General features: G+C 41.8%; 6 protein-coding genes across 39 annotated transcripts; 3 read left to right on the top strand and 3 right to left on the bottom strand.

Moving 5' to 3' along the window:
* Positions 1-71132: 71132 nt before the first annotated feature.
* CYSLTR2 (cysteinyl leukotriene receptor 2) lies at positions 71133-132142 on the bottom strand. 16 transcript variants are annotated; one of them, XR_015704644.1, is made up of 5 exons: positions 131886-132142; positions 130929-130977; positions 129192-129262; positions 124594-124660; positions 120354-120449 (listed from the first exon to the last, which is right to left on the bottom strand). XR_015704644.1 is itself a non-coding variant. In XM_087756980.1 (4 exons), exon 4 carries the CDS (start codon positions 76678-76680, stop codon positions 75748-75750), a length of 933 nt encoding a protein of 310 aa, XP_087613106.1. In that variant the 5' UTR covers positions 76681-76706; positions 129192-129262; positions 130929-131037; positions 131886-132142; the 3' UTR covers positions 71133-75747. The 16 variants fall into 16 exon arrangements, 5 of the variants coding, with proteins under 5 accessions (XP_087613106.1, XP_087613103.1, XP_087613104.1 ...); XM_087756980.1 differs by lacking the exons at positions 120354-120449; positions 124594-124660 and adding an exon at positions 71133-76706 and having other exon boundaries at positions 130929-131037; XM_087756977.1 differs by lacking the exons at positions 120354-120449; positions 124594-124660 and adding an exon at positions 71133-76706.
* Positions 131880-169485, top strand: LOC104010901 (RCC1 and BTB domain-containing protein 2). Of its 10 annotated transcripts, none has more exons than XM_087756967.1 (15): positions 131887-131956; positions 136090-136154; positions 141464-141527; positions 143517-143574; positions 144416-144574; positions 145045-145195; positions 147288-147454; positions 148157-148315; positions 149874-149981; positions 151876-152018; positions 153767-153957; positions 158067-158193; positions 161254-161390; positions 162008-162138; positions 165743-169485. In XM_087756967.1, exons 2-15 carry the CDS (start codon positions 136136-136138, stop codon positions 165881-165883), a joined length of 1755 nt encoding a protein of 584 aa, XP_087613093.1. In that variant the 5' UTR covers positions 131887-131956; positions 136090-136135; the 3' UTR covers positions 165884-169485. The 10 variants fall into 10 exon arrangements, with proteins under 10 accessions (XP_087613099.1, XP_087613093.1, XP_087613101.1 ...); XM_087756968.1 differs by lacking the exon at positions 131887-131956 and adding an exon at positions 132326-132358; XM_087756975.1 differs by lacking the exon at positions 149874-149981.
* A 1477-nt stretch (positions 169486-170962) lies between these two features.
* RB1 (RB transcriptional corepressor 1) lies at positions 170963-246180 on the bottom strand. Of its 4 annotated transcripts, XM_087756144.1 has the most exons (28): positions 245943-246180; positions 245562-245679; positions 235468-235580; positions 233333-233467; positions 231409-231447; positions 230684-230751; positions 229051-229161; positions 226565-226713; positions 225758-225835; positions 223015-223124; positions 221917-221994; positions 218556-218643; positions 217804-217920; positions 217046-217102; positions 216927-216958; positions 216773-216849; positions 216357-216559; positions 179721-179839; positions 179144-179289; positions 178305-178450; positions 177643-177747; positions 176470-176583; positions 176212-176378; positions 175268-175298; positions 174788-174930; positions 174284-174333; positions 172942-173011; positions 170963-171234 (listed from the first exon to the last, which is right to left on the bottom strand). In XM_087756144.1, exons 1-28 carry the CDS (start codon positions 246032-246034, stop codon positions 171189-171191), a joined length of 2802 nt encoding a protein of 933 aa, XP_087612270.1. In that variant the 5' UTR covers positions 246035-246180; the 3' UTR covers positions 170963-171188. The 4 variants fall into 4 exon arrangements, with proteins under 4 accessions (XP_087612270.1, XP_087612271.1, XP_087612272.1 ...); XM_087756145.1 differs by having other exon boundaries at positions 170963-173011; XM_087756146.1 differs by lacking the exon at positions 177643-177747.
* Positions 197772-242826, top strand: LPAR6 (lysophosphatidic acid receptor 6). Of its 3 annotated transcripts, XM_087756150.1 has the most exons (4): positions 197772-203037; positions 224728-224831; positions 227067-227269; positions 242755-242826. In XM_087756150.1, the coding sequence occupies exon 1, from the start codon at positions 198970-198972 to the stop codon at positions 200251-200253; it is 1284 nt and encodes a 427-aa protein (XP_087612276.1). In that variant the 5' UTR covers positions 197772-198969; the 3' UTR covers positions 200254-203037; positions 224728-224831; positions 227067-227269; positions 242755-242826. The 3 variants fall into 3 exon arrangements, with proteins under 3 accessions (XP_087612276.1, XP_087612274.1, XP_087612275.1); XM_087756148.1 differs by lacking the exon at positions 224728-224831 and having other exon boundaries at positions 242755-242825; XM_087756149.1 differs by lacking the exons at positions 224728-224831; positions 242755-242826 and having other exon boundaries at positions 227067-227376.
* A 128-nt stretch (positions 246181-246308) lies between the features above and the next one.
* Positions 246309-251692, top strand: LOC148055891 (uncharacterized). 4 transcript variants are annotated; one of them, XR_015704491.1, is made up of 3 exons: positions 246309-246704; positions 250938-251123; positions 251217-251692. XR_015704491.1 is itself a non-coding variant. In XM_087756151.1 (3 exons), exons 1-3 carry the CDS (start codon positions 246528-246530, stop codon positions 248387-248389), a joined length of 318 nt encoding a protein of 105 aa, XP_087612277.1. In that variant the 5' UTR covers positions 246309-246527; the 3' UTR covers positions 248390-249712. The 4 variants fall into 4 exon arrangements, 1 of the variants encoding a protein (XP_087612277.1); XM_087756151.1 differs by lacking the exons at positions 250938-251123; positions 251217-251692 and adding exons at positions 247554-247648; positions 248344-249712; XR_015704489.1 differs by having other exon boundaries at positions 246400-246704; positions 250938-251692.
* Positions 251693-253699: 2007 nt separating this feature from the next.
* Positions 253700-283016, bottom strand: ITM2B (integral membrane protein 2B). Of its 2 annotated transcripts, none has more exons than XM_087757126.1 (6): positions 282739-283016; positions 264005-264133; positions 261688-261891; positions 259601-259711; positions 255721-255871; positions 253700-254414 (listed from the first exon to the last, which is right to left on the bottom strand). In XM_087757126.1, the coding sequence occupies exons 1-6, from the start codon at positions 282835-282837 to the stop codon at positions 254326-254328; spliced, it is 783 nt and encodes a 260-aa protein (XP_087613252.1). In that variant the 5' UTR covers positions 282838-283016; the 3' UTR covers positions 253700-254325. The 2 variants fall into 2 exon arrangements, with proteins under 2 accessions (XP_087613252.1, XP_087613251.1); XM_087757125.1 differs by having other exon boundaries at positions 261688-261894; positions 282739-283012.
* Between the last annotated feature and the right edge of the window lie 5342 nt (positions 283017-288358).

Genomic DNA, 288358 nt, shown 5'->3' with positions numbered 1-288358 from the left:
CCTGTGATCATTTAGCCATCATAGAGTTCAAACTTTTCAATTTTCCCAATAGCTTGTGTTTTAATGCTTTGTTGATGGGTTGTGCCTGCTCCTGGAGCCTTGTGTGCAATTCCTGTTGACTTTAATAAAAAGCCATATGGGGTATCTGAGACAGAAGTAATTTCATAATATCGTTTTCCTTTCTGCCCCATATTGCTGTAATCTGTAGCATCTGTTTAATAAGCTTCTTTTTCCCACTGGAGATTCTCCTCAATCCACAGTGGACTGATGACTGCAAGCCAACTAACTTTTTTCATTCGAAACATTTTAGCTGAATATTTGGGTCACAAAGAGTGAGATCCCAGCCATGACTTTGCTTTATAGATGTCCACCTGCCTCCGGTGAATTCTTCACAGGACCCAGCTTGCAGTGATCACCTGGAAAGTTCACACAGTCCTTTTTCTTTTTGTTTTTTAATGGCGGGAGACACCGTTAAATTCCACTTAAAGCTTTAGACACCTATGGAGCAAAAGCCACTGATCAGACAAAATACCTCCATGGTCCACACCATGATTGTCAGTGTGGGCTACAAACATGGGCTCTGTGGAAACCATCAGTTTGCTTCCCCCTGGGGCATGAGTTGGCATCACACTGCTGTAGGAGTTGCTGTGACATAGAGGTGCTCGGAGATAGAATTGACAGCCCCCTGTGCCGTGATCTCTGTGTTAGGCAGGGAGCAACAGGGGGGTTGAAATGGCAGGGGGCCCGTGGTGGGGTGGACACGCTTGCTGGAGGTTAGTGCCTCGTCACATTGTGGGGCCCTTGCTCTGCAGCCCCGCTCGGGTGGGGTTTGTGCCCGAGGCTTGCAAGGAGCAATTATTCCAGTATTGAGTGGACAGCTGGCAAATACTTCAGTCAAGACTTGATCTGGAACTTCTTGGTTGTTTTTTGTTGGTTTTTTTTTTATTATTATTTCCTCCGTTTTTGCGCACAGTAGTGCAGATGTCCATTTTCAGTCATGCATCAACTTGGACATCTTAAGGGTGTTTGTTTGCATGTTCAGGCTCATTTTTGTTTCCCTTCAGTCCTACCATTCCTCCAAAGAGCTTGCTGTCCTTGGGAACCCTGATGGGTTTTGCTGGGCTTCCTCTAGAGGGAATGTGTACGTAAAATTGTGGGGATATAACCATTCCTTGGGTCTGACCTCTGCTAGCTCAGCTGTCGCTTCCCTCAGATGGCAGCTCTTTCTGGGTTACTGTCAGGGAACCAACCATTTCCTTCCCTTTCGCCTCTCCCGTACGGACCCACTGGAAGCAGAAGATGACTGTAGGGTATCAGAAACATTCTCAAAGACAGGTGCTTGCTGCACTGGGCATGAAGCAGGCTGTTTTTCAGTGAAGGCTTCACTGATACTCACAATGAACAAAAGTTCAGTTAGAAGGAGGCTTTCCTTCATATATAAGAAATCAATTGCTTTTTAAATTGGATTTATTTTGTATGGAAATGTCACTTCTAAGGGTGAGTTCATCCTACGTGACTAATTCAAACTCTGCCCACATCTGTTGTGACTGAACATTTTACCAAGCCATGGTTGCTCAGTGACTTATGTTAAAAGAGCGTAGGTGATTCAGTTGAAATGCTAGCGACCTCACGGTGAAAGGTAATGCCATGGTTGGACTCAATGAAGTGAAGTACAGCAGGGGTGGATGTGTCTTCTGGAGTGAGTCCTCCAAGCAAGGGCTGCAGGGAGCCTGCAGGGGCAAGCCGAGGGAACTTTTGCTGTTGGTATTAACACCAGATCACCTGCATAGCCCAGGAGATGGTGGTAATCCAGTGCCTTCTGTGTGCGTTGCGTTCAGGCAAAATGATGAGAAGATGAGAAAAAAGAGCCATTTCGGGATGGCTTACACTGGGCAGCACAAGGCCAGGGGTTGCACAGGGATGAGTCCGTGTCCTCCTTCAGCCCCCTTCGAGCTCGAGGAGGCTGCTCATGCAGGCCATTTGCACTCTTCCATCAGAGGTGTGGAGCAGTGGGAAACAGACCTTTCTCAGCTTCCGTACCAACAGCATGCCAGATAACTGAGAATACAGAAGGATTTATTTTGCTGTGTAAGTTTGGAGTTTGTCTTTGCTTAGACAAATAATCAACTTAAAAATGATAGATTTTGCTTTAAACTACGGGACAGCTGAGATCTTTATTGAATGCACCATGATTTGCTCTGTTTTCTCATGGATGCTTCTTCAGGTGCTTCATAGAGGCTCTGTCCACAGCAAGTAGTTTCCAGAGCTTCATCTAGGCTTAACTCATCACCTTAACTCTCACAATGCTTCAATGCTGAGAAGTACTCAGTAGTTCTCCTGGACCTCTTTCTTAAAGGTATTTCAGCCTTAGGGTAGATTACCCTGGACCATTTATCTACTTTTATTCTGTATGCATAGCAAAGCTGTGATCCTGCAGCTGAGCACTTGTGACTCTGTATGTGAGTAAGGAGAGAAGGGAGTTAGGGTTTCCTGGGTTTTCTACACAGCAAGGAAAGGCAATCCCATGCATCAGGAGTGTCTGGAGTTGCTGGGATTACACGTGGAGTCTTCTCTCCTCTGTTCCACCAGTTTTCTGCTGATTTAAGCACTCTGGTGCTCACACATGCACTTGTGCACGCCTGTCCCAGGAAGAGTCAAAGGAGGCAGTGGCTCCTGTTTTAAGCTGTGTCACCTCCTCTCCCTATGCCCAGTATTTTCCTCCAGGTTTCATACAGTATGAGGTGATTTTGATTCACAGTTTAAACTCACAGAGAATGGAGAAAACCTCTCGTGAACAATATACTCAGTGTAATCAATATGTACTGAGGAAGTAGAACAACTTCCTAGCACCATTTCATTCCAAAGAGAGGGAAGGAGCCAGATACAACCCCTACAGAGGGGAGAAGTGAAGGTGTGTTACGCATATGTTCTTGCGGTATATTGGCAGTTGAAATCAAACAAAGTGAAGAGAAGGAGGATAGGAAGTACTGCTGTGTTGCCACCGCCATGCCATGACACCCCAAAAAAACAAACCATAGGAGTCCCTGCCCTGGGAAACCCAGAATAACTGCATGTGCTGCACAAGGTCAATGTCTATGGGCAGGACTGAACTGTGCCTCAGCCTAAAAAATTACCAATGCTCACATTCAACTCTGTAGATGAGCATGAGCATTTTGGAAGTTAATAGCATCTTTCTGTCAAGATCATCTTAACAGATCACCTTAAGATCTAGGCCAGTCCTAGCTACAGCCCTGTATTAGAGTGCTTATGGGAAGGGTGCATGGGGCTCTCTTATTGACCCAAGGGAAGTCCCTAATGTGTTTGGTCATAATATTTTAGTGATGAAAGAGTGACTATAGGACTTTGCCTAAGATTTGATGTTGCTGAGAAACATGTTTATCTAATTGCTGTCAGGCGAGCTCTTAGTATGAAAGGGCAGTGGACTGAAACATCCCTCTGCTGGCATCCCAACTGTTTAGCTCCTACCCTGTTATTTTTAAAATTTATTTTATAACCAAAGCAAAGCCATTGATTTTCTTAAATCATTTTCCTGACTAAGCAAGGGGCTCTGTTATCTCTGAGCCAGGGAAGCATTCACTCAGTATTCATTCTGGATGGTGCAATGATTCATAAACATTACAAAAAAGGAAAAAAACTCAAAGTAAGCAAATTAAGTTAAATTCACAAGAATCAGGCTGAGCTAGCTGCTTTGGATCACTAAGATGTTGATGTGTTGCTCTATGCTGCTGAATTGATGGATCCAGCTTTAAACCTTCCACACACTCCTAATTTTGCCGTTCCTCCAAACCAGAACCACAGGTGCCTTCTTTGTAATGGTTTCTGGTAGAGTTGCTGGGGAGGAGATGTTCAAAGTGCAGAACTGACTGTACAGCTCAATGCTGTGTTTAAGATCTTGCTTTTTAATAAGCCGAACAGAAAATGGAGTCTGTTTATCTACAGACCCTAAAGGCTTGAAATCCACCTTAAAACAAATGTCTCAATTTTGTGGTTCAGGCTACTTCCTGACATGGTGAGCTCAAGAATCGCTATTTAGTAATTGTACTGCATGAGTAGCGTAATGGGGTTTCTTTATTACCATGAACATCTAGGACCAGATGTGTTCCTTGTGTTACTTGATTTTAATTGACTTCACATTAGGAACAGGGCTCATGTGAATTTGCCCCAGGCACTCATAATCTAACTTGGGTGTCATCGCTATGACACTTAAAGGATGTAGCAGGAGCATAACATTGATTTACATGAGACACTCCAGAGGAAAGAAGTGGAGGACTTGAAGGGACACTTTCATGGTGCCCGACAGGGAAAGGCAGCGTCCTCACGTTATCTCATGCTCCGTGGGCAGCACAGAGTCCTCTCCTCAAGTCATCTCTGACCGGGTGCTGGCAGCAAGTGCTCACCAGCTTTTGTGGCAGAAATTAATTCCCATGTTGCTTCAGATGAGCCAACTACAACTCCCTTCTCTGTCTTAAAGGTCACCAGGATGCTGAAAACTGGCTATAATTCTCAGAGAAGTGCGTGGTAGCCTCATGTCTTTGAATGCCCACTTGTTTCCTGCATATCCCTCGGCGGAGGCCGTATCCTGAGGTCTGTATCCACTTAGGACGCCCACAGGCTGGGTGTCAAACCTCTGCCTGCCTCTGCACCACCTCTACAGCTGAATCATTACAGAGCACGTAGACAGAAGTTTGTAATAGGTCACAGCAGTAACCAGAGATTTCTTCCACTTCAAACACACTTGCTCTTTCATTTTAGGATGGGTAAAACAGGGATTTCAGCTTCCAGGGGTGCAGATATACAGTGATACCCAGACTTTTCTTTCCATTTTCCAGGAGCAGCTTCAGCCACAGGTAGTCCCAGGGCTGTTCTCAGGAGCCCACCTAGAGTGAGGAGCCAGCCGGCCCAGTAAAACAGGAAATCTTTGATCCAGCTGACCTGTTGTCCCCTTTCTTGGGGTCACGGGTAAGATATGTCTCTGTTCGCCAGAGTTAGAACAACTAACTTTAAATCTGGAATATATTTTACCATTGAATCCATATATTGTACTCTTTGATGATAACAATTTAGTTCACTAGAGTTTGCTGAATAGTTTTTTTACACAGGAAGAAGCTCAGTAATGTAACTGGAAAATGTGGACAGAACTTGCCCAGCTTTGTGTAAGCCTGGGTGAGAACGAGTCCCCCTGTCAGGGGGAAGAGCCGAGCTGGGATGGAGTCCCAGCAGCAGAGCCCTGGAGAGTTGGACTTGCTCTTCCTACTGCCATGAGGCATATGGGAGATGAGGCAGCAGTGATAGCTTTATAGGAGTCCCATCTTGCCTAGCAATAGCCACACATCCACACATGCATCTATGTCTCAAACTTCAGCAGCAGCGAGCCTGGGGTTTCAAAGCTTTTCCAGTAAAAGTAAAATGGGCAGCAGGATCATGACCCTTTGCTACTCCCTGCAGGCTTCTGTCCTGGACAACTGCTTATCTTGACTGCCAAAAGCTTGCTCTGACTGCGGACTGCCTCTGACCAATGCAACAGGTGTATTGATTAGCTTGGATTTACTCCTGATGTTTTTGCACCTTGGACAGAAAAATCCATACGACTCTTCAAGCTGAGGGCTGGCTGGCTAGATAGCAGCTCTTCAGAAGAGGACCTGGGGTCCTAGTGGACCCTGAGTTGAATATGTCAGCAGTGTACCCTTGAAGGGACGGATGCATAGCCAGCAGACGAAGGGAAGAGACTAGTCCTCTCTACTTGGCACTGGTGAGATTGCATATCGATTACTGTGTCCAGTTTAGGGACTCCAGTGCAAGAAAGGTGTTGAAAAGCTGGAGCAAGTCTAGCTGAGGGCCACTAAGATAGCCAGGGGGCTGGGATTAGACTGGAGAAGAGGAGGCTAAGGGCTGTTTTCCTAACCTAAAAGGGAATCACACAGAAGATGGAGCCAGACAGTTCTCTGGATACACAAAGATGAAAAATGAGTTGCAGCAAAGGAAATCACAATTAGACATAAGGAAAAAATTTTCAGTGAGGGTGGTCGAACAGTAAAGCAGGTTGCTCAAAAAGCCCACAAAATCTTTGTCTGGAGACATTAAAAACTTGACTAGACAAAGCCCTGAGACCGCTGATCTAATTTCGAAGATAGCCCTGGGGAGTGAGGAGAGAAGAGGTCAGCCTGGGCGACTCCCAGAGGCCACTTCTTGCATGATTCTATGGGTTTTTTCTCTTTCTGATGTCCTGGACACATTCGTGTGCTCCGTGTTATGGACCACTCTATATTTAGGCAAGCTGAGTGCAAACTCCTTGGAAAGTAGCATTCCCACAGTATAAGAGAGAAAAGGCCCCATTCATTTCTACAAGAAGCTCCTCAGTGTGCTGAGGAAGTGGGAGCTTATGTCATCCTCTCCCCCATCCTCTTCACTGTAGCTCTCTAGCACAGTCTAGCTCTTATATGCTGAGCTTAAAGGCAATGGGCAAACTTGTATTTCTTTATTCTAGAAAGGTCACTTCAGACATCGTATCTGGATTCTGGGATGTCCAGCCATGACTCAGTCTTCCAGCTTTGCTGATTTAGGTAGCAAGAAGCCAACTGCATTGCTCATGTTCACACATTCAGCGTGAGTCAGTAGCTTGGCTTAAAGTTGCAACTGCAAGCCCCTGGCTGCCAGAGTTTTAGTCTGTCACCTGATGCCTCCTTTTTGGTTTGACTTGACTCTGGTCCTAACTCGGTGCTTTCAGAAACCAGCCGTAGCAGTGTGACCTCTAATACCTTAAACCTGCACAATCCCAGTGGCTGAAGAAACTATCGGTCTGCAGCAGACTTCCCAGGCACACAGGTTTGACCCAGGCAGGGTGTTCATCCAGCGCGCACTGAAAGCCATCGTCCCCTCAGCCCAGCGGCTAGCTCATAGGGAATGAGGGTGAGCAGTGTGGTGATGCGGCAGGCACCGCCGGCATGGGAAAGGGGTGATCACCGCACCATCTAGGAGCAGGTTCCAGCCAGGTCTGGCAAGCTCAGTCCCAACTGCAAGTGCTGGCTTGAAGAGAGCAGTCACATCCTGGATGTGACTCCACTGAAATGTCCAGATAAAGAGTTTATTTGTTTGTCATTTACAGTCCTTGCACTGTGCTTTGTAGCAGACCAAGTACCCCCTGAGTTCAGCCCTTCAAGACATGCTACTTGCTTGCACAGCCCTGCAGAATGACTTGGGCATGTTGCTTTGGGTGATTATCTGAGGGCATTTGACTTCTCTAGTCAGGAACAGCTTCAGGATGAATTACTGTTTATATCTGTGAAACACAACCTGAAACTCTGTGTTTTCATCAAGGCAATCTGCACTTCTCCTGAAGCAGAAGATAGTTGTGATTTCATTTGTCCAACCTTGGAGCTTTTGAAAACAGATTTTGTATACTTAACATTTGTTAAAACGAACATTGTGTGGCCAGACTTTCCTGTGTCCCTTTCTGTTTCTGTTTGAGCGCTTGGGAGGGAGGGATTGCCCTGCAGTGCTAACTAGGGATAAGTTCAGGGTTACATTTCTGGGGAAGCTGCCTGGGGAAGCATAGCTGCAACAAACCCACACTGGCATGGATGAGGTTGAGAAGTCATTTGACTGGAATCATCTCTGTGTTTAGCCACTGGTATTGCTCCATCCACAATGGGCAGATAAGACGCCATGTGGTTAGGAAAGCCTTGCTTTGAGTTTTGTTTTACAATCCAGACCCACAACAACGATCACATGCAGTTTCTGTTTCTTCTAGATTAGCAAAGTTTTGGAAAATAAAAAGTTTGCAGGTTGGCGCAATGGACATGAACCAACAGCTGTATTCTTCCTTTACAATTTTTCTTTCAAAATAGACTGCCAGAAGAGATGACCTTCCACCACGGCTTCCAAATCTTCCATTTACTAAGTTTAGTTGACTTTTAACCAAGTCACGTTCTGCAACCCTCCCTTAAATCATCCTCTTTCTGCACAGGATGCTGTCTCCTTCTCTTATGAATGGCTGGTCCCCCTGATGATTAAACAACAAATATAATTTTCTCATAGACTGTGTAATTGCTGTGCAGCAATGGAAAGAATAGAATAAAATGGAGCTATGACTCAGTGCTTGGCAGACCGTGGAGAAGAGGGGTGTACGAGAAGTGATGAATATGTTGGGGATTTCTACACAGAAATTCAGTTTTTGAATACACACTTAGCTGATACAATTAATTAAAAGATAAAGTACTTAAGTACTTGACTAATCTAACTGGGACAAGGGAATAAAGCAGTTTATATTTCTCTAACAGTTTGCAAGTCAAAATAGCAGTATCTACCACTATAGATAAATGCCTTGGCAGAATTCCTGTGATAACCCTGATTCCTAAGGCTTTCTAAGTCAGCTCTTTTCCTTTCTATAGCACATAGTCAGCTGATCCCTCTGATATTTTTAATCCAAAATCCATTTTTAATTCATTCTTCTCTCATTTCTAAGAACTACCAGTCACATGTTTCCTCAGGTATATATGCATAATTCCTGTTGATTTTAATGGCAGCTGGAAATTATCGAACTGAGAACGATTTGGTCCTACTTATTTAAAAACAAGAAAAATGAAGCTTTTCTCTGAGAAGACTGTCTCTAGATGAGGCTTCCAGAAAAGTGCTTTGTTCATGGAATTTCATTCTCAAAGTTAAAAACCTTCTTTTCTGAAATAAGAAGACAGCTACTGGCAGAAGCACTTGACTTACTGGCTGACTTTATTTCTAAAGAAATGAGCACTTGTCTCAGAAATTTTTCCCAGCCTGCATGAAACAAAAATGCCTCCAAGGAAGCAGCTGTCGGTCATTTTCCTTTCCACAGAGCCATGACTAGAGTTTGTGCCTTTGTAGCACTAGATGAGAGCTAAGCCAGTGCCAGAGTCCCAGGGCAACAGTAACTGAGAAGATGAGGACGATGGGTTCAAACCAAGAAAAAACATGCTGCTGCAAACTCTGAATGAATCAGCTTAAAGCAGAGATGCTGTGTGAGTCTGTGAGGAAACAGATTAAATATCAGTAAAGACTCACCTAGAAAAAAACTAGAATGGTAGGCTTCATTTGTTGTCTTAAAGTCACCCACCCATGGAAAGCTACTTGCTGTTTGGGTAGCTGGAGTTCTGGGAGATGTCCTCCTCCTCTGTTGTTCCCTGGGACGCTGTGAGCTTGAGCTTGGAAGCTTTGCTGGGAGTGTCTGCTTGGCTCATTCAAATGCCTCACATGTGCCCATACACAAGTCCTTGTGTACCAAGCCAATGGTTTGTGGTGTGGAGCTGAGCACATTGCCCTTCTGGCTTCACTGTGAATCCCAGGCTAAGCTTCATGCAGCCACAGAAGAGGAAGGAGATCATCAGTGAAGGGCATGGAGGAGAGATCATTTCAAACAGCTCTTCTTCTGGGATGAGGGACTTGTCTCTCCCGGTGACCTTGTGTACTGGCTCTGCTCCTTCACCCTGCAGGCAGGGGGGTGCACTGGGTCACCACTGTGGTGGTGACTGCAGTCATATTAATTGACATAATCTGTACACACTGCTCCAGGAGTCCCCATATACTCAATGTACTGCTCTTATATCTCTTATATCACTTTCATATAGTATAGTGACTTTTGTGGGGACCCAATGCCCTGAATTACCCTTGGAGCATGTGGTCTCCCCAGGCAGTTTGAGAAGCATCTGCAACTCGTATTTTCTGTTAGACTAAGAATGGAAGGGGGGCTCCCGTGCCAAGTGGCTCCTGTTCTTCCACTGCTACGGAGATGGAATTAGAACAGGAAGCACAATAAGTGACATGAAATGTAAATTGTCAGGAATGTAAGTAGAGAAAATTCAGCCATGTATGGAAGTAGCAACGATGAAGCTTTGCATGAGGTGTCGTGTGTTCGTGTAAGTTGCTATGTGACATGGAGAGCAAAGACGACATTGTACTGGAGATCTCTCAGTTTAAATCAATCAGTCCAGCAAGATCATAGAATCATAGAATAGTTTGGGTTGAAAGGGACCCTTAAAGGTCATCTAGTCCAACGCCTCCTGCAGTAAGCAGGGACATCTTCAACTACAACAGGTTGCTCAGAGCCCCGTCCAACCTGACCTTGAATGTTTCCAGGGATGGGGCATCTACCACCTCTCTGGGCAATCTGTGCCAGTGTTTCATCATCCTCTTTGTAAAAAATTTCTTCTTTGTATCTAGTCTAAATCTACCCTCTTTTAGTTTAAAACCACTACCCCTTGTCCTATCACAACAGGCCCTGCTAAAAAGTCTGTCCCTGTTTTTCTTATAAATCCCTCTTTAAGTATTGAAAGGCTGCAATAAGGTCTCCTTGGAGCCTTCTCTTCTCCAGGCTGAACAACACCAACTCTCTCAGCCTTTTTTCATAGGAGAAGTGTTCCAGCCCTCTGACCATTTTTGTGGCCTTCCTCTGGACCCGCTTCAACAGGTCCATGTCTGTCTTGTAATGGGGACCCCAGAGCTGGACACAGCACTCCAGGTGGGGTTTCCCCAGAATGGAGTAGAGGGGCAGAATCACCTCCCTCGACCTGCTGGCCACGCTTCTTTTGCTGCAGCCCAGGATATGGATGGCCTGGGCTGTGAGTGCACATTGCAGCTTATGTCCAGCTTTCCATCCACCAGCACCCCCACGTCATTCTCCTCAGGGCTGCTCTCAATCCCTTCATCCTCCAGCCTGTATTGATACTGGGGGTTGCCCCGACCCAGGTGCAGGACCTTGCACTTGGCCTTGTTGAACCTCATGAGGTTCACACAGTCCCACCTCTCCAGCCTGTCCAGGTCCCTCTGGATGGCATCCCGTCCCTCAGGCGTGTCAACCGCACCACTCAGCTTGGTGTCATCTGCAAACTTGCTGAGGGTGCACTCAGTCTCGCTGTCTATGTCGTTGATGAAGATATCAAACAGTACTGGTCCCAGTACGGACACCCCAAGGGACATTACTTGTCACCGATCTCCATCTAGAGAGCCATTGACTCTCCATCCATTGAGCCATTGACCACTACCCTCTGGATGCAACCATCCAACCAATTCCTCATCCACCAAACAGTCCAGGCATCAAATCCACATCTTTCCAATTTAGAGAGAAGGATGTTGTGGGGGACCATGTCAAAGGCCTTACAGAAGTCCAGATAGACAACATCTGTAGCTCTTCCTTTGTCCACTGATGTAGTCACTCTATCATGGAAGGCCACCAGGCAGGACTTGACCTTGGTAAAGCCAAGCTGGCTGTATTGAATCACCTCCCTGTCCTCCATGTGCCTTCACATAGCTTCTAGGAGGATCTGTTCCATGATCTTCCCAGGCACAGAGGTGAGGCTGACAGGTTGGTAGTTCCCAGGGTCCTCCTTTCTACCCTTTTTAAAAATGGGTGCAATGTTTTCCTTTTTCAGTCCCCAGGGACTTCACCTGACTGCCACGACTTTTCAAATATCATGGAGAGTGGCTTGGCAACGATGTCAACCAAGTCCTTCAGGACTCTGGGATGCATCTCATCAGGTCCCATAGACTTATGTATGTCCAGGTTCCTCAGGTGGTCACAAACCTGATCTTCTCTTACAGTGGGAGTGACTTTGCTCCCCTAGTCCTTGCCTTGCAGTCCATCCACTCGAGAAGCGTGGGAAGAGAGGTTGCCAGTGAAGATTGAGGCAAAAAAAGTTGTTGAGTACCTCAGCCTTCTCCTTGTCCATTGTTACCAGTTTGCCAGTCTTGCTCATTGGGGTGTGGGGGGGTAAGCTTTCTTTGACCTTCCTTTTCTGGCTGACATACCTGTAGAAGCCCTTCTTATTTGTTGCATCCCTTGCCAAGTTCAGCTCCAGCTGTGGCTTGGCCTTCCTGACCCCATCCCTATACAACCAGGCAGCATCCCTATACTCTTCTCAGGATGCCTGTCCCTGCTTCCACTGCCTGTGCATTTCCTTCTTGCCCTTTAATTTGACCAGCAGATCTTGACTCAGCCATGTCAGTCTCTTGCCTTCCTTTCCTGTTTTCTTACACCTGGGGATCGAGAGCACTTGCACTCTATGGAAATCATCCTTAAAGATCTGCCAGCTCTGTTCTTCTCCCTTGTCCCTGAGGACAGTTTCCCAGGGTTCCTATTGACTAACTCCTTGAATAGTTGGAAGTTTTCTTTCCTAAAATTTGGGGTCCTGACTTTATGCTTCGCCTGACCCGTATCCCTCAGAACTGTGAACTCCACCAGTGCGTGATCACTGCAGCCCAGGCTGCCTCCAATCGTGACATCACCAATTAGCTCACTTGTGTTGGTGACCAACAGGTCCAGTATCGCATCCCCTCTGGTAGGTCTGTCTGTTACCTGGCTTAAGAAGTTATCCTCAATGTATTCTAGGAGTCTCCTGGATTGCCTACAGCTTGCCATGCTACTTTTCCAGCAGATGTTAGGGTGGTTGAAGTCCCCCAGCAGGATGAGAGCCTGTGAGCATGATTCCTCCTGTAGCTAGAGTAAGAAGGCTTCGTCAATAGGCTCCCCTTGATCGGGTGGCCTGTAATAGACACCAACCACAAGGATCCCTTTGTTGCCTCGGTCTCTGATTCTTACCCATAAGCTTTCAACCTGCTCATGGCTATTCTTCAGAGACAGCTCTTCACACTCTATCTGTTTCTCTGCCCCTCCTTCCTTGCTTGTCCCTTCTGAACACCCTGTAGCCATTGACAGCCACACTCCAGTCATGGGATTCATCCCACCAAGTTTCAGTAATGGCAGCTAGGTCGTAGCTTTCTAGCACCATGGTGGCTTCCAGCTCCTCCTGTTTGTTGCCCATGCTGCGTACATTGGTGTAGAGGCACTTCAGCTGGGCTGTTGGACATGTTGCCTTCTTAGAAGAACACACCTCAATTCCTTCGAGGTATTTTCTCGGTGTTTCCCTGTTGGATCCTATTACCTCAGGAGCCCCTGGCTCATCCCCATAAGACAAGTGAGCTCCAGTGTAGCCAGCATGTCTCAAAGCAACAGGCTGAGGGCCCTCGCTAGCACCCTGTCCTTCTAACCTTGGCATGTCATCCCACAGCTTGTCACAGGCAAGCCTGATATTATCCCTCTCCCCTTCAAGTCTAGTTTAAAGCTCTGTCAATGAGCTCTGCTAGCTTGTGAGCAAAGACCCTCTTCCCCCTTTGAGAAAGGTGAATCCCATCTGATGACAGCAGCTCCGGTGCTGTGTAGGCCATCCCATTATCGAAAAACCCAAAATTGTGGTGGTAACACTAGCCATGGAGCCATGTATTAATACACTGGGTCCATCTGTTTCTTCCAATGTCTCTGCCCGCAACTGGAAGGATAGAGGAAAAAATAACCTGTGCTCCAGATTCCCTTACCAACCATCCCAAGGCCCTGAGGAGGCCCTTGTAAGTTTTCATCACCCTTGAACTACCCATCGCAGCTTTATCACCACCCACATGGAAGAGCAGTAATGGGTAATAGTCTGAGGGCCGTACCAGGCTAGGAAGTTTCTTAGTGGTGTCCTTAACCCGGGTCCCAGGGAGGCAGCAGATGAACATGTCTAGATCTTTTTGCTGGGATGGGATGTCTACTTCAAACCCACTTGTGTAGTAGAAGATAGTGTGAAAATGTATTTTTCATTGTTTATACTGAGGTTTAGCGCTTGGAAAAGGCTTGGTATTGCATTTGCCAACCACCGAATCTATTTGAAGGAGGCAGCCTTTATTAATCTTCCAGCTATGAGAACACTTCTGTAATCTTTTGGCATTGAGTTGGCATTGCTGTTGCTGTAGTATTTGCAAGCACTGTGAATAATATCGAAACACTGACAGGGCATATGCACTCCCTATATTCATCGTGACTTCAATGAGATATTCTGCATGCCGTATTTGTATTTGTCATGTGTCTCTCTTATATTGAGAACTGGGAGTGTGGCATGATGGAGGAAGGCATTTAACTCTGATATTGAGAACAGCCTGCTACATACCTTTGTCCTAGGAAACCAGTTAGAAGAAAAGAGTTCTGGTTTAGGGGAACTGTATGATTTATAGTCATAGCTGTTTACTTTTACTTTGCAGAAGCCCTTGTAAGGTGCACTATAAAAAGCACAGGGAAAGTCAGTTTTTACTGGAGAATGTTTGGAACAGGACTGCACGTGTGGAAGGAGCAGCTACTAGTATCTGTATGGGCATTGCCAAAGTTTTCTAGGATGTTATGAATTGCCAGTCATTTCCACCTGGGATAAAGGAATAGGAAGGGTGGGTGAGACTGAAATAGAATTGCTGCTCTTGACTACAAAGTCCCACCAAAACACATGCTTAAGGAAGTGGCCAAGGCTGCACAGACATCAAAGGGGCAGGAGTCTTTCCTTCTGTGTAGTTTTCAATGTTTCCACACTGGCTCATATAAATGTTGGCAGGACTGCAGTCTTTGACAGTGCTACAAGTGGCATCTTTTATTTTTTCATTACAAGCGTGAACATTATCAGTAAATATATAGTGACTGGAGAACTTCTCAATATAGAAAGAGGTTTATTTGTCTTCTAACTGAATGACGCACATTTATCTTTTAATTTCACTATAGTGTATTAGAAACTACATTTTAATACTACTGATGTGCTGATCAATCCAGATTAGTCTCTATGGCAAGCTTTGTCTTCCTCATTACCTACCTGTTAGTCAGTGCTTGGCTTAGTCACAATTTTTGCCAACAGTGATTTTAGATACCTCCAAATCACTGCTAAAGATTCTGCAAAAAAAAACCCACTTCTTTGCACAGAAATGTATATCTGTGCTCTCTCTCCAAGACGACTGTTTCTTTTCCACCTTTCTGGGGGAAGATCCTAAGAAGGTTTAAAATGGGATAAAAACATACTTATTAATCCTGGCCCGAAATTAATTTTCCAGGATCTGATTCTGAAAACGTCAAAAGGAAATAGAGAAGCCTAGAATTTTGCTCTAGGGACCTAGACAAATCAGTATGGACATCTCTAAGTTTGTCTATTAGGAAAAAGGGAAAAGCCAAAAGCAGTGTTTTTCTTTCCCGTGAAGGAGCTTGATCTCTGTGCTAATGTACAAGAAGGCCAATTCCAGTCCAGTCCTCAGGAGGCTCTCAGAGAACATTTTCAAACCTCTGAGAGATGAAAAAAAAAAAAAAAAAAAAGAAGCAGTGAGAAAGATAGATATTAAAAAATGAAAAGAAAATTATTTCCTAGGCTGATGTCTTCTGAGATAATACAGAGAATGATACTTACTGATATTAACACCTACAATTTGGTAATTTCATTTGTTAATCTTGTTAACGTGCTATTTTCCCTCTATTTCAGTTAATTAAAAAAAGACAAATCTGACCTGACAATGGTCTCCATGGTGCTTGTAATCACACTTTCCTAAACCCTGACACACTGCTGTTTGTTATCACATTTTCTTGGGTTTCCCGTTGTTTTTCAAGCCATTTTTCACAACTGAATAAGAGCTGATAGGAGATAACACGCTAAACAAGGTTGTGTGAGTTTTTGCTTTGAAAGCAACAGTAGTGAGAAAGCCATCATTTGGTAGGATTGCTGGGCAAGGGATTCAGATAAGCATTTAATTGACAAAATACAGGCTGATGGAGAACAAAGCTGCCTCCAAATGTATAGAGCAAGCCAGAGCTGTCATGTCTTTCAAAAAGCAAGCAAAACCCTTCCACTGATCTTCTATTCCTTTAATCCAACATAGTATGAAGTGGCTTTTCAATTTGGGTCCTGATGTATTTGCTTGCATCACTGTTTATAAAACAAATCAAGCAAAAAGTAAGGGAAAACACCTCTCTGTTAACCCTCACAGCCTTGCAGTTTTTCCTTGACTGATTATAAAGTTCTTCCCAAACACTAATTAATCATGTTAAAAGGCCACATATACTGATACTCTGTCTATTTTCAATGCTAGATATCTTTGCTGCCAACAGGCAAGAAGAAGTTAATGAATAGAAGAGATTATATACAGAAATAATTCAGCTGGTAAAATGATGAGCAAGGAAAAAATGAGACCCACTAAGCGAAGCTAAAAAGAAAGAAAGAAATGAGTATTTTCAGACGTTGTCAAAAAGATTTCAGGTAGCATTATGGCTAAAGTACTTTTATTATACAATAAATAGGTCCCCACCTGAAACAAAATTAAACTTCAACGAACCAGTCAGAAGAGAGAAGAACTCATTATTAGTGGTGTGGAAATTGCCAGTATAAAATTTCTTGAACTACACAGTGAAAAGCAACTTAACAGGGTGGCTTTGACTCTTGATCAATATCTGAGATGTCCTGAAAACCCACAGAACTATTGAGCCATAGGAAAATTTGGGTTGGAAGGGGCATCTGGAAGTCCTCTTGTCCAGTCCCCCACTCAAAGCACATCCAGTTACAGCATGTTGTTCAGGGCCTTGTCTGGCTGAGTTTTGATTATCTCCAAAAAGGGAGATGCCACCATCTCTCCAATACCTGCTCCAATATTTTACCATCCTCATGGTGAAAAAATGTTTTGTAAAATCTGATTGGAATTTCTGTTTTTGCAGTTTGTGTCTGTTGCCTCTCGTCTGATTGCTGTACACCTCTGAGAAGAGTTTGTCTCTGTCTTCTCTGCATCATACCGTTGCGTAGCTGGCGTCAGCAGTGAGATCCTCCACCCTCTCTCTTCTTCAGGTTGAACAAGTCCAGCTTCCTCTCCTGCTCCTCATATATCCACATGCTTCTTCTGGGATATCTGCTTTCTTGGTTGACTATAGCATAACTTGGACTCCTGAATTAGGTGTCTAAACACCAAGGGAATAAATCTGGGTCAGCCAAGAGAGAGGACAAAGTCAACAGTGTTTGACCATAATTTAAGACTTGTTATCAAAAACTGTTTCAGAAGCCCCAGGGTAAAAGAAAGAATGACTGACCCAGAAGAATATTGTGTTTCATGGTGGCAAACAGAAGAGGGTCTAGACAAGCTGAAGGGACTCGTCCAAACTAGGTTTGTCTGGCAGTGAAGGCTTCTTCCTAATTAGCAGAGTTCCCCACTCTTGGATCATTTTGTTGGCTCCAGATGGTTAAGGTGGCCAGCAGTGAAACGGTTAACTCTGAAACAGAAATTCTAGCAAACAGACTTTGTTTTAACAACATTAAGAATTCATGAATCTTGGACAGCTGTTGCTTCTGTCTGTATAAAAATGTTGTATCCAGAAGGCTGCACCTACAGCCCTGAGGACTGGAACCTTTCTTTTTCAATGACAGCACCAGCTCCTCAGACACTGGGGAAGTATGAATTAGCTTTTGGTGGGAGGGACCACTAGGTATCTGCCTCAATTGAAGATTAGCAGAATCAAAGAGAATGAGACTCAAATAACTTCTGAAAAAGCTGAATTAAAAATATGTAATGGGAAGAGTGGCTTAGGGAAACAAGTCGCAGTAATTCCTCCTGAACTTGGTAACTTTCTCATAAATAGGAAACAAACTGCAGAACTGAAACCAGTGTCTCGCCTTACTGAGATCTGCTCTAACAAATGACCATGTACACTTCTTTTCATTATGTGACTGGAGGATCAGACTGGTCTTATGGTGGAGGAAGTGATCACTGTCCAAAATACCCCATGGTCATTGCAACACAGCTGCGATCCAGAGAACAAGAGGCTGGTGATCAGCCTAGGGGTGAGGTAATGGGGTTAGGCAATAGCCATATTATGCAGCATATTTTTTTCAAGTGACAACTAATATACAGACCAGCATGATTTCTCCCTCTCCATCTTTCAGTCCCTGGAAAATGACTCATGTGATGCATCAAGTGATGAGACAGTGGGAACGTGACACCAAAGACAGATTTGCCTGTGACTCCAGGGAGTTGCTCAGAGCTCTGCAGAGGGAACCTCAGTTCAGGCTTGTGGCCAGCAATCACTAAAGACGGAGATGCTCATGCGTCGTTCCAATGGAGATACCTGGTACAAATTAAAGTGCATCCTCTCAGCAGCAATTTATCCCATTTAAACTAAGCAGGGATTACTAGTATGTAAAACAATACAGGTCTCCAGGACTGAGGTGTTTCAAGGTCCACAATGAACTGAATTCAAAACTTGCTCCCAAACAAGTGTTTGACTAAAATTTCCAAGACCTGAGACTCTGAGTTTTGCTGCACAGGAATATTCCATAGAGGACATTTGGGTCCAACGTGTTTAAAAGTGCCCTGCCCTTGCTCTTCCAAAAACTTCAGAGGAGCTTAGCAAAACAACTAGTTTATATATGTTTTAACTTCTTAAAAATGGCTACCTGAGTTCACTTTAATGCATCATATGCTGTGCTTTTTTCAGTCACAATGAGCACTAACCATCCTTGTGCACAATGTTTTATCTGGGCTTGCAGGGGGATGGCAGAAGGAAGTAATAGGGAAAGAGATTCTCCTTTTTTTGAAGTGGGTGAGATACAGCAAGGGTGATTTAAAAGGAGAAAATCTGGCACAAAGAGAGAACTGCTTGTGCCTCCGTTCTCGGTGGAGTTTTGAGTCATTCATGCAGTGCAGTAGCTAAGGAGCCTGAGTGACTCATACATTGCTAACTACGGAGAAAAATATATTTTCTGAAACATTCAAGCATTACTCACATTTTCACTTAGTATCAGCTGATTCTAGTAGCCTTATTCCACCTTTTGGGATTTAGTACAATGGGTTATATACAAGACAGATTGGGCTCAAGCTCCCTTTAAACTGATGTGCTAAATCTGGCATCAGTCACCTTGCCTAGATTATGAAGTATTTTGAGTGCCCCTCAGTTCAGCATGGAAGTTATTATCTTTTAACAGGGAAGAGTTGGGAAAATTGCAAAACTCTTGATAACTATCTTAACTTCTGTGTTGTGACTTTCATCTCAAAGGTTTCTCAAATGTTTGACCAACTGGTAAACAGAGCATATCCAGGGATTTATTACTCACTGCTGAACTGGTGCAATTTCTAGGGTCTTCATTACTTAAAATCATGGAACCATAGGAAAAAATTGAGTCTTTTCCAGGCTGAACAAACGCAGCTCTCTCAGCCGCCCCTTGTGCACCGTGTGGTCCATCCGCCTGGCCTGCTTGGTGGCCCTCCACTGGGATTGCTCCACTACGCCCATGCCTTTCAGTATGGGGGAGCCCAAAATCAGGCACAGCATGTGGCTCCACAAGTGTTGAGTAAAGGACAATGATCACTCCCCTTGACCTGTGGGCTACATTTGTGCTAACACAGCCCAGTGTTTGCTTGGTATTTGCCACAAGGGTCCACGCTGTTTAAGAGTACTCAGCAGTGACATGACACGGGTTCGTGTAGATGCATAGTACATCTGCACAGTAGGAAGATGGCCAGGACACATGTTAGGAGATCTACATATGTTCACACAGTCCATAATTCCATCCACTTTGTGGAAGACTGTGTAGACTATTTGATAGATCCCTGCCATAAGACCAGAAGTCTGACATTAAGTTCCTGATTTATTAGACATTTGAGTCATTTCAGTTTTAAAGAAGAGTGAAATTACGTAGACCCCTTTTGCAAATAGTTGTGAGGTCTATGGAAAAGCGCTGTGTAGGAGCTAGAGGTCATTTTGCATGGGCTTTTTGTGAATGTTTGTGTGACATAAATCCCTGCTACAAAATTCTACCCCAAAACAAATTTCAATATTTGTGCTGCATTATTCTAGGAACTTTAATATATCACTGTGGCCAAGAGTTTAGTATGAATCAAAAGAAAACTGGGAATTTTTCCGGATAATGGGAATACACAGGTTTATTAGCAAGGATTACAAAATAAATAAAACCTCTATGAGTTCTGGAAAGGTTGAGGATCCTCAGTACAAGGCGTGTTTGTGTTCCAAATAAATAGGAGCAAAGAAGTAATTTCTGTTAGAGAGTGCATTTCCACAACAATTTCATGCTTCTTCCTCTGAAGTCCTTTACAGCCCTTCTCAGGGACAGGACATTGACCTCAGACTGGGAAGGTCCAAGATTTCCAGTGCTGAGAGACTTGAACATTTCACCAAGAGCCTTCCAGTGCCTCCCCATGATCCTGTCTTCTACCCAGGAAGACAAAAAGCATTTTCCTGCAGTTGGATGGGGAAAAATCAGAGATGCTCAGCTGCTGAAGCCTAGAAAAACATGGATTTATCTCTTCTGATGGCCTAGCAGAGCACACAAGGAAATACAGGCATGGATGTGAGCACAGCAAGCTCGATCTGGCTCTGCAGTGTACTAAGATAAGTCAGATGTCAGTCACCAAGGCTAACACTGCAATTAAGCCTAATTCCGACTCATGGTGCATTTGCTTAGATATCAATACTTTTCCCAATAAATAAATAAATAAATAAATAAATAAATAAATAAATAGAATTTAATTAATAATTTCTAATGGATTGGACTCCTTTTGAAATCTGGCTAACATCTATTGAAGCCAACAGGTGTCTGTGGGGTAAAATAGTGCTCCATCCTCAGTGTGGCGATATCCAATGTTCAGGACTGTCACAGGGGAGACGTGGGCAGCCCTGGGGCTTAGTCAGGCATGTTCTGGAGTGTGCATATCTCAGATAGAGACAGATGGTTGTTTGCTCACAAGAAATATGTAGGTTAATTCCCTACAGGAATGTAGGTATCTTTATCTGACTGCACTTCAGGGGAAATTTGGGTAGAACAACTTCAATGGGAATTATGGGAAGGACTGAAAAGTCACGTCACAGTTTCCTGTGAACTGAGGTATTTAATATTAGGCAATGTGGTTTGAAACTGTTAGCCAAGAGGTAAGGCAGTGCTATTGCAAAAGGGCTTGAAGATTTTGTAAGGTAATTGTTAGGAAATGAATCAAGAATACAACAGAAAATGTCATTGTGTTACTAAGTAATGAGTAGTGTAACGGTGAATGCAGGATGCAGTTCTGTTCCCACCCCCATCTCAGCACTAGAAAACATTCAGAGAAGAACAATCAGGAGCATAAAATGGTTTCCTGACTAAAAGAAGCAAAGTGGACCAGGAGTCTCCACCTTGGAATACAGGCAGCTGAGGGTCTATAGAGACGTATGTATTGCAGTGGAGTCCATTGAATTTGGGATTCCATAGAGAATGTGAAAGAAGTAGAGGTTCTTCATTATTTCTTGCACCATAAAAACTAGAGGGACTCCAGCCATCAGCAGGTTTGGCACAAACAAAAGAAAGTACTTTTTCACAGAGTACCTATAAAATGATGGAACTGATCGCTGTCGTAATTGTGAAGGTGGAAACCATACAGAAATTCAAACCAGATTGAACAAAGTAGCTCCAGCTGTGATTATTAAGCATGATACTGCAGATACAATCTCCTGCTCAGGAAGTCCTCCAACCTCTCCTTTGGCAGAAGTCACCAAGAAGACAGGTTGCTTGTATATGCCCCCATTTCTACTGTTCTTCACATATTTTCCCCACTTCCCACTGTCATTCATGGGGAATCTGCCTTTGAGGAAGGCAGAGTTATGCATTTTTTCTGGGCATCTGTGTATTTCTCCTCATCCTGATCCCTTTGTCAAGGATTTCTGTGCTCACAGGACAGCTGTAGAGAGCTCCTTCTCCTGTGCATGGGTCAGGGAACAGTATCTTTCATAGGAAATGGAAGAAATGACAGGTCCCTTAGGTAGCTCGGACCAGGTGGTCACACGAAACCTTGATTTTGGTTAGTGAAAGGGGAAATGGTGTCTGGGCAGTCTCACTGGGATTGTTTTCTTAGTGAACCACATCCTTCTCTTCAGGAAAGGATGTGGAGATGTGTTTGGGATCCTTGCTGCCCATAGTGATGGACTCCTTTCACCTACAATGTATAAAACTTCTGTGTGTGTGTGCTCTTCTGCCTTGGATGGATGCTTCAAAGCTGTAAGTGAAGGCAAAGCTGGGTGTGTCTGCTGAGGGCAGAATTGGGAGCACTGGGATGTGAAAAGCCGTGGCAGCATGGTGGTGTGCTGGAGCAGAGCAGAGCCTGCTGCTGGCTGGGTGACACCACGGGGCTGTCTGGGAGGTGTCCATGCCGCACTCTGGGTCAGACACGGCATTGTGAGGAGTCCTGCAGGTGGTGGGATGGGCTAACAGAAGGACCACAGGGAGTCGAGGCTCCTTAGGGCACTCTGGAGAGAGCCAGCCTTGCAGGTGTGGGGAGAGACCCCACGCACCCACCCATACCGGCCCTCGTCTCCCACTGCCCGTAAAGGGAGCTTGTATCTCTTTGCATGGCACTGCAGAAAATCGAGTTATCTGCATCTGAGGACATTCAACACCCCAGCTCTCTCAGGCCACCAGCATTGGTGTAGTCAGTGGTGTCCCACCATGCAGCTCTCCGGCAGAGGAGACCAGTAGTGCCAGGACCTGCACTGTCCTCCCAGCCTCACCTCTTCTGCAAAACCCGCTTGATGGCAATGGCGCAAGGTGCATGCTGTTCACTGACCCTCTGGGCAGCTGTGCCCAGCAGTGTGACCAGCCCTTGTGCCCCAGCTGCCCCAGTGATGGGATGCTCCCTGGGCACTCACAGCTGTGTTGGGCAGAGCTGCCACCTTCAAAATGGCACGTCTCACCTCTTTATCCACCTCTTCCACCTGCCTCCTGCCTCTGCCCTGCCTTATCCCACTGCTAAGTGGGGATGGGCACAACCACAGTGGGGACCCGGGAAAGGAGTCATGCGACAGTCCAGGCTTTGCTTTGCCAAACGCCACCAGGTGCGCACAGTGCGGGGTCGTGCGACGGGGGAAGGAGGGCATCCCCTTGTCGCTCCCAGCCTCTCCATCACATTAAACCTCTGCTTTAGAGTGGAAACTCTGGAGCATGCACTGCCATTTCCTATTACTCTGTGCATGACTTGGCACAATAAGGCTCTCCGTGGCGGGTCTCCAGGAGCTACTGTAACTCTCTGTATGCACCCTATAGGTTCAGGAGGAATCACTGGGGAATTAACACTGCTGGTTTCTGCCTGCCGCTCTGCTGCATGAATAATCATGGAAAAAGAAAATTGCACTTATTCAACAGTGTGTGGGAATGTTTAAATTATAAAACCCACTTTCATTTAATTAAGGGGGGAACAAAACAAGAAAAATATCATCATTCATGTTAGGTAGTCTGAGATCCTTAATTTGCTTTAAATGAAAAGGTTGCTGTCAGTTTAGGTTCAGTCTAGAAAGATGAAGAATTTGTTTGATCATTTGAGAAAGAGGAGATCATGTTGCCCAGTAGTTTGTTATTGTATTTCAGCAATAGTGTCCTTCTCATCTGAGGTTAACTACAGTTACAGATCTGACAAAGCACTGCACTGCTGTATCTCTGACTTTATGTCCTTTGATAGCTACTGATGAAGCAGGAGACATCCTTACAATGAGACACAAAAATATGCAGGAACCATTAAGAAAAAACCTTTCTCTTGCACCTCTGTAAATCCAATTTACATCTAAGTGAATCAGCTGTATTTCTTATTAAAAAAAAAAAAAAAAAAAGGAGAAACTTAGTAACTCGCAGTGGCTAATTATTATTTGGAATCACAGCATTTTGACCAAAGAAAGGCCTTCAGGGGCTATTTTCCTTTTTCTCTTCACAGAAGAATAGAATCTTGCTAATATGGAGACTGCCTCTTCCCCTTGCCTTACTGAACTGTGCAGCGTAGGTCAGCCACATTCCTATCCCTCAACTGGACAATGCCTTAATTAGAAGAAGATCCCAGGTGAAGGGTTTCTGGGTTCCTCAGATGTAAGGGTCTGTGGCAAAGTGACGGATGTGCAGGTCTGCGCCAGCCCACTCACTCGTGGAGGAAGACGTGTTGGAGCTGTGGGGATGGTGCTGCAGGGGTGGATGGTGGTGGGAGATGCTGGCAGTGGATGCGGATGGGACCCACCTCTCTCCTTGCACCTGCCCTGAGAAGGATTTTCCTGTCAGCTCCCTTCACTTTAGGCATAAATGCAATTGTAGGCTGCAGGTCCTCTCCTCCTAAGGTAACCCTCTAAATGCATTTGGACCTGTTCCACACCAAAAGCACTGCCTGGCTCCTGAAAGAGCTGGGGGTGACCACCCCATGCCCTGCCTGCAAGCAAGGAGTCCAGGGAGAGTGCCCAGTCCTGCTTGGCAGGTTGTGTGCTGGTGGCAGATGCAACATGCCCTGATGTGGGTTGAAACAGCCTTTTCTCTGCAGATTGTCTGGCCAGCTTGGCATTTACAGCTGGGGAGGGGCAATGATGTCAACTGGCTACAAAATGCGGGCGAACCCAGACATTGACTTGCCCTTGCTGGCAAAGCACCTTGTTGGCCTCTCCGAGGGCCCTTCACGCCCAGGGGGTAATAAACCGACACGTCACCGCAGCCTCTCCCTGTCTCCTCCATCCCATCACACAAACAGAAGGCAGTCTGCGAAAGGTTACAGGTTTCTCGTGTTTATCCCTGGGATCTGTGCTTGGCTGCTCCCTCCACCCTGCCTCCTGTTGCCAGCACTGCCACCGCTGCTCCCCACACACACGCCGCCGGGACATTGAAAAGAAAAAGCGCATCTGATGGGATCCGCCGATTTCTAGGAAGTGTATGCAATGCGCTTCCTGATCACAAGCAGTCATCATGGCTTGGGGGGCAACTTCTGCTTCAGTCCTGCCTTCAGTTCACTTTATTAACTAGAGGAAAATTTGTATGAAAACCTCAGCGTCTGGGCAAATCGGGGTTTGTATCCACTGCCAGATATAAAGGTGGCAGGTCCAGATTGGTGTTGCCGATGTGGACGTGGGCTCGAGAGGCCCCTTCAGGGCTTCGCCCACCATGTTCTCCTTCATGGGACATCGTCTTCAGTCTCCTCAGGTGGCTCTGCTCCACCCTGGGAAAGTCTTTGACTAACACAGCACCTACTTGTCCTACCTAAACACTGGACCAGGAGTTTGTCATGGGACCAGGAAATCCTCTGTTTATACTTTTTTTTTTAAAATAATCCACCCCAAATACCACCAGGCTGAAACAACCACACTGTGCCCTCAACTAAACATTTGACTTCTTAGGTGCAATTCATCACACCTAATTCAGGCAGATGTCTGGCATCCCAAGCTTCTTTTAGAGCTGACTGGTATCAATAGGCCCGTCTAGAGAGTGTTTCATGTGACAAGTTGTATGTCATACCTTAGGATGTAAGGACTGCAGTCGGGAGCTATCTATTTCTCCTTGTCTAAATGCTTCAATTAGAGTAAATTAATCCCTCTGCTCCTGCTCCCATACTGTCTTTTCACCGTTTTCTGTTCCTTTTCATTATATTTCATTTTATTTAATTTTATTTCTTTATTATTTCATTATATTTCACCCATTTATAGTGCCCTGACAAGTTAACTGGTGAGATTTTCACAGCACAGACTTTATTTGTGTTTTTACAGCACCAGCTAGAGAAGCTCCTTCAACCTGACCCTTTCCTCCAGAGGCTGCTACAAAACAAACTGCTGCAGAGTGTAAGGGGGAAAGGAAGGTCCAGCTGCTGCTATATGTGGCCCAAAGGTGCCTTGCGTGATCCATACCAAAATACAGACTGGTACAGTTTGTGCATTCACTATACGGCATGCATCTGACATGCAGTCATAGCTGTTTTCTGACAGCCTGCAGTCTCATCCTAGGGCTGTCTTCTCTGGGCAGCGATGTCAGGACTGTTACGCAGCGCTAACACATCAGCCCTGTTGTTGCTGTGGGTTTCAAGCGAGGTGGTGACTGTTGCATGAAAAACTGCCTCTCCTCTCAAAGAGCCAAGTGAAGGCTGATGAGAAAAGTCATTGCACAAGCTAGTACTTCCTAACATATACAAAATGTTTTCTGGTTCTCTGCTCGCTGCTATTTCACCCTCAACCTCACTTTTCATTTAAGCCATCTTGCAAAAGCCAAGGATTTTTGACGAGCAAAGTGATCTTTCTCTTATTCTAACCCCGGCATCATGCAGAACAAGACCTTACTGCAGAGCACAGGGTTTGTGGACTTTTACGCTAGGCACAACATCAGGGGATAACGAAAGCGTGCAAACCCCTGACCCAACGTCCATGAGACTGGGCTTCAGAAACATGGGTGGTAGTCCAGCCTTGGCATCCTGAGCACATTGTCCGAGAGGCGTTACACAAACACAAGGAAGCATCATTCACACACGTTCAGACCAACATGCCTTTTGCTGTCTGTGTTTCCCAAACATTAGTCTTGGCTCTTCTATATCTGGCATCATTTTTCCTGACTTCATACTTTTCCTTTTAACTTAAAATTCATTGGGCACAGTCTAAATTCTTGTTTCAATAAAGTTGTCCAAGAAAGTAACACAAATTCAGGCTGGAAGTCAGGAAGATGTGTTCAGTGACCAGGCGAATAAAGGGTAACTCAAGCTTTCCGTTGAGTAGGTGGACTGAAAGAGCAAACCATCCTTGAGGATGGTGTATGAAAGGAACAACACAATGCAGTTGCCTGAGACAGCCCAGGCATCCTTTTAGGCCCTATGATTCACATGACATTTGTGCCTTATTCTCAGCTTCTCAAATGTCTGTCTCCTACTGTTATTATTTTTAGCTTGGTTTGCTAAAGAAACAAGGCTGATGTGACAAGGCTGCCCATCTGCCTGGCTGTCTGTTGGTCCCATCTGTCCCTTCTCCCCAAACCCTGTGAACTTGCTCGCCTGTTTCAGTCCAGTCTGATGGCGGGCTGGAGGTCTCAGGGTGAATCATCCTACATGTGCCATGAAGACTGGATGATCCTCAGGGAGAGACTAACGCAGCTCTTGGTGGAGGGAAGGGCAGGGCGAATCCAGCTGTTGGTACCCTTCCCGTGGCAGCAGCCGGGTGGGTGGTGGACATGCACGTACTCATCAGGCAATCGGGACACGGGACACTTGAAACATGAAACAACATGTGCTGTCTCTTGCCTGTGGGAGGATGTCCTAAAGGAGGTGGGGTAGCTGGGCTATTGCCATGCAAAGGCAAGGGGATGAAGGACACATTTCTCCGGATAAACCATGTCTGCAGCTCACTGAGCAGCACCTGCATTTGTAACCATGGGTAACTCTCCGGGTAAAGGATTCAGGTCTCGGTATGTGGCTGATTTTGCGTGTTAACTACCTCCTGATGTGAGCTACTTCAGACATGGATTTGATTTGGCTCCTGAAGCTGTGCCTGCCTGTGTTTACACTGTGCACCTACCCAAGTGTGAGAGGAGAGCAAGGCCTCTTTGGAGAGCTTTGCCGCCCATGCAGGAGCACAGAGTGATCAGTCCCAATGCTGGATTTCCAGAGATGCTGACTTGATCCATTGTCCATCTTCCCACACTGCCGAGGCAGCATTTAAGCACACAAACAGATGCTGTAGTCTGGCAGGGAATATAAATGTGTGCTTAGGTTTGTCTGCTGGGGCTGCTCAACCTCTAATGTTAACTGCGTGTCTTTGCAGGAATGAGACCTCTCTGTGCAATAGTCTCATGGCTCTGAAAGCTTTCGAGACTCTCTTATTCTTCATTTTTTATAAGCTGAATAATCAGGACAAAGCTACATTTCCTTTTCTGCAGGGAATTTCCTTCCTTCTCAGGTCTTTCCGTAGTGTATCATGCACGCCTTGCCTTTTTGCATGTATGAAGGATGTAATCCCGCTCAGGTGCTCCCAGGATCCCCCTGTGACTGCCAGCAGATGAAAGATCCTGTTTTCATTTTCATGCTTCCTTTCTTCAAAGTGACTCAACAGCCTCTGCAGATCCTCAGCTTCCCTCCCAAATGGAGTGCATCTCATTTCAATGCCTTTTTAAACTTACCAAAATAAAGTCCATGCGTTTAAGAAGGAAAGCAGTGCAGGGTTACATCCTGGCAAGGGTGCTAATGGCAAAGGCAGGGCCCGGGCAGGGAGCTGCCAGAGGGGGACAGCTCGTGCCCTGCTCCTTTTTTGCCGCTTCTGTTAAGATCCTGCTCTGCAAATGTCACACTTAGTGTTTTGATGGCTAAATTTCAATTGCAACCACATGATCTGCTTGTCTGTAAGCAAACGACTTGCCCTGTTGCAGAATATGAATTACAGTCATGAATTCAGCCTTGGCTAAATTGCATGTTTATTTCTAGTATGAATCTATGAACTCTGCTCCTGCAGAGAGGAAATCATTACCCACGTCAATGCCCTGAAAAGGGGAGGGACTGAGGAGGGAGAAGCACAAACATCACGGAAAAAGCCTAACATGCTCGTTATGAGTAAAATATCCAGCCCAGCTTTAATCATGGAACAGAATGGCTCCAAACAGCATCGGAGGCCTGGTTTACAAGGCATAGGGCTCATACTTACCCCCCTTCTGCCACGAGAGTTTTATTTTAGGTGATAAAAACAAGGAGAAAACACTGAAAAGTCAGGAGAAAGCGGATGGATCCTTTGCAGCTCAAGTGTCAGTTTGCGTCTATACGGTGACCTCGCTAAAGCTTCACTTCCATTCCCAAACATGGGCTTCGCCAGCTGTCAGGCACGACCCTGCCGCGCCAAGGCAAGGGCAGGCGGAGGGCTGGCTGGGGACGCTGCTGCTCCCTCCCCCTTGGGTGCTCCCTGCACGAAGCAGAGGACGCATCGGAAGGCGCCCGCCTGCCACGCAGCTGAGGATTCCCCTTTGCTGGGGAAATCTTCAGCAGTTTTCTTCCTGGCACTGCTAGAGGACATGTAGCTACCACATGTGACATCCACGGGGACACTGAAGTCCCCTCCTGTACATGAACGGCTGAAGGGGAATGTTAAGCTGTTAGGGAGCAGCCTGCTAGAGCCGAGGCTGCTGCAGCTCCAAGCCGCCAGGTCCAGCTAGTAACAAGCTTGAGCGCGTATTCCCCGTAGGCGCACACACAAGCACACGTATACCACACACACATACACGTGGCCGGACACGCTGATCTACATAGACAGATGCGGCCAGCGCTCACATAAACACAAACAGCACCGGCGGCCTTATCCTGTTCCCCTCTCTGGCTGAGCAGGATGACAGTCCATCAGTAGAAATTGTACGTATACATACGTCAGGTGTGAGTCCTTGCAGCAGCCAGGCTCAGATGCTCAGCCTGCCCAGCGGCTGCATCTGGATCCCAGTCTGCCCCTGGATCCCAGTCTGCCCAGTGGCCAGCAACCGGGCACGCGAGCCCCCGAGGGTGCAGCTCTGGTCTCTCCCGTGGTGGCACCCCAGGCACACTTCCCTCTGACCCTGCTCCCGCTCCAGCTGCTGCACTCAGACCCCACATACCCGTAGACACTGAATGCGTCCCTCACCCAGGAGAAGTTAGAAACGGCATTTGATGAGGAAACAGGACAGACTGCGCTGGGCATGGCAGGGCACGGCCAGACAAACGCAGTGACCAGCCCTGGCTTATCCCTTTATCCCTCCATTTTCCCATACTTGTTCCAACCCAAGCGACCTTGATCCCTCCCTCTCCCACCTTTGGTTCCTCCTCGCTTCTGGCTTCCCCCAGCTGCCGTGGTGCCTCCAGGTTCCCTGTGTGCGTGGAGATGGCTCTTTGATGGGCTGATGGCTCCGACGGTCAGCTTGGGAGGAGCAGGGCAGGGGGTGACTTGCCAGAAGTCACCTCAAATTACTGGGCTCTTCCAAGGAGTGTGTGTCCTGGTGCAATGACACTGGATGTGAACTTTTTGTGCAACGTAAGATCCTCAGGTTAATAAAAACTGCTGTGGACATTATGGCTGACATAAGGGATACTGAACCCTCTCTTCCCTTTCCAGGGATCATTTTTATTTTACTGGGAAAGGTTTTAAAAATATGCCAGAGCTGTCTCTGCTGCACACAAGCCTCTGTGCACCACTCAGAGCACTGCCCCAGCACTAAGCAGCATTCGTGCTCTGCCTCAGAGCTGTGCTGTTTCTGGTGTCTATTCCCAAAAGCAACCGCATCTAGTTGTGAATGGTGAAGGCTTGGAGCACCTCCAGATAGCCAGTTCACCCCTGCCATTCCTCAAAGGACGACCAAGAGGGAGCCATCCCTTTCTGGTTTTTCGTTCAAATTGGCATTTGTTTTACAGCAATCTCCTTTATTGTATATGAAACAATAATGGGCTTTGGTAAATTACTTTAGTAAGCAAGCTCTTGTTTTATTCTATGGTTTAACATAGCAACTATTAATTGCCTTGTGTACAAAAAGAAATTTTCCCCTAATTGTTTAACAGCATGAAGGACAACCACTTTTACATTTCCAGTGCATGACTTGGTAGGTTTCTGGTGAGCAGGATTTTCCTCAGAGTCACCACTGGGTTGTGGTGAGATAATAGAGAGCTTGAGCAGAGCCTTGGGTCAGCGGTGGCCAAATAAAAACGTTCTTCAGTGTTCACTTGGCAGCACTGGCTGGCCCTGAGTCCCTTCTTATCAACAGAGAGCTGCAGCAACACTTTGAGAAGTGTCTGAAATCAAAACTTGGAGGTGAAATAAAAGCCAGCACTACTGGCCTCTGTGTAGCACCATCAACTTGCCTGGTTTCCATCAGTAAAGCTCTGCTACAGCTTTCACCCAAGCCCAGAGGGAATCTATTGCTGTTTTGTTCTTTCTGCTGTCCTCAGGTCAAGACTAGTCAAATACAGCTTTTGCATGGAGTTGAAAGCCCGTAAGGACTTTTGTACCTGGGACACCCTTGCCTTGGCTATTCGATCCCAGTGCTGCCTGTGGGAAGGCAGCTCTGTCTTTCTCCCAGACAATCTCTGGGGGCTCTTGCTGCACTCTGATTTCTGATACCTGCATGATCCCACAGGTAGGTCAGTCTGGGAGCAAGGGAAAAGGCAGGAAGGCTTTCCTTGGAGCATACCACACAGCTCGCTGGCCACGTGCTTCCAGCTGTGCACCTTCAGCAGCACGCTGTACTGTCTGGAGCAGCATCCCTAGTCCCCATTAGTTCATGAAGCCAGCAGCAGTGGCACGCTTCCCCCTACAGATCTAGGAGGAACCAAAGAGCTTTTGCTCCCTCCATGCTTGCCTGGTCCCAAACCTCACACCCAGTTGCTGGCTGCAAGGACTCAGCTGTTAGTTCAAACATGCCCAGTTACGCTAGTATCTTTCCTCATAGATTTAGCATGTTCACAAATGCTATGGCCTATTTGGATGAACATCACCCATGGCTGTAAACAGGCTAGAAATGTATCACCTCACCGGTTTAATATCTGTCACTCATGTTGGCAATAGCAATGATGGGGACCTGGTCAAAACCCCTGACTTTCTCAATCAACTCTGGTAGACCTCAAATCAAGGGGGCAGGGACCCAGTGATCCACAACCAGCTTTGCCTCTAAGGGAGATCATTTCACTGACCCAACGGTGCCACTGAGTACCTTGAATCTGTACAAGGGCTTGAATTTATTAAAGGTGCTTAGTACTGAGAGGCCCGACAGGGATTAGTGAGTAGCGAGCATCTCTGGCAGTAAGAAAACTCTTAATCAGATGTCTAAACCTGAATGCTGGCAACCGTGGAGACAGGATCGTGTTTCACCATGCCTTCCCTACCGTGTGGGAAGGCAGAGCACCATCAGGGCTCCTGCCACCGTGCAGTGACCATAGGGACGGTGCTACAGTGCAGGCTCTCCCATAGGTATTGCTGCGAAGAGCTTGTCGGTACTCGCCTCACTGCTGGTACTGCTTCTTGTGAGACTTCTTGCAGGTGCTACACAGATCAACAGTCCACCTGCATGCCAGCTTCCTGCCTGCCCTTCTCAGTATCATGCCTTGCTGTCATGGATGAAAGCAGAGAGCTGGGGGTTTTTACCTCTCAAATTAGCTGTGAAAATTCATATGAACATTAAGTTTTTAAATGTCCGGTACTAATGTTCCCTTTGTTTAGGCTCAAATCCATTTCTGGCCTTATTTGAGAAATTGATCATTTTATGCATAGCATCCTTCTCCTTCAGCTTAATATGCAGGGAAATCCTGTCCAATACCATCAAGGTTTCCTGCGTTTGCACTTTGTCTTTTTTATATGGCAAGTTTGTGCCTGGATTACTGAAATCATAGAGTCATAGAATACCAGGTTGGAAGGGACCTCAAGGATCATCTGGTCCAACCTTTCTAGCACAATCTAGACAAGATGGCCCAGCGCCATGTCCAGCTGAGTCTTAAACATGTCCAGTGTAGCAGAATCAACCACTTCCCTGGGGAGATTATTCCAATGATTGACTGTTCTCATTGTGAAAAATTTACCTCTCGTGTCCAATTGGAATCTCCCTGGGAGTAACTTGTACCCATTACCCCTTGTCCTCACCATGTGACTCCTTGTAAAAAAGGGAGTCTCCATCTTCTTTGTAGCTCCCCTTTAAGTACTGGTACATGGTGATGAGATCACCTCTAAGCCTCCTTTTCTCAAGGCTGAACAAGCCCAGCTCTCTCAGCCTATGCTCATATGGCAGGCTTCCCAGACCCTTGATCATCTTGGTGGCCCTTCTCTGGACCCCCTCCAGCCTGTCCACATCTTTTTTGTATAACGGGGACCAGAACTGTACACAGTATTCCAGGTGTGGGCTGACAAGCGCTGAGTAGAGAGGGATAATGACTTCTTTATCTCTGCTGGTGATGCCCTTTTTGATGCAACCCAGCATCCTATTGGCCTTCTTGGCCGCAGCAGCACACTATTCACTCCTGTTGAGCTTCCTGTCCACCAGGACCCCCAGGTCCCTTTCCACGGAGCTGCTCTCTAGCCAGGTGGATCCCAATCTGAGCTGCACTCCTGGATTATGTTCTCCCAGGTGCAAGATGTTGCACTTGTCTTTGTTAAACTTCATAAGGTTCTTGTTAGCCCACTCTTCTAGCCTATCCCGATCTTCCTGCAGGGTGGCTTTCCCTTCTAGAGTGTCTACTTCCCCACTCAATTTGATGTCATCTGCGAACTTCATCAGGCTACACTTGATTCTGTTATCCAGATTGCTTATGAAGATATTGAATAGTGTTGGGCCCAATATCGATCCCTGGGGGACCCCACTTGTGATGGGTTGCCAGTTTGAAAAAGAGCCATTTACCACCACCCTTTGGGTGCGGCCCATCAGCCAATTCCTCACCCACTGCACAGACCACTTGTCCAGGCCATAACGCATCAATTTCTCCAGGAGGAGGCCATGGGGAACCGTATTGAAGGCCTTGGAGAAGTCCAAGTAGACAACGTCGACTGCTCACCCCATGTCAACTGAGCAGGTCACTTTATCATAGAAGGCCACCAGATTTGTCAGGCACAATCTGCCTTTTGTGAAGCTGTGCTGGCTTTTCCCAATCACGTGCTTCATTTGACTCGTGATGGCCCCCAGGAGGATCCGTTCCATGACTTTTCCGGGGATTGAAATAAGACTGATGGGCCTGTAATTACCCGGATCCTCACTTGAGCCCTTCTTGTAGACAGGGGTAACATTTGCCTTCCTCCAGTCCTCTGGGACATCCCCCAATGTCCACGACTTCTCAAAGATTATAGAGAGTGGCCCTGCAATGACATCAGCCAACTCTCTCAACACCCTCGGGTGGATGGCGTCAGGGCCCATCGATTTGTAGGGGTCAAGCTCCTGTAATAATTCACATGCTAACTCCTTCTTCACTGATGGTGGGTCTATGTTTGGATCCTTCTGGATTTTTGTTCCCAACACCTGGGATCCAACAGTGTTCAATATTCACTTAGATGTCTTTCCTTCATGCCCTCTATCCTGCAGTCCTCATCACTCGTACTGGGATCAGTTGTCTCACCTTGTGGAGTCAGTTTGGGCTATTATACCTCTAACTTTATCAGATAATTCTCTTTTTCTGAAAGCTCCGTTGCACCTATTCCCTTGAGCAATTGCTTTGGGAACACTCCAAAGAGAAATCAGGATTATGTATGTTAGAAGGGCAGAGTGATATACAGAGAATATAAAACAGAGTAGTAAATGGTAGCATAGAACTGAATGAAAGAAATGAAATAGAAAAAAGGCCAAAGGAAGATCAAATACATCCATTGGAAAGAAGACATCCCAGAATCACAGAATCACAGAATGGTTGAGGTTGGAAGGAACCTCTGGAGGTCATCTGGTCCAACCGCCCTGCTCAAGCAGTGCCGCCTAGAGCAGGTGGCTCAGGACCATGTGCAGATGACTTCCGAGTATCTCCGAGGATGGAGACTCCACCACCTCCCTGGGAAACCTGTGCCAGTGCTTGGTCACCTTCACAGTGAAAAAGTGTTTCCTCATATTCAGGAGGAAGCTACGGTGTGTCAGGTTGTGCTCATTGCTTCTCATCCTAGTTCAATACACTAATTCAAAGGAAATGAGCTGTATAGGAAAGGGATGACAGAAAAAGGAAATACAAGGTAGGCTGGAAAAGAATGGAGAAAATTCGTGGGTATCGCCTGTTCCTTCCATCGCCCAGACGGAAGGAACCAAAATGACAAAACCAGAAGGATTGTTAATAAAGTAGTCAAATAATTGAAACTACATATGATGGGCAAATGAAATGCGGAAGTATGAGATAACATCAAACACATCATTAACTTGCAAAATCTACCCAAAATTCAAATGATAGAGGAAAAAAAAAATTCTGAATTTTACATGTTTTCATAGTTTCATTCTTGGTTACATGTGTACTGTCTCTGTTTGGACACTCTTTTATTGTTGGAGTCTGGCAAAAAACTTCTGGCACCATGCTATTGGGTATTTTTCTTCCTCTTCTATATCAAATGAAAGTTTTTTATCCTGTATAATTCCAGTGCTATTTACATTTTCTCTTTGCTTTCTAGTTTCTTTTGCTGATCCCCACCTTATTTGCACTCTGTCCATATTTCTCCTCTTATCTCTCTGCCTTCCCTGTGCTGTGCTCCCTGTACTCAGTCATGTTGTTTGTATTGCATGAATTACCAGTTCTTCACCAGTTCTCACCTTCCATCTGTTTTTGCTTAACATATAAACCAAGAGATGGCTGCTGCAAGATTGTTATCTGACATTAAATTCATAATATTATCTATTTCATTAATATATTTAAAATGTGCTGTCTGTTGTAGACAGTAAGCTCCTGGGTCTGGTTTGTTTTCCCATATAGGGCAATTGTTTTCCCAATGATACAGATTCAGTCAATGTATTCCAAATGAAGCATCTGTATGGAGGAGCAAATGTAAATGTTGCAAAAAAAGAGGTTTAGTGTCTTTCCTCTGTATTCAACCTACTGTAAAAATGGCAGATTTCCCAACAGAGAATACCTACTCGAAAAATTCAGAAATACCACATGGAAAAAACAGAACCCATATATTACATAATAAAATATATCATATTAACAAGTTTCGTTATTTTTATATGATGCACAGTAGAACATGTTGTTGCAGAAACTTCAGAAACTAAAATGGTAATATGCCATTCATTATGACATAATGACCAATCTTAATACACAAGTTGTAACAGGAATCACATTCTTACAGAATTGAGTATTCAGAAGTTGGTAGGTTCCAAAATCATAACAGTATGAGTAAAATAACAACTAAAGGCAAATCCCCTCACAAATAAATTAAACTAGTTTGTTAGACTTACTGCTCCTACTAGATTTGTACCATAGCTTTTAATCCATATTCTCTCTATCTATATCACAAATAAGCTGATCATCTTCAATAAAGCTATTGTGGAAAAACTTCTGTAAAGGAACACATGTTGTTAGTTCATGGAAATACTCTCTCAAAAGTTCCTGCAACTTGTAATTTTTACTGGAAATTATCGTTTCAGATGATTTAGAGGATTTGGGAAGGTTTTTTTTTTTTAATTTTTATTTTTGATTAAATGTATTCATCTTGAAAGGGAGAATGTCAGAGAGGTATTAGTTAAGCTTAGGATTTTGAGGAGTATTTGTAGGTAGTAAGTGAAGTCCATGCTATATTCTACAGATTCAGATTAGCCAAAAAACCTAAGATCAGATAAGAGTGCATTTGCTCTATTTTGCCTGTTGTTTTCTTGCACAGTCTGTGCTGAATTAACACATGAGGTAGAACATGTATTTTTCAGGTAAAGCTCCTATTGACTTCCTAAACAGAAAGAAGAGTGTGGAAGCTAATATTCTTCTGAAGTAGAACTTGCCATGATTGTGTTTGTTTGGTGACTTGTCACCACGTACAAAACGGTCCTGCTTGCTCTGGTATTTTGTCAGACTAAACTAGTCTTTTTCACTTCAAAGAGATTCTTATTAACTCTGTTTCAAAGCCCATGAAGTTATGTTTTATCAAGTGCTCTATCAGCACTGTGGAAGTCGATTTTCTAAGAAACCCAATTGATTTCTTGAGTGAATTATTCTGTTAAAGCTGCTTGTATGGTTTCCAGAACATGAATGTTACAGGAAAGGGGTAATCTTGCAATTTTCTGGCATGCTGAAGGTTTTTATGTTGTTACCTGCATTACTGTTTACAGAATTGCAGAATAGTTCAGGCTGGAAGGCACCTCTGGAGATCCCCTCCCCTGCTCAAAGCAGGGTCACCTAGAGCTGGTTGCCCAGGACCTTGTCCAGTTAGCTTTTGAATATCTCCAAGGGTGGAGAATCCACAGCCTCTCTGGGCATCCTGACCCTCTTGTCCTGTCACTGGGCACTACTGAGGAGAGCCTGGCTCTGTCCTCTTTACTAACCTTTCCAGGTTTTTATAGTAGTTAAGATCCCCCTGATCCTTTTCTTCTGCAGGCTGAACAGTCCCAACTCATATGTCAGATGCTTCAGTCTCTAAATCATCATAGCGGCCCTTCGCTGTACTTGCTCCAGTGTGTCCATGTCTTTCATGTACTGGGGAGCCTGTAACTGGACCCAGTAGACAAGATCTGTCTCATCAGTTCTGAGTGGAGGGAAAGGATCTGCTCCTTCGACCTGCTGGCAACACTCTTAATGCAGCCCAGGAGGCAGCTGGTCTTCTTTGCCACAAGGGCACGTTGATGGCTCACGGTCAGCTTGTCCGTCAGGTCCCTGGGTCCTTTTCTGCAAAACTGCTTTCCAGCCAGTCACTCCAGGTCTCTACTGGTGCATGAATTAACAGAATCACAGTTTATATCCTGGAATGATGTGAAGGCAAGTGGATTAAACATTTAATTGTGTTGCAGATGTTATGTCTACAGGAACAAAATACTCTGAGAGTATCTTACTGGCTGAAGGCAGCAGTAAAATCTACTCCTAGTCTTCTCTCCCTATGCCTGAATAAACTGATGTTATCAAGCCTTTCTTTCTGTGTTGTGTGCTCCAGCTCCCTAATCATCTTGGTGGCCCTGAAGCAGACTTGCCCAATTTCTCAAAATCTTCCATGTGCTAGGCATCCCAAAACTGCACAGAATGCACTATCAGGTGCTCAACACAGAAGAATCACTTCCCTTAACCTGCTGACCTCACTCTTTCTAATGCAGCCCAATAATGTACTTGACCTTCCATTGCTCAGCTTGTCCACCAAGCCCTCCAGGCCCTTTTCTGCACAACTCAGCTCCCCAGGCAGTTTTGTTGCCTGATGTTATTCCATCCCAGGTGCAGGACTTTGCATTTACCCTTGTTGAACTTTGTGAGGTTCCAGTCAGCCCATTTCTCCAGCCCTTTGATGTCCCTCTGAACAGCAGTCCTGCCCTTGAGCATGCCGATTTTGCTATTTTCCACAGGCTTCCTCATGATACATTCTGTCTTGTTATCCAGATTGATAATAAAGATATCTTCCCCAGTAGTGACCCCCAAGGAGCACCACTACCAGCTGGACTTCATACCATTGGTCACAATCCTCTAAGTGCAGCAGTCCAGCTAATTTTCTATCCACATTATAGTCCACCTATTGAAACTGTATCACCACTTTGCTTGAAGGATACTATGGGAGACCATCCTGAAAACGTTAGTAAAGACAGGGTAAATGACACCCACTGCTTTCCCATCGGCTGCATAGCTGATCATCTCATCGCAGGAGGCTATCAGGTTGCTCAAGCAGGGTTTGCCCTCTGTAAATCCATGCTGATTGCTCCCAGTCACGTCCAGTCCATCATATGCCCTAGATAAAGAATCCAGGAGGATTTTCTTCATAACCTTCCGAGGGACTGATGTGACTGGTCTGTAGTTCCTCAGGGCAGCCTTTTTATCCTTCCTGAAGATTGGTTTGATGTTTGTGTTTTACCAGTCATCAGGAACCTCCCATGATTGCCACAGCCTCTCAAAGATGTTATACTGTAGCCTTGCAGTGACACTGGCCAGTTCCCTCAGCACCACCTTTATCTCAGAAGTTGTTTATTAAAAAAAAAACTTCATCTTAGACACTGTGCATTAACACAGATATTTCTGCATCTCTCTCGCTCCCTGTACACACATATATAAAGCAGAAGAGAAATGTATAGGTTAATATTTATGTAGACAAATTCCAAGCCAGTGGTAAGAGAATATAGATTTTCAAGAAAATGTTAGAAGAGAACAGAGCTTAGGTTCCTGAACTTTTTGAACAGGGAGATGAAATAGATGAGTAGGTTTGGGACTCTGCTTCCCACCTCCTGCCCTTATGTAGGGCGATTTCCCCGCGTACATGCCCAAGTTACCAAAGCAACTCCTGGGGACAACGATTCCTGCTGCTTGACACTGAGTATTTGTTGAAGCCTTTCTTAACAACACGTAAAGAAAACTTGCTCCTGTCAGGCGCGGTGTGAAAGAGGAGCACTTCTGTGAGAGAGGGGAGCACTGGTACCCACCAAAGGCAGCGTGCTCTGCCAGACCGTGCAGGGGCAGGGATATGCCCTGCTGCTCTCCTCCCTCAGGGAGTACCTTGCCATTTTCCCTTGAGGAACTGCTTTTCAAGTAACCAATCTGTGAAATGGGGATAATCCCGCCTTCCATGGCTGTGCCCAAAAGATCCAGTAATGTTTTCCCCAGTATTTTCAGTCTCTGAAAGTCCCTGGGGATACTCCAGGACCTTGCGCATGATCTCAGCACCCAGCTCTCCCAGCAAGACCTTCGTCTCTGACTCAGTGTGGCCATCTGTGACTCAGCTCTGAAATACAGTGCTTTTCCACTGAGGCTCTGAAATACAGTGTTTTTCCACTGATAATTTTGATAAGTATAACCTTAAACTGGACTACATTACAGATGAGAACCCAAGAACATTTTTAATCTCCTCTTATTTGCTTGTAACATCATGAATCACAGCATTACACAGTGTACATGATATTCCCTGATGATATAATTACTGTGCTTTCTATATACTGTGCTTTCTTAATTCATTGTATTCAACATTCACCTTTTAGAAAGGCATGCTTTAATTTTCACATGCACATTACTCAGCTCGAGACTAAACATGGGAATTGAAAAATAAATTCCTGATATAACAGCCACATCGCGCCAGCCGTGTATCTGCTGTGTTTGCTGACCTCCCACTGTATCCTTTGCTCCCATTCCACACATAAGCAGCACTGGGTAACTACAGGACGGGTGCAGTGAGGTGGTTTCTTCGAGATGGACTTTATAACGTGTGACTGGAGCTTGTTCTCAGCCTTATCAACCAGGGTGTGTTTACACGATGAGAAATACCTATGTGGTAGTTGTGAGTTGCCTGCTCTCGACAGGGGAGGTCTCAAAGCTAAGTGCTGGCAACGCTGGGCAAGGTGGGAGTCTGGCTGACAGTCCAGCACCCTCACTGGTGCCCTTAGCTCTCTCCTCAAAGGCAAAAATTGTGGAAAGGAGTGTACTAAGAAACCCATTTTCCCCAGTGCCTCCACATAGCATGTCTCCTAGAGACAAGCAGGGGAGGGGAGGGGAGTGCAGGGGCTCCATGGACCCAGGGGGCTGGAGCTGCGGGTGTCCAGGGCAGGGAGAAGCCTGCCACCCCATCCCCAGACTCCAGCAGGATAAGCAGGGCTTGTGCCCACACGGACAAGCTCCTCTCCTTCCCTCAAGGATTGCTGCTCTCAGGCCATTACAACTGGCCCAGGATGCTGGCAACTGTGTGCACCCAGTGCTCTCCCCCACCATTTTCTCCAGGTCAGTGCCAACTTAAATTTGTACTGTGAAGCTTGCCAGGAAGGAGAAGGAAGACAGCCTTTCCAGGTCCAGGCTGCACAGTCCCTCATCTGCTGCTGGTTCAAGAAAGGCTGAAGCTGCTTGTTGAGGCTCAGTGTCAGATTCGAGAGGCTGCTAGTTACTGAGCTGCAGTGGATCTGCCTGGAGAAAAGCCCTTGAAATGGCAAGCAGAGCCTCCAGAGCCTCCTCTGATGGTGCAAGTGGGGCCGTCTGGGTTGAGCAGGGAGCTGATCTGGAAAGCCTGATGCAAATTCCACGGAAATGACCTCTGCTGAGGTGACCTTTGCTGAACCGAGCATCACTGAATAAGCAGCACCCCCACATCCCAACTTTTTACCCCAAGCTTTCTTAAAACTGTAAATTCATTATCTGTTGGGTTCCACAGCCTTCCTTGCTCTCCCTTGGCAGTTACCAATACAAAGATTTGTCCATAATCTATTTCTCTCTGTGCCACCAAACCTTGCAGGGAGGATGCCAGTAATTTTCCAGGCTTGCCCCGCTGCTTCAACTGACACCAGCTGCTGCTGCGTCACTGAGGGAGCCACAGACGTGACAAAGGTGAGTAAACAAAGTGCAGGCCGATCAGCAAACAGCCTTACAGGTGCTTCCCATCATGGAGCGCATCCTACAAAGCCTTGGATTTTCTTTTGTTTCCTTTCCTTCTCCCACGTCTGATTTTCATACTTATGAACATGCAAATGCAACAAGGAAATTTAGGAAATCTGTTACTAAGGCAACTGATTAGGTGATGATGCAAGTTACCTTATTATTTGAAAGTCAGGGTGCCCTGTGTTGCAATAAGCTCCTACCAAAGGGGAGAATGAAAGTTTTCATAATACTTACCCACTCAAAGGCAGCACAGCCCTAAAAATGACTTGTCTTGAGAATACACCAAGAGTGCCAGAAGCCAACAAAATCTGGCTGCCTTATCTGGAAAGTGAGTGGAGGCAAAAATCTCCTCCTCACTCCCATGCTGGCAGGATTGGGGAGGGGGCAACTCGCTGTCAGCAGTAGATGTCACTCAGCCTGTGGGAAAAAGCACTCATGTCACGTCAGTATTTAACCAGACATCCACCTATATTACATTTAATTATGAAGAGGAGAAATCAGAGCAGCAATGATGGAGGTCCTTCGACCTAAATGTTGTACCTAAATGCAATGATACAGATGACGTTGGACTGAGGACTAAGGTTCCCCAAAGCAGTTAACTTGGGTTAACTTTGTTTTCAAGAGATTATTTTTCTGCAGTTGAGCCTGGGCTAGTTCTGCTGTTGCAGACCCTGCCTTTCCCCAGTTTGACCTCCCGCAGCTCAGTCACAGACTTTTCTCCTCCATTTTCCTTCCCCCTTTGTGGTGTCTCATTATTTCCAGTCTTCACACATGTTGCCATCCACCCTTCTACACAAACTTGGGCCCATGCAGCATTTCTTTCGCTTGGATGGTGCCCAAAGACTAGGTCTCTGCATCAGAACTTTGCCTTTGACCTCAGCACCTACCAAGCTGGGGAAGGAAGGGGCAAGAGCCAGCACAAATGATGGGGACCTGGTCAGCCCCCAGTGAGGGTGGTACCTCCTGCTTCTTTCTCCATCCCTATCCTCACCACATGCAGTCTCTTCACGGCCCGCAGCCCCAGGATTTGCAGCTCAGGTACCTGCTGCCCACGCTTCATGCAGACCTCTCTCACTGGGGGAGTCACCTCAGCTCTGCTGGTGGCTCTGGGACCCTGCTCAACCCAATGACGCTTGCAACTTGGCTGCTTTTGCCAGCTCCCACTGTGACTTTCCATGCGTCTCCACATAGAGCTGGCTCCTTCCTACACACCAGGAGACACATCCTGGGCTTTTTTTTTTTGGCCTGTATTTTCAATGTTTTTCTTAATAAGTCCTCACACTGCTTCTTTGCTCACAGACAAGTCACAATTATGTCTGAGGCCCCAGGAATGGTGCTGGAAGAATCAGTAAAAGTCATCAGATATGGATATGGAGTGTTAGGTGTTGTCAGGAGAAGCCAGACATGGCTGTCGGGGCTTCCTGAGGGCTGCCGGGGTAGGCAGAGGCAGGGAGAGTTCATGATAAAGGAAAAAAAGGTGGGGGAGAAAACTATGCAGAAAGCAACAGCCTGATGCTTTTGGTCCAACCTACCAGGACCCTTGTAAAGGAACAGGAGATGTTGACCTGCTGTCCTGGACTTCACATTGCCTCTTTAGTCCCATATTACTGCCCTTCTGCAACTGCACAGGTGGCATTTGAAGTGATCATTTTTAATAGCTTCAAAAGGAAAAACCCAGCTGAGTCAGGGCTTCTGCAGTGAGTCTGGTTTTGCACAGCACCACGTAGGTCCTGAGCTGTGTGCCTGGCGTCAGTTAGGCTAGGAAACACAGGCATTGTGTGCCCTGCCAGAAAAGTTGGAAGTGGTAGTGTCCAAAAACACTGTGGAGAAATACCTTCTGAAGGACCAGGCTGGAAGAGGACTGCAGAAGACCTGCTGATGGTGTCTGCACTGCCTTGCTGCCCCATGGCTTTCCAGAGCCAGCCCAGTCTGCAGAGGATGCCACAGCAGTGACCGCACCATTGATCTCCACAAATGTCACCTTTACCATCCTTTGGACCTCTCTTTCTTCCCGCTCCTCACCCACGTAGTCCTGGTCACCTCTTGTCTTCCAGGTGTGGTGCTGAGAGGGAGCCAGAGGTGCCACCATGCATGGGCCAGGCAAAAGTGGCTCGTTGCTTCTGCAGGATGGTCAGTCTTGCAAGTGGTGCCATGGTCCAGGATGAGCTGCTCTTCCTCGGGATGGTGGCTGACCTGAGAAGCCAAAAGACACTGATCCTCCTTCTCTGTTGGGAAGATGCTCCACAAAACTCCCCAAAAAGCACAGGGCACAGGTGAAGAGGGCTGGATACAGCCTGAGGTCCTAGGCGATATGCAGAGGAAAACTATTGCATGGTCTTCTTGCGGCCATTTGAAATGGGGCCTGTGTTTGGATAAATCCATCATCTCCAGAATTTAATTTGCCACTGAACCTTCTTCTTACAGGGGGGGAAAGCAAACCGTCTGGTGTGAATCCCCCTGCACACAGGCTCCTTGCAGGATGCAGCGGGTGCCTGGCTCCGGCATGCCCCCGCTCCCCAGGCAGGCCTCGGCTGCCTGCCACGCACCGTGCTCGGGCACACGTGTGCGCAGCTGTGTGCTTTCTGCAGTGATTTCCCAGCAGGTCAGGGAGGAAAAATGAAAAGTAAAATGAAATTGCAAAACTGCGTCTGCTCTGTGGGAAATGCTCAGGTAATATGAATAGCAATGGAGACAAGGCAACCCCCTACCACGTTCTAAATGGAGCCAGCAAGTGTATGCAACACTAGTAAAACTAAAATGAGCATCACCTTCCTCTTGGAGAATTCATACACTTCTGAATTTATTTTCCTGATTGTAATATGCTCAGCTCTTTTTTCCTTTTTTTTTTTTTTTTTTTTTTTAATAAATACAGCATCTTGTAACCCCCTTTTACAGCAGTGCTTAGGGACCACAGTTTTACAAGAGATGGCAACTTGACTGCAGTCAGTCAGTACCTAGATGCTGGAATCCAATACAGCAGGCAGGGCCACAAGAAGGTCCTGCAGTGAGAAGCAGAAGTGAGAAAGTCAGTGAAAAGGTGGTGAAAAAGTGGCTGGGGAAGGGCCGAGGGTGGCCGGGGGAAGCAGTCCTGTGTGGGCAGCATCCTTTATGTTTCCTTCTGCCCAGGCAGCCCCTGGGCTCACGTAGGAGGCATTCAGATGTGATTCCCTTAATGCCTCCACTTCTTAAAGCCCCCTGCACCTCTAACTCCCTGCCCAGGGTTTGCTTGGACTGTTTCTGAAAGGCTTTCCTCTGGTGACACCCTCGTTGAATAATATGTGAGATGAGAGCGGCTGAGTTACCGCTTTCCTCTGCGCTCTCCGAAATGGGAAGCAGCCCAGGCCTAGAGGCAAAAGCAAGGTTTGATTTTAGCTACCTGAAATAAGCCTGTTGACTTCATGCATTGCCCATGGTGTTTTACCATGCACTTTATGCTGCTTTATGCCAGAGCTAAGAGGGGACAAGGCCATGACTTTACCGTGGTGTTTCCCACTCATGTTTTGCTGAGAGGCACTAGGGAGAGGGGCCCACTGGAGTGCTCCAGATGTGCAGGGCTGCTGCCCGCATCTGCCGCCAGCCTTATGGGCAGCTGGGACAGCTGCCGAAACCGCCGGTGCCCAGCTGTGCTTCAGGTACCATGTATTGCCAAGGAGGAGGAGCATCCCATCACCACAAGCCATGGGCTCCTAGCACAGCTCAGAGGACCACCTCCACCCTATAGACCACAGGAAAATCCAGGCATAAACCCAGTTTAACTCAAGTCTCTCCAAAACGGTGGATGATGTCAGGAACTTCTTCTCCTTTTCTCAGTCCAGCTTGAAATTCCTGCCCTCACATAACCCTCCTTAGCAAGTTGTTCCCTTTAGCTTTAGCTGCAGCGAAGAGTTCATTCCTAAAGCCATTGTTTTTTTCTTCCTAGAGGCAAATGTGACTGGACTTTTTTGCATGCTTTCTGGGAAACATTGGCTTCGGTTCAGCTCAGAAGGGCTCTGCAGTGCCTCGGCAGAGCGTCTCAAGGAGGTGGAGTGGCTGAGGATGGAAGGGACCTCTGGAGGTCATCTGGTCCAGACGTAGTCCATGAAGCCTGGTTGATAGACCAAAAGTGTGATCCTTTTCCTGCTCATGGCAGTGTAAATCAGGAGTTAACATTTCCTGACAACTCTAAGATACAGACCCGTAGTTAAGCCTGAGTTGATTTGTTTTGGCGATGTGCTTGGACTGGGAGGCAAACCTCAGAATTTCCCAGAGGATCTCAGAAGTAATGGTTCACCTATGCACTGGTGATCTGGACTTCCAATTAGGATAGGACTGATTTGCCTTGCAAAATATGAACTCTCATTTTGTGCAGCAAGTGCAATATTACTGGCTTACAGAGCCAGAGAAGTGGTCAGGCTGGGTTGGACCTCCAAAGCGCATACCCCCACCAAGTTCCTTGCCATCCGCAAACTTGATGTGGGTGCAGTCCACCCCCTTCTCCAGGCCACTGAGAGGTATTCAACAGGATGCTTACAGAAAGTGGGAAAACACCCTAGTGTGAACAGGAGGTCAGTCTGAAGTCAGGAGGTACGTCAGTGTAGGGAAGGAGGAAACCCAAGCCAGGACCTGAGGTAGACACAGCCTGGCCGAGAGACCCCCTGTTACCTGCACACGGCAGCAGCACGCTCATCAATTGCTGCCAGTGGTGCCAAATCCTATTTTCCAGGTCATCAATCTTACCAGTCACTGTAAAACATTACATAACTCAGCTCTACTTGATATTCAGCCTGCATCACATCTCTGCAAGGCTTCAGCCAAAGATCTGGGCAGATTTTGCAAAATCAGATCCAGACTGCTAACGGGTGCCTCATGGTTTTGTTGTTGTAGCTTAGTGTGTGCTGTTCCCTGGCCTTGCAACACCATGCCTCATTCACATGTGCTGTGCAAGGACCGCCAGGCATCACCCCAAAAGCCTGCTAAAGTGTGGTGCCAAGCTTAATGTTGTGAGCTATGCAGTTAAATGTCTGAAAGAAGCACATATATCCAGGTGAAGGAATGAGTTACTCAGCTTTACTGGAGTAGTTTTCTATAGCGCTGAGCCTGTAGCAGGACCAGCACCCGCCAGCAGTGCCTCAGCCCTCCTCTCCATCCTCTGCTGACGGGAAGAAATACACAGACCGAGGTGAAGGATAAACGGGGAGGATTTGCTTGAAGGAGGAGCTCGTTGCTTTGAAACCCCCGTATAAGGCTGTGTGCCGTGACTGTGCATTTCCCAGTCCATCCCTTAGGGCTGCTGCACAGCCCATGAGGTCTCTTTTCTTTGCTCTCTGCACCAGCTTTCCCTAAAATATCAACTCATGACCATTCCTGGTCCTTGCTGTGACCCACAGTCCTCAGCCCAGCAGCACCCAATCACACAGAGCTCTACAGTTCCCTGTATCTCTTCTCCACATTTTCCTATTAGGAAATTTTGTGAGAGGCAGAGGACAGGTTCAAGAGCGGACAGTCCAAGAGGTAAGAAAATGAGGGCAGCCTTACTGGGCCAGGCCAAAGGTCCACCTAAGCAGGACTTCCAATGGTCTCTGGATAGAGGAGGTAGTCAACACATAGGCAAGAGCACAAAGATGGGGTGGGAGGAGAGCATGCCTGCCCCTTTTGCAGCTTTCTGAAGGCAGAAGACTTGCCCAGCTGGAGGTCTTAGTGAGTCTACTGCATCTAATAACCATCTAAGACCATAAAATTAGGAATAATCACAAATCTTCATACCCCTGCGTGCAAACTGCATTGCTGCTTTTTTTTTCCAACATGCCGTGTGGGTGTAGCAACTAAAACTGACAAAAATGCTGGAAGTAAACCCTTCACAAAAATCATCATGGGGCTGCTAATGCAATTGTCTCCTGGGGGACCTGCTGGGTGAGGGGACTGGCCACACCTGACAGATGCGAGTCGTTTTGCCAAGGCACTGATAGACAGCACTCAGATCTGGTGGAGATGAGGGTCACGGCCAGCTCTGCCTGGAATTTAGATGTGGCTCCTGTTGGCAAAATCTTTCCTGCCTGCTCTCTGCTAACATTTAATATCTGTACAGTTCATGCTCACAAACACTCTAAAGCCATAGCCAGTCACCACAGTCTAACTCTGCATTTAAATATTTGGGGAGAGCAAATATCACATTATGTGTTTGGGATAAAAAAAAATGGCTCTTTGCCTTGAATTGGTTGGACAGATGACTAGCTGGTATGAATTACAAATGTTACAGTCCAATACATAATTCCAGATTGCGCGCGGTGTTACGGCACATGGTTATGTTCCCTGATTTGATGGCTTATTTAACTAATCAGCACAGCAGGAGCAGTTCATTTCAACTATTCCGATAAATGAGAGCTCTGTAATTTGCACATGCAGCTGTAATAGTTCTAATGCTTCATTCCTGCTGCACTGCTTAGTTACATGAACCATCTAGTCAGAATCAATACTTATTTACTGTACCTAATCAACACAGTTTGAATTACAAACACGCGGAATTTGCATATAAGCTGAGCTTCCGAATTTTCCCTCAGGTACCGGTATCTGAGGGTTTCTTAATCCATTCAAAAGGGCAGGAAAAAAGGATGTAAAAAGCAGTGGAATAACAAATAGCCCACATGAAGGCTTTGTTAGCTCTTTTCGTGGGAAATGCAGGGATTTGACATTCATAACAAGAGGCTGCTGGAAACCACGGAGGAAATCCACAAAAGCAGCCGCTCCTCTGCTGCAGAAACTTTGACTAGTAATTTCCAGGCAGCTTTCAATTACCAGTGGATGGGCTGATGAGCTGGAGACAGAAGGAGCAGACAAAGGTCCAGATCTCATCATGAAGCCCGGTGGCATTCACCAGCCCCCGGGGTGGACAGGGGCTGGTGAAAACCTCTGTGCCGCATCAGGGCTCGTATGTTGCAGCCAGTGAGCAGCGCTCCCAGGGGAGGCCTGATTTAGAAACCATCGATCATGCTCATTTCCTACCTGATATCTAATATACAGCAGCAATACAGCATCCCCACCTAAGGCACACGGGGCTCGCCGTGTGTAATGCTGCTCCTCTTCATACACCCTCAAGGCTGAGCTCTCACTGATACTGATATTAGCAGGAAACAACAGCTTAGGGGATGGTTGACCACCCACTCCATAGCCTCTTCTGGCATCCTCCTTAAAACGCTAGCCACAGCGTACCCTGGGTGCCAATGGGGTGAGCTGTACTGTGCCATGGGTGCCATCGCCAGAGGCAGGGAGTTCTCTGCTCTCGTGGGCGGACGGGCTGCTGGGACAGGTGGGAGCCGGGCTTTGCTGGACCAGCCAAGGTGGCAGCCAGGATCTGCCTGCCTTCCCCTCACAATGTGAGCATGTCTTGAAAGATTAAAATAGCACTGTACACCGTGTCTGTTTAAAAAGGAACTGGACTATTTTGATTCCCAAGATAATTTCCCCCTTGTATAGAAAGTAGCAGAAGGGAGAGTGGAGAAGCCAGAAAGGAAAAGGACTTCATCCTCAAAAAGATATGGTTTTGAACCACCAGTTCTCAAACAGGTTTGCCTTGTCATTTGTGGTTTTATTTCAATTCAAGATTTTTTTTTTTCATTTTTCCTGGAGGAATGCACTGCCAGTTTGTCACAAACATGTTTAATCAGAGCAGATGGAAGGCAAAAGCTGGTGATTGCTGTGAGCTCACATGCCACCACATGGTACATCTGGGGTTGTCTTCCAGAGCTGGCTCCAGGTTTCGCAGTGGTCTACAGAAAACTGAATTTTGCTGCCCAAAGGAGGCAGATGAAATGAGCTTGCCTGGGGAGGCAGGTTTGCTGCCCTGAGTTGGAAGAAGAGGTCTTTGCCAGGGACTACCTGGTGTCCCAGCATAGCCCCTGCCCCCCTTGGGAACAGCAGGGTGGGGAGCTCTGCTTCTTAGGGTGCTCAATGCTTCTTAGGGGGCCCTCGAGCTGAACACCCCGCTTAGCTTGCCTGGACTAAACACAGGCACCCAGTCCTGTTTTCAGTGCCCCAGAGTGTCTGAGATGTCTGCTTTGGGATGGCAGAGGTGGCACAGGTCATGGGGCAGCAGCCAGGGCCAGGTCTGGTTCATTGGGGCATCTCAAATGCTTACCTATTGAGCCCCGGCTTTTAAAACAGGGATAAAAAAAGAAGACCTTTCCTGGCAGGGAAATTGCTGGGTGTTGTCTTCCTATGTTTGAAAAGTGCTAAGACATATGGAAGGAGCATGTGGACTGAAAATATTGTATGAAATTAATTCACCCTCAGAGTACCTGCTCCCTGTTCTTGCTGCATCATACAGCAAAATGCCCCAGTACCGCAGCACCAAAATACCTTGCAAACCACAGCCCTTTGGGCATCAGCTTGCTTTATCAATGTCCCTCTTTGTTTTTTCCAGCTGCGCTAAAGGAAATTATGACAAACATGCCAGCCTCCTCCCCTAGGCTTAGCCCTAGGCAGAGTAACATGGCAGAGCCCCAAAAACAGACTTACACAGGAGGACCCTGTAAGGCAGGAGGGCTGGAAATGAGGGCTATGCCAGCAGACAAAGGGCAGTGCCCCTGAAACTGGGGTGGGTTTTGTCCCCAAGCTACTGAAAGACTCAAGAAGGCAAAGGTATGGCCTCTGCACCACTCACTTTCCCCATGGTGCATGTGTGGCCAACCACACCAAGACCTTTTTCCTAGCACAAGGTGAACTATGGGAGCCTGTGAGCTCAGAAATCTGTGCTTGTAAGGCAAGCACCTCAGTGAGCAAACGTGAGCATCTTCTAGGAGCAATTTTAAGATCAACATGTAGAATACTATGTCCCAGGGTTAATTTTTGCTATTATTGGATTTCTTAATAAAAGGCATTCTGTGAGGTACGTCGAATGGGCCCTGCAGCAGCCCCTGCCTGTGGCTGCCGAGCATGTGCAGAGTTGCACAGCTGCTCCAAAATTCAACGGAAACCCCTTCAAAGCCCTCAGCGTTGTCAGCAGTAATTGCACCATGGCACTTGGTCGCAGCATGCTTTTCATAGGATCCTGTAATCTGAATGCTCTCCTAGCTGGGCTTCATGGGATGTTGGACAAAAAAGAATAATTTGAGCACTTCTCAGATCTTGGCTTGCTCTAGTACCCACTGTGCTTAAACCCTGCGATCAAAAGAAACAGATTTAACACGAGCCTGGACACATATTGCACCAACAGCTGCTTTTTTAACTTTCCAGGATCTTCCTTGATGGCTTCTGCCTGCGTTTGAGGAAAAACTCTTGTCAGGTTAAGAAAACTGAAGCTCAGTATTACTTTGGGCCTCAAAGGATCCCATCCTTTAAGATACAGGTGAACTGGTACAATCCGAGGGCATGCAGGCTGTTACCCTGGTGCAAAACCGTGTTCCTCAGCTAAGTGCATCCCTACAAATACATGTTTTCTCAGTACATGAGTATGGAGGAGACCTGCCCTGAGCTGCCTGGTTGCACAGGCACAAAGCCTTGAATGCAGACCAGAAAGCACATCCCCTTTCATTCCTCTCCATTTTCCTTATTTCCTGACGGTCTTCTGCACTTGCCAGTTTTGCAGCATCACAGAGCCCCACAGGCTGGTACAACTTGCTTAAAACACATCGCAGCTGCTACTGCCTTTGCATTTTTAGTTTGTCAGGGGCGTTCTGTTCACGAAATCTGTGTGTTGGGGCACTCGTCACCCTGTTCGGGTTGTGTGTGGAAGCTGGCAGAATAACGCAGGCGTGTGCCCCATCATTTTTTGTTTCACTCACAATATGTTTTCAGTCCTTATCTATTCTGTGTCCATGAGCATTTCAAGGGACTGAATGGAAGTGGATGCGCTGGTATTAGCTCTGGCCATGTTAACCGCCTCGGACTTTGCTGGGTACAGCCAAGACAGGGCTCTCAGAAAATTTCCTCCAAGCCATGACAGAAAGATATAAAACAATAATATTAAATAAATATTATAATAATAATATAAATAATGTAAATAACATTAATAGCAGACATATAAACACTACGAACAATATAACTATAAATATAAATAATATAATATGCTATAATAATATAAGTATAAATAAATAGTAATAATATAATATAAAATAATGTAATGTAATGTAATAAAATATAATATAAAAAAATAACAAGGTCTGACCATTTCTCCACTGCTTCTGATGCATGTCTGCATACAAGCACTTACTGTATGGGAACATTGCAGTTTAAACTGAGGCCCATTCAATTAAGTCTTAGTTTTCTAAATCTCCCTGATCTTCTTGTTCTGTTTCCTCCTAGTGGGACAATCATCCCCCTCCCTCTGTCAATCCTCAAGCCATTTTCCTGATGAGTAGCGCCGTGCTTATCACAACAGGGAATGGAAACAACACCCTTGACCAAACTTAACTGCACAGCCCAGATTTCCCCGTAGGGCATCAAGTGCTTGCTGGGAGCAGTGGGCTCCATCCCTTGAGGAGCCATCCCAGGCAGATTAAGCAAATGTGAACCATGAATAAATTAAAAAAGATGTCCTTTAGAATAAATTAAAAAATACAGAAAAATAAATTAATAAATGAATAAAATGCAGAGGGTGATATTCTCCACAGAGTTCCTGGTGGCTGCCATGGTGGCCGCCCACACCCGACCTGCCCAGGTTTGCAGCAGACTGAGGCAGGGCGCTGGGAGCAAAGGGCACTTTGTAGGTCCATGTGTGTTCATCGGCGTGAACCTCCCGATGGGGCCAGCACTAACCAGCAGAGGGCAATACCAATATGTATTTTACACATGCTTAAACCGATGGAGGATTTCTTGCTCCCAAGCGCAGCAGGTGGACGGTGAAGAGAGGATGGCTGCTGGGACGTGACCTGACCAGCGCCAGCAAAGCAATCTTCTCAACCCAGGTCCCGGTTTCCCCCCCTCCCCATGGCTGCGACCGTGCAGCAAAGCCCAGGTCTCAGCAAAGGCAACTGCCCCCAACCCCTGCCCCTTTCACCCTGGCACAGTGCATTTATCAAAGTGTATGTATGATGTCTTCTTTGTGCAGCTGGCTGTCCTGAACGTTAGCTGGTTTGTTATGATCCCAGTAAGAAAAGCACTCAGAATTTGCAAAGTATCACTTTAAATGCTATTTATTAGGCCTAATAGTATAAAGAAAGAGAGAATAGTATAGATAACATCCCTTTAGATGCTGGGAACCCCAAGTTGTGCAGCATCAAACTGGCCTCCCATCAGGGCACAGCATGGCATGGACGCCCCATCCGTAGAAAGAGTTACCCCATTTTGGTCATTCAAGCTATTCTAGGATTTTCTTACAAGAAAACAACCCTGTTCATCATTTCGCCTGTCCAGACAGGCTGTTCACATGAGAACTTGTTGCTGCACTGTTAGATAAAGCCAAGGCCCACAGGTAGTGTAATCATGGTACTGAGTGGGAGCTGCCTGCAGGATCCTCCGCTGCAATGACCCGGCTGAGTCTGTCCTGCACCGAGGGAGATGTGGTGCATGGCACAGCCCTGGATCCAGCCGGTATGTGTGGATCACCGACTCTTCCCGTTGGGATCACTACAGATGCTGTCTCCCCTCTCTCCGGTCTCCGGAGGACTAGTCATCATGTCGGTGCTTGGGTTTACCCCACAGCTTCAGATACAGACAGCTGAAAAATAAGCCCAGGAAAAATCAAAGCATTTAACAATGTTTTCATCTTTTTTTTTTTTTTTTTTTGCACAACAAGGGGCGTTATGTTTCCCTGGTATGCTGGTCCCAGTTTTTAAATAGCCATTTTCCCTCCTGACAAAGCAGAAATGATATTAGTCTGAAAGATACTCCTTTCATTTTTATCTGACATTTCTGCTAATAATCATCTATATACACCTATATTTATTTCTATGTCTCTACCCATGACAGGTGAGAAGGCAATTCTGGCATGAATATACTTGTTCACATGCCAAATACCCATTTGCTTGAACAAAATTCTCAATCCAGACATCTGTCTACCCATCCATCCAACTACTCATCCATCTACACAAGCAGAAAACCCCATAAAAATATTTGCAGAAAAACAGCCAAAAAGGGGTACAGTTACAACTGTAATAAACTGTAGGTAATCGAGAGCCCTTTTTTTAGGTTTTTTTTGACAACCGATCCTTCTCTGATTTATGCTGTACTGCCAGTATATTTATGATGGGAAAACTATATGAAGAAAACACATAGTTGTTGGCTGAGTAGTTTTAGAAAACTCTGTTTTAGTGCTGCTGTTTACCTTCTGAAATATTAGGAAACAGTCAGAAAAGATAACTTGGAGAGAAATTCGGCTGAAATCTTTCATCTAGTGTGTTTTTTCAAGCAGGTGTATTAAATAACAGGAAGAACATTCTGCTTTCTAACAGAAGTCATGCAGGTAAGAAACCTAGATGAAGTTTTGATCACAGATAAAAGAGTAATCTATTCACTGCTCTTACAGCTCCATGGCTATAACTGAAAGCAGCTGAACTTCCCCCAATACACTGCTGGACCACGTCGGAGAGCCAGGGTTTGGAAGGGAGATGTCTCTGTCCATCAATCTTCCATCGCTGCTGAAATTTGTTGAGTTTTCAAACATAATTACTGAATTTTTGTCCTAGCCCAACCCTGTAACAATGAAGAAGATGAAACTGCGGGCCAGGTGAGAGAAAAGAGTATCTTGATAACGAGATACATCGCTCGGAGTTCCTCAGGGTGTGTGTCATTAGGATTAACATGGCACTAGCAAATGTTGGAGGGAAGAGCTCTGCAGTACTGCTCAGGTGGATTATCTGGTTAAGTCTTCCAGCTGCAACTTCTGTGATCCTTCAGTAGTCAGAAATAGATGCAGTAGAGATTACACAAATTTAAGTCTGAATCTGGTACATTAGTATATGTGAGCAGAAACATTTAAATAAGACTGCACGTTTACTCCTTCATGTGGTTTTGGCATCACAGGCCAGTAGATCTTGTTGTGAAGATGATAAAGATATGTCTTTTCTTTCCACTTGACCCACATTTCCTTTTGCTTGACTGGTTGCAAGTTTGTGATAAAGTATGGGATACACCAAGAACACTGAAACAGTGCCGAATAAATGTTGTTGTTATAAAATTGTCCATTTTCGCAGCACCCTTCACCTTCTCCCCTGCCTCCCTGAGTGCCTCATCATTTCTTAGCCTCACCTCCTCCAAAAGCATGACCAAAAATAACAGCATTACGCACCCTGCCCCTGACCAGACCTTTGCCCCTTAGCTCCAACTTGGGCTCGATGGGTTTTACCCAGCCATCTCCCTGACCTTCCAGCAGCTCTCCAGCTCCTTCACACAGCGCTGAAAGCTTCTTTCCCTTTGGGTAGTCTCTGCTTCTCCCTTGGGCCCAGCAGGACTGGGAGGAAGAGTGTGATAAACAGCAAGTGGGGGAGCTTGCTGGTGGGAATTTCCTCCTTCATCAGCTCCTCTGAAGCCTCTGCTGGGAGGGGTCTTGGCTGGGTCAAGCACAGAAGTGTTCGGAGGCATAAGACTCCATAGAAGGGATCTTCCACCTTGTTTAGGTCTAACATCACAGGGACCATCCCTACCAAAATTAGCAGGGTCCATGCCACAATACAATCCTGAGCTTGTGCTGCTCCCTTATCCTAACAGTGACCCGGGATGTTTTCCATTATTTAGTCCTGATAAACCAAAGCCATTGAGTTATTGATATCTCTATTATAAGGAAGTGTTTAGATTCCCTCATGGCTCTGATGCCATCATTAATTTAGAGGTCACTTCATGTGCTGCATGACAGCTGTGAGCATCGCTTCTGCTGGTCCCCAAGGGTTGTGCCCTGCCCTGGGCTGCTCTGGCTTGGGTATCCTCATTACTTTAGGGAGGATGGCTCGTCTATTGAAGCTCTGGCACCACACAAATATACATCAGGAGGAAAGTAGAAAAACCCATAGGTGATTAGACTTCAGCGTTTTTGGTTTTAACATTAAGACTGTAGCACATTTCAATATGTGTACCTTATGTGGCCACTAGAAAGATGTGTTAAAGACTGTGGACAAAATAATCTTACAGGGTACTGTAACTTATTCTCTAAATTAGAGAAATGGGGTAGTTAGGATATAAAAATGGAACATGGTGAGCTAACATAAGGAAAGTAAATTCCCTGGCAGTTCTCAGCATTTCCAGGGCAATTTAGGGCATGCACATTGCAGAACCTGGCAGTGGGGAGAAAACGGACATCTTGCATTTCGTTCCATGCCTTTCAGATTCCAATAGCAATGATGAACTCTGGCCAAGGCAGTTGTTTGGGAATTTATGATCAATAGAGGTTATTGGGCCTTGGCCTTAGGTCAGCAGGTCTCTAGGGGGTCATTAATCTCTGTGAAACGCTCTGCATCTCTTTTATTGCTGTTTAAATGATGAGTAACTGTGAATTACAAGAGTGTCATTGCCATATATCAAGTGGTTCAAGGTTGGTAAATCTGAAATAAATTAACAGAAGCAAACTGAGCTCTAATTAGAAGTTTGTTCCCATTCACCTGTACTTTGCTGTTTCTGTTGTAGAGCTGGTGGTTGGGCTGTACTGAAAGCTAATGTGAAATAAAGCTTGCAATGCTTTTCAGAAAGAAGAAAAAAAGAGATGCTGGAAAATACAATACACAACTATCTATCTTCTGCAATGCATCTTATTAAACAAGGTCTTCAGCCTCTTATATCTGAGATACACTTTATATTGGCAGCATGAGTCTTGGAGGAGGGGTGAGGCATAAAGATAGGGGAAAAACAATGAAAGAGGGAGTGTATTTTACATAGTTGTCATCTTCAGCAAAAGAGAAAAGAAAACATGAAATGAAGCAGTCTTTTAATAGATTATGCACTCTCAGTAGCAGTTAAAAATGTTCTGAGAATTCTTAACTTTATTTTAAATTGGCCACAATGGCCAAAGTGATATTTACAACACGATTTAATGGGGAAAAAAGAACCAATGAGAAAGGGAAGCTGCTGTGAGCCACAAGTGTTATTTACTACAATGAAAAGTCCAATATACCTCTCAGGAAAAAGCTAAGGCAGTATTGTATATGCAAAGTGCTTATGGCCCTAAACTGAGAAATCAATACGAAACTTCCCAACATTGGGTGTAAAAATTCAGCTGAGCCACCCCTCTGCAGGGCGCCTTTTCCCTGTGCAGGGTTATGTGTGCGTGCTGGACTGGGCACATGGAGTAATTTTGGCAACTAAGATACCACTGACCTCTGCTGGGAGGAATCAGACACGTTCAGCTTTTTTCATGGGCCCTGTGCTGCTCAGATGTGGTGGAGATTCTTCCAGCAGGGGCAGATACATGTGTCTATATGAGTGTGTGTGTGTATATTTATAGAGAGAGATAACATATATGCACACCTATGTGTAGCAGCATGCACCTTCCATCCTTGCTGTCACTGCAATTTCCCAGGCAGCCAAGCTGTGCAAAATGGTAAAATCCATCCCAGTACTTACAAAAAAAATTTCCTTTGTGGTAAGGAAGACTTAGGCCTCCTAAAGAGAAGCATCCCTACCAGTTTCCCGTAGGATATAACATCATACACATGTAAATGTTTCTAAGAGTTGAAGGGTGAGGATGGGGTCCTAAAAATCCAGCTTGTAACCAATGTGACTGAAAAGCAAAGGTGTTTGTGATGACTGGCACATCTTCCAGGTGGCTCCTAATGAACACATTGCAAATGCACTGAGCATGAGCAACACATTTTCAGATGAGTGAAGGTTTAAACTGGCAATGCATAAAATACATGGGGAAGAGAGACAGATTGTGCAAATAAAAGAGGTCAAATAAAGAAGTAGTGTAGAGGAATCATCATCTTTCCTATTCAAGTAGGGCTAGCACTGAATCATTTTGCAAGTAAAGAAAAAAGAGCTTTGTCTTCATGCCATCCAGTGTAGGCATGTCCCATCGGTGGCTCAGAGAAGAACACAAGCTGGAAACAGTCCATTGGAGAAAGTATTTAGACGGGAAGAGTCAGAGTTTATAAGACGAATTAATATGTTCACTTTTAAAGAGTGGCATGAAGTAATTACTGTAGAGCAGAAAACAGATCAGATGACCCTGCAATGGAGTAGCAAAGGAAATTCAAGATACCATACGAAATTTTGTTCAATAATAGCTCAGGTTGAAAGTGTTACTGGCCATTCAATTAACAGCACACAGAACAGGACTACATCTGAGGTCTGCTTTGTCCATGAAGCAAAGTCAATTTATGATGGAGCAACAAATCATTCAGATTGAACAAAAAAATGTAGACGAGCGGGATTTAGAATCATAGAATCGGTTAGGTTGGAAAAGACCTTTAAGATCATCAAGTCCAACCAGTAACCTAGCACTGCCAAGTCCACCACTAAACCATGTCCCTAAGCACCACATCTACCCGTCTTTTAAATACCTCCAGGGATGGAGGTTCAATCTCCAGTTCTGTTCAATATATTTATCAACGGTCTGGATGCAGGAGTTGAATGTACCATTAGCAAGTTTGCTTATGATACCAAACTGGGATGTGCTGTTGACTCTCTTGAGGGACAGGATGCCTTGCAGAGGGATCTAGATAGATTGGAGCATTGGGCTATGATTAATGGGATGAAATTTAATGAGTCAAAATGCCAGATTCTGCACCTAGGACGGAGTAATTCTGGGCACAAGTATAAATTGGGAGAGGAGTGGCTGGAGAGCAGCCCTGCAGAAAGGGATCTGGGGGTGCTGGTCAACAGCAGGCTCAATATAAGTCAGCAGTGTGCCCTGGCAGCCAAGAGGGTAAATTGCATCCTGGGGTACATCAACCGCAGAATAGCCAGCTGTACATAGTGTTGGTGTGGCCTCACCTGGAGTAGTGTGTGCAGTTCTGGGCCCCACAATTTAAGAAGGATGTGAAGGTCCTTGAATAAGTCCAGAGGAGGGCAACAAAGCTGGTGAAAGGGCTGGAAGGAATGTCCTCTGAGGAGCGGCTAAGGACTTTGGGCTTGTCTAGTTTGGAGAAAAGGAGGTTGAGGGGAGACCTCATTGCTCTCTACAGCTTCCCGAGGAGGGGAAGCAGAAAGGGAGGTGCAAATCTCTTCTCCCTGGTATACAGTGATAGGATGCATGGGAATGGTTTAGATTGGACATTAGGAAGCATTTCTTTACTGAGAGGGTCATCAAACACTGGAACAGGCTTCCTAGAGAGGTGGTTGATGCCCCAAGCCTGTCAGTGTTCTTAACAACATGTGTTAACTTTTGGTCAGCCCTGAATTGGTCAGGCAGTTGGACTAGATAATCATTGTAGGTTCCTTCCAAGTGAAATACTCTATTCTATTCTAATTCTATTCTGTTCTATTCTATTCTATTCTGTTCTGTTCTGTTCTATTCTATCTACATCCTATCCAAGCTGTGTGTGAGAGTAGGAGAGCACTAAGCATGTGTGGACCTGTTGAGAACGGGGTTTCCTTGCGCTCTGAGATCTGGCAACCCTACACGACAGCTCCATGACCAGCAGGTGAGCACCATCAGGCGTGTTTGGGAATGGGCTCAAGCCTACAAGACTTTTCTCCCTCAGTGAAAGTCTGTGGCAGACCGGGTTTGTCCCCTGCCTTTCCTAGATGTGGTAATTCAGAGTTCACACCTGTTCGTAATAGGTGAAGAACTTAGATGGGTGTAAGTATCTATAGCAAAAGCTTTGCTGAGTTCATTTGGATATTTCGTTTTTGTTGATGCCTGGTTTGCTTGTTTTATACAACTGAAATGTTTCCTTGGGGGTTAATGCTTCTTAATCCTGCTTTATAAATTGAATTTTGAAGTCTCCATTGCATGTACTTCCAGGGCATGTAGTGTGTGCAGGTGTGGCAAAAGAAAAAGAGAGAGAAATAGCTATCAGGCTAATATACAAACATTTCCAAGAACTGAGGAGTACTCCTGTTACGAAGATCTTATTGATAAGTCCCTTTGTTTAGACCACAGACAAATTATTCTCTTGAATTCTTGAGGTTTAGTTCTTGGTACATGGGCAGGTCTCTGTAAACTGGAACATGCAAAGACATGCTGAATGGGTGAGGTTTATGAACATGTGTCTGACTCCAACAAAACACCACAAATACATAAAAAACCCCCGACATTTTGAGCTGTCACTCATGAGACCTTAATTCTGTGTGTGTATGTGCTGGGGAGTAAGGGGAGGATTTGAGGTGTTACCACACTACCTCTATGGAGAAACCCTTCCAGACCTCCTCCACCTACCAAATCAAGTGGCATCCCCAAATAAGCGGGAATGCATCCTGACTTTCCATCCATTAGTTCTTTACCAGGAAATCGCTTTTGCTTGTACTGTGGGAAAACAAGATGTTTTGTAATAGGAAGAAAGACTGAATCTGTTTTTCCCATGGCACCTACAGATTCCTGTACCCTGCTGATGTTCCCAGTGCAAAAATCCTACACCTTTCTGTGTCCTTTACTATATCAGTATGTTAATGGTCTGGCTGGCAGAACAGTTGACTGCTCAGCCTCTGCTGCAGCCTTTTGCTCTGTGGGGCAGTGAATCTGGGTGTCCCTCATCTCCCTGATGCCATTTTGAAACATACATGCCTTTAATATAAAGACCTATGGCTTTAATACCTTCACCCTTCATCATCAAATGTGGTCAAAACTGGCTTGCACGTTCAGAAGTTAGTGCAGGGAAATGACAGGCTGATGACATGGTCATTTAACTTTGGTTTTATAGTGAATCAGGGTAAAAATACGCACGACAGCAAGCACTTACTGGGCTGAGACTCCTGGGGAGAAATAGGTGCTGGTGGTACAGTCAGGGCAGAAAAAAAACTATCCCCAAAGTGGCTGCTGGGGGATCCCATCAATAAATCTCCTGGGTCCTCTGCTTGGGGCAGCTCTGGAATTTCCTGGGATATAGTTATCAGCTGCAGCATGTGCTCAGATGCCTCCTTCACCCCTCTGCATCCTCCATTAGGTGGGTTCAGACACTGGATCATCTTTTACAAGAGGTTCCAGCTGGGGACCACCCATGAGTATCCTCAAAATCCTTAGGCTGTGAGCAGGTAACAGGAGTGACCTATGAGCAGCTGAGGATTTTTCCTTCAACCCCATTTCCTAACATGCTCCTCCTGCTCCTCCCTCCTCCAGGGTTGCAATCTGTGGGTAGTGGGATTTGTCTGTGACAACCAATAAATCATTGCCTTATACATTTAAGCTGTATGTCTTCCTTGCAGAGTTTCTTTGCATATGGCTGAAAGCACCAGAACAAAACGACCCAAAAGGGACAGTAACAGTGCATTTCTCCTCCCCATTCACTTAATTTTCTGATGAAGATTCTTTATTCACCTGGGTGCTTTCCCAGCTATTGGCCTATTAAAAAATCCATCACTAATAAGTTGAAAAATATGTCTTTTTCCTCCAGAAACATGTCAGCAGCTCTCACGTTAGCTCCACCTGGTGATGGTTGATGCAGCTAACCCTAACTTCCCTCGCAGTCAAGGTCACAGGCAGTAATGCTGTAACCCTTACAACTGGGTCTTTCTTGCCTGTGCAGCCCCTTTCCCTTGTGCCTGACCCCCACGTTCAGTCCAGTTCTGCTGCTGTTGTTTCAGGAGCTCTGAGATAGCAATGAACGGCTCCCAAAAGGCAGCCGAGGGACCTCAGCTGTGGACACGTTCCAGCTTGTTGGGGATTCCAAGCTGGCAGTTGGGGTCCCCTTTCTGCCATCAGTGGGGAGCTCTGGAGATTCGTGCTGCTCTTTGTGGGCAGAGTCCTGCGGACTCTGCATCTTGCCTCTGCTGCAAACCCTGAAAGGCTAGGGACAGGACACACAGTATTAATTTCTTTATATATGTGTATATATAAGGAGTAAAAGAAAGCCATGTTAGGCTAAAGCCATGTTAGGCTATGGGCTTGTCATGTAAGTAGGAGGTCACATTTTTCAAGCCTCTGGCAGCCACTCCTGCTGAAGGACTGATTTTGCTCCATTTCCATTTAAGGCAAGGCTAAGGCCTTACCCAACTGGACAAAGTTCCTTAGAAATGAAGCCTGAACATAAAAATACCTCATCTCTCAGCTGATGTTTGCTGTGAAGGCTTCTTGCCCAAACAGACCAGCAAGGTCTCTGGTCTCGCACCCTTCAGGGAGTTTATCTTTTTGGAAATGAAAACAGGCGACAGGGAAACCTGGACTCTTCAGGATGCCTGCAGCACCCTTGCCTGGATATTTTGAGTCCAAAACCCATGGCACCTGGCAGCCATGGATTAGACTGCCAGGGTCAGCTCTGAATGTTTTTGCTGGATAATATCACACCATCTCGCCTTCCTGCTGCTGCACAGGACCATTTTTGCAGGGTATGCCTGGACAGAGTCCCTGTTCACTGAAATGAACAGATTATCCCGTTATCTGGGCTAATTTTCTGAAAGAAGGAGCTTATAAATCCAAGCCGACCAATGCTGATGCTCTGTCCCAGGAGACCGTGATACTCAGATCCTCAATAGTCATCCTGAAAGACCTGCCTTCTCAAAACATGGCATGAGTTTTGAGTCCTTTCTGTGAACTTCAGTTCTTTTTATCTTTCTGCGTTCATTGACATTTCCAAGCCTTGTGCTGTGCAAGGACTCTTATTGACGGCAACCACCTCTCTTCTTGTCCTTTCTCTGGAGTGCTGGAGACTGGAAATGTAAGAGCTCAGACCTCCACTCCCATATGTCACTGTGCATCAGCATCATCCCATCACCATGGAATTGCTCTAACATAGTGGGAGCTGCAAGAGCCTGACAGAACCTCTTGACAGGACTGGCAGATATTTTTAATTGTTTAAGAGCATCACTTTAACAGCTTTAAATCAGTCAGCACTGGCACAAGACCATATTTGTCCTCAAATCCCAGAGGGCTCTCTCTGCATTTTAATGTGTAGTTTGAGTGTATGCAATTTGCTGGTACAGTGTAGTTTTAGCAAGAAGATAGGCTTCTTTTGTATTGGCTCAGGAAGGTGAAAGTTTATAATTTAAAGAGCTTGGTGATGTCATCTGTACCTAGGGATTTGCTTTTATGAGCTTGCTCGCTCTGCTGCTATGTGATGGCTGCATTTTAAAAACTTGCATTGCTTTTTTGAAAAATCATATTTAGAAACACCAAAGTGCATGCAGTGGTTGTTAGTATGAAATCTATCTAAATATCTAAGTGATGGAGCAGGATTTGCTTCATTTTTATTCACAATTCTGCAAGGCTGCTCACATTTTGTATTCAGTTCCACCTGTAGAAATCTGAAGCAGTCATTGACCTCTGTGGAGCTACACTGAGTTTACACGTTGGTGAGACAAGGCAAAATTATTCATACTTTCAGGGCCCTACTTCGAGCTGAAATCCTCCAAACACTGATAAAAGCCTGCTCACCGCACTTGCAGATTAAGAATGGGATATTACTGTTACAGCTGCTATTTTAAGTAATGCAGTTGTTCATAGTATTTGTTGCATTTTATTTATGGGGGAGTTGAAACACTACAAGTTTAAATGAGTGGCTCGAGGTCATACAACGGAGAAGTGGCAGAGTTTGCTCGGTGCAGAATAGCAATGGGGATAGTCCAAAGCAGGCTGCCAGTGCACCAGGACAGCTTCATCTCTCCTTACTTTAGACATCTCCATTGTAATCAGTACCTGAACATAAACCTCCCCCAGATGTCACCAGCTATACATCTATACCAGTAAAGAGAACAGTCCACGGTCTCTTATTTCACTCTGAGACCAAGTGGTGCAGCATGGCTTGTGTCCACATGCTTAAACTCTCTTCCTCTTTGCTCCTATTTGAGTAAACCCTTTTAGTCTAGTGTCTCAGACTCTCTTGCCCTCTCTGCCTTTCTAACATGCAGCCCTTTTCCATCATGTAAGTGCTGAGTTGTACTGGGTTTTTGTAGCAGTCATAGTAAGACTGACATATGTTAAGCTTTTCTATACAGCTTCTCTAACTGCAGCATGAGTCTTCCTCTCTGTCACTGAATGGCTTTCCATCCTGGACTTCAGCAGTAAGATTTTCTTTCTGTCTCCCTTTCCCTCTCTCTTATGTCCCTTTTCTTCTCTGTTGCTCATACTTTCCTGTATCATCCGCTGTTTCTCCTTTTTTCCTAGTTCTCATTTCCATGCCAATGTATGCTTTACTTCCCTTTGCTCTCCTCTTCCTTTCCTTGGGTCTGTGCCCCCACTCCAATTTTCTGTGGCTGGAGAAGTGACAAGTTTAACTGATGACAGAAGTTAGCACCAAAACATAATTATAGCCATACTCCTAGAACCGGGGAGCATCTTTCAGCATCCATTCCAGTGCAAAGATCTTCCTCACCAAGGTAATAATTTTATCAACATGACCTTTCTCTGATCCTCCTCATCGAGGCCAAGTCCTGACCCTTGGATCTCCCATGTTCTGAGCAGGAGCGGTGAGGAACCAGGGTCTGCCTGGCCGACTCCTCGCACTTCTTCTCCTGGGACAGGCCATTTGCTCAGCCTCTGACACCCATTTCTCATCTGGCAGAAATGTGGAAAGCCAAAGAGAGCTGTCCCATGGGAAAAGTCCAGGCCTGGTGTCACAAGCTGGCTCATGCTATGATAAGTTATCCCCCTAAAAAGTTTCTGGTTTTGTTTCTGTTTTCTTTCCTAGTTTCCCTTCTCCTCACCACTGTTTTTTCCTGCCTTGCATGTTCTTTCTCTTTTCTTCTGTTATCCCCTGCTTCTCTCTCTTCACGTTGTTTCTTTTGTGCACATGCTGGTACAGCAGATGGGAAAGTCCCTCCTCGACCGTGTTGATCATGCTGGTCTTCCCAGAAAGCTGCTTCCTGCCAACTAATTTATAGACCTATCCCTGCTTGAACCCATTTCAGGCTCCTTAAGTTGGTGTGATGACATCCATATCCTCTGATGTCACGTGCAAGCAAGAAGTTTCAGTATCTCCCTCAAGCTGGGGAGCACTTACTGACCAGCTGTTAGTCCGTACTGCTACTTAAGGAGGAGAAAAAGAGATGTAGGTAGATAGGGCCAATAAAAAACTAACAATCATTTATCCTTCCCTAAAGAAAGGTCACAGCAAGTAGTGCTGGAGGAAGGAGCTGGAAGCTGGAGGGAGCTTTGTACTGTGGGTCTTCCAGAATCAGACCTGAAACTCACCCCTTTTTACCTTATTATTGACAATCCTATCACCAAAAGGAGGCACACAATAGCAAATTTAAAGCAAAGAAATCCTGCATTATGTCAAAAAGCTGGTGGGAAATGGAAATCAGTAGCAACTTCAGTAGTGCAAAACAGGAGACCACGTACTCTTTGAGTATGTCCACATTGCTAGATAAAAGAGAGCCAGGCCAAACCCAGAAGCTGATTATCTGCTTCTCTGCAAGCCTGTTACTTCACTCGTGACTCTATTTTGAAGGGCTCCAGGTGGTTCTCTCCAGGTCACTTCTACATGACAGCGTGGGTGTGAGCTGGTCCAGGCTGCTTGGCCTCATCTTTATCCAGCAGGGTAGGCATTGCGATGAAGACTCACAACAAAGAGCAGATGCATGACCCTCCTCTGGTGGAAAAAACAAAAGAGGGGGTGGATAGAAGTACACTAGCTGGCTATGGGGCAAATATGAACCCTGGGAGCACCATGTAACCACAAAAAAATCCAGTGTTGTTTGGAGGTGTATCAGTCCAGTAATTTATCCTTCATCCCAGTAAAGGCAGGAAAATGTGCTGTTGTTGATTTTTATTTCACTTGAGCTGAAACAGCGTGTACAGTCCTGAACATGCATGTCCAGGGAGATGCACTCAGCCTCAAACGGGTGCGGAGAAGAATGACCAGGATGATCAGGCAACTGGAGACATCGTGCCAAGAGTATGTGACATGTTTAACCTAGCAAAAACTAAAACAAAAATGTTTCCCCTCAATAACATATCTGGCAGATAACCTTCAGATGGAGAAAAACAACTATGCAAAGCACAGGAGAGTGTCAACGCATGAACAAAGCACCCATGACTGCAGGTAGTGTGGAAACTGGAAAATTGTTTCTTGCCATCAAAGCACCATCACCTGGAAAAGGATTGTCAAAGAAATGTTTTCCTATAGTAGTCTAACTGCTTTTCAGGTGCCTCTGATCAGTTTGTGTACATGGACATATGGTGATGTTGTTGCTAGCAACAGAACAACATCATTTCCCAGAAGATCTCTTCCAGTGCTGTGTCCCTGTGGTATTCATGAGCAAGAATTGAGAGATTTAAGGTGGGATTTGTCTTGCCCAAGTGTAGCTATCTGTAAGACAGAGAAAAGGACTGAGCTACTCACCCTGAGCTGCCATTAGAGTCAACGGGGGCAACTCGTACATCCCCTACGTTAGGATGGAACAAACCAGCACTGGCAAACGCCTATCTCCTCTTGCTAATTTGCTAATTACGTGATGAATAAAGGGGGACACGCCCAGATTTTTTCCATCTATCTTGCAGGCTTCTGAACCTCAGTGAATCCCACAGCTGGTTTCTCTGATCATCCCGCAGTGAGCCAGCACCCCCATCACAAGGCGTAGTCAGAGCAAAGAGTTGTGTTGCCTCTTGCGGGCTGGTTTAGACGAGAGCTCTGCAAAGAAAGCGTTGCTAAAGTCACCCAGCTGTGATCACCACTGCTCCACAGCACGACAAGGCAGTGTCTGCCTGTTGGCTGACCTAAACAGAAATGGCAGAAAGAGAGCATGCATCGCAGTGCTTCCAGAAGCAGTTCTCTGAATTACAGCCAAACAGAGATAGCGCCGCTGGTTTTCCACTACTCAGCTTATTAGGAAACCACCAGCAACCGTAAGTGTCGGAAATACAGACAACTCTTGAGCTTCCCTCTTCCAGGATGACTCATGGAGCAGGTGGAGACATCTTAACTGACACTAGCATTGACCTAGTATCTGTCCCTTGCAGCCAGCATTTGCACAGGAAACCTGCGCCAGCTGATAGCGCTGGCGAGGCTCGGCTGGCGGAGCGGCCGCCACCAGGCTGCAGGCAGTGCTCGGCAGGCAGCAAACCTGTGGGAGGGTGGAGAAAGGAGGAGTTGACCTTTGCAAGGGCAGAGCAAAATGCATCTGGAGGGAGAGAGCTGATGTGAAGCAGTTCTTGCAGTGGGGCGTGTTGTGGAAATGTCAAGGAACTGGAGCTGGTTTCTTATATCACAAATCTGGGGGAAATTATTTCTGCCTTATTATGCGCTATATTTTATGGGAAGAAATGACACCATGTTTAATGTGCTGGAGTGTTTTCTTAACGTATAATGGGGCTTTCTTCACAGCGCTCCTGCTTGGGACACATGTCTCCAGGCAAGGTTATCTGAGGTGAATGTCCTGCACTGGAGTTTTGTACCTGACCGTAGACAGATGTACTTGGGATGCTTTAAATGCACATCCTCACTATGTGACCTCTTTATATTTCTCTGAACCTTGCACTATTATGATTTCTATCCTTATGTGGTTTACGAGATGGAAATCCCTGTTCTTTAAGATAGTGTCTTGCTGATTGCCACACAGTCCTGGTTCAAACTTTGGACTTTGTCTCTACACCCATCCCATGCAGGTTTACTGTACACCACAGTACAGTACAGAAATATTGAGGTCTAAATTATCCAACCAATTTTAATTAATCTTGCTTGGGCCAGGAAAGCATCTGGCCACACCAAGACACAGTTCCATGTACATGAATTCGACCTTCCTATAGTTACGGCCTTTATACTCACTTCTCCTCCTACTCAGACTTACTTTTTTACCTGTGTCCTCCCATAGAAATTAAGATAACTATTAACATCCTTTTCTGTGTTGCTTGTTTTCGGGCACTCACTAAATACCCTGCTTGGGTTTTTAAAATATAGCATCAGTGCAGTTTGCATCTTATTTTATACTTTTCCACATTTGCTAGAGGCAGCTGGGCAATCCCACAGTGTATGAGCAAAAGTCCCCAGAGCAGCAGAACAATCTGACTGTGTTCTGTTCCACCTCCGCTTATGGCACATCTTTTCTGAAACAATAAAATTTGATTGCTTCTTATACATTTGTGTATGGGAAGAAGATATAATACTGTCTTCTACTGGAGGAAGATTATATTGGCCTTCAAATCAATTTCAATTTCTCATGAGTCTTCAATATAATTTTATTTCATCTTTATTTTGGGGTATTACATTTTCATCGCTTCATTCTATTTTAAAAATTGGAATTCTCCTGATGCCTTCCACGATGATAAATTAGTTGTAATTGGGAATATTGCTCTTGATGGGAGAGAGTGGTTTTAGGTTAAAAGTCCTAAATATTTTAATAGAATCCCTTTACTTTTTTCAGTGTGGTGTTGAAGGGTTTGAATTTTTGCTATATCTCTTTCTTTTCCTCACATAAATGGAAGTGCTCAGGAACCCAGTCAGTGTGCAGCGCTCTCCAATGGAGCTTGCGCAGAATTTCTCAAAATCTGATGTGCAACCTTGCTGCTTTTGCGCTCTCGTTTACGCACTCTGGTAGCGCGTGCACTGAACGCAGACATTTGCATTTTGGGAAGTGATATGTCCACGTTTGGGGACAATGCTTTGTGACAGCTTTCTGCTTTCCTCTGGAGGTGTGAAACCGCCAATAACACATTTAATCTGATTGACAGCAGATTTAATGTTTTTTCTTATGTACTGTAGTCTCTTAGAGGGATCTATGGATCCCACCAGTCTGCACACCATAGGGCAAGAAACATTGTTTTACTATATCAGCATCAGGCCAAAAATCTCTCAGGAGATATTTTTGAAATCTTTTCCACATGGTTTTCATGCATGTGAAAAATAGACAGCTTGTCAACTTAAAAAAGGCAGCAGGCAGTGTGTCAGATGTTTCAGGCCAAAGTGGGAGTCCTGATGAAACTGGAAGTAGAAATTCTCTCATAATAAAGATGTTAAACAAAATTTAGCAAGATGTAGGACAAGAGGTTTTGGGGTTCGTTTTTGTATTGTCCCCCGGTGAGGAACAGGTTTCACCAGAGGAGGTATAAACTTTGATACAACACTTAGGGACCAAAGTTTCACTTTCTTGTACTTCAGCTCTGCATTGCAATTTGGTGGTGGAGTAGGGACGGTTGGCTAGTCCTGAATGTGTTCTTTTTTAAAATTCATTACTGCGATATTAATGGAATAGAGTTATATAAGACATTAATTTTGAGAAGTTTGGTGCTGACTACCAAATATTTATTCATTGACTTTGCAAATGAAGGCCTATGGCCAGTATGTAAATATATGAACATATAAAAATAAATGAATAAATAAATGTGAGTGTGTGTATGTGCCTGCATATGTGTATATATACATATATGCACATACTTTTTCTTAATGCACTACATGACTGAAAATACTTAACCCTCTTACTTATTATGGTTAAGATATTTTAATTTTCTGCTGCTGCCTTTAATCAGTGGATGCTAAATATAAAATCCAAGACTCATAAATGTGTACTAAAGAAATCAGGAATCAGGCTGGGCACTCCGAAGGCAAGTATATTATAGCACCATGTGATGGCGATGATAATGCCCATTACAAGCCAGAAATTAAACGTCCTGAAACATAAAGAGTATGAAACATGAAGAAAGTTCTTGGTTGTGAGGCACAGTCCAAGCAACTGGGGCATACTCCTCTGCGACTTCTGAGGCTCCTTCCTGGGAGACTAATTCAAACTAGATGAATTTCTGAAATGGAGACATTGCCATAACTGTCTACTGCTGGCAGAGGTTTCATAAGTTCCTTGACTTTTGCTGTTTTCTGAGAAAGTCTCTGGCATTATTCCTCTGACTCTTGGTTTCTCTTCACCCCGTGACCCTAGTTCCCTGTGAAACATGCAGCTGGGTGCGTCTTAAAGTCAGTATTAGTCACGCTTAGCTTAAAATTTTCCCTCTGGTTCCCCATCCATTGGGTTGCCAAGGTAAGAAAGGTGTCATGTGCCTGTTTGGGTGGGGAGGAGGGCAGGGAAGATGGGCAGACGTCAGGGTATTCTTGGCCCCCTAAGCTGCCCAGGAGGTGCAGGAATGACTGCCATCCTTACCCCTTCTCTTCTGACCAGGTACAAAGCCTCTGCCAGCATATCTTGGACTGTGTTCAAAGTCATGTCACCCCACTGGCCCTGTCCTTAGATGGGGTGTAAACTGTTGGTGTGCAAACAGCAAGGTGTACTGGTCCAAGAGAGGACATGGGGGAGGGGGTATTTTGGTTTGGTGGTATTTTGTTATAGGTGAGTTTTTCTGCGTCGATCCTACTGGTTTGGTTGAATAAGTAGCTGTGTGTGCAGTCTTGCTTTAGAAGATGACTTAAGAGGATATGATTGCCTAAGGGCTTTCATGAAGAGATCCTGTGTTTTTTTAAAGGTGCTGACTGCTGGCTTATTTAGGGGAAAAGGTCTTACTTGGGGAGTGGTGTTTGGAAAGGCTTGTATATATGCTGTCTGTCTTTGCCTCGGCACGCTGGCGGCCCTGATGTCAGCGCAGTTGATGGTGGGTTAGGAGTAGCATCCACCCAGGGGCATTGCTGTACTGCCTTGGCTTAAGGCCATGGGAGAGCTCTGTGGTGGGTGGTGGCTTTGACAGCCTGCTTTTTGCTCATGGCTTTGGAGAAGCCCAAGATAATTTTGGGGGAGACAACAATAACACTTTTTAGCTCTTGCCAGTGTAAAGTGCATCACTGGAATTGGTGTCTGATGAAAGTCCAGCATTTCCACATTTATCCCCTCCCATAGCACAACCCAAAGAGCACCTTCTTCTCCCCATTGCCAGGGTGCTTGTGTCACGTCCTTGTGTGCTGCTGAGCTTTGCTGATTTTGAGTCAGGTCTGCAGGACCCCTCCAGAAAGACAGGGCATGCAAGCTTTAGATCAGATGGTCAGAAAATAGGAAGAGGCACCACAGACCATGTCGGTAGTCCTTGAGCTTATCTTGCTCCTTGCAAGCATGTAGATAGTTTCTCCCTGTGAGAACACGGGCTGCTATTTGAGCTGTGATGGCTCTGAAAGTAAATGGTAAAATGAGAGACCCTGGAAAAGGGTCTGCCAGTGGACATCAGCTTCTTTGTCTTTGAGCATTGGCTTGAATGTCCCATTCCTCTGAGAATGGGGCAACATGTTCTCCTATGCCATCCCCAGCTGGGCCATCTGCCCATCCACTCTTACACTTCCCAGGGCAGCCTTCACCTACAGAGCCCAGCTAGCTCAAGTGTAAATCACTACCTAAGTGCAATCAGAAATTTGAAGGGAAAGAAACTGGGAAGAGGTCAATCTTGAATTGTACCTGGTACTAACAATGCCGTGAAGATGGTATGGCCAGACACACCAGGTGGGTGTTCTCCCTTTGTCATACAGGTTGATGGCCTGCTGGATCATGTCCTTCCCAGCTGGTTGCTGCCACCAGTTTTCCTTTCCATGGCACTAGGACACAAAGGTGTGGAAAGGGCTGATGCACTGGCTGGGTTTGTACTGGCATGGAGTCAGGTGTAGCTGGAGTGTGCCCAGGGAACAGGAAGGTCCACGAACATGGATGGCCAGACTGCATGCTCCTACCCAGGTTCACAGACTGCCCAAGTGACTGTACGCCTGTGAAAGGCTGATGTAGCAGCACTGGGCTGTCCCCTCCACACACCACCTCCACCTCTGGAGGATCTAGGTGTGCCTGTGCTGCTACTAGCAGCTTTATAAAGGGAATTCTCTATGCTTCAATGTCTTCAATGCTTAGGTTCAGTGAGATTAAAAATTTAAGAAAAGAAAAAAAAAAAAGCAAGTCTGAGAGCACTGTTTTTTAAAGCATACTCGCATTCCTGACACGGGTTTATATTTTCTCTTTTAGTGGTGAGGGACCATCAGAAGAGACTGCTCCAGCTGCAGTAATAAAGGCCTTCAGCAGATGTATGATGGCTCTTGAGCTGATGATTTTTCTCATTCTTTCTGGACTGTTTGTCCTCATAGTCACCAAGACAAAAAAGCTAACTTGCAGCATGCAAGCAGTAACTCAGCAATGAGCAAAGCACCCTTAAACATCCTGAAACACTGTTGAGAGACTAACTGCAAGGAGAAACCAAGCACAAGCAGGGATTTCTCTGCTGTGGAGGGCTTTTTGGGCTGGACCTCAGAAGGGGCCTGGAGTTGGCCTGCCGAGAAGGTCAGGCTCCCAGCCTCCAGAATTGAAAGCTGGCAATAATGTAAGAAATATCTGCACGGAGCGTAGATCCCCTCTTCAGGGATTTCCTTCCCCAAAATTTTGTACATTATGAAACACAGCTCCATTCTGAGTGAATCATTCCCAGTTGCATCTACCACGGTGTAAAAGGACTGTCGTGGTTTAACCCCAGCTAGCAACTAAGCACCACGCAGCCACTCGCTCGCTCCCCCACTGGTGGGATGGGGGAGAGAATCGGAAGGGCAAAAGAGGAAAACTTGTGGGTTGAGATAAGAACAGTTTAATAACTAAAATAAAATAAAAATAGAACAATAGTAATAGTAACAATAATAATAGAAACAAGTAATAATAGTACAATAGTAATACAAAGCAAGCGATACACTGTACAATTGCTTACCACCTGCCGACCGATGCCCAGCACGTCCCCCAAGCAGCGATGGTTGCCCCCTGCCCCCCACCGCCCGGCCAACTCCCCCCGCTCATATACTGGGCATGACGTCATGTGATATGGAATGGCCCCTTGGCCAGTCTGGGTCAGTTGTCCTGGCTGTGCCCCCTCCCAGCTTCTTGTGCACCCAGCAGAGCATGGAAAGCTGAAAAGTCCTTGACCAGTGTGAGTGCCACTTAGCAACTACTTAGCACTACTTAGCAAGAACCAAAACATCAGTGTATCATCGACATTGTTATCCTAAACCCAAAACACAGCCCCATACCGGCTACCAAGAAGAAAATTAACTCTAACCCAGCTGAAACCAGGACACGCGGCTGCTCAGAAGACATAATATCATCCCACAGTTACCATGCTCAACATCTCGACATCTGGAAATGCAGACAGCAAACGTGACGAACACACCTGCCAGCTGCCACTCTGAGCATTCATGTCCTACGTGAGGCAATATGGGTGTTGGACCAAGGTTCAGAGCTTTATTTCCCAGCTTCAGAAATAAAGGCTCAAATTTTGCTCCTGTGAGCAGGAACATGACTTGAGCGACCAGGCTTTGGCCCCTGTGTTAGGCAGCTTTATCCTTTCAGCTGTGAAATCAAAAGGAGAGGAAGTGGTGGTGGAAATCAGGCCAGTTTTTCTGAAAGATGAAAAGGGAATTTGGGACAAAGGAAGCTATTTAATTCCTTTGGCCTCCTTAAGCTGTTGACTGGTGGACAAACAGATGTAACTACATAACATCAGCTGCATGCAATTAAATATATTGCTTATCTTTGCAGATGTTTGGAAGGATTCCTGTATATACACAGCACACCTGTGTGAGAGGTACAGGACTGCATAGCCACACAAGGACAGTAGTATCATGTGGCAGGTCACGGTCAGTGCTGGCTGGAAAGCTGAAGCACCTCAAATGATACTGGACTCTCTCAGGGAATCTGCACTTGCACTTCATTTCTGCTGTTTTTCAAAGATGCTGTCATTTAAACTGGTTCAGATATGATGCAGGAAATCAAAACATTAGTCCAGGGATGGTGTCACTATTGAAACAGCATCTGACGACTCCTGACTGCGATTACACTTCATTACTTCGGATGGATCTTATTTCTGCTCCTATCAGCTGGAAGGGCAGCAGGTCATTTCTATCTTGCCTATCCCAAAGGACCAAGAGAAGCACCATCAGCCGTAAAACAGGAGGGAAAAGTCCAATGCCTCTCTGCTGCCAGTACAACATGCTGTTGTAGCGTAGACGAATGCGCATCTCAGAAAGAGATGCTGAGTAGCAAAATGTGCACCCCTTTCTCCAGACACTCTTAGGAGCTAAAGCACAATGTAAGCTATGGCAACAGGATCTATGTTGAGGAACGCAGAGGATATATCATGAAAATGAATGGGATAATGCATTGCTTAAAAGAAAACCATGATCCTCCCCTGCCCGCTGTGACACCACTCCATCAGGCAAACATAGCCACATGTGGGCCTGAACCTTGGCTAAAAAGCAAATGTGAAGAGGGGGATTTCCTTGTGCTGAGGGTCAAGTGGTTTAGGCTGCAGTGAGATTACTTTAGAAATTCCTTCTTTGTCTCTGGTGTACCTTTGGACTGAAAAATTACCTTTGTCTAGAAATACCAGGGCTTCCCTGAATGAGAGGAAAACATGCAAATGAAGCTAGAACATTTGCTGTTACTTAGGGGTACCAGTCACTTAAAGACTTCATTTCCTGCTTTTATGTCTCCTTCAAGCTCAAAAGTTTACTGTTGCTTTAACTTTCTAGATGCATAGCTATTCTTAGATTTTGTCTCCTGGAAAACTGGGGAAACATATCAAAACACTTTTTATGGGGTAGGTGGTCCCTTGAGGGGTCTAGAGGCATTGCTACTAATTTAACTGTCAGGAGCTTTATTTTTCAGAATAAATATGGTGTCCTTTTTTTTATGACATTTTTTACTATGATACTTCCACAGCGAAGTCTTCAGCTCTGTCAGTGGAGACATGCAAGGATACCAAATGGAGAAATGGCAGTAAATGGGAATGCAGCATGTTATGCAAGCATTGTTAAAGTTGCATTTGAAGATCCCTAACAAGGATGGTCTTGAATCCTTTTGCAATTAAATCATAATTTAAAAAATCTATTATTTTATCTGCACCCCAGATTTTGACTAATGTTCCCCACTATTTTGCTGCTGAAGTGAAGAAGGCAGCAGGATGCTCTCACACCTGCAAAGACATTTCTCTCTTGTGAAATGATGGCCCACTTACAGAAACTCAATATCTGTTTCTTGGTCTTTCTCCCCCTGCACTCTGAGGAGATTCCTTGTTAGCTGTGCAATCAATAAAAAAAATAACTTCAGCAAGTAGTAAATCTAGTTTATTAAAATACAGGTTTGACAGTTAATTCACTTGCTAACAAAGTTGTAGCATGGTCAATACAAAAAATAGTGACCTCATAAGTGAGATACATATATTGTCTAGATGCAAAAGTATCTGATAATAGGGTGCATTTGGATGGATACAGACAAAAATACCTTATTGAGATTAGACTGTGGCTAATTTTTTCCATTCCCTTGTTGTATTTAAGGGGTACAGTATCTTGTCAGAGGCTCCAAGATTGTCACTTGTCCCTGCTCAGGTCTACTTCTGACAGGGAAAAAACGTGGAAAAAGATAGTTTTCTCCCTTCCTTCCAATTATTTGTCCGCTATCCCTCTGCACAGGCTACCATCTCGATCCCATTCCCATTGCAGACCAGTGGTAATATTCCCTTTTTCTTCAATAGCATGGGACCAAGCACTGCAGGAGTTCACGTGGCATCATTAGGTCAGCTCTCAGGTACGCCACTGAGGTACTGAAATAAGGATTCGGGGCATGAACTTTAGTGAAGACTTGTGATAAAACTCTGTGCTTACATCAAAGGCAGTGTAAAGTGACCGAAATAGATTGACTCTGCAATTGAACGTAACCCTTAGATAGCCAAGAAAAATGTGATTTTCCCAGTGACTTCCCAAGTACTTTTCCACCTGACAAGCAATGATTTGTTTTCTGCATATTTCAGACAGAGCTGAAAATAGCTGGCTGCAGTTATTTTTGTTTGGGAGCAATAGCACTCAGTTTATGGAGTGCTTTCTCTAGAAATGTTCAGAGCATTGAGAAAGCATCTTCACTGACAGAAACCTTCCTCTGGGTTGATTTCACAGGGAGGGAAGTCTTCGAGCATTTTTGTTAGTTTTCGCATGGGACAGGCTGCTTTCCTGGAAAATATGACAAAACTTCTTGTCTTTTTTATTAAAAAATAAGGTAATGAAAAACAAAATCTAAATGTGGTCAAACTGAGTTTGGAGCCTGTTTTCACTTAATTGCAAGTGGTCTGATTTTTAGGAAATGTATTTTAGAAAATATTCAGAGACTTAAAAATGCGAGCAGCCATTTGGTGAGATTTTGCAAAGTACACATAGGTGTAGCTCCCCATTGCTTTCTAAAACAGCCTTCCTCCTCCTCTGCCAGCTGTCTTTCCTCCTGTTCCTGGCTTAGGGCTTCCCCATTGCATTTGTGCGTGTGTGATGTCAGAGAGTTCAAAGCAACTGGAAGTTAATCCTATCAAAAAAGGGACCAGTTTCCTCCTCGGAGCAGGCAAGAGGTGAGGGATTAGGGATGCCTTTGGCAGCAGTTTGCTGTCAGACCCGTTTACCTGTGCAGAGGAAACCACTCCCTAGCTACTCATTTGGACCAAAATAATTTTAAAATTTTGTCTCTGGATCCCTGCATGGGAACTGAGCTGCCTAACCTTGGCTTTCAGAAAAGCACTGGCAACGCTGAGCATAAAAACAAGGGTTGCAAGGGCCTCAAAGGAATTGGCGCGCATGTGAAGAGCTGCAGGGAGGAGCCCAGTGCTCTGTGCACCCGCATCCTGCCCACACTGCCAGCAGCCATCTTACTCATAGCTCTCCATGCCGACTGCATTTGCTTGAAGTCATTATCTCACTTGACAATCAGTGAAATGTTAAGCAAAATACCTCAGTGGCCTCCTCAGAGTGGAAAATTTAGAAATTTTAATGCCTTTTGAACAGCCTGAGTTGGTACTGAGTCCTGTTTGGCTCTCTGCCTGCTTTGCAAGTCAGCCTCAGCAGGAAGTATGCTTTAAATTTCTGTTATGTGCAAACCTTTGGCCAGTGTTTGCAAAGGGGACTGACAGGGCACTATGAAGCTGTTGGGTATCACAGCGCCTGAACCATGCACCTCTGCACACACAGGGAAAAGGAGCACAGAGAGGTACAGACACAGACACTGAGGTGGTCAGGTGAGCAGTTTCCCTTCAAGTCACTGGTTGAGTATTGTGAAATGAAATAAATGGACTCTAGTAGCAAGGTAAATCCCTTTCAATCCCATGTCCTGGGGAGGGTGAACACTAGAGCTATATCTACACTGCTAAATAGAAGAGGACCAGTGATCACACCCAGGCACCTGACCTCTGATCATCCTGCCTTGGTTTTGGCCATCCCCAACAAGCTGTCTCCAAGACACTTTCATTCTAGAGGTGCCTGGCACTGAGCAGCATGGCTGCCGGCTGGCTAGCACCACACAGCCTCTGCCATTGAATAGTATGGACCCAGTCTAGATGTCCCATTGGGACCATATATATAGCATTTTGCAATTTCGCATCAGCTACCTGCGGTACAGACTTCTGATTCTTGCTTTGAAATTTTCAGCAGCGAAGTAATAGAGGATGGGATCAAGGCAGCTGTTCATGGCAGCAAGGCAGAGAGAGACCACCAGTGCTTTGTGCACAGGAAGGTTGGCCTGGCTGCAGCTGCTGTGCATCAGATGGACAGTTCGCAATATGTGATACGGCAGGAAACAGAGGAGGAAGAGGATGAGAGTGATGACGATGGTTGACAGTGCCTTCTTGTGACAGACTGCCCTCTTGTGCTGTGGAGTCCTGGACTTGAGCAACGCTTTGATTGCAAAGACGTAGCAGACAATAATTGTGCAAAACGGCAGAATGAAGCCTACGACCAGGACAAAGCTGTTCATCATGAAGAGCTTGTGTGAGCTGGAGGGGTGGAGGTCCAAGCACTTGGCTGGGTTGCTGTACCCAGCGATTCCCTTGCTTAACAGAGGGCTGGAGGCTGCCAACACGAAGACCCATATGGCTGCACATATTATCTTGGCATACTTCATGTTGGTTACTTTCCAGTGTTTGAATGGGTAGACGATGGCTATGAAACGAACCACGCTGAGCACGGTGAGAAAATAAATGCTGCAGTACATGTTCACATACAAGGTGTAAGTCATGATCCTGCAGGCGATATCACCAAATATCCAATGTGATCCCAACAGGAAATAGGTGGCCCGACAGGGCAAAGTGCTCACAAACATAAGATCTGAAACAGCCAAGTTCTGCATGTAAATGTTTACTGAGGTCTTCCTCTGTGATGGCTGGAAGAAAACATAAATGGAGAGGCCATTTCCAACAGCACCCAGGAAGAAGATAAAGAGATACATGATGGGATAAACGACTTGCTTGAAGCTGTCAATCGTGCAGTTGAAGGAGCTGTTGGTGAAGTTGTTGTCTAGTGCCATCTCAGAAATATTCATAGCCTAGAGCCAGGGTCTCTGTCTTTCTGCCAAAGTAAAAAGAAGTGGTGTGAATGCTGGGTTACAGGCAGGGCAGGGAGTTCAGCTATTCGGGATTATTTCGCTGAGGGCAGAAATTGCAAGTTGCAGAGGGCAGTGGAAAGTAGAAGTTCGTTAATGAGTAATCACTTGTGATGTCTCAGTAAATACACATCTCGAGGCGTAAAGCCCCAAGTCATCTCTAAACAGTCTCAGTATTACAGCAGCTGGTTTTTGTCTCAAGCTATGAAAGTGCTGCCTTTTAAAGATGAGTGCTATGTTTGTGTTTTAATGGCAATTCTCTGATCTCTGTGCAAAACAAGCCAACTTGCTGTCAGCCATTTTGTAACAGGAAGGTTTTGAGTCCCCAGTTACCTGCCATCAGAACATCAAAACCTGATCAGAAAAGAAATCGCTGTCTACTGGCAAGTCGGTGTTTCAGATCAGGATGAAAAGCCAAAAGAACCAAATTTGCTGATTGGAACTAATGAAATTTTTCTGGTACATTGTCTGCTGTTGGCAGTATGTCACTGAACTTTCCCGAGCAATACCAGAGGTATACTGATATACCTCAGAACCTATAAATTAAGGACATTTTGACCTTAAACACTGCATAAATATTGCACTAGTTATGCATAGCTCCTTTTTTAACTCCCTCCCCCTTACACTGTATTTCTTCTTTCCTTGAAGTTTCTTATGGCTTTCTATGTCTTTTGGTGGGGCCTTTGCTTCATTTACCCCTTTCTCAACCCCTTTTGTGCTCAACTGCTCTGCATCAGACAGTCATCTAACACCCACTGGAGCTTCCGGGGCAGCCCATGTTTGCAGCCCTAATGAAAATGGCCTGTGAGAAAATGGGCTGTGTTCACAGAGAGTGACATTTTTCCTCCTATGAGGCTATAATTCAACCAAATCAAAACCACTGATCACTAAAACACTCTAAATAATATTTTTTTTTTTCTCATTAGAGTCTATTTCCTTGCTGAACTCCCAATTTCTTCTCTCAGCTGACCTGCAGCTAGCAGTATTTTGAAAAGAAGGTTTCAGTATTGTTGCTTGTTTAACAGTGGCAAGCAATTCCCTCTCTGCATCTGCCAACATATCCTAGAGATGGAGCATGGAAAATTTTAGCCTAAAACACAGAACTACATGGCATTTCTAGATGCCCCAAAAAGAAGCTTTGCCCCAGTGAGAGTGATAATGGGTTGATGGAACATGACTGCATCTTATTTCTTATTCTGGACCTCACTGGCTTCATGATTTGCAATGTTTGCACAGCTGGAGTCTCCCTAGGGAGAAATGTAGGCTCTGGATTTGGGTGCTCTGCACTCCCAGTTACCCAGTGCAGTATTCCCAGTGTGCTGTAAACGGGAGCTAATTTGCAAACTCAACGCATGATGTGAGAGTCTGAGCTATGTTCAGAGCAGCCCAGGATATCTTCAGGGCGGTGCCTCAGAGTCTGTCTGGATCCCTTAATACAGCAACCAGATGTGCCCCAGCAGTCGCCTTTTATCTGGCCCCACTGCAACAGGGAGCATGGGAAGCGTGACCCCCAGGCTGGGCTCCCAGGGAGCAGGACTTACCCCCTGTTGTGAGATGGGAGCGTGGTGGCTTGGGGAAGGGATGCATTTGCTCACACTGATCTCATACCCATCCCTGCAGTGCCTGAAATTATACCTCCAGAAAATAAAGAGGTTTATCATATCTATATTTATTGAGCTTAGGGGAGCTCAAGACTGGAAGTGGGCAAACTGGATATTGGGGCATAGTAAAGCCCCAGACTCAGTAAACACGTGCTCCTAAAGGAAATGTCCTCCTCCATTTGGGATCATCTTTTCTCATGGAGGGAAGACAAAAGATACACTTCCTAAGAACAAATCTTTTGCAATCAGAGGAGTTTTGAATTATTTTAGTTTTCTGTACAAAGCGACTGTCTGACATACATGTTTTCACACATTTTATGTCTGACATTCACGTTGTGTCGGTGTCATGATTTAACCCCAGTTGGCAACTAAGCACCACACAGCCGCTTGCTCACCCTCCTGCCCCGCTGTGGGATGGGGGAGAGAATTGGGAAAAAAAAGTAAAACCCATGGGCTGAGATAAGGACAGTTTAATAGGACAGCAGCAGAAGAGATAATAATAATAATAATAACAACAACAACAACAGAATATACAAAACAAGTGATGCACAATGCAATTGCTCACCACTCGCTGACTGACACCCATCCCGTCCCTGAGCAGCGATCGCTGCCCCCCAGCCAGCTCCCCTGGTTTATATACTGAGCATGGCATCATATGGTATGGAACGGCCCTTTGGCCAGTCTGGGTCAGCCCCCCTGGCTGTGCTCCCTCTCAGCCTCGCCGTGCACCTGGCAGAGCATGGGAAGCTGAAAAGTCCTTGACCAGTGTAAGCACTGCTTAGCAACAACTCAAACATCAGCGTGTTATTGACATTATTCTCATACTAAATCCAAAACATAGCACTATACCAGCTACTAGGAAGAAAATTCACTCTGTCCCAGCCAAAACTAGGACAGTGGGATCAAGGATCAGCTTTTCGGATTGAATCTGATCTCCTCATTTTGCAGGGAAGCGTTGCAGCGCAAGGTACTGCAAAGGAAAAAGCCCTTTTGAATGTGTTTTGCTATGGCCCAAGCAACCTTGCTTTTAAAAACCCCAAAACACAAGAAAATATCAGTGATCTGCCACCTGTTGAAGCATTCCTGTTGTGTGTGAAACCTGTGAGTCAGAGGAGTCAAATGAAGGTGAAGAACTTGGAGCACAGACAAATTCAAAGCCCTTCTGAGCACAGCAAGTGATGGCTTGTGGCCCAATGCTATCTGCTGAAAGATGGGATTAGGGCAACAAAAATTCAGTTGATGAAAAGCCCTTTGGTTCCTGCACCCTGGAGAGAGAACTACAAGCACAGAGGCCGAGGCACTTCGCTCAGGCTCTTCACATGAGGGTGTCTAGCTAACAGCTACCATTAAAGTTATTTTGTGCTCCTCATTTCTCCTTCCAGCTAAAGACCTTTAGGAAACTAGATGTGCATGTGTAATTGAGAAAACTCAGCATCCTTGGACCTGGCAAGAAAGTCAGTACTCAGACTTCTCTCCAAATTGTCAAAGCAAAACTTTCAAGCTGTTGTGGGATGTCTAAGAGAAAGAGGCTGGACACCAGTCAGCTGAAAGGTGTTAACTACCATGGTGTCTGCCCTCAGTTGAGGGCCAGGAACAACCCATGCAATTATCATATGTAGATGCTCCTATTAGTTGTGTTTTAACACACAGATCAATGTAGAAAGGAAGGTGCAGTGAAAGATATATTTCACACAGGACTACTTCAAGCAACCACAGAGGAGAAGGAGAGAATTTTACCCCTCCTTGAAACCAAGAGCTGTTCACTAGCCAGCTAAGGCCAGGAGGTGGCTCCTAGATAAACAGAAAGAAGACATATCTAAGGACAAGGCAATAAACTTTGTTTTCAGCAAGAGCATCCAGACTGTCTCCTGGGTCAGGAACAAACAGGGTAGGTTTCAGGTGGGAGACTGGACCTACAGGGTCCCCTAAAAGACTTCAGAAGGAAGATTGGCAGTAAGAGCTAACATCCATCTGAGAAAAAAAGAGGGAGAGAAAGGGACAATCTGAAATGGGAGGCTCTCTTAAGTGGTACTGCAAGACTTCTCTGATGGAAATGGCTTAGCAGGAGATTTTTTCTATATATATGCGTTTCCCTGATGGAAGCTATCAAGTAGAAGCAGCTGACGCATGTCCCAAGGCTCTGACAACCACCCTGGCAGGAGAGAGAGAGCACGTCAGCTAAGCAAGGAAAAAGGAGGCTTTTCTGAAATAATTGCTGTGTAAGTAGATTAGATGTGGAGCTTGGGTGGGGTTTTTTCTTTTCTTTACTTTGGTGAAGTCTTTTAGAAACACTTACAGCTTGATTAGTATGGATTTTATAAATATTTACCTTTTATTATAAATTACATATATTATAAGTTGCATCTATTTATTATGAATAAATATTTTGCCTTTTATCTTAGCCTGGCTTGAGTGTGGTTTACGGTAAGGAGATAACAGAAACACATTCCTTGCGTAAGGTGAATCTAACATTCTTAACAAATGGATGGGTGTACAAGCCAGGTGGGGAACTGATAGAGCAAAAGTAAGAGGAGATTTGTTTAATTGGAGGAGACACTAAACTAATAAAAGTGCCCCAAAACGATAAGGTTTTAAGCTTGGGATGCAGGTAGCAGTCTAGCAGCAGAGTGGGGGCTACCCCATAAACTGCCCAGCATGCAGCCTGCCTGGGGGAGGTTTTGTGCATGTGCGTGCAGGGCAAGGGACTGGGGATGCAGAGGGACGAGGCTGGCTGTCTCGAGGGAAGAGTGGCTCAGCAGGAGCAGGGCAGAAGCAGGTCTGCTTGGGGAGCAGACCTCATGAGATGTCTGTGCAGATCTCCTGGGGGTGCAGGAGAGGAGCTGGTGGTGGCTGTGGTCATTGTGGGCAGCAGGGATGAAGGTGGGATCTCCGGGGCTCAGCTACAAGGCAAGAGAGAAGCTCAGGTCAGACGCAGTGTTTCAGCGCATGGATGAGACAGTAGAGAGGAGAAAATTAGGTATGTAAGGAACTGAGGGATCTTTTGGGATAAAGGCAAGCAATACAGAAATGAGAGACTGCAGCGTACCCAGACTAGAGCCAGGCTGGTGGCGCTGCAGAATGAAAGGTTTGCAGAAGAGTATTTAATTAGAAGCAACAGGGGAGCTGACGGGCATGGGAGAGCAAGTGGGCTGGACTGATGAGACCTGCGAGGGCAGTGAACTGACATCCAGTGCACCTCTGACAAGGCCAGCAGGGAAATAAAGCTGAACTGCAGTAACTAGGGAATGCAAATCCAACTGCCTGCAAATCCGGTTGTCTGGCACATGCTATCTTGAGTGACTGAGCAAAAGCAAATCTTACGTGTAATTCTGCACAGATCCTCAAAGCCCAAAATGAGACGGGGGAGCTGGAAGGTTTGGCATGACACAGCAACCCTGGTGCAAGGGGAACCTCAGAGACCTGCAGGAGAGAGGATAATCCATGGGAACCTGTGTTGCCATGCTACCAGCTTTATGGCAATGATAGTGTAGGATGCACAGGTGGAGGAGTGGCACTGTACATGAAGGACTACATAACTTCCAAGAGTGTAAAAATACTATGGCTAAAGAGAAGCACTACAGAGTCCTTGTAGGCAGACACCCCATACTCTAACAATAAGAATATGGTACTAGGAATGCACCTCCAAACTCCTCCTCATGATGATGATGATCGTCATCAGAAAATGCTTAGTGAGAGTAGGAAGCTGAAAGCAGGTAGCAATAGCAGGAGATTTTGGGTGCCTTTATAAACATACAATGCTGCAGCAGAACGAGAGATAATGTCTATATGCAACAAATGCCTGATCCCTAGAATAATTAGTCCTTCAAACAAATCCACAACACAAGATGCTATTCTACATTTCATCTTTACAGGTCCTAGGTCAAGCAGTTTTTAGTAGAGGGTGCCCTGTACTGGCAATCACAGTAGAGCTAGGTTTGGCAGTGTTGTGGGACAGAGAAGCAGTCCGAGAAGGAAGAAGCCTACATGATTTTGGGGGCTGTTTAGAAAAACAAACAGAAAATTCAACAAAACCTATGTTAGAAGCCTACATTCCAAAAGAAATAGATGTTTTAATAAATATTGAGCCTTATGTCTATCAGTAGAATAGTTGGCAGGACTATTACATGGAAAAGATCACCATTTAGAAAGCAGAAGGCTTGACCAAACGGGGAGAACATGAAAGCCTGTATAATGGCAGATCAAAGACAGAGAGAAACTAAGGGCATTAAAATTAAAAAAGTTAAAAGCACCTGGTAAAGGCTGCTCAAGCTGATAGTAAGTTTTGTAAACCCACTGAAAGATTAAAGACTGGTAGGGAATGTAATATTTCGAATTAACACTGAATTCATCAAAACTTGGCATTTTATTAACCTTCCTACATGCACAATAATAATTTTACAAAATCAAGAGTCTGACTTTTAACATCTTTTATTTTAAAAGTTTGCCATAAACCAAATATATATTTTTCATCTAGTTAAAAAACAAGACTCACTTAATCAGATTCAGAACTTGATTGTTATCTTCCATCTGGTAAACATTCCTAGTTACATAAATCTACTCTTTTTTCTGCCAAAAAAATTCTCAAGACCAGCTTTGTCATAGAGAAGTTTACTCAACGATCACAGCTTCTGGCAAATAAAAAGCTTACTGCGAGTAATAAGAAATAGAAGCAGGTTGTATTTTAATTATTGCAACCATTTTTATCTACATCAGAAAAAACAGACAAATTTTGTCCTACCTCAGCTCGTGTGCCTTCTGGTGTGTTCAGTATTTCCTTCTTCTGCTTGCTGTTGCTCACAGCTTTCAGTTTTGTTAGTGGAAAGGAAAAACACAAAAACTTGAAGCAAAACCCAAGTGCTATTTATGCAGAAGCCACAAAGAAGCAATGAGTAGTAGGAATGGGAAGTAAATCCTGATTAAAAGATCTTACATCTTAAAAGAGAAATGTTCTCAGCTTGAGGAGTGGTGCTAGCAATCACATGGCAATCTTTCATAATTTTCACCCAATGAAAGGGGTGCTGCAGCTACGTGGCTGCTGGGAAGCTTTCTGGATTTCTGTATTTGGGCCCAGGCTTCTATATATATACTTTCAATAATCAGGGTTACTCAAAATATTAGAAGAGATCCCTGTATGAACTTCACATGGATTGCTAGAGATGTAGTTCTTCGAATTACGGAGAGGACACATCCTGAGGTTACTTCCCAGTCTTTTCATGCAGAAATCACAGGAAATACAAAATTGTAAGCAGGCTGCTGGGAATTGATTAATTATCTCATTCAGGTCATAGTTCAAGGCTGAGTTTGCAGAGCTGAGGGACTAATTTTTCTTGAATTTTGATAGGAATGGAATACATAACTCTGTTAGGCCATGAATGAGTGGCTGCAGTGAATGCCGTACTCTCCCTTAACGTTTTACCACTTCTCGGTGGAGCAACACTGACTGCACAGATGGTTGCTCCTAGTGCACTGCAGTTGTGAAATAGATATCTGTACCTACTGTAGGTATAAGACCTCTTCTGTGCTGTCAGCACATGCAGGTGGACCAGACACATTCAAGTGCTTTCTGGCTGCTGTGTTGTATTTCATATTGGCAGCAGGTTAGGAGTCCACACCCGGTTGCTTAGCACAGCTCAGTGGATGGGGAATCTACCAAAAAACCTTCTCACCACCCACATTTATAGTTGTCTATGCCCCAAACTGCTTTGGATCATCGCATTTGTAATCTCTTCTCCATTGGCAACTTGTGCCTGATTCTCATTTATTGCAAGGGCTCTTCACTCTGGTTGTACACGTGGACTTGAGAACAGGCAAAACAGTCCTTTGGGTGTGGCCCCCATGCGGGGCTGTCCTGGTTTCAGCTGGGATAGAGTTAATTTTCTTCCTAGTAGCTGGTTTAGCGCTGTGGTTTGGATTTAGGATGAGAATAATGTTGATTACACACTGATGTTTTAGCTGTTGCTAAGCAGTATTTATACTGGTCAAGGACTTTTCAGCTTCCCATGCTCTGCCAGGTGCACAAGAAGCTGGGAGAGGGCACAGCCAGGACAGCTGACCCAGACTGGCCAAAGGGCCATATGAAGCCATGCTCAGTATATAAACTGGGGGGAGATGGCCAGGGGGCAGCGATCGCTGCTCGGGGACTGGCTGGGTGTCGGTCAGTTGGTGGTAAGCAATTGCATTGTGCACCACTTGTTTTGTGTATTCTTTTATTGTTGTTATTATTACAATTGTTTTCTCTTCCTCTGCTGTCCTATTAAACTGCCTTTATCTCAACTCACAGATTTTATTTTTTTTCCTGATTCTCTCCGCCATCCCACTGCGGGGTGGGGAGGAGGGTGAGCGAGCAGCTGTGCCGTGCTTAGTTGCCCTGGGGTTAAACCACATCAGGGGTCATGGTGGCAATGTGCAGTGACTGTGAAGACTTGTGTCACCAGAGCTCACAAATCCCTGTCCCCAGGGAGGAGGTACATACAGGCTGCAAGCAGCTTCGTGGGTGTTTTTTTTTTAGCATGGGGTTAAAAAAGTACATAGAAAACCAGCTGAGCTAGGAACTAGTCTAACACCTTCCATCTCTGGGGTGAGCACAAAAATCTATGAATGGTGTTTTTGGACATTTGCCTACATTTCCATTGACAGTGCAAAGTAAGCTTAAAAAGCTCCCTGACAGAGATCCACGTCAAGTGAATTGTCAAGGTGCAGCACGATGGTGAATTAGGACACTCCTGAGACCACTCCACTGGTGCCTAACTTAGACATTGCGAGATCTCGTGGCACCTAAGCCCGTGGACAGTCTCCTCTTCCAGCTGTGGTTGCACTGGCCGCTTTGGTTACCGTCCCAGCTGTTGCCCTGTCTGCCAAGATTTGCCTGCAGAGTGGCTCATGTGCGTGTCCCTAACCCTGTTCAGTCACTGAGGCATCGTAGACACCTGAAACAGGAGGTCTCTGCTCATGCAGCCCATATGGACTGAAGCAGGGTAGAAATGACCCCATGAGCAGCTTGGTGGGCAGATGAGGCCTTCGGGAGGAAGCTGTGACGTGCAGCAGAAAGCAGTGTGGGGTGCGACCGCTTCAGCCAGTGAGGCCACGGCCAAAGGACAGCCATGGCCTCAGGACAGCCATGGCCTCGGCATTTACATGGGAGATGCCCCGGTAACTCAGACTGCATCTTATCTGCAACTGACAGAGACTAATTTAGGCACTGCAGCAGCAGTCTGATGACATCTCTATCACATGGCACGCTGCGATAATCATTCTGGGACTGATAGGCAGGCTGTTCTCAGATACACAAGGTCAGACATCAAAACATATGTAAAAGTTAGACATTGATCACATTTTATTTTCCTGAATGTGCTTTGAGAACATCTCTTTCACCATATGATATGGTTATCTTCGTTGCCTGGATAATTTCTCACATTCACCTTCTTAAACGCCCTGCTTTCTGGAGAGTACCGTTTCCTCCATTTTATAAAGTAATTCTGCATTTTGCTTTTAGCCTGGCTTTGAATAAATGGGGTTGGCTGCCAACTCACCCTGCACCTGACGAGCTAGATCTGGAGTGACTGCTTGGGGGTTTTTAGAAACAGTCACTGGATGACTCAGCTTCCGAGGGGAGTTTATTACATTTCTTACTAATAAAAACTTCAGTAATTCTGGAGAAGGCATCCCAGAATATCATGAAGAATCTAAGACTTTCATCACAAGATGCTGTGTGCATATCACACATTCAACAGTTAACAGCCTAGACTATTTCTGAATTTTGGGCCCCATAAAATGCATAGACAGTCCAGGACGCAGCAGAGTGCAAACCACCCCTCTGGGCTGCAGCTGCTCTCTGTCCTGCCTCTGTTTCTGTTCCCTTTTGCATTTCTGGCTCCATGACAGCCCAGTTTCAAGGCAGAAAAGCAGCAGGGGGTGATTCATCCTTTTCCTTCCCCTTCCTCACAAACCGACTTCCCCTCCAGCCCTGCACAGGGGCACTGCCCACAAAGGAGGGCTCCACTCCCTCCAGCCCACCACCCCAGCAAGCAAAGCCACCGTTGCAGGCTCCGAATCCCCATTGCATGAAGAAGCCAAACTTCAGACCTGAAATAAGCACTGCAGGCCAGGTAGAAGCAAAAATTTAGACTGTCCTTCCCCTGTTCAGCATTTCCGATTGGCTAGTTCAAGTGTCCTCATGGGCTGAGCACTACCTGGTGGGAGTGCCAGTCATGGAGCCTGTCTCCCACACTCCCTGTATAGAGCATCTTGGACATTCCAAACACACATCGTGCTATCAGGTGCTCCATAGGGCCAGGCCTCCCCCCACAGCAGTACTGTGTCACCCTGAAGTCAGGTGAGCTGCTGTCTGAGGATGGGTCATTGTCTCGTGCATCCCTCGTTTGTTGCAGTCCTACCGGGCAGGCTCTCGTCCGCTTTGCACCGCAGCAGAGGGGGCCGAGAGCTGCCTGAAACCCACTCAGGTCTTGACGCACGTGCACAGCCCAGCAGACCCATGCAAGCTCATCAGCCAGCATTCACGGGGCATGGAGGGAGGCATTTGCATGCCATCTTGGCAGCCCCACTGCCACAGGGGCTGTGCATGGGAGACATGGCAATCCCCAGCACCAGGGGAGCTGGGGTAAGACGCCAAGTGTCCCAGGTAACCCAGAAGAAGGAGTCTGCGTATTTTTCCTATCACTCAGTCAATGTTTTGCTGTCTGCAGGCATGAACTTCCAGTGGCAGAGTTTCACTTTTTTCATGCCAAAGGATTTTTAGTAAAAATGGATCTGTCAAACACACAGAAGGGATTACCTCCATTGAAGATTTTAGCGCTGCATGTCTTCAACACGGCAGCTTAGCCTACTAACACATATCTATTTCCAGAGACTAAAATTACAAAGCCTGCATTCATTTTCTGTGCAACCCAGAAAAAAACAGCATCCAATGTTAGTAGCTCATCCACTGTCAGCCATAAGGCTGGATAGATGGGAAGATGAAAGTGACGGCTGCATGAAGAAGGGGGAAGAAGCAGGGGCAATTTCAGGAGGAATTATTCAGAAAGGAAAAGCGCAGAAGGTTTTCAAGCTGTTTCTTTTGCAACATTAGTAATCACAGCTTTTTTAATTGCTTGTGGTCCTTTCTTAACTGTTTGCTGTTCCTCATTAATGTACTGATGAGGGCAGAGGAACATTAATATATAGCTGGAATGGAAAAAGACATCTAATGTTGTTTCTGTGTAAAATAAACTGTGCCTTTTTAAGTATGAAGTACTAAAATTCGAAATGTGTTTTTGCCAGCTCCTCCAAAGGTGGCTGTGGGCCTTGGGAAGAATTGATTGTCTCCAAAAGCTGTGGAGCCGATGGCAGCTGGAAGCATTAATGCTCTTCCTGGAGAATAATCGATCCAGTCCTCCACTCTGAAAAGACTGAACCGGAGCAGGACAAAACACCAAACACGTTTCTAAGGCCTTCATCTAGAGCCCATTGAAGTCATTGGAAAGAACAGTGACTTTTTCAATTAAAATCTAAATAAGACAGCCTCAGAAACTGTGACTGGAAAGAAAGAACTCCTTTTTTTTTTTTCTTTTCAACTAGCTAAAAGCATTTCTGATCTAAAACGTGCAAGGTTGTCAGCATACCAGGTATATTCTACTTCTCTGTGTAGCCTACCTTTCTAAACCTTTCTCTCTCTACTTCTGCAGCCATTTCTCTACCTAGCAGTAACCACCATGATGCTGAAGTGACTTTCTGCTTGCATTATGCATTTTGAATAATTGCACAGCCTGCAACTGTAACCTTTCTTATTTCTCATTTGTGTGTTAGACATTACAGGATTGCAAACTGATGGGATAATGAAAGTGCAGAATTTGAAGGATTTGGCAATGAATCTAGTTATCTATATCTTAAGATTTAGTCTCCTAAAGACTTCTCATTTGTATATATTGGCACACGTATGCAATTCTACAGTTCCCCACGCACACAGCTCTGTGTTTTGGTCTGTGTTTGCCCCACATTAAATGTTCTGTGAATCCTGTGTTATTCTGCTGAACTCTCCCTTCATACAAATATAGAAACTCGAAGCAAAACAAACTTCCTTTCTTCTCTTTTTGCTGACTCTTTTATAATATGCCTGACCTAACAGCTGGGTAAAAACCAACAACAACCTTCTAAAATCAGAATGACCAGATGTAGGTGCTCTGCATCTTATATCCAATGGCTAAACACCACTGTAAGATACAACTTGCAACTCCTTCCACATAGGCTCCAACTACCACCAAATCCACTTTCAGATCAATGTAATCATTGCTAATACTTAGCAAAAACATTATCACTGACAACGATGTGCCTCACTGCAGCTCCATTCCCTAACCCCAGCATCTTCATGCAATTCTCTTTTTTTACTGTAGTCTCTTTGCTTCCTTATTCAATGCATTTCCAGTGCTACTTCATGCTTTCTCTGTATGCGAGGGGGGTTGTGATGTCCATATACAATAGGTGTAAGTGTAGCTGCGTGTATGCATTTATATGCAAGCACTTAAAGAGAACCCATTTGTGTGCATGTGTATTTGCAATGTAAACGCATATGTACATACACACGCTCGATTAAAAGCTTGAACTCAAGCATCAAGGCTAAATTGTGTTGACCAGAATTTAGGGAGCCATGGGAGGAAGTGTGGGACGCAAGTCCCCCGCTCTTTTCATCCAAAGCTGATGGCTTTCATCTGCCGGAGGTCCCTTTCCTTTCCCCAGAGCACGTGGGAGGTTCTTCTTCCAGGCACTGGCCACAGCTGACACAAAAAATAAATTTAAATTTTTGTCCTCAGTCTGGATTTTAACGATGTTTCTTCAGATAAAACTCAGCTGGGGTTAGATCTCAGTGACCACATTTTCTATTCTATTGGCTTTGGGGAATGTTTTAGGGTACTGTGCGCTGTTTGATACTTTTTAAACTGTATTTTAAAATATCATATAGTCTATATATGTGATTTTGAAGAAGATAATAACATGACCTTTTGTCCCAGTTTTTTACTCAGAATTTTAGGAAAATATCTAAGTGTCTATGATGGGTCATAAATACATTGTAAAAAAATGTCCATTTATAAATGAAATTTCCAGCCTTGAAAGTTGCTTGGATTACATATTGCTTTTGTAATTAGTTTGCAACCAGTATCCCCCCAGATAAAAATGAGAATTAATTTAAGCTCATCTTTGTCACAGACTACCTGCTTTTGTGACATGACTTAGTGAAATCCTCTTTACAGGCATATACTAAAAACAAGACTGTCTGAGCAGGGCTGGGTGTGGTGGTGACAAGGATGGGAGAGGGAAGGGGAAGTTCTGCAGCAGCAGGTTCCTCCACCGTTACAAGATGGGGATCGTTCAAAGGGAAACCCATCACCCGCACATCCCACCCTGCCACGCACTGGAAAGTCGCCATCCTGAGCTGATTAATGCAATCGTTGCCCTTTACCTTAGACGTTTAACTCTGAACTCTGGGTTTCTTTGCAGAAGAGAAGAGAAGCAGCCCAGGGTGTGCTGTCAGCCGACATGTGCCCAGGCACCAAGCCCAGGAGCATCTCAGCACCCATCTTTGTGGTTGGTTGTCACCAGGTGACCTTGTTCACCAGCACAACTAGTGCTTGGGACCAGTCTGGAAAGGTCTGAGCAGCCTGACATGGGCTGGCTACACAACCGGGTGACTGTCAGTCAAGCTTGCATGGGGTTCTACAGCAAAACAGGGAGATAGCTCACTCTGTCTTAATTAAACTACCTCATGTTTTGCTTTCAGAGTCCTCAGTGCAATGAGGACAAGCTGGACAGAGGCTAACTGGTCTTTTGCTGCAGGAAGAAAATAAAAGGAAATACATGATTGAATTCCGTTTTGTCTGGCAGAGATGTTTCTTCCACTTTGTTGTTGTTGCTACAAGACCAAAGCTGTAATTCTCTTGAAATCTGGAGCATGCCACCAGAGAAGAATTAGCACAATGGTTTTAGTTTTATGTAACATTCCCAATACCCAGTGACTGAGCTCTTTAGAAGAGAATAAACAAAATGAAGTAAGCTGTTTGTTCAGCATGTTCCAACACCCATCCATCTGCCTCCCTTTGTACGCACAGTCCCTCAGCCACAACTTTACTTATCTGCTACTGTCAAAAATATGACTCATTTTTCACAGAATAGACTGGGGGAAAAGTAGAGACGTTTTTATACATAATAAAGCTTTCTCTTGCCCAGGATCTCCTGCATCAGCTCTTATTTTACTTCTCATTAAAAAGAATGACACAATGAAAATGTACTTTTTCTAGCCCTGGTTAGCTGCAGTAGGACTCACTCTCTGTGCCACAATTAGCTCTGTTTGACTCTTCACAGAACCAGGCAAATGAAGCTTTGGTATAACTAATTTTAGGTGAAGGAATTTGTCAAATTCCCAGGCCAGAAGGGGACTAAGTGTTAGTACAGTTTATACAATTAGTGAATTTGGTGCATGGAAGGAAGTCCCCTCCCCTGTGCCCAGGCATCTCGTAAGCTCAGATAACATGCTTTCATGGCCGCAAAGCAGAAGCCACTCCAAAGTGGGGACACTGGCCAAAACATTTGCCTGTGGCACTCCATCAGGTTTTGAATCTGTGTTGTGCCACCATAAAAACCATATCCCCAAGCTGATGAAGTGGTTCCCATGGTAAGGGTCTGTGCAGTCTGCCCTACTGGTGACATCTTCAGTAACCATCCCTTTTCCATGGCGTTGTGCTGTACTTTGCTAGCAACAAGGCTGATACTGGATTCCCAGGTTAAGGTTGTGTTTGCCTAGCACATTGCTCCCCGCTCTTGCTTTCCACATGCTAGGCTGGTTTTAAAAATGCCTCGCCTGATTGATAGACAAGAGGCAAAACACACAGCAGGCCATCAGCAGATTTCTAATTCAGATGAACTCTCACAGCTTTCTTCACGCAAATCTCACGCTTTCCCACAATGAGACCCTCACATGCATCAGACAAGCATTGCTGCCACAGAAATCTCTCATGTATTAGACCAATTTCCCTATGATGAGAACAGCACTTGCCAAGTAGATGGGAGGAGAGATCCAGCAAACCCAGAGGTCCCCTCCCAAGTCTGCTGGAAGCCCTGACCCACACGTGTAGTGTGTGTGGCATCGTGCTGGGGTGAGGAAGGCTCTTACCAGTTTAAATGATCTCTAGTCAGCGGAAGGATTCCTCTGACCAGCAAACTGATCTTTTGCATTTCTTAGTGCTGAGAAATGGAATTTTTCTTAGTTGCTAAAATCACTAGTACCCGCGCACAGGACAGGAGTAGGACCGAGGCCCATCACATCTGTTTGAGATGCTCAACCTTTGCCAGGTTATTTTGTGATGCTAAAGTTATTACAGAAAGTCACAGGCTTTTGTAAAGAGGAAACAAGATAAAGTTAATATGCTCTGAAATCAAGGCAACTATTTACCTTTTGGATCTTAACATGACTTGATAGGACTACATGACACAGTCTCTAAAAAGCATCACTCCAAGGAAAGCTCCAAAGAACAATACCTTTCATATGTCTTTTGCACTTCATTTGCTCCATTCTACACTTTAATTTTCTAGGCATGTCTTAAGTGTATTCAGTAGGATAGTAAGTGTAAGTCCTATGAGCTAACTAAATTACTTCTAGCAAATTTGTATCAGCACTTGTATTAGCATCATTATGCTATAATTTAAACCTTTCATTTCACCACTAATCAAAGGCAATTCTACAAATAACCCAAATGTTCTAATTGAACAATAGTATCATGTCTTACTTTCTTTTTTAATAATCAAGCATGGTCACTATAACCTCCGTAGGTAATAGAGTAGTTTCTACACATCAGTATAGCAGTGCCATTCCCTTTGGTCAAGCAAACTTCCTAAGTCTATGTATTCTTTGCTTGGACCTCTGCAAAGCTTAAATACTTCAGTAGGGTCAGCAGCATTATGTACCATATCCTCCAGATACACCCCTAGAAAATTCCACTTCCCTTTGACAGGCAATACTGAGAACATCTGCTAGTGTAAGCAAATTGGCTGTGGGAACTGCATGCTCCCACTTTAGGGATGTTTTCTGTTTTCTGTTTTTCATCTCTCTAGTGCACAGATCCATCACTTGTACTGCTGAAACATACTAGAACTGGAATTGCGAGATTAAAGTGCTAAAATTAGCCAAAAGCTGAAAGCACAATTTTGCTATGTCAAGAGTTTGCAAATGGGTGATAGAGGCTCTTTTCTGTTTGATATGGCAAATTGTATTAAAGCTAACACAATATTTTAAAATGAAAGCTTCCTTTGCTTCAGCATAAGAACTCTTAGCCACAGTTAGGATTCATATCTATAAAGATGCAATCCAAATTATGTCTGACTGTTTCTTGAGATATAATACACAATGTTTGCAGGCCAGAGCCATAGAAACGTAAATATTTTGCTTCCCTTTACACAGCTATTCAATGGAAGAAAAAAGAAGTGGAACTAGTGATGAAGGGCTGGCCAATATATATCAACATGGTGTTGGGTGACCATCAGGCCGTGCTTATGTTCACCAGCAACATGAGAGACCATAGCTAGAAAGCAGTGACCACCTTGGTAGTGCACAATGGTAGCCTTCTTTAAATTATGCAGAATGATAAGCTATACAATAAGAATTAGACTTGCATCTCAGTCACTTGTGTGTGCCTGGGAAAAAGCTCTTTCTGGTGTCAGAGACGAAAATATAAGAGCTGATGTATCCAATATACTGCTGTCCGTTGGCTGTTTAAAAAAAAAAGCTTTATCCTGAAGGCCAGGTTTTGGAGGATCAAACCTACAGATGTACACGCACATTCTTCACATCATTGCAAGAGAAAATCAGATGCCAAGAAAGGACACACAAAATCAGTCAGAATGGTCACTTTGCCTGGCACCCTGCCTGTGACAGGGACCAACCAAGGACGCCTGTGGAGCAGTTCAATAAAAAGTCAAGTATGTAGTGATGCTTCCCCAGAACATTCTTTCAGCTGTCAACAATTCTTGCTTAAGGATTTGCTGCAGGAGAACTGCCTGGAGATTTAATAACCCTTGATGGGTTTTCCATCAATGAATTTGCCCGTGTCGACCTTTGGCAACCACAACATCTTGCATAGAATGTTCCTTTGCAGAAGTACGTATCATGGAAAATATTTGCCTTTTATTTCCAAACTCAATGTGAGTACAGCTGATGTGTATTCACCCTTCCCATGCCATGCATGGTTTTGTAGACCTTTGCCACATCCCCGTGTCATCTGTCTGCCAGGCTGAAGAGTCCCAGCCTACACACTCATTCTGTATATGGCAGCTGGGTTGCACACCTTGGTCATTTTTAACCCTAAACCTTATCCGATTTAATATCCACTGAGCAGGGGAGCTCAGTGTTGCACAGCATGTTAAAAACACTGGTGCATTACAGATTTACATAGCGGTATAGTAACATGGGGGTTTTGTCTGCTCCTGAACATTAAGCTGAGGTCTTCCTACAATGAGCTTTCGTTTTTGAGAGATAGCAGTCAGCTCAGAGTCCCCTCATCTTATTTATAAAGGTAAAACTGTTGGACAAGGAGGCTTCTGATATGCCTAATTTTGCAGCTGTCTCTACTAAATTTCATGTGTCATTTAATTGCTGTTATTCATACTCACATGGTGCTTTTGCAGTTCTTCAAAGTCAACCCTCATCTTTGCTATTCTGCAGAATAGCAAAGTATTCTGCATATCATCTTCACATTTTATCTCCTCACTTTTTACCTTCTTTTCTAGATTGTTTAATTATGTAGAACAATAAAATCCCAGCAAAGACCTCTGAAATACTCTGGTAGCAACCTCTTTTCGCTCTAAAAATTGATCATTTGCTTGTACCCTCTCTCTCTTGATTATTCACACAAGGATCTTCCCTTCTATCCAACAGCTGCTCGATTGCTTTCAAGGTCCCTTTAGATTTAGATTCTTTAGTATCTTTTGATCATCACCAGGTATGCTGAATCCACATCTCCTTTATTCACATGATTTTTCATTCAGAGGACTCCAATATATTTGTGTGACACGATTTCTCATTGTAAAAGCTCTTCCTCGCTATAAAAAGTTCTTCTTTACTACAAAAGAAGTTCTTCCTCACTATGTCTGGTTTATGCATCTATCCACTAATTCTCAATGGTTCTTTAATAGCGTTACTAGTAATTTGCCTAGTACACATGCCAGGTTTCTGAATTAGTGGTTCCATTTTTCGCATCACCTATCTTCCATTCCTTCAGTACTAACACAGCTCTAAGTGCAAAGAAGTTACACATTATAGTGAGAAATTCAGCGATTTCTACCTGGAGCTCCTTTGGTGCACTATGGATAAAAACCATCAGGTAATGGGAACTCATTAATGTTAATTCTGTCTGTTTGTTCCAAGTCATTTTTAGTTAAAATTGAAACATGTCCACTGATAAATCTTTTGCAAGAAAGGTTATCCAGGGTCTTCCTCAGTGGTCAGATCCAAAAAGTATGAATATATTTGTTTTTTTCGGTCTGTGTTTTTTTCTTCTCTGCATCTTTCACACGTCAATCAGTGAGTTACCCTAACTATCCCGACAGGCTTCCTGCTCCTGTTGTGGTTTTAGAACTTCTTAATAGTTTTCAGTAAATAATTTCCCAGATTATTTGGATTTTGGGGGGTTTTAGGAGGTTGGTTTTTTTTTGGCCTGGCTTGCTACATTTTTGCACTTAATTACAGCTTACAGATCTTTCCATTCACCCTATTTGGGCATGACTTCAGCTGTTCGAAGGAAGCCTTCTTGTTTTTAATAGCATTCCTTTCAATGGTGATTATCTATGCTGCCTTCCTTCTCTGCTTTCTCAAATCCTTTTCGATTAGCAGAAAGCATTAGCTTTGTTCCTCCACTATGGTTCCCTTAAGTGGTCGCAAAGTTGTGTGCAGAGATTCAATGCCGTTGTAAACACCTTCTTAATAAACATCCTCACTTTTGTATAGTTTCCCTTTGTAAAATTTAATAGCTGTAGGGGGATTCTACTTGTTTCTTTGGGCTTTCTTGCTTCTTTTGATCCTGAAAATGTTGTAAATCCGAGTACATCACAGTCACGACTACAAAATGGCTCTTCCGTGGTATCAGTCACTATATGCTAATATTGTTGCTTCATGAAGTCCTGGGCAACCTACTCCAGCTGACCCTGCCTCGAGCAGGGGGACTGGACTAGACAATATCCAGAGGTGCCTGCCAGCCACAACTGTTCTGGGGTTTTATAATGTAATATTATGTAATAACAATAATAAACTGGAAAATAATGCAATATGAGTATAGTCACACTCATAATATGATCATATAATTTCAATCCACAAAGATTCCATGTTCCTTTGTGAACGCTTAGTTAACATGATTAAAGTTTTCTGTAACATCGAGCAGAGTTCCTCCATCAGCACAGGTCTCCTCACCCTTCAAGAATACTTTGTGTCCCGTATCATCGTAAGACCCATCAGATTTCTAATATACCTATTATAATGATATCCTTATTGAAATTTTCCACTCTAGTCTTTCTGTCCCATTTTCTAGACTTCAGCTGTTCTTCCACATTTCCTATTTGAATATTGCAATATTCTTTCCTGCCCTTTACTCAAGGCAGAAGTTTCAGTGACTTTTCCTCTACTGGATGCTACATGTGACAAGTGGTGTCCCTCAGGGGTCCATACTGGGGCCAGTGCTGTTTAATATCTTCATCAATGACATAGACAGCGAGATTGAGTGCACCCTCAGCAAGTTTGCAGATGACACCAAGCTGAGTGGTGCAGTTGACACCCCTGAGGGACAGGATGCCATCCAGAGGGACCTGGACAGGCTGGAGAAGTGGGCCCATGCAAACCTCATGAAGTTCAACAAGGCCAAGTGCAAGGTCCTGCACCTGCATCGGGGCAATCCCAAGCACAAATACAGGCTGGGCGGAGAATGGATTGAGAGCAGCCCTGAGGAGAAGGACGTGGGGTTACTGGTGGATGAAAAGCTGGACATGAGCCGGCAATGTGCATTCACAGCCCAGAAAGCCAACCATATCCTGGGCTGCATCTAAAGAAGCGTGGCCAGCAGGTCGAGGGAGGTGATTCTGCCCCTCTACTCCATTCTGGGGAGACCGCACCTGGAGTACTGCATCCAGCTCTGGGGTCGTCAGTACAAGACAGACATGGACCTGTTGAAGCGGGTCCAGAGAAGGGCCACAAAAATGATCAGAGGGCTGGAACACGTCTCCTATGAGGAAAGGCTGAAAGACTTGGGGTTGTTCAGCCTGGAGAAGAAAGAGAAGGCTGCGGGGAGACCTTATTGCAGCCTTTCAATACTTAAAGGGGGCCTACAGGAAAGATGGGGATAGTCTTTTTAGCAAAGCCTGCTGCGACAGGACAAGGGGTAATGGTTTTAAACTAAAAGAGGGTAGATTTAGACTAGATATAAGGAAAAAATTTTTCACGATGAGCGTGATGAAACACTGGAATGGGTTGACCAGAGAAGTGGTAGATGCCCCATCCCTGGAAACATTCAAGGCCAGGCTGGATGGGGCTCTGAGCAACCTGATCTAGTTGAAGATGTCCCTGCCCATTGCAGGGGGGATGGACTAGATGACCTTTAAAGGTCCCTTCCATCCCAAAGGATTCTATGATTCTATGATCTCAAACCACTTGCATTTCCATTTAAATACTGATCTGTGACCTTCTCAAGTTAACTGCCAACAGCATGATTGCCTTATGGTTCAAATGAAGTTCATCTCTCTGACATGTGCTCCCTTTACTCTAGAAGTATCCTCTGTTCCCAAGGAATTTTTATTCCTCCCCTTTATACCTTTTTCTCAGGCAATTATTGGAAATACACCTCTGCCTCTTTCTGGTCTTGCACAAAGTGCCAGGAGCATTTTGGACAGTACAGCCAGAGAGATCCTGATACTCAGCTTCCTACTGAAGACAGGTCACAAGTACCAACACCTCTCCAGTATTTCCTAGAAGCTGATTCAGATGCATTTTGAGGTCCACTTGGCAAGGAAGTCACTGCTATGAGCTCAGCTATTTATATGGGTGATGATCAAACTAACCACTGCTACAACTTTTCCTCAGTATGGCAGGTATTTCTGCCTCTAGAGAGTTAACTGTATGCAAACAGCCTAATTCTAAGACTTGGGGGAGGGAAGGCGGGGAAGGCAGCTACTTCCTTCTCATTAGGAAGGGAAATACAACAATAACAGGGCACCCCTGGAAAAAAGATTCAACTTCTTGTGGCTTCCACCTTAAGGTAGAAATATTTCAGTATTGAGTTACTCCTGAAGGATTTATTTAAGGACTTAATAAAGGACTTAATTCCTTAACTTAAAGACCAGGGGATTAATTTTAACCTGAAAGATATATGTCTCATGCAGGAGAATCTATTTTTATAGAAGCCCTAGTAGGCCACACCTGGTTCGTGCTGGAAATGAAATGCCTACCAAAGTCAGGTTAAAACTCCATGGAAAAAAAGGAAGATAGCCAGAAGGATATTTTAAGAGAGAAGATTTCTGAAAGGCTGCAAGGGGACTTCATGAAGCACAGGAAGAGGCAAAAGGAATCAAGGGAAAATGGTGGATTTTTTTTTTTTTAATAGCATAAGATGATTAATTCAGACATGTTTAGTGCTTGTCAGGCTGTAACTAAAAGGCCACAGGAGGTAGGCAGAGATCTCTTCCAGTGGCATCACTAATCGATAGATAAAGACAGGCTGAACAGCAAAGCCCACAGATCAACACTAAGACCTGAACTGACAGAGATGAGGAATTCTTTTGTAGAAATTATGGCTTATTCATAGCAATGATGCCCACTTATGTTTGGAAAAGTATTAAAATGCGGACAGCAATAGAAAGAGGTGGACTGCTGCTAACATAGCTATGAAAGAATATTGAGATTTCAAATGCTCCTTTCTTCTCCAGGGCCTAGTCTGGTAAAGCTGGGCTTGGCAAAACCTTGGATACTATCATTCGAAATATTCCTGGGAGAGGATGAGGCCTTTGGTGCCCAGACTAATTCATAAGGAGGAAGAGTCAGGTCCTTTGAAGGTTGTCTTGGGTTTGAGCATCCGATTGCTGCACAGGTAAAATTCAGCCCCCAGGAGGACAAGACCCAAGGCATGTAAATTTTTGTTGGTGACCTCTTAAATCAAGAAACAAATGAAAGAATGGTTTTGTTAAGAGATTTCATCCAGTTGTGGGAAGTGTATCAAAGAAAGTCTGCAACAGATAGACAGAAGCAAGAAAATAGCAGATAGGCAGAGACTAGCAGGGAAGCATATCTGCTGTGCAGCAGGAGAAAGGAGGTCCTGACAAAACGTGATACCCAGTGAGGAGAGAAGCAAAGATAAAGTCATTGGAGAGGTAAGGAAACCGCCCCCTCATGCTGGCTCCACTACCAAGTGCTGGACGTTGGTGTTGGCTCCTGGCTGGCAGGAGGGGCGCATGGAAACTGGACAGGACTGGGTACACTGGGGGAATCCAGTGAGCAAAGAAATATCCTCAGCTTCTGAGACGGGAAGACTGGCAACAGGGTCATCAGCGTACTCTTCCCTCTGAAAGCCATCCTTGAGATCTTCTCAAATACAGGGACAAGGGGGTTCTGACAGCAAATACCAATGACTCTGTATTTAAGATGAGCAATAAACACTAGTAGTATTTACAGTAGAAAAAACTGTAAACCTTCGATGTTATTTACTGGGAAAATTCCCACTGGAAAAATCTCATAAATACAGATCCCTGGGAAGAGCAGGAATCTGTGAAACAACTATATTAAGAAATACAGGCTACAATTATATGAGTGAAATAGCATATGCCCAGAGATGTTCTCAGACACCAGAAATGTTCCCAGATAGTCCACAGTGTTAAATGGTTAAGACAATCTGATACTGAGAGTGCCAACCTGTGCTCTCCCAATTTTCATGCGTGATTTGGAAGTCACCAGAGTCATTGCAGTAGGTCGTTTGGAAAAGACAGACAGTCAGAAAGACTGAAGGGGTCAAACTTTTGCAATATGGACCTGGGCCGTTCAGCTCAATGTGAGAGAATGATTCAGCACACTTATTATTAGTATAGCAATAGCCATGGGAATTGCGATAGATTCAGGAAATGAGCTGACAAATAGAAATGACTAAAATTTATTATAGCAGACTCATATTCTCTGGTAATTCAAAGATTCAAGAGAAGAGTTGAAGCACGATCTGGTTGGTAAACGGCAGATTTCTGAGTAAGTAAAAAATGAGTGTATGAGAAAACAGACAGACTTGAATTGAGGGAAAGGCTCCTTGGCCACAAAAACAATTTAGGGTGTGTGCTGATTTTGGCTAGGATAGAGTTAATTTTCTTTATAGTAGCTAGTATGGGGCTATGTTTTGGATTTGTGCTGAAAACAGTGTTGATAACACAGAGATGTTTTCATTATTCCTGAGCAGTTCTTACACACAGTCAAGGTCTTTTCTGCTTCTCACACCACCCCATCAGTAAGGAGGCTGGGGGTGCACAAGAAGCTGGGAGGGGACACGGCTGGGACAGCTGACGCCAACTGACCAAAGGGATATTCCATAGCATATGATGTCATGCCCAGCATATAAAGCTGGGAGAAGAAGAAGGAATTGTGGGGACATTTGGAATGATGGCGTTTGTCTTCCCAAGTAACCATTACACATGATGAAGCCCTGCTTTCCTGGGGATGGCTGAACACCTGCCTGCCGATGGGAAGTAGTGAATGAATTCCTTGTTTTGCTTTGCTTGTGTGTGTGGTTTTTGCTTTACTTACTAAACTGTCTTTATCTCAACCCATGAGTTCTCTCACTTTTATTCTTCTGATTCTCTCCCCCATCCCACTGGGGGAAGTGAGTGAGCAGCTTTGCAGTGCTTAGTTGCTGGCTGGAGTTAAACCACAACAGGGTGGCTCCTGAAGCAGGGAAAAGATATTGAAAAATATACTAACAATTGCCTACTAAGCAAAGATGCCAACACTAATTGTAAGGAAATGAGCATTCCTGGTTTTAGTATAAATATCTTGCCCAAGGAATAGATTACAAAGAGATTTTACACAACCACTGCCACTTTGGCAGGGCCTGCATACTGATTCAGCAGTAACAGGGGTTGAAACATTTCCCATTAAAGGCAAAAGTGAGAAAAACCATGTGGAGATGTCCAGGAGAAGAGAGACTCTGCTGAAGGAATTGCTTTTGTGGGAGACATTACTGAATTGTACCTCAAATCAATGGTGATGAATGAATTAGCCAGGGAGTCCCTATTCCCTTTTACCCTCAGTGCAATGAACGTGTGGAGAATGCCATCAGGGCTATGACCTTGTTTGACTCCATTGCAGCAGAGAAAACAGCAATATCAGAATACCGACAGACAATATTCCAGTTAATATAAAGGTTGCCTGTTTACACTTTGTTTACTGATGATGCACAAACAATCTGTTGGTACATGGTGCTGCTTGGAGTCTAGTTAAAGAATAATTTGCCTGAGCCAAGGTAACCTATGGAGCTGGGATGAGTAAGGTATCCCAGACGTACTAGCAAAAAGTGCACAAAGGAAAGCAATGGCTAGTCTTACAACCTACCCATCTTTGGCTCTTCAGTCTGAAAGTCCAGCTATTTTATTTATGTAACCTTCATTTTGACCCACGAGCAAGGCTTGAACTGACACTTCCGTGTCCCGTCTTTGTGACTGCACCTCTGTTAGGTGATGGAGTGACATTTCACTAATCAGGGTACGTGCACAAAGCCAAGTTTACAAGGTGCAAATGGCTTTCTTACACAAATTATTCTAAAACTCCCAAAAGAAGCTGAAGGACCAGCCTGAGTGCATCTGACTGTGAGGAGCTGGGCTACCTACACTAAACCAAATCTTCATCTACTGAAATCCACCTGGATGTTTTTTGTTTGAAGGCTGGTTGTCCTTAGCAACTTATTAGCAAAAGCAACAAAAAGCCTTCAGGAAATGGCTTAATGACTTTGATCTAAGCAATCAGAAAGCTAAAACTCTACAGATGTCTAGTATATGCATGGCCAAATAGGAAAGGTTCTCTTTTTAAGGCAAAATTACTTACCTATGCAGTAACAGAGGTTCTTTGAAGTGAATCAGTATGCATTCATTTCTGGTATACATGAACATCACGGCCTCTCCAGTGAGAAAATCATGAAAGTGAATAATAGGTAAGGTTATTAATTTTGAAATAAGTTTGGGCTGTTGTCTCATTATGATCGTATGCCAGAAGAAAGTAATGTTTGAGGCACTTTGTAGAGCTTGCCTTTCCAGCCTACTGGTAGAAGGAACTTCTGCTAAGCAGTTGTCTTTATAAAGGTATAGAAAACAAGTCTGGAAAATATCAAGAAATAGCTAAAATATATCTGTTTAGGGAAGTATCTAGAAGAGTTTTCACTTAGAGCGCTTCCTTCCCACACTCTGGTGTATTGGTAACAGCACTGCCTACCTGAAGTGTCCAGGGAGATGAAGATGGTAAAATACAGAAGTGTTAGTTAAGGCAAAGGGACACTGATTCTCCAATGCAGTATTTTCTTTTTAAATGTATGTGTTTCTGGTTATTAACTATGGGTAAATTATATGGCACCGTAAATAGACCCTCCTGTACCTTTCTATTGCAAGCAATTGTTATACTGCATCCAGCATGTCAGCTCCCAAGCCATCACAGCGAGACTTGAGGACAATGTCGCAAAGGTTCATTATGTGCTTGCTTTCTCTCCTTGTCAGGTGCTAATGAAGAGTGATGGGCTTTGTTGGTTTTATTGTGGGTGAGAGATTATATGTCAAGGATGATCTGGGAGGTGACAAGTCCCTGACTGTCAGAAGGGACAGAGTCTTCAAGCCAGCACTTTCTACTGGTGTCAGAAAGGAGCCCAGGAATGCTGCAGCCCCCTGAACTGAATAGCCCAGCAGAGCTCCAAAGAAACTAGACTGGCAGTTCAGTTTTAAAGGGCCAAAAATGTGGACGGTGGACTTCTTAATACAGTGCTCCTTGCATTTCAGGTCTCCAGTTCAATAATATCTCCATGTAGACAGAGGAAAAAAAAATCTGAAAAACAAGTCTCCGTGCTGATTTGAGCAAAGAACTGGAAGCAGGGTTATGATTTCAGGAGACGCATTGTAGTGTATTTGCAATTTTATGAACTGGCAAAATAAACATATGCAGAGACTGCATTAAGAAGTACTTCAACACCCTCTATAGGAACCAGAAATGAAAAAGAAAATAATTTATACCTGCAGTTAATTCTGATGAACTGAACAGACAGACTAAAACGATTTTGGATTACTCAGTCCTGAGAACTCTCATTTTCCTGACCTGGTCAATAAGCATCTTATATCCTAGCAGCTATTACATATTTGGTTTTTGTCTCAGAAAAGATGTTGACTTGAAGAGCACAAACCTTTCTCAAGGTCAATGTTTGAAAGTAAATTTAGTCCAACCTGTGCATGCTATATCTAAAAAGTCAAGTGTGCCTCTTGTCCAGCATCTACTAACACCGTTGACAAAAAGTAGATACAGCTTCCGAGTAGAAGTCACAAATCACCAGGGCAAAATCAGGGTTTCTTGTTAAGATTGCTCTTGTTTGGGTTTTCTGTCTCCATGTGTCCTCTAAATCTGACCGTGTGCTGCAATACTCTGTGCCCCAAAGGCCTGTGTATCTGGGCTGCCCCTGCCAAGATGTGGGGAGGGTGAAGACACACATTCAAGTGAGGACAGGCTGTGGCTGTCAACAGCAGCTACTCAAGCATAAAATCTTTTCAGGCACATACCTGTTGTGAGGTAAATTTGAGTCCCTTGGCACTGAAGCAGCACTAAGGCAGGAGATGCCCTGGCAGGGTGGTACAAGGTCTGAGCAAGGCCAGATGTGCCAGTTGTGTCCTGCCCAGGAAAGCCTGTCCTTGCCAGCAGCAGCGGGGAGCTCAGCCGTCCCAGTGTGCGGCAGCATGGGGACAGCAGTAACGGGGCAGGGTTTGGTCTGGGGTACTGCCAGCAGCGTGGTACCAGTGTAAATACAGCCAGAATGCCTGCACATGCAGCCACAAGTGCCCACACACTTAAATACCTCACGTAAAATTGGATAATTCGTTAGCCACAAACCTCCCCCCCCTTCTTGTAGCTGGCTTTAATTGCTTTTCTTAACAGATTTCATGTAATGCAAGCCACGGGATTGCAAAACCGCTATTAGACAGACCTGTTCATAGTGAAGCTTCAGTTCGTCTTTGAAAAGGTCAGGCTGCTCCCTTGTGTGTTTGGAAAAAGGAGTGATCGTGTTATAAAAATACTAAAAATACCTAAAAACTGACTTGGAATTACTTCTCCAAGAGGTGTCAATCTGCTTGCAAAGTGAATTGTTCTTGTGTGAATAGGGAGAGCAGAATTTCAGGCATGCTGGTTCTTGCACTATCTCTTAATGAGTTCTTTGGATGCTTATTTGTCATATAATTTTGCCATTTGCTATTTGATTAAGGGTTTTTTAACCTTTCCAGTAATCTATTGAATTCTGTGTGAGCTCTGGGTGTGAGCATTCTTTGATCTCCATTTATATGTACAGAGTTTGCTGAAGTCCCTGCCAGTTCCTATTAAAGGAAGAAAGCAAGTTGTTACTTGTAGAGTGGTTCATATGACACTTTGCAGCCCTCTGGATTAAACCGGTACCTTTTGTTTACTGAATATTTCAGGAATACTTTACTCAATTATTTCAGGAACAAAATCCCTCAATTAAGCCATTTTCAGTCTGAACTCAAAACTTCCTTTTATATACACATGTATTCTCTCTATATATAATACGTGTCAAAAGAGAGACCAGGGAGTTTTGTTATGTCATATGATTGAAGTGCATGGGCTATTTTTAGGGACACTGCAGTGTCACTGCAGGACGGCAGAAGACTGAATTTTCCTCATGTCCAGAGAGGTGCACGTGCAGTTTTATTTGCAGGGTCTGTAGCTGATGGCTTACATCATCTCTAATGCTGAAAGTTACTTTAGGAAGAAATAATAAAAAAAAAAAAACAACCACCCATAGGAGAGAGAGAGAGGGAAAGCAAAAATTCTCTGAGTGACCGGACGGGAAGAGCAGTGGTGGGGACCCAGGTGAGCACCCTTCTCTGGGTCTCCTATCTGGTGCAGTGGGTGGCAGCAAAGATGATTGTGTTATTTCCCAACAGCTACACATACTTTGCTGGGACTCACTTGAACACCCTACTACTTGTTCCTGTTCATGATGCTCTTAGTGCTGAAGGGAATATGCCCATTAGATGCAAGCATTGCACATTTACTTGTTGTTAAGTTTCTGTGCATGTATATTATTTGACAATATTATTTAAATGACCTCTATCTACTTTATTACAAACTATATTTTGGTTTTCTCTAATGTAAACTAAAAATCTACAAAATGAGAGGTAAGAAAGAAGGGAAACAAGGTGTCGACCTCACACCAGTGGTAGCTGTTTTCTGTGAAAACCCATCAGAGAATCATAGAATGCTTTGGGATGGAAGGGACCTTTAAAGGTCATCTAGTCCGTCCTCCCTGCAACTGGCAGGGACATCTACAACTAGATCAGGTTGCTCAGAGCCCCATCCAGCCTGGCCTTGAATGTTTCCAAGGATGGGGCATCTACCACCTCTCTGGGCATCATAACAATACCTGGGTTTGCAGGTGCAAAGTCCTGAAAAGAGCATGAAAAATGACAAGAGCATGAGGCCAACAAGGGAAAACCACTGCTTTAGAAGCTCTGAAATATGCTGCCTCAACAGCTTCGGTTAGAGGTTGCGGAGCTGTGAGTAAAAGACAGGCTGCAGGGCTGCAAATAGCGGGCCCTCAGCATTACTAAGGCTCTGGTATTGAGGTATTGAAGGTGCAGAGCAACACCCATCCTAGAAGCTGGGCAGAAAAGCATCAGGTCCAGGGCATTGACACCTGCTGCAGCAATACCACTTCCTCCCTGCGCCACCCAGGTGGCTGCTGGCTGCTGAAACAAATCTCAGCATCAAAACAGTGAGTCACAGACAGATGTTTTCAGTTTGAAGTTGCCAATGGGGAATGAGATCCTGAAGGAAAGCACAGTGATACAAACTGTGATTAACCTTCGGGTATGCTGCAAAATCATTCATCTTCTTTCAGCACTCCCACTTGAAAGGCCAGAAAATCCCAGTTCTACTGAGGGCACATGGGTTTTTGAATGACACATGCTCTAGAAAACCTTGTGACAGATATGGATTTGGACTGGCAGAGCTAGTCCACAGATAAAAAATCCACAGATAAAATCTGGTTTTTATCCACAGATAATTTTTTATCCACAGATAAAAAATCTGTTAGCCAGGGTGGGTAGACCAATAGTAAAGTTAGTCCAGACTTTACAAAGCAACATCACCCTTGTAATAAAAAATGTTATTAGAAAAAATAGCTCTTTTCAGCTAACAGCTCCTTTTCTTGGGTCTTTGCATGATGCATCTGAAAGTAGAAGTCATCAATTCCGTTTTAAACAGCTGGGGCATGGGAAAACTCATTTCTTCATAACCAGAGACATCTGTCCTGCAGGGAGAACCAACTGACATTAGGCAGTAAAGAGTTTTAAAACTACAGTGTCATATTAGAAGACAAACTGGACTGCACCAGCTACATGTGAAAGGGCACCACAAAACCTTTTTTTGTAGGGAGGTTAACTAAGCAGCATCCTTGATTTCTTCCTTACGCATGAACTGGGATGCCTCGATACACACAGGCTCCATTCTGCTCTTAGAGAGCGTCTGTTACTGCAGGGCTGCTCTCCTGAGGGCCCAGGAGTATGGAAAAATTAGAGTAATATCATTAATTTTGTTGCATATTTCACATGAACTGGCATGTTCAATAACAATAATAAAGCATAAAACAGGTGTAAAAGAAATACTAAAAAAAGGAACATCTGTAGAAAGCATCCCGTACCATAAAGTCAAGACTGTGTGAACAATAATAGCAGTTGGCAAAAGTCAGCAGAAAGGAATGCAGAGCTGGGTCTTGACAAATACCCATTTCAGTGGTTCACACAAGCAGTCATTAAAATAAAATTGCAACAATAAGATCCACGAAGAGAAAGGAGTCCTCTCAGTAATGAGACACTGGCGCCATCTAGAAGAGGAATAAAACACGCATCAAACAAAAGTTAAGTGGAGCATAAAAGCAGCTCAGCCCAGTTTACAAAGTGTAAAAGGGCATTTCTCATCCACAGGATTTTTATGAACTACAAGGACACATTTCAATGAGGAGTGTTCTCCATTTTTCCAAGCCTCGGTGATACTGAAAATACTTAAAAGTGTTTTTATCCCATTTTTATTCAAATTTTTCACATGATTTGGTCCCTGAAGGAGGTCACATGAAGTGGGGATTCCTAGGGCTGACTTAGGCAGCTGCTGCTCACCCTTGCCCTGTCTGCGAGGGCCACAGCGAGGCATTGCCTGTGGCTGACAGAAGTGCCCCGAATTACAGTGGGGTGTGTGACTGTGGTTTGCTGCTGGGCAGGCTTCGGAAGGGGAAAACGATGGGGTTTTTCTTCTTTTGCCACATGCAACAGGCCATTTAGAGCAGATGAGGAACCATTTCCAGATGGGAGAGCAAAGGTGGGAGAACTGCTGGTCTTGCTGGCACGTTGAGAAGTAACTCTTCATGACGCCCTTATTGCAGTCTGGGATTCATGAACATTTTGAACATTATGAAACCTTGTGTTTCAACACGACAGTCACCACTCGGGTGCATATTGGACACGTGGAGTCTTTCCCCATTACTTAGGAGGGAGATGCTGCACGGCAGTAGTGTAACACGGAGATACAGCAGCTGCAGCTTGTCCTGTCTGCTCACAGAGCAGATACAGGAGAAAGACTGGGCCGGGTGAGCCATAGCACAGCTCAAATTAGCCTGACCATCAGGAACCAGAGGATCAGCTATCCAGGATAACCTATTAGCTGGGAATTCCTGTCTGTGCCTGCCATTTCCTGAAAGTATCTACCCGAGCTGTGTTTCTACACACACATCCCTAATTTTGCAATCCTCTCTTCTCCTTCATGAGCCATTTTGTTAAAGACAGAACTGACTGCTCTTCTTAGCTCCACTTTCAACAAAGAAACTATCCTGTCCCTCCACTATAAAGGACTACTCAAGGGGATGAGACTTCAGCAGATGCCCTCTCTCAGGAAAGGATCTTCGCTAAGGTTTAAACTCAGATAAAAGGCAAGAAAGTTTTGTGGTGTATTGATTTCTCAGTGTGGATGGATTTAGAGAGAGATCACCATGTTCGACGCTGAGTGATACGGAGGCTGTGATAAGGCATTTGAGAGTTGCGTTGGCTGTTGCACCAGCAGCTCTGATGAGATATGTGTAAGGTCACCGGGACCTTTCAAAATCTTGGTATAGCAATGCCATAATGACATAGATATAAACGAACTGATGCTAGACCAGCGGGACACGGAAACAAAATGTACCGTAAATTAGATGACTTAGGCTTTAAAAGGCAATGACTGAGGAATGCTTTTGGAAGTGCCCCCCAAACTCATTGCCTCTGCATCTGCTGTTTCTGTTCTTCTGGCCAGAACAGCAGGTTGTGAGCATGAAAAACATAATAAGCTAATACAAAGTTGCTCTTTGTGATTTTTTTTTTTTTATTTTAGTGATTATAAACATTAACTCTACCTCTTGATTTCTGTTTAACTAAGCTTATGACTTCAGCGTTACATTCTTAGGGTGAGTGATCCAAATCATTCCTAGCTAAATTAAAATAACCAGTGTTTATTTGGGTCATGTCCAAACTCAGTCTAATCAGATGGAAATCTGTGTGTTTGATTCCAAGAGCAGCGGGATTAAACTCAAATCCAGAAGCGGAATCTAGACTTTCTGGCCTCTAAATTTTCAAAACAGTCAGACTTGAGTCAAGATGTTGATATGGAAAAGCTGAAATGTAGGAAAGTTGGCAGTCGTGTTTGATTCTACCTCTGAACTTTGAAGGCTGGCATGCTTTTTTCCCTGTTGTAAGTGTAAGTAATAGCACTCATGGCATGACACAAAGCCCTGAGGGCCAATATTTTAATGAGGTCAGGCTTTTCTTTGGATGAGAAACATACAAGCAAAGCCAAAATGCTTCAAGAAAAACTACTGCAAGTGGAAGGTAATTTATCTGAACCAGAGTCCCACCGCAGTGCTGGAGCTGACCTACGCGCTGCTAGATGTGCTGCCTTTCAGATGTAGCTTCAAACAGGAGCCAGGATGGTTACTCACTGCCAAGACATCTTCCTTAAGGAGATTCCTGTAAAGAGCTATTCCTGGGACACCCTTGCGCTGGACTGAGGTAGCTGAGCAAGGGAAGGCCCCTGATGTGGCTCAGGGGAATGAAAGCCCAGACTGAGGTAGCTGGGGAAGTGAAGGGGGCCAAGAGGAAGGGAGACATGGAGCAGGAGCACCTGAACTAATAGGAATTGTAAGCTGGACTGATGAATGAGGCAAGGGAAGGAGAAGATAGCTGTGCAGTTCAGCTGACTGAACGCTACTGTGGAGAAGGAAACTCTGCCCTTTCCAGGAGAGAGTGTACTGCGAGGTCCTGGGCTGGTCGCCTACGCTGGGGCTCACAAAGTGCATTTTTCTGGGCTTGTCCTGAATACTGTGAGCTAATCTGCGGATCATGTATCTACAGAGAGCTACAGCCAAAGGCAATAAGAGCTCCCTCTTAATCCATATATAATGCAAAGTATGCCGAAATAAAAATTAGCAGATTTTTGTTTTAATGTTACTCAGGGTTTCAGCTCTCAACAGACAAATTGGAGTTGTGTTATCCCCTCATTTTAGAGGATCTTGGGAAAAAAGTTATAATTTGTGAAGCATTCAGACACTGAAGTAATATGTATCATGGCAAATCACACAGGGAAATCAGGCATTGTTTTGAGAAGAGGAGCAGAACAAGGTGCTGTAAACAAGGCTTACGGACCAGCTTTATTTCACCTAACTTTAAATACTCACTTAAGGCACATGATGCAGACCCTTCTTCACCTTAGGCTCTCTGATACAAAAAGGAGAGAAAGAAACACTTCCAGAGAGTGACTCAGATTTTACACTGAACTGAAAAACCCTGAGGAAGCACTAATGTCTCTCCACTGACTCCAGAGGGAGCCTTGGACAACTGTCCCCTAATTTCAGTGCCAGTAAACCAGGCCAAAGGCTGAAGGCTAAAGCAGGATAAACCAAACTGCCGAGGAGCAACTCTTGAACAATCAGCACTCTTCCTCTTTGTGCAGATTAAGGCAGAAATTCTTTGGAGCAAAAATAGCCAGGGAACTGATAGCTTAAGACTGTATTATAATGTCTGTACAAAGGTGAAAAATTAAAGTTGTCTGTGTAATATTTTTCTGGCATTTCCTAACTTTTGAGAGCTTTGGCCCAAAGCCTTCATGCTCTTTTAGCATAGCTTGGTGTGCAAGACATGCAGATAGCTCTCATTTATTCAGGATAACTCTGTTGCTAGATCTAAATACATTAGTCTCAGCTTCTTGGCCAAAATGGTAATCAAAGACCAGTAACAGTACCTTGCCTTTTTTCTTTTTGTTACCTTTCCAGTTTTTGTTTTCAGTTTTGGTTGGATACATGATTTCTTTCACCTTCAGAAATACTCAATGAACCTGTGAGTTAGGTTTTAATTAATGAAATCTCTTATTTAAAACACAGTATGAATATATATATACACAAGTGTATTACAATACACAGTATATTTAGGAGGAGCATTAGGCAATCAAAACATACCTGAAGTGAACAGGATTTTTTAGGGGAAATAACAATATCTCTGCCATGTCTGGATTCTGGTTTTCCTTCAGGTTGTGTGAGAGGAGGGAATGTGGCTTCAACGGCCTCCTTCCCCCCCTGTTCTGCACCTCTGTTAAAGGCAACCCAGATACTCCCTGTGTATGGCCAAAAAGAGGTTACAGACAACCCCCCTAATGCAAGTATAGGCTGTTTCAGGAGAAGATGTAGAGTATGTCTCTAAAAGGTGACACTGAGCAGCTTCAAAGGGATCTTTTGCAGAAGCCACAGAAAAGTTCAGCCTGCAGCAGCACCTCGCAGCAAAGTGCCTTTGGCCAGAGATGCCGATGAGGGAATGCTTCTCATGTTCCCCTTTTCCTGCAGCTTTGGGTGGAAAAGCCACATCACAGCATATCCGGAACAAGCACAATTATATATGGAAACATTATTTATAGGGTATAATTATGTAAGTATCACTGTCTTTGGCATGAATTGCATACAGCATCATTCTTGCTATAGTCCTCTCTACTAAGGGAATTAGCTGCTGCAGTGATTTACACACTAGAGTATGAACATTTGAGTTAAACCTTTGAGTTACTAATGTTATTTTAGGAAAACAGCCATGTTATACTAAGCTATTTGGTGAAGTTTCACAGGAATAAAAGATACTTTAGGAAAGATGCTTTTGCTCCCATTTCCAACACTTCCCATTATATACAAGTGAACACAGTTACAAGTTACGGCTATTGACACCTGACAACACCCAGAGATTGGTACAGCAAACAGTGCCGTGTTTCACAAAGCAAACACGACACGCACAGTGTCATGCAACCTGCCTGTCTTATGCTCTTTCTTGTGCTCTTTCAGGAATGCAATGAGAATTATCAAATTATATTCTCCACCACCACTACTGTGCCCCTTCTGCAAACTACAGGTAATTAATTACAGGCAATCTAGAATACAATCTAGAATCAATTATACACTTGAAGCCTTAGTAAAATTAAGGCTGCTTTCTTCCTTTACTTATTTTCCAAATCTATATCCAACCAGGGTCTGTCAAAATTTGTCTCCACAGTCTAATTACTGTGTAGTTTGTGGCCAGAAGTCAAACTTTTAAACCATTTTGCCCCAACTCAGTAATTTCTTCCTCTGCAGTAGCTCTAAGTGTGGGCACTGCTCTCTTGTTTTCAGTCATTTCAGAATGAATAGCTTATTACATCCATGAGCTGATTCCATTTATATATAGCATTGGCTAAGGTCACAGGAAATATTCCATGTGCCTTTTAATTCTAAGTGGTAACTCCTATCTAAACAATACCTTGCTGTGAATTCCAAGAAAACTGGAAGATACTATTATAGTAATATTTAAAAATTATAGTTTGGTAGTAAGGTGGCACTATTACCAAAACAGAATTCCTGCTAGTGCCAAATTGTACATAATTTACAATCTGTGTAGTTTTACTTATATCACCTACTTGCTTTATAGAAAAAGGAGGTAAGCAGGCATACCTACGGCAGTGTATCATCTGACCCATTTTAGACATTTGAAGAGGAATCATGCTCCAGCACCGCTGTCCCCCTCTAGTGGCTCTATATCACAACTAGCTTGGACATAGACATTGACACCCCATATTGTGTAATTTGATCAGAAGGATACTACACAAAAGATTTAATTTAAAAACTCAGTATAGGAAAAGCTTATACCTAAATGAAAATAAGGGTTCGATTGTGCCTATACAACCTGCTGAGAGCACAGGTCGAGCGTGGGTGCAGAGCCCAAGGGACAGGACCTGCTTGCTGTTGACAGGACAGCTCCTGACTGCAAGGACACAATGAGCTCCCTCTTTTCTCCTAGGTGCCACAGCTGCTTAGATGTGTGATCCCATGAGATGTGCCTTGTTTGTTCAGCAGCATAAATAGCTTTATCCCTCACACATCATGGCCTAAAATCCAGGAAAGCCAAAAAGGCTGTTACTACCATGGTCTTATTTTTCTTTATGTTGGTTCATGGTCTTGCAGGAAGAAACCATTACCTCTTTTGGATTATCTGGAGGAGTTTAACAGTAGAAAATTATCTCCATGTTCTTATACCCTACGTTGCAAAATTGAAACCAGGTATTGGTTTCAGAGCTTCTGAGAATCATCACCATTTCAAAACCTTTTCTTCACAAAGCAAATGTATTTGGTTTGATTTTTAGGACCAATTAAAAATTTAAAGAGGAAAGCTCTCAGCAGCAGCCAAAATAAATCTTTCCCCTGTGACCACTTTTGCCTGCAACCAGTCAGCATTTGTTCCTAATCATATTTTCACACATTGCAGTATCTCTTCCTTAGGAGAAACATATGGAAACAATGTCAAGTAATACTTTCCAACAACCCATATTTTTCCTGCACTATGGCACATACAGTTTAATAGATGCATCTCTGGCAGGCGAAGGGTCTGTTGGTGAAATTGCTCACAGTAACAGCATGCCCTGCAAGCGTGGTTATAGCTGCTGCTGTTTGACTTGCAGGTGGGCGTTTGGAGCTGATGCGTGTTGATAAAAGAAGACAACAGAGGCAGAAGGTGGACAGCCACAGGGCAGATTCCCAACACACCCCATCTGCTTTTCTAAGTCCAACACAATCAGAAACCAATCCTAACTGCACTGTTAAACTGGCTTAATGACTACTTTTTGTCATTGGGATGAAAAAAAAGCATAGAGTCCTGGGTGTTATCAGCATATATCCATTATATTTGAAGTGACTGGGTCTAGCATCTTGGGCATCAGTGTCATCAAAAACAGTCTCCATAATTATTTTTCACTGGCAGGGCATCTGTGAGACCAGAGATGATGAAACACCATGTATCTTATGTACTTTGCTGTGAACAAATAAAGGAATAAATAACATGTGATTCTCTTGCCTACCAAACCTGACGTCCCTAAGAGAGAACAGGTTCACAACAAAATTGAAAGCAACAACTTCCTAATTCTTTGGTTGACTCTCAACACATCTAAAATTAGTCTGTAGACTGCTTTAATTTGTAGTAATAAGCCAATGTCAGCTATACATTGCAGGAGTGGGACATGATTCTGCCACTCCCTGAAATAAAACTGCCAGCACAAAGAGCTGTTGAATTAGGAGGTTTTCTCCAAAGTCTTTCCACTATTTTAAACAGACTAATCCACACTAACTCTTTCTTCTAATTTTGCCTTAGGCTCTCTTTCCTAATCCAGAAGATGTAAGTTTTGAGGTCTGAAACCTATTCAGCCAGAGGGACACAGCACACTGTCTTCTTTGGTTCACTGCAAGTTTGGGTCTCCATCAGTCCAAACACAACTATCTGCCTTACAATTTGTGGTTCAAAACATAAAAGGCTGTAATGACTGAAGTAATTACAATATATGAAACTGTCTGAAAAAAAATAGCTTATTTCCGTTTATGAAAAAAACCCCAAGTTTTTTCTGTTTAAAAATATTGCAAGTGGTCATAGAAAAGAACAATAGGAAAAAAGGTAGTTAACCTTCAAAGTTTAGCAGCACTTTATTGAAAGATTGTGTTGATGCTACCCAGCAAATAACTCAGTCCACCCCAATACTAGATTATGAATTTGTAAGAAATCAGTTTCATGGTTGTATATGTGATGAGGCTTAACCAATATTCTTTTTGAATATTATTTGTCTCTTCCAATTGCCTCGGTGTTCTCCTGTTCAGGGCCTTGGGTCTGATTTTTTGGTCAACGGGTTGTCCCACCCCATTTCACAGGCATAGTTTAAAATGTCATGCATTAATTCTGCCCAGGTAGGGATATGGTTGAGGGGATCATTTTCACCTAATCCCTCATTGTGTTCTATGTGTCTTCTAATTTCATCATTTCCTCTGATGAAAATCAACTGAAAACATCAGAATGAATTTTTCCTGATATCATATGTGGTTCACTACAGTATTACAGTATTTCTACACACACCTCCAAATAGACAACCTCAATTTATAATTATCAAAGTATCATCCCATAGCTCAGTACATTTCAGCAGGTTATCATGCTGTTGCTTTGTAAGTAGCCATGTCCCCATGAAAACGGAGCAGTAGCCCGTGATGGATTTATTCCATCAAACAAGGATTTCTGTGCCAGTCACCATCCTAAATTCCTTCTGTAATCAGCAGACAAGAAGAGACATTGCCTGGATTTAATTTATCTTTTCCTACAGCATACACCTAAAATAAAATAAATCACCCCTCAAAATGATGATTATTCTCCACTGTCCATAAAAGATATGTCGGTGATTGTGTAGGTCTACCCTGTAGATACCTAAAGGTAGGAAATATGCTCCCATCTGTGATGCCTGCTTGTGTGGGGACTGGATCCAGCCTCACTGAGGAACACAGAAATTTCTCTTAGCTCACAAGACTATAAACTCCAGTCCCTGCTTAAGAGGTCATGGCTTTTCACAGTATGAAAGAAGGAATATTTTAGATGCACTAAAAAGGGAAGATACCTGTATTTCCGTGAAGCCCCTTGCTTCTGGGGACTTGAGCCAGATTCTTCTTGATATCCCACATTATGAAAAGACTCACTTCTAGCCTGGCATTCTTCACATAGGTTTACTTCTACTCATATTTATTTTTTTATGCCATCTTTGTCTCTCTCTGAAATGTTATCCTGTAGAGCAGATGGCAAGGCATGCATGTGCTGGGAAGATTAAGGTATGATTTGAACAGTACTTTTTGGTTCATAATTTAATTCTTAATTATCTTGCTTCATAGAACTCCATCCTATCAAGGTTCCTATTGCTCAAGAAGAGCAATGAACAAACTGAAGCTTCAAATATAATTTAAAATGTCCTTAATTTAGACTCTGATGCTGAAGTTCAGCTGCATCCCAAATTGATTATCTCCAAAGGCAAACCAATATTAGTTTGGCTTTTTGCTTCTCTGCAACTGATTTTTTTCCATTAACTTATGGGTTTGACTAGCCACTTGGATTCAAAGAACCAGGAGGAAGAAGTAAAAAAAAGGTTAAAGTTTTCTTTTCAGAGACTGGGTAAAGGATGGAAAAGAACTGGGTTAGATAGGATTGTAACCATAGCTCCTCAGAACGAAAGAAATTCCACTAAGAAGGAATAAAAGCCAAAGAAAGAGCTTCTGAAGAACAATTCTCTATATACGAAGCCCCTCCAGGGGACAAAAATGCACAAAGGAAATACTTTTGGTAAACTGGAGCTGGGACAAACTCCTCTTGAAATTTTGAATAGTTCCAACCCAGCATTCGCCATATGAAGCTTGCACCCAGAAGTCCAGATGGCTTCCAGATGAATAAATATCTATTTTGACCACACCCCATTTAGCCCTGTTTTGCTTGTTTTTCTGTTCACTGAACCAGGCTAATCTGCACCCTTATCCCTTGTCAGGCAATAAGCTTAGAAGTCGCAAGCCTTGTTTCAGTCCCCTGGCAGCAAGTCAACCAGTCAGCTGGCAAAGCTGGATAATTACTGCTTAGCCCTAAAGAGCTTAACATCTGTTTGCAGAGACTTGTGTCCTGGAAACACAAAGGCACTGAACCAGAGGGCAAGCTTTCTTTTCCCTGAACGTTTTCTGTAAGGGAAAGGACACAAGGGACTTTAAGACAGACACAAAATGGTGGTTACCAAGAAGGATTACCAGGGACTGAGATATGTGGACTATCCTCTATGGTTGACTTGCTGTCATTATAGTGTAGAAGAGACCGTTCGGCTTCATTCTTCCTTCTTTTATGCTTTTATAGAAATCTGTACATGGCTTCACTGGCCTAAAGGTTTTTGGGGAATTGCCTTTGCAGAGGTGCTTAGAAAAAGGCCTGACAAATAGGCTGTGGTAGAGGCAAGAGAAAAAGCCAGCAAGGAGACATCAGGTTCTCATCACATTCTAAGTAAAGCTGATGTTTTCTTTGTTTATTCAGTGCAACTTGCTTATGACAACTTCTGGCTTTCGGGTTTCTCCTGATTGTTGTTGTTGTTCTTCATGACTGAAGCATCCTGACTGGCTCTGCCTGGAAGAAATAACACTGATTGGGGTAGTAATGAAGGTGCCAGTAGTAAGACTGAGCCACATTCAGCACTATTTCTGTACTGAGCTGGCTGCAGCCTTTCCATGACGTCGGTATTCAGTGTGTAGGATGCTACACTGGAGCAATAAGGGCAGCTGCAGAATGGCGACCCTGCATGTCACACTCCTGCATGAAGTAAGGTGATCCTATGACCACAGAATGGAAGTCTTGAAGGACTTCCTCGGTCACTAAATCATCTTGAAAATGCTGGCAATCAGGTTATACAATCCTGTTCATGGTCTGAAAACCAAAGTATCAAAAGAAGCTTCAGTATTGAATCTAACTACCCTCATTCTTCACTGTTATGTTGCTTGTACTCTCATTTAACTCCAGTAGCACTTATGCAATTACATTTGCATTGCAACTTGATAAGCACTGGGGTGATTTAAAGCTGTGTTAAACATGATGGATGCAGAGAGACAGAAGTAGCAGGACACTTTAGAGTCCAGTGTGAGCATTGTCAAAATAGTGAGGGAAGCTGCATCCTACCCCATTAGTCAGCACTGCTCAGCAAGAGCAAACTTAAGCCCAACTTGGGGCTGGATTTTTTGGCCTGTTCATAATAACCTGTGGAAGTCTTTGGAGGCAGTCTAAATTGTATGTCCAGGGAAAACCATATCTACTTTCTCAGGTTGTTCCGAGGGTGTTTATCAGCCCTATGAACCAGCCCTGATGTGCCTGACCTCTCCAAACCATCTCAGTTAGATCACATGGCTGAGAGACAAACCAGTCCATGGTCTTTCCTGGAGGAATGCTGACCCTGCTGTTGGCCAGGGCAGATGGGAAGCATAAGCAGCCTTAAATTGGGATGGGAGAAATGTGGATGTTCAGGCTGAGATTTCAGAAATGCTTTAAGCTTCAGGATTGCAGCAGAAACTTAAGAGCTCTTCAGTGTTTTTTAAGGCTTTGAGAGGCTGTGGTTTGGTGTGCACCTCTGAACCTTGAGACTTAGGTACCATAAATACACTGTGCCTAACCCTCTTAATACAACCTCATTCTTCAAGTATATTCTACCTATGTCCCCTAAAATGTCAGCGGGGCCACAACTGTGAGGTGATCAGAACTTGATATCTAGCAACCGATGGTACTCGGTATCTCATAGATCAGATTCATGACTTAGAGATACTTTTTACTGAGCATTTTTATTTGACTGTAAAGCGCATAACACTTGTTATGTGATATTCCAGTGAAAGCTTCTATTAGAGCGACAATACCAATTGCGGCTTGCAATGTTACTGTGTTTCTCCATTAAGAGCACATTCTTTTTTTCTATTTCAGTTGGGGGCTTTTTTTTTTTTAAAGGGGTGTGAGGGGCAGTTGTTGCTTCTTATGGATAAGCAGTATAACATAAGCACCCCACAAATCACTCTTCCAAAACACAAAAACCCATTTTTTTAAAACGTGCTAAGGGTGGGTCTATTCTCTGTCTAGAAAAATAGATTGCATCTGAATAATTTTTTTGTTCACTAGGCAAATCCTGCAGTGTTGATATAATCTTGTTTTATTCTCTTGACTAGTTAAACTATCGCAGTAAGAAACATAAAACTATAGCGCTTCCATTAATGATGCCCAGGAAAGAGTAAAGGCCCTTAACTTTTAGAACCTCAGAGGATTTATGTACCGAAACTGGGACCTGGGTGGAATGTAGGTTCCTGACTCTGAGTTGTTATGAAAATTGCCACAAAGCCACTGCCCAGCCTCAGACATGAGTGTCCTGGAGGAATGAGCTCAGGTGGATACACACCCTGCTAAAAGGCCTGGGTTCTCATTTGCTTTTTTCATCCTGACCAGCACTCACAGTGACACAGACAGACGGGTGTCCTGTGCACACTTCCAGATGGTCATTTCAGAGGTTCTTTGGGTTCACATGGTCCATCTCATCCCAAAGGGGAAGTAGCAATGGACATGAAAGATGGACAAAGTCTGGCTCCCTGACATGGGGAAAGAGATCTTCAGCCTGTGCTGCCCTACACCGCTCACAAGCAGACCTTCTCTCAGGTGCAAGCAAAAAGCTTAGGTCTGGGATCTGCTTTGGCCCAGGTGTCAGTGGCCTGAGAGCCATTGGACCCACAGGCATGTTGGTGATCTGGAAATGGCATTTGGATACAGGTTGGGAAATACAGTCAAGGCCTTGAGAAACTAGACTTTTATGCACATTTGGAGAAGTTATTGAGATGCAAAAAGCATTCTTCCCCTCGCCTGGGAACAGAGAAGGCTCCTCAGGGAGGAACCTCTGGTCTCATGAGAGTTTCTCTAGCTGAATATGCAAAGAAGCTCCAGCATTTCCTGGCTAGTGGCCATTGTCCAAGTAAGCCTTTGTCCTCACACCCTTTCCATCCCCTACAAGGATGGAGCCCAGAAGAGCCTGGTGGCAGTGGCTAGAGAACAGCAGCTGGAGTGGAGCACAACTCTGTTGCTTATCGTCTTTCCTCCAAACGAGAACTTTGCGTTTCTTTTCCACTTGATCCTGCTGCAACTCACCCACCTAGACCCTGGGACTTGGCAGGAAGGAGCAAATCAAGATGTGCTCCAGCTGTGTCCTATGTTCCTGCAGGGCTCTGTTCCTATCTGATGGGGTTATGTAGCTTCAAGGCTAACACAGAGCCATGATGTTGCACCAGTTGCCTGGCAGTTGGAGTCCTACCATCTGGTTGCACATGCTAGCTTTTATACACATATATTTTTAGGGTGCTCTCTTCTTTTTTTAATATGTCCCCCTTAAAAATTATTTAATGAGCTGTGGGCTAAAAGGCTGCTCTGTCATAAAGGTCCTCCTTCACATGAACAGAATACCTTTAGTGATGGTACACCTGATTTACAGATAAAAAGGGTTTGGGCATGGAGCAGTGATGCGTTTGCCCTTTGAAAATGGAGTCAGTGGAATGCATATCTATTAGGTGAACTTCTGAATCTCATATACGCAGGAGATCTTAAGGATTTCTGTGCCAAGCTGATTGGATCCATTACCCAAAATTGTACTACTTTGTTAGCCTTCTTTACAAATTAATATGCAGAACCAACATCCACATAACCAAGCAGCGTGCCAGATATTGATAACTCTTTTCTGAAGTTAGAAAACAAAGGAAAGATTGAACAGTCTGTATTTAAGGCATTGAACTCTTCCTCAAGAGGCCTTTTTACATTCTTGGCTCTATCTGAAACCCTTTGTGATTTTGTTAAATGCATTTTGTAGTTTAGTCTCTGTATCAGTTTTGAAAAAGAAGGGAGAGGAAATATTTCACAGTGAGGATGTCTAACATTGTAGGTTATCTAAATGTTTTAGATAACAAGAACTACTAATCCACTGATGGAAAATAAGTTACTTAACTTAGGGTGATTAGACTTCTTCCAGAGGATCCCAATTCAGATACATTTCTTGAACAGTCAGGACCAGTTAGTACCCTTCTGCCTTTATCTCAAAACCATCAAAGAGAGAACACCACTAACCGCCAGTAAAGCTGTGATGTACAGAAAGCTATGTGACCTTTGGTACTGAAAGAAGTGGGACTGACCATCAAATGGAAGTTACTTTATTCCCTGAATGTTGACTCAGGAGAGTTGTGTGCCCCAAACTTGAGGTTTATACCATACAGCATGCTTACACATGATGGTCAGACCAAGAGGAAGTACCAAAGAGGAGCAACATCTGAAAGAGTAACTCTGTCTTGGTGCTTAATTACAGGTCTGGGCTAGGCACTCTACTGAAGAATGTGATTTACATATCAAAAGTGCTTCCTGGACTTCTGCATCTATTGTTTTTAAGAAGTGGTTTTTGTATTATAGTAGAGTGGTCAGAGCCCTGCTTTGGACATTTAATGCCTAGACTGCAGGCAAGATTGGATTGACGCAATCTGTGAGATTTTCAAGGAAGACATACAACACTTGAGAGGAAGGGGGCTGGGGGAAAGAGAAGGAAAGGAATACCATAGAACATGTAGTGTATAAAATGTGTAGCAGTAATGAAAGAGAAAAACTGTAGCCCTGAAAGAAAAACAAGTTAAAAGTGGAATAAAAAAAAAAAAGATGGAATTCACTTTTCATGCAAATCAAGAATTTCAGATGAACTATTCTGTTCCATTGCTAAACTTTAAAGCACAATTCTTATCTACGACTCCAATAAATTAGTTTTACTTAAAGAGTTCTGACATTAGAATTAGGACAAAATAAACATTTTGGCAAGGCTTCTTTATTTTTCCAACTTCTCTCCTGATAGCAAATGCTCCCCCGAATGGCAAAGCTTCCATCACGCTTTTTAGAGTCATCTTCATTTTTCTGTTGGAACAGAAACTGACAGGGTGATTGATGAACTGTCACACACCATGACTTGCAGTTATCAAAACATATGAAAAAGCTGTGAAGCACAGTGTGAGCTATTCCCCAGTCTACAAAAAAGAACATTGAAAACCTTCTGATGGTCCAGAGACCCTTGTCACTGGAAAAGATTGAGGGTTTCAGGAATATTTGAAATGAACTTGAGAACTCAAATTGTCTGTGGCTGGTCTGAGGAACTCCAGTTTATAGTGCCAGCTTTTTCCCCTGAGCAACTTGTTTATTTTCCTTTCCACATATATTGTGAGAACTAATGGTTACACACCACTTTGGGGAAACCATAACATGAGTTTAAAAGCAAATAATAAATTCTATTTCTATGTCACATTTCCTCCAAAGAATGCTAAATACTGTATAGAGACATTGACTCAACAGCCATCTGCTGACATTGGACTATTTGAATTAACTAAATATTTTAAAGTCATTGATGGAAAGGATGAAAAGATTTTAACATAAATGCACATTGGATATATTAAGATCCTGAAGCATAAACAGAAGGTGCATAACAAGGCACATGCTTAAGGTATACAAAATTAGAAAGGTAACAGAGCAGGTAAGTCGTCTTTGCCTATTCACTTGTTCTCAAAATGCAGGTTAATAAGGCTATGAAGAAGCTGAAAAAAAAGAACTTTAAGGTTGATAATAAAGACAGATACTTTAGGGATGTTCACTTCCTCAAGTAGACCCAGACTTGTTGCTTAATTGATTCACCTTCATTTCAAATTCTTGCTCCATTTTTTGACATTGTTGTTTAATAAATACGGCCATCTATTACTCTCATGTATGGCACTCTTTAAGTCATCTTTAGAGCTGATATATCACAGATTAGTGTAGCATTTTAAGTGTATCAACATCTACATATGGTGTACATACCCTGTGTATATAATATAATACTACAACATTTCTAGTGGCAATATAATAATTTACATTTATTCCAAATATTTGATATGTTTCCTTTTTTAAGTTATTAATTTCTGTATCTTTTAGTATAGTATCTATAAAACACGTTCAGTGTTAGATTCAGCGTGGGTCTGGGCATGCCTGGATGCCCAGCTAGGCTTGCAACACATTTCCTAGACTAGTCCAAAATCTTCAGTCCCTCTGACCTTAGTAGAGAACAGTCCACACATCAACAAACTGCAACAACGCTTCCGCTAAAAACAAAACACCCAAAACCCCCAATGCCAGAAAGCACTGAGCATTTCCTCACAGGAAGCAAAAAGTGCCTAACAGTGTTATCTCAAAAGCTAGACACATAATTAAACATCCTCTACATAAGGACACAGAATGAAAAAAGGGCCATAGAGGGTCAGGCCAAAATTTTACCAAAGCGAGTGCTTTCTCCCTAGCACTAACAAAATCTGTTCCCTGGCAGAGTGTTAGGAAAGAATGGGGTAAGTAAATATGAAATTTCCTTTAAGTATTCTCCAAATCTTTGAAAATTTGTAGCTCACAGACTTCCTGAGCTGGGGACTCTCTTGAGCAATCTCAGTTGATTTCTGTCCCTTGACTTGTTCGTGCAAACTTCTAGCACTCGCAGTATCTTATAACAGGAAGTTCTGCGGGCTAAATTGCAGCAGGAAAACCTCTTTGTGTTTGAAATGTTAGGCCTAATTAAAAAAACAAAAAAGTTTTACGTTCTTCTGACAATTATTTTTACAAGTTCACGCTTTAAGTGCAACCATAAATAATGTAATATTGCTCTTTGCTTCTGATAAAATGGGATGGTCCTATCATCTATATTGTTCTTTTTAACATGTATTCACGGAGCAATTGCTTGATTTTATTTAGCTTTTCAACAGCCCATAGAGTGACTTGCAAATTACTGCCAGTGAAAAAAGGCATACTGTTTTCAATACATTTGTGTCAAGTAATATAAATCCCACAAAACCTGAGATATCAATGTCATCATCTGTTATAAGGTTATTGTATATATCCCTTGCCAGAAAGCTATATAAGACCAATGCTAAAGCATTTGCTTAAAATTAGCAATTATCTTGTCTTTTAATAACACAGTTACAGATTTAAATGCAATTTAGTGAAAATTGTACACTTTATCACATATATGCTACCATAATTTTTACATTTTTAGTATAGAACCTTAAAACTGCTTTATTCATTAGGGTGAAAGGAAATGTCTCTAAGATGTCCGCTCTGTAGAAAGCAGATGATGATAATAGATATGATATACTATCCATATATAGCTTTCACACTGCCTTACTTATTATTTATTGCTAGAGTACAATAATAGAAAATCAATCTACTTTATCCTTGCCATTACTGGATTCAGTGTAGCTGATTTTGTTTTGTTTTGGAATTCTAAATCAAGGATGCGAGTTCATTTTCCTGTTCCACAAACACTTCAAATTTTTACACACATCCTCAGCGAGTGACATAGAGGATTACATCAATGTCACCTTGTTTCAGATGCCTGAATAGCTTATGATGCATGATTTGGATCAACTCTCTGCAAGAATACTTTATTCACTCTCTTCCAGCCTAATCTGAAAAAAAAACTTTTACTTTGTTTCAGATTCTGTTTCCTTGGATGTTTTTTCTGAGGATACCTTCGGGATATGCACGCAAATATACCTACCCACAATACACCAATAATAATTTTTTTTTTCAAATTCCGCTCTACGCATGTACCTTTGCCTAAAGCCTTGACCTCCGCATTCTCCTTTCCTCAGGCCTTTCCAATAGAAATAAAACTTAAGGCAAAGCCTTAGTTAAGACTCCATAAACTCCTCATAACCTGGACGCACAGCCTGAACGCTTGACCTCTGAACATGCAGCCTGCTGGTTAGCTGACTTCCTGGCAGACCTGGCCTGTGCCAACCAGCACAGTTCAGGGATAGTGCACGCCACGCGCTGTTTCCAGCGGGCTCTGTGGACAACACTGCTCCAAGTCTGCTCCCTACAGACTCCCTCAATGCCATCTCAGCAGGCTTTGCACCCTCAAATAACACGTGCTTTCAGTAACGTGCCTTAATTTTGCTTTTTTGGGGGAAGAAAACTGTGGAGCCAAACCTTTTAAACAAAAGGCAATAAACAGTCACTTTCAAACACAATGAACTGAAAAAAAACCCCACAGACATAAATAAATATTATGTCTGAGGGCCACAGGATGTTAAACAGCACAGAGGAGCTCCAGGGCCAAGAGCTATGTCATGTCACCTGGCCGGTCTGATCTTAGGGGAAATACAGCCCTAAATAATACCGACATAAGCTAGGCTATCCCTCTAGCTTCAGGGCCAGAGAGGCTGCATCCTGGCCTTCTACTATTCAGTAGAGGCACAGCCAAATATGCCTCCGATCTTTGTGTGAATGAGAACCAGAATCAGCTGTATGTAAGTGATACTGCCTGTCTCTTATCACCAAAGTAAGCAGGTAACTCCAAAAATAGCAAAAGTGGTTCTGTTGACTAAAAATATGACATTTTGATAATGTAAAATTCTTGAACGTAGTCTCATTTTAATATTAGTTTGCAAGGACAATGCTTTAAAGCTCCTTAGAAAGTGCCAAATTTCTTCTGATACCCTTCCAGGACAACTCAAGTCTAGGTTTGCATTGATCAATTAGATCCTACGTGAAGTCCTACCTTCTCATCTAAAGCTATTTTAGAAGGTTAATTGAAATCACTGAGACCACAGCAGACAGTGCTCTATGTGAAATACTGAGGAACCTCCACCCTTCTGGGAATTCCCAGTTCCCAGAATGCTGCACGTGTATTGCTATTTCATTTATTGCTCCAGACAAAGTTTATATGAAGGGAAATGGGCAATCTAAAATCTTGCATCACATTATAACCAAATGTCTGACTTGCTGAAACCTTTGTTTGACAGGATGAGTGCACTTAGCCAGATCACATATCTGTGTTAATTATAGCAAGAAAGACAACAAAATGACAATAGTTAAAACAAATCCTACCAACAGGAAATGGTTATCAAGCCGTGATAAAATGTTTATCAGGAAATGTTGTGACGCTATCCAAAACATTTCCTGTCTGTAACATTTTTTGTGGGAAAAAGAATGCCTGTGGTGCTAGAAATAGCATTTTTGCAAAGAACTAAATTACAGTACTTACAGAAAATGGTAATAGTCACAGTTCCAGTTTCGGTCCTGTTTTCTTCTTTGTACATAGTATGAAGTAACTTAAAAAGAAAATTGCTTTCAGAAGTTACATGGGCATTCGTTAAAGTTTGAACTTCAAACATTAAAAAATAATTTAAAGCAAATTTTTCGTATGTAGTATCTACGGGATGTAATCATGCAGGCAGTGAAGCCCTGCTCCTTCTGTCACTGAGACTGATAGTGAGACATTATTTCTGTTAGTGTATCTTGAAAAGACCAAAAAGGAATAATTAGACTGAAAACCAGTACTACCGAAGATGTTAAAAGAGCTATACTCAAGGGGAAGAGGAGCCAGGGATTATCTATTGAAATGTTTACTCAAAACGAAAAATATGAAGAATTATATTTCCATAACCATGACTTTTCAAAACTAGGAAAAGACTAATTTGTCGTAAACATAATGGGTGGTATCACAAAATCACAACAAAAGTGACATTTTGATGTAAACAAAGATTTGCCGGGACCAACTTACAAGACGTTACTGAATATGGAAGCAAAATACGTGATTCCTTCTACACTTGTTGCTCTATCAGCTGTGTGAAGATTAACTTGTAGTCTGTTATTGCATTCTTAAAACAGTCCATCCCCAAAAAAGAATAGTGAACTTCAATGGATTTTTAAAGGGAATTCAGCCACTCAAACTGCTTGAGTATTTTGAATAATTAGGTTATTGTGAAGTAATCTTTTTATTAATCAACATTTACCTGAAAGACATTTTGCTTTTATTAAAAGCTGCTATTTGTTCCTATTTTAACTACAAGTTGTATCACTTTTATTGCAAATATTTTATGGTTTCCTGTACAGTAAATGGAAATAATGACAGAATCCTAACAGTGGAAAGGACCTCAACAGGTCATCTTATCGACTCCCATGACCTGAATTAGGATCGACAAAAGTTATTTTATTTCTGATATACAATCTCTAATGATGGAAACTGCAATCTCACTGTTGTAGAAGTCACTTCTTAGCTCAGATAAGGATCCAAAGACCTGCTGAAGCCTTAGACTGCAAGCTGTGAACTTTCACCTAGATGGGCTGACCGTATGCTGAACTCCTGCCTAGCTACACGAAGGAAGGCGCTGAAACTGGTGCAAACCAGGAAGATCAGGGAGCCGAAACCATCGGCAGAGGCTGCAACTATTCAAGATAAGAAAAGGAACATCCTGCCTGGAGACAGGGAAAGGATCCAATAAGGAACAAGAAGACCCCAGACCCAAATATTACTGTAGGACCGAACCGTTGCATGAGGGGAGGGGAACTTAGACTGTAAGGGTATAATTGCCCAGGGATTCCTTTGTTCGGGGTCCCTCCCCAGAGGCACCCAGCTCGAGCTGCTCTTCACCGCTGTACCACTCCATAAATTCGCCTGGCGTACGTCGCGTTGGAGACTCTGCTTCGGGGAAACCTAGGGTTGAGCCTGAGGGGACAGAAAGGTCCCGAGGGTGAGTGTGTGTGTGAGCAAGGAGTCGAAAAGGGCACCTGTCAGCTCAGTGGAGCTGCCCGCTGTGAAGGGACTCTGGTCCTAGCAGTTTGAGTCCCGGGTGGTGTGTGTGCGGCTCCCTGGATGGTGGGTGAATGCTCGGGCGGTTGCTGCTCCCTTAACATCAGCAGGCAGTCTGTTCCCAACTTCCTTATTATTACTGTGACAGCGGTTTTCCCCATTGCCAAAGCTGAATCTCCTTTAAAAAAAAAAATTCCCATTCCTCTCTGCAATAGCATTTTACATTCTCCAGAATGTTCTTTTCCCTCAGTCCTTTCTTCTTCAGTCTAAGAAGCCTTACTCCTTCAGTCCTTCCCCAGCTCTGTTTTAATTGTTTCCTAAGCTTAACTTTCCTTGAACTACTCAGTTGCTTTACAACTTTCTTGAAACACAACTTTCCACAACTGTTCCACAACTTTCCGCAGCTCCCATAACTGGGAACAATATTCTGTTGAAACTCTCTCAGTACCGAGAAAAAGGGAATGTTTCTTTTCTATCTTAAGATACTCCTTTTAAACATCCTACTATGAAGTTTACCTGTTTTGCAATGACATGATGCTACTGCACTAGCTAAAACTAGTCCGTCTTCCAGTGCACTGCCAGTCCTTCCCAGCTTCATATCAACCAAAAAAGTAATGAGTATCACCCAGGTCATTAATGAAAATATCGGAAAGAACTGGACCTAGACAGACTTTACAGAGGTTTATTAAATACATTAATTTGTATTTATGAATTGTATTAAATGAACTTTATGAAGGTATTAAATACATTCATGTGTATTTATGAATTATGTATTTATGAACCATTGCTAACTACTATGAAAAAGGTTGTCACCACAGAGAGCAATGAATTTTGCCCTTCTATTAACTGAGTAAGATTCAGAGCTATGAGTGTCTGTAATGAAAGACATTCTGATGCGAAATGTCCTATGTATTATCAGAAGCTACAGAAATCTCTCCTCTCCTCTGTATTTGACTGGTGTAGCCATCAAATCATATATATCTGTCAGTTAGAAGGTTAGAAGCAAAAATAACTGAAGAAAGGCTAGCAGTACTGATTTTACACTATTATTATTTTTACTAATTTTATTTTAGTTTATGGTAGTAGGCTATTAATAAAGCATAGATTAACAAGGCAAGTAGCAGAGAACAAACCAGGGCAGCACTAAGATGATGTAACTAGTTTTAAGGATTGCTCGGATCTTGGTCAACTTGAGAAGAAAAAACATATTAAAAGGCCAAACAGTCAAGATAAAGCTACTTAACCACAGTAAACCATTTTGTTACAGCACAGTGACTTGATGTATTGATCCATAGCGACTATAAGGTAGTTCATGCCCAGGTCTTTCCTTGAATTGAAGCAGAGATGTGGTCAGGACACAAAACCAGACTTCATGAGTTTGAAAATTCATGGATCCACCAGTGTAAGTGAGGCTTCTTAGCTTTTATCTGCTAAGACTCTTTTTACTGTCAGGAACGTAACCAACCTCAAAGCACATTGAAATGTTTCATTGCTTTTTTGGACCTTTATCCAACAGAAGACAACAACCCTTGTTAAGTATCTGCTTCTTGGAAACTTCCCCCTTCTTTAACTTGCTCTGCCTGCTCAAGTTCTAACAACTTTATATAAACCCAGCCCTAAATCTCTTAAACTTCCTCTCATCTCGCATCTGTTGACAGAACTTATCAGCCTACAGTTGCCCTCCACTTACATTATCTTGCTTCCACAAAGGTTAAAATGGGCCTCTTGTGCTGTCTATTACCTCTGCAGAAAACAGCAGTTTCCCCTGATGTCCATAACTGAAATGTCGTCCCCCAAACCACAACACAGGTAATGGGAACCCTGCTACAGAAGCAGGTTTTATTTTGACCTGAAAGGACTCCTAGCTTCCTCACTTCCATGCCCCTGACAGACTTCCTAAGAAACACAAGAAAAGGTTTACTTAGCACCTTTATTTTGCAACTGAGTTTAGCAACGTAAGTCTGTACCTCTGCCACCTCTGCCCAGCAGTGCAGTAGTTGGGCTCGAGTACAGAAATTGTAACTACTGAATGAAAACTACAAAGTCCATGTTTTTGTAGCAACTCCCAAAATGATATGTCAGTCCAAAGCTTTCTTGTCATCTAGGAAGTACAGAAACCCTTCTCAATGGTTCGGATACTTCAGGGAGCTCTGTTAATCAATGCGAGTTCAGCCTGCCTGTAGCTATATTTGATGGAGCTGGATGGATGGCAGGGGCAGCATTCAAGGCAGTATGTTTTGATGTGCCCGGTCAGAATTCCGTAGCTGATTTTGAGCATCAGCTTACCATGAGTTCAACGTGACAGCGGCAGGTGATGGCTCTGGATGCTATTGTGGGAGGACAGTTTGCACATGAGAAGAGATGATGCTTCAAAAAATACAGAGCTACCATTTAGATGTTGCAGATAATAATTTTATTAATTTTTTTTTTAAAAAAAAATATTACTACCTGAAAATATCTCCACTTTTACCAACTGGGTCCCTAAAAAAACCTGCTCCTCTCTCTGTTTCCTCTTTGGCTTCCTCTGGTCCTTAGTAGCAACCCCTCCATCCTTCTCCTTGTGGTGTCGTGATTATACCAAGGTGTAGCAGACGGGAGTGCTATAAGCCAAGTGTTTGGATGCAAAATCTCTCCCTGCCTGAACTACATGGGCTAAGCCCTTCCTTTTCTTTGTAGTTCTGGAGAAGAACATGGCCATGCTCCATGCTGCTTCTCATTTTGTAGTCACAGAAGAGCATGATCTCCAAAAGCACCTGGGATGTATCTGTAGCCTCCCACATGGAGGGATTCCTGCTACATTTTCATTTAATGTCTAATTATATTTTTACAGTATACAAAATAATCCTGCTGAATAAAAGGAAAACAAACATCAGTAAATCAGAAAAGAAAACCACATCAACTTCAATCAAGTTATTCTGAAGACCAAGGGGAAATGCAAAAATTCAAATGAAAAGTAAATTAAGAAAGAGATTTGAAGCTTAAACTGCAGAGGCCAACAATACATTGCTAGTGGAAAAAAGAAGGAAAATACAATCCTGGTACATACTCACAAGAGTGTTTGTAAGACAACAGAGGCACATATTCCCCTTCCATTCAGTGCTGCTGAGTTCTAAATCTGGCACTGCATTTAGGAAAGAAGAAAAACAAACTGGAGACAGCTCAAATGAAAGGAAGAGAATGAGACAGGTGTAGAACAACTAGCATGTAAGGAAAGGCAGAAATAACTGGATCAAATTTTTACTTGAAGGCATAAAAAATGGAGACCACTTTTCATTTTCACTGTCAGAAATTTGTGCTCCATTTCTGATTTGAATTCTTGTGGCTTTAATTTCTCTCCACTGCTTCTTGTTATGGCTTTTTCCATTAAATTAAAATGCCACTCAATACCTAATGCTTTCTCATTGTAAGGAACTTATAAACTGTAATCACATTTAAACCATTTTTAATAAACTAAACAAATAATCTGAGTATCTCTTATTTTCAAACCATTGATCATCTTCACACAGCCTATCCCATTTTCAACTTCTCTATCAAAATGTATAGTAGCATTATATGCAGTGTCCCACTAGTTGGCTTAAAATACTAATTACTGGAGGCAAATTACCTTTTAACTACTGCTGATTCCTCTCTTTATACACACAGGAATGACATTAGCCTTTTTCACTTCTACATCTTCTGGCATTACACTTTCAGTTGTTGTTCACTGACCTCAGTCCTTTAGCTAAATGTTCCAGAACGCAGTTTCTCTGCTTGTAGATCTACATCCAGTGCTTCTAGATTTAAGGACTTCACTGTATTAAACTGCACGTTGTTTCAATGGGTCAAATACACCATCTGTTCCACTGATCGTGTGACCTTCAGCCTAACACAGTACACAGCACTTCCTTGAGTTAAATAGAGGATAACTTTTAGAAAGATATCCAATACCGTTTTAAAATGTGCACCGAAGAATCAATAAACAGCTCACAGCCCAAGATGAAACTTGTTTTAGGGGACAATTACCCTTTGCTTTACTGCCAGTCTGCAAATGAATAGCTTCAGCTTCCATTGAGTCTTGTTACCACTGTCTACTTGACTGAAATTACCAGATATATTATTATATTTATTATTATATTTACATCTGAGATCCAGCGAGCTTTTCCCCCCTGAACTGTATTCAAGAAAACAGAAAACTGAGAAGGGAACATGGTAACAGATAATAAATCGGCTTGTGTTATAAAGTGGTCACTTTATTCTATAAAAATAGAAAACAAAACTATCAGGCACCACATGTAGTCCTTATTGAGCCTAGTGCCCCCAAAATTCATTGTCTTCCATCCCATACTCTACTCAAATCATTATGGATATCTCTTTTGAATGAAGAAACCACTCCTAGCAAAAAATACTCTCAAATTTATCTTGGAAGAATCAAAGTGACTGAGCCAACAAAACACAAAACATAAACCCTTTGCAGGTTACAATGCATTCAGGATGCACGCATAGGAAGTTGAACGCATTCTGAAGTGTAAAAAATAACTGACAAACTAAAAGGAGATAGCGACTCCCCAGAACGCTACAGTCAGTGGCAGGGAACATCCATGCATTAGAGGAGCACGTTAGGAAAGAGCGTTGGTAGTCGGTACAGCGATACAGGCACTTCATGCATTATACATGTGAAGAACAGGATGCAAGTGGCATGTGTAGCATATCACATGAGACCATCATACAATGCAGCAAGCATGGAGAACATATTGTCTCTACTCCTTTGGTAACTATGAGGACAAGTTCTTGCTACTTTAGGTACTTACACAAACCTCATTTTTGGACATCCGAAGTCTTGCATCCAAGCACCTCCATCTTTAAAATCAAAACATCCTTATGAGGCTGTGATTCCCACAAGAAAAACTGAGACCTCCCCTAGGAGATAAGGGAATTTACTTTTCGACAGAAAGCTAGCTCCTTAGCCCCAGAGCAAACTTCCTCCTTCTGAATAAGGTTCCCACAGCAATAACCTAAAAATATCATTGAATACCACAGCAAAGGTCTCTGAGCATGTACCACAGCAAGACGGCACGGTATTATCACATTCAAGGTAAAAGACAGAACCAAGCAAAACAGCCAGGTTGTGACCTTTAGGAAAACTTTTCAAGTCTACCCTCTTTGGGAGTGCTTCATTTTAAACATAAATCTTAGGAGAAATAGAAAACTACTTATATCCTCTCACTTCCCTTGGGGAAAAAAAAAATAAATGATTGCACATTGGAACAGCATAGCAATATTTGACATTCCCTTAACAGTCACCTTTGACCATGTGTCTCTCACTATGTGGTGGTGCCACCCGTATTTAGGCCCAGCCAACAGCTCGAGGCTTGGTGGAAAGTGGTGTTGTCTCCCTCAAGGCTGTGCTCGCTCTGAGCATCTAAGCCTTCCCAAGGTGGCCGTATCATGAAAAGAGACGGGCCCTGGCAGAGGAGATACAGAAGGGGTTCTCTTGGCCTCTCGTCGCCTCAGCTCAGCAGGAGAGAAGCACTCCGGTAGAAAAAAAGCTACTCTGCAGTCAGGGCCAGCCCCCGCGGGGCAGCCTTCCCGACGGCCGTACCTAGGCCGGGCCCGGAGGCCAGAGGCCGCCGCTCTCCCCGCTCCTGCTGCAGTAGGTGGATCCCTGGGAGGCGCTAACCCCCTTCCCCCCTCCTACTCCTACTCCTCCTCCTCCTCCTCCTCCTACTCCTACTCCTCCTCCTCCTCCTCCTCCCCCCCCCCCTCACCGTTGAGGCGGCGGGATCTTCCCTTGTCTCACTGGAGGGAGGAGGAGCCGCCGCCGCCGCTTGCGGGGAAGGTAAGCTACGGAGGAAGGGGACCGCCGCCGCCTGCCCGTCCCTCGCTTTGCGCGGTCAGGGCCCTGCGCGCCTCCCTGCTGAGAAGCGCCGAGGCGCCGCGCCCGCCGCCGTGGGCCGGGCGGCGGGTGAGACTGTTACGCCGGGCGCTGGCGGACGTTCCCGCCCCGCGCCAGCCGCTGGCGGGGGAAGGGGACGGGAAGGGCGGGCGGGGCGCCCCAGCGCTTCCCGCCCAGCGGCCGCCACCGTTGGCTGTGCCCCTGCGCCGGGGCGGGCCGCCGCAAGGCATCGCGGGCGCGCAGGGCCCGCGGCCCGGCCGAGCCTCGGCTTGAAGCTCTGCTGTTGGGGGCGAGGCGGCTTTGCTTCCCCGGGCTGCCGTACGGCCGCCCCGCCCGCGGGCACAGGTGGGGAGGGCGGGCCGGGGAAGGGTGCTCTCGCCTGTTCTGCCTGTGCTGGGCCGGTGCGGTGTTGCATTCCCCTGGGTTATGTTTCCCAGGCACCTGGTTTATAAATGGCTGGTAACGGGGTTTGCAACTTCTGTCAGGGGTTAAATTTGTACAGCTCTGTCCGCAAGTGTGCAGAGCAAGCGTGAAGCTCACAGGACCTTGGACAAGCTTTGCTTGATGGCCGGTTACGGTTCTAACACAGAGAAAGAATACTTGGGAAACCAAGGGTTGTTAATGTGTGGGAGATGGGAGAACTGTGTTGTATTTCCTTGCGGAGATGAACGTTCTAATATTGATGGATGAAAAGAGAGGGCACAATTAGCAAAGGGATTTTACTCCAGGTTATGAATAGACGGTTGTGTTTGTGCACCACCAGAAACCATTTGGGCTGAACTAGTGGTGAAGGGTGTGAAAACAGAGATGGAGCAATGGAAACATGGAGGAATAATGATCCTACTGAGTGCGGGGTAGGAGAGCTAATACTGTCCAGGTATGAGAAATAAATGTGACAGGATGACAGTGGATGTGAATGATGCGATGGACCATAAAGTAACAGGAAGAGATTGCGTGGATAAAAAAAGAGTCAAGCGCATCATTGCTTTGAGAAAATAAAATTTTAAGAGCTTTTTGATGGTGTCTGCCATAGCCCACAAGAGTTGGATTTGGATAAGGATATCGCTTACTGAGAGAGAGTATCAGGAATTATGTCACAAGTGGATTTCTTTCTTAGATACAGTTAACAGCATCATTAGGGAAGGACATATAGCGATCGAGTTCTTACATACAACTGCTGCAAGCGTACCAAATAAGCACTGAATTGCTTTAGACTTGCTCTCAGTACGTAGTGTGAAAAATTCTGAGAAGAGCTGGTTCATTAGTCAGCTCTTGATCTTGGATCACATTTTTAATTAGATTAAATAAATAAGATAGAGGACTAAACAGAGACAGGTTTGAAATTCTCAGTTTTAGAAGGGCAAACTTTGAAAAATCAAGAGGATTAATTAGTGATGTTAGCTGCACTGGAGTCCTGAGGGTCCTAGAAGCAAAGAAGGTATGAAGCTGTTTCATGCCAAAGGTAGAATCTACTTGCAATTTATATCCAAAAAATGAGAAAAGGTCTGTTGAAAAGAACTTTCACCCATCTCAAAAAGGATTTTAGAATAAAGACTACAAAAAGGACAGATAAGCAAAGAAAAATATAAGAGGTAAAGTGCAGTCGCAAAGTAAGAATTGACAAAAGTAATTCTGAGTTAGTTATAGGCAATTGTTTTTTAAAGCTTTTTTAATCATGTGAGTAAAAACAAGAATACAAGTAAGACCACTGAGTGATAAAGTTGAGGTGAAATAACGTTGGCATCATGATGCACATGATCTGTTGAAGTTTGGAGGAGACTACTGCAGTGCTTAAACTTGTACCACAAAGAATACCATTTTGTCTCTTAATTATTTTTTAAGAGGGGTCTAGAGCACAAGTCTTACCAGGAGCAGCTGAGGGAGCTGGGGTTGTTTAGTCTGGAGAAGAGGAGGCTGAGGGGAGACCTTATTGCTCTCTACAACTACCTGAAAGGAGGTTGTAGCGAGGTGGGGGTCGGTCTCTTCTCCCAAGTAATAAGCAATAGGACGAGAGGAAATGGCCTCAAGCTGTGCCAGGGGAGGTTTAGGTTGGATATTAGGAAAAACTTCACCAAAAGGGTAGTCAGGCATTGGAACAGGCTGCCCAGGGAAGCGGTTGAGTCTCCATCCCTGGAGGTATTTAAAAGACGGGTAGACAGGGTGCTTAGGGACATGGTTTAGTGGTGGACTTGGCAGTGATAAGTTAATGGTTGGACTTGATGATCTTAAAGGTCTTTTCCAACCTTTATGATTCTGTGAAGAATCATAAATCAATTTCTGGGAAACCTCTATGTGTTATGTTTAATCCAATGCTCTTGCCACTTAACGTTGGTCAGTTCCAGTATCAGAAGATTGTTAAAGAAATATCCAAATGGACAGTTACACAGTCATTTACTCATAGAGGAAGTGGGCTAACTTTTCTTTCATACACACATTCTATTTACTATTGTATCTCTCTCTTCTATAACATACAGTGTCTTTTTATGCAGACAGCTATAACTATAAAAGTTTAATCTATCAGAATTCTCAGCTCCAGGTATATAATACCTGTTATGTGTGTGTGTTTATGTAATTTTTTTTTTTTTAGATACGCACTTACATATATGTGTTTGATGTGTATACCTAGGCACACTTTGTGTCAGGGACAGATTGCACCATCCTCCCACCCGCCCGGGCGTTGCATGCTGGGTTCATGGGAAGTGCTCTGGCAAGTGCCCAATGTTACAGGAAAGTGTAACTACAGCCAGGTTCATGCTGGAACCGTGCTAGGCATCATCTTGAAAAAGCTTCTCTTGGTGACCCAACAGGTAGGCCTCTTAGCTGTGGGCAGGAGCCTTATCATGGACCAGGGCTCCTATGTGCAGAAAGACTGTGCTAAGCTGAAGTAAGCAAGGAATGTAGGAAAGAAAGCCACGTTTGGTTTAGTAGTGCTTAGGGGCTTGGTTAGGTTTTTTATTAAGGGTTAGAATGTTTTAAAATATATGCTTTATAAATTAAAGGTTTTAGTCTAAATGAGGCTAGAATGACCTTCCTTGGACATCTAAGGAAGCAATTAAAAGTTAGCCCTGTAGAAGCTGTGAATATTTCTCTTTAACAGCTAGAGCGGACTGTAAGGTCAAAGATCCAACAGCTAGACCTGATCTATGGCTCAGCGTTTGGCTGGATCAGGTAACTGCAGACTGCTAAAAATTAAGGCTAGGTCAGATCTACTTAGAGGGGGCATAACACAATGCGAGGATGTGTGTGCTGTTTTTCTATTACTGCAGTATAGTATTTATGATTAGGTAATAACAGAAGCGTTCTTCTCTGACACGGTGTTCCTATGGCCTTGAACCGATGTCCAGTCAGGCTCCCACATGCAGGTGCAATGCCACCTAACATCTGAAGCTTGTACATGGTTTATCCTGAGCACCTTGATGACCTGTTAGCGTTTCTTAAATTTTTAAAGCTTTAACATTTTCTGTACCGAGATTCTTTAAGTTTATAAGAATATCATAGCTGTTTCTTTCACATATTTATTGCATTATTTTGAATTATTTTGCTCTGTTACATGGTTAATATTTTTAATAAAAGTTCTTTTAAAACCAAATCTTCAGAATACTTTTGTTTCCCTAAAGCCGGTTCCTTGAACTCCTATGTCAGAAGGTCAAAATGAAGAATCAGTATAAGTTTCAATTCTACCAAATCAATTATACGGTAACTTAAATTTTACGTAATATTTAAAATAAGCAAGAGCTAACAATTGCATTAGTTGTATTTTATTATGTTTGTGTGTATGTACAGATTACAGGAACTGAAGGGTGTTTAGAGTTTGGCTAACAATTCAGCAAAGAGAAAGAGCTTTTCAAGTTAATTTTCTGAAAATCTTGGATCAGCCGCATTAAAAAATGCAAACAAATTTTTTTTTTCAGCATCTCAGGTTGGATTTAGGTTACATTAGATTACATTAGGTTAGATTTAGATCCAGGAATGACATCCTGTTCCCAAGAGACTGTCTAACAAAATGTTTGATTATTTTAATACACTTCAAGGTCTGGAGATAATGCTCATTGTATTTTTTTTTTCTTTTACTGCAGAAGTAAACCACTAATTATGTGGAAATGACTCCAGCATCCTCCTGTAATGCTTTTCTGCATTGAAGGTAGTTCTTGCATTGTTTCCATGATCTGAAACACTTGATTGCCTTCAAAACGTATTTTTGCACTTGTAGAAAGAAGTGTAAAGATTTTTAAGTGAAAATATTTTTGATTGACACCTTCTTATCAGGCTTTTTTAGCTGCTGACCTTGATATTTCAGTAGGTCTTATTAGAGGCATAATTTTAGTATAAACTTCATTACTATTTTCTAGTTTTTGTATTTCTGGCTTTCATTAGTTTGTTATATAGTTTCTCTTTCTTATTAGTTGTTAGTTGCTTTGAAATTATTTTTTCAGGGTGACTGTAGGATTTGTAGAATGAGAAAAGAACTTGAGATTTTTTTTCTTCTGCTTTAAAAATTTTCCCTCTGGTGGACGATGATGCATTTTTTTCAGTCACTTCCACTCTTGTTGCTCGCAGGTAAACAATACACGATTCTACATCAATGATGATGATAAATGGCAGTTCTAAGGGGAAGAAAAATAATTGGAATAGGAATGGGAAAAATAAAGAAACTAAATATAAACTGTGTCTTACCGTCATATAGGACTTTTTTAAAAGTCCTACATGATTTTATAAAAATCAAGTAGTCAAATTGTCTTGCTAGCCCAAAACCCCAAGGTGGTTTTTTTTTTTTTGGAGGTGAGGGGAAGGTGTCCCAGGAATCTACATATGATTTTTCAAAGCAATTTTGTCACTTAGGGCAGAAATTTCACACCAGACCCTAACACTTATTTTTAAACGATTGGAGAGTTGAAAAATCATGCCCTCTGTTTTCTTTCCTGTCTTCTCACTTCTTTCAAAACATTTTTCCCTGATGTATTTGCTCTTTATCACAGCAGTATTGAACCTGTACTGAGGATGGTGCTAAGCATGGGTAACAGAACAGTATTCCCACTATCTTCCTTGCTTTTCATGTGCCCATGTTTTCTTTTGTGTGTTGTTTGCATTTTATTCTTCACTGTTTTTGTTCTTGGCAACCAATTTCTTTTTGGGGGTGATGATGTTACTGAAAAAAAGGCCTTCGCGAATAGATTTCAAGCATCTAGCTCCAGTACAGCATGCTGCCTGTAGTTGGACTTCTGATAACTTCAGTGGGGTTGTGTTGGAGGTCCATCCCTGGAGCCGACAGGTGGAACTGGATGTCATGCCAAAAGAGAGGTGGTGTCTGACAAGATGTTTTTGGCCGAAGTTTTTTCTCTGGAGAAATAAAGCTGTCTTATCTCAGATCATTCAAATTAGAAATTTCTGTAGCAGTTACCTACCTTGCAAGGTCAAGGATGTCAGTCTTTCAGACTGTAATACTCCAGTCTTTCAGAGTTTCTTGGATCTAGCCTCTAAACTGCATGTAGATTTGCTCTTGCAATTAGTAGGCAGCCAGTGGAGCTTGCATCAGGAGCCGAGAAGTCACAGTCTGGTGTCAAGAAGCAAGAAGGCAACAAGAGAAGACTACGCTTTGGTTGGAGATAGCAGTTTTTCAAACAATCACTTACTGTTTCTCAAGGTCTGCAATTTCTTGGTAATGAAAAATGCTGCATCAATGGAAAAATGAATGACAAGTGGAGTTCTGTCAGTTTGTTGTCAGCACTGGACGGAGTAGTGACATTTCACTGTTCGTGCATGAAGAAGGAAGATAATTTTGAAAATAGACTCATATCTTCTAGGGAATGTGACCTGTGCAGTAGGAATAACTGACAATATTACTGGTGTGTCATCTCCTGCAAGAAACTGCTGAGAAATCAAGAATGTCAGAGAAGGTTAGATTCCTTTCCTGAAGGTGTCAGCAAGACCCGTTTTTCTGTGACTTTTTCCTCCTAATCTTTCCTAAGCCTGTGGTTAGAGTCCTTGGGGAAGAAGCTCCAGACAGACCTTTGATTCAGTAGTTGAGATTTATAAATGCTCAAATTAGGGTCTGTGGGGAGGAAATACTAAGTGGAGTTCTGAAAACTTTTGTTTGCTTGCCAAGTTCCTAGAGAGAGAATCTACAAGAATGTTTACATTCAAATGAGCCAGTGAACCTGTTTAAATATTTAGGATTAAATGGTCTTAGACTGCTAATAGAACTTGTCTATTAGAACCAGTATTTGTGTTCCTTAACTCAGTCTTACCTGTACCACAGAAGCATATGTGCCTTACCCAAAGACCTGTCATGGCTGGACTGGAACAAGGGTCAGAACTTTCAAATTCCAAGACCTAAACTCAGACTGCCAGAGTATGCTGTCCAGATTCTTAAATTGTACTTGGATTCCAGATAAGAGATTTGTGAAAGTTTAATATAAATGTTTTTGTATTAAAATGCTGTGCACTTGCTCAAGAAATGAATATTTACAACAATGAAGTTTTGTCTTCTAGATCTGCACTTTAGAATTTTTTTTTTTGAAACACAGCTAGTGAAAATGTATATAAGGTTTTAATACATGAGAAATATGTCTTGCTTACCTTTTTACTTTCTAAAGTAAGTGTTGCTGGGTTTTTTTGGTTTTTTTTAAGATGTAGTGGGTAGCTATTTTAAAGTAAGATTTCTTAGCAATTATACGCGTATTATAAGATTTAGTTGATGAACAACCCCAATATCTTGTCTGAAATAGCTGGGGTGTGTTTTTCTTCTGTACCTGAAGTACTCAAAAATACGTTTTTTTATCTTTTAATTTTTGATGAAAATACCTTTTTTTTGTTTGCTTCACTCTGTATATACAATGGTTATTTTTCTGAAGGGAAAATTCCTACGAGTAGGCAAATATGAATAATCACTAGTATTTTAAGGGTATACTGATAAGAATGATTCTTAGACAGGCTTAACAATATTTTTTTGTCTGTCTTTATTTTCAGGATCCCAGGGTGAATATGTACTCTTAAATCAATTACAGGTTTTTAGAAAGAACACCTTTGCAGATGCAGACATGTGGCAATCAGTATGTACTTTTATTAGAATACATGAATTTTCATAAAATAATAAAGTGGTGTAATCTGAGCCATCCCATGTATTCCTGTAGGGCTGCTAAGAAACAAGGTGTCTATGTTTGCAGAACAGCTTGAAGAATGGAGTTGCAGGGTAATTTTCTCTTAGTTATATATAAGATAAAATGTGGTATAACTTTTGACTTGTGAGAACATGTAAGTGATCTTTGCTCTTGAAAAGTTAGGGCAAAACTGTCAGCATGTTTGTGGGACTTTGAAAAAGTAGTGGGCTGGAGAACCTTCCATTAGGTAACTGATATGGTCCATCCTAATGTATCTTTCTTTACACTTACAAATAAACTGCTTTTAAAGTCAAACGATGCTTTTGTCTAAACAGAAGCAATTGAATTGAAATATTAGAACTTGAAGAATCGTGGATATCAGTTATGTATCAAATGGCTTGAGGAAGGAAATACAGAATTCTGCATTTATTTAAATTAGAAAATTCATAGTTAATAGTTATTCTCTTGGGGAACGTGTTAGCCCTGTGGGCTGAGTGTAGGCTAAGGATGGCCAAGAAGTGGGTAACCTATCAGCATTACTGGGGAGTGCTGGAAGCTGACGCTGCAAAATATTGGATAGCCTTGATGTCCAGTTTCACAGTAGGGCTACTCACGTACTTGAAATTAAATGTTTCAGAATGGCAGCTCAGTAATACAGTCCTGCTCAGGCTGTGGTCCTGCCAAAGGCCTTAATTGAGTTGTTTCTAGTTTAAATAATGTACACAAAATCAACTGGCTGCACTCTTGTTGTTTGAACAAGTAAGTGTGTTGAAGAAAATAACAAAATAACAAATCACTTAACAGCAGGAGTTTAACAAGCTACCCGGTATCCATTAAGTTGTAAAGTTTCCTAAATGGCCATGGGTGCCCATTCAGGGCTGTGTTCAGTTGCACGTGCATAACTGTCTAGTGCCGTTTAGTTCTTAGCTGCTGCTCCAGCATGGCATGGATACCCTACAGGTCCTGTATTACATCTGCCAGCCCCGTTTGGTCTTGGGGATCCCCGAGGTCATCTCAAATAGCAGTAGGTGCTAATGTGTGGGCAACTGCATCAGCCCTTCAGTCTTTTCTACTTGAAAGGGAATATGACTTTGCTTCAAGTTATTTCAGTTTGGTTGTGTGTTTGAGCCTTAAGTTTACAGTCAAAATGGACAAGAAAGTAGCTGGACTTTCACACATGAATTTATCATTTAATGTCTCAAACTAGGTGTATAAAATACACTGTGTGTATGTAGATTTATGGGTTTTATTAAAGCGCAAGCTTAACAGTGTGCATATTCAGTATAGTTGAGCAGCAGCAATTGTTTGGTTTTTTTATTTGTTTCGAGTAAATAAAAATATTTTTTTTTATTCAGTAAATGAATCATATTTGTTAAATCATTAACATTTATAATATTTAAATCATATGAATTTCATGTATTCTTTGTCCTTGGCCTAAGTCTTCTAGCACAAATCTTACATAAGAGACGTGTTTAGTAGCAAGTTAGGTAGTTTTATAGAGCTACATTTGATAATTTTTTTTTGAAGTGTGGTATGCCTCTGAAAAGTAACTAAGTAAAATGGTAACTTCTTGTTTGTTGGATGTTATTCTGACTGTAGTCAGAATTTTACAGACATTTAATCTTCAGTGAAAAGTAAACAGATGTTTAGCATTGCCTGAACCAGTGTACCTTAAAGAAAATGATGTGTAGAAGAGTTGTATGGCTTTATGTTAGGAAATAATTCAAGGATAGTAGAGTAGTGCATATTTATTTGGGAAGAAACATCTGATCTGAAAATCTGTTTCTATTGATGATGCATGTCATAGAAATTATACAAGTAATTTACAGGGCTGGCAATATTTTGTGAAACAGACTGAATGTTTTAACAATTCTCAGTAAACCTGAAAAGACCCTAATATTTTTCTAACATTGGTTTTTAGAATGGAACTGGAATAATTGAAGGCTTAAGCCAGAAATGAAAAGCTCCAACCAGTGTACTTTGCTGAAAGAAATGTCTTGAAAAATTATGTCAGCGAGGTGCTAAATTTATTTTTACTGCAATAAAAAGACATTGGAGTATTGTGTTTAATAAAACTTCTTCCTTTCCAATCACAGTCTGATTAATTTTACTACTTGTTTTCAAAAAATGTTTTGTCCAAGAATTATTTGTTTAGGTAAGAATACAGAAGAGCAGAGTCTGTCTAACTGATCGCTGTACAGTTGAATATAAAACCAAAATTGACGGAGCTTTGTGTTTCTTGTTTTCTCACCCTACAGAAGCAAATGGTTCTGGCTTACTATTCAGTGTGTGTAGTTCCATAAAGTATTGCTGCAGTGATGTGGTGATTTTAACCACAGTTTTCTCTCTGCAGGGGGACACAAGCACAAATCCATATGGAGGATGAATCTCCTCCTTCTCAAGGAGTCAGTGTCAAGGTAGGATGAATCTCCTCCTTCTCAAGGAGTCAGTGTCAAGGTCAGAGTGTGAATTTGTATTGAGAATTCCATACTGCTCTACTCAAAAGGAAGAAGATTGGTTCCATTTAGCAGTAGCTTAGTACATGCTAGTAGCTTTCAAGATAAACAAAACCCCAAAATTATAGGTAGGAAAATGATACTAGTGAAAGAAATGTTGCTTATGTGATCCACAAAATATTAGAAGAACAATATATTCATTTTAATTAGGTTGAATTGCTCATTTGGCTTACAAGGCTTGTTTAATTTAGTATTAAGTTCTAAAGTTACATGTTCCAGCCTAATGTTTCAACAACATAAACTTGTTAGAATGAGCTTTTGTAGCATAATTTGATATAAAAACTTCCTCCCATTTTTCTTTGAAAGCTCTGCATGTAAAACTTAATGAAACATCATTCAGATTTTGAGCTTAATGATGATGCCTTTTAAGGTGATCTGTATGACAAATAATACTGAATAATCAGCTTTCACACTGATTGCTGAGGTCAAATGAAGTGTAGAAGTTTTAGGAATTCTTGAGGCATATCTGATACACCTTTGGGATAGGTAGCTGGACCATATGAAATCTCTAATTCTGGTGTAACTCTGTCTTTCATGACTTTCTGGAATATAATGAGGGACTGATCACTTGTGTGACATAAATATTGGCAGGCTGATAGTTGAAGCTGTTTTTTGGTTTTTTTGGGACAAAATATAATGGAGAAGTGTGGGAGGGGAGAAAATCTTGAAAGGTGAGAGAATATCTCTTACTGAGTTGATTGCAATAATTCCAGAGGCAGGATTTAGATTACAGATATTTTTTAGTCTGATGAAGTTTGTTGTTATTTCTTTTGTTAAAAAAAAAAAAAAAAAACAAAACAGTATGATTAAGTGTTTCCTTGGGTGCTTTTTATAATAGTGGATTTTTTTCCTTCAGTGTATTATTTTAGTGTTAAGAAGTGCTACAGTTTGGGGTTTTTTAACCTGTTAATTACGAGGGTAGAACATGAGTGCTTTGTAGGAGGAGTTTACAGAAAAAACTTTTCTATTTAAGATGAATGTGTTCTGACCCACTATGCACTTGGAATTTCGAACCCACATTTTAAAGAAACCAGTATGTTATTCCAGTAAGGAAATCTGTACAATTGAAGGACACCCTGACTGTCCTTTTGAACCTCAAGCTTCATCAGTCTTAAGCAAAAGTGGGATGCAGTTTTGTTGATGCAATTGGAAGACTAGTCTGTGATGCTTTCAGTATTCATTATCGCATTTTAAAAGTGCCTAAAATCCTCCAGATAATTAATGCTAACTACTTGACATAAAACAAATTGTTCTGCGAACAGCAGATGAATGAAGCCTGATTCCATATGGATTCATGTCCTTTGTCTCTTATAACCCTGCTATGTGTCATGGAGGACAGCATTTGCTAGGACTAGCTTGGACCTACTAGCTTGCTGACTTATTTCATAACGCACATGTCTGATTGTCCAGCTGCCTGCTGCCAAATGGATTGTGTCAGTGGAAACTTACTTCCCTTTCACTTGCAAATTTGGCTGAAATTGGTCAGTTATTTGGTGTGAGGAGATGGAGAAAGAACTTTTCTGATGAAAACCACAGCTTTTCTTTAGGGAAGATGACCAACCCTCCTTTCTCTTCCTCAGAAGTATACTATAAAGAAATGTGTGATTAACTGCTCTTTGTTTAAAGATTTTAATTCAGGATTAATTTAGGGATTATTTCTTTAGTTTCAAACATTATCTATGTTTCCGTGTACACTTTTTCATAATAAGTGATACTAATCAAAAAAGCAATATCCTTATGACTGACATAACATGCTTCAGACTCCAAACTAGAATTTATTCACATCTTTGTTTCAGTCAGAGGTAGAAAAAATTATATTCTATAACAGATCATTTTCTAAGTCTGCTACTTGCTAGAAATAAACTAATGATGCAGTCCTCACTGTTACAGGGTGAACTACATAATGTCTGTGAGAGGCAAAATCTGTTCTTGCTTACCTTCTGATCTGGCAAGTAATGCTGATTTTCTTTCATGTCCAGAGCCTGTTTTAATTTCAGTAAAGAAAATTTGATGCATGCTTCATGCAAAATTTCCTATTAAATTTTGATACTGCAACATTTTTCTGATTTATGCTATACTAAAGCAGTAGAAATGTTGCATGAGATTCAGACATTATCTTGACTAGTTTTAATGTGTGGAGAGATCTGTTTTTCTTTTCCTTTAACTATAAACTTGTCATTTGTCCTTGGCTAGGCTGGAAAATGCTCAATTATCTTTTTGCTTTTATTATATGTCTACTTACATAAAATGCAAATATTCTTAGGAAGTTCCCAAAGATTCAATAATTGTTGAAACACAGAAGTAAATTTCAGAGGTAAAGGAGAAAGGAAAAAATTTCTTACACAAATGTATGTATTTTTCAAAGATAAGTGTATTCTTGGGCAGATTTTTTGTGGTTTCTTCTTTTAACAGTAATGTTAGCACCAGAGGAAAAGACACAAATTATTTTCAAGTTTTGAATGTATACTTTACACTTTATATTAGAATCCTCTACAGTGAATTCTGTAAGCTAGCAGTTATGTTGTATGAATATAGTGAAAATACAACCTCACCATTTAACTTCTTATATGATACTTTTCTCCATGCATATAGATCCTTTCTTTCTCGATCACGTTATAGTTTGTTTGTTTATTTTAATGGCTTCCCTCCAAGTATTGTTCTAGAATTAAAATACTGGTTTGTGGTTGAGAAAGGATGTGGTGGTGTTTCTCTAAATTTATCCTTTTTACTGTGCAAAGGTATGTATTTCTCTCTGTCTAGGTATTTGATATAATTTTTTATAATATCAGGTCTTGGAGGCAACATTATTGTCAGCCCTGAAGATGCTGGATGTTGGAAAATGGCCAATTTTTTCTCTCTGCTCCCAAGAAGAGCTCAAGTTAATTCGTCAAGCCTGCGTATTTGGCAGTGCTGGTAATGAAGTGTTGTATGCGACTGAAAATGACGAGGTAATTGTCCAAGAGTGTGTACGAACATTACATATTTAGTCATTTATGTATCAAGTTATTCTGAAAGTCAGTACTATGATAGTATACTTAGAAAAAGTTGCATGCAAAAATGCCTGATCATTTTGATTGCCACTAAAGCGTTTTCAATTCAAATTAATGGCTTCCTACCACAATCAGAGGATAAAGAGAAGATGGAGTTAGACATTCCTTGGAGGTGCATAGTGACAGGGTGAGAGGTAACGGACACCAGCTGGAAGATGGAAAATTCTGATTCAGTATTAGGAAAAAAAAATGTGATGAGTGGTTAAATCCTGGAGGAGTTGTGAGATCTTTTCCTTGGAGGTGTTCAAGACTCGGCTGGACATGGACTAATCTATTTAGACCTTTGTTGAGCAGGGGGTTGGACTAGTTGACCTTTGGAGGTCCTCCATTCCAACCCAAATTATGATTCTGTGATTCTTTTATAACAGGTTTTTGTGCTTGGCATGAACTGCAGTGGGTGTTTGGGAACAGGTGACATGCAGAGCACTATTGAACCAAGGAGGTTAGATTCTCTATGTGGCAAAAAGATAGCCTGTCTGAGTTATGGAAGTGGCCCTCATGTTGTTCTTGCTACAGAAGGTAAAGTATGATCTGAATATTGCTTTTTCAGATAGGTCCACTTTAATTAGTCTAGCATGTGTGAAAGGTCTGTGCTGCTAACGTAAGAGAGGAATTGGGATAGACATTTTGGGCTATCAGTCAAGTCCAGTATATTTTCATTGGTAAACATGACCTGTCAGCTAGCTCTGTTCATAACTAGTTCTTTTCAAAAGTTTTTCAAGCTCTGCTTTGATCTCATTACTACTTTTAGAAGTTTGTTTTTTTTTTACTTTGCAGTTAGGTTTGGAACTTCTGATTGCTTTTGAAATGCATTAGTGGCTACATTATGCCCATGTGTTCTTGTGCCAACATTGTCCTTTAGCTAAAATGCATCTCTTCTCTCCTGTACCTACTTTTGGATGTGCTCTAAAGACCAGTTTATTGCCTCTCAGCCTTTTGTTTTCTGTTGTCTCATTGGCACTCTATTATCGACATCATGCTAGTGGCCCTTCTGTTCATAATAAAGTACATTATTCTCAAAGACAAATGACTAATATCATGTTCCCAGTGATGTTCTGTTACAGCCTGACTGATGATGTTAAAATTTGTCTCTCTTTCTCCATTAATGAGAAGAAATCTTTTTGAGTAGTCTAGATTAGATTACTAAAGGTAGGTGAGGGGGAATTGTATTGTGATGTGTGACTGTTCTTTATATTCAATGATATTGCACCATTTTTTCTAGTCTTCGGGGTAAACCATTTTGGATGCTTTTTATATATGCGTCTGTGTTCTTCTGAGCTTTGTTGCTGGCAGGTCTCACTGACACGCTCATACTCCTTACCCACATGATGAAATGAAGTATTGCAAAAGAACAGGTCCAGAACTGATGCTTGATGATTTTTACTCATAACTCCATTTGCATTAGTAACTTCCATTCAGCACAGCCTCTTTTAACCTACCTTTCAGACAGCCCTCATGTATTTCACAATTCTTGTGTTAATTACTATCGTTTCCAGTTTATGTTGTATATTTCTATGTGGCTGTTTCACTTGTTTACTGAAATTTGTGTTCTCATGTTGGTGAAAGGAAGAGAAGGTTGTTTGCTTTTGACAGGATAAAGTCACTAGATTTAACCTGTTATTGTAGAGAAATATTGGTTTAGTGTAGCACATTTTGCCTTTGTAGTTCTGAGGGAACCCTTCTTAGGGATAAGGAGTTCGGTGATCTCTTTAGAAATCTGATAGAGTTGTATGTCAAACCTAGCTCTCCTGCAGTAATAGTGTAATTTAGGTTTAGAAATGATGATGATGATGATGATAGACAAGTCTTGTACTACCATAACTAGAGGACTCTCTATTTAAAGCAGATGGAAGTAAGTGAGTACAAAAAGGTGTTAGCTCCATGGATAATGGGCCAATACATGTACATTAAAGAGAATCAGAAGTACCTGATAATATCTGTACTCCAGTGATTGTAAATGCTTGGGAACTGCAAAAAGTGACCAGGCTCATTTTTCCTTTAAACAGCAGCTTTTTTCTATTGCCAGTTGGAGACAGAATTTTGCACTAGGTGGAACATGGGTCTAATCCAGTCAGACATTTCTTGCATTCTTAATTTTACTAGCATGTTTCTCAAAATACAGGACATGAATAGCATGTTTAAGTAATAAGAAAATAATACTATGTTTATTAATAAATAATAATAAGTTTTTCTTACAAGCATCTTCATCTATATTATAAAGGAATGAAAGCATGTTATTTGAATTTCCCAAAGTGGGAAACAGTGCGAAGGCACAGACAAGAAATTTTGATTGATTGTCAGTAATAAAGAAATTGAAATGGGGACTCCTGGCTGTCACTTCATCCTTTTCTCTTCTGTATTGCACTGTCTCCTTTCTTTTAGCTGTATGATTTCCTTTAAGATTATGGTTATGCTATCCTTTTGGATTTGTGGTCAACACTATGTGAAGGTAGCATTGGTATGTCCGTAGGCTTAAGAGCCCCAAAGGGCATATATATACACTTAAATATGTATATTGTTATTGAATTTGACTTTTCAGTTTGTAATTTTACGTTGTGTGCTCATTGGAAAAATAAAGATTTTAAAACAGCTTTTTACATTTTTATTATAGAAGGAGAAGTGTATACATGGGGTCATAATGCTTATAGTCAGTTGGGCAATGGTACAACAAATCATGGTTTCGTTCCCTGTCAAGTCTCTACTAACTTGGTGAACAAGAAAGTCATTGAAGTTGCCTGTGGCTCTCATCATTCTATGGTGTTAACGTCTGATGGAGAGGTGAGAATAGCTGGAATAAATCTCCCTTTTCTCTTAATGAAATTCACATATGTGAGAAACATGAAAACATTCTGCACCTAGAGCATTAGACCTTGCTTCTTGCTATCCTGACAGTGCTGATGCGACACAAATATTTGATAAAAATGGAAAACCTGGTAGGGTCTAGCTGCTTTGAAGTGCATGCAGAACACTGATTTTTGTGCCACATCTGCTTATAATAAGAAATTATAATTTCTTCATAGAGAGCAGGCAGTTCCTTCCTATGCTATCCTCTACTGTAAATGCTTAATGGTGTTAAAGCTGACATTAATATAAATCATGTTCATGTAAGGAGTTCTACCCACCAAAATAAAAAGTTTTCTGTCATTTACTTTGGGGTGCCATTTGTGTCCACTTAGCTGTTCTACTCTGAGTTCCGGAAAACTGGCAATGAATTCTTCCAGCATTAATGCAACTGTCATGTTGCCTCTTACCTTTGATTGGAGGAACATAAAAGAATGGAAGATATAAATATTATGAGTGGCATATTTTTGATAGAAACAATTAAATTGTAAACCTATGTATCTGCCTAGATCTTTAAAAGAATACATCCACTTGAACTCAAAATGTAATTTTTTATGCGTATAACTTTTTTCTCTCTTGAATATGTACTTTGAACTGTATGTTATATAGCCTTCTTTTATGACAATTCTCTTACAACAGGTATATACGTGGGGTTATAATAACTCAGGCCAAGTTGGATCTGGTTCAACAGCTAATCAGCCAATTCCTCGAAGAGTTACCAGCTGCCTACAAAATAAAATAGTAGTTAATATAGCTTGTGGACAGATGTGCTCTATGGCTGTGGTGGAGAATGGAGAGGTAAGAAACTTTAAGTGAATTTTCTGACTTATTTTATGTGATATCATGGGATGTAGATAATTTCAAACCTGTCAGTAATGAGCTACTACTCAGAAAATAAGTATACCTTTCCAGACTCCTTCAAATCTACCTGCTTATACTGCGTATAAAAAACTTTGTCGTAAATTATCCTGCACATTCTGACATACTTAAGCACATCTTCCTATCCATGCTGATTATGGTTTCCTCTTTAGAAAGGAGGTAGAGTGAAACAGGGAAAATTGTTCACTAACATTTGGTTTATGGCTTTTTGGTTTATGAGATTACTCATAAAATTTAGCTATTACTTTGTATCAGCTATTGAAGTTGGCTTTGAATTGAGGGAATTCAAGTATCAAATTTCAAATATACTTGAAAATAGAGTTCTGAAGTAAAAATAGCATTGTGAAGGTCAGAAGATTTTTACAGATTTTGGGATTAAATCATATCAAATCTATATACGTATACTTAGCATTTCATGCTAGCTTCATTTTCTCTATGTAAAAATAACTAAGTTTGTATCACCGATCTACTGATTTTTAAAGCTGGTATATTCTAGCAAAAATGAAAGTGCTGACTAATACATTATCCCACTGCTGTCTTTCACATTCATAGAAAAATAAATTATTGTCTATACTAGAGTCTTAAGTATCAAGAATGTGAGAGTAATCAGTGAATGCTGTTTTAATTTTCAGTGCTCATATATGCACACTTGATCTCAAGAGAAAACAGATAAAATAAAAATACATTGCATATATTTCTTCTACTGCAGTACCCCTTGAATCCCTCTCATTTTTTTTTATCCTCATTGCAAAGATACGAAGAGGTTGTAGTGTTCTTGTTGTTTTAGTTCATATGAGCTGAAGATTTGGGGCAGCCTACATCCTCTCTAGCTCCATCGCTCCAAGCATTTCAGTTTACACCTAAGTAGCTATTGACTGTTTGCAGTAGAACATATGTCGCTGAAATTATCAGAGCTCAGTATTTTCCCTTTTTCTTATGTTCAGCATAAAGCTATTAACGGCCTACTCAAACTGTTGTGCATAGCTTCCAGTTTATACTTGTTTTAGTGTGTTTTCTTTTCTGTTGGAGGATTTTTGAATGAGAAATTAGCTTTTTCAAAAAGGGAAGTATTCATGCTGAATTTGCTCTGTGCTGGGAAACAGCCATATGAATCACTTATTTTCTACTCTTAATATTAAAATATTGTAGTCTTACATAATCTAACTCTTAAAGAGCAACATGAATATGGAGGTTTAGAATTTTAGATAAGCATGCAGTTGGTATTTTAAACAGAAGCAGCATGCAAAATTTCTGGTACAGAAAAACATACACGTGTGTGTGTGCGTGTATATGTATGTTTATATAGGTATGTATAATGTGTGTGTGTTTGTGTGTATCTACGTATAAAGTACAGATCCTAAGGCGTGGGGACAGGAAATATTGAAGAAAACTATTACTGTAACTCTGAAATAGATATATTGCTTTCAAAAGAAGTAGATAGTAGCAAGCAGTTAAAATCCCTGTCTCTGGTTTTAAGGTCTATGTCTGGGGTTACAATGGTAATGGCCAGCTCGGACTGGGCAGCAGCGGCAATCAGCCAACACCATGCCGAGTAGCAGCTTTGCAAGGCATTCGCGTACAGCGGGTATGTGTGTGATGCTCCATGTCAAACCCTTTATGAACAACTGGAAATAGGCTAAGGCATATTCTACATTTATCTCTTTGTTTAAAGTGGCGTTTATCAGACTAAAAACATGTATCTTAAAATGGACCTCTGTCTGTAGGGGAGAAACGGTGACCCTGTGGGAATTTTGCCATTGACTTCAGTGAGGTCAGGATTGTGCTTGAAGAGGACTAGGGCATTAGAAATGTTTGGTCATTTTTTTCCTGTGAAACTTAATAAAAAAAAAATTATGTTATTTTAGTAAATAAGAAAGTCTTCTTACGCTATCCCATTCTTCATTAACCCCTGTCTTCTTTTCTGGGAAAATGCTGCAGTTTAGCATTTTGTCTTTCTGGCAGACTGAATATCACTTTTAGAATTGCAGCCCAGCCACAGTGACTAACTGGCGTTTGGAGTCTGAGCAAATTGTCTCCAACTGCTTTTGGTCAACAGTCAGTGTGATTCCATGGTTGGTCTTGATCTTGGGTGGTTATTACACTTTACCAAATAACTGGGCTGCCATCGGTGTAACTAGCAAACTGATAACTTCTTTTGACTGACAAGAAATATTTAAAGTAACTACAGAACTGATACGGAAAGTTTTTAATTGATTTATCCAAAATAGAGGATACTGTCAGGAAAATGACACATTCTGCTAGAAAACATTGCGTTTGTAACCTAGTGAAAATTTACAAGTGTGTTTTGAACTTTGGATCCTATTTATTACATTTACTCTGGGAAGTTATGGATTTTTTAAATCTTTAAAAATAAACTAATTTAATTACATAGTTTTGCATTCAGGTCCTAGGATGTAGACAGTAGCTTTGCTGGTAACAATTGCTGTTGGAGAATAATGTAATAAAGTTATTATTATTTTCCCCTGTATTTATTCTCCTGTTTAGAGAGTATGAGTGCTCCAGTAAGTTTGACTCTAGATCCTATTTCCATCCACTTCATAGACCTCCGATCAGTAAATAACTTAAGGATTTGTTTCATTTAAACTCACATCACTTGCTTCATGGATGTCAGTGGACTACGTGTACTTATGGTATATGTGCTTTGCAGATTATATAAAGATACATGAGAGAATTTTGAACAAGGTACATTGGTTATTGATAGCCATCTAGCTATGACCGGCTACATTAACTCATGCAGAGCAAGACTGTTGCTGGTAATTTTGCCACTGTGTATCTGTATGGGGGGCATGTGCTGCACATATAGATCGTGGAGTGGATATTCAAGCAACCTTATGCAGGGTACCTGAGGAGGCAGCTCAGCAGGACCAAGTGGGTTTCCACATGAGGATGTGAGCTGACACAGTTGTGTGCTGCCATCAAGTTGGAGAGTGTCATCTCTTCCCTCTCTTTCCTGGCTGGCTGCTCCTGTTGCTTACCTTGTGTGGGCACTGGTGGTCCTCAGGGCCAGCTGTGGAGAGTTTCCCTCCAGTGGTGTAAGTTATAGAATCATGGAATCATTAAGGTTAGAAAAGACCCTTAAGATCATCGAGTCCAACCGTTAACATAGCACTGCCAAGTCCACCACTAAACCATGTCCTCGAGCACCACGTCTACCCGTCTTTTAAATACCTCCAGGGATGGAGACTCAACCACTTCCCTGGGCAGCCTGTTCCCATGCCTGACTGCCCTTTCGGTGAAGAAGTTTTTATACCGCCAGTCTGGTCAATGGGTCAAGTGCATCCCTCACCTCACCTACTTTGCTTGCCTGTTTAATAAACTTATCTGTATTTGTAAGTTTTGTAATTTTTTACACTGGTATGGAATCAATAACATTAACGCGTAGCGTAACATATATCTGTCTGTATTAACTTTCTCTTACATAAAAATGAGATTATTTTTTTTTTTATTATTCCTTATAGGTTGCCTGTGGCTATGCACATACATTAGTGCTAACAGATGAAGGCCAGATTTATGCCTGGGGAGCCAATTCATATGGCCAGTTAGGTACTGGGAATAAAAGTAACCAGTCTTACCCTACAACAGTTATCGTGGATAAGGACAGGTAATACTTACAGTCTAGCAGTCAGACATTAGTTGGCATACTCTCAGAAGAGCTACAGAAAATTATGGCATTTTTAATATATTTTTTGGAGGAAATAGCCTATACTTTTTTGCAATGGTGGTTCTGCTAAATGTGAACAGAATTTTCACTGAAAGTGCTTGAATCTGCCCCATAACCGTTCTTGTGAAATAGAAACTGAATGCTCTGAGTAGCCCAAATGTGCTATTTGCTGCTTTGGCTCACACTGAACTTTATAGTCCTTAATTGCAATTTCTCTTCAGGGGTGTAGTTTCGAAGTCAACAATAAAAGCTTTATTGTCTCTGAATATAAATTGTATTTTAATATGCTACTTTTGACAAGAAGTACACACACAAAAAGTGAAGAGTGGACATCTGCAATTTGTGTTATTTCTGCTATTAAATCCAGCTCATAACCCAGGATAAAGAGAAAGGGAGAAGCTGTTGCCTGAAAATTAAGCTTAGATTTTTACAAGTTAAATATTTTCCTGTAAGTCCTTGATGGGTAGTGGGGCAGTTATTTCTAATGCTAATGTAAAGCCATATATATATGTGGCCAGAAATTTGAATCTATTCCTTACTACTGAGGTCTTGATTTTGGCCTCCTATTGTGAAAAATAAGAAAAGAAGGATGTTAAACTTTTGTCTGTGTACATTATGGTAAGGAAGAGGCAACTCCTTTCTGGTGATGAGCCATGGCCTGTTTTCAAATGTTCGTATTTCTTTATGTGTGTTTGTGCTTTTGCTTAAAATGTAGCTGAACTTTTTCCAGACACTTTGGCTGCAGTTAAAATGTTACCACATTTTAATACAAATTTCAATGTTGTATGCTGCCTTTCCTTTTTGTTGGCCAGAATATGCATTCCTGGTGTCAATGAGAATATTACCTCACTAAAGCCTGCAAGATTTGTATATACAGCTTTAAACGAGTTGTTTCCCAGCTATTTTCCCCAGGCAGCTGGGAAAACAAGTAAACAAGCAGCAGTTCAGACTGCAAAACAGTGGATTGTGTAATGTTGTAACAGTGGGAGTTTTGAAATCCTAAATCAACTTTAGGATTAGTGAGATAGCCTAACAGAGCTAACATGCACTTAGAAACAGCTTTTAGTGCTGTTTGGTTCTAATTTTTAATTTTCAAAATGAAAGTCTGTTAAACGTAGGTAATAATAATTGTATGAGTAATGACACTTCAGTATTTTAATTAAAAGAAGTATGTTTAAATTGTTGGTTTATAACTGTTACCAACAAGAAAGCAGGAAAAAGGTTTTTTGTTTGTTTTTTTTATTTTTTTTAAACACCTCCTCATTTCTTTCTTCATCTTCTCCAAGCAGCCTTTCTCTACAGCTTAATACAGCCACTCACCTCACTGCCGAGCACCACCAAGGACATTCAGAGACTTGAAACTCATGATAGCTTGCTTTGAGGGGGCTGAGGTGGTCAGTAGAGCATGTGCTGCAGCAGATATACTGCTCTGCTGCAACAGTGTCTCCTCACTCCCAAGATGAAGTTTTTCACTGAGAAACTTTCTGAGTGCACGCTATTTGAAGAAACATTGATAGCCCTTTTAATTTTGCTACGTATGATAGGAAAACATTCTTGCAATTGGAAGTGCACGCATGCTTACAAATATGTTTTGCACCAGAGAAAGACAGGACATAGTGAGCTGCTTCACTGCATTTTGTTCTTACAAGAATGACTTGCGTTTTTTCTTTGTTTGCTTATAAATTCAGAGTTATAGAGATTGCAGCCTGCCATTCTGCTCACACGTCGGCTGCCAAGACCCAGAGCGGCCAGGTGTACATGTGGGGCCAATGCCGTGGGCAGTCAGTGATCCTTCCCCACCTCACTCACTTTGCCTGCACTGATGATGTGTTTGCTTGCTTTGCTACCCCTGCTGTTATGTGGCGCCTTCTGTCAGTAGGTGAGCCTAAATATTTTTTGTTTTGACATCTTCTAAATAGAATCATTAGTGCATAAAACAATTGCATGTATTTGAAGCCTAAACTTAGTTTCTTGCAAAAATTTATACTGGGAAGCATAATCGTAATCATATATTACAAATGTGTAAATGGTAATACGGCATTGTAAAAAATTGCTAAGGCCTGATGGCAGTGCTAAATGACTGTTTTGTTGATGTGGTTTATTTCTGTGGGGAAATGCCTTAGGTTTGGGGAGGGTTTTTTTTGTGTAGTCACTGAATGTTACTGTACAATGGCCATGGGTGGAGAAGCTGAGTTTGAATTTGGAGACTTGAGGGAGCCATGCAGAACATTTAGGAACCCTGAAGCTTTCTTTGATGTCCTTAAGTAGACTACTAAGAACGAGGGAGCCAAATTCCCATGTTCAGAATTGGCCACAGGCACTTAAAGTCTTATCGCAAGTGATCATGACCTGGGCTTCTGAAGAAACAAGTTACTGGATCTCAGATATTTGATTAACATTAAGGTCTGTCTTGCTGGCCTTGACTAGAAAGAGTTAAGCACATAGCATTGTTTAACAGAGAGTTCATGCTTCAGCTACAAATTTAATCCCACATTGGTTGCTAATAAAGTTACTGGTTTTGCTGACCTAATCAAAGATGAGACTCTTGGGGTTGTCTGTAGGTGTCATCTGGGAGCTTAAGCTAAAAGCTGGAATGCAGCAACTTGTTAATTTGTAATTTGAACTGTAGAGTCCATCATGCTTCCATTCCACTTCTGTACTGCCTTTGTAATTGCTTTTGTATTGCTGTGTGCTTTTGCCTGACAATTGTAGAACACTCTTTGCTCCCTTAGTGCCTTCTGGATGCCAAGGTAAGGAAATTATGTTAATAGTACTCATATTTCAGCTTTGAGAGACTAGGGGATTAAATGGAGAATCCTGTTCTCAGGAAACTGCTTTGCCAAAATTCATGTTTTATGGCACGGTCCAAAGACCCCCATTTGCTCTCAGTTGTGCTTTCTAGGGTGGCTTGTTCAGAGCTGTAAGATATATGCTTAATTACTGTGGAAATTATTAATATTCTTAATGTTTGCCTACTACTAATTAGATGAAAATTGTGTTACTGCACTAAAATCCCAGGCAATGGGGTGTTTCATTCCATGTAAATATGTGTTTGTCAGTTGTAAGTTCTACATAAAAGTATCTGTACCATGTTCGGATTTTTCTTCCGTAAGAACTGGTTATTTTATGAAGGAAATGGGACGTTATTAGTATACGTAGCTTAATCATGAATTCAGTTATATGTGTCTTAGCAGGGTTCTGGGGCTTTTAAGCTTCCGTTTCTTCTTGCTCAGTTAAAATATTATTTCATGCTATCAGAATTTCCCCTTCACTTTTTCTCTTGCCTTTTCTTCTCAGTTTAGTGCAAAGTATTGAGGAATTTTTCAGAGAGTGGAGGAAGGCAAGAAGCAAAAAATGCCTCTTTCCTTATTTCATTCCTCATGGAGCAGACAACTGCTTGAGTGAGACTGAAACTGTCTGTTACAGTTTTTCAGTGCTCCTTTCTGCAAATTCACCTTTTCTTACCTTCTTTTACAAATGCTGGTTTAGGTCAGAAATGCTGGTTTAGGTCAGCTAAAAGAGTCCTGAGTGGGATTATGTATGATCATTCATGTAATTATCACCTTTATGCTGAAGACTTCCAAGTAACTCATTTATTAATGTGCATATTGCTCATTAATACTCATAGATATTCACTCTAACACAACGTGGTTATGACTACATTCGTAACTATTTCCCAACACATCTTTTATCACCACCTTCATCGTCACCATGAACGATACACCCAGCCTCCTTGCACTGCTTCACACCTTGGGAGTCATTTTTGACTGTAGCAGCTCCTTTTATTTTTTTTTGACCTTGACGTCTTGGTCCTTTTGGAAATAATGTTGGTACAGTGTTGCAACATTGTACCGAAGCACAAGGTGAAACCTTACAGGAGGAAAAGGTTATTTTATTTTTAAACAGAACTATTTTCAGATGCACTTTCAAACCCACATTTTCCTATGTGCCGCGTGGTCTGTCCAGCGTCGCGGCACTGAAATGTGTATTCACGTGGTCTGAGCAGGGCTCCTTGTGATGACACAGGGTAAAGGATGCTGGCTACCAGACCCTCATCATGTCTCCTGGATTCCTTTTAATTAGATGACCATGTGCTCGTTTCACATGTGCCTTTTTGCACACTCTAGGAGCTGAGAGTGACTAGTTTCTCCATCGTGTCCCACCTTGGTGAATCATCAGGACTGGCTCACTGTTGGTTGTCTCCTGATCTAAGTGTGCTGAGAATCATCAGGCAGCTGCATCCTAGGATCTTAACATCTGCTGAGCTAGGTGCCATGGACAGCTGCCATGCTTACAGCCCTTTTCAGTCTCTTGTATTCTGGTGCTTCCACACCCAGGCATTACCCTGCACTCTCCGTTCGTGGCAGTTCTAACATTTCTATTGCAATTCTTAGCACTGACTGCTAAGGAGTTTTCTTGGCTTTGTGCCTTGTCAGTGTGAACCGCCTCTTCATTTCCTTCCTCTGGTTACTCCTTCACTGCTGTAACAAATAAAAGCACCTGTTTTCCCCTCTGAGAATTTCCTAACTGAACCCCACTATATTCAGCTTACCTCTGCTAGCTGTAGAAGTCATCTGGAGATGCATATTGATGGACATCTGTATTGCCAGTTAGCTTTGAAGATAGATATGCTTCACAACAGGATAGTGCAGGATCCTTTGAACTATTACAGCAGAGCTTCAGCTTTGCATTGGTTGTTAAAATCACTATACTTACTCAGATAGCAGAGGTCTGAATAAATAAGCCACATCGTACAAAATAAGAACTAACAAAGTATTTTACAGTATCATTATTTCAGAAGGATTTTTTATTATCATTACATTGGCTTTCCTCCCTCCCAGTCCTTTTACCTGTAATCCAATGCACTTCGATAATTATTGCCCTAATTGGGTATACCTGAACATAAGTGACATCCTCTAAATGAAATGGAAAATAACTGTGCTAAACAAGGTGTAACAGTATCAAACTGTGTGTTTAGTTTTTTCTAGAGCTTGTGGGAAGGTCTTTCCATTTTCAGCAGAATAGTATTATTTCTAGCTTGATAGGTTACAGGACCTAGCATTTATGTAATTTTCTGTAGAGAACAGCTTATTACTGACCCACAAAATTAGTATAAACCAATAATGTGTATTTATATGGTAAGAAGACAAAATGTTTTCTGGGTTAAGAATGGGGTTTGGGGGGGTTAATTTTTTAGTAGTACTAAAGAAGATAGTTCTCGGAGGCTACCAGATATGATGGAGATTTGGAAACAGTTCAGGAGCTAAAAATTTGTATGCAGACAATGGATGCCTTTTCAAGGCTGTCTGGTAACTTTAATGCAAGTGTCACAAGCACAGTGGGATGTACGTAAATATGACACAAACAGGAATATGCAGACATTGGCACAAAGAGTGCTTCTAACACCAGAAGTCTAGGGAAAACACTTTTTGAATAGACTTGTAACTGTTGGTATTCACCTTGAGGGATACAGTCCTGGGCAGTTTCACTGCAACCAATATGTTGGTTATGTAATAGCTTTATTTCTGCTGTAAGATAATATGTCCTCATGGGGATATTCTAGAAAATCTTATGGTGATTTTTTTTATTGACCTTTTGGGTATCTTACAGTAACTAACACTTTTCATTTAGAATAATTTACCCAGTAATGACTGATAGCATTTGCTATCAGATGCAGCATTAAACTTCTGAGACTATGTTAGTTTTTTTTTTTCTGGCCTTATATAGATGAGTTAGAGGAGTGGGACTTATATTTTTTTTTTTTAAATAGGGATATTTGTTTGGAGTAGGAAACTAGTAAGAACTGAAGAAAGCTGCCCTTTATTTGCTTTTCTGGGGGTTCATACTGAGCACATAGTCTGCTGGGGTTTTTTACTAGCCTTAAAGAGATGTCATATTTATTAAGAGTGTTAATTGCTGACAGATACCTAGGATGTTATCATGAGAGATACTTGTGTTACTTACTATTAATTCCCCTTTTTATTCTAGAGCCTGATGACCATCTAACAGTATCCCAGTCACTAAAGAAGGAATTTGACAACCCTGAAACTGCAGACCTGAAGTTTCTAGTGGATGGAAAATACATTCATGTTCATAAAGTTCTTCTTAAAATTAGGTAAGGCAAAAACTGTATAGTTTAATATAAACTAAACTGTATAGTGTAGTCCACTGTGCTGAATAATTTCTGCTCAAAATTCTTGACTTATTCTTACAAATTCCCTTTTCCCTCAGCCATGGGATTCACCTGCTATTCTTCATTGTTACTCTCTTTTCCTCCTTTCCTCACTGCTTGGAATTACCAAACATGCTGCTTACTACCAGCCTTTTCATCACTTTCCTCCATCTGACCTGTATCCTCCTTCGTGCCACTTAAACGGCTTTGACCCTGATTTCTAATAACCTTTTCCTGCTGAGGAAAAGGCTCACTTCTTTCTGCTGCCTTCCCTGTAGTTTGGATGGGTTTTTCTCCTTTATATGCTTGGCTTCCTCCACTGGGATGATTTGAGGGTTTTGTGTTTATTCTTGCCTTTCTTTCCTTCCACAGGACCCTTCAGTTGTTTCAGCAACTTCTGTACATGCTCTTCAGATTATCTTTTTTATCCTTTTTTGTCAGATTTCTTATCCTACTTGTTTTAAACGACCTTATCGGTGAATTTGATTTTTAAGCTGGCTTCTCTTTTTGTTTTTACAGTTTTTTGCAAGTTAACACCACTTTACAGCGAGATTTGACATATGCAGATGTACAGAGTAATCACATTGTTATTAACCTGCAGAGATTAGTTTGTTACTGCTGATGCAGTTTCTGCTAGGATATTCTAGAGAGACACTGCTTTAGATCTCCTCTGGCTTGCTAACTGCTTCTGCTCCATCCTCCTCATTGTTACAATAGTTCTTTTCGCTTTGCTGTTTTCCTTCTCAAAATGCTTGGCTGTCTCATCCTGCTTATGAGACTTTTGTCTTCCTGCTTTTGCTCCTGAGTCCCATTAGTGATTTTTTGTATATTACTGAGCAAAATTAAAGTTCCGTGTTAATTCTTGCCTGCCCTTTTTTTGGTCTTTTCTGCTCTCCTCTTACTCCTCCAGTTACTTGTATTACTGTTTTCTTCCCTTTACTGGTTTCATTACCTGTACATTACACTTGTGCCTATAGTCCATCTTCTTTGTTTGGAATGCCACGTGTCCTTCATCAGATATTGCTTCAAATCTTGTGTATCCCCAAATGTTTCTGAGGTTCTTTTTCCTGATAATCAGACTATATGGAACTTCTCCTTATTTCTTTTTTCTCGCTCTACTTTTCTCCGATTATACGGCATTCTGGGAAGGAAATATATCTAATTCTAAAATGGATTTAAATGTATGGCATTATCAAAATAATGTGCGGGAATAATAAAGCATCAGACGCAGTCTGTAGAATTAATATTTTCTTTAAGCCTTATAGTCTCATAATGCAATGGACCAGAGGATAATGTATTTAACGTGGTATTTTGCAGCATTCAGCCTGTTCCAGAGCGTTGTCATGAATGCAATGCTGGTAAAAGTTCCTTTTCATTATCCAGTCATTGCTTTACCATTTATGAAGACTTTTTTCCATCTTGTTCTATGCCTACTGTTGAACTAGATCATATTGCTGGGGGTTATTATCTTGTGATGGTGGTGAAATGGCAGGGCAATGCCCAGCACAGTGAGAGGCTGGCCAAGCAACATACTGCCTAGAGAAACAGATACATATGGGTATGTGGGTGGGATTTGTCTGCTCTACATTTAGCCAGCCAAAATTAGGTGTCTGGTCTGTCTCTACTAAGAGGGAGAGAGAAGGAGAGAGGCACTCCAAAGGATGAGTCACTCTAAGGTACTTTGGAGGCTGAAGGATGAGTACCAACTGATTTTTATTTGTTTACTTATTAATTTTTAAGGGAGCAATGTGTACCACTTTCTCTCTGACTTTTTACTTTCATGTAGTGCCGTCGGGGCAACAGACCACTCCCAAGGTCTATTCCATCAATTGGATGGATAGCATGGTCACCACCACTGCACATGAGGCTCAGGGAAACAAAGCAATGGGGTTTGGTCTGCCTCTTCCGATGCCAGAATATGGTACAAGATGTGGCAGAAGCTAGATAATGACTTTTAAATTCTTTATTAATTTTACTTGATATTTATTTATTTTATTAAAAAATAAAATGCTAAGAAAAAAATTCTTTAAATAACCAGTAAAATCAAATGTGAAAAAGGTAAATTAAGTAATAACATGAATAATTTTTTCATTTGTATCTAAGTTATGCTGTCTTTGCGATGTAGACTTGTCCTAGTGTCATTAAAAGGAAACCAACCTACCTTTTATATAAAAGTTTTAGTAAAAGAAAAGCAAATTCTGATGTGGGAGAGTTAGAAAATAAGTAGTGTAGTATAAAAGAGTCCAATTAAATTGTGGCTGCTATAGGAAAAGTTACTTGAGGTGGCGATGTTCATTTCCATCAGCAAAAATTTTGAAAATAATTCAAATGTTACAGGATGTTTACAGTGAGTTGTAAGTTACTGTGAACTGTAAGTTGCAGAGTACAGCTATCAAAGGCAGTGCTTTTTCCTTGTTTGTATCTTGTCTGTCACAAACGGATTCAGACTTATAAAGAAAAGGTGACGAAAGATCTGGGTGTGAGTGTCTTCACTTTAAATATTTTAATCCCTGAGTACAATGATTAAATCTAGCGCTGTAATTTGTGAATGGACTATGACACTGGAATAAATGTTATCTAAAATACTAATAATTTCCCTCCTCACTAGGTCATGTTGGAGAAAGCAGGTTGAAGTGTGAGAATTGTCTAACTCACTTAATTGTAAACTTTATCTGTTACAAGCCAGGTAATAAAATCCATAGTTAATGTATAAAGCATTTAAGAAAATGACATCAAAAGCACATGGACAGTCCTTAAAGCTATTGTTAGAAATGGAGCCTACTATAAAATATTAATAACAGAAATAAAATTCTGAATTATATTTACAAGACTTATAAGGTTTAAAGAAATTAATGTGTTCAAACCAAGAAATCATGTAGCTAGAGTTTATGGTTGTGTATTTAGTCTGTTATGACTGATTTTTCTTTTTTACCTATTTCGTGCTGCAGCTGATCTTTCAAACTTAACTCTTTACGATATACAGTCTTTTTTCATGTTTTGTAGGTGTGAACACTTCCGTTCCATACTGAATAATGATGATGAAATTATAGAAATGAGTGAATTTTCTTATCCTGTTTACCGAGCCTTCCTGGAATACCTGTATACAGACAACATTAGGCTCCCTCCTGAAGATGCAATAGGTATTTGCCGTAAATGGAAATAACTCTAGGTTGCTGTTTCTGAAAAGTAGGATTTGTGTGTCATAACAGGGTGAGGAAAGCAGGGCTTGTTAATTTTAGTTTTATTAGCACTTAAATCTTGAGTTTGGCAGGTGTCAGGAAGAAGGGATGCAGTAGCAGCAAACATGCCCAAGGAGAATAAGTGGTAGGGATGCAATAAGATCAAAGATGCAAAATGTTCAAAAAGAACTCATCATTTCTCATATTAAGAACTATTTTTTCCTTAAAAGGCACTAATGCCATACTAAAACTTTTCTGTTTGGGCAGCTCTGGCAATTTGATCATGAGTGAAAAGGGAGCTGTTCCTCGCATGAATTTAAGAGGACGTAAGTCACTAATTGATGCCTTGAATGAGATACAATACAGTGAACAAAAAGACAGAATGCTTGCATAGTAATAAGAGGGTTCCTTTTTGATATGTCTTTTGAGGACCTTTAAAAATGCACACGTCATCTAGGGGAAAAAAATAGAACAAGTCTTTGATTAATTCAGCTTAAAACAATAGGGCAATTGGTTAATTTGAAAAGAAATACATATGTTTTGCACTAGGATAGTTAAAGCTGTATGAATTTTCACAGGACTGCTGGATTTGGCAACGCTGTATAGAGAAAACAGATTGAAAAAGCTGTGCCAGCAAACGATCAAACAAGGCATTTGTGAAGAGAATGCCATTGCTCTTCTTTCTGCTGCTGTCAAATACGAAGCTCAGGTAAGGAGAACTTCTCTTCAGGGAAACAGTTCTTTTCTGAGAAATGAAACTGTTTAGTATAAACATAACCACATTTAACTGATGAAGCGTGATTACTGCAATTTTGCTTTCTGGCTTTCCAGATGTTTGTTTTCCCTTTTTTAAGCTAAAAAAAAATGCTTTCTTCCTGGCCTTTCGGCTTGCACCTGTGAGTCAGGATTCCTAATCTGCTTCCTGCCTTGTCATCTGGCGTGGCATGGCATGCAAATTTCTCACTGCCATTTACTTCTCTGCCTTTTTGGATTTTGCTTTGCATGTTCACTTCCTGAGCTCTCCACCTGATCATTGTGTCTGTTACAGCCATTCTGGTACCGCCTTTATCGGCAGTTGGAGAATTTACCTGTAAAATCCCTCCCTGTTTACACTTGTGCTTATATCAAAAATCCATTTTCACCATGTTGTTTACAATGAATCGTGCCAACATGCAGCGAATTACCTATTGTTATTCCTTTCCCCATATCCTGTCGTCTGGTCTGCCCTTGGCTCTCAAATGTTTCGCTAGCACTCAGCCTGTTGTCATCAGCAGTACTGCAAGCACTTTTTTTGTAAACAGACAAATACTTTCAAAGATGTTTTCCTTTTCTCAACTTCTTAGTGCTATGCTGATTGTGGAAATAATGATGTGGTGGGTTTTATTATTCAAGAAGTCTGCGTATATATTTTAGAATTAGTAGCCATTGTTATAACTGAGCATCTTAGTTGAGAAGTCCTCATCCTTCTGTTCAAGATTTCTTCTGCTTTATAAGAATGAAATTAATATAGCCAAACAGAGAAGATGACCTATTAGGAGAGCCAAAATGTGTAGCTGGTAACAATGTTTTTAAAAATACTTCGTTTTTTTGCTTTTGCCTGGCTGTGAAATGTAGCGTGATGTTTTAAAGCAGGAGAGGCTAGCAGTGTAATATGATGGATTGATAAACAGTTCCAGTTATAGGAAGCAAGTAGAAAGAAGGGACTGAAATAAAAAGGAGTTAAAAATGTTGCAGTAGTCTGTGCTGTATGGAGGCGGTGTACTAGATGAGACGAATTTGCGTAGGAGTTGCAAAGAGGAGGCCGAAGTCGGTGAGTTTTGTAAATCGAAAGAGGGGATAACATCAGATGAGTAGATAAGATGATTATCAGCTGCCAGTTACAAGGCAGTTGTAACTGGGGTATCAGTAAGGGAAGGTATGAACAGCTGAGGCAAAGAGGAATTGTACTTTCAATGCGTTGTGGTGGTAGAAGCCCAGCAGATCGGGGAAGACTGGACAGGAAGGCAGGACCAAATGATTTGATTCTCCTAACAGCAGAAGTTTTCATTAAAAGTTTACTCTGGAGTTTCTCCCTTTACAAGGTTTTCAACAGTTTGGAATGTCTCCAAAGCAGAAGTACCTTTAGTTGACCTGTGTCAGGTGAAGTAGTTAAAGAGCAGTTAAAGGTACATTTAGGTGTATTGCGAAGTAGTAAAACTAGCCTGGACAAAGTACTATTTATAATGGCTGAAACACAATAAAAGGGATTGGCTAGATGACTAAATATGTGTTGTCCTCCTCTTCCTTCTATGATTCAGTGTTTTATTCTGTATACCTAGTATTCTTTCAAAACATGTATTATTTTAACACGATCATCAGATGATGAATTGGTTCACCTGCCCTGGGCGCAGCATGTGCCAAACTCGGGAGTGCATTGTTGCCCTCCTCCCTGCATCCACAGCCCAAAGGGATATAGTAGAACTGCTTCAGAGAAGCGCAGCAAAGGCTTCTTTACCAAAGACATGGGATAATCCCTGTCTAAGGAGTTGTGAAGTAAGCCAGGATCTTTTAGGGTACTACATTACTATAGTAGTAAAAATTGGTTTGAGAACCATGTGCAGTGTATCAGCACTTCAGTAGAAAACTGTCCAAAGAAGGATTATGAAAGAGGTCTGATATTTTGGAAGTTTGAAAAGATAGAATGAATTCACTTTTTTGTCATTAAATGTGAACACTGCAAGTGAAAGATTCCAGTGCTGTCATCTGCCATTAACATATCAAATTAACTGAAGACTGACTTGGCTACTATATGCATCTGTTAGGATTAAAAAATGCTTGAAAATATTTTGTCCTGTCCTCAGATCACTACTACAAATTATTTTAAAGCATATTTCTAATATACACTGTAGCTAATTTTAGATTTATCATCTTCTATATAACAGAATTTAAAGCCAGTATTTCTTGAAACTGCAAAATTAGTGATCAGAATTCTGTGATATCTATGGTCCTCTTCATAGATCAGTACCAGAAGAGGCAGCTGCTGTTCATTTTATTTAATGTAAAAGTTTGCACATTGACTGTAAAGCAAGCCAGGTTCTGGCAGTAGCGTTTCAGAGGTCTGCTGAACCTTAAGGTGTCAGTGTCTTTGATCTACATTTCTCTTCTATGTTTTTTATTTCTTCTTCTTCTATTCTCATTCCTTTTCTTGCTTTTCCAGCACTTGTTGATGAGAGATACAATTTACTTCTGTGCATTGTTGCTACCTTAGTTCTTTTTAAAGGATATTTTATGCTGCTTGGCCTCTGTTAAAGCTTTAGGTACATCTTGACAGGGGCAATAGATCTGAAAAATTCAATCTAAGGAAAAGGTTTCAAAAGGAAATGCACAGGTATTCTGCTAAATTTCTTTCTACTCTTAAGCCCTGGCTGCAATGTTTGTGTAGTTACCATAGAATAAAACTGGCATGGATTAAGAGACCTCTTTTTACTGTAACCCTTGAGGAGTTTATAGATCAGGGATCATACTGCCAATTTAGACTTGCCTTGCTGCTGGCTCCAGCTCGGCTTGCTGCAGGAGGTAATTAATTTTCCTTTGACAGCAAGTTGTTGCATAGGAACCAGCTAAAGGGGATTGAGACCCAGTGCATGGAGGGAAGGATTGCCACTGTTGTGAGGAGTTCGAGTGGGCAAAATTGGCTGTGTGAAATCATGGTTGTGTGGCCTAATCACTTATACCTATCCTCTGCTGAACATCTGAACATCCTGTTACAGCAAGGCCAGAACCATTTTTGCTATCTAGGAATCCCAAATCCCAGTTCCTAGATAGGGACACGCAATTCCTAGGTTTGCCACGAAAGACACATGTATCCTAACATCCAGCTTGTGTTCGGTGAGCATCATTGAATGTTACATCTTATTTTATTTTCAGCAAGACTAGGATATCTGCTGTTTTTCACAGGACCACTACTGAATTCAGTGCAGGGAGGAAAAGAAAGGAGTTAGTTACTGATGCTCTAGTAGTTGTATGTGGGGAAAGTTGATGGTTTCACTTATTAATGACTTTTTCTAATGAGCTCAGTAAATGTGAAGGAGTTCTAGAGTCGATTTGGGTGGCTGCTCCTGTTTTCTTGGAGGGGGTTTATTGAATAGTTTGTATGAACAAATTTCATGGTATCATTTGTGATCTAATCAAACTGATCAGAAAAGGGATTGGTGATGTGAACAATCTGGTATATTCTCTGCTAATTAAATGACGGATTTGAAACAGAAAAATAATGATAATTATTTTGCTGTCATCAGTCATTCATATTACAAATGACCTCAATTTGTTCCTAGGACTTGGAAGAATTTTGCTTCAGATTTTGCATAAACCATTTAACTGTTGTTACACAAACTCAAGGCTTTGCAGAAATGGACCACGACCTCCTGAAAAACTTCATTAGCAAAGCAAGCAGAGTGGGAGCATTCCGAAATTGAGGTCTGACTACCACCAAGCTGAAGAGCATGTCCTCTTCCCTCCTGGAAATACTTCTCCTTTGGAGAACTTACCCATGGTCAGAGTGTGCAAAGGTTTGGAAGGAAAGACTCAGTGTCCATCAGCATAAGAAATGTGTAAAAGTCTGCTAACATATAGGTTTTGTAAAGATGGCTACAGCGTAGATGTATGGTGAGGGTTCACTGCCAACAGTCAGAATTTAACAACAAAAATCTAATGCAGTAACTACCCCTTCCCACTTAAAGTCAAGCAAACTAAGCTATATCATTACCTTGTCTGTCTGTTTTGAGTTTTTTCTTTTTTTTAAAACAACCTGCATTTGGATTTTATGGGACAGTGACCTGTTTGCTGCTGAAACTTTCATAGTATACTTATCGCCAACCGACGTTAATATGCCATAGTGGGCTTCTTTTTGCCTGGTTTATCATCCAGTGAAGACGATACAAACTTGTTTTTCTGAACATATGATAAAGTAATACAAATTCTTTAGGATGAGGAGCTTTCTGATTGGTAGGAGGATATGTGTCACTTGGTGTTTACTTGGAGTGTAAATACGTAAGCCATGAAGAGCTTCAGCTGGATATTACAGTTTTGAGTTCCTGGCACTTACGTCCATTGTTCTAGAGAGAATGAAAAGAATCTTCCTTTCCATTACCCCAAGCACGTTCCCTGGCACCCCAATGGGCCAGGAAGCATTCACAGTATCTGTCTGGACGTTGTGCTGTGTGTTTTGGTACTGAGAAAACCATCTGGTTGCTTGTTACCAAGAAAAAGAAACCCAAACAAAATCTCAAGGAAAGGGAAGTTCCCCTCGAGGTTTGTTTATTCCTGCCTTACCATCTATCCCCAGATAGATCATCTTAAGAAAAAGGGAGAAAAAGATCGTTTTGAAGTGATTAAAATGGGGTCTTACAATTAAATTGTAAGAGTGCAACTCACATTGTTTTCCACGTGGCAATAAGGACACCTTGTCCAAGTACACTGTTCCAGGTTCTCCTTTGGTCAGTGCTGCGAGGTGACCATACCACTTACCTTACATGCCTGTTTTAGGTGAGAGGAGTTGCCCTCTGGACATGCCTCTCTCATCACTGATCATTGAGGGGACTGGATGGCTAAGGTAGAGTAGATGCTTAATTTCTAACTGACTGAAGTGAGTTAAGATGAAACCCCACCCAGTGTTGCACAGAGGGAAGTTTGCCCCGTTACAGAAGATGCTGAGCTCTTGTGAAGCATTGACTTGAATTTTCTAATGGGCAACTGTGAATTAACCCTGAGAAATTATTTCTCGTAAAATTTTGACAGGATGAAGTGGCTTTAAGTGCCTTTTGTAGTATTTTACAAATTGAGAAGGCAATGACCTGGAGGACCAGGCTCAGTACACTAATACAGTTATTCATGCGACCTTCCTTCAGATCCTTGCTGTGCCACAGAATCCTTCGATGACCTTTTCTAATCCTCAGATGTGGTTTCTAAGAACCTAATTCCCTTAAATGATTGCAGCCTCATTTCCTCATTTCTAAAGTAGAAATAACTGTTCTTTATTATATTGGAGGATCCTTTCTCAAACAATCCTGTTCCTTGAGGAGGAGAAAAGGAGAAGCACATCCTCAGAGAAGAAGATGAGAAGTAGCAAGTAGTGCGTCTCGTCACAGCAGTCCCTGCAGGTGTGAGTGGAAGGGTGAGGCATGCAGACAGCAGAATTTACTTAGGAAGAGGGCCATAAGCAAATTGCTTTGGAAAATGCTGTGGTAAAAAAAATTATTTGTCTTCGAGACATTTGCCTCAGACTCTCCCTAGAAATATACTGGATCATCTGCTGCTAAGAAGTGTGTTCTGCCACCCCCTCAGTGATTAGTACAACTTCCTCCAGCAGTGGAAGTCCATACTTCAGCAGCTGTGTCAGTATTTTGTATTCAAACAGAACTGGTCAAGAACTTTCCAGTACATAATGCAGTTTCATCAAAACCACAGCTTCCCTGGGGGGGCGAGATCAGTTTTGATAAGTTTGTGTTGAAAAGCACTTGACTCAGGCACACAGCTAGAGGTTAATGCAGACAGTAAAACAGTATCACGGTAGGGCACAGCTTCACTGCAAACCTTACACGCTATAGCCCAGCACTCATCATACCAAAGCATAGCCACAAGTCAATTCTACGTAAGCCAAGGCTGGGTAATTCCAGATGTTTTGGTTAAGGCAGGGATGGCTGGAGTGAAGTCTGCCCCTTTCAGTCCTGGGCTCAAGAACTGCCAGGTTCACCTGCCAGCCTTTTCTTAGCAATAGCAGCACACGGAAAGAGGGTGTACCGCCACAGCCCAGCCTTTGGGTGGCAGCTGGCCTGGATCCTGCCCCACATACACGCAGGCAGCCTCACTAGGAAACGTGGCCTTTCGGTCACTCTGGCCTCCCCAAGAAGTGTACGATAAAAGCTTTCTCCAAGTGTTTCTGTGGTTTTACTTAAAGAATCAAACCAAAAGCGTACACGCGAAATGATTGTTTTTAACTCAACATCTGCTCAAAACCATTCTCTGCTCAATGAAGAGCCTGGTTCCCTGGAGACACCGCTCCACGGAGCAACAACACTGGAGCGTGATCCTGCTCTCCTAAGCTGGCTCCAGTTCATAACGCAGTAGTTCAACAACTACTGTGGTCAAAATAGCATGCTTCCCATTTTTTCAGTTTGTTTCCTTCCTGCTCATCATTTCTAACCTACTGTACACCTTAAAGCCTACTTGCAATTCAGAGTAATTGACAAAGTCTCTAATTTGGAGAACAAGCGTCTCTGGACTGAATGAGGGTGATTCTAAGGATCCAACATGTCAGCGTTGGCTTTTATTCGTGCAGCGTGTATCATCTGACCTGGATGTGATAGCATTACATTCATTGAGACATTTATTTATTGAATTTTTTTAAACGTTCATTTGCATGCACTTTCCTTGGCACTTAATGGTCGATGTTTAAAAAAACATACTGGCTTAGGTGGTTAAACGTTGATGCATGTATGTAAATATGTGCTTGAAACCCAATCATGGGACATTTTAGAAGAGATTAGGAATGCGTTATACCATTGTGAGATGGTCTGCAACAAACTTATGTTTGTGGGTCTTGCAGGTTAAGTGCTTTATTGAGTATTTTAAGTTTTGTTCTGGTTTAGGACACCACAGACAAAAAGGTATTTGCTAAAAAGTGAAAATAAGGTCAAGCGTAAACTGTATCTGGGGTTTACATGAAGAGGGATGTTCCACTTGGCAGAAAGGGAACAGATGGATAACTTTCTGAATCATTTAAAGGTTCTCTTAAGTCACCGAAGCTAAGAGCCAGCATTGCATTGTCATCTAGTACCCACCTCTAGAGTTTTATTGCCTCATAACTATGTAAACGGCTGTTTTTATATGATCTGAACAATTTCCATGGGCTTTTCTTGTAAATCAGAGCATATAATTACCCCATAGAGACAGGACTCATTGGCTACCACCTAATGATGTAGAAAGTTTACAGCCTGAACATAATTTTATGTTTTGAGTTGTTGTTTCTTTATAAACTTGCCTGGTTTTAATAGACCATTAATAAAAATGCCATAATATTGAAAAAGTATGAGTGGGATTTTTTCCTTTCTTTTCAGCAAAAGCAAAGAAAGTCTGACACTTGTAAACCGAGTTGACTATGTAGTTAGCAGTGTGGGAAAAAAAGAAATGAAACCGAGATAATATTTCAGAAAGATATTTCAAAGACTACTGCTGTTCTTCAGGAAATAACTGCCACCAGATAAAGTATTTGTAAGCAGAATGAAAACCCAGTCTGCAAAAAAAGAGCTGGAGAATTTGCGTAAGCGTATTTCCACCTTTCAAAGAAATTAATGCCCTAGTGACTTAATGATTCATAAAACTGTCTTCAAAACACCACCAAGTATTGTTTCTGAAGCAAATGTACATTATGACCAGCTTATTTGTTACATTTTAAAATATTTAAACTTGTGCTTTGCACCAGTATCGCAGAGCCATAATTTTCTCCAGCTGTTTCACATTTGACACGGGCATCTTCCCGCAGCCACTCCTGTACCTGGAAACACGCAGACTGCACATCCTGCGACAGGTAAGAACAAGCAGCATTTGGGAACAGGGGACAGCAGCAAGAGGTATAAAACTGCAAATAAAGAGGCTGGGAGTCAGCTCATCCCTCTCAAGACAGCTACACAGCCAAGCCAATAGATGAAATTCCCCTTAGCATCAATGGAGAGAAACAGGCCTCTCAGATGCGTTTCATATGGCCTCAGTTTACACGTACAGCTTAGGCAGAGACAAGTTTGCTCCACAAATGTATGTTTGACCTCTGTGATTAGAAGAGTTTGATCAGTGGTGCAATCCTTACCCTCGGGCACCTGAAACGCCCGTCCCATTTTCTGTCCAACTCTTCTGCTCTGAATTCTAATTTTCTTTATTCCTGAAACAGTTTCAGTATTCTAGCCCATTTTGAATACAAGGTCTCACTATACGAAAGGCGCACTCAAGCACAGCAAGCTTTCCGAATCTGATTAAAAGCCATTAGTTTCAATAAACATTTATTTGCAAAAAAATAAGACTCTGAAGACGTGTTTTCAGAGGGGGCAGGGACTGGCAAGTCAGCCAGCGCCCTTTGTGCTCTGAGCACTGTCATGAACCCCGATGCTTATAAATAGCCCTGCAAGTTCAGCAGAGTGCCGAGGCACCAGGCACCTATGGACTCTGATGAAGCAATGACAGGAAGCCCGCGAGGCCGACATGCCCGCAGCCAGGCACCCGGCCCAGAAAGCTGTGGCGCCTTAACATCCTGGGCTGTTTTCAGCAGCTCCGAAAGCAAAAGAATCGATTATAAAGAGCAGGGTGGTGAAACGCTGGGGACGCCTCTAAATGCGGACACCAGCTTCGCCGAAGGACTGCCTCAAGCACCTCTACACGGGAACCACTGCAGGTGGAGTGACCTCTGCTCGTACCAGCTGCAGGATCATGGTGGAAGCATGAGCCAGCAGGACATCATTACCATGTGAAGTCACCTTCTCATCTAATGAAAGAAAATACCAACTATAAATCTTTTAAAAGCTATTTTATTTATCTTGAAAGGAGAGAAACTAATGAGTTGTATAAAACATTACCATACATTTGATGTAAAGCCTTCAGTCTGTTTGAACAAAAAAAAAAAAAAATATACGTTGTCACAGTAAAGAAAGAATAAATCTGCTTAGGTATGGGAGACTCTACTGTTACCCCTCTAGCCAGAGGATTGTGGAAGAACTTCAACGGCTGTAACAGAGCTTACAGTCGGTGTACGCCAATGTTAAGATATATTCTGTCTGTAAATCTGCAAAAAGTAAGAAAATAAACATAAGGTACTCTTAACACTTCTGTACATTTTTCAGGAAGAAAGCTGAAGCCATATTGAGACTAAAAAAATAACTCAATTTTATTTTAAAATTCATTGACAAATCAGTGCTGTTTGTAGAATTTTTAGTAGCTCTAGGATTAGTTTCTGTTCAACACAAGAACTGATCTTTAAAATGTACTAGTGTAAGTACTCTAGGTGCAGCTAAACAATTTCTAAATAAGCTACCCGGAGAAGATGTTGTTTTAAAATGTTTGTGTAATGAATAGCGTGCTTTTCTACTGTAACTGTTTTAATTTAAGTAGCTGCGAAAGCTGAATTTCATAAAAATAGGTAATTTTAAAGCAGGACTTCGTTTATTTACTTATATTTCGACCCAGTGGAAGTAAAACATGTGCTTTCCTTAACTGGCTATTTTGCAAACCCTTTATCATTGCAAGAAAATTCCAGTATCTGAATCAGTAACTTACAAACATGTAAGCTGAAAAAAGTTTTGGGGTTTGGGTTTCGTGGGGTTTTTTGGTTTATTTGGGGTTTTTTTTACTAGCTGTAAGAGTTCACAAGGTGCCTCTTAAACTCTGCCTTTTCAGTAAAATAAGGCAGAGTGATTTTCCCAACGTGGGCTCATCAAGTTTGGCTCTTGTGCAGACGTTGCAGTAAGGGCAACGGGAGATGACCTGTGCTTTTAGAGACCAGGCTGCTCTTACCTGGAACCCAACTGGAGACACTCAGCTTTCAGCTACAGGAACAGGTTTGGTGCCTGTTCCTCAAGCTGTTTGGCTTGGCTACAGTTCAGTGAAAATTTGAAGAAATCAAGAAAATTCTGCATCATTAGAATTTTGAAATCTTATGTGCGCCAGGTGGGATTTAGGTTTGGGGTTCTTTTTTCTTTTAATAATTGAGATTTTCCAAAATGAGAAAGCGCACATCAAGTAGGCTGCATCTGGGAAGAAGCTTCAGCTTCTGGGAGGAATCTCTGTGGGATTCTGGGAGGAACCTCTGTGGGATTCACATTCCATGAAATTCAAGCTGATGGAGAGTGTAACTGCCCTCTGAAATTACACCGGGAAGAGAGCTGGGGAAGGAAAACTACAAAACGCTAAGTATTGGTTTCAGTAGTACGGCTACATAATCAGTTCACTTTGAATTCAGGTTGTACTTCTGATGTGAGGCCCTGACTCTGCAAGGTCTATGACTGCTGTGCAATTTAAATTAATGGGAATTTGATGCGCTAATTAAATACAGAGACAGAAATCTTTGCAGTATCTGGCCCCTCATTTTCAAAATTTGCAAGTCATGAAAATCTAAAAATGAAATCTAAGAAACAAAATTAGTGCATTTCAAATCATTCTAGCTAACATTTTGTCTTTAGACAGCAAAATTCAACCCAAGTAGACTGAATTGGCTTAAACAGTAATGCTGCAATAGGAAATTAAGACACCTTCCAAGTTGGTTTTTAAAATTGTCAAAAAAAATATAAATTAAATTCAGTGGCTTACATTGCATATATGCTACATCATAAGGCAAAGTATCACGAATGACATTTAAAAATTTTAAAAGTCCAAATGCTTTCAACTAGAAGTTGGGAATAAAAAGCAACTAAAAAAGCAACTCAATGAAGGCTGTAAAACAAAACCAAGCTAAGAGGGCCTGCAGTGCAGCCCCTGGTCCTGAGAAGAATCTCACTTTTCTTCACTGGCTGAGGTATCATTTCCATCATTCAGTTTCTGCTTTTGCATTCTTGTTCGAGTAGACGCTAAAAAAAAAAAAAAAAAGAATGAAATTAAATACTTTCTTCAGAATTACTTCGGACATTATTATTTATTGTAAAAATTGGTAATGGCACAAGGAATTGAATTACACTATTCTAAATAAAACGAGTCCACCATTTAAAAGTAAACACATAATTCTGAGTTGCTTCAGCAATTCCTGCTCAGTCTCACACATCTTAAATTCATTCCAGCCATTCGCTGAAGTTCTCATTGCTTCCGCACCCTCACTTGGTCTGTTTTCATCCTTAAGGCGGGCAGACGGACTGCAGCACGTAGAGGTCTCGTCTTGTGGCCAGGCAGCTGCTGTGGGCTGAGCAGTCCCCACATCCCGCAGCCAGCCTGCAGAGGAGATGCCTTTCCCCCCCAGTGACACACACACTAACACAACTGGTCGTGAGACAGAACATCCCTTCTTAACCTCCGCCACAGGTAAACACCGGAACATTTCCCCTACCCTAAAATAAACGAGAGGTGCCTAGATGTGCACTCACACCCATCTCGATGAGCAAACAGTTGCTAGGTAAGAATTTTTAATGTGCAAATCCGCTCAGCTGCGGGGCTCGGATTCCACCAGAGAGTGGGAAGGCCCGGTCAGACCAAGCGTGCTCCTTCTCGGGAGTGGGAAATACAACTCAGAGGTGGGGACGGGGCCGTTTTGCTTTTCACGGGCTAGATTTGAGTTTAATTTGAAAAACAGAGCAGTGATCCTATAAAATCTGAAAGAAATACTGATCCGCAGTAGAAGAAAAAGCAGTCTCAGGCATTTTAGTATAAAAGACAGCAAAGCAACACACAAAATTACATATAATTTTCCTGTGTATATAATTTTCCTTTACTACACTGTAATCGCCTAAAAAGGTGTTCTGGTCAACTAAATGCTGCTGCAATTACTACTGATTTCTACCTGCAAGCTCACAGCTAAGGGTCTGTCACTGGAACAAATGGGAAAGCCTTGGCAAGCATTTAATTCCATTTCAAGAATTCTAGCGTTTAGGAAGAATGTGTCATGCTCATTTTCTTATTCACATGTAAAATAGCATCTTCTATGCTGCTGTGTCATTTAATACCCTTAAAAAGGCTCTTCAGGATTTCCATTTTGTAATCTGCATTTTCAAGATTAAATGGAGCAAGTACAAAAAAATCAAGCAAGTTACCGAAATGACATCAACGTTGAGCAATGTTTTTATCCGAGTGGGCATAAACTCTTTTATCCAAGGCACTCACTGGTGTGCAGTTAATGACAAAATAATACTCACTCATTTCTGCAAGCTTCTGTTGGAACTTGGACTCCTGGGGTAGGTGTTTGCTGAAGACAGAAAGCATATGATTAAGCAGAAGTTAAAAAAAAAAAATTATCCTCATAACCTAACTTTAAATCAAGGTTAGTTCATTTCAGTGCTAGTGCCTTCTCTGACGAAGACGCAAAGTCTTTTTTCCTCCACACTAAACTCAAGAGTTGCTTGGTTTCTCATATGTCTAAAAAATTTGGGTTTTGTTTTTTAAAAGACTGAGTAAAGATGACAGCATGGTTTAGCACTCAGCAGTAACGCCAGGATGCTGGATGTATAGGCACCAAATAGATCCATGCTTCTGACATCAAAGCATCGAGTTGAGAAGTATTATGCTACCACCTCTCATTTAATATATTGACTAAATTTCACAAATTAACAGAAATTAAGATGTCAGGAAGAAGTTAGGGTGGAAGGCCCCAAGAATCAAATATGTGTAACCTTACTGAAAAGCTGAGAACAATCTCTTACCTTCCATCTGCTTCGTCTTGCCCTTCTATATCAAAGCGCAGCCTCTTCAGTGGCTTAGGAGCAGCGCTTACTTCTGCGCTGCGTTTTAGCTGGCAGTCACTGTTGCACACCATCTGGTTTATTTTTTGAAACTTTTCAGAAGTCTGAAATTACAAGAAAATAAGGAAAGAATCGCCAATAAATCCTGAAACTACTCAAGCTTTCCAGATTATCCCCTAAAAAAAATCAGGAGTTGTAAAACTCGGCAATTTAATAACTCCATCTTTCAAAGCAACTAAAATAAAACGCAAAACAGTTTATAAGTGAAGTCTGGATGTTTGAAAAGAGTTAACAGGACACCCCTTTGTGCTTACAGATTCCATAAACACTGTGTTAAATTAGAGACACTCACTGTCCAGTTCTACAGGTATCAGCAGGCTATCCCATTCCTCCAAAAGTTACATGCATTCAAGACCAGACATTAAAAATGTTAAAACTCACCCCAAACGATTCACCAATTGACACCAAAATTCTGCCAAATGAAGAAGAGAAGTGTTTAAGATTAAGCTACGTTTAACAATGATAAATGCATCCGCTAATTTGCACAGCTTAACATAAGACATTAACAAAGTCTCTTCCTCTCTCTCTGCATTAACAGTGCAAACCCAGACTGCATTTCGCCGTGTTGAGATGGTTCGCCTTTCCATTCGGGCCAGCGAATGCTGAATCGCTAAATCAACCGTACCATACAGATAGAAAAACTGTGGCTTGAAAGATCAGAGGCCCCCACAATCCGTCCCTTATGAGCAGGAAGACACTTCAGTGCTGGGTACCCAGATAATCATCCTTTCATCATTACCTTTAGGTGTTTGCTAATCAAAACCATGCAGGATTTCAACCTAAAATATACAATAATATTTTAACTTTTGTACACCTTGGGCCAGGTGCAATGGGACTCACTTGATCCTAGTTTGAAAAACCCACTGGAGACTTGCACATTTGCTGTCATCCTCGTCTGGTAAGAACTAGCGACCAACAGTTTGAAATGCTCTGCTCAGTCAATAAAATACTTTGAACCATTTTGTTCCAAGAAAGTATTTTCTCTTTAAGCAAGCGTACGAAGCTCATCTATGTTTTTTAGGAGTGTGATCCAGAGTCAAAGCCAACAACATTTAAGCAACTAGGTCAGAAAACCCCTCTTGGATGTGACTATCCTAAAAAAAAATTTAAAAACCCAAACTCCTTGAGCACACTGACTCAACTGAAACAGAAAAGTGCTCAAAGATGAATAAAGATTCCAAATACAGGACACAAACTTTTAACCAGAAAAGATATAATAACCACAGACTACTGACAAACGAGACGGTGCAATTTTCTAATTTGCTCCCACTAAAATCCCCCAAATACCTTTAATTTAGTCAAAGAAATGCTTGTCAACAACCCACCTAGACCTTGGAGTCATCTTTGTGGGCGACTGAAACCCGTCGGAGAATTTGTACGGACTCTTCAAGGGCGAGATGTAGATGTTATTGCCAGCAGGGACACGGCGAGGAGAGTTGGAAAACTGGTAAGGGCTGCGAGGAATGTGTGGGATAGGTGACAGAGTGGGAGGCTATAAAAATAATAAAATAATCATAAGGTTTTACTCTCTATCTATTCCTATTCTATCAAGTAATTAGTACTGAACACAGCTAGCGGCTTACCCTGTTGGAGGCATACTGCAAAATGTTTGTTTTCAGCTTCTGCATAAACACTAAGTTGTAGAAGACTATAATGGAGTCATACTGTTCTTCCCTGATAAGAACACGTTTGAAAGTCTACATAGGGTGAGAAAATCATACACAGTTAAAAAAAAAAAATAATGACAATTTTACATTTGACAAACTCATAAAGCCATTCAAAAAAATCCGTGTTAGATACGAGCTAAGATGGCATGTGTATTGTATGCAAGCATTGTAACTACTATTTAGAACTGTTTTAAATTGTTTCTTTTTTCCAAACATGTATGAACATCAGTAGAGGCACCTACTTAATTAACTGGCACGGCCCCTTAGTGCGAATGCAGTTCATCAGTGCTTTAAAAACATTTTCCAAATTTAAGCTCCATTTACTTTCACACATGCAATTGTCAAAAAAAGGCTTCGCTACTGTGCACACCTGGCAAGGCTGAAAAAATCATTACTGACCTGATGTGGATAAAACAGTTCTTTAGGCTTGGAGACAAAAGTCTGGAGTTTAGCCAAGATGCACAAATACACTATGAGAAATTTTACTACTAAAAGGATGCCTACATTTCAATTAACTGTTTGATGGTTTCTTCGATTTTCTATTGATTTATTATCATTTTGTGCAAAGATTTAAGTACAGTAAGGCCCTTACAAAGAAAGGAACTTCTTAGCGTCAGAATTAAGCTTGCAACTTTAATACATACATATCTGTTTGATATGTAACCATACATATCTATTTGACATCTTATTTCTATTGAAAGCTTCTACAGAAAGTTATCTACTTATCTCCCTCTTAAAGCTACGTTAGGTAACTCTTCAGAGAACTTGGGTTGCCTTTGAAAATCCTATTAGCATTAGACCCAAATCTTTCATCCAGTCTCCAAACAGAACCATAACCCATCATTTAGTATCTTTAAGTTAAAAAGTGGAATGAAGTTTGCTTTCTGAGTAGAGTCACCAAACTATTCGTGCAAGATGTTTAAAGAGACATTCGGTATTAGAGCCAGTTTTCTCCTCCACAAAATGGAGATGCAGTGAAGCAGAAGTTTTCTTTTGTATGTTCAAGTGTAGCTTGGTTTGTTTTAGACAGAGAGAAACAATCAGTTCATAACATTTTTATGGAAGGATAACATTAAAGAATTTCCATACCTCTTGATTTGTGTTGGGAAGCTCCTTGTATGCCGAAACTATTATTTTAAATCTAAGATCTACATTCTTTACTTTGCATATGCCATACATGCAACACATCATGATCTATTAAAGAAACAAGACAAGACAACTGGAAATGCAGAAAATTCAGCTTCTTCATTTCAAGTTAAGAAATCAAGTGATGAGCTTTCTATTACTGATTGTGCTCTAGCATGCAACTCAACTTCATAAGAAGTTCCAGAATATAAGTCAACTACTGTTCCCTCCATTTCTGTATGACAACCAACTGGAGCTCATAGTATCTTCTCAAACTCATTTCACATGCTGCAATTTTAGAGTAGGATAACAAAACATTTATCAGCCACACATGTTGTCTGCCCAAAGAAAATCAGTATTTTCTTATGCAAATTATTAGAAAATTTGGTGTGTCTTCATTATTTTGAAAATAGCTGTAAATGGTATTTGAGGATCCCACAGGAAGTAATTGCCAGTACTTAAAAAACCTGAGATGATAGACTTAACTTTAAATTAATTTCTCCTTTGAGTAATCAATAGAGAAATAAAAACTCAGGTTACAATTTCTAACGGCTAAAGAATGTATAAGGAACATTTTGCTCAGGAGAATCTTCTTAAACTTTTAAAAACTTTTTTGTTAATGTTACCTGGTCCAAGTGCCTGTCTCTCATAAGTTCATACTCATTTTGCAGTGTGTGCTGGAAAAGAGTCCAGATCAAGGGTTCCAGGTCAGGACGTTCAGAGAGAAGCCGAAAGAAGAGGGTACGTAGTCGAAGATAGGCCAGTAGATACACTTGAGAAAGAGAGAAGAAAAATAAACTGAAATGGTAATAACAGGGGTATGCAAAATAAAAGGAGCATGATGGAGGATGGACAGCAATTGAATGTTCACCGTTTCCCACTACGAGAACTAGAAGCCATCAAATGAAGGTAGTAGAAGCCAGGTTCGAAATAAATGGAAAAGATTCTTCACAGAACAGGTAGTGGACACATGGAAGTCCACCCCAAACAATGCTACACACGTATGTCTATGTTGATACAAAAAGAATCTGAACAAGCATTTGGAACACAAATCTACTGAGAGTTATTAGGCGGACACATCGCAAAAGGCTCAGGAAAACCCCTGAGCTGGAGCAAGTCAAAGCTTGGGAAAGCATTCAGGGTAAGCACTATATATGCTTGCCCAGTTCGTAAGCTTCCCATGACATCTATTTATGGTCGCTGCTGGAAAAAGCATACTATGATAGAAGAACCCTCCATCTGAGCCCATGTGGCCATTCTTACAGTCAGTAGATAAGTTTTCACTTCGAACTTGCAGTGTGTAGAGCACATGCATTAACCTGCTGGCATCATTTTACTATTTCTTTGCATGGTGTTCACTACAGATCCTGTTATCATCTTTTAAGAAATGTTGAGCTCCAAAACCCAAAAAAGATAAATGACAGGAGAGAACTTTGCAATTTCAGCACGTACAGAAGCAACAAACCTTTTTTGTAGAAGAGAGAGAGGGAGGTAGATTTCTGTGGTTTCTGTGTTTGGGGGGTCACAGCTGGCTGAGCATCTGGAGTGGAAGTAGCACTTAGAGTAGGTCCAGATGCTTTCTTTTTAGGAGATCTCACAGGAGAAAGATAGCTGGAGATTCAACATATATTAAGCACTTCAACATCACAGGAAAAAGGAACAATTTTATACGAGTAATACTTGCAGGAACCCTTCCCTCTTGCCCCATTAGAAGAAATCAATTGCTACTATAACCTGTTATTCCCATATCAGGAATCAAAAATTCCAAGTTATTGATTAAATACATGATAAAGGGACTTACTTATTCCTATACTAGTAAGAACATAGTTTGCAATTACAAGTTTGATAGGGCTTGGGAAAAAAAAATAAAAATCAGAATTTGATTTAGCTAAATTTACATGTATAATAAGCAGCAGCAAATACAATGGTTCAACATAAGTACCAAGCCTAACAAGTCAGAAAACAGAACACAAGTGGATTTAAATACTAAAGGCAATATTAACTTCACATTTTACTAGACCTCGAGCACGCATATCACTCACAGGTCTGCTGCAGTGTGATTATGTTGGAGAGGCAGATTGAGAGTGGAAGCGGGCTCAGGCTGATCAGTTTGGCCTTCTCGTTCTTTTGACTGCTTGATAAGATCAAACAGAGGTGACCCCTAGGAAAATGACAGTAACAGTACATTATACTGAGAACAGACAACCACACTGGATGGCTTTTGTTCCTTCTTCTCTAAAAACAACCCCCAAAATACAATCCTAAACAGAAGATTAATGCTTTGAAATACTTCAGAACACTCATATTTTGCCAGATAAATTTTAACTATTTAACTGACAAATTTTAACTATTAAATACACCAAACACTTTTTCTGTTTCAATAGCAGTCCAATAGATATAGGCTAACTGCAGAGTTGAGACATAATTGTATTCTAGAGTCTTACTACTTCCTATTAAATAGCCGTTACTGAAAAGAGCAGCAAACAATACAAGAAAATATATAATAGGTCACATTTCCAGAAAACAACAACAACAACAAACCCAAACAAACAAACAAACCAACCCCAAACATGTTGGTGACCAAAAGTTACTGGTCTATCTACTGTCAACCCACTTCTGCTACAACATCTACCCAATATTTTATGCATGGTAACATACAAAAACACAGTTATAACTCATTTAACTGCACTGGGGACTATTCAGATCTCTACAGTATCGTGTTCCAGAGCTACCTCTGGCAAGAGTTATAGTCACATTACGTCTCTGCCCTCGTGCCCAAAAAACAAAAACCATTTTGATTTTAGGTCAATTATCAGTACTTTAGGCAAGGCGGCTGGAATACATCTGAACCTACTAAGAACTTGAGGCAGGAGGCGGTGCAGAGAGGATGTAAGTGGAATGGAGAAGGTCCTGGCTGAAGCAACATTAGTACTACTGCTGACATTGGTAATAAACAGCAGTCTTGCAGAAACAAAATCTCAGGCTTTTGCTGCTTGTGAGTAATGTACAGAGGCGAATTATGCTGAAACAGCAAGACTGCATGGGAAAATATTTTGGTACCGTATTTATAATTCATTTTGAAAACACAGGGTTGCTGGCTTCTGTTTTTTTATTTTCTTTAAACAGGAGACTCATCCTTGACCACAATGTTGCCTTCCAACAGTGCAGCATCACAACTCCAGAAGCAACAGAAGAATATCTCATTAGTAAATATCTGCCTTCTCGTGGGGGGGAAAGCAGCGTCCATAAGACTGGGAATGAAGTGGGCAAAACCAGACATTCAGCATTTTCCACCAAATGATCCCCCAAGAGAGAGCAATAAAATCAATCAGCTCAACAGTTTGTAAATAATGCATCATCTGATTGTTCAAGTCTATTTGATCCTACAAATGCATATTACTAACATTAAAATATGATGGCACAGATGACAAATCTATAGCTACAATAACTAACAGGAACACAGCACGCATGTAAAGCAAGCTGCATCACCTGGCTAAGGCAATAAGAAAAGGCCTAGTAAAACTAGACTAGATTTACTACAATTAAAACTAGCATTAAGACTTCTCTCATTTAGCCTCATTTCTAAAAAAAAAAAGAACACTTTTCTTTTGAAGTGCATCAACTAAAAATTCAGAGCAACAAGACCAGAGTGACTTGAGATTTACTATTTTTCACACTATGTAATTTTTAAATTACGATTTCGGCAATCCTGGAGCTGTTTCATCCATAACAGAAAAACATCAGTTACTGACTCATAACCACATAGTTATTTCTCCATCATTTCTCAACCAGATCAGCTCTTGGGCTGGCTTGCATCATCTTTCCCTGGACTTAGGAGTGCATGCACTTCCCACTTGTTTCTTCCAGCGTTGCCCTTGCTGGAAATGCAGAGACACGACCTTCTCTGTTTCTCATTCTTCTGGCCACTTGGTCTCTTCCTTTTTATTATTCCCATCAGCGTTTCACTATGCTCAGAAGAATCCAAGTTTCCTTCCCAGAGCGATCACTAATTCATTGCTGAAACAGCTCTTGATTCCTTGACTAAGAGTGAATCCCACTTCATTCATTTCACGCTTTAGCTATTAATGACTGAGAAAGTATTGTTTCCAATGAAGCATCAGTGGGAGGAAAAAGGGTTGATAAAGGGGAATGAGAGGTCAAGAAACAGAAGCAAAAGTTACTATTTTTGAAGCTAGCACTTGAGACAAGCAGTTCCAGGTCCTCTCCTCAACCCTTCTCCAATTTTCACCACACAGAGTGTGATTTCATTAGATAAGGTGAGGGGACACAGCAGCTTGCTGCCTATGGAAGGGACCTGCCTACTTGTGCATCATTTCCACTCCTCTTCTGCTTGCCAGCCTTGGCAATCGGTCCATCTCCGCATAATTCAATGCACTAAACCAGCAGAAAGTTAACAGAAAAATCAAAACCAGATTTAAGCCAGCTCTGCAGAGAATCACAAGCAAAGCCAGAACAGCCATTGAGACAAGACAGGGCAGCAACACCACGAAGGCTGGGAGCAAAGCAGGAAAGAGCAGAAAACGGGGAGTATGTGATGTCCTGCATTTGCTGACAACAACCTGTTCAATCAGCTGATTGACATGCGAAACTTTACCCTACAGGAATTTATGAAACCTACTGCTGCTTTCCATCAGGTAGATGAACTACAGTTAGCAAGAGAATATTCTTTGTGTAGAAACACCTACTTATAGAGACCGAGTAGCAACATGCAGCGAGTCTAATACATCTTTTTTGGCTCCCACAAATACTAATTGACACTGTGCGTAAAAATGTGTCGAGATAAATGAGGTGCTGGCGCCCAGCTGGCCCCCAGCAGTGCAGACCAGCCAGCATCAGCGATGGTGGGATGTGAGAAACCACTGACCCAATGCATGCCCTCGGGCAAACCATGGTCAGGTCACCTGCCCTGACTGCAGAAACTTTGTTAGCACTGCGGTTGCACGAGCAGGAAAAAGTTATTTAGCTTTCCAAGCTGGCGAAATTTAAGGCGGGCATTCTGCTGATCACAATTTCCATTTTAGAGCTGAGAGGACTTTAGATAAAGCCCTCTCTGCTCTTTCCCCAGGGACCCCTACCACTCTCACTGGTAGCCTTCCAAATGCACAGGCACATAGTTGAAGAAGAGAAGTAGGTGCTACAATGACAAGACTGGTGATTCACAAAAAAACCCACAGTATGCCATAATGTAGAAATACGCAGAGGCAAGTTCTCTCAAATGCATCTACCCCCCACCCTGCAAAACTGATGGGTGTAATTACAACCTTGCCTCCTTTCTTTATTATTTAAACATGAAAAGACTTCTATTTAGTGAATCTGAAGCGCATTCTGCAGCTTGCAGCGAGTTTTCAAGCTTATCAGGGCAAAGTCTGTTCAGCTTCAGTTCCACTACTTGGTATTCAACAATCTACCCCTCACTCGAATGAGCGAAATATAATGTCATTAACCAGACAATTAGCAGTCCTCTAAGTAATAGTCACAAAAGAACTTTAACCCCTGGGTCCAGCTTTATCGAACAGGAATGTTTATCAGTAACTTGTTTCTAAAGCAACATTATTCACACTACCTTTTACAAATTTTATATTGCTTTTTAAAGCTTTTTAGCAGCATTTGAGGTCAACAGGTCACCTCCAATGCATTCCTTTCACATGAAAGGAGTTTTGCACAGCTTTTACTTCAATTTAATGCTCAGTAAGTGATTAATGTTACGAGACGCAGCCACAGAATAAATTTTACTAATTAAGTGAAATGCTGCTTTTCATTTCAGACTTCCCTGCAAAGGCTAGAGAAGCCCCATTTTATTAGCGCGAAAAGGGAAAAAGCAATTAAGGCCTAAGATTTCTCAGGGTCAAACAGCCACTGGGATCAGAATGAAAAATAAGACCGAAATTTGACTCGGTCCCCTCTCACACTACCCAGGGCTAACTATAGCTCTGCAACACTAAACTCTGTGAATTAAGCCGGACTTCGTTAAGTAAGCCACTGCAGGATGCTTCCCTGCAGCAACACCTGCATCGTAAGCATCTGCAGTCATTTTTCCCCAATCTGAAAGCTCCTTTTATGGACAAAACAGGCAGAATTTCTTGTTGGCTAATCTTTATTGGGCTATGGTGAAACTACAGGACACACAGGTGCTTCCCAGCTTCCTGATCTTTACATCGGCTCTGTCCCAACAACATGTTTAACTGGACTTTGGTTTCCATGAAAAGATTAAACAAAAGACCTAAATCCTTAAATATGAAGAACAGCTACCCTGGGGTCTGGGTGTAGTCCACTGACTACAGAAGAAGTCCCTGAGCAGCTTTACTCTCAGCAGTGCTAATCAGCAGTTCGCAGTATTTTAAAAACTGTTTTTGTCTTTGTTTTCTATTGCTTTACGTTTTTATTCTTTATAATAATTTCCTAATTGATTTTCAGGTTTTAGTTATTTGTCCACAATAAATTTTAATGCAGTGTTTATCACTAAACTATGTGTATATCTCAATGCCAAGCTCTCTTGGGGTTATATTTTTGGGTTTGCGTTTTTTTTGTGGGTTTGTTTTGTTTTGTTTTGTTTTAATAATCAACACCACCTCAAATTACTGAATCAGTCAATACAATACATAACATTAAGAAGTGGTGTTCTTCATAATATGCTAAAAGGTGGCTGTGACTTTGCAAGGCAAAACAAAGCCGATTTAGAACTGACAGCTTTGGAATGGAAGTGCAAGGACTGGATGGGCACGAGCTATTTCCACTCCTCTTTCCCATGACAGAATTGCACGCCCAGATAGTTGACTTTGCTTGCAACTGTATTTTCAGAAGCTTCACATGAAAATTAGTATCCAGATTTCTGAAATAATTTAGGCCTGCCAAAACAAAATATATTTCACATCCTAAATTTAAATAGTATTTACCATGAAAAAACAGTAAGATTAAGGACCATGTTTTAATTTCAAACATGAGTTGTGTTATATAAATTATGATCCTATTAGGGTTTGTTCTTACAAAATTCATAAAGAAAAACATTAACAACTGCAGTGTTAACAGTTTAATTCATGTAAGGATACTGTCAGATCTGCTTTTAACTCCTTAGAGCAAACGTATGTTTAATACAAGTCCTATTCCTACCTGATCTCCAGCATTTAAAATCACATAATAATGTCATCAAGCTTTGTGAGGATCTCCTTTTATCTAAATGCATAGTATGCAGAGGAAAAAAACAAGCAGAAAAGAAATAGTGACTGTTAATTAGTTCTGGTTATTTGAAAGCGATATTTTGACAGGTTTTTCCTCACACAAGAGGCTTAAAAAGTCCTAAACTACAGAAGAAGCGACAAGCACATACTGATACACATACAAATCATGAAAACTCTGATCATTTGAAATCCTTGACACAGAGCATGTGAGCAGCTGACCTGAAAGCGGGCGTCCTAGCCTCAAGCCTGGTAGGAGTTTTCAAGTTCAGTTCTCTCATATTCCAGTTTCTTATAAAATAAAATAGCTATTGCACCAAAAACAGAATAACTGCACTGTGCTCTAGCACGTAGGACCCACTGTGGCAATGTGGAACTGATTTAGGTGGTCTCTAGTGAATACACATACATATTAATATGAAATCAAGCATCTCTAATGGGAGAAACGGAGATATCAAAAGTTATTTGAAGGCCTAATAAAAAAGGAGTTCAAATCTCTTCAGTCAGAGAAAAAAAGCCAGGTCACCACAGCATGGATATGCATCTTAAACTTGTGTTGCTCTAAATAATGCTGCAAATCCATTCTCTTTGCAGTTTTGCGATAATCTAGGCTTCCTCAAAATCTTCTGAAGAGAGCTGGCAAATCTTGGTAGAATTCAGAAATTATTTCAGAACAATTAATAGCACAATTTTCAACCCCTCTACTCCCAAAACTGCTCTTCACCAGATGGTTTTATATTTATCAATTACCTATGTTTTACATGGTCTCTCAGCAAAGGTCCATGGGGCCACCTCACTGCAGGATACAAGAGCATCAGCAAAATATGCTTCCCAGCCATGGAGAAGGATGCATGTGAAAACAGCCATCAAACTTCTGAGGGGCCCACCACGTGTGTTTTCCCCAGAAATTATGGGAAGGTGTGGGAACAGATAAAAAAAAAACCACAACCACAAAACCTCAAGAAGCATATCACAGGAAGACAGTCAACAGGCACAATGAGATATCTGGGGTGATAGCTGCTTTTAAAAACAGCAGCAAATTCAAGCTAAATGTAAAGTTTAACAAATTTAAAGATGACCCAGGAATTCCAGCAACTTCAATTTCTTTTTTCCCTCCAGTTTTTAAATTTTAACCGCAACGATGATAGACCTTCTGTGTTAAGATAGCAACTAATACTATTGGTATGTTCAAAAATACTACCCAGACTGATGATAATGCTCTGCAAATAGGGAAACTACTGACACAGTTATTGCTTTGTAGCTCTGCAAACCAGTTACCAGCGGAACTACATTTTTATTCAACTACTTTGTTTAAACTACTTAGGATGACCCTGGGAAGACTGCTACTACACAGCTTGCAGTAGGCTCTTGCACCACTTCCTTCAGCAGTTTTTCTGCTCAAGACTCACAGAACTTAGAGCACCTTTTATAAAGAAAAAGAAAGGCTCGCTGAGTAACTAAGGAGTTAATATTCAGCACATTAAAGCCTTAACTATACAAATACTTTAAGTCAGTACAAGCCAGTATTCCACCAAAAGACACAGTCCCAAACTTCTCCATCTACCTGCGCCTGCCCTCCCTCCCCTCCTCCCCACCATCCCCAATCCCTGTTGTGTCAGCAGAGCTGGAGATCTGGTCCAGGGAACTCAGGCCGCGGTGGTGGTGTTTTTATTTAGTTGGAGGGTTTTTGTTGTTTTATGTAAACACATTTGGCAGGGGAGGCCTTAGTTTTACATTCAGAGCAGCTCCCCTATCCAGCTCACCATATGGCAATGCAAGTGTTCGCATTTTGTCAAATGAGGAGACAGAAAGGAGCAGCTGGAGGATGACACGAGACACCATCTTCCAGTGGCAGTACCAGGGCAGAGAAAGGGAAGTCATGCCTCACAAATTCCCATGTTTCTCCTCTAAAGCGGTCAACACGTCTTTGAACAGGGTGATCCTGCAGAAGATCTCCAGATCTTCATGTTAGAGGCTCTGACAGTCTCCTTCAGGTAAGGCTCTTTAGAGAAAGTGCTGCCATAGGGCAGAGGGGCATGCAGTTACTGGCTGAACAACAGATATTGGAAGTATGAATAAGTGGTCAATCTTCGCAGTGGGGAAAGGTTATCAGTGAAGTCTCAGGCTCTCTGCTGGGACTGCTGCTCTTTAACACTCACAAATGACAGGGAAATGTGGCAGGGGCAGGGAAGAGAAGGCTGCTAGAAGCACAAAATTATTCAGTTTTAGGAAAAATAAACTCACTGCAAAAAGATGTCATGACTTTCAAGGACTAGATGATAGAATAGCTATAACAGTCAATGATGATAAAAGCAAAAATAATAAACTGGGGAATATCACCTTAACTTTACATTTTAAAAAAGCGCTCTAACATTACCATTATTTAAAAGAAAAAAAAAAAAGAAAAAAGAAAAAAGATATTCAGAGTTAGTGTGAGTAATTCTGAAAACACCAACTCAACGCTCAAAAGTCAAAGCTTAAAGAATTATTAGCAAAATAATAAAACAGAGTTATTACGCCAGTATAGTAGCCTATGGATTATCAGAGACACCAAATTAAATTATCAGGCAATAGGACTGAAAGCCAAAACCAACTACTTTATCGTACAGCCCGAGTGTTCAGCTGTGGAAGTAACTGCTACAAAACGTGAATGTGGAAAATCCACTCTGCTTCCAAAGACAACTTCACACGTAGGTCCACAAAGCACTACAGAATACGATAATCCTTACCATGTATTTTTTTGCTGAACGTTACCCAAGAAAATAGCATTGTAGGCTTGTCCTCCACATGTTTTTTTTTCTCCAAAGCAATTGCTATGAGCCTGTTCCAGATGGATCGGTGGTCTGCACTGGAAGTGGTGCTACAGAAACAACCTGTATCTGAAGTAATTAGCATGTTTATTACCTAGCTCCCCAGTGCAACCAGGCTTCAATATGACTCATTCTTGGACAAATCTTACTTCTCAAGATTTTTTAGGTGAAAGCCGAAGGTCTCAAAGAGGAACTGAACTGTTATCAGTTTTCCCCCTCTCTGCGCAAGACATTGTGTACAATACATAAACTAAAACCCACCTGATGTGAACCATTTGACTGTTGGAAATTATAATACGTCAGTCAGCAACAAAACGTTCTGGGGAAGTCTTGAGGCTGAGAATTGCATCAACAACCTTAAACTGTGAAAAAACTACAGACTGTGAAGGCTTTTTCAGTAAAGGAAGTAGAGAAGAGAGGCTTTAAAGCACCATTATATAAACTACCATCACGCAGCATTAAGAACAACGCTTCTACAGTTATGTCCATAAAGGAAAAATTATTACATTTAGTAGCAAAACAGCACTCAAGCACTTACTTTCTTCAGAAGAACTTTTGGGTCACAAAATGCCTAACTCAGTAAAGAGAATTTATTTGTGTTATTACTATGGTGACAATCAAACAGATTGTCACAGCAGCACATCACACTTTCTAGCGGTTTCATTTCTAATTGACTTAAAGAGTTCCGGTTCCCGGAACAACAATTAAGAGCAGTTCCAGGAATTATTCTTCCATGTACAAGCAGAGACATGACAACGAAGCGCCTCTGAGATTTTCAGTTAAAGCCAGTAATTCAGTTTCAAGTCTTGTGTTCTTTCCAGTTTCTCATTAGCTGGACAAATACAGGTACAATGTACCACCACCACCGATTCTCTTAACCCAGCTAAAAGTGGTAAGTGTGCCAGGAAACTTTGTAGACAGCAGCTTTTGAAAGAGCACGATGGTATCTTTTACCAATGTAACCAAGGAGTCAATGAATTATGAATTGGAAAAAAAAGCATACAACAGATAACGTGCAGAGTATGTGGACAAGGACATACAGAAAGAGCAATTCTCTAGAAAAAGTAGTATCAGCTAGGGGATGGTACATGTCCTGAAACCATTAAAAGCAGACTGTTCTATGATATTCAAAAGCAAAAAGGACTATAAGGATCTTGCAATGTGCTTCGTATAATCTAAAAGAGAAAAATAGGACAAAGAAACTGGAGTTCCAAAAACAGTATGCCATGTTTCATAACAAAACATGGCGACACGAGCATGAAAACTGTTCTATGCGATGATTTATCAACAACTTCTAGAAAATATTTCAATCTGAAGAGAATTACACATGACAAAGAGAAGAAAGAAAAAACTAAAGTTGTAACAAAACTGTCAGTATAACAACATTTTGTGCATAAAGCCATCCCTTATGAAGAGTTTTGATCTTAATTTGAGCCAATACTTCTGTGACTACCATTACAGAATATCTCAAGCTCAGTTACCTTGGTCTATACCTAGTATTTGCTCAAGGCAGACGAAACCTGGCAGTCGCTGTGTTGTGCTTAGCTTTCAAAGCAGAAGCATAGGCAGAGCTTCTGAGCACTCAGTTGACAGAATTTAACAAGCTGTCTCCAATCAAACATTTCTGCCTTACAAGCAGTTATCTAACAAGCAAAATACAGTATAATAGCAGTAAAGAGTAGTGCACTGGAAATCAGATTAACAAGAGAAGGTTAAAAAAAGTCTTGGGCTATTATTTAGTCTTCAAGAAAAATATATTCTTCCCAATCTGAAAATAAATAATTGAATTTTGACAGGGTGATACAGAACAGTATAAAAATCACTCAAAACACCCCAAACTTTTCAATAATTTGTCTGAACAGATCTGAAACAAAAACTCGGAAGACACAGGTATCTATATTTTTTGATGGTAGACCCGTTTCTCAATCATTTGTTTCATAAAACTTCGGGATACGGGCTGGAAGGAAAGAGCAGTTGTGGGGGTGGAAGTCAGCTGAAGTACTCGTAATTGCTGTTTACCAGTACTAATGATATGCTAAATAATCATTTAAGTGATCCTACAATGCAGAATTTAAAGATGTTATTTGCTGACTTCCACATTTAGAAAGTAATAGTTCTTCACATTAATCAAGTCCAAGTTCTGCTTTTTGGCAGCAGTTCCCCCCTGACAAGCATTTTCATGTCAGTATTTATCTATACTAATTAGCTTACCAGCATGAACAACTCTTATAAAGCTTCCCCCCCCCCCCAACTTCTTACATTCCAGTTTTGTGAAGGCAACCAAATTAATACTGTAAGGATTTTTTTAAACTCTATGAATTCACATAAATCTTATTGAATGACTATGGTGAATTCTTTCAATAGCTTTAGAATGTTATCCTTTATAAAAACGAGAATAGGAATGTGACTGCAGGCTTTGTGCTGTCTCTGACAAGTAGAGGTTAAAATCCTCTTGTACAAAGTCAGAGGCCTCCATTTGGCCAAAACTGCAAGAGGCTGCAAGCACTTGATGCGGTGGTTGCAAGTAATATGGCATGAAAGTGAAATACACCCTCAAGAACTAGATGGATAAACACCAGTAATCCTGACATGGAACCAGCCTACCTCAGTCCTGGCCAGGGAATACATGTTGGGCAATAACTTAAACTAAAGATCTGAAAAATAAAATGTAATTGACTTAGAACTAAACAAATTACAAATGTCTTCCTACAAGTTCTGTTCCCCTGACCCATTTCATCCTGTATGTTTGGAATAGCTTCCAAAATAATTCATGAAGCTTCTTCCATTTCTGTCCTATCACTCCTAGTATTTGCTTACTATAGCAGCTGATTTTTTTTTTTTTTTCATAAAACAGTCATGTTTTGCACTTGCAAAGTATTTTGAATACAAATTTTTACTCGTGGAACGTTTGGCAAATATCTGCCAAATCCAATTAAACTTTGAATTTCTAATCCTATGATTTAGAAAGTACAAGCTTGAGTAGAGCCAGAATTTGCTACAGTGTTAGGGAAAGCCGTTTAACTTATTTTCTGCACATAAGGTAGAGAGAAATTTCAAATACTGACATTATTTCAATCATGTTTACAGAGGGACTGAATAAACACATATTTTTTTAAAGTTCAAAAAAATGCAGATGAGAGTTCAGGAACTCAGGTATTTTGTTCTAATTAAGGCATTTTGTTCTAATTAAGGCATTTCTCTTCCTACCTGACATCTTAGAAATTCCTTTCATCCTATTCCTACCCACTGAAAATCATGTTGCTAAGATTGTTTACTAATCCTTTTTCCATTTTCCTTTCCTCTGAACAATGTCAATGTCCATTTTTCAAGCTTTTTGTCTTTATGATCCTTTACTTTGCTTTTTAGCCCATCCCTTTTAAACCACTCGATCCATAGATTAAAGCTCAAAAAGACTTCCATGCTATCTAACCTCTACTAGCCTACTGTAAGATCAACCAGACTTACTTATTTGTCGTAATCATCTGATATCTAACATACACTTCTAATGCACAATGCCATGCTGTCTCTTCAGGGAATACACTGCAGTATACATAAAGAAGTTTTCCTGAATTAATCTATAAAGTGCAACTCTGAACATCACCTCAGGATGTATCTGGATACCTGTTATAAACTGCCAATTCTCCATGTCACTGTCCCTAACAAACACCTATACACTGTCTACTACATATGGCATAGGGCCTCTGAGAAATACTGTACTACACAGCAGCAGAACCATTTCTGATTGTCTTTCAAGAGTTTCCTATCTTGCCAAGTGGGCTCATTAAACTACTCCAAAGATGCAATGGAAATGGTGATTTTGTTCTTTGTGCAAAGTAATTTCTCCCTTAAAGTGAGACTATATAAAGGGTCAGAGGCTTACATCAGCAATCCCTAACACACACACATGATTCATAACACACATACACGGTTCATAACTACAGAAAATGAAGAATTTAAAGTTGAGGCTGCAGGGAGCGGTAAGTAGGTGTGGCATTTCTTACCTGCTCTTGCTGCATATATTAGAGGGAGTGGAGGCCACCATTGTAAATGTATCAGATAAATGGACATGCTGATAATCTCTTACCCAATTATTGCTTGCTCCTTCTGGATATCTTTATAATCACGTTCTCAGAAAAATTTGCTTTGCACATCAAAACATTTGAGAATGTAAGCAAAAACTGCTGCTGGGACTTTCCATGAGTTACACAAAAAATGCAACTCAAGAACCTTCATGCAAGTATTTATCAGTCATCTGGTAGTGGCCTAAAACTGCTGTAACTGCTCATATGTATTTACAATGCAAACAACCGATCTGCATATTCCATGATACCATTTACGTAATTCCAGGTAAGCCTAACGTGTTCATTACCGTTAACTGTACCTGTGAGATAACAAAGCTTCTTTTACCATTAGACACTGCACATTTCTATTAGTGCTATCACAAAAATTACTATCAAACTTGCAGTATTGTGCTTTAAAATATTAATCCCATATTTTCAATTTCCGTCTCAACTATTGTGGTCAACAAACCATATAATGCCAAGAACGAGCTCTAAAATGTAAGCAGAGGATTCATATAATATTTTCTGAAATTAAATATTCTAAAAATATCTTCAAAACTTGTATGACAAACTCCAGGACACAGTTCTGCACTTTTCTCCATCACTGTGCATGGGAAGCCTTTTCTAAAACTCTGCTCCAATAAACTTTTACGCAAAATCAAAATGAAACAGGAAAGAGAATGTCAAATTAGTAGTATTTTTAAAGATTCACCCATTTTCTCATTCTCTTAAGAAGTTCCCCATAAGTTAGAGTACTTAGAAAGCCTCAAGTAGACTTGTAAGTGGATACTGTGATGACTAAACACAGTTCCAACAGCAGCACTTTGGATCTGACGTTTCACTTCAAAGGAGAGGGTTCCAGCTAGGAAAGCAACAGAATATGCTTATTTGCCTCTTAGTTGCTTAAAAATCATTTATCAACACATGTTGGTTTTCCTTTCTGCCTATATCAGCTTTTATATAGTATTCCTTAAGTAAAAACGTGTTCTTTGTAGTTCACTTCTATTTATAATATGAAGTATATGAAGGGCAGTATAGGAAACAGCAAGGAAGGGACTTCCTATAACTAATTGAAGTGGTTCAAAGAAACGGCTTACTCACACACAGACATACAGCAAATACTATGAAGAAGTGTTTCAGAACTAGAATTTGACTAAACGTGGCATTTCTGAAGATATGATCGTCGTCTTCATTGCACTTATTGTTAAGAACAAAGAACGAAAGCCATTCGTTATTCTCAAGTTATTTAGAGATTGCAACAACAAAATACCTTTGCTATACATGTATTTGGGTTTAAAAAGCCCTCCTCTCCATGAATCCAAGAGTAGAAGGAAAAAAAGGACTCTAGCAGCCTGAATTTATACAAAAGGAGAGAAATTGTTTCTTCTTTCTGCAAGCAGGAGAGGAGCAGTTGTGTTTCCTATAAAGGAAATTGAAACAATTCTAAAGAGAAGTATTTCAAATGCGCAGGAATGAAGAACTCATTTTATTCTGAGCTTCCTTTTCCTTTTTTAAGCAATTACACACAGAGAAATTATTTTAACTTAGAGAACCTAACAGACTCACAGTCCAAATACTTTAGCTGCTCTTGCCTTTTTTTTTTTTATATTTGAAAGATTTTTGGCAGCTATATATTAGGACATAGCTAGTAAACAAAAAACTAATCAGGAAAACTGGTTCTAGAAGGTCAGTCAAACTTTCAGCAGCAAATATTTACAGTTTTCTTTTAAAACTTTTACTTGCAATTTGTACATGTAGTTTCATTTGCATGAAGCTAACAAGTTTCCTGATATGGAGGAGTCTAACTAGGTATGCAGTAGTCACGCAGGATTAGTCTGGCTCGATAAATATAGTCTCTTCACCATAAATCTGATAATGCTTGTTTAGAGACTTGCCTGCTACACTGGAAAATTTTTAAGGGGGGAAAAAAAGGCAGTTTTCAGTGCGCTACCTACCTCACACTGTCTCCACAGGTGGACACTACCATTGCATTTTAAGAAGGCGGTAAGCCACTTACCAGAAGCAGTCTTACAGCGACTTATGAGTGTCTGAGGAGGCAGCTGAGAAGGTCGAAGTTCCCAGCCCTGCTTTCTCTGTACCTACTTCCCCATAGACTAATGGAGTTGAATCAAGTGAAGTCTCTTAATAGAGCCTTTTGCTTGGCAGGAATCTCATGTAAAAATACAAAATTTTAACCTTCCTACATTTTTATCGCATTCGCTACCCACTGTAATTATCTCAATATCATATTTAATAAAGGGTTCTCCATCCAAGGACTTCAAACTATATTTAACAATTAAGATGGCCTCACATCCCAGTGAGGAAGTGAACAAGCTCTTACATGGAGGGAAGCTAAAAAGCACAAAGTCATAGAAAACTTTGCCAGGATTGAAACAGAAAATCTGTGGCACGGCCAGAAACAGACTTCCTGGTTCCCAGCCCTGTGTCTCAACCATAATAAATTCCTTCCTGTACACAGACACACTCAAAGAGAAACTCCAGTAAATAGACTAAAAACGCTAAAACCCATGAAAATGATTGGATGAATAATAACACTGAGGGGAAAGAAAATACTGTCCTGCCAGGGTTTGTCTTCACTGCAACAGATAGCACAAGCTTTTTTGCATAAACTTGCTTAAACAAAGTGAGAATAAATGCCTGTACCATGACACAGTCGCGCCTCTAAAAGCAGTAACATTAGTTGTAGAATAATGGAGTTACATACAGCGTTTTGGGCATCTGACAACCTTCATTTAACAGTGCATACTTGGGCTTTGGAAGCACTGTCAGAATTAATTACATTAGTAATGTTGAAGTTGTGTTTTTCCTCTAAAGTAAGTAAGAGCTTTTAGTAGTAGCATCAGCACCAGACTAAATGTGGTACACAAGAGAAATTCAAAATTCATTTCACCTTTGACTACAACTTCTGTTTGATTCCAGCACTGAAGAGTCGGGCAACACCAGAGGAACACCAACACTGGCCAAAACAATTCTGAAGGCTTGGAAAGCCTTCCAATATTTGTTTTATTTCAGTGAAATGTTTCTTCAATACTCAACGTGGAATTCTGATTTTAAGGGATCCTGCACCTGTGTCCTAAATGAGAGCAAGTATCCAACTCTATGGCATCATTCAGGAAGGACATTGTATGGGGTCATCGTATGGTCCAGCTCTGGGGTCCCCATTACAAGACAGACATGGACCTGTTGGAGCGGGTCCAGAGGAGGACCACAAAAGCCCTCAGAGGGCTGGAACACCTCTCCTATGAGGAAAGGCTGAAAGAGCTGGGGTTGTTCAGCCTCGAGAAGAGAAGGCTGAGGGGAGACCTTATTGCAGCCTTTCAATATTTAAAGGGGGCCTATAAGAAAGATGGGGATAGTCTTTTTAGCAAGGCCTGCTGTGACAGGACAAGGGGTAATGGTTTTAAACTAGAAGGGAAGATTCAGACTGGATATAAGGAAGAAATTTTTTACAAGGAGGGTGATGAAACACTGGAATGGGTTGCCCAGAGAGGTGGTAGATGCCCCATCCCTGGAAACATTCAAGGACAGGCTGGATGGGGCTCTGAGCAACCTGATCCAGTTGTAGATGTCCCTGCCAATTGCAGGGGGGATGGATCAGGTGACCTTTAAAGGTCCCTTCCATCCCAAAGCATTCTATGATCTAGGGGTAGGAGGGAGCAGCAGCTGTTGGTGGCAGTGTCCTACAGCCGCTCTACTGGCGTCATAAGGACTCTGGCTTCTGACCCCCTATTCAACACTGGAATAGGTTTGCCACACAAATCCAAGATCGCTCAAGGATGTAAAGAGCCCTAGGTATCTAAACTTGGGTATCTAAACTCACATAAGCAGAGTTAAATGGTAACGGACTGAAAGAGCGCACGGAATCTCTTCACTGCTGAAGTGAGAGATGATTTCAAGCATCTCATCAGCTCTTAGCTTTAAGGAGCCCAAGCTCACTCTGCCTTCGACACCTCTTCAAGAGCCACAGGAAGCCTGTTGACGGAAACAGAGTCTTTGCTCATCTAGCACTAGCAACAAATGACAGGTCCTAACTCATTCCTGTCTCTGATGCAGAAAGGCAGACAGACTTACATATGCATCCCCCTTCAGTGGCAGCATTGTTTCCTTTGGAGAAAAAAAACCCTCAGCATACAGGGACCTCCCTGCAGCTGCTTCCTCCTGCCTATCCCCCATCCCAAAGGAAAATTTGCCTGTGGTGAAGGAGCATAAGCAAGGTCATTACCACGTCAATTCTTCCTCCATAATAACTGATAAACTTTATTTTTTAAAGCGTTGGGGCTTACTGAAGGGTTTTCCAAATCTGACGGCACAGAGCCCAACATCTTGAAATGTGAACCAACAAAAGGAAAGCGTGCAATGAAGTTTCCTCCCTGCTCGTGCTGGAGCCTGGCCAGAAGGGAGGCTGCTCTCGACTCCTGCGGCTCACGGTGTGCTAACACAGGTTCTTCAGCTCTGAGAAGCTCACACAAATTAAAACACTGCTTGATATCAATCAGCCACATCGCAATTAAGAAAATTCACACTTTTACACTAAAATGACTCAGACTGCCCGCTCAATCATGTACCTCCTCACTGAAACACGATAAGTAAAAACCTGTTAACTTCGGGTTTTCAAATTTTCTTCTGCAGGTGCAGAAACCCTGCAGCTGAATGCTATTTCTGGAAGCATACAAATATCACTTAGTTCTTCAATTAGCGTAAGGTGCACGTACTGTTCTGCACCAAAAAGGTGCAGGGGCAAGAGAAAGTCCCAAAGACAGCAGAAGCATATAGCCAAGCCCCTAAAATAAGCTCTGAGTAGTGCTCACGTTTGTAACAGGAGCAGTAACACAGGCCACAGCAAGGCACAGGCTCTGACAGATGAACTGAAAGCTGAGGATGCACCTTCATGACTGCTCTGAAACACATTTACCATGGTAAAATGGACAGTGCCCCTGGGCAGGCACCCCCACCCTCTCTCTGTGCACCCACACCTTCACCCAAACAAAAAAATCAAGTACTGATGAATAAGAGAGACCTGCTCACTTCTATTCATTTCTCTCTCTAAACATGAAATACTGCTTGAGGTTTTGACATGTGACATGAAATTTCTGTACTTCAGGGATTTTCATTCCAGTAACTGAGCCTGCTCCACACAGTTTTCCTGTGCAAACAAAGCCAGAACAGGAAAACTGAGCTCAAAGCTCCCAAGGCCTGATGCAGAACTCATGGACTCTTGCAGGAAAACTCCCCTTTCACCATGCAAGGCTGCTGGGAATAGAAACAAAATTTAACCACCTGTGATGACTGCTTTTGCAAGCCAGGTAAGGCAACTTTATGCTAAGGTACAAGTTAAGTTGGACGCACAAGAGACTCTGCCAAGCTCACATTTTCATTTCTTGCTGACTTAGAAGTGGAAAGTGTGCTACGCTTTACGGTTAAGTATGAATTTCAAATATAGTCAAAAAGGTTTCTTGTGGTTATAGCCTATTGAAGTGAAACTGCTTGATTTCACCTCAAAAATCAAGGTGAGAGTTTCACAGAAGAAACTTATCAAGAAAACTTGAAATAAAATAAGCAAGATCCTTTTTTGCATGTTTCTGAATTTTGTCTGACATACCTTACATTAAGAAACTATGCCAAAACCCTGTGAAGTGCTATTATTTACTCTCCCCTTTACAGCAGACTAGAAAGGTTTTGCCCAGAGCCCTGCTTAGGTACAACTGATTAAAATCTAGTTCAAAAGAACCATGCCACCCAGCCAGATATGAAGAGATTTTTTATTCTAAGACTTAGAAATAGACTGGTTTTGGTGCCAGAAGTGAGCCTATCCAAGCTGTTGTTGAGTCTGTCTAAACTGAGATTTATCTCATATCTGCCCCTAAAGGCAGCAAGAGCTGCTTTTTTAATACTTACTTAATTTAACTAGTTACAACATGTTTTCATTTCATTAATCAGTGACTAATGGGAGTATTTTGTGCACGTGTGATAACTGCCCCCCTTTAAATTATCAGAAACAATTGCGAGCACAGTATTTATTTTGGTATATTAATTCATACATATTAATTCAACATATTGAAGAAAATGCTTTCTGTACCACAAAATTTAAAAGAAATTGAAGCATATTTTTTTGTAAAAAAGAACCATCTTTCTGATTAGAAATAGAGCTTGGGATATGCTTTCTAATATAGAACGAGTTAAAAATTTCTCCTCTCACTGCAACACATCTCAGCCCTGGGAATATCCAAGAGCAACTCACAGGTTCATAATCTTTATGCCTCTTTCTTTCAGTAATTAATTGGTGAAATTATTTAATTACCTATCAATGGTATTTTGTCCCTCCTGCAGTTTGTACCAGTGTATTGAGGGAATCAAGACAGAACTACTCAGCTGATTTCTGGTGATTAACGTGTTATCTATCATGAGCAAAGACATCTATCAAAAAATGTTAACGTTAGTTCAATCCTACACAAAATATAAAATCCCACAATTACTACTACCTCCAAAGAAAAACAGGAACTTTAAGGCACGAGAGTCATTCAGACACTGAAAAGTCTCCTCATAACTGAAGAAAAAGGTTTTGCAATGAAGCTTTCGGACTCCAGCAGCATTGACAAAGGACCTTTCAGGGAGCACGGAAAGAGTTAACAGGAGGCTGCAGCTGCAGCACTCTGCTGGTGACTATTTGCACGCCTGCAAGGTACGGTCCCAGCAGACACATTATCAGGTTAGAGGAAGGCAAACACACTGAATTGAAACCATTCTTCAACCAGTCCAACCTCTTCTTCCTGTGATGTCACGCTACAAATTGCCTGAGCTCTTCTCTCTCCTCTCCAGAAGGAGCCGGGCTGGCGAGAGGCTGCCGGGGCGCAGGACAGGAGCGAGGGCCGTGCTCTGCAGGAACAAACACGCTCTGGAATTCCGTTTCTGCCCTCGCAAGCAGCTTCCTTCCCGCTCCATGGAGCGAGCGAGGGAGCAAGCGCTCGGAGGAGCGGAAAAGCTCGTTTTACAGAAAGAAGGCTGAGGGAGAAATGCAAGTGCTGACACTTTGTGGTGTCCGGGAAATTGTTTTCTAAAGCATATGCTCCCAGTAAATTTGGATGGACAAGATTTCGCCATCATGATCTGCAGCCAAGAATAAGGCCGAAAGTTCTACAACTGCTTCATCAAATCGAGGGGGGGGGAAATGGAACTAAGCAAGCATCGGGGTGACCTCATCTGCCACAAATGACATGGGTTTTGACTTTCGAAGACTGGCTATGTGATTACAAATTGCACTTAGAAGAGAAGAGTGACCTCCTGGTGATTACTACTGGAGATGTACTCCGCCGCTACAGAGCTTGTCTGTCTTCTCTGAAGCTTTACAGTGCAAACTTGCCAAAGCACACAGTTCAAATACATCTGCAAGTTCTTCTGGAATTTAAGAAAGTTGCAATAAAAATACCAGAGACATCTCCAAATCACGGGAATTTTAAATATACCATTATAATGGTAAGCTCTAATTGTTCCACTGAAGACTCCTTTAAATATACTTTATATGGGTGTATCTTTAGTATGGTGTTTGTTCTGGGCCTCATAGCAAACTGTGTTGCTATCTACATTTTTACTTGCACATTAAAAGTGCGAAACGAGACTACAACTTACATGCTTAATTTAGCAATATCGGATCTGCTTTTTGTGTTTACATTACCCTTCAGGATTTATTACTTCGTAGCAAGAAACTGGCCATTTGGAGACTTTCTTTGCAAGATTTCTGTCACCCTCTTTTACACAAATATGTATGGCAGCATTTTATTTCTGACTTGCATAAGCATAGATCGCTTTTTAGCTATAGTACACCCCTTTCGATCTAAGACTCTCCGAACCAAAAGGAACGCAAAAATTGTCTGCGCTGCAGTATGGATAACCGTGTTAGCAGGCAGCACACCAGCAAGCTTCTTCCAGTCTACAAACCGCCGTAATAACACTGAACAAAGAACGTGTTTTGAAAACTTTTCAGAGGACACATGGAAAACCTACCTATCCCGGATTGTTATCTTCATTGAAACAGTTGGGTTTTTTATCCCACTCATCTTGAACGTGACCTGCTCTACTATGGTCTTACGGACTTTGAATAAACCGCTTACATTAAGTCGGAACAAATTAAGCAAGAAAAAGGTACTCAAAATGATTTTTGTCCATTTGGTGATATTCTGCTTTTGCTTTGTGCCTTATAACGTTACCTTAATACTTTACTCCCTTATGAGAACACAGACCTGGATTAATTGTTCAGTGGTAACTGCAGTCAGGACTATGTACCCCATCACTCTGTGCATCGCCGTTTCAAACTGCTGTTTTGACCCTATAGTCTATTACTTTACATCGGATACAATTCAAAATTCAATAAAAAAGAGCCGGTCCACTAGACCACGGGACATCAGATTCTCTGAACGGCCAGTTTCAGAAACCTTCATTCAACACAGCCTTCAGACCATAAAAATGAAAATATTTGACACTGACTCTACAATATAAACTGTATTAAAAGACTACAGGGACTAAACTGCAATTAGAAGCCTGCACATTTCTTCAGCTGTGGAAATATATTCTGATATGTAAATGTTACACTTCCCTGACATCAGAAAAGTTTCTAAGACTGAAAGGGTGTTAAACATAATAGTGCACAGAAAAAGTATTTTAAGAATTTATGTCAAATGTCTGTTCTCACAGGTTGTATGTTAGAAACGGACTTTTGGTTTCAGATTAGGTTAACCAAAGTCCAAAGACTGTCTGTCAAGTCAAAACAAATGAAAAAGTATGTGGGTTTTTTTTCTGAAGTTAAAGCAATTGCTCATTTTTTTTATAATGATATAGGTTTCCAAGTTATGAGGACAGGGGTTTACACTGCAGGATGCAGTTGCTGAGGAAAACAGCACCATGTTGACCATATCACTTCAGCTACTGTGCCTGCTCCGGAGTTGTCTCTTCTCCATCTTATTCCTCCCTCCTGTCTTTCTCCCTGCACTTGCCTTCTCAGGGACCATTCTGTTCATAGGAGGCTTCAATCAATGGGCTACAAGAACTTTGTTTCTCCCAGGTTTATCTGATAAAATATATGCTCTCTCCACAAGTCTGGCCCCCATAAAGCAATTAAATCTTGTGGTAGTTTAGGGCATCTGGAAACAACTCAAACTGGTTTTTCTTCTCACCTCTGTCTCAGATGTCTGTGTAATTATAACAAAATAACCTCTGATGACTGAAGTTAGTGCTTTAAGTACAGTACCATTTTATTAAACTCTTTTGTGAGAAGTTCTTCAACTCAACAGGACTTTTGAGCAAAATAACATCCTCCAAATAAGGTAATTCAATCTCAAAGCAGTAGTTTCTTAGAAAAACATGAAATAAGCATGTGTACCAACCCAAATATTTCTTCTACAAAACTATTTGGCATCCCATAAAGAAATTCAAGACACAGTAATTTTTAGAGTGAAACTTCCTCTCAATCTTTGTGTCCTAGAAATATGTTTAACACAAGCATTTAAAATTTCAAATGCTATTTTCTTGCAAACTTTATAAAGTATAAAAATAAATTACTTGGGGCTACATGCTGGCAAAAATTAATTGAGACACTTTGATAAGTCAAAGCCATGTAAAAGGAGAAATCTCCATATATTACTGTTACAAACAGAAGTATATAAACAAGAGTGCTTTAAAACGTCCTGCTATGTATGTTTCCCAGCTACTAGAACACTGTATACATTTTCCTCAAAATTAATTTAACATTGCTGTAAAATTAAATAAATATTTAAAAGGTAAAAGTAAGCAGTACGTGTTGGTTTTTCCTCCCCAAAAACAATGGAGTCAAGAATAAGAACTGAGTTAAAATGAATTCGCACTTTAGATTTAGGGCAGTCAGTTGCAACACAGATACAGCACTGAGGCATTTTTACTTCAGGGCAACATACAAGTGCGCGAATCAACCTTGGAGAAAACGCATATTGAGCTGTCAGAGCATATGATACGTTATCTGATTGATTTTACTTCCCTTTGTGAAGCTTTTGCTTAATTGTTAAAAAGTGAACTGTACATTGCCTACTACTACTGGAAAACGGAGTTACTCAAAGACTGCTAGAAACTAATGCCGACTGAATTTTAAATTTAACAGCATTTAAAATCTTTATCCACACTACTTGGAAGGAAAATTCAAATAGCATGAACTTGAGCTACAAAAATAGCATAGATATACATGTCTGTATAATATCTGAAAAGAGGCAGTTATCTTAGTTGGGAATCCTAAACTCTGCTATCTGACTTGAGAAAAATGCACGAAACCCCCAGCGTGAGTAGAATTTCTGCACGTTTTCCATACGCCACTGACAAATCCAAAGTCCAAAAGCCAGATATGCATCTCTAATGTCTCAACGCATCTCTCTCTAAAGAGCCTGCTTAATATCAGACTCCCTCCAAAGACTTCGAGACTAAAGCCCTTAATGTCACTGCTGGGCTATGCTTCTAGGCTACTACTCTCCCCAAGCCCGGCAAAGCTGATACTCGGTTGAGTGACAACTTGTTCAGCAACGCCTTTTGCATTACAACAGTGAACGCCCCGGAGCCTCACCCTGGTAAAGAGAAGCTGCTCCTTCTGAGATTACAAAACTGCAGGACAAAAAAAATAAAAAAAAATAAAAAATAAAAAAAAAATCACTGACTTAAAAGCAGAAAAGCAGAACAAGCAGATAAAGTAGCACGTATGGGTACTCCCCTTTAAACCAGACCTTCCTTGGTGTATTAGCTCAAAGAGCCTACGGAAGCATGAAAAGTAGCTCTTTCTGCCTTGCACTCACTCTCCAGGACAGTAGCTTCTGGTTTTTGCGACAGCATAGTGCAACACAGTACAATAGCTTTCCGACCAGTTAACAGCTTGATATCTTGAAACAGTTTGAGGAAGCTTTATATTTTTTTATTATTAAACATACTTCACTCTTTTCACAGGGGAAAAAAAAAACCAAACAAACAAAACCAGCACGCAGTCAAAAAAGCAACATCTGTAATTTAAAGAATCTGACCATTAGTTGAGAAATTCCTGATCTGACTGATTCAGAAGAGGGGGAGTGAACCTGTACCTCCCACAGCAAGCTGATATAAAGCCAAGCTACCAGCTATTCAGAACTGGACAGAGTTTTCTCCACCTTTTCCAGTTCTGCAACAAGATTATCCTGGAGAGCTGTGGATGGAGCAATGTTTTCACTGGTACGCTCCTGAATAGCCGCACTCCTTCCCTCTGCTCCTGCCTTTGATACCAACTCTTCTGTCTCTCTGGTAAGAACTTATGCCAAAATTTAAATCTAGATGAGGATTTATGCTAAGTCATGCCTAGGCATCTCAAACAAAAATGACTTATATTGTCAGAGATCCTGAGCATCTGAATGTGCTGCATCCAGTAATTCCTAAAAGTACGTTATTTTTTACTCATATGCCTATGCAGGGTTTAGGAGTTCAGTTTTAGGATTGAAACTTACAAATTTGTTCTTTGTTTGTAGTTTGGTTTCTTCATCTACAGAGTGCAGATACTGCACACTTACCATAAAAACAAAAGCAGTGAAAATTTAGTTGACTCTAAGCATTTTTTTTTTTATCTAAACCACGGCAGGCAGCCATTGATAACTAGATAATTAACCAGCAGTTTCAAAAGACAAGAAAAAGAAATAGACTTTCTATCAACACCTCTGATTTATCTCAAGATACCATTAAAAGCAAAAAAGATTTCCCATTTTATACTTTTTATATTCAGCTTGAAGTTTCAATTTCTGGCTTTCTCAGGAACAGAATGCAAGTCAAAATTTGTTTCACTCAATATACATATCTAACATTTAAAAATATACCAATACCAAGTCAAATACTTCTTTATATTTTTCATCTGAAAGTGCTGAAAAAAACCCCCAACCCATAGATGATACTTCATGCAGGTAAGAAATCCTTCACTGGAATCAACCTCCAAACTAATTTCTTAAGAAAGGAACCTCAGTCACAGAAATGCAAAGATTGAAAAAGAGCTCACGAGATCAGGTAGAAGATACAAATGGCTGTACTGGATCAGACCCCAAACATTCAGCTAATCTACAGTCCTGACTCCAACAGCGGCCAAGGCTGGATGCCTGGGGAAGAAGATAACAGTAGGAGAGGCGTACAAGGCTTTCTCTCCTCCAAGTACTGTCCCACCTCACCAGTTGTATCTCGGGTCTTAGTGGGTCAGATGTGTTTGTGTGTTCAGCAACACTAAATTTTTTTCTTCTGTGAGCTTGTCCTGTCTCCCTTTGAACTTGTATAAATTTTTTAACATCCGCAGCATTCTGCAGTAAAAAGTTCACGTTGTGTGTGTGTGGAGGGGGAACTAAAAAAAAAACCCAACAAACAAACAAACAAAAAAAACCCCAAAAAACCCAAACAAACCAACCTCCTTTTGTTTCAAATCCACTAGTTTCATTACCACCTCCTTGTTTCTTTTGAAGGAAGCAAGGAGCACTTGATTGCCATTCAGCCTTTCCACATCTGATTATACAGTCTTCCATCATCTCTAGCAAATGAGAAAGTGATTTGCATTTGTAATTTCAACCAGCATCATCTCCAAAGATGCTAAAATTACAGTGAACCCAGCGAGGTCCACTGGGACTGATAATTTTGAAAATCCCACTTGGCCATAGTATCTTCTAGCATTATTTATTCTTCCAAGTTATTTTCTAGGGGTTTTATCAATGAAGAGCAATTTGTTCATACTTTTACAGCAGTAAATGCAATATTATAATGTTCTTGCACTTGGGAGGACCTGTAAATCCTGACAAGTTCCCTTTTTTGCTAGACTATTATCATTTATACCTCAGGGTTACCGGCATTTGAGCATCACTGACAAAATGAAAGAGGATACATTTCAAAAGCTAAGGCAAAATGTAAATCAGAACGATTCTAAATCTAGAAGTTGTAAATGCCTGGACAGCATTTGTTATCCCATTACCAGAGTGCTTAAAAAATTGTATAAACACAACTGACAACCACTGAATTAGCACGTTTTCAGAACATACTCAATAGAGCTTGTTTAGGATAAATGCAAATTCAGAGAGCCACACTTGCACAGTCTAATACTTCTGCAAGAAGTTGGATGCAGAAGTTTGTTCTAATCCTCTAATTCTGCTTTGACACTGAAGCCATCTGTAGCCTTTCACATTTATCACCTCCCCCCGTCCAGTTCCTGTTATACAACTGCTTATATAACAAGCCCAGTTTCTCCCATAAGAAAACTGAACTTACTACAAAATTAAAAAAAAAAAAAAAAAAAAAAAAAAGAACCCTGCACACATCATCTGGTCTTCTATAAAGCCTTCTATTTTGTTGGAAAACTAAAAATTCCAGAACTGAGAATGTAGATTTAAAATTATTTTTTCTGCTTAACAGCCTGTCCGCTCTAGTTATAACAAAACTGAAAGGCATCTTGCACTAAGAAGGAATAAGTTTTCTACAGTTTAAACATGAGAATCAAACCACAAGCAACGACAAAGGAAAGCCTCTAAAAAGAAGTTCCTGTCTTTTTATGAAGAGATACAAATATTTTTCCACATACATAGCTTTAAGATTTGCCATAACTCCACCTTTTCTAAACAGTGAGTTGCTGCCTTAAAGAAAAAAATTCTTAAATAACAATGCTAGTAACAGGAGGCACCTGAAATTAATGCCATTATCTTGGGAATAATATTAAGTCTTTCCCACATGAGAACAACTGTGGCTGTGTTAACTCTTCTGCTTTTCAGATGAGTTCTGCAAAAATTGCTGCTTTATGAAAGGAAGCCAATTGTACAAATTAGTTGCAAGTCTTCACCCTTCTGTAAAATTATGCAACATTAGATCTACTAATTTTTGGAAGTTTGTCCTGGTAAGCACTTTCTAAAAGCAACTATTAATGTAATAAAAACTGAGGACACTCCTGGTCACTAAGGAGTGATACTAGATTAGAAAAATTTATCATTCCTCACAGCATCAAGAACTACACTTGACTAAAGTTGGAAGGGTCTATAATAAAACTTCGATGCTTTTATGAAGTAATGAAAAAAGTACCCACGGCATTGCAGATATTTCTTAATGAAGAAATCTGTTAAGTATATAGCAAAACATAGCAAAAAAACTGAGAATACAGACAGTGAAGCAAGTACCAAAATACCTGCCTTTTCAGCCCAAACAAAAATACCTTTCCTTAATGAAACCAAATTGAAAACTCTTGGTCTACTTGTTTACTTAAGTTATTTAACACTTTCTATGTGAAAAACTTTTACCATTTATACTGCATGCTCATGCTGTGTTTCACAGGTTCCTGTGGATGGGTAAGTGTAAAAAAAAAAAAAAACAAAACCAAAACAACACCAAAACAACAAAAAAACCCCACCAGCAGCTATTTCTGTCCAGAGACGATCTGTGAGTTCCTCTGAGCTGCTAGAAGGTGCAACAGGCACAGGCAGAGCACGCTAAGCACAGGTATGCTGTTCTGTTCTGGGCAGGCTAACTCCTGAACGGGAAGGACAGGGCGATGACAGTTCAGGTACTTACCCAAGCCAAGTTCAGACTAGTTACAGTCTAACTGGGTAAGCCTGAAGTCTCTGCTCAGGGGGTTCAGGAGAACATCACACACACAGGTCCAGATGTTAGTGGCACAGCGCTCAGCTGTACCATAGGCACTTTCCAGCCTGCACCTAATCCACTCTGACAAGCAAACCCAACCCAAATGAAGAGCTTCAACAAAACCGAGAGGCATTACCTTTCTGGGGGACAGTGAACACTATGCCCACTCAACAGCTCTAAACAGGGGGATCCTCATCTCTGACAAGCACTTTTTATTACTGGAAAGTTACTATAAGACATACGCTCAGTGATACAAACATATAAATATCTAGTATTTCAGTTATACAATATAAAAACAGGCACAAAACCACTTTTTTGGCCTACAAAAAAAACCAAAACAAAACACACCCATGCATTTATGCATGCAATAACTTAAAGAAAATGCAGCAAGCAGAGAGACACAAACCTACTTGCAGTGACATATAATTTGGCAGTTTGAGTTTGACAAGACACTGTTATCCCCTTAAGAGCTTGAAAATTGAGCATGTAGCTGACACCCCCCACCCAGCCCCATGTTAGATTGATTGTTTGGCACCTACTTTGCTTCCTAACAGAAACTAATTCTATCTTCCACAGAAAAGTTAACTACGCAATGGCTCAAATAACACAGCAGTAAGGATAAAAAGAGCAATAAAAGCTTATGACAGGTACACAGGACTGTGGCTCACACAAAATAAGCAAGACATTTCACCAGTTTTGTTTCACTACAAAGATTTACAAAATTACAAAGTTAGAGAGCATAATCCCATCCAAGGAAGAAGCAGCAGGGATACAGCCACAGAATTTAACCCAAACATTTTTTACTTCTGTATTTAAGGAAACAGCCACATCGAATTTGCCCACATCAAATTCAGCAAGATTTTACAAAATTAAAGAACTGAAAGTATATCTCCCTGAATTCTAATATATTTTTTCCTCATGGGCAACCTTTAAAAATGCCTACAGAGTATTTGCAGTGCAGATACTGCAATGCTGCAGGATGAAAAGCTGAAGTTCATACCATCTAGAAACAGAGTAGGACTAAAATGAAAAGTTCTACAGCTGTGGTATGACCACCAAAACATTGGGCAATATAAAAAAAAAAAACCAACAAACAAACAAACTTGAAAAGTAAGAATTCCCAGAAACCGGTTTCACTATTTTTTGTTAAAATGTTACTAATAATCAGGGCAACCTTAAGGAAAAAAAAAAGACTTAGAAGTGTATCGTGTTAACCAAGTCTTATTTCTGTGGCTGTGTACTTGGGACCAGAGTAGACACAGGCAAGATATCTTTATACTGCATAACTGCAAGCTCCACTGAGCACAGGCTATGAAACCCAGCTCCCTATTACAGCTGTAAATCACCAGAGAGTTGATGACACATTCTCTGCTTCTGTAGCCACGCTGGTAACACTACCTGACCTCTGCATGAACAGAAACCACAACGGTGATAACAGGCAAGATCCATAGCACAAGTTGTCACCTAAAGCAAAACTAGGCATAATTAAATAACTGCCTCTTATTAATATCCCCTTAATGCTGAAAGGAATGGGGAAATGCAGTTATGAAGACTAATATTAAGCACATGATTCACTTCTACTAAGCTTAACAGACAAACTTTATACATCTAGTTTAGGTTTGTCATTGAGAGACATGCTGTCTACACTCAGTGGAGAGAGGTACCTTCAAAAAGTGAATAATCCCATTGTAAAATACCTGTTTAAGATAAAGAGAATTATTTGCTTTCTGGAAGTGCAGCTCTGTCTCAAGTATAGAGGGAGCCTAAACACCTAAGTTACAGAAGTGTAACAATGTAAAGAAACTCTATACTTTAAAGCAGTAGATGAAGTAGAAAAAAAACTGAAATCCTTAATCAAGAATGGCATCCAAATTTCACAGAATGAAAACTCCGCATAGCTGCTGTGTCTTAGGTAATCCCTTTGGTCCTGTCTGTCCTTGAATCAAAATAGCATCTTAAGGGTTGGGCTGACTTGGTATACCTGGGACAGATAAATCCATTAATACTGTGCTAACATAACCAGTATCTTACAACCCTAGTGAGTGTTTTGTACGCTTAGTGAGAGCCTACCAAGAAGTGAAGACATTGCCAACACAGACAAAAGCAGGAAATGCAGGACCTCAGCTTTAAGCGTTCTGGTTTCTCTTCAAGTAGCCTAGAGGATTTGCTCGGATGGCAACACCCAAGCATGAGTAACAGCTTGAGTCATCTTCACGATAAACAGGAGTGGCAGGGAAGACTTTCAAAGTGAGGGTGCAGACAGTGAAGACTATCATTCGGTGTTCTTCCTGTTTTTTCAATTTGCCTTCAGCTGTTAAGGCAAATAAAAGTTTCAAGCCTCAAAAAGCACAGCGCTATTTCTATAAAAGGAAACTCTTCAAGAGTACTAGAAAGGCATGGGAGAAACTCATATATTCAAATAAATGCATAAATAAAAAAGAGTGTGTGTGTGTGTATATACATGCTCAAACTAAAAAAAGCATACGAACATATGTATATTTATATGATACTATATGATATATCCACAAATACCCCAAAAGCAACCATCTTACAGACTTCTAAGAATGTGCCTTGTATCATAAAGGCAAAATCATAGAAGGCTTTCCAGCCACAGCTGTGACAACTGAAGTGTCAGAGCTAATTCATGACCTTAAGAAAAAAAAGCACATGCAGCAGAACCAATATGATCCTTTAGCAGTACCGCACCAAGCAGCAGTAGTGGCAGTGACCTCTCTCATCACGCACGCTTCTGGAACACACTCATGATGCAAGCAGAAGTATATTTAGTATGTACAGACAGAAAACATCAAATCAATTCTCAGTTCCTTCTTTAAGATTAAAGCTGCACCCTCCTAACTTCACTTTTTTGAAAGGAGCATGGTGAGCACATGAAATGGCATAGTCTGGTGATCCTTAGCACACTTTTTCCCCTGTAAGAAAAAAACCTGGAAAATTCCACATTAGAAATGATTGTTCATAGCAACCTCCACGCTGAGGCAGGATACTAGGTGCCTAAAATCCAGAATATCACAGGAGATGGGTGATATCTGCAAGAGCAATCCGATGCCTGCAATTCCTGAGGTGCCTGTCTTTACACCGGTGAAGTTCCCTGGGTGGTTCACAGCCTGCCAGTGAGCGTGCTCGCAAATACTGTCATTCTGGATAAGCCGAGCATTTTTTTGTGCCTAAGGCTGTCCCTCATTCACAAATTAGGTATTCCAATAACTAAGGAAAGGCAAAATTTAGTAGGCATGAAAGGAGTATGTCTGACATACACTAGCTTTTCTAAGAGAAACTGGCTGCTGTGCACAAACACGTACGGCTCCTGGAGCCTAGAGGAGAGACAGTAAGGGAATGCACGACTCATTTGTCAGAGCTGAGGTCACTCATGTGGTTGAACCCATGACTGCGTCTGTAGTCGGTAACACAACAAGCCACAGCCTGTCCTAAGGCCTTGAGGGCAAGTGGCAAAGCACAGCTTGCACCCACGCAGCTAAACTTTCTCCACTTCTAATACATACAAGCAGCTGAAAATAGTCCCTGAGCTGCATCATGCCCCAAATCTTGCCTAGGCATTGTCCAGAGGAGTGCTGACAAAAGCCGAAACATGCCAGCGAACACGTTACTGACGAAACACCGCTGATGACTGTGGGGCAATACTCAAGCCTGAACTATTGTCCCTTTGAGGCTAGTAGTACCAACACAACCTGTATACCCGGTCCTTGCTGCCTGGCCTTACTTGGCTGCCTATCGACAAGGTTTTAGAGTCGTTCTTCTAATACAGAAGTAATCAATTTATCTAGTAACCTACTGTATAAAATGTTGATGGTATGACCATTCCTACTTCTTCCAGTTTTAAAAGGAATGACTTAAGACATTGAAATCAAAGAGAGGACTTCAAACTGCATGTAGACACCTACCTCCAGAAGAGGTGCAGGACTTCAGACAAACTTAATAGAAAACACTACTGAGAAGGATACATACCACAAGAAAACAGACAAAACTCCCATTCCTAGAAGCTCAATTCCTCCTTACAAGGAGCACAGAAACCTGATTTTAAATTGTACACTGCATCCAAGGAAACAGGCACTAAGCACTCGAGTACAGTGAGCTCCACAATAACTGTGTCCTTGTACAATCAAGGGCTAGGAGGCTCCATAGTTAAGCTTGTACTATACCAAATACTGAGGAGCACTTCTTACCTGTAACTTCTTACAGCTTTACCCTGACCTAGATTTGTCTAACACTTTTTAAGCAAATCTTAAACATACCTATTTAATATTTTTCTCCTTACTGCATGATCAAAGTAGGTCTGCTGTTATTCCAGCTCAGTGAGTCTGTCCTATTAATGCAATAAAATATATTCCTTGGGAATACACGGTTTTCCCCAGGAAGGCATTTCTGCCACAATGAGCTGCGTAATTTAAATCCAACAGAAGCCTTTGGTGTGGGATGAGGTATCCGAGTATAAACGTTAACCACATAGTTAATTGACAAATACTTACTGCAAACATTGAGTTATGTTTGATCAATGATACATGATAAAACAGTACTGTAGATTTTATTGCAAACATTTAATTGACAATAGAAACCGCAGAGAAGAAGGAGCTGATAAAGGAGAAGCATTACAGAGCACAGTTAGGCAATGCTACATGGACAGAATTATAGCCACAGTAAAGTATGCTTGCCTACTTTTGATCATATTTTAACCATAAAGAGAAGTAACCTCATACAGCCATCTTTATCTTGCATCAGTCATTAAAACTCTAAACCGCATCAAAACTCTAAATAACACCACGTATCAATACTGGTGTTCCGTCTTCCTTAGAAAAATACAAACACCAATTAGGATAGCAAGTGCTAAAGAGCAAGACAGCTAAAGAAGGCTACAGTGTAAACAGCTGTAGTGCAATGCACTGCTTTGGTTCAACATCTGTTTGTCCCTCACATATAAACAAACTTCAAAAAACCAGCTGAAGCTAGCAGACCAAATCAGACTGCGAATGAACTCCCTTTAGCCTGCCACAGTGCACCTTCCTGTTCTGTTCCAGGCTGTTGTGCAGTTGCAGAAGGTGACGCAGCTGCCTCTCATCACTGTTAACAGCAAAAGCTATCAGGTAACCTTTTAAAACTGCAGTCCTACAAAGAATACCCTTTGGACTCCTAGTGCTCATGTGGATGAGTTAACAAGTTAACAACAGAACATTTTGCCATCTGCTGAGCTAAACAGGAAAGCGTGGCTGTGCTGCTTTCTCCAGCCCGCCTTACTGGGCTGGCATGAATTACCTTATCTTTGGACAAGGTTGTGGTTGGTCTGCATCTCCGGGGCAGAAGAGCAAGACCCTTTCACTACCCCAGTACTGGGCGGCTGAAGCTTGACAGAGCAGAAGGGTTTCACACATGGCTAGCAGAAAAAGTATTTTGTGGTGTGGCCCAAACGATTTTAAGTATGCCAAATGCGACGATTTAGAACATGTGTACACTCCACGCTCTTCACCTACTGTAGATATGAAAAGGCATTTGCAGGAAGCGCATTCCCTAAGCAGCAGTATGAAAGAAATCTAATACCAGCCTGCTCCTCCCTGTTCACAGCTTATGAGCAGAATGCGAGCTGGGAGGCAAGGAAATACAACTTGATTACTTTGCAGATACAGATAACAAAGACGGAGACTCCAGAGGTGTTCACATTCTTAAATGACACCAAAACCAAGTCATGCTGTTCCCAGAAACAAATGCATTTCAGGTATTATAGATGTTTTGCTCTTAAACTTCATCATGAAAATTGATCAACTTTATATTCAATTTACTTGCACTGAAAACCTGCTCTTCCCTGCTTCTTCCTAACACACTGTAGCAACGAGTGATACTTGAGTCAATATGTGCCATGGCAGCTGACAGGGCTTTTTCTAAGAGAAATTAAGAGATTCTGGAATTCATACAACCTTAATCTGAGATATTCAAAACAATTACTTTTTTGACTGGCCACAAGAGAGATCAATTTGACAGAATTATGAAAAAAGCTGAGCATGAACTCCCAGGCTGGCAGGTAACAAGGTACCCCTATTTCATAGGAAATAGATTTTAACTATGCCAGGGCTTAAATAATATTTATATGAACATGATACAAATTAATCAAAGGCTATAGGTACCTTTGAGTCTAATGTAATTTCAGTTCCCTTTATTTAAAAGTTACGAAATTAAAATAGTGCCCAAAATACTGCAGCGAGATGAAGCACAGATGTGCTACAGTAAAGAAAGAATATTGTACGGTATATTTTTATTTTGCCTATAAAAACTACTCAGCATTACTATCATATTCTAAACTGACCTCCACACAGTCTGCACCTGGAAGCATCATAACCTCACTGTGGTTACGTGTGAGTGGATAAAAGGGACTTCTTCAGGGTTCAATAAAGATTTAAGGAAAAGGCAGCATTTTCCACATGATTTAGTAGGGAGACTTGCCCCTTTTCAAAATTAAGAATTATTGAGAAGAAACCAACTTTTTTTCCACCTTTTATTTTGTCTGGCTATGCTTTTTTTTGTTAAAAGAAAAGATGACCTAGAGAAGTTTCATCTCCTTCCTAAAGTACAGATGACTAAATCAGCTAGCTATGCAAAAGCAATAAACATATTCACAATGACTAGCAAAGGAGTGATATTATCTTCAAGTACCAGTAAGAAACAGAATCCTTCACATTCATTCGATACAGCTTCCAAAGTCAGATAAAGGTCAGATGGATTTAAGATTTTTTTTCTTCAGAGAAATTATGCAAGGCATTTTTCCTCGCAAAAGCTCTGTGACAAGTAAAACTACAATACATTCATGCTATTCTATATTCAATTGCTCAGTCCCTTTAAATCTTATATTGAAGTCCTGCTTCCTAAAGCAGTCAGGAGAATGAGGGAAGACTGGATAAATACAGACCTGACTTTCCAAAGAGCAGACAAGCCTTGTAATGAAATGTACTACCTGTGGGAGAAGGTAAGAACTAAACAAAAATATATGGCAAATAGTTGGGGGAATGAGAGTTGGATTATGCAAATATTTGTAAATAAATGTATTACAAATGTTTCTATTCTTATTCACCAAGCTAGAATTTTTTGCATAAGCTTTACTCATTCCATGTTTTTCTTAATTTTTCTTCATTTTAACATGGGGGGGGGGGGGGGCAGGACAGGGGACAACCACAAACACAACATTCTCTAACCATATTAGGAAGCTTGAATTTTCTTGAGATTCCATCTTTTTTATTATCAGGTAATTTTTTTTAAATTAACCCAAAGCAATCACTTATGGCAGGATATTCTTTATGACTAAGCAATAGTCATCTTTTCTCTCCTCCTTCGTTGAGTGTTTGGAGGTAAGAGACATTTATGGTATGAACTACACTCCTCCAATTACCTACCCTTTCTTGAGGGAACTGCTAATTAAGCAAACACTTCGTAAATCTTGTACACCATTACATGCTGACAACATCCTGGTAGTGACACAACATCCAGGTAAGGAACTCAATAGCCTTGCAAGTCAGCCACAGAAGCATTTTCTCCTATTGCTAATACGTTACACTTTTCAGACTAAACCAGCCAATATTTAGATGTGAGGCACAGGTAGATTTTCTGCACTAGAGGACTCATGGCTTTACGTTTCCATGTGCAGCCTTACAATGTACAGGCCTCAGGTCCTTCACTGCAGTGACCCAGAGACTCAGCAAGACATTTTAGCATAGATAACATTTCACTACTTCTATCTCCTGAGCCACCGCTATGTAGTCTGCTGCTTACAGCTCACAGCTTTCCCTTAGGGGCAGGAGGAGGAGGCAATGGAGGCCAGTGCAGAATCACAGGGTGCCTGCAGGCTGGCTCCAGCTGCCCCACAGCTGGCTGCCACAGCTGCTCTCAGCTTTTGAGGGAACCCTGCTGTGCCCTCTAGTGACAAACCTCTGGCAACAGGAGACTGCAGACTGTCCTGTGCTTGGGGAGATCCAGGTGAGACGATGCACAGGACAACGAAGTGGAAGGGCCCTTGGATAGGTGTACTGCACATTTCTTTTTATCCCCTCCACTGTGCTCCACTTCACATATGTTACTGGCACTAGATGATTGTTGTAGGTCCCTTCCCACTGAACCATTCTATTCCATTAACACTCAAATCAGCTATTAAGCCACACCAAACACAGTACCAAACACATACCTCTGGCAACTAAAGAAGATAGATTCAATACGTTAGAATACATTCAAACAGAGCACTCAGAAAACTTGAAATAATCCTGTGCTTGTTGTTGACATTATAATTTGTTTCACAAAAGCCTGCAACTACACCCATAATTTGTGAAAACACAACACTTTGCATTTTCCAGTCTGAAAGCCCAAGTCCAAATCAGATTATCTGCATGCAGCGCTTGAATTACTTGGTAGAAACTCGCAGATATGGCTTATTGCTGATCAGTAAGCTGACTTCAAACTGGTTTGCAGAAGGTAGCAGGAGCCACTTTTTGCTTGTAGAGAGTCAAATTTGGGTATCTGTACCTCTGCCTTTTGTTCTCTGAATGTTACAATTCTCAAAGAAGCACTTTTTATATGCCTGCAAGCTTCTTAAAATACTGTCTGCCTCTTGAAATACTGCCTCATTTTCCCGTTTCTGTAGGCTCTGGTAGAAGGCTCTCAGCCTCAAGTGCTTTCAAGGCAGTCTTATTCAAAGAATGGCAAAACCACAAAGAAATTCATACAGCAATGGAGAGGCCACGTGCATTTCCCAAGACACCAAACAAACATGCAAAAGCATTACAGAGGGAAAAATTCACACTCTGGTACAGCAGCTCTAGCACTGCACCAGAAATCCTGGGGCACAGAGTGCTGTGGTGATGAGCGTGGAGCTGGATACACGAGTCTTGGCTCCCCCAGTGGAAAGGTCATCTTTATAACAGGGGCACGTTCAGGGAGCCGCCTCACATGTGCCCATCGACTGCGTTGGCAAAGGAAACGGAGTGGCAAGGGCTGGTTGGCACAAGACAGTCCACCAGATTCAGTCTGAAGCATGGCAAGTGCTTCCATACACCCCTGAGGCCAGCATGCTTCTCCTGAGCTAGAAACCTGAACATGGATGGGGCTCTCGCTGCTCAGTGTTCCCCAAATCCAGGAGTATAACCCCACAGCCTGGTAAACTATCACCTGTACTAGAAAATTTTTGACTTTTCACTCTGAAGTCACACAGAAACCAAATGGAGATTACCCTGAAAAGAAAAACTTGCTTCATGCTTAAACTATCCATAAGCTATGGCATACTGTGTTTTTTAAACTTCCCAGAACTATAAGATACAGGATGGGTTCTTAAACAGTCGCTTTATATCTCTCTGGTCAAAATTAGCAGTCTTTATAGCCTCCTGTTTTGTGGCATTAATAGCATATTTTTGGTTTGTAAGCAACATACAATATAAATAAACAATGTTTGATGTACTGAGATCCAGCCTAAAACAAACAACCCAACCTCCTAGCATTTTATTTTAATGGTATCCAGAAATACTAAAGTGACTGAAGCACAAAGGACAATGTGAATCAATATTTTAAGTACTATTAACAAACATATCAGATGCACAGAACTAAGGTCCTATTGCCAAGTGGGAATAGCAAATGGATAAAAATTAACTTACAAATAAAAGCATAGAATTTATTGCCTTGTCTTTGGCACCAAAATGCCGTTCAAGGGTATTACCCTTAAGATTCATGCCAGACTAGTAAGATGATGTTTGCTTACAATCACGTAAATCAGTAGAGCTATGTCGACTTCTTCCTCTGATATGCTCCTTTTTTTCAAAACCTGAAGACATGCCATAACTAATCTTGTCTTGCTCTTGTAATTTATTTTACTAGAAATAAATCTCAGCAAGATCACAACTTATTTTAGAGTTGGGTGTGACTTCCTTTTTCTAGATATGCACGTTATGCAAGGACAAATACTACTTTAAAGCATTACTTACAGATTGCCAAGCAAGAGACTCCATAATTCGATGTTCACAGCGTTCTAGATGCTTTATCATTTCCCTTGTTAGGCTTGGCTCTGCTTTAATAAAGCTTTCAATCACCTTGTAGAAGTCAAAAGCTTTTAAATCAAACACATTGAGAATCCACGGAAAAGACAAGTCTGTTTCAGCACTGGTACCATCACTTTGTGAAGCATTTCCTGCAAAGAAAACGGACTAAAATTATCAAGAGTACTACAGTCTTTCACTTCTGATGTTTTTTCTTTTTTGTACTTATTGAATCATCGCTAGTTCAGAAATTTCAGTGAGCGCCTTTTTTTTTTTTTGCTATTTACTGTATTTTATGTATTAGAACAAATGACAATAATTATCAATAAATAACAATGCTATTTAGGACTTTAGATTCAACTTACTGCCATATGTAGCCATGACAACCTCAACAGCACATGCCAGAAGAGATGTGTGGAAGACATTATCATTCAGAAGTTTGCTAAGGAGAAAGAAAGTAATTAATATTTGTTGTAACACTAAAATAGCAGACTTCAATAACAAGTTAGTGGCACATACCTGAAATTCTGCACTGAGAGGCGCTCCTCCTCCTGAAATATATAAATCAAACCAAACTTGTGAATACTCTTAGTATTTGTGAATGAAATGCCAGTACTAAGCTACCATACTAAACTTACCGACTTTAGCATAGACTCCATTACTCTGTAATATAGACGTACTCCAAGCTTGTATCTCTGTTAAAAAAGAAGAAATTCAAGAATATTACAAGAGGTTTTAACAGACTACAACAGGCAGACTCTCATGTTTTAACAATTCAGAACATTTCCATTTTTTGCAAGAGCCACTATAAAGAAGCCTTTGTCCCCAGTTCCATTTGCCAATAGCACTGGAGAGGCCTCAAAGGCTACTAAAGTTTGTGACTACTACAACCACATGAAGATTCAGTGTTTATGTTGATTCACAGCTAACAGGATAAAAAGCAGGGCTGACAGACAAGAGACTGTTGAGTACATACTTGGTTGGATTTGTTTTCCAATATCCTTGTTGAAAGCACAGCTGGCCTACTGATTTTATAAGGAAGTGAGTCACCTTTTGCAGTTTTAGGCTAAGTTTGGGCTAAGTTACCTTAATGAATGCAAATATATGTTTCACTAAATATATTTTGCCCAGCAATTTTCCCATTCTTCATTAAAGTATTTCCAACGTATTTCCAGCCCATTCCTATTGCTCCTTATATATTAAGAATAATTTGCTGAATACTATCTTTACAGCGCTTTAGAAAAAAATACCCGTCCATTCCTCAATTTGAAAAGAATAGGGTTACTTTTTACCATTATTGATCTGCACTGAAGGAGGACAGCCAGTAAGTCGGGTCTCAAAATAGCTAGTACCAACAGAGTTCAAACGAGTAATACTCAACCAAAATGCTAGTTACCTGTGAGCCAATTTCAGCACATCCCTGTCCAACTGCTTCAGCAAATTTCTTTTTGAAGATGTGGCCAAGACTTTCCACTCTTTTCAGGATACTATCCTTTGGGTTCACTGTGCAGTTCTAAAAGTACAGAAAGGAGGGCAGGGGAAAGAAGGCAAAGAAAGGACATTTTACTTCAAAAACATTTTAATGAATTAATCGCATTAGTCCTGCTTCACTTTGTAACATCTCTCAATCAGCTCATCAGCATAAATAAAAGTGGAATATTTAAAAAAATATAGAACCATTGTATACATTCAACAATTTCCAGTAACTACAACTTCATGTCTCGCATCTAACTGCAACTAACCTAATACGTGAGTAGTACCATCGATGTTAATGTCTTTAAAGTTAGAAATACGCTAAGTTGCTGAATGTGGACATGAGATCCTCTGAGTACATCCTCCTTCTCTTCTTTGTCTCCCTTTTATATCCCCTTCTTTTTCCATCTGATATATACATAAATAAATCTTAATATTTAATGCAGTAACAAAAATATTTAGGAACTTATAATATTCCAGTACACATCAATTAGATAGAAGTGCTTTCCAAAATGAGTAATTACATTTAAACCATCCCAATTAAAATGTACTTCTTCAAAAAATGGTTGTTAATAAACTAGTTTCCCAAAACATGTGCATCAGATCTATAGGTGTATATTTTACTTGAGTGATAATTCCAAGAATCTCTCACAAATCTTCCTTCTAGTCACTTACATTGAAATATATGATGAGAGTATCTGATGGTTTATCAGTTGCTGAGTTTAAAATCATAATCAATTGCTGAATGTTATTCATTGCAGCTCTGGAAAAATACAATAAAACGCATAATAAACATTAAGGTTGGCCTGACAGTTTCCAGAAACTGAATAGCAATTCTACAGACCAAAAGAACATTAAGTAATAAAGACTAACAAGCACTTTTAAAAGCAATGAAAATGGTGGAATTACAATCCTTGTATGTGAAAATATCAGTTAAATCAAGCAACTCCCTAAGAAAAAAAACTCTGGCTTTTGTACAAAAATAATACAAAAGACTGGTGAATGAAGACAGCTTTCATGTTTCAAGTCACCTGTTCACAAGTGTAATAAGTAAGATATATTAAAATACGGCAGTCACAAGAAAATACAGCCTTTTTAAAATAGATGCTTTGAAAAACCCACATTTTTCAGAGGCAGAGCTGTCAACATTCCTATTGGCAACAGCATGAGGATACAGAGTCTTCTCCCTCCCTGGATCTGAACCCAAAAGTCACACTAAAACTTAATTCTTACTTTAACTCCAATTCCTTCTATTTCCAATAGAAAGGCTACAATTTCTGTAACCCTTATTCTGCCTGCTGTATCTGTAGCTAGATTAGAAGGATCTTAAATATAAAATCTTCTTAACTTTTAAAGCATTGTGGGTGGGGAAAAGGATGTGGACATTAAAGAAATTTTTCAGTGTTCCCAAGAAATACAAACAATATCTTCTTAAAAAGTAAAACAAAAATTCTTTATTGTCTAGATGAAAAATAGATAAAAATATGAATAACATTTTATTAACTTGGATATACTGATGTATTGAAGTATGCCTCCATATACAATCATATTGGTATTATTTTACAGGCACAGAGTTAAACAAAAAACCAACAAAAAACCCCACTGACATCAAAACTATTTGTATCTCTACTTAATGCCTAGAATTTTCTTGCTAAAAAGATTCAAAACCACAAGTAACATCCATTGATTCATACCCAATGTCTTAATGTAGAAAACTACTAAAGCTAACCCAAGTAACAGCAGTATTTCAGAAAAGCTGTAATAATTTAAATAATTAAGAATACTTTGAAGACAAGTGCATAGGATCCTGTTTATTCCACAAAGTTAAATGCCTTGTTAGGGTGAGTGTATATCTCTCTGAAGTAGGCTCATATCACTCAGAAAATAAGTGGAGAAAGAAGAAAAATATGTTCAATCATTACAACTGTAATAGTGCAAGGATGCATTTTTCTTTACTTTTTAGAAGGTTTTGGTAAAATCACTTCTGCCAAAACTCTATTAGTGATAAGGAAAAGCATAAGGACAGTGGAAAAACCTAAAAAAAAACCCCACACAACCCATTCTCATTACGCTCTGAACCAGTACTTACACCCACTTTATCTACTGCTTTCCACATACAAATGACCAGATACAAATCCACTGATGAAAATTATTAGATTCTCATCAATTTCAGGGGGCTTTAGAGCAGATCCTAAGTCTCTAGGTCCAGAAAGAAGACATTATAAGAAGATTCAAAGTAATAAGTATGATGCTTTCAACATAACCTGTAAGGGGTTCTACTTAATGCAGGGAGAAACGACGATACACAGTCCACTCCATGCTGGTGATCAAAGGCTTAGTGCCATCTAGTGACATTTCTGTGGCTTTATGAAAAACAGTTACTGCAGCCCAAATCACTGCTGGTGAATAAGCCTTCACTTGAGCTGTGTTAAATGGCAACAGTTTTGGAAAACGCAGAGAAAAGCCCAAGGGTGGATGAAGAGAATCTAAATATCTCAGTCGTCCTCCTCTCAAGATCAAAGTTGGCTTAGCACATTTCAAATTTTTAGCAATGCAGAAACTTGGTACTCCTGGACTTTCTTAATAAGACTTCCATGTCAACAACTTTAATGAAGCATCTTTCACAGTGTTAGAAGGCTTTTTTAATGTTAGTATAACTGAAAAGCGTCAATAACAAGCGATCTACATTTGTCAAAAATGGGATTTGTCGTCAATGGCCGCCTTGTTAAATACACCGTGGTATAGATGGTCTAGTTCCTGATACTGCACATTCAGTCTGGGAACCGATAGGCAAGCTGATGCCTTTATGGCTAAAAAAGCATCACTGGCAGTTAAAGATTAGAAGCATAAGACTAAAAGGGACGACTAAGGCAAACAAATAAAGCCTTTTGCAGTCAGAGGAGATTAAAAGTTCTTTCATATAGTGCTCAATATCTCTCTCAGTTGCATGTCTCCTTTTATTGTTTTTAAGAAGAAGCTTTTCAGAACCTTACTGCTCTGTTGGCTAGAGGACAATTAGTTTCTGCAGATGGCATTTAGTAGATTTACAGTGGATGCACGAGCCCAGAGTCTAACTCATTCTTTCATGAGCATATAAACACTGTAGAAGTATTTGTAATAAAAACAATTTTACTAATTTGAGAAAACTGAAGTAATAATTAAGCGTACAATATTTTAACTTCTCTCATCTCTACAGCATGCTAAAATGAAAGGCATTTATACAGCAAGCATGGAACAAGAACTTCACTGTCCGATTTTATCAAACCTGACACCTCAAGAATGACTGCCTGTGTGGACACTTCTCTGTTTGTCCACACAGACACACACAGCTGGTTGGTTCTTGAGTGTCCAGGAATTTCCAAGCAGCATCAGGCAAAACCACACTGACTTTGTCAAAAAACTATGTGGCACAAGGGAAAAATGGTACATGCAAATCTCCTTTCCTTTGGTTAACTGAATTCAAGCTTGCAGTTTTTCCTGTATTTGATTGTAGATCAAACCATCTCCAATTAACACCACGTTTTTACCATATCTGTCCATTTTCCCGATAGATCAAAACACATTGGCACTCAAATGTTAATCTTCCCATACAGAAAGAAAACAATACTAAGAAGAAAAAGATCATGGGAAAAGAAATGTGTGTGCATATTCAATTTAGTATCAGGAAAGGAAGCCAGAAGATACAGAGCTAGAGTAAAGATGGGAAAGGAAGATGGTAATATAGCAGACAAAAGTACTACCATGGAAGTGTAAAGTTGCATTCTCACAAGAACAAATACAGTAATCAATTTTACAGACATCTTGCACTTCTTCGACAACTCAATGAAAAGCTCTGCCTGTTTTCCAACAACTTCACCAGGAACTGAGGGCACTCAGCACCCCTCAGTACATGCTTGCTGCTCATTAGTGACCAGAACTACATCTGTTTTATGAAAAACAAAACAGTTGCTTTAAAATTAAAACAACTACTCTAAAGATGAATATTTCTAGTTAGGATATTAAACAAAAGAACACGGCTTAGAAGAAAAACTCATACCGAACAGGAGTTTGTGGAAGTATAACATTAATTTCCTCATCTGGATTGTTTTTTAGTGGTGTCCTCTCCAACTGTGTGCTACAGAAATGGAAAACAAACTCATTAAGTACTAACGTAATTCAAAAAAGAATGTTTTCTATAAAGATTTATTAATCTGCAGAAAAAACTGTGGAACAGATTTTTAGAAGATCTAGACGTCCAACCACTCCAGTTACTAGAACACTATAATTTAAATTCCCAAGTAGATCTGCTTTGAGCAGGATGTTGGACTTGGATGGGAACTCTGGAGGTCATCTAACTTCATTTTTTTTCTAGAATTGTATTTATAACAACTTAATTTATATGCACAGTTAGTATTAGCTTCATTTTAATCCAATTTGAAATTAATGTATTTTTCTACCATAGATAAAGTCACAGACTCACATTGTGAGCTCACGTCAAGTTATGGAAATGTTGATTTGTCAGGAACCACTGGAATTTTAGAATATGACTACAAAAAAATCAAATACATCTGTATTACTGAACACCAGGGAATGTGCCTGGTCCCTAACTCGACTGTTTATTCTGCTAAACCATCTGCGGCACATTTCTGTCCCATGCAAACTACCATTTCCCAAAACACTTGTGGGTACAGGTCAGAAGTCAGAATGGGCTGAGGGCCACTCCCAGCAGGCAGCTTCCAAATGCCACCATTTGGTTTTAGGAAGGAGGAGCTGGACAGTGAGGACCCAAGCCATTCCATGCCAGCTGGCCCCAGAGCCATAACACCTCCTCGGGCATATCTAATCAACTAGCATGACATGGCCTCGGCCTCCTCCTCACGATTCCTCAGCTTCCCCTGGACAACAGGGGCTTGCATAGAGTAATAATTACGGTAGAGCTTCCAAATAATTTTAGGTAGAGTCAGAATCATATGTTTTCTCATTATTTAAGCAGTAATGTAAAGCAAGGCTGCTGATGCCAGAAATACCTTAGCTGAACTACAAACCTAAGAGGTCAACAGGATACAGAGATCGCCATTTATAACACGAGGGGGTGGAAATCAACGCAAATTCACATTTTCTATTATAAAATGAAAGTAGTAAATGGAAATATTACCATGCTATGACATCAGGCTGTAGAGTTTCATCGTGATCCAGAAATAGTCTTGCATCTATATCTTTGTTTTTGAGATAGAGCTCGTCATACTGTTTCGAGAGAACCTCAACCTCAAAAAACATTGAAAAACCTTTATTTTATAGGAACAAGTTTGACAATTTACTGAATAATATAAGCTAGTCCTACCTCATGAATACAATGCTGAAATGCTAAGAGAATGACCTTGGAGCGCACAAGATCACTTCTTACACAAATAGCTGAAACATACCCAGAACAAAATTATCATTCCCACGCACGAACAAAGATAATCATTTATAAGAGAAAACAATCCAAGATCATGAGACTTTTTTGAAGAAACGTAGGTCTTGACACTGTAAAAGACCTAAAAAAAGCTAGAGTGGGAGACACAGACCTGCAAATCAAACTAATGTTTCTAGGCTTTTAAATCTTTCCTTCCAGGAAAAAAAAGGTGTCTCCAGGAGCAGGAAATGTAAAATGACAGTCTTTAGAACAGCCGCCAGACAATCCACTCTGTCCCTGTCCCTGCTGGTTTGGAGATGAAGGCCAAGACCCACACTCAAACCTTCTTGTTTTAAGAAGAGAGTTTCCCCAACCATATTAATATTTGTACTGGTGTAGTTTTTTTTAAGAGACATGCCTATTTCTACAAAAACATAGACCATTATTTCATATCCACATTGTTGTTTTTTAAATTACTGTTAAAAGTTTCTTAGTTGATTAGATCCAATATTGATAGAACTTCATTTTGCATGAAAAAGTTTGCTGGGTTTTGATTTGCCTTTTTTTTTTGTTTTTTGGTGGTTTTTTTTTCTTTTTTTTTAATTTTGAGTGACTAACATTAACTAGAAGTCTGGAATTTTTTAATCAGGGCCAGATACTAGCCTCCACTTCAAATCTGCTGCTGTGCTCCTGTAGAAGTAGGCAGTCACCTCAATTATCTGTTCCCTGAGCCCTTAAACATACTAAATCATGCTGTGCTCTGGCAAACTCCTGCTAGAAAAACAGGCAACAGTACTTATGGACCCAAGTTAGTCCCCTCCCAGTCCCAAGAAAAAGCAAGCTGCAAATATCTCCTACACAGCTTTACTCCTCGTCCTCTCCTTTTACCTTTGCCAAATTAATTTGCTCCAAACTGATCTCATGGTTAAAACTCTGAGATTAGGACTATTAAATCAAAGATTATCTTTCAATTCCTATTATCACTGATTTTTTTATTTGAAAAGTTTATTATCTTCTAATTTTTCATTATCTTCCTAATGGCTTGTGCATTCTTTTTGTCTAAAATATTTCAGTATTTCATAAACTTCTAGAAAATTCACGTTCTCACTGCAAAAAACAGCAGCTCTTAGACAAAATGGCTATACTGGGCTAACTGGGAAGAAACCTTCAGCCAAAAATAAGAGTTCTGAATTGGTCTGTTCATCAGTTCATAAAGCCTGACCATCAAATATACAGTGAAGACAAATGAAATAGCAACATTAAGCCTCAAAAGCTTTTCTTGTTTTGGAAACAATTGGAAACAATTAAGATTTATCAAAAGCTCAGGGTTTTTTTATGAAAAAAAGTAAATTTGAATGTCCCATATTACTAGCTATTGTACTGATGATCTCAGCTATGATTGATGGTTAGTTGGATTACATATATGAACCAACTACCTCTGAAATATAGCTGTAACTTTCTGCTTTGTTTTAGAACATCCCTTCAGGCACTCATGTTTCAGGAGCAAGGACTGTGTGACTGGATTTTTCTTCAAATGCATCATTTCATAGAATTTTCACCAGCAGAGTCTTAAACTGGTAATTTTGATACTACACTTAAATTGAGCAACCTTGGATGAGAACCCTCATTGACTTGAGGATAAGCTATATAATGACCTTTGCCTAGAAGTTCATACAGGGCTTCCCAACTATATATATATATCTCCATGAATTAAAAAGTCTAAACAGAAATTGATTTTGGAAGAGATTAAGATCTTTAGTGGGTCTTGCATTTTGTCCCCCACTCAACAGACTATGAAACTGAACAGAGCATATACTTGGCTGAATCTTGCAGACCTTCAGTCTGGTAAGCTTCAGAGCTGCTTATTTTCAGGTTACCACACCTACTGGTGACACCCAGCTAAACCTACTCTTTCAAGAACGATGGATGGAAATACATCCCAGGAAGTTACCTACTAAGGTGCACTCTTGCATGAGATTGCATAGAGGTAGTCTGCTGCATCCAGGCTACAACTCAGTAAGATGAAAGTAATTCTGCACGGACACAGCAGTCCACACTCTGCCAGTTGTGAAACTGAGCCTAATCTTTTGGATCTCTCTCCAACATGACTACAGTAACATGTCTTAATTATATTTAAATTAAGGTGTGTAATTTAAGACTGTATGCATTTATAGACTGACTTCAGAGACCTGATATTGTAATAGCTGTATTTTAGATTAATGGCCTCACCAAGATCATGAATATGCAACTCCTGTGTCATGTTTTGCTTTGAGCAAAAGTACTGGTTCAGCCTAAGGAAATTCATTTATTAAATTCAAATGTAATAGTTAAATATACTCCGTGAATACTGGAATCCCTGCTAACCCACGTTCCTGAAAAACAATGCATTTTGCTAGATGATCTTAGAACCTATTAGAACTTCATCAATGTGTAAAGGCAACCTTAAGCAATTTGGCATGAAGTAAAGTACTGTTGTTGAACTATCTTAAATTCCTCCAATTACCTCTGGTAGTCCATTTGAAGCTACAATACCAATAGAATTCAAGAAAGGAATAAAGCTTGTGAAATACACATTTTTGACCTAAAAAAAAAAGAAAAAATGTAACATTAGCAATGTAACATTGGCAACGTACAGAGGCAGCCATGCATACACTGCTTTCATGTCTTTAAATAAAGTAAATGAGACACTTTTGTAATGCACTGTGTTTTGTTTTCAATAAAGCTAAAATGACATTGCTTACATATTCAAAACAGTGATATGTAAGCATGCAGTGCATAATCCATTGCTGGAACATTAAATGACTAAACTGGGAAAGAACTGCGCTCTTCCCAGCCCTCTTATTTCTGCTTCCATCACCTGCTTTGATATTCAAAAATCAGTCCTTTTTACACAGGAATAGATTTATCAGCAAAGGAAAAGGGGAATAGGGTCTTTAAGATCCCACGCAGAAGCAATGTGCTTGTTGCGTACCTTTTCTCATCATGGGATGCAGCTGTGAAACCCCATCAGAGCAGCCCTGCGTCCACATGCTACACACTATGATCAGCCAATAACTTCACACTGCATTCTTCACAGTTCAGTTTCCCTGGCAAAGTTATCACCCATACCAAAGGGCTTGGGTTTGGGGGTTTTGTTTTTGTTCATTTTTAAACTACCTACTATAGAATGGTAGAATACCTTCACTACTGAACTTGAGAGAATAGTTAAGCAGGCACAAGTACTGAGATATAAAAAGATCATTTAAATACATGCATATTCCAGATGGGGTTTAGCAGTGAGATCTAACAGAGTTTAAAACACAGGCATTACCTCATCTAAATTACAATCATGCTCTTTACAAAGGACTTCGATAACTTTTGTATCGGTATCAATTTGCTTTGAAGTACGTGTACTCCTGTTCTGACCTCTTCTTGGAGTTCGAGCTGAACCATTAACAGTCAGTGCAGTCACAGCAGACTCTGGAAAGACAGTAAGAACCATCACAAGGTTAGAGTTGTCTTAAGAAGGAGAAGATTTAAATTTTTAAACCTAAGAGATTTAAATTTTTATATGATTTTTGAGGTCCTCCTCTGAAGTATTTCCTTTTTTATCTGTTCAGCTGGGTAAGAAACCTTCATGACAGAAAACCTCTACAAAAAGAAAACTAATTTTTAAATTCCTGTAGCAGTATTTGGACATTTTGTTTTTAAAAAGCTATTCAACATAGAATGTAATAGCACTTTTTGTAAGTAGCTTTGAATAAGCATCTGTTTTGCAAAGCTAGGAAAGCCTTATCTTTACAGAGGAGTAACTATTTTTTCTATATTTGCAGAAGTGTAAAACAAGGAGCTGAAAGAGTAACTTCACTCTACACGCCTGAAGGTTAATAAAGTCAATGCAGGACTTAAGTGCTGGTTGGAATCTGGAGTATGGTCCTGCAGGCAATTCCTCCTTTTCCCAAATACCCTCAGGCAAACAAGTAGGAACAAACAAGTTCACCGTGAAGAAGATATCAAAAAACCTTAATTCAGCAAGGTAAAAATATTTCATTTTGTTAAGCTCCAAGTATTGTCAGCTTGAAATATGTGAATTATATTAATAGCATATGTTAATATCATTAAATATTGTTGGTTTAAAACTGACACTCTCATCAGCATGCTGTTCTCGTTTGTAACTTCATTTGTATTTGATAACTGTTCTGAGAAAAATCTGACAAACTACACAGCTCGGGTGGTTGCATCAATCCCTTCAGCCTTAGTCAGATCATAAAGCTTGACATCATTTAGCACAACGTGAAGCCTCTCGGTCACGAGGATTTGAACAATACATCGTGTTATTTGCTAAAAGAATGAAGTGCTGTTTGTCAGTTTACACAGCACCTGCACATATCACACAGCTTCAAGTTAGAAATTTAATGCTTTACACTTACAACAGTAATACCCATATTTGCAATTTAGTCTGAAGTGGCAGCATTTCTTTTCAAGATACAATGCACAGAACCAAACTGTTTCTAATAATGAGCTCCTAGTCTCATAGTTTCACTTAAAAAAAAAAAAAATCAGTGTGAACACAGAGTTCAAAACCAGGTAGTTTCAAGTCAGTGTTCTTTGAAAAAGATCTGCTTTATAACATCTGAAATAAGCAGTAGCATATGTCTGTCCTACTACAAAGGACAAATTTAAATTCAGGATAGTACTGGAGGAGGGCAGGGATTTGCTTGCCACAAGCCCATCCTTTCCCACCCTTTATTGGTACTGGTATTAGAATAAAAGCGAGGTTATTTGTTCTTACGTGCAATAAATAATTACTAGGTCAGATAAATATCCTCCAAAACACAGAATTTAAAGAATATAGCAGTAAATACATCATCTATTCTATGACATTATAACCCAAGTGGATATTTAGTTGTGAAACAAAGAAATAAAGCAAGTAGATTTAGGCTATAAATACTAGCGTCACATCCAAATCCAGCAGAGGATAATCTAATTAGTATCAAAAAATTGTTTTCTACATACTGTGGCTCCAAATACTTCAGTATATCAATTCCATAGCTTGCAGAAGAAAATATTCACAAAAATAGAATTCTGTCTTTGGAAATTACCATAAATGCTTACTTTCTCTGCCTTTTCAGTGAGGTTTTCCAGGTTTTAAGTATAAAAACTGAATATACAAAAAGTTACTGCTGAACAGAAGCTTCTATAGTGAAGACCCATTATATTTTTACTTAAAGAAGGGACACTTGCTAATAACAAAGGGGATGTAATAAAAGCAAAGCTATCCACATTTTACCTCTACTGTTTTATTTTGAACTACCACTGCAATCAGGTTTCCTATCCACCGTATTTTTCTTTTAAATGTCTGTATAGTCCAGTATCTTGTACATTTCTGTTGTCATCATACTGTTGTATGTCAATGAAATAACAGAGTCATAGCACCATCTTTTCCTTTTTGTAACTCAAAGCAAACCTAAATAATAGTTCTCAGTCATCATCTACCCAAAACCTGAATTCTTTTGCCAAAGTAAAACTGCTGTTTTCACAAGCCCCTGAACAACTTGTGTGGGCAGAGTACATAGCAAATGGATGGTAAGAACAGGAAAAAAAAAAAAAAAAAAAAGAATTATATTAAATACACTGCCACATTCAGATAATTCAAGTTCACTATCATCTAAATTGAACCAAAACATCAAAAAATCCATTTTAATAAGCTTAAGAAGTTTTATTATGTTAATTACGAATGTTAGTATGACTATGACTTTAATAGAAATTTAACCCGTTTACTTTCTACTTTAGTGAACAAAAAACTAAAATCCTTACTGTATGGTTCCTTGAGCATAGCAGGAGGTGACAGTTTGATAAAATAATCTAAGACACACAGCAACAACTGGAAAGAAATCACCAGGTCATCTTCCACTTGCAGCACTTTACCTGCAAACATTTAAAAAGGTAAAAAAAAACCTCTGTGAGATGTTTGACTTAATTTTAAAAGTAATTTTGAAAAAATAAAGATTTGGAAGTTCATTTAATAAAACGCTACAATTAGAATTCAGAAAGCATCATACAGGATGCCAGTGTTCTTTAAAGGCTATTGGTTTTAAAACTCATTGTTCTTAAGAGGTTTGTTGCTTTAGAGATAGCGTACATACAAATAAATTAACTGTGCACAAAATTCCTACCCCTCGGCGCCCCTTCCTGATTTCTTTTTCATTTTACTGTAGTGGAGTAACTGTGTAGACTATTTTACCTAGACATACTTCTTATTTCTATGCAATTCTTCCTCACTTTCTTTTTTTGTGGTCTTACATAAGCTTTGTGAAAGCTGCTAAGCATTCAGAAAGCGAGAGCTGCTAGTGAAGAGAAATTCAAAACATGCTACCACCCCATATGCTCAGCCTGTCAAATTTACTTGAAATTACTTTAAAGTCAGACAAATATTAACATGAAGAATACTTTCAAAACTACGTTATTCCAGCTGTTCCCAAATTATGATTCATATGCCAGAGAAGATCTACAGGGACATTCCAAGACGGCGTGCATCGCCACGAAAAATTTGGAAAGCTGATAGCGATTCAGAACAGCTACAGACCCCTACTTGTGCTCTATTTACACATGCAGTTTTTGTATTTATTTTCTATCAGAATTAGCAAGCATCACCCAGGCTCTCCTGTGACTTCAAGTATTTGCTGGTAAACTTTTGCTTTCCTTATTCTCAATGAAAAGGCAGGCTAGAAAAACTTTGTGGGTTTTGCTTTATGCTTATGCTTGGAGAATCCTAGTGAAAAAGCTCCGCGAAGCTCAGCTGATCCAAGACCGATTTCAATGGCAGAGATGTGTACACTTCACTGATAACACAGACCTGGAGTAAGCAGCAATTAAGATACACAATTCATTCCTTTTTGTAGGAATAGTACAATGAGACAGGACTCCATGGACTACTGTAATTGTTTCATCACTCAGCTTTAACTGGAACCTCAGCCTTTTCAAGGAAGAATTGTAGTATACATAATTTCAGGGACTTATAATAATATCTTATTATTATTAAATTTTATTTATTTATTTTATATATGTATAATATATATAACCCTATTAAAAAAATCTGCCAGTCTTTTCAGGTAATCATCCATTATTAAAGTATTGGCAGATTATAAAGCACCTCAGAACAGACTCAAATAGAGAACACCAACCTTCAATGTAAAAAAACCCCATCTTATAAAGCTTAAAAAAATATATATTTATATACACAGGAAGTAACAGAAGTTAAAAGAATACCCAAATTGTATAGAAAGAAATATTACTGAGTAGTTACAAAGCCACACAGTCAAAACATTCTGGGCCTGTACTATGGACATTTGTAATAAGGATGCCAGTCTCATACTGGACACATAAAACAAATCCATAAACTCACTTTAACAATACTCATTAAAATAACTGTCTTTTAATCAAAACTCACCTTTTGCCAGCAAAAAAGTAATCCAGTAATTTTTTAGGACTAATACAGAACTGAGTTCAGCAGAAATCCTAGAGAGACACAAAAATAAAGTCTTTGCATTAACAGCTCTGTAATAAGTTAAACTACAGTTTCTGAAAACATGCTTCAGTCTATGGAACAATTTAAGACAACATGCAACACTTCCCATACAGTTAAGTTTATTAATAATCTCATTCCATTCCCTATGTAATTATGACTACACATTTGAAAAAATTAAGTCTCTGTAAAGCCATTTAAGAATCAGGAAATATCTGTATCATCCTTGGAAAAGAAAGTGAATGTGGATAATTCACTTAACTGTTACGAGCTGTTTTCTGTCTTGTGCCTTTGACTAATGCCCTATTTTCCAGTCACAGCATGAACGCAAGCTCATTTGGGAGTTGCTAAGGCATCTTTTCATCCATTCATTTGTTGCTATGATTAGGAAGCTCACTCTCCAAATGTTCGTTTCCACCATGCCGAGACACCCGCCATTGGGTGGCGATCCTTCATGGAGGAAGTGATCAAATATATATATCACTTCTGTGGCTTTCATCATCTCTCACTGAAATTCAAAGTCCCCACTAAATCTAAATTAAACACATGACATACTATGACTTAGGTCAAACTTAATGGCTTAAAAAACAAAATGCTGACACATTTTACATCTTATCTTGACAAACACAATTTAGGAAATTCAAACTTACTCACTACTAGGTTGTTCCAGATAAATAAGGCCACAAGTCCTAGAAAACAAAAATAAATTCGTATTTTTAAACACTTCCCTGAAAGAAAACTGTGTAATATCTTTTACTTTAATGTAGTAAAAAAATACACCAGTTCACAAAACATTATTCTAACTTAAAAAAAATGCTGACTCTTGGAGAACAGATTAACAACAGACCAACTAAAGCCCTGCCAGAGCTGAAATAATGCTGTTGCTTGCATGCTTATGTCAAAGCTTGCACAGCAGAACAATTTTAATTTGGTATAATTAAATTTGTTATTGTTTTCTCCCAAAAAGACAGGGTTTGTATGTACATTGTTACTCAGTGGCTTGTAAAACACAGCAAAGTATATGTTACAGCTGCACAGAACACTCGATAAAAGGGTATTTTAAAACCTTTACTCTTTCTGCAGCGTTACCGCAAGCCTTGCGGTATAACATTTCTTTTCTTCTTAATTATTCTAGGTACATGTCATTTCAAGAAATAAATTCAGTTTATTCAGAAAGAAAACAGGGGAAAAACACAAATTTCAAATCCTTCTGTTTGAAAAAATTGTTACTGCAATTCAAGTTTTGAAAAAGTAAGCAAGCGAAGAAGAGTTAGAGGAGGGACAAAAACCAAAACATGCCCATGTAAACCTGCAATGACACTTTTATAGCCCAGAAAAAGACTTGCAATGGGTAAAATCAAATTATTTACAACTTTCATAGAACTTTATAGCTTTAAGGCAACTATAAACGTTACAAAAATGTTGTGATATACACATTATCCAAGCTAATCGTAAGTGCAATTGATTGGACTTTGAAAAGACAAATAAAACTTATATCACATTTGTACCTTGATTCTATTAAACTACCAAGGGGTGACCTGCTACCCCTTTCAAGGGTCATTTAAGGGATATTTGAGAGCCTTTTGTGGTTTGGGAGGCAAAACATTACAGTGGCTCAAACTCCTGTAGGTGAAAAATACCATAGCACTCTGAAGCAACGGCATCAAGTAATGCGAGCATCACGGATTGATGCTTCAATGTTTAATAACATGGAACGGTTTTCTCCTGGTATATGCTATAAAGAATTTCACAGATTGATTAAAAATTGCCTCAGACGATATCAGATCTTGCCAACAGGTATCTGTGCTAGCCCACATTAGCCTGTAAAAGGATCTAAAACCTTTATCGTCTCTGTCTTCATGTTAGAGTGTGGCAACTTACCACGTTGGAGCAACAGTAACTCAAGAAAAGCATTCATTTGAGAATCTGCTGATTTTCAAGTTACACACAGAAAGCTCTTAGCACTCTGCCCTAAGCACATTCAATTAATTCTGTACAAAGAGAATGTCCCTCGATTTTCATTGTATGGTCAGCTAAACCACTTGGGAGGATTCACCTTGATTACAAGTGAGAACTGCTAATAGAGCAGGCTCTACAAGGCCCCTAGATGCTGGAACAAACAGCCTTCAGTTCCAGATGTGGGAGAGAGATACTATCTTATTTGTGCTTTTTTAATTTCCAGAACTCCTTAGAAAGAAACTCTTGGATCAGGATTTGGGGAGGGCTGGGCAGGTAGAAATGGAAAGTCCCTTAAATAAAAAAATATTAGAGGGTAAACCAATCCTTATATTTGTAAAAAGCTTAACAAAGGGGCTAGCAACCACTTGTCATGCTGCTCCTACTATTGTTTGTACTGTAACAAGGGGATTGTTTAACAAAGCATTGTAATAGTTACGGAGTAAAATGTAAAACGTGTTTATTCAATGTGTGTAAACAGTTCCGTGTCACTGTTCTGTAAATACTAGCGCACAGAGTTTAAATGGGCTCTTCTAATACACAGTTTGAAAAATCTAAATACTTAAATGTTGACAGCTATAAAGAATTCATAATTTCAAAATGAAAAACGTATACTACCTTTCAAACTTGTGGTATAGTGCAAGTAATACATCATATTTATTTTTCAGCCTTGATACAGTGCTATCAACTTTAGTGCTTACGGTATCCATGTTAACATCCACCTCTTTCAGAAACTGAAAAAATGTGCATACACTGAAAAAAGGGAAAAGAAAATGCCAGATTATCATAACTGAGAATGACCATTATGCAAAAGCTCTTTAAAAACCACACCAAAACCCACTGCCTTACTTCACTAGACTCCAGCATATTCTTACTACAGCTAGCAGTGACTGAGAACCTTGCTTTGGAAAACACTACTTGCTTACCTTGAGCCCCATATACCACCTTTACATTTTCCAGATGTAGGAAAACTGTTCAACTAGATAGCACAGGCCTCTCGCGATATGGGCTCTACTACAGAAAGAGAATTTTCTTTGCTGGCACAGATATTATCTTTGGAAGTTAGGATTTGCTAACTAGACACATCTTTCTTCCTTGCTCTGCCAGTAAAACCACAAATATCCAACACAGACATCTCAACTCTTCTGTTCTAGCTAAAAGTTCTACTTCAGAAATGTCCTTACTACTCTAAGAACATGAACCTTGGCTCCATCCATGCTAAAGAGAGACCTAGAAATGAAAACTGAGATGAATGCATTGAATTATACGGAATTCCAAGTCTTTCAACAGGCACTGGGAGCAAGGACAGCCCCACTCTTTGGAAATACTGTTACACAGGGGACCAAAGTTTTCCCTACTCATCCATATAATATTATGGCAATCAAGAAAGCATTTTGTTGTTTTGTTCATAACCAAAATGAGCTGATTAATAACAATTAAGGAGGAGGAAGCTATCAAATATATTCAACTATTTCAACTATATCAAATATATTTTGATCGTTTATCAGAATATAAGATTCTGAAAGATTTTTTTCATCTTTGTCAGATTAGAAAACAGAATATAAAAACAGTCAGAAGTTCATTTGGGAATTCTTTTACTGTGGAATGAAAAATCTTTCCAATATACCTGTGTGGTTCTAAAGGATAAGATGACTGGTAGAAACCTCTGCCAGACTGACCTTATAGCTGACAAAAAGCCCAGGGCTAACAAACAATTGAGTATTGCTAAAATAAAGATCAGCAGAGTAATAGCTTACTCTTTGAAACCCCAAGGGAAAAAGTCTCTTTCAGTTTGCAGCACAAGTTGGTCTGTACTCAGGTGGAACATGCTGAACGCTGCTGCACAAATGCAATTACATTTCATCCACGCAGTTCCAATTCAGTCAAGACTGAACAGATTAAGTCGAAACATACGACCTGACCGCTGCTCTGGGAGACAATGCGAGGTAGGAGTGGCACAGAGAAGTCTAATCGTAACTGATGACTTCCAAGAAAAGCATATTTAAGCCCAAGCCTGGGGTTACCACCATGACGTGCCCAGCGTTCTGCCCTAGAGCATCCGAAGGCTCTGCTCCTGCACATGCTTTCGATGCACGGCACAGTTATTAGGCAGACAGCACTGGAATCCTTTCCTTAGGTAAATCTAACACAAGGGTATGCCTATTGCTCTTGCCACCTAAATTTACCTTAAAAACAGATATTGTCCTATAATCACTAAGTTCATACTACAGAAATTAATACCCAATATGACAGTAACAATCCCCTAGCAAAAAGCACACACAAAAGTACAAAATTTAGACTGGCATTAAAATGTTTGAAGAAGAGTAGCACGCTGGCAAACTATTTGAAGAGTAACATTTTTTTCCACTTCTTGACTGAACCTAAGCCTAATGTTGGAAAAAAGGTTTTACAGAAAATCTTGATACAGGGAAAGACAGGAAAATATTTAAAATGTAATTTACACCAAGTTAAATTGATGAAGACTTTAGATTGAGCAAGAAGAAGAATAAGCTGTGTGATACAATCAAAGCCAATCACAGTTGAATCAAACAAGTATCATTGCTCCCACAACTAAAATATGACAGCAAGACTCCTAGTTTACCGAAATATTCAAAATTCCCACAAGTAACCTTCACTTTAAAATGAACTAGCCTGATACGCACAAAGATTCACAATGCTTTAAAAACATTCTCTTTATAAAAACGTTAACTAGTTAGTTGTTGAAATCTAAATTCACACTGAAATTCACTTACCTTATGCTTATGCTTTTCAGAAGCTCTGTGAAAGTGAATGTCATTTCATCCAAATCAATTGCTACAATAAAGATACAGACTCCCCATGTTTCTTTTTTCTTTTTGTTATAAGCCTTTTAGAAAAAGAGAAAACAGAAACAGGTTTTATTTTTATTATGCAATAAAAGTGGGTAGTATATGGAAAGCATTAATTTGTCCAAACTAGATTAGAAATGGTAAAACAAAACACCCTCAAGCAAACATTTGACTATGATAGCCAATTATTTGATAACTGAAAACTGTTACAAGTTTTACATTACAGATGAAAGACCAAGCACTTCAACTCTTATTCCTAGAGTACATGATCAATTTTACCCATACAACTCAGCAAAGCTTCAAAATAGAAGCTTTGGTTCCACGGAACGTTTATGCAAAGCAGAAACCTTGGGGTTTGTCTTTTTTTTTTTTTCTAAAGTTACTATATTTGACCATAACAAGACACTGACGGTTAAGGAATCAGGAGAGAAGCCATAAGAAAGAAATATAAAGTCATTAAAACAACAGGCGATAAATACTCATGAACTTTATTCTCCAGCTAGGTCTCAACCACTTATCACAGCTGAGCCACAAACCCATCTCTTTGTTTAGTAAAGTATGATAACAACAGACACCTTCACGCATTTTCCGACCATACATCTACACTTAAGGTCTGTCTTCTACTGCTTAGAAGTAAGGTATGAGCTGTAACCGATCATCCTTCACCGAAGAAGAACTATCCTGCAATGACAGACATGCCCTCCACATGGAGTTCACTCTTGATGGTTCACAAGCTAGCCACTCAGCGCCAGCCAGGCATCAGTTACAATTCCAGTACCCTTCCACCAAAACAGCATCCCCACAGAAAACCTCTAAAGAAGGATGTTTTGCAGAAGCATGGAAAAAAAAAAAAACCCCAAGCAGGTATACCACAGGTTTTGGAAACAAAGCTATTTTGAAAACAGAACTAGGTGCAGCCCTGCAAGACTCCTAAAACAGCAAACCTGTAAAACACTCTTTGGACATTTGGCATCCTCGTAAATAAATGTCCAGCACCACCCAGGCCCTCAGCCGCCTCAGCAAAGGAGGAGAGTTTGAACATGTCTCTCAGCAGCTCTAGGTTGGATGTGACATCTATGAAACAGACCCTCGGGAGCAAGTGAGCTGAATTACCGAACTCCTGCTCTTCTACGCTGCTTAGTTTTAGCCCACTCCCTGGCCTACTTTTTTAATCCTTTGCCTGATCACTCCACCTAGCTGGCTCCCAGACAACACCAATGCCAACCACAGGGGCCAGTTCATTCTAGAAAATACTCCCAAAAGGCAACAGGAATAAGACCGCACCGGACCTGGCTCCCTCCTCTTATGTGGTCTTCCAAAACTACCCCAAAAGGCTCTGCATCCTCAGCACCTGCTTCTGCCCTCGCTTACTCAGCAGCGTAACCATGACAAATAGCATGCAGTGCCCATAAATGATACAACAACAACTTCACTAACACTGCCAACATTACTTTTTTTTTTTTTTTTTTTTAATAATTGGTCTGCTTCTTTCTTGGGACCAGTGTTTATACATCCATGAAGACAGGCTGGGTCCTCCTCCAAAGAATGAGAAGTTTCATTGGCTTGTGCAATTGATAAGAGTTATAGGACAGGCTTGAATGCTAAATTAACCAGCCACCTTCAACAACGTGGTAACTGTCCATTACTTAAGTTATTACTTTCTTCCTGCATTCCCATGTGAGCAGTTCTATGAATCATGACACCTTGTAGAACAGAAAATTATTTTGAATGAAGCAATTAACAGACTGAGATGCATTTGATGATACATAAAGGAACGGATATTAATATCAAATAATCACTCTCTCTTTGTTTATTGGAAACCCTCACTTTTTAGATATTTTATGTACCATCGTATACCAGCAGCAACCTAAAGATGAGGCAAAAAAATTGCTCTTGAGGGGGTTTTACACAGAAGAAAGACTTTCCTAAGAGATGTGCTCCCACCATCTCAGCCATTCTCAACAATCCTTTGCTGACAGGTACAACAAGCTACTAGGCACATAAGAACAAAAAGTGTCCTGTAGGATGGGGATGTCTATTTTCCTGCATTAATGTGTCTGTGATGCATTGTAAAAAAACTCTTTTAAGATTAAGGCTAGCTAGTGACCTACCAAGAAGAAGGATGACTACTCACTTACTGAGGACACCACTGCCACTGGAGTGAGTTGACCTTGTTTAATAAAGAAGTTGCCCTCACTTCATGCTCCTGCAAACTCAGACCATGACATTGTTCTGTAAACACAACATCTCATAGGGCAGGAGGACTGAGTGCTAGGAAGTGGTAAAATTGTTCCTAGTTTGCTGCCTATCCAAACAAGCCTAGCTCTCCTAGGTGGCTTAGCTCTGCCCTGGGAGGATGAATGCTTGACAGCTATAGCAATGGTTTATTTGGTAAGAGTGAGATCTGGTTTTGCAAAAACAATCTTTAAACTCCTTATCCAATATGGTTTGGGGTAATAACTCATTTATTTCTACCATTAAACAAGAGCCTCAGAGGCAGCCTGTCAATCCACTAGATTCAAACCATTACGGTGAATCAAACTCTAATATCAGGACTACCCCCTTATCCACTCCTGGTGTTACAGGATGCTTTGGGCACCTTTTCCTCAACCAGATGGATGTTGGATGACTGCTGGCCTAACAAAAAACATTACACAGAGCCCAGGATAAATTAATAGATTATGATTGTTTCCTAGTAGCAAAGAAAAAGTGAGCAGCTCTTGAGTGTGCCTGCCTCTTAACATCAGCTGCGTGAGGGAGGAGAGGAAAATATGCAGGAACACCGGACTGGGCCTATCCCACCAGCTACTGATGGCTGAAACACCCAAAGACACAGGTAAATGGCAGTTTCCTCAGAAAATAAGACTATCTGCCCATACCCACGCATGAAGATTTTAGTGATTTTAATACATAAAATATAAACTTCATGGGGTAGGAGAAGGGGAGAAGAGATTAGGAGAGGTCTTCCTGGCAAGTCAGACCCCTGAGTATTCTCTTCCTCATATCCCTTCCCTCCCAAAGCTCACAGACATTTTTCAAGTCCTTTCCTATACAAATGAGTTAAAGCTGACTGCAGAACAAAAATGCAGCAGCATCACTCCATTCAACAATTTTGCCAGTGTCATAACTCCAGGGGGGCCAATCCTACGATACAAACTAACAGTTTCTTTACAGCCAAAGCCAGATGATTCATCCCAGATGGATTTGAGGGCATGGGAATGGATGCAAGACAAATTCACAGCCAGAAATTCATTTCTGAGGGTTTTCTTCTTGACCACAGTCTGACTCTAGATCTTTGTTGATACAGCACCACTACAGAAAACAGGCAGGACAACAGCTCAACATTTGTCCTTGGCTGTCCGTTCCAATAAGGTGACTTCCAGTGACCTTATTTCAACTCATCATGAATCAAAGCCTACCAATCACTACCTCTAAGATTATTTAGCACCTAGTAGTCTCCATGGATTTCTTTCTTTTTTTTATTTAGGATTCTGGGGAAGCAATGCTATAACTTCAAGCAATGTAGGTCAGTTCTGTTGAATCAATATAGTTTTCTGTAGGAAAAGATCTAAAACTCTTACAAACTCTTTCAAAATATTTATTTCTCATTCTGGACTTACTATTACTACTATTTAATCCATTTTTAGCAAATCATTAGTTTGCCTAAATCTAGTGAAAACAACCTGGAGGAGTGTTGTGGTTTAATCCCAGTCGGGAACTAAGCACCACACAGCTGCTTGCTCACCCTCCTCCCCACCCCGCAGCGGGATGGCAGAGAGAACTGGGGGGGGGGGGGGGGAGTAAAACCCATGGGTTGAGATAAAGACAGTTTAATAGGACAGCAGAGGAAGAGAAAATAATAATAAATAATAATAATAGAATACACAAAATAAGTGATGCACAATGCAATCACTCACCACCTGGTGACCGATGCCCAGCCCGTCCCAGAGCAGCGATCGCTGCCCCCCGGCCAACTCCCCCAGTTTACATACTGAGCATGACTGATCATATGGTATGGAATGGCCCTTTGGCCAGTCTGGGTCAGCTGTCCTGGCTGTGCCCCCTCCCAGCTTCTTGTGCACCTGGCAGAGCATGGGAAGCTGAAAAGTCCTTGACCAGTGTGAGCACTACTTAACAACAACTCAAACATCAGCGTGTTATCGACATGATTCTCATACTAAATTCAAAACATAGCACTATACCAGCTACTAGGAAGAAAATTAACTCTATCCCAGCTGAAACCAGGAAAAGGAGTCATAGGCTTAAAATGCTCATCAAACTGAACCGTTGTGAAATGAGATTCTTGCCTCTCTTCTTTCCAGATATTGTTGCAAGGTGTTAAAGGCACTAACAGAAATAACTTCTGTTCTCTACCTCAAGAGGTTCTCCAGTGCTAAACCAGTCACAAGAAGGAGATGGTCACAGGAAGTCCCAGTTCTAGTTTGCAGTTAGAGGTGTTCATTATTCTGCCAACACTGATAACAGTTTTGATGACAGCCTACAAAAGTGATCCAGGAATAGACACTTCAAATGATGTTGTGTAAAGGAAGGTCAAGAGAAATGTACATGAGAAATATGCAAACACAGATGGGTATTTGAATCAAATGGCATATAGGATGTCATACTGTAAATACCAAAAACCCATTTTTTGAAGGGGAATATGTGGAACTTGTCGGCTTATTAAACCTCAGCCACTGCATCCTAATCAATATAGAGAACTAGCTAGATGGTACAAGAAACATTCACAGATATGATTACAGGGGGGGAAGATGGCAGGGAAAAAGAACCAAGAAGCATTCACAATAGAAAACTGATCGGAATTAAGACTTGTAGGAAAAATTTCCTAGAAAAAAAAATCTCTGAAGGTGAATAATGTACTCACTGACTGAATATAAGAAGTTCTGTGTAAAGACAGTTAGATGTTCATTTTTCAGCAATAACAGTTTTAAATTTTCTATTGAGCATGGTCTGGAATGGAGGATTACTATTAGTTCTCAACAGATTAAATCAAACTCAAAGATAATACTAGCTAAAAGGAATGGAAGTCAATGGAAAGTATTAAACCGATGAGAATAGTTCTTCTATGAGAAACTTCTATATGAAAACTTCCCATTATGCTTTTCTTGCATGTAGAGACACTGGAGGGGACGTCAATCTTTCCCCAGGATGGGCAGAAGATGAATAAAAAAGGAAACTGTATGCCAGTTAGCTGTGCTTTTAAAGTGCAAGGGCACACCACATACATGCAATGCATCTGCTACTAAGATACTGAATATCACCAGCAAGAGGCCAAGGTGATGGTTTATGTTTGCTTCAGGATTTTCAGTAGCTCTGTTTTTTGTTTAATAACAGAGGATCCTAAAATATCTATAATTTTGCTCCTCCATCCAAAGCTTCAGTGGATTCAGGTTCAGTTTAGCTGCAGTTCTATAAATAAGACACAAAGCTCTAGACAGAAAAGACTTTATCAGCTCATCCTCACGTGTTTTATGCTTTTGCCAAAACCAAGAAGTCTCTGCATGTCTTTTAACATGAAGATGAGGTGGTGTACCAACTACAATGTTTTCTTTTTCATAAGAAACTACAACCAAAAGAAACTGATTTAATTTAGATGTGAAATTTTATGGATTGGGAACATTTGACCTGCTGATCACTAACTTTTTGGTCTATATAAAGCAACCTTGCTATATTTAAGAACTCATTATTTCATTCCTCCACTTCGGCTACAGTTCATTTTTTAAGTTTTCTTCACTAAGAGCATAGTTCAGCTCTCATGTGAATCAAGTGCTCTGCAGCATCTGCATACCAGTATAAGTCACCAGTTGGAGAGAATTTCAAAACATACGATGAGCAATTAGAAGCAAGGAAAGATGACAGAAACTTTTTCAGATGCTAGAGACTTTCGGGGGGGGGGGGGGGGGGGATAAGGCAGCAATAATACACTCTCATATCCATGGGGTACAGAATAATTGCCATTGGTTTGGAATTATAACACAGAAGCAGATTAGTGTAGTACTTGGGGAAAAAATGCATGGGCAAACAAAGTTAAACAAGGAAAGACTAACTATGCAGTCTGCAGATCTTTTCATCATCAGAATTTTTTATAGCAGGTTAGACAGACACTTGATAAAAATGACTCAGGAAGTCATGAGTCTGAACAGCTGAGCAGCAGCAGAACAGCAGGCCACATTTCCCAAACAGTGCTATGAACAGCAAACAAAAAATGAAGCTCCTACCCACGTACCACATACTATGGCAAGTTGGGCTGATGAGGTTGAAGCACACCAGACCCTATGCCTCAAGGTCATTGGCAGACTCCAATTTCTATCGGTTTCCTAAACCACTTCAATTTTTCTTTGCAGAAGTTTGGTTCCAGTTTAGTCACCGTGTCATGTTTCTCACATTGGTTCTTTTCAGTATATTAAGCAACAATTCACTCAAGTTTCTTTTTCCTGCTTACATCACCCAATATTCTCCTTCAGATTCTCATTTTGTTGTTCTTTACCAAAACAAACAGTAGCAGAACATAACAAACGCACTGAACTTCTTCCCAGCAGTATTAATATGGCTTCCTGGACCTCTCCTAGTCTTTCTTACACCAACAATCACATGCTGCTCACCAAAGTATATTAGTAATTCCACTAAATCTATTTACTCCATCTAGAGTTTACAGACACTATTGACTCATAATACAGATTTCAGGACAGTTACAAAAAATTAAGAGTACAAGAGAAGCAAGCATTAGAGCCAATTTTTAAGCCAGCGGCTGTTGGTGTGTAAGAGTTTTGAAATTAAGACAGTAAAAACTACAACTCTAAAACAAACATTTTGTTTACCTAGGTAGCTTGGTTTGGTAAACAAGAGAAATGATAGAAAGAACAAAAGGGTTTGTATAACACTAATGAAAAAGCTCTTATTTATATATACACTTCCATGTTTACAATAAACTTGTGCAGGAGGTCACCAGATATAAAAAATTTAAAAATAAAACCTCTTTCTAGTACTGCATCAGGTACCTTCCTTCACACCCTATACCAAGAGCGCTGATTCAGTATGACATTTCTGCAATCAGCATGCGGGCTTTTGTCTCGGAGATTTCAAATTACGATTATATTGTAAAAAAGTGTAATTAAACTCTGACTGTCACAGAGGAAAACTTTACCACCATATTTAACAGACAGTTGTAGTGGTTTGAACAATCTCTCTCTGCAGATCTAGAAGTCAGCCTCAATTTTCCAGAAAGATCACATAACCATCTTTCTCCTGTCACCTTCCTCCTCCTCCACACCTCTCATGGGGGTTCAGCTGTTTCAAGGATTCAAGGCCTAGCTGTGATAGGGTACAGCTGTATATCCTTGACTCACACTGCTGCAGAAACAGGTAAGTTGAGAGCACTGTAAGAAAAGCTGCAGTGCAGAGCTATGCAAGATACGAAAGGTGAAATTTGAGAGAAGTAGGATCACTAGTAGCTCAAAGATTCAAAACAAAAAATATCCGTGCGGAAAGGTGTGACACCCCGAGGGGAAAAAAAAGCAACGAATCAGCCAGTTTTGGTGGTGCCAGTGGCTTCAGTGGATAATGGCACAGAGGATTCATCCCAGGGAGCAGCCGATCCCAACCTTTCTCCTCCTGACTGATGCCTGCCTGGCCAGCAAAGACTCTTAGGTGTCTTAGGGAAGCGCAGGCACGTTTAGGCTGATACATCACTACATCCTAGCAATCTTTTGTGTGCACATGCCAAAAATAATTGCTTTATACTTTTAAGCTGCATATACCTTGTTTGCAGTCTCTTTGCACGTGATTACATGTACCCTAAGTGACCCAAAAAAGACAGTACTAATCAATGTTTTTACTTTAACTCAGTATATATTCACTGAGCAAGGATACAGCAGGTGTTCAGACTAGGTCCAAGGCCACATTTGCACCCTGAATCTCTGACAGTTACCACAGTACCATATGTCTGGGCCACACCGCTTCCTAGTTAGCACTACAAGTCCCCTCCACATCCTCAGAGGCTTGGCAGGCACAATTCTGAGAACAACCACAAAGAACAAGGCCAGTGTGCCAGCAAAAGTAAGGTTTCAGGTCTTTATGCTCTGTAAATGGCTTGAGAGTAGGATCATTAGATGCTACCTCTATTTCCATCAGCAGTCTAATGATTTAACCTTCCTCAAGTCGAACCAACTGCAGGGTTAAACAGAAGTGTTCTAGTAGGTATGTGTCTCAGCTGGTGTCCTGCTATTTCCCTTTTTGCTTTCCCTTTTGCTGTTCCAGTCCAGAACTGAACAGGTTAGCACTGAACTACATTGATTAAAACATACACAGATGGTGCTTGCAGGACAAACCCTGGGACAGCACCTCCAACACACTACCTTTACCACAGGGGAGAAAGGAGTGGGCACTTAAATACAGCCTCCTCCTGAGTCCCTGGCAACCCGAACCAGAGAGTCACCCTGAGAAGCCCTGCTCCCCATGATAACAGCTTGACTTGGAAAGAAAAGCAGCAATCAGCCAGGCTGTTAATTTGCTTGACTTCACACTCAAATGAAGCCTGCGCTGGTCCCAGCTAGAAGTAGCAACTCCAGTGCCTGCCAGGTCCCCAGGGAGGCACATGCTTGCCAGCTTCCTCACTTCAACACCTTGCTGACAGATCAGAAAGTTTGAGGGAATGGCCTTGGATTGAACCACATTGTAATGTAGACTTTTTCCTACCCATTGAAAGGCTCTTAGCATAGGCCTTAATTGCACTTTAATTGCAAGGCAATAAATATTAGGTATATGTCATACTGAAGAGCTAGTCATTGCCTTCTTCTGAATAGGTAAAGGAAGTCATCTTCAGATGCTGAAAAGAGGGGCTGCAAGTGCCCTGTGTCATATCTGGCCACTGCTGAGTAATGATTAGTGAAAAGAAAATTCTACCTGTAAGTGAAATTTGCAGAATTATACTCAAACCCGCCTTGTTATTTTTCACTCAATAGACCTGACTACTCCTGTTTCAGTTCATAGAGAGGAGCTCGACTAGACTTTAAGTAAATGTTGCCTGGGAACATCCATGACCAGAAATTCTCTGTTACTGAATGGGCTGTACACAGTCTCTCTCCCATGCCGTTACTGAATTGCGTTGCCGAAACTCAAATGCATCAAGAGCTGGTATACCCATACTGTGGTTTAAAAACCACAGACAACAAGGTATTATTATTATTAGTGACAGCATAGCTGTGGCAGCTCAGCTCAAGTGGCAGAAGAATAAGCAGAAGTAGCAACAAACACATGGATGCTAGCCCACACGGTGGGAATAATACCCCAGCTAAGTATTTTAAATCTAATTCAAGTCTGTATAACAAAACTTCCATCATGATTTAATTGTATTGTAGCTGTTCTCGGAGTCAGCTTGTCGAGACAGCAGTAATACACTGAGAAGGGGAAAAAAAATCAGGAAAGGGTATAACATTTTAATCTGTTTACACATGCCCAATGACTAACTTGGAACGGAAATACTTCAACAATAAGCACAGAGATTAACATTATGCAGTAGAAAAAAAAAAAAAAAAAAAAAAGAGTTTAACATACAAACATCCCTTTCTCCACAGTAGTCTTCTCCAGACCCTTTCTGCAGCCTCTTAAAAAAGGATGCAGCGGGAAGAAATACACAAAAACACACGATGTGCTGACCTGTATAAAGCTGACTCAGACATATTTGAAATACCTTGCAGTTTGAAGAATTAGCTGATCACACGGTGTTGTTTTCTACTGTCATTTATTAGTAATCTAAAAGAATTCTTGAGTCCATACCTTTATTGAAAAACATTAACAAAAAAGGGAGATATATAGAAACCAGTTATATAGACACGCACACGGCAACATCCAACCTCACTTGGAAAAAACAAAGTCATACCGCACAAGCCTTGGCTGCAAGGCACTTGGCCCCCAGTCCAGCAAAGTTAACAGTTTAATGTTTCAACTCGGGCCCAGGGCAGACACCGCAACAGAGCTTTGAGTTACAAGCAGCAGGTACTCACTAGAGCTCCGTCCACTGCCGACAAGCCCTCGTACGTCTTCCACGCCTTCTCCCTCACGCTCTCCGTCACCTTCAGAGCATCACAGAGCACAACGAAGTCAGCTTCGCCGATTTCGAGCCTAGGGAAAGCAAAAGCCGTCAGCAGCGGGGGCTCCGCGCGCCTCACCGGCTGCACGCCGGACCCAGCGCCGGGAGGGAACGCCACTTGCGGAGGGGCGCCCCGGGCTGACCCCGCCCCACACCGCGGGAAGGGGCGCAGCCCGCACCCCCGGGTCCGCCACCTCCGGCCGCGGGGCAGCCCGACCGCCTCCCCAGCCCCGCCGCGGCGCGGCGGGGCGGCTCCCGGCCCCCGCAGGACGGTCCCGGCCCAGGCGGCGCTTACCGGGGGGCGGCGGGCGGCGCCGAGCCGCTGTCGGGGCTGGCACGCTGGCTCCTGGCGGCGGCGCCCGCCCTGCGGGGGGGCTTGGGCGGCATGGCGGCCCGCGCGCGGGCGGCCGTTGGGCCCCGCCGTTCGAGCGCCCGCCGCGGGCGGCAGTAACGACGGGCCGCCGGCTAACGCTCCCCTGCCCCCTCAAACCGCGGGAAAACTGCGTCACCACCAGCCGCTCTTCCGTCACTTCCGGGCCGGCTGCCGCTCCCCCACCCCACCCGCCGGCGAGGAGCGGCGACCGCGCCCCCGAAACACAGACCGGCTCGGCGCCTCTCGGAACCCGGAAGGAGAAGCTGCCCGCGCCAGCCGCTCAGCCAATGAACGCGCTCCTTTCTTCCCGCTAGCCAATAGGAGCCGGCTCCGCTTCGTCCGTCCCGGCAACTGGAGCGAGGGCGGTGGTTGGCGGGCGGGGCGGGGCTGGGGTCGGCTCGGCTCCCTGAGGTAGCGGCGGGCAGCGGCGTCGCTCGCCCGCCCCGTCTCGTCTCGGTTTTACAGCTGAGGTGAGTCAAAGCCGAGGACCCAGCAAGGGAAGGAGCGATGACGTCCGACCGTCGCAGCCGGAGATGGCAGGTGACGGAGGGAGAAAGGACGTCTTGGCGAGGTGGTCAACGCCACTTCCGGACAAAACGACCACTTGCAGCCTGGGCGTTAGAGATCCTGCAGGGTCCTTCGGTCACCCCAGAGACTATCGCCCGGCTGTTTCTGGTATTTCAGGTACTCAACAGGCTGGAGGCAGTCGATACATCTTCTCTGTGACGTGGGAAGAACCGTAGACCTATATATAACAATAAATAACTACACAGATGTAGAGTAGGACAGAAGGTACAAATCCTTTACGGCTGTCTCTCAATCTGACATTTCATCCAAGTCCTAACTAAAATACTACTTTGAACACTGTGTTGCAGTTATGGTTAATGCAAGAAATTCTCCAGTCTTCAGGGATCTTCTGGATTTTAAACCAGTGAGATTCAAACTTCCAGTGTCCCCATTCGCAGACCTTAAAAATCTCCTCTGTTGTCTGCAGTCATATACCCATGTTTAGAAGGCAGATCACTGCTGCAAATGAGCACATTTCCTTTCAGATTTTCATGACGACAACTTGTTAGAAAAGGCAAAATCTTTGTATGTAAGGACTCTTACTACGTGCATATATTTATCATTCATCTGTAAAGCAACTAGTTTTAGTGAGATTGCTGTCAAAGTTCTGGATTTAAAGAAGAAAATATGAGTACAACTATGGTATACAATAAAAAATCACCAGTATTTTTAAGATTCACACACTTTATTAATTTGTTAAAGCTTTTTCTTTATATTCATTAACTTATTTAAAAACAGGAGAACAGTCTATTTTTCTGGTTCATAATGAGAATTAAACCAATTACAGTAAAGTGAATAGAGAACAAATGGGATTTCTGAGGCAAAGCAAGGTACATAAACACCAAATGAAATGTTTGAGTTGTAGTCTGTAGTGGGATTTAGACATTCCTTATTATGATTCTAGTAAAACTGTGACAGTAACTTTACCCTGCTTCTAAGCACATTTAAAATGCTTCTTATAATCAGATGATATCAGATGCTGTGGAAGGTTCGGAGTCTAGGACTGCATGTCATCTACAGTTGAACCACAGACAACTAGGCAGATCTACCAGCTTGGAAAAGTAAGCTAAAACCCTAAACCACAGATGAGTCTGTTGTCCTTCCCTCACAACTGGCTTTAAGAGCACAGAAGAATTTAAAATGAGAGCAAAGCATCCCAGAAAACTTGGTCGGAGCCAGTGGAGACCCTTCCAGCTGTCAGCAAGAAGGAAACACCCTCCTGGGTAGCTTCCCTCACAGCTGCTTTAACATGCTTTTAGAGCCAGGCCCTAGATCATCCAAATGATAGGCAAAGAATTTGTGTTGCTCTCATAACCCCTGTGCATTAATGCTTAGGGAACATCGTATCTTTTTAAAGAGTTGACAACCAGCCTCAGTGTGAATACTAATTTTCTAAAATTGTTAGTGTGCCAAACACCTTCTCAAGTGAAGTTTTATGCGCATTTTCATCAAACAAGGCACTTAGGGCTCCCCTCCATAAGCAGGTACAGCCAAAAAGTAATCTCAGAATCCTTCCAAGTTACAACTGGAGGGAGAAGAGAGGCAGCAGATGAATCAAGCTACAATAACCTTTAATCCTCCATCCCGGAGCCTCAGATGTAGTAACGACATCTAAACTGCAGTAGGAAGACTTAATGTGTATGTATGTACTTCCAAAGAAAGGCACATGCATGTGTAAAACTATGTGTAAATTGCTGCGCGTTCTTTTCCCCATTGTTAGATACACCAATTTGAACGTTGTAATCCTGTATTTTAGAACATCTTCTTTTAAATGGAGCCTTTGGGCTTTTGGAATAAAATGACAAAGGAACGAAGAAAAGCAGCTCTTACCGGGAAGAGAAAAAAAGAACCAAAGGAAACACTGCGAGGTCAAACAAAGTATTAATGATAATTTCTCATCTGGCCTGACAATATATTTGTTCTAAACATCTTGCTACAACAGCTTTTGAAGTTGTAGGTCATAGACAGATGGCAGTCTGTGAAACATTGCCCAGTCAGGCAGTCCTGACTCATTGTTTCCAGCTGCTAAACAATCTTAAGTAATTTTATTATCTTAATTTTTTCACTTAAAACTGTTGCTATAGTTTCGTGGTAATTGCCGGTGGGAATAAAGGTCATGCTTTCATTGTAAATGAAATCAAGCCTTTTTATTTTGACTCTTACTGCTCAGATATGATAGAAGCTTGCTACTTTTTTAGTTTTCATAAAAATGAAATATTTGCAATGGGGAGACTTGATTTAAGTGCACCGCGTGGTCTACCAAGACTAGCTGCTTATTTCTACGTTATCACAGACCTCTACCACTTAAGTTACAATTACAATAAAATCAGTTCTTCCGGAGATGCATGGCAGAAATGTATGTACTAAAACCACGAAATTGGGAGCTTTTGGATATTAGTCCAAGTACTAAATATTGGCAGAATTTTTGCTTGAATAAAACCCATAGGCTGTAAAATTCATGGGTTATAAAAATGTCTGCCCAAATCACACCCCATTTCCCCGCCTGTAACAGGCAGAATTTACCAGGGCAAGCAGCGGGAGGGCGTAACCTCCCCCGGCCGGCCTGTGCGCGGGCATCCCCTGCACTGCGCAGGAGCCACCAGCCTCCCACCATCAGCGTCACCTGGAGCTCAGCTGTCCCTCTCAAAGCCCCAGCACGAGTGCTAACGGGAGCCAGGAGAAGGTGACGGACCTGCCCTGGCTCCCTGCGGGCCAGCTCTTCTCCAGCTGCTGCCCTACAGGCCCCAGGCCTTAGGAAGGACTTCTCTGGAGCACCACCTCGAGTGACAGACAGACAGACAGACAGTCTGTCACGGTCCCGCTTCAGGAGTGCCTCGGGGACACTAAGGCCGTGGTTTGAACCAGGCCTTTTCCCCTCCCCAGCGTGACCTCCCCTGGTAACGCTGCCTTGCAATTGCACTGGCATCAGCTCTGCCTTTGAAGCTGGAAAGGGTTTACAAGTGTGATGGGGTGAAACTGGCTGGTCGTACCCCTTGTGGGTGAGCCTGGCCCCTAATATCATTGTATCCTACGTAAAGACTCAGTTCAAAATATGAAGGATAAAAAACATTTCTAAAAGTTACTATTTCTAGTGATGTAAAATCCATAGGGACCATGACAAACCTCAAGCCATTTCTCTCTAAACAGAGAGGTGTTTGTTACATGTTGCCTCTAACAGTTCAAAGCCTCTCTCTATATATACACATTATTAATAAAAATAATATTTTCACTGCACATTTACAGACATCTGTGACTTGCTCTTCTCAGAGCATTACATAGTGCACTGCTGGCGTCTGATACTGCAGTGATGAGCTCAAGGCAGGAATCTCTTTCAGTAAAAGTGTTTGACCAAATTGTTGGTGGGATCTGAAAGGACACTGACTGCTGTTGCTGGATGGAGAAACGTCTGCACATATATGACGCCTATATGCAAACCCCCAGATTTCTGCTAGCATTGAGGACCAGGGTACTAAAAAATAAAATCCCTGACCGATGCAATTCATCAAATGAAGCCTTAGTGCAATTACATCATCAGAAAAAAACTAATCATTCCCGATACAGCTTTCCTTGCTTGTGGAAGCTGTCCGGACATCGGTATAAGACATGCTTTTGCAGGCACAGCTGCGTCGCACCACGGGCTTTGTCACGCAGGTGCCGCCCTGTGCGACCCCAGCAAGCAAAGTGCCTCTAACCCCAGACCCTGCCCCTGGGGTGCGCAGGACATCCTGCACCCCCTCTGCCGGGCCGCTCGTTTTGGTTAGTACTGCCAACTGATAATGAAATAAAGGTCAACAAACAAACCAACCACAACCCTCTTGTTGCTTGCAATTACACGGCCACATTAATGACCCCGTTGCAATCCCTCCCTTCCCGTCCTGCTCAGTTCCAGGTTCTGCTTCCTCTCTCCGCGTGAGAAAGTGTGCTCCGGCATGGGCAACACCCTCTCCTGCTGCTGGCGGTCTCTCCAACAAGGATGTTTCCCATGCCTCCTCTTCCAAGCTTTCCTAAGCCCACAAGAAGCAGAATATGCTCTACTGGAAGTAGTTCTCAGGAAGCAAATTAATTTTAACCGACAATCTGAAAACCAATTGAAAATGAGCAACTGTAGCCTATAGCGAACGAACGGGAATTTGTCTGCACTAAATCTACCTGTGATCTTGTTCTTTTCTTTTTGTTAAAAGTGAGCCTAAGATGACGAAAACACTTGTGTAGAGTATTCCAGCAAAACTCATAGCATGAAAACGCTATAGGCTCTTCTGTGTTGCTTCCCGCCTAACAGTAAAATATCCTTCTACAACTAGAACAAACTGCCAGTAAGCGTACAGCTCTGCTATTATTTCTACACCACAGGCTTCTGCTAACACAGCCGCGTCAGACTTCCATCCTCCCGTGCAACTCGTACCAGCCCACCTTTCCAGAGGACAACGCTACTCTCAGTTGATGGCTTTGCTAAACCTCCGTTGGCTTCCACAGTACTGATTCAGCCGAAAACAATCTTCTTCAAACAAATGAATGCAGCCCCTACGTTTTGTCTCTGCAAGTGCAACACATCTGTGCCCCTTGCTTCAGGTAACCCCGCAGCTGCTCCTTGCACCAGATAACCAAACTCTTGCATTTTCTGTCCAGCAGACCTTCAGTATTTTCTTCATGCCAAAACTTGCCCCGTGGCTCTTTACTAAAGCTGCAAGGCTTCAACTAGAGAAGGAGGGAAGACTTGGAGCTTTCATCACGCTTTGCAAGCCCAGATCATACGCATCCACCGGTGACAGTACCCTTACACACGCAAAGACCTACGGAACATCAGAGGCTGTTTGGGACCCACGAGAGAGCAACACAGCCCCCTCCACCAAACAAATACGGTGGTTACGGGATAGTGACACTTCTTTGATTTTCTTTTTTCGATGACAAAGTTTGTCTCGGCATTAGGATTCATTTTCTTTCTTACAAGGAGTTTTAAAAATATTTGCAAAGATGATTGTCCAATGAGGTCATTTTTATACTAACCCTTTTCTGGAATTCATTGGGCTAGAAATGTGGTTTTCTTCAGTATAGCACAGCTATGTTTATTATACTCTTTTTTTTATTTAAAAAATAAATAAAGGGAAAAAGCCCAAGCAGCAGCTAGAGCTGTTTTTTCCCATGGATTTGTGTCCCATGCTTCATTGACTTTCTTTAAGAGGGCAGAAGTTCCAACAGGAGCTTTTCCTGCACTCCGGCTGTTTTAGGTCTTCTTCCCGTACAAACTGCCTGGCATTTAGTAAGATGTGAGCACACGCTGGGAGCCTTCCCTCAGCGCACACGAGTTTCTCCCTCCTTCCCCACGCTTATTTTCACACTACTGATAGAAATAAATTTCCTTCTGCCATCCAACAGCTTCAAAAGTTTCTAGGGACGCAGGCATGCACCATGATCATATAAGCCTATTTCTCCCTACCTCCGCCACCCCTTCAGCACTCATTCACTGCTGTCTCCATTAAAGGACACACCACAGATCGCAAAGTTTCTTACCGAGTTTTATTTTGAAAATAAGTTGAAGATGATACTTAAAAATTGGCAAGTTTCATGTTAACTTACAGAAAACAGGAACGGTACGCCCATGAAAAGGTAGGAAACATGCTTAAAAGTACTTCAGCACGAATCTTGCATCATACGGGGTTCCAAAGAACGCACCAGCGGCCCTTTCCTGACATATCTTTGACCTTTATTGCAAACACACAATTGCAACATCCTGACTGTTTGCAGTAAAGTTTTCCCAGTGGATTTTCCAGCTTGCTTACATCTATACCGAAGTGTAGCTATGTAAATATAATTTATACATGAGCGCCTAACCTCTATCTACGTGAGCCTTTATTTGCTGTTCATGACTGCCATGCACCATCAAGAATGGATTAAAAAAGTCCAGCTTTCAGAAAGTAACAATTATACTTTTCATTTTATACATAATGCACCTACGCTAAGACTAAACTGTAAATTAAGCCAAATGCAGATGAAGAAAAAAAAAAAGTGTTGTGTATTTAAGAAACTTCCTTTAAAACAAATCATTTTATCTTGATCCAAACATTCACAATAGCAGGAAGCTGGATGATAGCATGTTTTCAATCATATAATAGCTCCAAAACCAGTAACGCATCCTCCCACTATATTAAGAAAAGATCCTTTAAAAGATGAAAAATAAAGATTAGTCCAAAACCTCTGGATTGAATTAACCTAAGACAAAAGATTTGGACACCTATGGTGCACGTTATTTAAAAATCGGTTTAAGCGGTATTTTTTTGCAAACAAATATGCAAATATTCTATTAAACATTCCTACTTTCCTGATAAATCGATGCTCAAAATATGGTCAGAAAGACGAGTCAGTTCCCATATCATGGAAGCTTAGAAGTGGATTTTGGGAGAGATTTTCCAGCCTTCTTTTTGAGTGTCGCTCCCTTTTTTTCTCTCCTGTAATTTTTCTTGCAACCAGCTTCAAAACAGCAGGCACTACGATACATCTTACCCTGCGCTCTCCCCGACAAAAGTTGCCATTTCAAAGATCCCTATCATATAAAAAAATTCAAACTTGCTTTAAGAATAGCAGTTTTAAGTGTAAATGGCATGGTACAGAATGGTATTAGCGATACTTGAGCTGATCTAGCTCCAGCTGAACGGGCACAGCTCCGCGGCACAGGCTGACAGGAATGCCGTGAAGTTGAGGAGAGGGAAATGCAAAGCCCTGCAGGTAGCGAACGCTCCGGGCTCTCAGCGGGGTCAGCCTGACGCACGGCACGCTCTACATTACGTACATCATTTGGCAAATACTCTGGCCAGGGATTTCAGACATTAACAACAGGCTAAGTCAGCTTTGCATCTCTGCTCTGATTGTATGTATTGTGGAAACACCACCCCAGAATTTAAGCAAGCGGCGCAATATTGCCTTCAAATGCAAAAGGAACAGAAAAACGTGCTTCTCTGATCGTATTTCTTTTCTCAGCCATCACCTCTTCTGTTTTATCTTCTTGCTTTTAAAAATAGCACTGCAAGTAAAAAGCATTAATTTTTTTAACTGTAGTCCCCTCCTCTAAAAAAAAAAACCCAGTAACAGCAAAAGAAAACACAAGACTTTTAGACAAACAGGTTTATAAGGTTTATTTTCCATTGCACGTACATGGATTATATACAAGTTAGTAACATAAGTTACTTCTTAATTTTCTAAAAGATTGGTACAGCAAACACTTGCCATTTTAAAACATCAAGTCAGAAATCAATCTAAAAAGGTAAATATGACAATATTTTAAAAACAAAACAAATTGCACTTTATTAGGGAGAGTCAAATACAGGTTTGTCTATATGCTGTAACAAACTATATAGCAGGTAATATTACAGTTAGAAGTAGCTCTTGCAGTCCATTTGTACATTAATAATTCTTTTCAATTTTACTTAATTAAAAACTGGTGGATATTTCAAAGACTTTCTCTTCTTCCTAATATTCAAGATTCATCACATGAAATGCACTAGCAACTAAGTCTTTATACAATTGCTATTCAAATATAAGAACACCACACCTGAAAATAAGGAAAAAACTAAAACGTATTGATTTTACATGTATCATGAGATGAAAAGTATGGAAGGTGTTCAGCAATAAAGCCCTGTCCACTACTTACATAAAAGAAGATTTTAAAAAATAATCACTGCACACGAATACAAAGGGTGGGGTCATACTGTAGTTGTTAAGTCTCCTGGAACAGTAATATTCCTCATTACTGTTCACAGATGAGTGTTTCCATAGCAAACCTGTTCTCAAAGTGTCGAATCTTTCGGCAATTGACGGCTTCGCGCTTCTGAATTCCTGTTTGTATTAGGAAAGAACAATGGAGGGTAAACAGAAGAGGGGATGAGGTACGTCAGAGACATAACGGTTTTACATTTGCTATAATAAGATGTCACCAGAAATCAGAACTACCCCTCCTTGATCCCCCTCTCAGGGCAAACACACATAGGGACACATTCATACTTCAAAAAAATCAATAAGCAGGCAATGACCCTGAAGGTGTGGTGAACCCAATCGCAGAGCTGGTTTAGTTAAAACCAACCTGCCCAAACCCCTCGCTGGCTAGTTTTAACCCAGATCAGTTCCTAATCTCCCTCTCTGTGCGTCTTTAAAAACGCTGGTGGGAACATGAGAGAGGGAACAGCAAAGGAATAAACTGCCACAGGCAAAAAAGAGTGGAGTGGTAGTATTTAAACAACATCTTGGAATGGGAGAAAGACAGATTTTAACCAAATTTTAGCTGAACTAATGCCAACCTATGCTCATCATTTGATGATGATGATCCCACAGGATCAACACACTGAATTTTGAATTGGATTTTGCTATTAAGGCCTTTTCATTTTTAAACGTTGTTCTAAATTATTTTTATAAAATGTATTTCTTTTCCTTGTTTTCCCAAGCAGTCAGGTCCAACAGTAAGACTAAAGCAATTAAACTGCTTCAGTGTGCACTGGCACATGGCATATAGTTAAAAAAAAAACAAAACCAAAACCAAACAAACAAAACCCGCAAGTCTGAGTAAAATCTGAGTGAAAATTTTAAGGCAGTATTTAATAGCTTCTCAAGACTCTTCCAAATGATGTTTTTTAAACATTTTCCATGAACGAGTACCAAGCACTACAATTCTCCTACAAAGACAACTCTTTCTCACATTTCACTGATGCAAATAGGAAGACGTGGACTAATTTATAGATGGCTTTAATGACAAGAAGAACCTGCAATTCTGTACTTGGGACTACAAGGCTATGGCTTCTCATATATTAAAGGTTTTGTTGGCTTGGGGGGTGGTGGTGGTGGATCAAGAAACAAGATTAAAGAAAAGCATCAATGAAAGCCTGAACCCCAGAAAACAAACGCATGCATACACACATATCTTAGCAGCTCCTAGCTCACTGGGGCCTTGAGCACTTTTGCACAATAAAATGCCTTATTTCCATACCTACACAGAAAATATCAGACGTACTTAAGCCCACAGAGCCGGTTACTGCAATAAGCAACCCTTGCTTTAATAAGTCGTTCCTTTCAACACAATCAAGCCTATTCACTGAACTCAAGCGTCACTGAACTTTCTGCCAACGCAAAAGATCGCAGGAGGAACATTTACCTTTCATGGCTTCTTTGCGCTGTAGTTTATAGGTTTCCTTGCCACGGCAGAGGCGGTAAATAAAGAATCCCAGCTGATCCACATTTTCAATGCGATCAGTAACAATCATCTGTTCATGAATCAAATAGGACTGAGGCAGGTATGTTCCAGCCTGTTGAACAAAAATGTAACAGCTCTGTCAAAAGCCGTCGCTTTGTGGTCTAAGTACACCAGAAACACTTTTCAATGTGTTTCTTTAACACGGCTGTGACATATCTTCTTTGAATTCTTTCAAAATATGTATTACCCACAGAATTTTATTCTAAATGTGCAAACATGACTGCACTGCACTACAGAAATACATAATGATTATATTCAAAAAGGTCATGAAACTTCCACTGGTGCATAGGTCCACCGCCCTCCTGCTACAGTAACGTCAGTCTTCAGCAGAGAAGAAACGTTTCCTTCCAGAAGCACCCACTGTCACGTATCAGTCCTGCGCTTACCATCCAAAGTTTTCACTTAATTAACAACAGCCCAACAGACCTCAGTGGGAGCTACTCCCAAATAGGAGCTGGCAGAAACGTGCTCTACACGGAGATACTCTTGCTGATGAAGCGCTCCAGCTGCAGTCTACTCCAGCTGCAGTCCACGGGGTTTGGGAAGCCTTCAACATATTCACAGCGTGAGTCACAACTCTCAAGCCGAATGCAAGACGAGACCATCCAGCCCCTTAAGTTATTATGGCGACTCGCACGATTGTTTATATGGAAAGGTGGTAAAAAGCCATGGGGGTATAGCAGGTGTTTTAAGGCAATACACTGAAAAAGGGAAGAGCCACGACGACATGCAAAGGCTTCCCAAGCCTTTTCTGGTCCCTTCAGTGCTATTTTGCCACAGCTGAAATGATGGAGGAATCCGGCTCTGTGCACACCTCACTGTACACGGCTGAAGGTGCACATACTTAGCTATCAGCCAATTTCCTAATACTGACACTGGTAAATAATCATCAACTTTTTTGAAATATTACTTTATTTAAGAAATCCTGTTAGTGTGATTCTAAATTATGGCAGTAGAGAAGGTGTGGCTTGCTTTCTAAAAATAAAATGATTGCTTATTATGGAAACAAATCCAGCTTCTGTGGTGAAAGATCACTGTATTTTTTTATTGACAATAAAAAACTTGAAATTTCCATTCCAAAACAAGACTGTCTTTTGAGTCCAAGCAACATGTTGAGAAGAAGCTGATTAAATGCTACTCTTTTCAGCAAAGAAACAAAGGACTGTATAAAATTCACTTTAAATTATGAAAAGTTTCTTCAGCACATACTATGAGGAAAACAACAGCAATTTTCTTTCTTTAAATAAGAGCTTGGAAGACTTCACACTCCCAAATTATCCCACTCATTATTTGTTAATTAAAATCACTGTAAATTACTGTATCTTAACCCCTGGTCTCTTGAATTTCAGGAGAGAGCCCCAAGGGAGCCCCAGAGTGCTGCAGGACACTGGTAGGGTGGGCACCGGCAGGGTGGGCAGCGGTGCTGAGGACTTGGGGCAGCCCGCGAGGATGCTCCCGGGCTCATGCCCTCCAAACCGCAGGACCTCCCGGACCACCCCCCGAACCTGGCCTTCTCGGCCCTCCCAGGGAGCACAAAAGGAGGGGGAGCTCAGCACAGGAATCTCCTCTGCTCAGCTGCTGCAGGAGCAATCACCCAGCACTGGGACCCAGCATAGCTGCAAATATCATCACCTTTGAGACGTCCTGTGTATCGCGTACAGTTAAAATTGGCCAGTTGGCTCAACAACAGGAATGAGGTGGATGAACAAGTATACCTGGGTTTTGGCCTTGTTCCCCAAGGAAAGGAGGCCTTTCACTGTCTGCATATTCAAGCAAACTGTATCAATATATAGAGAACTCATTCTTTAGGCTAAAATTATGGCTTTTTTTAAAAAAAACAGAACAGCCCAGAGCACCTCCAGTTTCATAAAATGCCCTCTTGAAGTATTCCAATTTTTTCATTTTAATGAAACAAGCACTTTAATTTAATACATTTTTTTCCTTGTGCAACCGGTGTGACTGCAGGACAGTGAACAGAAATTTACTCACTTCATGCATCTGCAGAACAGTTTCCCAAATTTCAGTTACAAAACATTTAGCCTGATTTTCTGAGACATCAAATGCCCACAGCTTTTTGTTAATACAATGAGAATTAAACAGATGTCTCATAAAATTAGGGCACTCAACTGTTGGGGACAATGATCAAAACAGTTTGCTTTTGCACACATTTTCAATTACATGCGTGATGCCTGGTTATCCTCTTACTTGTAAACCAAGCATATTTGATTTAGTACTAATGACAAACTAGAAAATTAACAGATTTTAATAGTGGAATTTGTGTGAACTAAAAATGGAAACAAGACAGCATACACAGAGTGAAAAAATATGGGGTCACTGAGTTTTACAGCTACTACCTCATCCTTATGCACAGGAAGTGAGAGTGGTTAAATAGCCGGTCTCAAAATAGGCAGCAGAAAAGCAGCAGAGGACTTGTGAAGTCATTTTTCACATGAAATTTATTTATATACACGAACCACTCAGAAATGGCTAAAATGGTTCCCGGAGTCCCAATTCCAAAGCCTTGTTTGAAAGATGCAAACCCAAAGATGATATTAACAATTCTAAAGTTACAAAAGCCCAGTAAAATAAAATTTAAAACCCTCTCCCCAAATCTTAAGACATAAGTTAGCTTATCAGCTCTCTTGCCCACCCAGAGTGTTTTGCTGTTCTGTAAAGAAACCAGAAGGTTGAAAAACAAGGTAAATGCTATTTAAATCTGCATTAAAAGCACATATATGTGAGAGTTAAAAAAAAGATGAAAATGATTCATATTAAATTAGTAACAGACACCATTAGATTACCTACTTTGGCCTCCTCAATTTCACAGGCCATTACATTTCACCCAGTTACTACTACTAACAGAACAGCGTGTCCCCGTGGTGGCAACAAGCCAGCCAGCACCAGCACCAGCACCAGCAGCATGGCAGTAGTGTTCAATTATCAGACCCTGCTGGGAAGCGATTAGGAGCTCCCACAACATTATTCTGAAAACTCATGTTCAGTCGTTCAGCGATTGTGGTATCTCAGTCCTTTCCACAGTCCTTGTTTTTAAGGGCAACGAATCTTGTTCTGAAGGTCTGGTGCTCGCAGAACCAGGAATCTTGCTATACTAAAAACCCTCTTGCTTAAACGCGCTTTGCTAATCACACAATGCAAATCCTGATCACTCCTACAAAACCTCCCTGGAAACAGGAATATCCATCTTAAGGCTGCTGGAAGCCTCATGAACTCGCATGCAGTACTAGTCCACCACACGTACTGCCACATCTAACTTCCCTGAGCACGCACAGGAGATCCAACACACCTCATGTACCTCACCCTCAAGGCACTGGTTCAGTTCCACGTAGGGGCCAACCCTAGGGACCTATGCTTTAAACAATGCCCATGTTAAAAGGATTTCCCAGTATATCTACTTCAAGCCTCTCAGCTAACCAGTCTTAGTCCAGCGCATACATGCTTTATGGAAACTTGAGTCACAAAAACACATAGACTACTATCAAAGAATCTAGGTACACCACATTTACACAATTTTCTGAGCCAAATTTGTACCATCAAATAATAAAATCAGGTTTGTTTGCCTTCCTCTGAATTAATAACTCCTTCATGGTTGTAGTTAATTAACTAAGAAGGTTATAGACTTTTTTCTCTCTTTGCAAAGATTCTAGTGATCAGTTAACTTTCTAATGCATGTGCCTTGTGTGAATGTCAGAGTTCTGGCCAAAAAAAAAAAATTCTCCTTTTTCCCTGTCTTAAGAACAAATTACTTACGATTTAACCATACCTTGATGTTGATGAGCAGCTCCAGGAAATTTTTTGGCGGCATAACAACTGAAGTGTTCAGAGGAATCACATAGCACTTATCCAGGCTAAGGTCAAGATAGGCAGTGAGTCTCTGTTGCGGAAAAATTTATTTTAATCAAAATAACAAGATCAGAAAATTCACATACAGACTTTGCTGAACTGCTATTGCTTCGTGTTGTTCTTCAAATTATTGTTTTGTTCCCTATAAAGTCTGTCCAACAAACTCCAATTTGAGGGTAAGTAAACGCAGAAATAAAAGCCAGTCTTGATGAGAGTTTAGATCTACGACAGGGATTTGCGCAAGGCAGCAGGTGATAAGTAGCTCAAATGCACTCCAGTAATGAAATTACAAAGGTGATTCCCTAACAGCTCAGATACAACTACAGTATTCATTTCTTCCTAGTGCCTGCATTTTGAAACAACAGGGCAAAACGCCTGCTCTAATCTCCACGCTTTTATACTTTGTTAAAATGGGGAAAAGCTGCTGGTAAGAACAAAATACAGAAGGAAAAAAATCCTGTTACAGACAATGCAACAAAAATCCTTTTATTTTCAAAAACACTACTGACTTGAAGTGTTAATGATTAGTCATAGCTGGATTATCTTTATAGTGAACTTCAATATTTGCCATTATTTGATAAAAACAGAGACATAAAAGCCCAGTGAATTATCCGACGAATCCTATGGCTCTGTTCACTGAGCTGTGTTTTACTGCTCTGTTCTTGCTAAAGACCACATTATCTCAAGCTGATGAAAGCTCTAAGGCTGCAGACGTATATAAAATACTGAGCACCAAGAGCGCAACAGTCAAAATAGTACGAGGACAGCAATCATCAGTGCAACTAATCTCATTACATAGGCATAAGTGCTGTGCCTATGGCAAATGATCCTTGCACTGACCTTTAGAGCAAAGCCTTTAACCCATTAAATCAAAAGGTAAAATTCTAATATTATATTGTTCCTCTTCAATTCTTACGTACTGCTCTAACTCTTAACAGAAGCTCCCTAAATATATTCAGGAATATTTTTAAATGACATAGCTCAAGCAAGCGATGTTTTCCTCCAAATCTGGTTATGAATATTTGATAGATAGCACTCATTTTGCCTGGAAAACTTGAAACTCTGAAGTTTGCATAAAAAAATAGGACGCTTCCCCTATTCTCTTTTTCAGCCTTGCTTAAAAAAGCCATTCAAGCGAAGCCTTCAAATGTTCAGAGAAATTTAGCTTCCTGAAAATCAGCTGTAGAACATTTCATCGCTATCAGACAGCTTCCATCAGGCTGCTACAGAAAAGAAGGGCTTCTAATTGTTTTACAGCTCTGTCGTTAATAGCGAGAGCTGCAGGCCTGTCAACTGCCTTACCAAAAATTTATTACCACGATTCCTATCAATCAAAGTTGTTTCCACAAAAAAGGAAGAAACAGCTAGAAGTGCCTTGGTACCCTGGTTCAGTGCCTTTAGGAATCACAGTAGCCTGTGGTGCACAAGGAGAATTTAGCTTCTGCTAGGCTTCCCACAGCATCTGGAAAACAAGCTCTCTTCCATGGTCGGTCAGCTGGTCGCTTCCTTCCCTTTCTGCTGCTGCTTTGGGGTTTCTGAGCTATGCTATGAGACCAAGCTCTGGGGGTGCTTGAACATACCTAGTGACGTCAGACGCAATCAGCCCCTGCAAGTTGAGGTCAAAGCTACGATAGCCCTTTCTAAACTTTCCTTGGCACCACAGCAGTTGGTCAAATTCTGGTTCGGTGGACACAGCACAGCAAGAACAATATTCTCTTTACTTCCTCATATTAAGGTAAGGAAATAGCTCTAAGATTTTTCTCTTTCTAAAAACGGAACCGTATTTGCAAATGGTGGTTTACAAACTACCTCATGATTTAACGCTCTATTTTGTATGCCCGGGTAATAATTGCTTGCAGCCTGCTGCTGATCAAAACGTTTCTGCTGCCTCCTCCACCCATTGCTTTCCCCCACCACAATAATTATGGAGTACGTTTATCAAGATGACTGAGGGGGAACATTTTTCAAGTTTTAAATGCTTTCAACTTCTTCAGAAATATTTCTTACCCGGTGGAAGTCATGGACGATATCAGCAGGATCGCTATCAGCAAACTCAGGGACCGGCACACTGATAAACTCAACATCTTCCTCCTCCAGGATCTGAATATTTTGCTCAATCGTGTGGTAGCGAGCACTCTGAGCCTCTGCCCCAGGCTCAGGTAAACTTAAGCCGTCTTCAATGTACTTTATTCCACAGAAATACACACCACCCTGCTAGAAATAGTAAACAACCCAGCAACAAAGACATCAGTAGCCTTGTTAGAAGTTTAAAACTAGTATTCTCAAAGCACTGTGGAGAAGAATAACTTGTCAGACTAGATGAAATATTTCCCTTTAATTTGATTCGTACACCAAAGTAGGAGCCAGTTGCTATCTGCAACAGGACCATGGGTAAAACCTTGATTGTACTGAACCCAGAGGGAGTCCTTCCCTTGAATTCAAGGAAAACAGGATCCTGAAAGCAGGTTCTTAAAATCTAGTATTCTGTTTTGCATCCGTTACCTGTGCCACATTGCATCTTAGTTTTAGAAAGACAATGAGGTTCCTATGTCTATATGCACGCATATTATTATTAGATTATGATTTAACTGCAGTCATTAATTACAATTTAAGACATTGGAATTGATCATCCAAATCACCTTGAAAAAGCAAATCTAACTCTGACTTTGGTCCTGCTTGCAGCAGGGGGTTGGACCAGATGACTTCAAGAGTTTCCTTCCAACTTCAATTATTCTGTGAAGCTGCTTAGTTTTGCAAGGCTTCAGAAGTTTTGAAAGTCAGTTTCTAAAATAAATTATTTTTTGTTTTGAACAGTTTTAAAAGACAAAAAGGTAATAAAAATAATTTAAAACAACCAATTTGTGTCTTTCTGTCACAGTACACATGGCAGGTTACCTAAGTGAAGCGTAAAATAAAGTTCTGAGTCAGAGGAAGTCATATACCAAATTTATAGGCCAAATAGTTTTAGAAAGATACAACTTATGCACATGCACATGCCATCAATTTAAAGTTTTACATGGAAAACATGTCTTCAGTGCAATGTTAGCTCAATTCCTGAATGTTTCCTTCAACCCAGATCTGATTCATAAGCAAGCACCACAGGTTTGAATTAAACGGCACTTTCAATTTCAGCTAGCTGGCATGTGAAAGGCAGAGCACCGCGGTGCTAAGCACGGATGAAACATGCATTAGTAATACAGCAGGCCTTCAGCTACTCTCAGCTTGTTAATCCACCAAGATACACTATGCTATTTAAGCATCGTTTGCAACACTGCTCCTCCCCTGTAAGTTAGGTTAACGTGATAGCCAAAGAGACTATAAACTGCAAGTTCAGCTAGAATTTCTCATGTTTAATCACTTTGCCTTCCACATTAGCAGTAACTAAAATGAGAAAAAAAAAAATCCTGGTAGCAGGGACAAGAACACAGAATTTCTACCTTATAATTATGTGCGCTAACCAGCGGGCTAGGGAGATTGATGTTTTGCTTACACTCTCCCTTTCTGACCCTGTGAATCTTGCAACCCCGGCAGTTTCTGAAGGAGGGAGGGTGTACTCGCACCACCTGGGGCAACAGCCCGGCAGGTCCAGCGCTGCCCAGTGACAATCCAACCCGAGGAAGACAATGTTTAACTCCCATGATCTCCCATGTTTCAGGTAAATGCTCCACTTCCCTGGCACCGCTGCCTTCACAGGGCTCCTCTTACAGCGGTGCCATTCGTTAAAGACTGAAAATACATTTTGTCAGAGGTCTGATCTTGTCAGTGCGGATTAGACTTGACAGAGAATGCTTAACCATGCTGCCTGTGCGTCTCCCAAGTCCCCTGCAGGGCCTGTATTTCTTATCCCTGTGGAGGCTAGGAAGGAGAAGAGTCACTGCCCTGCTTTGACAAGCAGCCCCTTTCCCGGGCATTAGCAGGACTGCATGCTTCTAGGAAATCTGGGGTCCAACAAGGAGGCTTTCAAGGGGTTAATCCACCTCCAGTATTTGGCACTTCGAAACAGGAGAGATAGCAGGTGAAAATCTGGGACACCACTAGGGTTCCTAAACCCAAGTCCTATTTAGATATAATCCTTAATAAAAAGTAAGGTTTTCAAAAGTGCTGCTCCCTTTTATTTGCCAGCTTCGCTCCCGCCCTCCCCCGCTGATACATAACTTCAGAGCAGGCCATACACTTTTGCTTTTAGAAAAGCAAAAGAAAAGTTTTGGAAAGAAGAAAAAGTAGAAAGGCTATTTGGTTTAATCTGTTGCTCCCCTTCCCTCTTCTAAATGTGAGGCATAACAGAAAAACACAACCCTCCCATAACAAAATGTATTTGACTTACCTGGAATGCAAAATATTTGTACAGATAGGCACCACCCAGGATCACACCAGCCAGCATAAAGGCCAATCCGAAGCACATGCACCAGCACCAGGCCCTCCTCTGCCCAACAGGCACAGCATCCTCGGGGTCCTGCAACGCATGGGAGAGAGACCCTCAACACACCGTTCCGAAGACACGTATGATAGCAGATACTTCAGAGCCTGAACACACATATGATAGCAGATACTTCAGGCCCACCAAGTACAAACATCGCATCTATCAGAAAAGGCTATGCACGCTTTATCACAATTGCTTGGGAACGTATTTTATTTGGAAACATGTTTTATTTCGTAAAGTTTAAAACATCTATTTATGTTGAGGTTTAGGAAAACCTGTACTAACAGTCACTTCTAATGCCACTGTCACTGACTAAATCAGCAGACTTAAGTCTTAAGGAAGAGAAAAACGTAATAAAATCTCCCAAGATACCTAATAGCACACAGTAAGCCACTTTACAGATTGCAGACAGAAAAACATCCGTTCTCAGGCAGCCTCCATGCAACAACAGCAGAGCGAGGAAGCCAATTCAGAAAGGTCAGATTCTTTTTTATCTTGGTATACGCCAATTAAGTGAACCTGAAGAACCAACAAAAGATCAAAGGCAATAAGAACAGCAAAATATGTCCTTTCCTCTGTTGTTCTATCAGGAAGAAAGAGGCTTCACCACCTCTTTGCTGGCAGAGTAAGAAGAGTGGGAATGAAAAAAAAGATGCTTTGTAAGTTGTAGTTAAGGAAGTTTTCTGCTCGAAGACAGCGTTCACCATGCCTCACTCGATCTGCTGAGCATGTTATGCTAAAGGAATGACAGGATGTTTCCCCTTTGGGGCACTAGTTTGCATAACCATGCAGTCCCCACAGGCATCCTAAGCAATAAACTGCTGCTTGCAAAATCTTTCCTCTATCAGCCACATCACAATGCTCTTTTCTTCCCCAAGTGTTTACATAACTCACATCCAAAAAAAAAGGAAAAAAAAAATCCAACCAAAAAACCCCCATCCTTTAATCACCCTCTTCCAAGCCATGATAATCCTGGGAAAATACCAGAATTCAAATAAATACAAAGCAATTCATTACCCCTTTGCAACCAAAAAAACCAATAGAGTAGCATGATGATCGAGGTGAAATCATTACGGACAAATAAACAAAAAACCCCAAACCAGAAAATGGAGGAAGAGCATGAAGGAAGCGCCTGAGAAAGCATGGATAGCTACCGTTGTCCTGCCTCATGTGGGTTTTTTTCCAGTATTTGCTAATTACGACGACTTCCCACTTGAACAAAGTTGTAGGTGTAGTCTCCACCCTGCATTGGTCCAGGGGGGAGGAACGCCCCTCATCTGGCCAAAGCCATCTAAGCAAGTCTGACACCAAATGGAAATGGGACCCTCCCTGTAAATGGTGGGGGGAAAGAGGCGCTTCCTGAGAATGACTCATCCCAGCCATCCCTGAGAGGGTCTTCTGGAGGGACTTCTTTACACTGATTATAGAGGGAGATTCCTTGGTTAACGAACTAGGTACCTAATTCATACGCACCTAAAATTAGGTGATGTGAAACCCACCTTTACAGTACACTGCAATTATCTTTCATACAGAAGTGGCAATGCAGCTTCTCTGCCAGGCAACGGCTGCCAAAATCTGATTCAGAAATATTTAGAGTCGAACTCCGAAGATATTTTACAGATTTTGTTTTATGTTGCCGTGCAAACTATCGCAGTAAATCAGGTTGTGAAATCCCCATCTTTGGAGGTTTTCATGGTTCAACTAGACAAAGCCATAGCTGATCTTGCTTTGGCAACCATCCTGTGCCTAAAGAGAGGCTGGACCAGATGACTTCCAGAGGCCCCTTCCAACCAACATTTCTGGGATACGTTACAAGGCAAAGTGAGAGTGGCTAGAAAACAGTTGCCATGGACTGAAAAAGCAGAATGAAAACAAAAGTAACAACTTTTAAATGTTTTACATTACTAATTATTTAAGGAATTCAGTGTAAAGAATTACAGGATTACTAGCTGCGTGGGTTTTTTAACCTGGCTGTTTGCAAAGACTGAGAATAGAATGTAATACCCATGGTAATCTAATTAACTTTCAGGTCAGGTTAAGATTCACTGTGGATTCTTCTATAAATCACCTCAATTATAAATCTAAACCAGGTAAAACAAGGATTTTTATTTTTATGTTGCCCCGTATCATTAGGTAACTATTTCCCTAGATATTTCAACACATAAAGGACACCCAATTGAAACTTTTTAAAATAGCTGTCATTTAAACTGTTGTAAGTTAATGTCAGAAAAACGGATAGCAAACTGGCTCTGGGATACAATGCCAAAATACTCCCTAGTGCAGAATATAAAGAGTATCTTTATTCCTTCCCAGCACTGCTTTTATTTCCTTCCTTTTTTTTTTAACTCCAAGCAGAATTATCCATTAGTGGAATAACTGCCTCTTCCATTTTTACATCAGACAGGCTTACAAAATATGCATCTGGGAAATGGTGCGCGAGGCACACACAGCGTTAACACCTACCTGGAAACGGGGATGAACGTCAAATTAATTTTGCACAGGCCACAAAAATAATCAGAAAAAAGGAAACTTTTACACTTTTACCATGCTAGGAGGAACCTGAAGGACAAGTTTATCAGTATTCCACCCTAATTTTGTTTTGATATACGAGATGGCAGATGTAAATGATACATTTAATACAACTCTTTAATCCTCTACCAGCAGCTCAATGTTATCATTATTATTTCTGAAGGCATCCCTAATGGTGGCACAGTAACACATTTTGTATTTGTAGTTGCCTATTGCATTGATTTGTCCATAGCCTACTGAAAACAGCACACCAAATTTAGAGCAAGAGTTCAAGCCCAGTTTAGCCTCTTGCTTAGGTCAGTATATGAAAGTATTGCATCTCAGTACAGTGGAACCACAAGCATTAGGTAACACTGAAAACATTTTATGCTGTTGAAGGAGAATCTTCTGAATCTGAAAACTAGGTACACCATCAAGCAGTTTAAAACCAGCTTAAATTAAAATATTATAAATAGCCTACTGAAGCTAAATTATACTCATATTAGTAGCCGTCCCATGGCTAAGGTGGCTACGCTTTTGTAGTGTTGCCATGACAGCCTAGTTTGGGCTGAATTGACCCAAAAGAATAATTCATCCCTCGCTATATAAATCTGACCCTCCGCACTGCGAGAGAAGAAAGTGCGACGGATGCTGACCCTCCTTCCAGGTGACTCACGGTCTGAAAGAAAAAACATTAAGTGAAAGTGGATCCCCACTAAGAGGGACAGTGCTGAATTAGCACCTCTCCCCACATAGTTACAACCACACTTTGTTCCGAGATAGCGGCGCCAGCTTCTGAAGCCAGAGCACAACATGAGATTGCAGCATCACTGACTAATTTTTCTCTAGGTCAGCTTTCTACTGCCAGAGGTATCTGACAAAAGAAAGCCTCATGTACCTGAGGTGAAGATTGACCTCTAGAAATATGCGTCTCTCCTTTTGTGAGCAGCAACAATTAATCACTGCTGTTCTGGTCCTTTTCTTTCCACTCTTCTGCTTCATCCCTGCCCCGTGTACTTCCAACTCCCCGGTGAATCCTCAACCTTAAGATGATGCCACAGAACTAATCTTCTCTGATGCAAAATGCCTTAGGAGGAACTGGATGCAAGCCCAATACTAGCTTGTTTCCTTGATGAGCTGATTGTTCTAATTGGAAAACATTTGATTAGCCTATTTCCCATGGACAAGACATGAAACAGAAACATCTCTCTGCCACTTGTACACTAAATCCTAGAGTGTTAAAATTAAATGGTTCAGAACTTCCCAACCTGAATAGCTTCAAGCTCTGCAGGAACAATTGTCCTGCAGATAGAAAACGAGAAGTGTTAAATTCTCTATTATTTGAGATTGGCAAGATTCAAATCTGTCGTCTTCTCACAAAGAAGTTACAAGATGACTGCAGTTTTCATAACGATCCCTTCCAGAAACCACAGCAGCTAATGTAAAGCTGCACTCTCTCGTTACTGGAACCATGGAAAACTTTAGACATGGACAAATGATACCGCAAACTATTTACCAAAGCACCTCTTCACAAGAACATATTTATGACAATTAGCATTAACTGTTCTGGAGTGGATTAAAAGGAAAAAAAGCTAATACCCCCTAAACCTGCATACGTTAGCAGTTATTAATGGCTACTGACCATATATTCTCTTGCTCTTATCAATTTTAATGCTACTTTTTTTTTCTTTAAAGAAATGGTGAATTTCAGAACGACCAAATTTATGTTTGGGGTAACATCACAAAATTCATCTAAGAAGCTCCAATACTGAGCCACAAATGTGTATAATTAGACTTGGTAATTACTTAGATTTTCCCCTTGTGGCTTTTTGTACATAGTGGAATATAATTGCTTTAACGTTATAAAAGTAAAGCAGTCTAAAAACTTACAAGGCATATGTCTAGTTCATATTAAAATGGGTGAGAAGATTATCAGACCTTGTTCCTTCTCAGAAATTAAGGACACATCAATTATATGATTAAAAAAAAAAAAAAATCATATGAATCAATTAGATAAGAATCCACCTGAACCAGATACGGTGGATATGCTATGGGGAGTCCAGAATATTGTATGACCGTTGTGCACCTATGCAAAAGATAACGGCCCAAATTTAAAAACAGATATGATAGCAATAAAAATAACTTTGGGAGGGGGAAGTGTCTTTCAGAGCTGACACACAGTCTTTGATCCACAGAGAAACCAGATGTAGAGTATTACTGAGTATTACAAATATTACTAAAAATGTCTGCAGCATAACACACAAACCATCCATAATTACGCATCTCAGAATAACATCTTTTATATATATATATATATATATACACACACACACACATATATATACACACACACACATATAAAAGCTTACAATTACTGTGGGCAGAACTGGCTGGAAGCTGTTCAGAACAGTTTTCTTCCAAGGTCCTTTACATGCCAGTTAGCTCAGACGGATGGACAGAATGCAGTGGGGCAGACTGAGCTTCCTAAAGGCAAATACTGACCAACTGCAGCTTTAATTAGTGGAATGGGGAGAAGAGAAGTTAATGACAACTCCCTAAAAGTGTTTTTTAATGATGGAGGCTAAAAAGTCTTGAAATAAAATACTGACCAATGGCTGTATAAACTGAATTCTGTTGGTCAGGCTCGCCTGCTCTGACTTGTAAATCTGACATCTGTAGAAAATCCTCCCAAAAGACAGTCAATTTAAAATGAACCTAATTTAGAAAGAGCTCTGCATTCCTCCCGTGGTATTCCTGCCTGAAGACTGCTCCAAGCCTGGTATTCTATTTATTACTTGTTGCAGATGGGAAATTAAGGCAGGCTTTTGCAAGACTCCTCACTTGGCAGATGCTGTGAATCTGGAAGGCCATCATACCGATCTGCCTCTCAAGCAGCAATTTTATGCTTCCTAATAAAATTAAATTTAAATTTTAAGTACAATGATCTTTTAACTTGCTAGTTGGAAAAACAGATTCTATATACAATAGATGCTTCACAGATCTCTCGCTTATCGCAAGGAGTGACGTATTCTTTCTACCCAGATGATGAAGCCTGAAAACAAGCTATGGTTGTTTATGTGCAGTTGATATCTGAACACTGCGACCCTTCTGTGGCAGCACTGCCAGTTCCTCTTCTGTCAAGATGGACAGGGACTCGTCCATCTGGCCAAAGGCTCTCTGCCTAAAAAGTACCGTAAAAACCAGACCTTAGTTCTGGCGTTGCTTGCTGTAGTCACGTAGCCTGGATAACCAAGGAGATTAATTAATTAGAGTTATCTATTAGGCAGTTGGTACTATTAATCTCTTCCTGTATTTCTAGTATGTGTATATGTTCTATAAAATAATACTGTAAGTACAAAATCTGTTGTACGGCACTAGGAAATCCAGCAGCAAAAAGAAAATACCTTCCAAGTGCTTTCCAAAGTGCAATGTCCAAGGTCATTTTGATATTAGTTGAATGCTACCTTTCACCAAATGGGGATGTTTTATTAAAAAATGAGGTGTCTGTCAAATGTCATGGTTCAAACATCATAACCATCATGGAATAAAAACATTATCATGCCTGACCAACCTAGTGGCTTTCTATGATGGAGTAACTACATCAGTGGATGAGGGAAGAGCTACGGATGTCATCTATCTGGACTTCTGTAAAGGCCTTTGACACAGTTCCCCACAATATCCTCTTCTCTAAATTGGAGAGAGATGGATTTGATGGGCGGACTCTTCGGTGGATAAGGAATTGGCTGGATGGTTGCATCCAGAGGGTAATGGTCAATGGCTCAATGTCCAGATGGAAAACAGCGACGAGTGGTGTCCCTCAGGGGTCCATACTGGGGCCAGTGCTGTTTAATATCTTCATCAATGACATAGACAGCGGGATCGAGTGCACCCTCAGCAAGTTTGCAGATGACACCAAGCTGAGTGGTGCAGTTGACACCCCCGAGGGATGGGATGCCATCCAGAGGGACCTGGACAGGCTGGCGAGGTGGGCCTGTGTGAACCTCATGACGTTCAACAAGGACAACTGCAGGGTCCTGCACCTGGGTTGGGGCAATCCCCAGTATCAAAACAGGCTGGGGGATGAAGGGATTGTGTGCAGCCCTGCCGAGAAGGACTTAGGTGTGCTGGCAGACGAAAAGCTGAACATGAGCCAGCAATGTGCTCTCGCAGCCCAGAAAGCCAACCGTATCCTGGGCTACATCAAAAGAAGCGTGGCCAGCAGGTCGAGGGAGGTGATTCTGCCCCTCTACTCCATTCTGGGGAGACCCCACCTGGAGTACTGCGTCCAGCTCTGGGGTCCTCAGTACAAGAAGGATGTAGACCTGTTGGAGAGGATCCAGAGAAGGGCCACAAAAATGATCAGAGGGATGGAACACCTCTCCTATGAGGAAAGGCTGAAAGACCTGGGGTTGTTCAGCCAGGAGAAGAGAAGGCTGCGGGGTGACCTTGTTGCAGCCTTTCAGTACTTAAAGGGGGCTTATAAGAAAGGTGGAGGGACTTTTTAGCAGGGCCAGTAGTGATAAGATAAGGGGTAATGGTTTTAAACTAAAGGAGGGAAGATTCAGACTGAATATAAGGAAGAAATTTTTTACAATGAGGGTAGTGAAACACTGGCACAGGTTGCCCAGAGAGGTGGTAGATGCCCCATCCTTGGGAACATTCAAGGCCAGGCTGGATGGGGCTCTGAGCAACCTGATCTAGTTGTAGATGTCCCTGCCAATTGCAGGGGGGATGGACTAGATGACCTTTAAAGGTCCCTTCCATCCCAAAGCATTCTATGATTCTGTTAACATAAGCAGCCAGCTCAAGATCATCTTAAAAAGGGAATCAGTGCTGCTGGGTAGGAAGGTACCTGCATGTACTGGGAAAGACAGAGGTGAAGGGAGAACACAAACAAATCAGAAAACATGCAAGAAAAGGGGAGCAGGAAATAAAACTAGAGAGAAACATGACGGAACATGAAGAGTTCAATCTCTCTGCAGGAAGTCAAGGAAAATTACAAACTGTAAAGTGAATGTGAAGGATGTGAATCAGCAGTTCACCCACAGCTACGTGATAGAGGGACAATAAAAGAAGGGTGTCTTGGAAGAGTAATCCTGCAACTCTTAACTGATGTGAGTAATCCCAATTTACCTAAACACTGCCTTCAACTTCTGAGATAAGAGATTACAAAACTTCATAGCAGCCAACAATTAAAGAGGACAGGTAAAGAAGGAAGAAGACTGTAACTATTTAGTCTGCTGCTCTGATTAAATTTGGGAGCAGTATTGTTGAGAGTGGTTATTTTTATTGTTAGCTTTGGTCTTACATGGACTAGAAAGTGGAAAAAAAGAAAAAAAAAAAAAAAAACAAAGCCCAAACACGCTTATTTAAATGGCCTGAAAGTTCTGTCTTTGTAGACCAGGCAAGGACTTTCTTCAGGTGATTCACATGCACAGCTTTTGGCTATATCCTCATCCCAGGCTGTTTACAGCAATTGTACAACCAACCACACACTATATTTTACTGTTTTCTTCAGACTGTGTTCCCCAAGTTGTTCCTCTTTTCTCTGTCCAGTTCCAAGATTGCCCAACTCCCTTCTCTCACCACCAAACCCAGTGGTTTCATGTCTTCCTATAACTTCCTTCTTATCCTGTGCCTGTGCTCCCTGTATCTTTCCCCATCCCAGAGCAGCGTTCTCCCATCTCTGCCACATGCAGAGTACCGGGCACACCTTATTTCCATTTCCTCCCTTCATTACTGCTACAAGATAAACCACTCACCGCATCAGTGTGCTACAATCTCGGGACAAGGAGCTGGGCTCTGGCCACAGAAGTGCTATATCTTTAGCCTGCCCCACCAACCAACACTCCTGTGCCTCTTGTCTTGCATTTTCACTGTAGACACTCAGGGCCAGGGACTGCCTTACTTTCTTTTTCTGTACAGCAATTAGCACAGCAGGATCTTAATACCATCTTATATTCCTTCTGAACCTCAGGAAATACTTTTTTTTACTGTGAGGGTGACTGAGCACTGGCACAAGTTGCCCAGAGAGGTTACGGAGTCGCCATCCTTGGAGATACTCAAAAGCTGTCTGGACACGGTCCTGGGCAACTGGCGCTAGGTGGCCATGCTTGAGCAGGGGGGTTGGACCAGATGATCTCCAAAGGCCCTTTCCAACCTCAACCATTCTGTGATTCTGTGACACACATCTACTGTTTTTAAGTAACACTAACACTATGCAGGGAGAGAATTAATGAATCCTTTTTAAAAATAAATAAATAATTCCAGGAGTGTTGGGTCTGCGCTAGACAAGTAATAAAGCTCCACACATCCTTTATTTCCTTTGCTTTGGGGCTTTATGATTCTTCTGCCTTCTCCCCCCATCCTTGCCCCCAACACAAAACTTCAACAAAACCTACAACATTTGGAAAATGTCTTGTCTTTAAATGTCTGGATGCTGAATTGAAAAGTTCTTGTGCTGCTGACAGCCACAGAGATCCACAATTGCCACCATACTGTACTGAATACAAAAAGTTTTCATAAGCTTGGCTAGTGAAGAGGTGGTGGAAGGCATTTTTTTTTTACATGTTATATAAATGTTGATGAATTTACCTATACATTTTCATAAATTAGAATGATGGAAATTTGTTCTGCATTCCACACCTATTTTTCTCAAGTATTTTAAGAAAAGAGAAGTGTTCTGGTGCAACAGTTCGCAAGTCATACACCAAAACACGCAGATGAAAGCTTGCACAAGTATCTGCCAAGAGGTGCCTGAGGGATGTTTACTTTTTTAAAATGAGAAACCCCAAACCTAAGAGGTTATATGGGACATTTTTCAGAATACATTTTGCTTTCAGAAAACAAAATCCTTACACCCATTATGGTTACAGCATGTCAAAAATGGCATTTCATTAAACTGTCCAATTTTGAAAAATACTTCATTCTTACACATTGCCCTTTTCCCCACCTACATTCTTTGACTTATAATTAACTTCCATTTACCATACTTATAAAAACTACACTAAATAAATTTATAACTTTAAATGCAGTCTTTCTCTCGACTTTATCCCAAATTAGATCAATGTTTGAAAACAGGAACTGAGAAGGTTCTTATTCCACTTAAAATGGATCAATACTAAATTACCTTTTTGACCTTGATTGTTCCAGTTCCTGTCTCTTCCTTATCCTGCTTGCTTCTTATGTCTGAAATTTCTCTGCTTTTTTCCTATGACTGCCTGAATCTCAGACATCAGTATGACGGAACGCTATGTGGATTTAACCTAGATTTCTCTCAAGGCTATTTTCCCAAGCGGTGATGGCTCTTTCACCCAAGAGATCTCATTAGCATGCACATATGCACCACTGAGCCTCAGAATTTAATAACTCTATTCCCAGTTCAGCCACAGATGGTATGTCATCTCAAACAAGTCACAAACACCGTGTCTCAGTTTCTCTCAAATTAGAATCTAGCATCACAGAAACCACTCGGGAGGTCTCTAGTCCAACCTCTTGCTCAAAAGGAAGGTGGACTCTGAAGCCTGACCAGGTTGCTCAGGGCTCTTGTCCAGTCAGGTTTTGAAAACCTCCAAGGACTGCCACTTCAAAGCTTCTCTGGGCAATTTGCTCAGCACTCACTTTTCCTCAGACTGAAAAATATTTTGCTTATACCCAGTTGGAAGCTCTCCTTTTTCAATTTATGGCCACTGTCTTTTCAGTCACCTCTCCAGGTGCTGGGAGGCTGCTGTTAAGTCCCCCTGCAGCCGCCTCATCTCCAGGCTGAACAAGCCTCACTCCCTTGGCCACTCCTCACAGGACATGTGCTCCAGCCCCCGACCACTGCGGTGGCCCTTGCTGGACTCACACCAGTCTGTTGATTTCTTTTTTTGGATCAGAAAGCTCTCAGCCTTCAGCGATGCCAGTGACTTGTGCCCAACTGTCCACCAGGAGCCCTGGGTCTTTCTCAAGCAGCACGGCTTCCCAGCCAGGTGGTCCCCAGCCTGTCCTGATGGAGGGGTGAGTCTGCTCCAGGCACAGGACTTTGCACTGGTTATTTCTGAAAATCATGAGGTTTTGTTCAGCCCATTACTATAACCTGTTGGGGTCCCTCTGAATGGCAGCCCTGTCCTCAAAAAAACATACCTTGCTAATAGATGTATTAGTGAATTAAGATGCATGGTAGCTGTACAGCAAGCTGAGTTCTCTCAGTGAAAACCATTCTACATGCAAATAGAGAATAGCATTTAATTGTAGCACTCAGAAGTATCAGCACAGAAGAGCTGACCTTGAAAGGCTTACATTTAATTACGCCCTCTTTCTAGAAGAAAGAGTTGTAACAATCGGAAGGGCTTCACTGCAATTAGACTATTCAAAGCCTGAAGTGGAGCACACACTCCAGTACCCAGCACCGGGCTGCATCACACCCTGCAGAAACACAAGACGCAGGCCAGTGTTCAAACACCGCACCAGGCAGCAAGAGAACTTCCCAAAACTGCAAACCTTAGGCTAGACAACTCACCGCACTGTGCAGCGGCCTCGATAAGTCATGCCCTCCACCCTGCAAAGGCTACCACATTTTCAAATGTGTAAATGCAAGGGTTTTCTATGTAGACTCTCTCTTTTAAAACAAATAAATAGACCTTCGTGATTCAGCAATCATGTAAGATCCACCGCAGAGATCACTGCCCCCTCCCAATATGATCTCCCCAGCGTACTCTTTTTCCACAGTCATTCCACAGTCTCATTCTACCCTCAAAAGAGCAGAAAGCTGCCATCAAAAGCAGAAGTTTGCTGAACCCCAGGAAGAAGACAACCACAAATTAGCCAAGGATTTGCATTCAAGGAACTCTACTCTTAAAATGCCTGTGGGTTTTATTTTTGTGTGTGTGTGTGTATATATATATGTATAAAATAAGATTATAATATATACTTAATAATATATAAACTTTATAAAAATATTTGTATACACACACACTATATGGAAAGGGCTAACAAGATATCAACTTATTTTTTCCACTACCTCTATAATAACTGTTGGGCAAAAATTACTTTGCCAGTTTTTTCATGGTAAATTTTGTACAGCTGTTGCACAAAGGACCCTTGCTTGTGGATGACGCATGGATCACTCAGACAGGAGCTGGAGTCTCACTGTATGTCCATTGTGGTCCAAACCCTAGGCCATGTGATGTCTGCTGCAAAACCATTTCTGACTTCATTGCAGAGCTCAATCTTATTAATTATCTCATGCCTTTGGTTTACCACATCTGTAAAATTAGGACAGATATCTGAGTTTTATAAATTAGCATGCTTTTCATCTGTAGATTCAAAGTAATTTCCAATGAGGATAAAAAGCAACACATAAATAGTAAGAAAATGAATGTTGTATTATTCATATGGATCAGGAGAGTAAAACCAGATAATGCTAACCTTTGTCAATCATAGCATAAATGGGGGGGGGGAGAAAAACAGAAAAAAAAAACGTATCTATGCAATAGCTAACAGAACATACCATTACTCATCCCAGCTGCAGTTCCTATGTTTGAAATACATCATAAAGTTTTTGGAAGCACAGATAAAGAACATTTAAAATGACTAGGACTTAAAAATGCAACATTTGCTTTTGAAGATATTTCCTGGGAGTCACAGAGAGAACTATTTTCTTTCTATGTAAGCTATTTGGTGCCTGTAGCTAGTGGCTACTGGATAGAAAATATGTATAACGCTGACAAATATTCCAAAATCGCAACTGCAGAAGAGTTAACTGAAAACATTACTAAAGCTAAGTATGCTTACCATTCTTATAACCCCCCTCAAATAACCATTAGCATCAAAATTTAATAAATTGCTGATAAGAAATAAATGGAAAACACCACACTAATAACAAAGAAAAATGATTTATTTGAGTCTATAAAAACACAACTGTTAGATTACATTTGCAACTGTAAACACTTCATTAAATACTTAACAGGAAAAAACACCCATATATACACATTATATTTTGAAATTAAACTTTTATTGAAATAGACATTCATATGTTGGATTAAATATTCATTATAATGGAAGGAGTCTAAACCATTTCCCTTTAAAATATTGTTGATTCCAAGAACATTCTCTTTCAAATGTTTGTTTTTACAGGGAAGTTCAGCATTTCATCTTGATCCACATCTTCAGAAATGAACTAATTTAACTTTAGTGTTTCCCACAGAACCAAACTTTTGGTTCCAACAGCCTCTGTTTAAGTGGTATTATGTCATACCACTATGCAATGTTAATATCCAAACTAGTTTCTTGAAGCTTATCAGAAAGAAGAGAGTATTGCATCACAGAAAGACAGGAGTAAACGTAAGAGAAGTATTTATGGCATTAACTACAACAATACATTACAGCGCAGGATAGTTTTTCTAGATATTGCACTATATAAAGCTTCATTTAATTATGGACTTTGCCACATAACAATATTAAGCAAAAAAAAAAAAAAAAAAGTTCTCTAAATACATTTTTAGGGCACAGGGCCTCAAAGAAACTATTTACAAGTAGATAAAGTATTCGCATTGTCTCTAGGCTCATCCCCACACTGAATTCATATAAGCTGTAATGACAGGTACGGACACCAGCTCTTGCTCAGACAGCCAAAAACGTAAATGATGCAAACAACTGACGAAGCAGTTATCACAACGGTCTGGTAGTATACATCCTGTTTGAAATACTAAATATCATTCTTCTGGGAAATGGCTGTATTTCCAAAGCTTTGTATTTGTTATTCAGGTCGGGAAGTGATGAGAAACAGAAAAGGAAGTGAGATATGGACCACTGACAGAACCCCTCCGCCCCAGGGGTTCATTGCCATCGCTGGGGGGAGCGGGCGGATGGGGATGACACAAGCTCTTCCAGATCACTTTTTGAACTTTCTAACCTCTAATTCCAAATTCGTAAACTCACTTCAAAATAGCAAGAGATTTTCCGAGGAGCACCACAAACTTTTAAAGATCTTGGTTTTTTTGCATTGTTCTCTCAATTGCTGGCAACCACTACGGAATAGTTTGAGGGGCCAAACGTCTCAAGACCACAGCGATCTTATTTTCAGGAAGCTGTGCTACTTAAGCAGTAGCACAGATTCACCATGTAAAAGGATGGAGGGGATGACGTCAGCCACAAGCCGCCTTTTCTTAGGAAGAGTTCCTCATGAACAACCCCTGCCACAAATTTTGTTTACATAAAGTCAATTTCCCTGAATTTATGCTTGCAGGTACCCATAAAGCCAAATAAGTAACAGAATCCTGGGTACCCTTTGTGCCTGAAACTGGAGGGTTTTCATCTGAGGTTTGGTGGCTTTTCATTAAAATCTTAGCAAAGTCAGGGAGGAGAAGGGGGGGAGAATTCAGTTTGCTGGGATTTTTTACTTCTAGTCCTCTTTTAAATAATCATGCCTTAATCCAGAATGCTGACAGACAGCAGAAGCTGGTTGGTTTAATGACCTAGTTGCATCATGGAAAATACAAAGACTGCTCTTTCCCCAGTGGTGACTGGTGAAAGGCCTATAGAAAATTTGGCTGGAGGAAGGCTATAAAGGGAATAAGGAAGCTCCTCCAAGAAAAGAAGAAACCAAAACCAAACAAAACAACCCCGAAACACTCATCTACACACATGACCCATGAAGTGGGAAAACTTGCTTTCGTGACAGCATAACAATAAGCAAATGGCTATTCATTAGTGTGGATACTAACATATATATAGCATATGTTATATAGTATTTATATATATTTACACACACACAGTATAGCAACTGTAAAGCTAACACCTTTATTTCAGAAACATCTAACACCAATTACACAAAATGTAAGGGTTTTTCTACATGGAAAAATAGTGCTTATTAGTTGCTCAACGGTATTTCCCAGGTAGACCCTCTTACTCTGTGTTAGAAGTGCCTATTGTAGTATACTTTAGAAAAGATTAAGCTAAACTGGAAAAAAAAAAAAGATTAATTTTAGAGTGCAGAGTAATAATGTTCTCATAAGCAATAAATGCAGAAAGCTGCTGCTTTTAAAATTCTTAACATTTACACTTTCACATTGAACTCTCCCTGCAGATACAGCTATCCAAAGGTCAGCTATGATACATATGTGTGAATCCACAGCTTCCGAGCCCAAAGCTGTATTTGGTAAAGATGTGCTGAGTTCAGTGCCCCAAGAAGGAAGGGGGGGGGGGGGGGAAGAAAAGGTTGCCACCTACCCCGGCAGAAGGGAGCAACTGCCTGAGAGTCACTGAGGGCCCAAACAGCTTTGGGGAGGACTCAGTCTATTGAACAGACTCTGCAAAATGTCTGAAGACTTCAACTACGCTCAGAACCATCTTTGGCTCTCCAAAGATCTATTGTAGGGAGAAATGTTAAAAACACCACACATTATTTGTTCGCTGGGAAACGGGGTCATAAAATACTCTTATTGTACTGACAATGAGAAAAGCGGAAAATTAAATGTGGCCCAAGAACCTTCACTAAGACTATTCTGTGTTTTGGTCAAAAATTATGGCATAGAAGTATCATCCCAGCAGCAGTAGCAGAGCCGTAACAGTTGCCTACAGTAAGTACGGAGCCACTTTCACAACACGCAATAATACTGACAGGCGATTTATGCAGAAACAGGATTAGCACTCTTGATTTTCAAACTCCTTTTTAAGTAGCATACGCCAATGCATAAGACCATTGCCTTCTGCAAAAGCTTTTTTTAAGCTGTTGTTCCCATGATACATCCCCTACCCTTCTCGCATCTTCCTCTCCTCCCATCTTCCTCTCCTCCCCTCTCCAATTAACGTCCTATGAGCGTATACATCAGAGGTTACTGGGCAAATTTTGGTGAGATCAGAGTATTTCTATGCCACATTATCAGCATATTTTGGCTGCAAATGCTCTTTAATAAGCCCTAGGAAGATTATCTACTTGAGAGTAATCCTACAATGGCAGACAGAGTGGCAGTCTTCATGACACCGTGCTGGGAAAAGCAGCACAATGAGACCATCAAAGAACTAGCCCAAAAGCTCATTCCACAAATCTTTATATTCTGGATATTTCAGAGTATTTAGCTGTACTCATTAACACCAACTGGTTTACTAATATCTCTTGCTCAAATCTTTGGAAGTTCTTGATAATAAAATTGTGAATGTGCAATCATGAACAATTGTGCAATTGTGAATGTGCTGATCCTCTTCCATTCTTAAGGTTTTCCCTTTACTTCAGTCCAGAATGCCTCCCAGGACTTTCTTCATAAAAGAAAGCTTCATAAAATTTTGTAGTATTTTTCATGTTCACACTTGTGATCCAGATATTTATTGTCCTACAGAAACAATGTCTGTAAAGATACCGGAGAGGGGGAAAACAAATGTCCCATGTACGCAGTTCTGGAGATGTGACCTTTTTTCAGTCTACCAGAACTCACTTTTCTATATACATTCTCATACTGCCTTCAAACTTCACTTGAAGCTAAGGGTTTTCCAGCAGTGAAGTGACATGAATAATACATTTGTCAGATGTGGTTTATTTTTCCCCTTCCCTCCAAAGAACTGCATAGGCAGTAGAAGTTCCTTGGGGGGGATGGAGACACACACACACAAAATTCCTTTCTAATGCATTTGTATTAGAGAAGGCAAAGCATATTCTGCACTTACCTCAAAGGTATCAAGTTTTACAATGACCCTCAGTTCCTTTTTTCATCCGAGATCTGAGAATAAACTCCCAGACTTGAAGTACCTCTACAGCTACACAACATAATTTGTTTCAGTATTGCTAATCCTGCATGGATTGCATAGCCTTTTCTACTAAAACTACAGATGATGCTACTGTACTCAGACCTGGTTTTATTTTATGCTCTAAAACACGCAAGCTCAAAAAAAGCTTATTCAAGCAAACTTTGCACACTGGTAGGTGTAGGTCTGCAGTTCCGCTGAGAAAAGATGGAAATGTGTCAAGGAGAATGTCAAAGGCTCCATGTCCCTTAAGAGTGCTCATTTGCTTTTGGATTTTCATCTATACAGAGCATCTGCTCCTAACATGCTATTTTAGGACTGTTTTAAGCCTTGTTCAGGCATGTTCATCCCCTGATAACAGCGCAAGAACTTATAAGTAGCTACTGTAAGACCAGACCACCTTTTGACCTGGTTAATAAATGTTTGCAAGTCTCATTTCGAGGCAAGGAAAGCAGTACTAAGACCTGAGCAACGTTAAGGCAGATCCTGTATCTCATCCTCGGCTGCAAGAATTTACAGCTCTGCGTTAAGGAAATCATAGTCAAATAACACGCTTCCGTCAGTATCGGGACAGGGTCAGGAGGATTTGCTCCCCAGCGTACAATTAGCCAGATGTATTTTGTTTGTTTAGCAGTAGGAACAACAAGCCCAAATTGGTAGGCTATCTGGAAACAAACATCATCCAGGGCAGACCTGGATTCCAAGGTAATATGAAAAACCCGTTTTTTGTAGTTTGTGTCCTGCTTACGTGCTCGGCGCCAAACCGATCACCAAACCTGGGGTCAGGAAGGAACTCGCACAGCTCAAGCTGCGCTCGGGGAATCCACTGCCTTCTAGAGAACGGCACTCCTGCTAGGAACAACGAGGCACACGGATCACCTAACGGATTTCCCGTAATTGTAGGCAATTTCAGTAATGATACCATCTCATTTGTTGTGACACACTATTCTAAGGACTTAAATACTTTGGTCTGAGTTTTATAAATGCAGTGCATTCAGTAGAAGTGCGGAATTTCACCAGTTGCTGTACCAGGAAGATGTCACTAGAAAATATCTTGTGGTCTTCCTGGCTTTGAAATGACAGTGGATTTTCCTGGTGAAGAACCTGGCCCCATCAAAATCACAGCAAAACCTACACTGGGGCACAACTACATGCTAAAAATTCAACAGATACTGTCCTCCCCGGCAGAATTTCATCACAAAGATTTAGGAAACTGATAAACACTCTCTCTTTTGCAGATCCAACCTGGTAATTCAGAGGCCTAATGCACAAAAGATTGTTGAAAGCAAATGAAAACAGCAAGGCACGCTGTTTATGTGCAGCTGGCCATTTTTCAAGTTTTCATTCCCTTTTCAAAAAGCTTAGAGCAAATTATGCTACTCCTAATTAAAAACTGGTTTTGATTACGGGAGCACCGTAACCAAAAACCTTTATATTCTGGGCAGTTTTGCACTTCAAAAACTTTAAAGGCCGCTGCTGTTTTGGTCTTTGTTGCTGTTTGGAGAGGCGGAGGGAAGGCGACAGCGGCTGGAGTTTGGGTGCTGTTTTGGGGCGGGGGGAGGCAGCTCTTTGTTCCTGCATTTACAGAAGCCCAAGTTCCAAGGCGAAGTTCGCGGTAACGCACCGTCCCCAGGCGCTGCAAACGCAAGCACGGCCAAACCTCCCACTCCACCCGCGCCCAGCGCTCCGCTGCCTGGCAGCACCTGAGGCTGGCGACCTCGCTAGCAGCTCTCCGGCTTTAACCCTGCGGCCGCAGGGGATGAAAGGCGGCGTGCGGACCAGACGCGGCCCGCCTTCCCCACGCAAACCAACCTCCGCGACCGACCCACACGCACCGAGGGGACGCCCCGACCTCCCCACCACAGGCAGCGGCTGGGGAGAGGCCGCCGGCCCGGGCGGGCAGCCGGGGGCTGGGCAGCCGGGGGCTCGGCGCCGCCGGGCCCGGCCCCGCCGAAGCGCGGTGGGCCGGCGGGGGCAGCCCCCTGGCCGGGCCGGCCCCTCGGCTCGCCGCTACTCGCGGGTCCGGACGGGACGCCGCAGAAGAGACGAAAGCGCCTTAAAAGCCGAGTTGGACGCGGTCCAAGCGCTGTCGGGCTAAAAAAAAAAAAAAGGCAAATACCAAACCACCACAAAAATCCCCCAAAGTAGGGAGAAGCGGAGCTTTAAAGCTCGTTCTCCTGTCAGCCATTTTAGGAGCGTGAGCGGAGAGGGGCGGCGGGGCGCACCGCTGCGCAGCTTTCCCTGCCGGCCCGCCCGCGGCTCATCGCCGCCGGGGGGCTGGGGGGAGAGCGCAGAAAGAATAAACCCGTCCCGAGCGCCTCTCCCTCCCCGCGGCAGCACCTCGCCGCCGAGCGCAGCCGAGCGCCCGCCGCCGGGCCGGCCCCAGCGGCTCGGTCCCCCGCCGCCCTCACCTTGGCGTCCGGCGGCAGGATCAGCACCTGGCTGTTCTCCTCCTCCTTCTTCGCCGCCTCCTTCTGCGCCAACGCAGAGTTGAACGACACCTTCACCATGGCCGCTCCTCAACGCCCCGCACGCAGGAAAGGGAGGACGAGAAGAGCCCGAGCCGGCGGTGCTTCGAGGGCTGCCTCCTGCCTTGTCGCCCCCCCACCCCTCGCTGCCGCGACTGCCACCCCCGTCCCCTTGTCAGGCGGCGGCGGAGGGGAGGCGGGCCGCGGCCTGCGGCGGGGCGGAGACAGGAGGAGGCGGTGCCTGACGGGGCGGGCGAGAAGCGGGGAGGAGGGGGCGGTGGGGCCTCGTCCTCCGCCCGCCGAGCGCGGCGCGGTGAGGGGCCCGCGGGGCCGGAGCGGTTCCCCTCGCAGCTCCTCCCTCGGCGGCCGAGGGCTGCGTGCCCCCTGCGCCACCGTGCTTGGCCGTGTCCCCGGGCGGCTTCGCCTGCAGCGGCCTGGTGCTCCCACCCCGGCCCCGCGGGGGCCCGGCCCCCTCAGCCCCGGGCCCGGCGCTTCTGCAAGGCCTTCGGGGCAGGCCCGTCCCTCACCCCGGGCCCGGCGGCGGCCTGGCGGGCCCTGGCGCGCTGCTGGCCCTGCTGTTGGGCTGCGCCCTCGGGTGGGGGTGCCAGCATCCCCGGGGGTGCCACAAGCGGTTTGGTTCACCCGGCGCAGCGTCTGCATTTCTCGGGTTGGCACTTTAAATAGATCTTTATTAAAAGAACACTTACGGGTGCTACGGTTGGGAAGAAAATAAAAAAAATGCTATATAGGCAGTGTGCAGGTGAAGTCCACCAGTTGTTAAACCCCTGGGGAAGGATACAAGGGGTACCGGGAAAGTGGAGGTGTGGCCGTCCCCCTTCCACGCAGTGGGTGTAAAAAGTCAAGCGAACCCAACACGCTATCCCGAGTAGGGTGCTCTTCAGTAAAACTATGTGATGCACGCAGTCGTGTTGTGGATATGGTTATAGTCTGCCCCGAGAAGGATTTAATTTTGGTGACTTGCCTGGGCAGAGTTGATTTCCTGGCAAGAGCTTGGCAGAGTGATGGTTCTGTTGCTGTCGGTAAGATACCTGGCAAGCAAAACGCAGTCCTTGACCTCAGCGGGCACTCTGCTGCTGACTGTGGCAAAATCTGGTCTTTCTCTCTAGGGCATTAGTTGGCACCGTGACTGAATTGTCCTTATGTTATGCCTGGTCATCTGTGTCCTTCAAAATTGTTGACCTAAAATGGCTGACAGAAAAGCTAACTTAACCTGGTTCATGCTATCATCCTAAAGTGTTTTAACCTCAAGATCTATGGATAATTTAAGGATCTTATTTTCTGATAAAGATATAAAATCCACAAAGCAAACCATGATAATTTTACGTGCTGTCAAGATAAAACAGCTGATGGTACAGCTTGCACCCAAGACTGCAAATTGCCCCAGGGATTCCAAGAATTCAGTCTAACTACCTTAAAATTCAACAGAGGTTAACTGAATCATTTGCAGATATTTCACTAAAGTATAAAAAGCCATGGGTGCCAAGGAAGACAGAATACAGAGATTTCTCTAGGCACTTTCTGACCATATTTGGTATGATCCTGGAGGTTTTGCTTTAGTAGGAACTTTCATAAAAAATATTTGAGCATTCTACATGAAAACCATAAAGTACTTTAATAAGGCTATCCTAAGCTACAGTTTCCCAGGCTACTACTATGAATTTTTAATTTTTTTTTTTTAATAAGCGGGACTTTATTGTCCCACTCCCAGATTGAGAAATGCACCAGGTGACACCTCTGCTCCCATTTCAATGGGAATCCGTGGAGGCGCATTGTGTATTCAGGACAATATTTAGCATGCAAAGGCTGCAGTTCTGAGTTTTGCTTTGCTTTGTTCTCCTTAATGACATCTTCAGATATTCCTCACAGAAAGATGAGTATGCAAAAGACAGTCAAGGCTAAGTCATGGCATTTTATTATCTATGTCAAAGTATATCTAACTCTTTCCCCAGGCAGCATACACTCTTATCTTTCCAGATCAAATATACTCCGTCTGCTTCTTGAATCATGTTTACAAATCATGGCAGCTTACCGCAGCTGGGTTAGAGCAGCACCCTTACAGTGCTGCCACTTCTGACCTTTTGATTAGCGAGAATTTAGGATACTTGGGGTTCTTTCTATTAGGGAACAGAGTAAGAATAAAGCACCAGGAGAACCTCCTGGCTTCCAGACTGTGTTTTGCTTCTACGTGCTTGCTTTCAGGCTGTGGTTTTGCAGGTAGCTGAGCTGATCAGATGGCTTGGTTCCTCCGAAACAGAATCTTGCCTCATCTTCTTCATAGAACCACAAGAATGGTTTCGGCTGGAAGGGACCTTAAAGATCATCTGGTTCCAACCCCCCTGCCATGGGCAGGGACACCTTCCACTAGACCAGGTTTCTCAAAGCCCCATTCAACCTGGTCTTGAACACTTCCAATGATGGGGCATCCACAACTTCTCTGGGCAGCCTGTTCCAGTGCCTCACCACCCTCATAGTGAAGAATTTCTTCCTTGTATCTAATCTAAATCTACCCTCTTTCAACATAAAGCCATTACCTCTTGTCCTGTCACTACACGCCCTTGTAAAAAGTCCCTCTCCATCTTTCTTGTAGGCCCCCTTCAGGTACTGGAAGGCTGCTGTAAGGTCTCTCTGCAGCCTTCTCTTCTCCAGGTTGAACAACCCCAACTCTCTCAGCCTTTCCTCTAGGAGAGGTGTTCCATCCCTCTGTGGCCCTCCTCTGGACTCGCTCCAACAGGTCCATGTCCTCCTTATGTTGGGGACCCCAGAGCTGGATGCAGTACTCCAGGTGGGGCCTCCCCAGAATGGAGTAGAGGGGCAGAATCACCTCCCTCAATCTGCTGGCCACGCTTCTTTAGATGCAGCCCAGGATATGGTTGGCTTTCTGGGCTGCGAGTGCACATTGCCAGCTCACGTCCAGCTTTTCATCCACCAGTAACCCCACGTCCTTCTCCTCAGGGCTGCTCTCAATCCATTCTCCGCCCAGCCTGTATTTGTGCTTGGGATTGCCCCGACGCAGGTGCAGGACCTTGCACTTGGCCTTGTTGAACTTCATGAGGTTTGCATGGGCCCACTTCTCCAGCCTGTCCAGGTCCCTCTGGATGGCATCCCTCTTGCCCTTCACCTTCCCCCTCATCTCACCCTTTCATACTCCTCTCCTTCCACCAGCAATCCCACTCAGTGCCTGTGCTACATGCGGGACCCATGTGTGAGCCAATTCAACTCATAAATCCAACAGAAAATTATCCAAGTTTTTCTGGGTTAGTTTTCTGCTGGGTTGGTGACTTACGTCAGTTCAGAGAGATACAAGGACGAGCACCAGCATAAACAGCGGGCCTGTGAAGCCAAGAATGGGGAGGGGGAGGAAGTGGGGAGGAAGGCCTCCCTACTTCTGCATAGATACAAGTATTAAATCTCTCAAAACCACAGCTTCGTTTTTTCTCAGGCAAGTAGGTGCATCTCAGTTTACATCCGGACAACTTTCTTGTTCTGTCTCACATTTCTGCCCCTTCTCTCTCATGTACAAGGCTTCAGTTCCTTCAGTCCTCTGCCCCATTGTTTATCGGATCTCGGGAGCCCCCCCTAGGAACGGATGACCTACGCTGTTTACTGTGTGTGTTTGTGTCCTTGGGCAGCAGTTTTCCCTTGTTTCAGCTGACACTAAAAAGGGGGCATCTCATTGATTCCTTGTTTACCCTGAGTGGAAAATGGCTATTGCATCCATCAGGACTGGGAGTCGCTCTCTCTTTCCGATGCCTGTCTTAAAATGCCACAATGCTCCAAGCCGTACCTCCGCTTGCCCATCTACAATTCGCAATCAGCCTACGTGCCGTCTCTTACACTGGGATCATAAGTTTCTAATGCCTGTACTAGACAATCTGTGAATTCAAACACGTAAAACTGCGGGGGTTTTAAATAACGATATTGTCTTCCAACAAAGGACACTATTTTGAGGTGAGGAGAATGGAGTTGTTTTTAAAGTTTCTTTTATAACGCTTTTAAATGCAACTGAATGTGGAAAGTTCCATATGGTGTCACGGTATTTTTTAATTGTTTCTTCTACTCCTCGTTTCTTGTTAACTGCATGACATTTTGATATGGTGTGTCTTACTTTTCCCTCAACCACTCTTCCCAGTTTTATGTCTATATATATCTATCTCTGTCTAACCATGTATATCATTCTCTTTTCTTGGGGCAGAGGGAGGGAGGAGACAAGCAAAAGTTGTTTCTGTGACAGACATTTCTTCAGCTTGCTTTCTTAGCCAGAAGTTGAAATCCGTTTACATCGTTTCAAGGCTTTTCACACCATGGCTCTTCCTCTCTGCCCTGTTCTGCCTTCCACCCCCCTTCTTTTCCACACAGCCCCCTCAGCTCCACCTGAGAGAAGTCTCATCTGCCAGATTCTTACCCAAATGGCCCGCAAGAAACTTGCTGTCACACTGTCCCTTTTGCGCGATCCCTGAATTAATTCGCAAGGACTTGTACTAAGAGTAGACTTAATCTTAGATGCGTTAGTACACAGGTAAGACTAGTAGTTTTACTTGTATAATTCCAGTGACAAAATCCTGTACTGGGAATGCCACTTTATCAGCAAAAGGAATTTTTTTTGCCATTGCTTAATGTGTTGATCTGGGAAATTTTTTCCAGACTGTTTCTTTTGGTTAGATGGGGGAATATGGCCATGGCAGCATTTTTTTTAGTTTTGTCCCGAGTTAAATCTGCTACCACCTCCAAATCTACCTTTCCTGTAACAACTTAAAACAAAAAGATCAATGTAAATTCCTGATAGCTGAAGCAGAAGGGAAAAGATGGCACTTACTATTGTAAATAGGATAGGAAAGAAAACATATCAAAAGGCATATGAGTCTGCTTATCAGCCTCTATGTTCTTCTTAATATCCCAGAGCCCACTGAAGTCAGCAAACCAAATGGTACATAAATCTTTGCCATTCTTTAGCTTGCAGATGGTTGAGATTGTAGACTGTCGGTGTTCTCACATATTTTGCGACCCAACCATTACAGCAGAATCCCCAATTTTTATTAGTCTCTAGGCAGTATTGTAATCTAAATCTTAAAAATAACATAATTTTCACAATCTGTCTAAAATGTAGCTGCTACAACAAAGCACGAAATAAGCTTAACAAATCTATTTGAACTTGGCTTCTGCCTCCCGGCACCTCAGTCATCCCTGCTGTGAATAAAGCCCATTAGAGTGCCTAAGCGGCACCACAGCAATGAATTATGCCATAATCCAGCAAGCTGCTTTGCATGGCCGGCTTCGGCACCCACGTGGAACCCCGGGGTCCACCAAGACACAGCAGCTTGCCTGACCGGGTCTGTAGTTTGTCTGGTGGGACGTTACCATATGCAATATGCAGAAATATACCTGCATGTACAGTACCCAGTTGCACGCTCTAAATTTCAAAGAATTGTTTGCAACACGAGCCAGATCTTCCCTCGTTTGAAGGCAGTGGAAGGACTCTCATGCTCTTCTCTTAAAGCTGATCCTGTGCTCAGGTTCAATACAAATGTTTTTACTTCAACTCTAA

The sequence above is a fragment of the Nipponia nippon genome, unplaced genomic scaffold, assembly GCF_047370975.1.
Source record: "Nipponia nippon isolate SJK-2023a ecotype South Korea unplaced genomic scaffold, ASM4737097v1 scaffold_2, whole genome shotgun sequence".
Taxonomy (NCBI): Eukaryota; Metazoa; Chordata; class Aves; order Pelecaniformes; family Threskiornithidae; genus Nipponia; species Nipponia nippon.
Note: the sequence above shows the minus strand (reverse complement) of the source record. Positions and strands in the feature narration are given on the sequence as shown.

What these genes read in the sequence shown, in the direction of transcription:
- CYSLTR2 (XM_087756980.1), bottom strand. Translation starts at nt 76,680, where the DNA reads ATGAATATTTCTGAGATGGCACTAGACAACAACTTCACCAACAGCTCC.
- LOC104010901 (XM_087756967.1), top strand. An exon ending in TGTTAACGTCTGATGGAGAG is followed by an intron (nt 147,455 to 148,156) that starts GTGAGAATAGCT and finishes CTCTTACAACAG; the next exon opens with GTATATACGTGGGGTTATAA. An exon ending in AAAGTTCTTCTTAAAATTAG is followed by an intron (nt 158,194 to 161,253) that starts GTAAGGCAAAAA and finishes CATGTTTTGTAG; the next exon opens with GTGTGAACACTTCCGTTCCA.
- LPAR6 (XM_087756150.1), top strand. Translation starts at nt 198,970, where the DNA reads ATGACATGGGTTTTGACTTTCGAAGACTGGCTATGTGATTACAAATTG.
- RB1 (XM_087756144.1), bottom strand. Translation starts at nt 246,034, where the DNA reads ATGCCGCCCAAGCCCCCCCGCAGGGCGGGCGCCGCCGCCAGGAGCCAG. An exon ending in CTCTCAGTGCAGAATTTCAG is followed by an intron (nt 216,850 to 216,926) that starts GTATGTGCCACT and finishes CTTTCTCCTTAG; the next exon opens with CAAACTTCTGAATGATAATG. An exon ending in AAGATGACTCCAAGGTCTAG is followed by an intron (nt 175,299 to 176,211) that starts GTGGGTTGTTGA and finishes TTCATTTGGCAG; the next exon opens with AATTTTGGTGTCAATTGGTG.
- LOC148055891 (XM_087756151.1), top strand. Translation starts at nt 246,528, where the DNA reads ATGACGTCCGACCGTCGCAGCCGGAGATGGCAGGTGACGGAGGGAGAA. An exon ending in GGCTGTTTCTGGTATTTCAG is followed by an intron (nt 246,705 to 247,553) that starts GTACTCAACAGG and finishes TCTTATAATCAG; the next exon opens with ATGATATCAGATGCTGTGGA. An exon ending in AGATCTACCAGCTTGGAAAA is followed by an intron (nt 247,649 to 248,343) that starts GTAAGCTAAAAC and finishes CCTGTATTTTAG; the next exon opens with AACATCTTCTTTTAAATGGA.
- ITM2B (XM_087757125.1), bottom strand. Translation starts at nt 282,837, where the DNA reads ATGGTGAAGGTGTCGTTCAACTCTGCGTTGGCGCAGAAGGAGGCGGCG. An exon ending in TCGTCCATGACTTCCACCGG is followed by an intron (nt 259,712 to 261,687) that starts GTAAGAAATATT and finishes TTTCCGCAACAG; the next exon opens with AGACTCACTGCCTATCTTGA. An exon ending in AGCTGCTCATCAACATCAAG is followed by an intron (nt 255,872 to 259,600) that starts GTATGGTTAAAT and finishes TTTGTTCAACAG; the next exon opens with GCTGGAACATACCTGCCTCA.